General features: G+C 45.5%; 16 protein-coding genes and 1 non-coding gene across 30 annotated transcripts; 10 read left to right on the forward strand and 7 right to left on the reverse strand.

The window, feature by feature from the left end:
- Positions 1-54,355: 54,355 nt before the first annotated feature.
- On the forward strand, positions 54,356-55,973 carry C1GALT1C1 (C1GALT1 specific chaperone 1). The gene is made up of 2 exons (XM_027898293.1): positions 54,356-54,398; positions 54,795-55,973. The coding sequence occupies exon 2, from the start codon at positions 54,800-54,802 to the stop codon at positions 55,754-55,756; it is 957 nt and encodes a 318-aa protein (XP_027754094.1). The 5' UTR covers positions 54,356-54,398; positions 54,795-54,799; the 3' UTR covers positions 55,757-55,973.
- Positions 55,974-58,897: 2,924 nt separating this feature from the next.
- MCTS1 (MCTS1 re-initiation and release factor) lies at positions 58,898-64,905 on the reverse strand. The gene is made up of 6 exons (XM_027898305.1): positions 64,772-64,905; positions 64,020-64,172; positions 63,241-63,338; positions 62,320-62,453; positions 61,228-61,295; positions 58,898-59,134 (listed from the first exon to the last, which is right to left on the reverse strand). The coding sequence occupies exons 1-6, from the start codon at positions 64,780-64,782 to the stop codon at positions 59,053-59,055; spliced, it is 546 nt and encodes a 181-aa protein (XP_027754106.1). The 5' UTR covers positions 64,783-64,905; the 3' UTR covers positions 58,898-59,052.
- Positions 64,906-68,516: 3,611 nt separating this feature from the next.
- On the forward strand, positions 68,517-92,826 carry CUL4B (cullin 4B). Its single transcript, XM_027898318.1, has 20 exons — positions 68,517-69,670; positions 72,317-72,432; positions 76,911-77,014; positions 77,660-77,729; positions 78,144-78,217; positions 79,200-79,362; positions 79,457-79,546; positions 79,836-79,918; positions 80,971-81,038; positions 82,151-82,269; positions 83,033-83,225; positions 84,287-84,391; positions 84,695-84,805; positions 85,540-85,625; positions 86,197-86,304; positions 86,555-86,668; positions 87,629-87,734; positions 87,811-87,983; positions 88,524-88,676; positions 89,831-92,826. The coding sequence occupies exons 1-20, from the start codon at positions 69,139-69,141 to the stop codon at positions 89,924-89,926; spliced, it is 2,664 nt and encodes an 887-aa protein (XP_027754119.1). The 5' UTR covers positions 68,517-69,138; the 3' UTR covers positions 89,927-92,826.
- An 8,775-nt stretch (positions 92,827-101,601) lies between these two features.
- LAMP2 (lysosomal associated membrane protein 2) lies at positions 101,602-115,057 on the forward strand. 3 transcript variants are annotated; one of them, XM_027898330.1, is made up of 9 exons: positions 101,602-101,674; positions 102,708-102,826; positions 103,318-103,531; positions 104,158-104,319; positions 105,070-105,287; positions 105,683-105,802; positions 106,067-106,145; positions 106,926-107,093; positions 112,635-115,057. In XM_027898330.1, the coding sequence occupies exons 1-9, from the start codon at positions 101,602-101,604 to the stop codon at positions 112,775-112,777; spliced, it is 1,296 nt and encodes a 431-aa protein (XP_027754131.1). In that variant the 3' UTR covers positions 112,778-115,057. The 3 variants fall into 3 exon arrangements, with proteins under 3 accessions (XP_027754131.1, XP_027754141.1, XP_027754149.1); XM_027898340.1 differs by lacking the exon at positions 112,635-115,057 and adding an exon at positions 108,326-110,662; XM_027898348.1 differs by lacking the exon at positions 101,602-101,674 and adding an exon at positions 102,102-102,502.
- A 1,798-nt stretch (positions 115,058-116,855) lies between these two features.
- ATP1B4 (ATPase Na+/K+ transporting family member beta 4) lies at positions 116,856-125,981 on the reverse strand. 2 transcript variants are annotated; one of them, XM_027898414.1, is made up of 9 exons: positions 125,874-125,981; positions 125,644-125,708; positions 123,554-123,716; positions 120,720-120,848; positions 119,751-119,855; positions 119,298-119,494; positions 118,910-118,966; positions 118,217-118,312; positions 116,856-117,302 (listed from the first exon to the last, which is right to left on the reverse strand). In XM_027898414.1, exons 2-9 carry the CDS (start codon positions 125,704-125,706, stop codon positions 117,141-117,143), a joined length of 972 nt encoding a protein of 323 aa, XP_027754215.1. In that variant the 5' UTR covers positions 125,707-125,708; positions 125,874-125,981; the 3' UTR covers positions 116,856-117,140. The 2 variants fall into 2 exon arrangements, with proteins under 2 accessions (XP_027754215.1, XP_027754224.1); XM_027898423.1 differs by lacking the exon at positions 125,874-125,981 and adding an exon at positions 125,805-125,870 and having other exon boundaries at positions 117,141-117,302.
- A 2,018-nt stretch (positions 125,982-127,999) lies between these two features.
- Positions 128,000-152,246, forward strand: TMEM255A (transmembrane protein 255A). Of its 3 annotated transcripts, none has more exons than XM_027898437.1 (9): positions 128,367-128,468; positions 132,728-132,870; positions 136,873-136,935; positions 141,097-141,186; positions 141,557-141,619; positions 142,564-142,652; positions 145,496-145,658; positions 146,944-147,087; positions 149,515-152,246. In XM_027898437.1, exons 1-9 carry the CDS (start codon positions 128,411-128,413, stop codon positions 149,671-149,673), a joined length of 972 nt encoding a protein of 323 aa, XP_027754238.1. In that variant the 5' UTR covers positions 128,367-128,410; the 3' UTR covers positions 149,674-152,246. The 3 variants fall into 3 exon arrangements, with proteins under 3 accessions (XP_027754256.1, XP_027754238.1, XP_027754248.1); XM_027898447.1 differs by having other exon boundaries at positions 145,499-145,658; XM_027898455.1 differs by lacking the exons at positions 128,367-128,468; positions 132,728-132,870 and adding an exon at positions 128,000-128,039.
- Positions 152,247-153,238: 992 nt separating this feature from the next.
- On the reverse strand, positions 153,239-162,755 carry ZBTB33 (zinc finger and BTB domain containing 33). Of its 4 annotated transcripts, none has more exons than XM_027898360.1 (2): positions 162,649-162,755; positions 153,239-158,318 (listed from the first exon to the last, which is right to left on the reverse strand). In XM_027898360.1, exon 2 carries the CDS (start codon positions 158,312-158,314, stop codon positions 156,281-156,283), a length of 2,034 nt encoding a protein of 677 aa, XP_027754161.1. In that variant the 5' UTR covers positions 158,315-158,318; positions 162,649-162,755; the 3' UTR covers positions 153,239-156,280. The 4 variants fall into 4 exon arrangements, with proteins under 4 accessions (XP_027754161.1, XP_027754181.1, XP_027754189.1 ...); XM_027898380.1 differs by having other exon boundaries at positions 153,239-158,316; positions 162,644-162,651; XM_027898388.1 differs by lacking the exon at positions 162,649-162,755 and adding an exon at positions 159,691-159,854 and having other exon boundaries at positions 153,239-158,316.
- An 80-nt stretch (positions 162,756-162,835) lies between these two features.
- NKAP (NFKB activating protein) lies at positions 162,836-167,586 on the forward strand. Its single transcript, XM_027898400.1, has 9 exons — positions 162,836-163,093; positions 163,449-163,529; positions 163,910-163,983; positions 164,194-164,313; positions 164,741-164,786; positions 165,157-165,272; positions 165,420-165,495; positions 165,968-166,117; positions 166,573-167,586. Exons 1-9 carry the CDS (start codon positions 162,837-162,839, stop codon positions 166,745-166,747), a joined length of 1,095 nt encoding a protein of 364 aa, XP_027754201.1. The 5' UTR covers position 162,836; the 3' UTR covers positions 166,748-167,586.
- Positions 167,587-168,091: 505 nt separating this feature from the next.
- Positions 168,092-170,871, reverse strand: AKAP14 (A-kinase anchoring protein 14). Of its 2 annotated transcripts, none has more exons than XM_027898476.1 (6): positions 170,708-170,871; positions 170,495-170,588; positions 170,328-170,416; positions 170,069-170,248; positions 168,618-168,670; positions 168,092-168,246 (listed from the first exon to the last, which is right to left on the reverse strand). In XM_027898476.1, exons 2-6 carry the CDS (start codon positions 170,577-170,579, stop codon positions 168,159-168,161), a joined length of 495 nt encoding a protein of 164 aa, XP_027754277.1. In that variant the 5' UTR covers positions 170,580-170,588; positions 170,708-170,871; the 3' UTR covers positions 168,092-168,158. The 2 variants fall into 2 exon arrangements, with proteins under 2 accessions (XP_027754277.1, XP_027754267.1); XM_027898466.1 differs by having other exon boundaries at positions 170,328-170,419; positions 170,708-170,869.
- Positions 170,872-172,092: 1,221 nt separating this feature from the next.
- On the reverse strand, positions 172,093-172,967 carry NDUFA1 (NADH:ubiquinone oxidoreductase subunit A1). Its single transcript, XM_027898485.1, has 3 exons — positions 172,762-172,967; positions 172,489-172,578; positions 172,093-172,195 (listed from the first exon to the last, which is right to left on the reverse strand). The coding sequence occupies exons 1-3, from the start codon at positions 172,861-172,863 to the stop codon at positions 172,133-172,135; spliced, it is 255 nt and encodes an 84-aa protein (XP_027754286.1). The 5' UTR covers positions 172,864-172,967; the 3' UTR covers positions 172,093-172,132.
- Positions 172,968-173,199: 232 nt separating this feature from the next.
- Positions 173,200-180,058, forward strand: UPF3B (UPF3B, regulator of nonsense mediated mRNA decay). The gene is made up of 10 exons (XM_027898514.1): positions 173,200-173,466; positions 173,749-173,855; positions 173,968-174,074; positions 175,125-175,223; positions 175,588-175,698; positions 176,408-176,451; positions 177,080-177,268; positions 177,762-177,913; positions 178,603-178,915; positions 179,751-180,058. The coding sequence occupies exons 1-10, from the start codon at positions 173,224-173,226 to the stop codon at positions 179,895-179,897; spliced, it is 1,512 nt and encodes a 503-aa protein (XP_027754315.1). The 5' UTR covers positions 173,200-173,223; the 3' UTR covers positions 179,898-180,058.
- A 454-nt stretch (positions 180,059-180,512) lies between these two features.
- RPL39 (ribosomal protein L39) lies at positions 180,513-182,579 on the forward strand. The gene is made up of 3 exons (XM_027898500.1): positions 180,513-180,995; positions 181,215-181,318; positions 182,258-182,579. Exons 1-3 carry the CDS (start codon positions 180,993-180,995, stop codon positions 182,304-182,306), a joined length of 156 nt encoding a protein of 51 aa, XP_027754301.1. The 5' UTR covers positions 180,513-180,992; the 3' UTR covers positions 182,307-182,579.
- Positions 182,008-182,142, forward strand: LOC114065846. Its single transcript, XR_003573059.1, has one exon. It is a non-coding gene; the product is annotated as a small nucleolar RNA SNORA69 (small nucleolar RNA).
- A 4,248-nt stretch (positions 182,580-186,827) lies between the features above and the next one.
- Positions 186,828-188,147, reverse strand: SOWAHD (sosondowah ankyrin repeat domain family member D). Its single transcript, XM_027898573.1, has one exon. It carries the CDS (start codon positions 188,049-188,051, stop codon positions 186,954-186,956), a length of 1,098 nt encoding a protein of 365 aa, XP_027754374.1. The 5' UTR covers positions 188,052-188,147; the 3' UTR covers positions 186,828-186,953.
- Positions 188,148-190,138: 1,991 nt separating this feature from the next.
- SEPT6 (septin 6) lies at positions 190,139-219,122 on the forward strand. 5 transcript variants are annotated; one of them, XM_027898559.1, is made up of 11 exons: positions 190,139-190,215; positions 195,922-196,036; positions 203,080-203,275; positions 204,419-204,605; positions 204,837-204,998; positions 209,212-209,308; positions 209,566-209,734; positions 210,216-210,348; positions 211,018-211,208; positions 213,134-213,177; positions 215,693-215,801. In XM_027898559.1, exons 1-10 carry the CDS (start codon positions 190,189-190,191, stop codon positions 213,135-213,137), a joined length of 1,281 nt encoding a protein of 426 aa, XP_027754360.1. In that variant the 5' UTR covers positions 190,139-190,188; the 3' UTR covers positions 213,138-213,177; positions 215,693-215,801. The 5 variants fall into 5 exon arrangements, with proteins under 5 accessions (XP_027754360.1, XP_027754352.1, XP_027754334.1 ...); XM_027898551.1 differs by lacking the exons at positions 213,134-213,177; positions 215,693-215,801 and adding an exon at positions 218,184-219,122; XM_027898533.1 differs by lacking the exons at positions 213,134-213,177; positions 215,693-215,801 and adding an exon at positions 216,728-218,177.
- Positions 219,123-219,609: 487 nt separating this feature from the next.
- NKRF (NFKB repressing factor) lies at positions 219,610-228,076 on the forward strand. The gene is made up of 3 exons (XM_027898585.1): positions 219,610-219,922; positions 223,043-223,164; positions 225,242-228,076. The coding sequence occupies exons 1-3, from the start codon at positions 219,717-219,719 to the stop codon at positions 227,233-227,235; spliced, it is 2,322 nt and encodes a 773-aa protein (XP_027754386.1). The 5' UTR covers positions 219,610-219,716; the 3' UTR covers positions 227,236-228,076.
- Positions 228,077-230,219: 2,143 nt separating this feature from the next.
- On the reverse strand, positions 230,220-239,224 carry UBE2A (ubiquitin conjugating enzyme E2 A). Its single transcript, XM_027898598.1, has 6 exons — positions 238,977-239,224; positions 238,597-238,677; positions 238,475-238,500; positions 233,185-233,274; positions 232,054-232,142; positions 230,220-231,669 (listed from the first exon to the last, which is right to left on the reverse strand). Exons 1-6 carry the CDS (start codon positions 239,018-239,020, stop codon positions 231,541-231,543), a joined length of 459 nt encoding a protein of 152 aa, XP_027754399.1. The 5' UTR covers positions 239,021-239,224; the 3' UTR covers positions 230,220-231,540.
- Between the last annotated feature and the right edge of the window lie 848 nt (positions 239,225-240,072).

The following is a 240,072-nucleotide window of genomic DNA, read 5'->3' on the forward strand; positions in this document are numbered from 1 at the left end:
TTATGTGCTTTAAGTAGTTTAGTACATGCCAAGTAACTCAATAAATACAATAAGAAAATATATCTGATCAAAGACTCAGTACCAATAATCAGGAAGTAGAAGTGAAAATTAACTGCCATAAAGTCTCCAGCAGATTACAGCCTCGCTGCTGTAGCATGACAGATATATACTTTTCAATCTTACCCACTCCTCCTGTGCACTGCAAAGTTTGCCCCAGCTGGCAGTACGATGGTAACATTTTCCTCTCAACTGTATGATTCATTTACAAAACTGTTGCTTGACAAACAGGGTTAAACAAGAAGTTAAAATGTATTTATAGTATATATTTTGATGTGTGGTGTGCAACGACTTAAGTCATCTGTGATGCTTAGTGAGGGCATCTTAGCAGTGTCCTTATCTTACTAATGGCATTCAAAATAAATTAAAAAAACAAACAAACAAAAAAAACAGTCCAACAAGAAAACGTAAAGAGAATGTAAATACCAAAAAACCCTGTTCTGCTTTATAACAGCTTCACCTGGGTAAAACCAAATCTCAGTTCTGACACTGAGCCCAAGGCAGCAGAGATCACACACGTGCATTTGTGCTATGCCAGACACATCCCTGATGGATGCTCCCATCCAATGGCTCATTCCCATAGCAGCAGTGCTCCTGTGGGAAGGGCAGCAAGTCAGACACTCTCTGGGGAGACAAACAAAACATCTGCACATGAGACTTTGCAAAAATCAAATACTTGTGCTCTTTTTCTGCTCCAACAGATGCTGTGCTAGCAAGGGAAACCCCCTGTGCCAGCCAGCAAGATTGTCCCCTCTAAATCACCCACCTGCAAAACACTTTTTGTCCCTCTCAAGTCACACAAGGCAACTTTGAAGTGTCTGATGGAGAACAGACCTTTGGCTGAAAACCCATGGAGGAGGCAGATCCTGGGCAGCAGGAAACAGCAAGCAGGGGCATGGTGGACAAAACAGTGTCACCGATTAACTCCATAACAGCAAAAGAAGTTGCTCCTGACAGCTTTACTCTGTGACATGGAGCAGGAAAACTGCTCTGCATCTGTGCCCATCCTTCACCTTGCAGATGCAGCTCCATGGGTAGCAGGAGTCCAGTTTTCTTCCAAGCATACTGCAGCTCCATTACTCCACATTTAAACTGCAGATTCAAGACTATTTAAATTGCTCCTGGATCCAGCAGTGACATGATGCTAGGAAGTTCTTTCAGGAAACAGTTTGGAAGTGTGGTCTGCTCAGTAATTACGAAATCTCAAATTGTTTTTGCTATTCAATCCAAACAGTAGCAGTTTAATCTTGAAATTCCAAACAGCAGCTTTACCTCTCAAGGAAAAAGCTAGAGAAGACCTCACTGAGGATGCCATTCCTTGTGGAATCATTCAAAACACATACTAATATTTTCCCCTCCTTCTTTACCGTCAAACAGTTATGCTACCCAATTTTAGTAGGAGTTACTGTTAACATTGATTTTTCCATTCCTAAGTATTTGTCTACTTAAGCTGCAGCATTAATAACAGTAAAAAATAAGCACATGATCTGCCTATTCTATTTGTATTTCACTAAAATAAATCAGATTTTATGAATTTGTGAACTGTAATTGGCTGCAAAAACATGGGAAGAAAACACTGACATGGATTAGTTTTTCTTGTCCTAGAATACAGCAACTACACTGCAAGTAAGCAAACAATTCTAGGGAAATCTCTCCTGCATTAACAAGAAAGATTCACTACCTTATTACTAACAATCCAAAAGCATAGTTCTTGTTCATATTCACATATCTGCCAGGAATACTCAGTTTTTCTTTAATAATAAGTCATTCAGTTGCTTCTGCTTCTCTCCCTAATTATAAATAATGTGGTCCTTCTAATTTTGAATTATAATAAAAGGACTGCCTGGGGCTGTTCAAATTCCTCTCTTTCTACACATGAATTGTCCTTGAACAAATGCAAGGCAGCTAATGCATCAACTTGTGCAAAACCTTCACAGGTAAGTGCCTGGGGAACACATCTGCATGTGTCCTTGAGGCGTATCATAGCACCGCATTTCAACAAGAAATCTGTTTGCAGCCACTGCTGATGAGGCAGTAGAAGGCATTTTAGTCCATATTCCACCCCAGTCACTCCCCCTTAATATCAGCAGGGAACACTCATGACAGATATTCTACTAACATTTCACACATTCTAAAGCACTTAACTTTTCCACAGATGCTGCAGTGCATTAGGGAAACATCCAAAGGCTGCAGTCTTATCACAGTCTGTGGCTGGGAAAGCTCTCTTTATATTTAGTGACTTATAAAGAACAGAAAGCTTCACATCGCTGCTGCTCTGCACTGGGCAGAGCTTCTCATTTGGAATTTATCTATACCACCACAAACCACAGCACTGAAACACTGATGAGTTTTACATCCATGACTGAACATCATGGTCTTTTCTCCATCAAAAGCTCACAGTAATTTTTACACACATTTACTTCAAGGGTGTTTAAGTTTACTCTAAATTCAAGCTATTTGCACCTCACAGCGTTTTCATTCAGTGAATCTGAAGGCTCCTTAAAAAACTTGGGCCTGATAATGAAGTCATCTGCATGAAGAACACCCACTGCCACAAAGGAGAGTTTAAAGCAGGGAGCACACCCTTTAAAAGATAATCCAGCCATCAGTGAAATGCATCTGTACTGGGGATAAGGGGGATGACGGCTGGACAGAGACACAAATGGCTTGCAACTGCCAACAAAAAACACAAAGAGAATAAAGAACTCTGTATTGGTATTTAATTGCACACAAACTAATTTCATTACACACAAAGGATAAAGTATCTGTGCCAGTTTATTAAGCCATAAGTGGGCAAAGCCTCTTTCCACACAGCTGTTCCATCATCCTGGGCTGCCCTGCATGACAGTAGGAAAACTACTCCAGGGGAACACTCATCCCAAACTGATACACCAAAGCCCAGTGTAGTATCCAGGGAATGTCCACTTGATATAGCCCAGGTCCAAGAGGGCCAAAATGTCTGCAATCCTATTCATGCATTGCTGAACTCATGTTCTCTAGATTCTTGCCAGAAAACATTTGTTAACTCTCTTGCTAGAATTTGTTAATGCAGCTCCAGCACAGTACCTGCCACAGCCATATGACTTTTGGTTGGCACAGAGCCCGGAGGAGTTCCCATCCACCACAGGTTTCTCCCTCATAGTACATTTATCAGCACAGTTTGCATGCCATAAAAACAATTTCTAAGTTTGTGTTGCTTTGACTTCCCCTCGTATTTCAGTGACCCAGCAGATACGCTCTGCTAGGTTGGAGAGGTGAGTCATCTTCCTCACTCTCATTCCTTCTACAAGGAGTTTTCCCTCTCAGCTTGGCTGTGATATTCTCCCCTGGCTGTCACATGAAGCTGCTCACTTCACCTACAGGAGAGTCTCGAGGCAGAGTGACAGAAGAACATGTCAGTGCCGATGCTCTCATCCAAGGAAAGAGAGGCACCTAAAGAGCCATCCCCTTCTGCAACAGGTACATATTTCTACAGTGGCTCAAGTACAAGTGCTCTGGTGGGGATGTCCCTGCCAAATCACAGCCTAGGACAGTATAGCTTCAGGCACTTGGACAAATCTGGATTTTTACTTGTGTTTGATTTTTGGCTCGTTTCTGACACAGGTTCACGCTCCCAAAAGCGGGTAATTTCATATGCCCTTCTACCAGATAGTCAGTAAATACATTATGGTTCTGCATGAAGGAGCTGCAATATATACTGAAAAATCAATGCCTGCATAATTCTGCAGGCAAGAACTTCAAGATGTAATTTTACTTCAATATCTTATGTATTTACATGCTCTCACTGGGTACCAATAAAGGCTTAACAGCACTCAGTTTGAATACAGCTCTGCTCTGGGTATGTACATTTGACAAGTGTACTATTAAAGCAGCTTTGATCTATTCACCCTGTGGCCTATTCCTATTTTCTATTTAGACAACAAAGTCATAATCATAGAAAATTATGGACAACAGATTCAAAAATACAAGCAACTGTGGGATAGCAGGCAAACAGCCTGCACAGGAAATGAAAAGCCACTGGATTGTTCCCTGTGTTATCTTGACAGAATAGTCAGTCCCCACGATGGCTTTGACCTATTATTCCACAGCAAGGGCCCTTTAAGGTGGTCCCCAGTTAAACAGCACTGGGGTTTCTGTGCAGCAGAGAGGAAAAAGAACAAGTCAAGCAAGGGCAGGGTCCCCAGCAACACTCAGGGTCTGATGCTGGAGCACAGAGACCTGGCTGCCCAGCAGCTCTGCAAGATCAAATCCCAGAGACAGAACTCCAGACAGCCCAGCTGCAGCCAGCTTGAACAGCCCTCCATACCCTTGCAAACATCCCCCTGTGTGGTGGGTGTGTTACAACCCACCTTGCTATTACACAGTTTTCCTGCCTATGTTTTGAAACACAGAAAGCAAAGCTCAGTGTCCCTCTCTAGGGTTATATGTAAGCAGCAGAGAGCAGTCATTTTGCCCAGGAATAATTTGCTTGATATGTCTTTTATTTCAAATGAGATTCAAAAGCTTTGTCTTCAGCTCTGAAGACACCAGCAAGCAGCATAAGATACGTACACAGCTTACAAGAGACTGGGGACCTGTCAGCCATCATTCACAGTGCATGTTGGCTTAGATGCAGAAGAGAGAACATCTCAGTGAAGGCTGAAGGAATGAAAAGTAATTTCTGCACTCACATGTTGTTTGCAAATCAATGCACCAGTCAGACTTAAGGAGAGACACCTCCATAATGAAAGGAGGTCCAGTTTCTACATTCACAGACTTCACAGTTAAGTGCACACAACGAATATAACCAGTAGGGTTGTTAACCAGGAAAACTAACTATTGTGTTGGTTTCTTTTGCCTTGGCGAAATCTGCAGGTTTGTTTTGTTTTAAGTCTGAAGTTAAATAAGGCCTGGAAATTTCAGATGGGTTTTACTGTGATGAATGGAAGACAGACAAAGCCTTCTGTGTTTTTACTGCAACTGATATAAGAACCATAGCACACTACTGGGTTACAGCCCAGTTTTGCACAGAAACATTTAATATGTGGAATGTGCTGTGACTTATCCCAGAGTATATTGCAGAGGTTTATCCATAAAATGCTGAAATAAATGAATCTTTACAAAAAAACCTAAAATTTTAACACATCAACATTTTACAAGCTTCAGTTAAAAATATATCACTTTCTTTAAAATTACAAGTTGTGAACATATTTCACATTCTTCTAGAAGAAAAGAACTGCTGCTTTCTCATAAGCTTTGCACATAAGCCTTTGAAATCTCCCTGTTTGGTATCCTCTGAACACCAGGCAATTTTAAATATCTCATCCACTAGGAAATACAGGTGGCAAAAGAGGATTGATTGAGAACAGAGATTGAACTGTAACTCTGAATGATTTCTCCTGTGAAGGAGACAAAAGAACAAATTGCAATACAGTTCACACGAGTGAAGCTGTATAATTGCAAAATGCAATCTCTCTCCATGGATAAGAACAAACTTTCCCTATCAATATTTATAAGCTTGGTATTTCAGAATCTCATTAGAACATGTCTGATATCTCACAGGTTGTGCAGAAAATAAAAATAATGGCATATTTGCCATGGCTTTTGACAAATGCCAGCTTCTTTTTAAACAAACACCATCCAGCATCCACTCTCCTGTGCTCACCCAATGTTCAGGCTGATGTTCTGCTTTAGGGAGTGTTTGTTGCTGTGTGTAGCAGGGCATGTCACTGTAAAGTTCATGCTTCGAAAAAGTCAAGCCTGCCTAACATATGTTGTTCTCCAACCTAGTAGAAATAAATATTTTAGTTACTTCCCCTCTTCCGCAGTCAGGCTGATGTTTATCTTATCCTTCTAGACACAGTCTTTTCCTTTGGGCCTCTTCCATTTACACAATTTGATGAAAGAAACAAACACTCTTCCAAATAACTCTGCGTTAAATGAAAAGGTTGGTTAGCATTCCCTTGCCTTTAGTGCAAGATCTCCAAAGCCACCAAGGAGATCTCAAATAAAAAATTAAAAGAGGCAGTTGAAACAGGCATCCAGACCTTGGTGTAACTCAAGAGAAGAACAAACAAACAACAAACAAATGTTTTCCAAACCTATAGAAGTTTCAGAGGCAGGTCACAGACTCCTGCATGGGAAGTGTACCCTTGCCTTTGCACGTACAAATGAACAGTGCAGGAACAAATCAGCCTGCCTTATATGCTTGCATTAATTCAAGTACGTGTATTATGATGCAATTACATGCACAAGCAACATTTTTGCACAAACAAATGATCTCTCTGCTCTGTAACTCTCTTTGTTAAAAAAAGCATTTTTAAAGCTCATTTTGAGCCAAAATTGTGACAGATTATATTGAAGGCACTAAAATCATGCAAACCCTGCATTAAGGCAGATATATCAGAGGCAGAACCCAGTGATACACTCTTAAGCAGATCAGGACAAGAGTGAGTCTCACACATCATTCAGCACAAGGATTTGGTTCAGCACGTTCAAATCTGGGCAGGAACTTTAATGACAATAAAGGAATTCATAAAAGTCTTTACAACAACTTCCCTGTTGAACTATTCCACTGGTAAAACATAAATCTTGACACAGTTTTACATTTTCAAGTTCATTCTAAAACCTGATCCTAGCTCTACTCAACACCTAGAACTCCAAATTGGATCTGCAGGACTGCTTGGTATAAAACACACCCCTCCAATTTTAATATTCTTCTGGGGTATCAGTGTCCTCAGCAAGGGTGAACAGAAGGAGCAGCACCTACAGAAAGGCTGAGCGTTACATATCCCCACCTCCTTACAGCAGAAATTGGGCACATTCTCCAGCTGGGATCAGGCAGCAAATACTGAGCTTCCCAGTGCCAAGAGCTCCATTCTTGTTCAGTGCCACCTAAACAAAATCTCTAACACACAAGTGTCTCTCCTTTAAAGAAAAAAAATGGATTCTAAAAATTCCATTTTCATTTCAGTCTTCAGAGGTGCCTTTTTAAACCTCTCAAGAATTTACAACTTTTTCCATATTAGTTTTTAATACTTTCTGCATAAACTTAAGAACAATACAATACCTTTGTGTTTCTTGCCCATTGGCAGTAAGACTAAAAATTAAACAAGTTCAGTATTAAACTGTAGGAGTTTACAACACATCTTTAAGATAACTTGCCCCATAGCAACAAGACAGCTTTGAGGAGCAGTCCACATAGACATCCTGAATCACAGGATTTCTGTTCTGTTCCAAGACAACTGGCTACTTATAGCAAGAGCTGCCAGGAATTTAGGGATGCAAAAATGTTTGTGCAAGTTGATACATCTCTGGGAGGATGATCATTGTTTCTCTGGGTGGCTCAAAGTTTGGTTAAGTACTCTGCTGTCAACTTATAATAGCACTCATATTTAGTAAATCTTAAACCTATATGGTATATAGAAATAATGTTAAGTTTATACAGAAACTTCCCCAGAACAACATCTAAACCTGGCCATCCCTGCCGTTCATGACTCCATACAATACAGATATTTTAGGTTTCTGTTTAACGCTGCTTTGGCAGGGCAAGGGGAGGTGAGAAGGACCAGACTGTATTAACCCAGACACCATTAGCAGGAAAGGAACATTGACTAATTCACTGTCTTAAAACCACTCATGTTCAAGATGCCACTTGATTAAAAAGACATACAAAGCTAGGAACTAGCTGGAGATACTTAGTACGTTTCTGATGACACCCTGGTACAAATTAAAGTGCCAAATGCTGAGGAACTCTGCATTAAGACTACAACAATAACCAGTCAGTGGTAGCCCACCTGTGAGAGCCACCGGTGCTGCCATAGGAATAATACTTATCTTCCCTGCAGGGGTGTTGTGAAGATTAATTATAGCTAATGTTTGGACAACACTGAACATGCAAAGTGCAGCGCAAGTGCAAAGTATTCTCATCTGTGTCACAGTGAGGATGTTTGCCTCTCCACAGAGGGGCCTGTTTTGAGAGCACAGGCTCTGCCACACCAGCGTTGCTCAGCCTGTGCTTTCTGCCATAAGGCCTGTTGCTTTATGCAACAATAAATCATTGCAGATTTAATTGTGGTTTATAAGAGTTGTGAAGCACTGAAGGTGTACATAAATCGCTATTTTTATGTGGTGTTTCATCTCCTTGGACACCTCAACCCCAGAAGGTTTGTCAAGCATTAGGACAGACTGCCCAGGGAAGTAACACATGGTGAGCAGACCCAGGGACAACCAACCCATGAGTCATCAAAAATCAAAGGCTCCCTGCAGCCAGGATGCAGCTGCAATCACAGTGATATCATACCTCTTGTAGTCTGCCAAAAGCACTAAGAAGGGACCCTGGAGCAGGTCACAGGTTTGCTCAGTGCATGGCCAGGAGAAAGACTTGAGCAGCTCAAGAGCAGCACAAATATCTACTGCCCTTCCTTAGCCTGGAACCTGCCACGTGTGTCAAATGGATGGAGACTGTGGCATTATTCCTCACAAACTATTTCCAATATATGGCTTCTATTTTTTCCTATAAATAGTTCTTCCAAAATAAAAATTGAACCTCCATCCTGTCAGCGCCTCAGTAAACATGATGACTTCTCATGATTTGGTACAACTTCTAGGCATTAATCAAGGACTCTGCTATTTTTAACAGCCCAAATAATGACATGGCTATTTGGGGATCTCAGGTCCATTGGACCTTCAGAATATTTAAGTACAGTTAATATTCAACTAGTGCTGAAGAAAACAGAAATTAAGGATGAATTTCCTCTAAGAACAAGTATCACAAATCACCACTACTGAACACAGAGAACCACTCCGGTGTATTTGTAATGCATTGCCAGAAATATTTCACATCTCCCTGATATGAAAACAACAGCATACAATAATAACACATTTTTCTCCTTTGACACAAGTGCTTACATATAAAAATCCCTAAAAGGCACAACAGAAATCTGAAACAATTCAAGAACACAAAAATGAAAGGTAAATATGAAAATAAACTGTCATTTTAGCATGATCCTCCCTAATTAGGAGTAAACAATGAAATGTTATGTAAAGAGCACTATATTCTCCTTCTGTTAGCTCCACAGAAACGGAGCTACAACAGGAATGTTTCAGTGACATGCCAGCTGCCCTCTCGAGTTGCCCCAGGCAGTGATTAATGCTCCTGCAAGGACTCAGTCACTCCCTTTCACCAGTGAAGTCTCATCCTTATTTGGAGGGTTCCTCAGAAGGAATCTCAATGCACCAAACCAGAGGTCAAAGTCCCCCCACATTAAGTGAAATGTGGTTATATTGTAAGGAACAGGTTGCTTGTCTACATCACCTCCAGAAAAAGTGCAGAAATACTTCCAATCCCATGTTTCCTTGACCACAATAGCACTGTCTCGTATGAAAAACTTCACATTCTCAACATTACCCATGCCAACACTCAACAGCAGGATGATTGCATCCTCCTGTACATCACAAGGGCCTGTAAGCTAAAATGGTCCCAATAGCACACTCACGACTTGCTGTCTCCCCCCAGAGGCTAAGGAAGAGGTAGAGAGGTCCCAGAGGCTTGGAGAAATGACTAATCAAACAAAGAACTTTTTTTAAAAGGGCTTAAAGATACTTTTTTATTTTGGAATTTTCCAGACAATTATTGAGGTCAGCAATGACCGAGAAATAATTAAATGCCTGTGGTGCAGCAAAAGCTGGATTTGGAGGCACAGCAAGGCAGAAGAGAAGATGCACAGTTCAGGCACTAACCTACTGGCAGCCACCAGTTTAAATCCTTTTTTCACTAAGGACTGCTGCTGTCACTCAGAGCAGACAGAGTTCCTCTGGGCAGCACTGGCCCAGTCCTGGGGACAGCAGCAACTCTGCCCCTTGCAGAGCACTAAGCAGATAAATACATTGGATGCTGTGAAGAAATTCAATGCCGTGTCACCAGGGCACAGGAACCACACACAAGGATGGATGTTGGAACAAGTCAGGAGGTGGCATTTCAGGAGGCAGCCTTTCATCCTGAAGGCAGAACTCAAAAGAGGGCTGAAGCCACAGTTCACAATATTTACCCCTTTTAACCTTTTTATTAAGCCCACACTGAGTCATTCCCAGACAGGTTTCTCAGCATGTCAGGTTTGCAGCAGAGAGGAGTTTGTCCCAAAGGTTTAGGGAGGTACAGGATAACAAAGAGCTCATTGCAAGCTCTCTTTCTGTTCCAAAATATCTATACACAGTCCCCAGGTCGGGAAGGGGACATGTGCTCTGGACTTGCAGGTACTTAGCAAGAGGCACAGAATGAAGCCCTTCCAGCACAGCTCATGGATACCAGACTCCCCGGTGGCTTCTGGGTGCCAGTGTTTCTCAGAGCCCAGTAACAGCTGTCATTTCCATACCAAAATATTGCTAGGCGCTGTCCACCTGTCTTGAACAGTGCCTGTGACATCAAACTGTTGAAGTGGTTGCATTTGAAGAAGTGACAACGTTTTGTCTCTGATTTTCCTTCACAAAGTTCAGGCAGCAAAGTCAGGGCACCAGGCACACGTGACCTTCCAAGGTCTGGGGATTTTTTCCAAGAACCAGGAATGGATCTGAAAGCTATGTGAATTAATGATTTCTCCTTCTTGCAGCTTCCTAGATTCAAACACCACTTAACAGCAAGAACAAATAAGTCAAAACATTTAAACACTGAGAAAAATTCTCAAAACACTGGAAACCGAAAGGACAATCCATTAGAGGGATAATTGTTTGGGATTTTCACTTGGGCATGGAACAAAACTTTCTCAACTAAGGGCAGTTGGAAACAATTCTACGCTTCTGTTCAGCCTCCAGAACAGCAGTTACTCACAGTGCTGTTGATGGAGACTGGCCCTGTAAGCTGCATCTCTTGAGGCCAAGTCTCCTGTCCCAGTTTAATTGAGACAAAGGTCTTTTGCTGAGGATGGATTAGGAGAAAAAAGACCCAAACCTTCTTTTCTAGCAATTATAGATCCAAAATTAAGAGGCTCTGATTGAAGGAAAACAAATTATGGAAAAGGGAAAAAAAATAACAGCCCTTTATTAAAAGGTATGTGTGTATTAACAGGAACACGAAAAAGAACCAAGTAAAACAACCAAGCACTACCCCTATACCCACCAATAATCCCCTTCAAGAACAAAACCGGTAAAACTGGCAAAAAAAGAAAATCAAATAGTTCAATTTTTAGCACCCTTTGGTGCAGTTCCAGCCCCAGTCAGCAGGGGGCACCGTCGGGTCACTGGAGATGCAAAAACTTGTAATGTCTTATACCATTCACCAGGTGGCGCTGTTGAGTTATCAAAAAGTGCAGAACTTGTAGTGTCCTATAGTAGTCACCAGGTGGCGCTGTTGGATCACTGGAGGAGTGGAACTTGCAATGTCCAGTACTCATCACCAGGCGGCGCTGTGGGATCCTTGGTTGCCGCCGGGTGGCGAGGGAGGAGGGGGGAAGGGGGAGGGAAACAGAAAGTTCTCCCAATGGAAGAAAAACTCACAACTCAGTTGGTGAAGATCTCGCGGTGGAACCAAGCCTGCAACCAGCAAACAGCTGCGCAGAGAGACAGCAGCACAAACTCCTCTCCCACAGGAAAAGACAAAGAAGAAACCAGCCCATCTTTCCTCCATGCTGCCGCCTCCTCCTCCCGCTCCAGAGCCGAGCTCCAACCCCCAAACCCCACCCCTTTCCATACACACACTCTGCCCTTTTTCCCAATTCCTCCCCCTTCAGTTGCTAGATTAATGTCTGGTCATTCAGGACTCAGGCCAACTCCTTTGTTTATCTGATGGCCCATTAACACATACACATAGGAGGGGGAAGGGGAAAGGAAAGACAAAATTTCTTGCTAAAATCAGAACTATGACACCTCCAAGAAATCATACTCCTCATGCTCTACTGCCAGCCCCCGTTCTTTGGGGTTGACAAGTAAAGTAAGGAATTTGTAGAAAAAATTACTGTGATGGTAAGCTGATGAGTTGCTAACTCCTGCCCCGGCATGCCACGTTTTTCCAATGTCATCATTGCCACTGGCCAGCAGCAAACTCAGCAGCAAGTGAATGCATTGGAATGATTAGCAGTGCAGTCAAGCCTAGACTGGACTTGTCTGCACACACATCTTGCACTCCCATTATATCAGCCTTTGTTCTCAATCATGACAGCAATCATTGAAATACTAATAATTTCTGACACAAACCACAGCTATTCCCAGCTAAAAGTGTAGACAAACACAGGTATCCTGTATAACTCCAGAAATGAGGGGATGGTGAGATAACATTTGCACTATCTGAGCAAAAAAAATCTTTCCTATACAGAACTTCTCATTTTGTATCACTCCAAATACAGCTATATAACAGAAGGTGCAAATCTCAGTCTGGCTTTATTAACAGTTACAGGGTTTTATAATGGGAATACCACATTTGGGATGACTATCCTTCAAAAAAAGCACTTTAGTAGGAAAGTGTTATTGATCTAATGGAAAGAATGACAACCCCTAAGGATTACTACAAGTAAGTCTAATAATATTATAGAAAATATATCCAATGCAGGGGGAAAAAAAGACTTTGAAGTAGCTAGGAGCAAGCCACAAGACATTGCCAAGTTTGTCTATAGGGTCAAATCAACACATTATTTCTGTAATTAGCAGTTCTTTTTATGAAAATCAGCATCATATCTCTGAAGTTATCCTCTAGATTCACTTCTAAAGTTATTTTAGTTATTTTAGAAAGCTGGTGAGATTATATGTGAATATCTCAAGTGTACTGTCCAGGCTTAGCCAAGACAAAAATGTTATGTGAAGTCAAGTCAACATTGCTTTGCATCATACTGTCCTGCTTACCAGAGAGTTGACCCAGGTTACAGCTGTATTTCAAGTCTGTCCCTATCACTTGAAAAGGACAAATTGTCCTTGAGATTTAGAATAATTCCAGAAGCAAGTCCTTCTCTCTCTAGCAAGATCTGCAGGGTGAGAATAACCCAAACAAGGGCACAACTTCTTTACTGCAGATAAACCACGTAAAAAAATATCTACTGAGCCACCCAGAGGGCAGAGGCACCTGGAAGAGGATGGTCTAAGCAGACAGCCTGCCTGCCACTCCAGCTGTCACCCACTCGGGGTGAAGCCTTTCACGGCAGAAGCAGCTCAGCACTGACACAATCTGTGCAGAGACGTTCGAGCGCATTGCTGTGACAGGCAGTACCTGAGCACTAAAGGCACAGAGGATGATGAGTTCAGAGGCTCTTCTGCTGCCTTTGGGACTGGTTATACTCCAGCACATGATTGGGAAAGTCAGGATGCGTGTAACCAGAAAGAGCTGCTGGCAGATGCTGCAGCCCTGTCAGTCATGGACGTTCATTCAGCGCTGCCGTCCCGGCTGCAGGAGGGTGATGCTGTGCTGAAGGCTCACACTGCCTTTTGCCCAAACAGCTTTTGTGGAGAACCTGACAAGCATTAAAGTATCCCAATGCCCCCACAGGGCAAACCCATCACTACCAGGGAATACAGTCAGGAAAGCTCTGAAGCCCTGAAAAGCTCTCACACTAAGAGCTGCCTCCTAGGAATTGACATCGGGGACTCTCAGACCCATCACCTCTTGCCATGGAACACAGGGCCAAATTTAGCCTTGATTTTAAGCGGGTGCTTAGCTGCAGGAGAGTGTGGGGAGCTTAAAAAGGGACTCCATCTGCTCTTCACAACAAATGAGCTGAAGAGACCTCTACAGTTTTGCTTGATTTAATTCTTAACAAAATGTCTTATCCCCTTCTATGGCTTGTACGTTGGTCATCCCTCTAATCCTTTTGCCCTCTCCTAGCTTGCAACATGCCCACTGCTTTCCCAGACAGGTGCTCAGAGGCCTGACTTCAATGTGTTGCAAAAGAACTACCTGCACATGAGAAAGATAATTATCTGTTCTGTGAAAGCTTTTATTTTCGCTTATATTGCAGAAGCATCCAGAGATATGAACCATGAGCAAACTTTCCTGCTACTAAAGCCCACAAAACAGATAATTTTCCCCAGGTAAGCTTGAAAAAGTCCCATGCAACCAAACTTTCCACAGGGGAGGCCTCCAATTTGAAACTATGGAACCACATATCCTGCTGTTCTGCACCAGCTCCCACTGTTGATCCAATATGTACACAAATTTACAGGAATAAGCTGTATGAGATGTCTTGGTGTAAACATGAGTTCATTCTGCTAAAAGCATCGTGTTTTGCAACCCAACCTCTGTGGTTCAGATCTCAGTACTACAGACAGAGGTTCATGCAAACTATTCCAGCTAATGAAAATAGAGCTGTTCTTGGGAGTCTGATGGATGCAAGTCAGGATGACTAAGGCTGTAGCATGCTGTGAATTTAGAATCTGACTGTTAAACTGTGTGGTGTGCAGTGTGAAAGCCTGTGATGTCTCAGTAATTGCCAGAACAAGTAATTGAGTTTTCATATTCTGAACTAACCCTGCCTGAGGATTTTAATACTCTTCAATTACAGAATCCCACCTCTTCTCCCCAGACCCTGGGGATTTGATATTATTTAAATCAAATTAAAGGAAATACTCTGCCCAGAACAACCCTGAGCCCCACGTAAACTAATAGGAATGATAATTCAGACCTTGCTTCATACACATTCAGTGAGACACAACTTTCCCCAACCTCCCACATTCACTGCAGAGCAGAAGACACTCTCCCATTAAACTGTGCAGCACAAAGCCTCAAATCAGCGTGTCACCAATTCCTGCTGTATCCAGGAACATCCCACTTTGCAATGAGAAAATAAACTGAACAAAACATCTAAAGCTGGGAAGGTGGACAGAACATTATGGGGAAAAGCATTAAAGTTTGTACACAAAAATACGCAGACCTGGGCAAAGGTTTCATTTTCCCTGCAACACAGCCTTGTGTCAGACAGAGGCTGACAGATACATGAGCCTTGTTCAGGGGATTCCTGAGGAATTTTGACACTTGCTTCCAGAGTGCAATCCTACCTGTGTGTCAGCAGAAGGGAAGGGCCCTTCTATGGAGTGCTTGAGTCTGGTTGCATTTCCATTTCATTAGAAATGTCTGTGTCTACCTTTCACTGAGCATCTCACCACTTAGAATGTCTAGCTTCCAAAAGCTATTTTCTTGTACTGTTTGTACAGTACATCTGATCCAAAATCAGATTTGTTTGCTCATTCTTTGAAATTAGGCAAATTAAAGAAATATTAAAGTGCTGCCTTGAGTTGTAGGCAGTGAAACAGCATAACACACATCAGTAATACCAAGTTATATCCAAGTCTTAACTGTAGTCACTGAGTTACAAAGAATGGTTGTCTATTGACAATCTTAATATATTCCATAGGATTATTTTCATCTTGACACTGAAAGAATTTCTGGCTCAGAGGGGTTCTTTGACATCAGCTCTGAAGGGTTCAGGTTATATGCCTCCTATGACAGGTAGCACAGCATAGTGGGAACAGATCTCCAGAGTAAAATAGACGGTGCTAAAGACCAAATTACTGCATTATACACATTTCTGAGAGATTCCCCTTCAGCCCAAATCTCATTGGTGCCAGCAAAGGACAGGACTATTGGTCATCTGAACATATTAAATGCCATCCTAGATTGGATGAAAGTGAACTGCAGAACACAAAAGTAATCCAGGTTATGTGCTCCAAGACAGTCCCGTGATGCAAACAAAAGTACTCTAACCAAGGACAGTTCAGAGACAAAATTCAAAAATACACTTAATTGAAGCTAAAAGCCTAATGCAAAAAGAGCATTTGCTCTCCTGTGGCAAACGCTTAAAAAAATATCCAGTGTATCTGAACCTCAGATACCAATTCTTGCAGGAGGCAAGAAAAGTACAGAGCTAATGATGTTCCTGAGCCTCCAAGTTCTCCTGGGAGGCACAGGTTTTTCCTCTAAGAAATTTCTTCTGCATTACAGCAGCCCTAAAGATCCCAGCAAAGGAGATCCTGTTTCAGTTGAGTTACAACCATGGAGATCGTGCAAATGGAGACCTGACCAGGTGTGATTGCAGAAGTTGCTGAATCACAACCATCTCTCAGATGATTCAGAAATGCAGAGCAAATTCTTCAATACAACCAGGATGCAATCTGTGTTTTGGGGTCAAAATATATCTTCAGCATAACAGTTAACTCAGCAATGTCATTGCAAAGCTTAAAGATCATTCCACAGAGTGCTGAAGTACACAGGACCCTCAGGTTAAAATTACATCTCAATCGAACACGGAATTTGGACACAAGCTTCCTACAGGGAACACAATCTACAGCAGTCCAAAGCTTGTCTATAACCCTTAAGTCTTTTCTCCTTGTTGTTCTCTTTGCTGCTCCCATTTCCCCTGGGAGCTGCTCTGCTCAGAGCTCTGAGGCAGCTTTCAATTGGAAAGGACTCCCAGTGACAGAAGCTTGGAGCAGGCAGAGCTCAGTGTCTGGTCAGACAGCCCTCACAGGGCACAGCCACTCCACTCACATTATTGGCAATCAGTGGCACAGAAAGAACAGTCTCTGCACAGGGGGTTTCTCATGATCCATTGTCAAAGACATGCATCTGCTGCAGAAATCCTTGAGCTGCCCACATTTAGACAGCAAGACTGGACCCTACCAGTTTATTCTTTCATGATAAATATTTTTGTAAAGATATATAAATGATGACAAATCTCTTCTGTTAGCAGATTTAATTATGGGGTTTACATTAATAAAGCCTCAGGCTTTTACTGATATGAGTAGCATTTCCTAGCATGCACTTGAATTAGAAAGTGCAGAAAGATTAGAAATTAATCTTTGAAGTTGACTAAATGGTCAGCAGAAATGCCTGTTTTCACAGCCTGCAGTAAAGTTTTTGATTAATTATAAAATCCAGCTTTTTATGTCGAACCATTACAGTGATATTTGAACTGACTTTAAAGGATCTCAGACATCAGTTAATCCAGCAAAGCCACCAACAACTGCCTTCTCCTCTAAGTAAACATACGTAACTTTGCATGCAATGGGAACAGCCTGTGCCTCTCTGCACCTCACATGGACAGAGATAGACGGGGAACTCTGAGAGCCTTCAACAGCCCCCTGGCCTCTGGGAAAATCCAGCTGCACAGCTCCCAGAGTACATGCCACTCTCAGATCTTGTCTCTAACATGCTTCATTAAAAGACCCTTGTTAAGACATCCCCATTTCCAATACAGATTTACACACATTTCCTGAAAAAAAAATGTCTTGCAACTGACATAGGACAAAATGTGACTCCTCTAGGACTAAACACACACCTAAGAGATAAAGATAAGAGATGCCAAGTTAAAGTTCTCAAGCCCAGTTCAGGCTGACAGAGTTGAACCTGTTATAAGCTAAATCAGTGCCTTAACAATCTATTGCTATTACTTCAGATAAGCCATCAAGTTTAAATTTAGAAGTGGTAGACTGCCATGAATCAAACAATGAAATCTTCCTGTTCTGGGCAAGCTTTGGTCTGAAATCTATGTGGGCAAACACTCCTGCTCATGGCAAACTGTGCTGATCCCACAAATAGCAACAGAAACACAAATACAGGATGGAGTCAAAAGATTTCCATTTGTCAGAGACTGGAAGGTCCTTGTGCATCATAACCAGTCTGGTCAAAGTGCTGGTCTGCTCCTGTCCCCCAAAACCTGCTCTGAAGGATTGTGGGAGCCTTCCTTTGTCAGTCCTGGGTTGACTGATCACCACCTTCAACATTGTGGTTCATCTCCCACCACTACCATTGGACAGTGGCACCAGGGCCTTTGCCTTCATGGCCAGCAAAACTAGAGGTGTTTTACACCCCTGTAAAGGCAGCAGCCTTTCCTAGGAGCTAAGCTTTAGCTGCCCTCCAGCTCGAGCCTTCTCCCTGCCTGATATTTACCTCCCAGATATTTATAGACAAACATATCCCCCCTCTTGGCCTTGGCAGTACTATGCTAAGCAAACAAACCAACCTCTTCTAGTCTCCTCTCATAAAGTAAGCTCTCCATTCTCCTTATCACGCTAGCAAGCTTCCTTTGCATCAGTTTATTTTCCTTGTACATGGGTCATCAGAACTGAACACAATATTCCACAAGAAATCAATTCAGGTCCTTGTTAAGCAGCACTTATGCTCTCCAGTGGAAGCAGCTTTGATTGATACATCACAATTCTCTCCAATTCCTGCCCCTCAGTCTCCTGCAGGCTCTCCATTCTCATTTTCTCCACTCCTGTCCCCTCAAATGCAGAGACCACAGCCACCATTTCCACGGCCAAGGCACAGATCTCCTGAGAGCAAAGTGAGCATTTCAGGAAAGGCGAAACTCAGATGACATTCCTGATCCTGCAATAGCCAGAGATAATGGATAGGACACCAGAGGTAGAGTCCTGTCCCAGCTGGAATTTTGCAGTGTTTGAGAACACAGTCTGGCCATATTTGGACAAATCATCCCCAGGAACCTTGACAAAAGAATTACAACCAGGTGATTATTTTTCTACATACCCTTCAGGCACAGAAATAACAAGACAAGTTAAAGGACTGCCCTACTTGAAACATTTCTAGAGTTACTTATCCAGAAAACTATCATCTCATTCCTTTCACAAGAGGTCTTTAATGTTTTTTTTTGGAATTCCTCTTCTCTTTCAATCACAACTGGCAATATTATTGACCCATTTAAATTTTAACTAAAATGCTGAAGAAACACTCTAAAATGAGTATGTAGCAAGCACTCTGCAAGGCTCTACTTCTGGCACTGGGCAGTCAGAGCATGTTGAATTCAAGCCCTATTTACACCTTCTTCTATTAACTGAAAGACTTCACTGACCAGTGATGGATGCAGTTGCCTGGAAGTTCATTATACTGTGCAATGCCTGTTATCTTGAAAAGTCAGACATAGGAGTATAAGTTAACTGTGTTTCACATTGTAATACATGCAGCATACCTAATTTGGAAGCAATATGTACTTGTGACATTTGTTTTAACCAGTAGCATTCACATAACAAAAAAATTCATCTCCACAGTTCAGCAGATGCTCCAACATTCGATAATTTTACTTCACCTTCATTTTCAAAACGTAGTTTGGGTTCGGCAAAGAAAGAGTCTAATTAAAATGCTCAGTGCCCTTCAAATCAGACTTAAAAAAAAAACTATCAGAGCTTAGTGAGATTATATAACTAAAGATGGGGAAAAAACACTTTCATTTGTTGTTCAAAATTCACCATGTTCTCTAGTCACAGCCTTCTGCTGTCAATGGAAGCTACCACTGAGTTTCAGTTGTCCCACTGAGAAACATTAATTGAACTACACAAGTCCTTGGTAAAAATACTTATTTACAAACTCAGGAAATACTGAAAGAACTATTAAGGAAACTACTAAGGAAATACTAAGCAGAACTATTCTATGCTTCTCATGAATACAATATGGTAATACAATAGAGCAACCTGTCAGGGGAAAAAAAAAAGCTTCAAACCTACAGCACATATTTACAAGTCTGTAATTCAGTTTGGGGTTTTTTGTGGAAAGATACAAGGTCACAGAGGGAATTTCATTATGAATGAGGAAAAACGAGCTTTTAAATCAGCACTATTTCATTGAAGGAGTTGGTTCTTTTCAGATGGCGAGTCCCAGTTTGGAAAACACATTTTTCCCATTGCAGTGAAAAGGCTGAATGAAACGCTGACTGAAAGGCTCGCAGCAGGGCAGTCGGTAGCACTGTGCTAGTTAAACACTGACATCTACAGTCGCGTCTTGGGAAAAAGGCTGTCTCTGGAGTGGGATCCCACAAAACCGTCGGTCCCTACTCACACTCAGCAGGCACCTCCCGTTCGTCACTACCCGGTGTGAAACTCGCTGCACAGACCCGGGGTCATGCTGTGCCATCAGACCTGCCAGAGCTACTGCTTGGTATTAAGAGGGGAAGGACAGAGACCCACGGAACAACCACCACAGGCAGGAAACAAACTGAGCTCACAGTCAGCCCCATGGGTTTTTCAGCACTTGAACTTCCATCACTTCAACTGAAGTTCACTCTGTGCTGGCACTGGCAAGAGAAGGAAACAGCTTGCAGTGCCTACTGCTCCAAATGGGTAGGAGGTGGGTAATTATGCTATTAATTAGACCAGTAATTGCAATTAAAAAGTTAATTTGATAACTTAGACAGTAGCTGAGCCACATGCTGCCAAGAAGCAAAACTGAATGAAAGGTATGAGTTTAACAATATTTCATGCTGAAAAAGAAGAAGTATTCACAGCCAGAGTACACCTCTAAATTAGATGACTAATACTAGAGCTTGGCCTTGAATTTTGCTCAGGTGAGACCAGATGCCTGGATCTGCACAAATCCTTCTCAGATGCATGTCTTTTGTTCTAACTGCTACAGAAAAAGCTCTGTTTTATAGAATATCCCAAAAAACTGAAGCTCTAAGAAGTCTAGGGCAGCAGCTATTCCCAGGCTCTGTGCATTCACCCTGTTCTATACCTCCAGCTCCACTGTCAGGTCACCAGTCCTCACTTTGTCACTCCAGCACACCAGGGAAGCATCACAGAGGCATCTGAGACGTTCAGTCCTGCTAAACTCCAATAACTGACACTGCACTGCTGCTCAACCACAGTCCACACACCCCTCAAGCCATCTCTTCATCTGTGCCTTCTAAGGTTGATTTTATTAGTCAGTCCTCGCTCACATTGAAGGGATCGGTGTCTCAAGGGTAGCTTTAAACCTTGGGAGATTCAGTTCCTTCAGAGTGGCCTGAGCTCACTTTATTGCACTCTCTTCAATGTTGCCCAAAGGAAACATCTCAGCATTCACATGAGGGAGGAACAGTTAAGCTATCTCTGCTATGTACAGAGGGATACACCTAAAACTCATGTGAGTAGCAGGGAAAGGGAACAAACCAAATAACACCATGCATTAGAACCTGTATTCCCCACCTGAAGAGGACAAAGCTGCAATTCTTATGTGAAAACACAGTATAAAAGAGATCAGAAGACAGTCATGAAGGCCGGGAGAGAAGTGCATAGATGGATGAAGAGAATCGAGTAAGCTGTCATTACAAGCAATCTCTTACCATGAAAAGCTTAAGCCCTTAAATTCTCTCAAATTGGAGGACACTCATCTATTCTCAAGTAATATCCACCTCATTAGGGAAGGTTCCATTAGAAATTAAGCTCTCAGACCCTCAGTTTCATTGTTTTTCTCTTGTCTGTTAGTGAGAGAAGGTTTTATTACCCTAATTTCCTCTGTTGATGGACTAGATTTCCCTGACTAAACCAGTCCATTTTCCAAGCCTCTTTTCATGCATGTAATCCCAGGATACTCTAACGATTTATTGCACATTGCCCTTATGTTCACTGATTAGATGCAGGACAACTACTGCTCTCCTGGCAATCTGCACTATCCTTAGTAGAGCAAGTCACAGTTGAGTCAACCAGCATCCAGAATAGCTGTGTTCCAGTTTAGAACCAGCTCTTCCCTTTCTCAGAAGAACTTAAACTTGCAAGCTCTGTCAGAGTTTACCAGCATTTTTCTTACTTTTATCAGTTATCCTACTTTTATTACAATATGATAGATCTTGGTTCATGAACACCTTGCCCAAAAATTTCATCTTGCATGTTGAGATTTTCCATTCAATGCATTTTGCTCTTACACCTGAGGGGCTTGCCAGTTGTTACCCAAGATGATCATAGCCTGGCCATCCACTTATCCCAGCACTGGCATTCAGTTATCATCCCCACAGGGTTTATACCAGTCCTTACGCCAGTCACTGTCATCTGGGCTAGGTGATGTGGCAGTCCTCAAGAAGCTGTAGTTCTTCAGTTTCTCATTCCTTTCACCCTCAAACAGGGGGAGCCAAACATACCTTTGGATTAGGTGCGCAAATGAAGGATGACACAAATAGCTGCCTGTAAAATCCAGCTGTGGTAGCTTTGAAAAGGTTTCATGTGAGAACTCTCACTGGCAAGAAAAGCAGATGACTGCTTTTAAAATACCACTGATGGACTACTCTGGAGAAGAAACACTCACCTGTACTGTTTATTTTAAGTACTGAAATATTGGTTCTTTAAAGGTTTGTGCTGGGTCAAATTATTGTGCAACTCACTAGAACATTAGCTGGAAGAAGAGTTTCTTTCCAAACCATATCTTGTTACAGAGAAAGATATTTTTCAGAGTTTCTCCTTGAAAACAACAAACTGTCAGCTAAGGCCGGTAAATAGGGAGTGCAATCAAAGGATGAGAGGAGGAGAACTCTTAACTGCAAATCACTGCACTACTTCTATCATCACTCAAAGGAACAAAACGTGTCTGGGTGTTTATACATCACTATAATTTATGCAGGGAGGTGGCAGGTTTTACACTTGTATAGGCAATTATAGAATGCTGTATTGCTCGTCAGCAAAAGTGCACACAACAGAAGTTTCAAGAGACCATTACAGAGCTCAAATATGCTCACACCTAGTGATCTCAAGCCTGCTATTACATCCTTTCCCATTTTTCCAGCATATCAAGCCACACAAAAAAGAAACAAGAAAAAGAGATAAGATGCAGTGTTTTGTAGAAAAATTTTAACACTATTTCCCCTACCTTCCCCAAAAAAGTTTTCCAGATTATTAGTAAGACATTTCAGCTTCTACTGCAAAGCAGTTTCATCTAGCTTACAGAAGACTAAAGCCTCAAACTATTTGCCTTTTACTACATCTCAGGTTTACTTGAGTCATAGTTCTGATTGTAGCAAGGAATTTTGTCTTTCCCTCCCCCCCCCCTCCCCACCCGTCCCGCGTGTGTGCTGTTAACGAACAATCAGATAAACAAAGGAGTTAGCCTGGGTCCTAAATGAACAGACCTAGGCTAACTCCTTTTATTAGTCGCCTAGCAACAAAGGGGGAGGAATTGGAAAAGGCCAGAGTGTGTGTATGGAAAGAGGTGGGGTTTGGGGGTTGGAGCTCAGCCCTGGGGGGTTGGAGCTCAGGCTCGGGAGCAGGAGGAGAAGGCTGCAGCACGCAGGAAAGACAGGCTGGTTTCTTCTTTGTCTTTTCCTGTGGGAGAGGAGTTTTTGCTGCTGTCTCTCTGCGCAGTTGTTTACTGGTTGCAGGCTTGTTTTTCACCGCGAGATCTTCACCAACTGAGTCGTGAGTTTTTCTTCCACTGGGAGAATTTTCTGTTTCCCTTCCCCCCTCCTCCCTCGCCACCCGGCGGCGACCAGGGATCCCACAGCGCCGCCCGGTGACGGGTGCTGGACATTGCAAGTTCTACTCCTCCAGTGATCCAACAGCGCCCCCTGGTGACTACTATAGAACATGACAAGTTCTGCACTTTTTGATAACTCAACAGCACCACCTGGTGAACGGTATAAGACATTACAAGTTTTTTGCATCTCCAGTGACCCGACGGCGCCCCCTGCTGACTGTGGCTGGAACTGCACCAAAGGGTGCTAAAAATTGAACTATTTGATTTTCTTTTTTTGCCGGTTTTATCGGTTTTGTTCTTGAAGGGGATTATTGGTGGGTATAGGGGTATTGCTTGGTTGTTTTACTTGGTTTTTTTCGTGTTCCTGTTAATACACACATACCTTTTAATAAAGGGCTGTTATTTTTTTCCCTTTTCCATAATTTGTTTTCCTTCAATCAGAGCCTCTTAATTTCGGATCTATAATTGCTAGAAAAGAAGGTTTGGGTCTTTTTCTCCTAATCCATCCTCAGCAAAAGACCCTTGTCTCAATTAAACTGGGACAACTTGGCTATTCAATCACATACTGTTGCCAAAAAGTTGAATGTTTTCAAAAAATAACAGTTTTCAATCAAGAACCAATACATAATCTTGGGAGATTTTGGAAATTGAAATTTCCAGATGTTTCCATACATTTAGTGGTTTTAATTATCTCTAAATGCCAGAAAATAATGCTAGGTGAAGGCCTCTTATTTATATTATTACATTACGTTGAAGGCCTTGCTACTTAGAAGAATTCTCAAGCTGCCCCAGGATGCCCTGCAGGCATCACCACTCACCTGACTATTGGGACAGGATATGAGACTGAGGGGAGTTGATTTTTGAGGGAGGGGCCATTTGTAGCTTGACCAAGGTTGTCTATACCTTTGTCCTTCAAGACTTACATCACAGCTAAGTTCTCCCTCTCAATTGTTTTCCAGCTCTGTTTATTGTTTTCTTAATTTCCTGACACAAAAAAGGGCAGGACACTCCTCTCCCCAGGTTTTTCACCTGCCCAGCACTGAGTCCCTCCACAGACACCTCCCTCATCACTTCAAAATGTAGTCCTTTTACAGATCAAAAATGCTAACAATTAATTCCATTTAATTTGCAAGACTGGTATTAGCAGGCATCTCAGTATGTGCCAAACAAGCAGAAAAATGCAAAAAAAAAAAAAAAAAGCAAAACACCCTCAAAATAGATTTGAAAGGATAAGAAAAACTGTTATCATAAATAATGTAGGATCCAGGGGAGTCAGCTTAGAAACCACTACTCTCTGAGCAAGTCTCCAGATATATGAGGAGGTCAGGAAATTATGTTCAGTTCTTGACTAATGTAACTGGTGTGCACAGCAAAGCCACAAGACAAACTACAGGCAAAGTTCTAATTGCCCTGATTACACAGCTTTACAAGAAGCTTCCAACAAAATAACATGCAGCAGTTTTCCTTTATTTATATCTGACACTGAAGAACATCACAGGCAATCCATTTTTAAAATCCCCACTAAAGAAGCTATTAGCAAAGGCAAAGAATAATAAAAACAGGAGATGGGAAAACAGTGATCTAGGCAGTACCTTGAAGTATATCCTGTCTGTTTTAATGCCTCCATTTTACTTTGTTTATGAAGGTGTAGGTTTTTTTAAAATGCCCAACAGTTTTAATGGCAAAAATAGCAACTTGATATAGTTTCTTGTTGACATAATGTAGCAGTGAAGATCTTTGAGATATAAAAAATGTTTTCTCTCACTAAATAGGCTCACAAAGCAGGGTTTGCAGCACAAGTATTACCCTCTAACTTGAGCTGCACAAGCATTACCCTCCAACTTGAGCTGAATTTCTTCCACTGCTACTGACATAAATGTCAACTTAATCAATAGGTTATATTCAACTGCCAAAGTCTTTCCTACACTTACATTTTATCCTGCTCTTCAATTGTTAGAGAGGAAGGAAAAGTGAGCTACCTAAATCAACATAAAGCCAAACACTGGAGAGGGGCGGGGAGGGGGGGAAAGAACTTTCTATAGTCTGCAAGAATGACACTCTCCTCCAGCTCTGTTTGTGCTGTTGTACAAATGAGAGGTGTGCAGGGAAACAACATTTTCACTCTAACCCCACGTGCTTCCAGCAAAGGCGGGACACAATATTATGCCTTGCAATTCTTCTGCACTAAGGAAACCCTTTGTCCACCACTAATTCTGCCTGTTTCATCTCTGAGCTCAAGAGCTCTGTGTGCATAAAGTAATTCATAAGTGCACATGGACCAGAATAGGTACACAGAAAACACTGAAATCTTTAAGTTTTCAAAAACTATTTATGATCCATCTTTACCAATGTCTTTCCCACTTACCAGGTATCCTGCACCACAAACGGGGATGGATTGTGCTCAGAGTCAGTCGTCTTCTGTCACTTTGGGAACTTACCAGTGCAAGTGCTGAGTACTCCTCTTACCAACAACATTGGGAGGATTCCTACTTCTTTCACAGATTTGTGATCCTCATGTTGAATTATGTATCTTAATTGCCAACAGCATTACCCGGCCTAGGCAATCGGTCTTCATTAAAAACCATCTTTTACCACTTGAACGGACTGACCAGTGAAATACAGACTGGTACATGCTGATAATTTGGAAACAATCGAAAGGCTAAATGAGAACTGGATCAATGCACAGATTGCAACCCCAGATCAGCAAAGCAGAGTTGGCACAGCCTGGTCTCCAAGCAGAAGTCACCAGCTGGATCAGAGAAATCTAGGTGGAAATTCCTGCTCCATCCCAGCTTCTCCATGATTTGGAAAAATACATTTGGCCCATAGCTGATTTTCCCAAGTAGTACCTGGGTTCTTACTGGAACTTTCAGGTGGCTTACTCACACAGCCAGTGGCAAGGAAACACAACCTCCTGAGACATTTTTAATTCACCTGGGTATTGATCTGAATAACTAAGTATCCTGATACAGCTAGTCCTTAGTTTCTCTCTGCCTTGACTGTCTCCCACTGAAATGGAAGAAAAGCTGAAAACATATATTGAGAGAAACAGGCTGAACCAGAAGCTCTGCTGGCATAAGTCTGGCACACATTTATTTGGCATAAATTTGGTCCAGCAGATTTGTTGCTTTAAAGCTTAAAATAAACTGAAAACAAAGCTGCAGATTTGAAGCTTCATACTTCATCCTTGGAAGCCTGGGGTAGTTCTGGAGAATAGCTGTGAAAGCTACAAATGGCAATAATACATTTTTAATAAAATTGCTGTTTTAAATCATTTGCTTTTAACATCTATTTTGCAAGTCTCAGAGGAAACCAAAAGCCATTTTGTGGCAGCTTCCTCATTTTTATATATTATGAAGAATGTCCAGCTATAAATACGTGTTATGAATGGAGTTTGGTACTGAGGACAATAGCTGTAAAATAATGCCTGGGGGGATGAAAAATGTACTGAGGCTCTGATATAATGCTGACAGGCAGAGGCCCAATGCATTATTTCAGCACCAAGGTAACTTTTCTGTCCCAAGGACAATATTTTACACAGTGATTGCTTGAAAAAACCACCAATATTTCTTTTATTACACTAGTTGGTGTTTTCTCCCTGTACCCACATATTGAAATTACTATAAATCCTATTTGCTTTGGGGAACATTACCCATTTCATTTATTTAGGTGATACGCTTTTTTTTTTTTCTACTCTGCTTCCCAAGTTTTCCAGAAAACTCTGCTTATTAGGTTGTTTCAGTCAGTTAAGGGGCAGAGGGGAGAAATCAGGTGCTCTCAGCACAGCTGTAATGATCCTGACCTCCAAAGAGATGAAGAGCAGTACAGTCCATGAAATCAACAAAGCCCCCAACTGCAGTCACAAATTCTGCATGTGATGGAGGTCTTGGGCAGCAAATTGCCAGCTGCACAGACAGGTTGTTGTGCAGCACAGACACAAGACATAAGCAGGAATCCTTGTCTTTCAAGAGACACTGGTTAAAAAAACACACACACACTCTTAACACCCCACCTCAGTAGTGCTGTGATCCCCACAAAGGCAGGACACGATGCCACTACAAGCAACTTGCTGTGTGCCCCAGCAGGAAACCTTTGAGACACATGCACAGAGCTGCAGGCTGGTCATCGCTGCAAAGCCACACACTCAACAGCTGCAGCAGCAAGCGCTTTCAGACAAGTTTCAAAGTGCAAGAGGCATTAAGGGGAGCTTGGTCAGCACAGGGTTACTGCCCAGGAAACAGAGAGCAGGCTGGCACACCGTGCCAACTGCACGCTGTGGGCACCCTGTGAGGTTCCTGGGCTAAACCACATTCTGCTCTCACCCTCTCTCAGTCCAGGAGCTGCAGATAACCTTTGAAAGCTTTGCTGTTGTGGCAGTTCCATACATGAAGGCTTTTCCTAGCTCTGAGCACTCTTCCAATTGTAAACCCATTTTCTCCAATTCCCTTTTGCCAACGCTAAAACACACAGACATGAAGGATATGTAGCAGGTCTAAGGACATTCTCAAAGCTACAGGTTTCTCTGAGAAATGGCTGCCAGGTTGACCAGGAAGATACAGAGCAACAGGGGCAGTAAAGAGTCCGTTGCCATACAGAGCTGACTGCAGCAGGTTACTGTGCTGGCAGGAGCACTAGAGAATTTATATTTGCCAAGGTTTGTTAGAATTCTCACTGTATTCTAACCACACAGAACAAACTCCCTTGACTATGTTTGGTAAAGTTGCTGCATCTTGAGTTTCAGTCACTAGCTCATTATGCTGTTAGTTTTCAGCCAGAGCTATTCCTGTTAGTCCTGGAGAAGTTCAGCTCATTCAGACAGTTCTGAAGAGCCCCTGTGGCCCAATTTATCAAGAAAAAGTTCCTAAAATACAGCATTACTGCAGCACCTAGAGCTTGAGTCAGCAGAGACCAGAGACTGGCATACAAAATGCCCAGAGAAGAGAAATGGTCATAAAGAGCCTGTACAGGCTAGGAGGGGTTGAGGACACTTGCTAAGCCACAGAACCAACACAGCACTGCTCCTCCTGGCACAGTGAAGTGTAGAATTTGCCATCTATGTGTCTTTCCCATTTTAATCACCTGCACAGTAATGCCTATCTGTCTAGGCAGAAATGACAGCAGCCCTGGTAACTGTCATCACAACATTCCTGCTTCAATCCACGATGAAGATCCCACGCTCTGGGCTATTGCTTGCACTGTGGCCAATAAAACAAATTGGGACAAGAAGACTGAGTGCTTTGTTGGATCAAATCACCAAAAAAAAAAAAAAAAAAATAGCTGAAGGGAACACAGGAGATGCAATATCCGACTTCCATCAAACATCCACTACAGTGTCTCACAAAATCACTAAAATACTTGAACCAAATTGGTTTGGACAGAAGCACTATCAGATGGTTTGACAGTTAACTGCAAATCACAAGCAGTGAACAACACCGGGAAACGGTGTTTTGAACAAGCATTATTTGTAAGTGTGATTCCACAAGGATTAACATTGGACTCCATTTTACACAACACTTCCACAGAAGCATCTGGAAAAACAACTAAGCAGCACATTAAATTTCTGAATAGTAACTGCACGGAACAAAGAGGAGCCAGCTGGAATTGAAAGTATGACCACACAGACACAACACAACAAACCTATACTATTTTAACAAGTATGAAAACATTATGGCAAGAAAAATAATGGGAAAGCAGTAAAAGCAAGAGATGCCTTGTCTTTTGGACAGCAGATTAGCAGAACCATGACTAAGGCCATGTGTTTTCCTAACACGTTGCCATTCTCCTGAGCAGAGTAGATCAGATCACAGGGGACATGACAGCTACCTATGACATGTGCCATCATTTGTTAAGAGCTGGCCATCTGAAGAGTAGACATCTCTCAATAAAGCTGGAAAGGTTTAAAGAAAGGTCTCTATACTTATTACATGCTGGGAGATTTTTCTTGTTAATTAGCAAGTAATTTTCCCTGAGCAGCAAGGAAGATGGGATGCAACAAAAGCTGACACTTGCAAACATTAGCAAGAAACAGATGGTCCTGCTCTCAGTCAGGGAGATAAGGCTACAGATTTGGTCTCTTGATCTGTAAACACTATCCCCTTTCTTTTGCGTTATTAATCTGGAAATAAAGTTCTCATACTATAATATAGTCAGATATTGTGCTCAAGCTGACATTACTGCTCTCAAAATTCACCTTCTGTCAAGTCTGTAGTTGAAAAACACAAATTTTTCCTTTGATTTCTGTCTGCTGTCAACATACCTCAGGTCTTACACATATCAGAGGAATCTTCATTAACAGCCTATGATCTGCTTTGCACAGTCAGTCTCACAGCTGATTAAGTTGCTAGATAAAACACACTAAGTTTCAGGTCCTAATTCTTTTTATCAACTGTAAGAAAACACTCCCCATGATAAAATAACAAGTCTTACTGTTAATCTTCAGTAGCACCTACAAAGGTTCAGATGCACAAATTAGAGAGATTCACATCTCCTGCTGAAAGGTAATGGTCCATGTGCATCAAAACATTCTGCAACCTCTCCCTGGCAGGGTTTGGCTGCTCAGGGCCTGCTCTGACCTGGCAAAGTGATACCCTGGAATCCAACTGCTGGGAAGAGCCACATGGGGGGAAAGATACAGGAGAGGTCTTGGCTGGGGCCTCTCACCCTTGGTTTGGGAGGTCGCTGCTCTGCCAGGCTCAGCATCACTCTTGGTTCCCCAACTCACCTGCCCTTGCAGAGCCCTCCAACCTCTCTGCTCCCTGATATCTGACTTGTTTACCCACCCCTGGGGTAGAGGACCTGGTATTCAAAGTGATTAACAGGATCTAAGTATCCTCCACTCATTTGTAACTAAATCATTGCTAAAGCAAACTAGTCCCAAACCCTGCTCTACAACCAACTGACCCTCGGGCCATCATCAGTAGCTGAACAGGCAGGAGATAGTTGAGGCAACGACTCAGAACAGTGAGAGCTGTGGTGGATGTTACTGCTGACATTCTGGGCATGCTGCCTGCCTTACATCCCCCCACAGCCCTCATCCTGACTGGTCTCTACACATCACAAAGCAGCAGCCTGGTGATATTTTCTCCCAAACCCGCAAAAGCTGGAATTGCCAAGAATCTGCTGCTCCCAAAACACAAGCCATGCAATGCAAGAATGGCCTGTTCTTATGGGTGCTCTGCAAAAGAAGGAAAAAGAGGAAAAGAGCCCTTCAGGCCAAGCACTGCTGAGCTCCACTGAGATACAGCTCAACATCAGTTATGACTGTGTTGACAAGACAACTTGCTTTGCCCTTTTCAGTGGGGAGGGCAGGGGGGACATCAACCAACGAGAGAGGAACTACATCCAGCATGCTACATGGAACAGGGTGAAACATTAAAGTCACCATGCAGGTGATCAAACACCAGAACAGGGGGCAAGTGGATGGGGAAGTTTTATCCTTGGAGATCTCTAAAACTCCACTGGATGAGGCCTGTGCTTTTCTATACACTTTATGCAACCTTACCAGAATGGGTTATGGAAGCCTGGACATCCAGACTAACACCCTATCTTCAGACTTCTCTTTTGCTGAAGTATCTGGCTTCTCACACAAACTAAAATGGATTTTATTCAACACCAAGCTGCAGTGAACAGACTGTCTAATGGGTACAGACACTCTCAAGCCATGTTGCCTCTCCTTGACGGCAATTGTTACAGTGGCATTTTGGGTTCAGTAGCCACTTCCAGGGCAAATTATGCAAACTATACAGGTTCTCCTCAGAATGAGGTACAAACCTTAGGTCAGCTACTTCATAGATTAAAAAGAAAAATAATGCACAACAAAACTCCTGATGGGCAGGGTGAGTAATTACCTATCTAACCAAAAGCACATTTGCTCCCCTCCCCTGTGTGTCCTGAGCTCTGCAGAGATTGCCTGCCTGTGGGTTTTGTAAGCAGAGCAATTCTCAGCCTGCCATTCTTTGCACACACTCGCTCACGCTGCTGTGATGAATCGTTGCCTGTAGATGCACTGAATCTGCAGGAATAAAAAAAGGAACCTCTACTTATGGTAATACTGCTAGAAAAGAAGGAACAGAGCACAAAAACATTAATTTTACCCATAGTGCAGTGAGTAATGAAGGAATAAATTATAATTGATTAAATTATTGATGCCTATCATTTAGGAATCTTCTTGCTCAGCAGTAGATGTTTTCCTCCCGTAGCTATTTGGGAGGTGTGGGTGGAGCAGAGGTAGAGGGTGATACATTTGCAGCTGTATTTGGATAGCATAGGTTTGCAACCATTCAGTATTCTGAGATCTAAAAGCTGTTAACCTTGCCAGCAAATAGCAATTACAGGTTCAGTAGGATCTGACTGCCCTAAAGCCTTGCTTTAAGAAAGCCTTCAGCTTATCAACACGATGCCAGCTTTCAAAATAAATATGGAAGGATCTCCTTGCTTATCGAGTACACAGCAGCATTATACTTACTGCAGCCTGAGACCTGCAGAGCATTTTTTAAGTTAGTTGGCACTTTTCTTTTTAAGTAATTGTGCTACTAATGATTATATTAAGCAAATAATGTTGAAAAGAATGCAGAAAATCTATTCTATATAATGGACTGTTTGTCCTTAAGAATGAGGTTCTATGGAACTACAGAACATAAACCTTCTTTTTTGATAGAAAAATACCATGCTTTTCAGGATATTAAGGCTTAAGTAGTTATCAGAAAAACAGGGCTCAACTAATTACATAGCACTGAAGTGCATCAATTCAAAAGAAATTAAAGCTGCAGCCACAAAATGTCTGTCTCTGCAGAGTTTTGTAGCTCCCCATGTTCTAGTGTTATTTTGCCTTGTGAAGGAGCACAGGGCACCAGAACAACACTCTTGTGGTCCCTGCACACCACAGGGACTACAACAACCCATTCACTGAACACTGAGCACTCTGTGAGGCTTCAGCTGAAGCACAACGCAATTGTAACACACCCCAGGACCAGGGCTACCCCTCAGTACTGAGTCCAGAAGCAAAGTAACACCACCACTCTCTCCCGTGTTCCTCCTGCCATGGCTTATTTATCTGTGATGCTCAGGGCTCTCTGTTGTGATGACCCTGACTCCCATTGTAATTAACAGGAACTCCCACAAACACAACAGAGGTCTCCTAAGGTGGGGAGTGCTGAGAGCCCAGAAAGCCCATTTCTCCAAAGTTCTTTCTCTTCCAGCTGCAGAGATGGACCTCCCTACACACCTGAGAAAGTCTCACTAATTTTTTCAATAGAAAGATGCCTTTTTGAAGCACCACTCTTGCTCTTTTTAACCATTTGTCCTAGGTTAAATGAGACAAAGGTCTTTTGCTGAGGATGGGTTAGGAGAAAAAAGACCCAAACTTCCTTTTCTAGCAATTATAGATCCAAAATTAAGAGGCTCTGATTGAAGGAAAACAAATTATGGAAAAGGGAAAAAAAATAACAGCCCTTTATTAAAAGGTATGTGTGTATTAACAGGAACACGAAAAAAAACCAAGTAAAACAACCAAGCACTACCCCTATACCCACCAATAATCCCCTTCAAGAACAAAACCGATAAAACCGGCAAAAAAGAAAATCAAATAGTTCAATTTTTAGCACCCTTTGGTGCAGTTCCAGCCAGTCAGCAGGGGGCGCCGTCGGGTCACTGGAGATGCAAAATTTGTAATGTCTTATACCGTTCACCAGGTGGCGCTGTTGAGTTATCAAAAAGTGCAGAACTTGTCATGTTCTATAGTAGTCACCAGGGGGCGCTGTTGGATCACTGGAGGAGTAGAACTTGCAATGTCCAGCACCCGTCACCGGGCGGCGCTGTGGGATCCCTGGTCGCTGCCGGGTGGCGATGGAGGAGGGGGGAAGGGGGAGGGAAACAGAAAGCTCTCCCAATGGAAGAAAACTCACAATTTTCGTTTGGTGAGGACCTCATGGTGAGCCAGGCCCGTAACCAGCAAACAGCTGCGCAGAGAACAGCAACCAAACTCTCCTCCGACAGGCAAAAGACAAAGAAGCAACCAGGCAGTCTCTCCTGCTTGCTGCAGCCTCCCCTTCGGCTCCAGAGCTGAGCTCCAACCCCCAAACCCCACCTCTTTCCATACACACACCCTGGCCTTTTTTCCCAATTCCTCCCCCTTTGTTGCTAGGAGATTAATGTCTGGTCATTTAGGGCTCAGGCCAACTCCTTTGTTTATCTGATGGCTCATTAACACATACACGCAGGAGGGGGAAGGGGAAAGGAAAGACAAAATTTCTTGCTAAAATCAGAACTATGACACCATTCTTTGTGCTAACCAACACCTGTCCCCCAGCAGTCTGCAATGTTTTCTACTGACTCATAACAAGCTGTTGACCTGGCCAGCAAACAGCAATTACAGATTCACTGGGAGTGAGATGTCTTTAAACCTTGCTATAAAGCAGCCCACCTAAACCTGGGATTGAGTCAGAGTTTCAAGTCCCTCCCTGCCCAAGGGAACTCAAGCACACCCTGCTTCAAGGAGGATGCTCCAGCAACAGGCTACTTGGGGCAAAGAGCATTGCTTGCACTCACACAGACCAGGCAGATCTACTCCAGTTGAGTAGTTACCAGAGAGGAGCGCAGTACCCAAGGTACACCAGCAGAGGAAAACAACTTGGACTGCAGTCCTTCCTTCCTAGCTCTCCCAGTTTATTACTATTTCATATGTAACTCGGGATTCCGAGTTTCTCCCTCTCCCAGTGCCTCCAAACCCCAAAGTGAAAACATCGTACTCACTCTCTCTTCTCTCAGCAGCCATCTGTTCCTTTCTCCAAAAGAAATGCGGTCTAGCAGCCAGAACACTTACTCAGGTAAGTCAATTCTTCCAAAATAAAGGAAAAAACACATTAGTTCTCCCATAATACCATTTTCCCCTTCTATAGGAGAGCAGAGAGCTGACACAGGCCCTGCCAAATACCTCTTAGCTCAGCAGCCCCAGCAAAAACAAGGACAGAGAGACCACAGCCCTATATAGAGGCTGACCCACCCAGCACAGGTGGGATTGACTGCTCTGTGATCCAAGCAGGAGAACTGAAGGCACCTGTGGCACCTCAGTAACAAAACCCAAGCACACCTGAAGACATGGGTTATTAAAGTTATGAGCATTTTAGCTTTGGACTTCCAAAAGTAGTACTTTGTCCCGTAACTGCCTTCTTGAGGATCTCAGCCTAAATAAATTCAAAAAGAAGGGAATAAGCCTTTGCTGGACATCACTGCCTCCCTTCAGTTTTAAGTATTATTCGTTTAGGGCTTGATATAAATGTGGGTGAAAGCCCAGATCCTCAAGGAATAACCACCATTAGCCCTGCCCTGTATGAAGCAACCTTGACAAGTGCACACCACCAATCACAGGTGATGGATTAATGAAGACTGATTTGAACCAGCTGCACTCTAACAGTTTTTGATTTGATCTTCATGCTGCCATAACTTTCCATTTTAACTGATTCTGCCAGGTGTGAGGCTGTGAAGACAGCAAAGCACTCTACCTTCCTTCTGCAACTCCGAAACAAAACAAAACCAAAAAACCCACCAATTTTACCCACTAAAATATTTTTTTACAATAGTGAGCAAACTGGCATAAACATGACCCAGCTTCTGTCAAATGCTTGTGTGTGTACATGTAGTTGAGACTTCAAAACTGACCCAAAATTTTGTGGTCAGCAGACCACGCAAAGAAAGGAGAGGCGTGTGTCACAAACAAACTCACAACCACAGAAGATTATTGATATGTTTCCCAGCTCTTTCTGAAGGCCATACAGGCAAATATTATTATAATATTACAAATATTATTATAATAATGGCCAGTCTCTTTGCGAACGAAGAACCGGGGAAGGTCTTTACACCTTCCAGCCTGCACATTGGATTTTTTAGGTGAGACACAGTGTGCACGGAACTGAGCCCACCCTTTAATCCTGAGGTTCATCTGCCAGGGCCAAGCACGCTTGGACGGTGGCAGCGAGGTCCTCAGGACGTAGATGGATTGCCTTACAGGGCTAGCGAGCTCCATCTGCCTGGGGAGTGTCCTAACCGGGAATCGAACCCAGATCTCAGCATTGACAACGCTGTGGTTTAGCCACTGCACCACCAGGGACACTCATTATTATAATATTACAGAAACAAAACTACAATAGCTACTAAAACAACCTTAGTAAGACATAACCAGCATTATACAACGAGAGAGCATATAGTAAAGCTGCTCCTTTCAAATGCCACAGTAGAAGAGGCCAGTGTGAAACGTGCAGTTCTGACAATGCCAGAGCTATGAAGGGACATGGGAAAGCTCATCAGAAAAGAACAGCATTAAATGATGGCCTCCTCTGGGTGACTGAATGACAGAGCACCACTGATCAGCTCCAAGGGTCAGCTCTTCCCTTTGTGACCCAGGTAGGGATCAGAGTGGAAAGAAAAGGGAATTCACATACAACCCAATATCCATTCCCTCTGATGCAGAGGATGGGGTGTGTACAGTCTCTTCTAGCACAGTACTGCACCCACCCTGCTTCTTTCTTGCCTCATTTGACTGGAGGAAAAACAGTTCATTGGCTGTCATCATCATCCAAGCCTTCATGAGACCATTTTGAACCAACCCGTCATGGGAGAAACATCTGCAGCTCAATCCTCTCTAATATTTATGTGAGACTGACTGCAAGAATAAAGCATTGATTACATGCAGGTCATGTTTTGGACAGTAACTTGCCAGCCTTAGAACAGCAGAGACATTTTAATTTGAACAAGAGCTTAGCTTTTAGGACACAAAATAGTAGCTTAAAAAAAAAAAAAAAAAAAAAAAAAAAAAAAAAAAAAAAAAAAAAAAGACTTTGCCAAGCCTGTACTGTGTTCCAGCTTGATCTTTGGGTCTACTGCTGAAAGCCAACACCTGAGCAAATGCTGGAATCTCAGCAGCCATATGAATCCAGACAAGTCACTTAATCATGCTGTGCCTCCATCTTCTCATAGGAATAACACACAGCTGCTTCACTGGGCTAATGCAAAGCTGATTTCATTAGTATTCACAAATGGCTTTCTGCCCAGCAGAAGAAAGTATTAGGGAAATGCTAAGAATCTCCACTGCTGAGCTTCTTTTCTACACCAGCTCTTTTCATAAGTTATGTCCTACCAAGCATAGAAAAATTTCTTAGAACCTTCTTAATCAAGAAAGCAAACAGACCCTCATTTGCCAAATGCAGGCTTGTAATTATGTGGAAATGAGGCAGAAACAGCACATACATGCATTAACATTGACATGATCAAGAGATAACAGCACCATTAATATAACCTCTTAGAAATGACAGTTTTCAGCCCAACAGTTGGAAAATCACAAGTGGGGCTCATTAAACACTTTCTTTTTCAAAATGAATGAAACAAAGAGGAAAATGCTGCAGTAACTCAAGGGAGAATAGGAGCAGTGGTGCTTCAATGCACTAAATACTTTCTAAGATGTCCATCCAAATAGATCTGTGGACCCAGGTACCCAGAGCAGACATTCAGTGGACCACTGGATAGCTGTAAATAACCAGTTGACCTTGTATGAGCTTCTTCACCTGCTTCAGACAGAAAAATCTCAGTCAGTAAAGATTAAAAAGCACATACTACTCATTAATGGATGCCATCCCCAAGGAATGGGATGGGATCAGGAAGGCAAGCAGCAGAACTGGGAATAGGAACAGAGAATTCCATAAAACACTTGCCACTCCAATACAGGTTATCTGAAGGAAAGCACTGGAGAATCCTCTGAATCTGTGTTGGATTTCATTGAAATGTCAGAGTAAAATATATTCCACTGTCAATCTGTAACACTGAAGATGCTCCTACTCTTACCAAAGCATGGACACATAAACAAGTTCATAACATGCAGCCATACCCTAATTTAGTTTCTTTTATTTCTTTTTGTGGTTTTTGGGCTTGGTTGCTGTTGTAAACACAGGTGACCATTCTCTTCCAAAAGCAATAACACATTTGGTAGAACTTTCTCCATGTGACATGCAAGACAAAGGACTTTCATCTTACCAATGGTTAAGATTGGATTAGGTTAAACAAATGCAAAGCACTTGGATCATTTTCTAAAACAAATTAAGGATCCAATAAACTTTATTAGATCTGGGAAATACAGGGTATTTCTTTAAACTAAAAGCTATATTGCTTCTTTTGGGTGATATTGGTACAGATCAGGTGCTCAGAATTTGTATCAATATATTGAAAGTTCCAATATGTCGTAAAGTAAAGCTTTAATTATCTTCTTGTCATTTTACTGTTGTTGATCTGCCACATCTATTGCTATATTAAGTCACCAAACAGAGATATGACATGGCAAATAATACTGATGAGGAGTTCTGGCAAAAAAGAAAAATCACCTTAGTTACATTAATAAGCTTTCCCTATAAGGCAAACTCAGCTCAAGCTGCTGCAGTCTTAATTTCTAATTTGTTTGGAATCTGTTTTGATTTTCTGTCTCCTGTTAAATATAATTCTCTTCTGGGCTCTGTTTTATACATTGATTTTTGCAATTGCATGCATATTACATTGGGACCCAAATCCACAGTTCTCTAATTCAGGTTACACAGAAAGATTTAGACAAACAATCTCAATTTTTTTTTAATTAGAGAAACACTTTACCTCTTTGAAAAAGGATGGGACTCAGAGTAGTTACAGCACCATTTGTTCCCTCAGTCAAGGATATACATCAGGAAGCGATGGACTGTTGATTCCTTAAGAGTATACTAAAAAAAGACTTCTCTCTGTACTATACTTTGTATTGGAGAAACTCATAGTTTAATGAAGTGAAACTATTATTTTAAATAGCTGTTCTCCAGAGTAGCCATCAGTGCTGCACTGAGAATACAGAGCATCTCCTAAAAATCTCTGCTGCACAGGCCTCATCACTAATGCAGCACGTGATGACTTTTTCCTCTTAAATAACCACAGGTGGGTCTGTTATTTTTATTCCAAGCAGGGTAATTTTTTCTGATTTTTATAGTTACTAGGTAAATTTTAACATGTATTCATCTCAAAAATACACGCAGAGAGCAGAAAGATCATTACCACAGCACAGACCTGGTTTCTATTCCTGGCAAGTCATTTAGAGCTTTCTGGAAAGGGCAGGGGCAGGGAGAGGCAAAGTCTCCTACCCCTGCTCTCAGCTCGGTTACCTGTGCCAGCACAGCACATACCAACACAGCCCAGCTCCATCCTCTCTGGGGAGAAGCTCCTCCAGCTACCCAGGTCTTCAACTGGAATGTAAGAAGGCAACAGCTCTGAAGATAATTCAAAATAACCTGGGTTTACACAAATTACAAGGTGTGATAAAATAGTTTTGATCCTCTCTTTCATTCAGTTCAAATAAATCAAACTTATTGTATATAGACAACAAGAATGTTGTCAAGGACAAGAGTCTCTCCCCTTCTTCTCGTCTCCCTCTCCGGTTTCTTCCTACAATTAATATGCCACAAGGTAGATACCCATGGTACAACTGCACTAACATTAAGAGATTTGGTTTCCTTTCTCTCAGAAAAGCCCAGCTGATTCCAGCTAGATGCACACCAGACTGCTCGCTTCCAAGATAGTCAAGAAATAGCCTGACAGTTTTTTTGGGGCTTGGTGTTGGTGTGGATTTTTGAGGGCATGAGGAAGAGCTCCCTCCTCACCCCTCTTCAGGCAGAGCACAACCGTTTTGGTTTTCTGATACACTGTTCGTTGTCTAAGTTTACTCATCACATTGTCCAAGGAATCTGGAGTAGTGTAAGAACTCTCACTGTGTTCTCATTTTCATTACAGACATTGCCTTCCCCATCATCTCAGATGAAGGAAGCAGAGCAGTCACTGTGATGTGCTGCTCTGCCACTGCACTGACCGCTTTGTACATTTGTTAAGAAGATGGAGTTTCCTACTGCTCCAGCAGTGATCATTTTTGTGCCTCATTATTTCAAACCCTTTCCACTTCATTATAAAAACACCATTTGCTGGAACTAAGGTAAGTAGCACAATAGCATTCCAAGGCAGCATGAATTAATCAATACAGCCTCTACAGCTGGGAAGTACAATGTCGCTCTCTCTGGAAAGGTGCAGGTTTCATTTCAAGCTGCTCTTCATCCTTCTAATTAACCACTTTATAACTCATCTTCTACAAAAAGCCTCAGCTCCCAGGTATAAAAACAAACACCTCTGTTGAGAAGCAGATGTGAATATAACTGAAGTCAAAACAAAATAACCCATCTGTTGGAGATTAAAAAAAAAAGAGAAAGAAAAAAATGTAGTGAAACATGTTAGCCCCTACTCCATCTAGAATAGTTAGGCTTGACCTGTACACACCTGCTGTTTTCTGTGCAGTGTTCTCAAGCCTCAGGTTCACTGTTGATCCTGCAAGAAGAAAGGAAGTCAGGGCCAAGAGAGGTTTCCTACCCACCCTCTTCACTGCTTAACACCCCATCCCATTGCAAAAGAGCCCACTCAGCCTGGCACTCACTAGAACTCAAAAAGACAGATTTTATTTCTAAGGCCACTATTGAACCAGGAAGCTGTCAGGGTTTAAGTCTCCTGATGCTATTTCAGCCTCACTGAGTGACCTGTGTGGGCTCTACATCAAACATTCAGTCCATTAGCTGTACTTAGACAAATTTGACTTTGGCTCTTAAAACAGGCTGTTGTGTTCCACTGTGACTTGTGAGTGGAGATAATTTCTACCACCCACCCAGAGCAAACCAGACCAGTGGGAGCCAGCAGAGCCTTGGGTTAATTGCAGTAGGAGCTGCTTGCAAACTCCTATACAGCCCCGCCAACCATTCTTTGTCACTCTCAACAGAGCGGCACACCCACAGGCAGGTTCAAGGAAAAGATTAGTTTATTAAACAACTACTACTACTTGTTACATGTATGTCCAGCCATAGCTGTGCAAAGCTTAGGAGGTACATACTGACCCCAGAAGAGTTTGGAAGGCCACGAGTCCAGCTCCAAGTCCCGTCATGCTGAGGCTCAGCAGGCACAACACTTAGCGGGCATCCCCACGGAGGCAACGTGGTCCTCGGTGTTCTGAGTGCCTCACCCCAGCAGGCTCGGGCATTTTGTCTGGGGAATTTGCAGTCTCATTCTGACACGTGTGGCCATCACACACCAGAAGGAGGGGGTTCCAATTGTCATGTCTGCACTTTTGCAGCGTGCTGATGGACTGGAGTGCGCCTGTGCCAGGAGCACTCCGGGGGTCACTGCTCTCTTGGGGGTCGTTACTTCCTCCTATCAGTGTTCATAACCTCCATCTCTCCTTGACTGGGCAGTTGGCAGCACACCTGGACCCTCTCGCTCTATTGTAATTAGTCTTGTTCCCCTTTATCTTGGAAAGTTCCTGTTCCCACATCCTTTTCTTGTTGCCAAAAGCCTGGCCACGGGCCAATGATTCACAGACATGTTCTCACACAGCTGTGCCCTGCACTGATCTGGCTTGGGGTCTTTTAAGAAAGCACTCCAGAGCTGACAGAGGTAGAATAAATGCTTTTGATGAGGAAATTTTGTGCAATTTGTTAATTTACTTTGTGGGACTCCTCCTCGTAGACCAAGACTAATACTGTGCCAAGAGCTTTATGCACACAACACTGCAGTTCATTCTGCATCATGCTGCTCGTTTTCCATTGTAATTTAATGCATGGGACTTTATCAGCAGTCTTTCAACAGCAGATATCAAGCAGTCAGAATGAAATGGCTTACAACATCTCCTACTGGCAAGAGTTTAGATGTCTGCTTGAAAGGCAGTTGGAGTTAAAATATGACAGGCAGTAGACTAACCATGCCTTAACAAAGGATGAAGCTTTCAGATAGTTCTTTCTCTCCCAAAACACAGTCAGCTCCTCTGGGGTCTGCTTTGCCTACCTGTTATAAAGGCTTGTAATGGGGTACTAATCCAGCCCTTGGGTTTGGCTCAGAACAGTGATGATGCTGAGTGCAGGCTTGGGAAAGGGCAACGCTCTTTTGACTGAGGTGAAGCTGCCTGGCTGTTATTTGCTTTCACCCTTCAGAAAGATATTTGTTAAAAAACAAATGTAATCAAGACAACAGTCCACTGACCACCTGGTAGATGGAAAGCAACTCAGCTTTAGAGTGTTCATCAACCCAGTGTGACCACAACATGCTGGAGCACTGTAAATGGAGGGAACAGAGCTCAGGATGCAAGAGGCTGCTCCATCACACAGCACAGACACACGTGCCCTATCTTTGGTTTGCAGGGTCACTTCCCCTGTTTCATCCTGAGAAGGGTCAGAGAGCACAGGGGACAGCTCCTCCCTCTGTGATGGGCTGGCCGTGCTCACACAGCCCTGACACCTCAGAGCAAACACTCTTTGCTCTGCAAGTGCAGAACGGCAGCTTTGTCAGCTGAGGAAAACGTGCTGGGTTTGCTGCAGAGCTGAAGGAGCACAGACAGGCACAAATCCTGTGGCTGCCTGCCAGCACAGAGAATGGGGACTGTAAATGCACAGCACTGTCCTCCCACAGCTGAGGTGGCAGAGTGACACCGGGAAGGCACAGAGCATGGGCAGGCTGGGACCAGCACGGCCCCTTGGTCTGAGAACAGCTCACAGAGGGATCGTGTCAGCCACAACAGGCCTTCAAGTGGCACTCGAAATCTATGTAGCACATTAATACTCAAGGACACGCAGGCACACACCAAGCAAGATATCTATCCTGCTAGCAATGCACTTCCTGATGCCAGACAACATCAGAGCTACTAAGCTGAAATCCAATTTTAATCCTTTTGTAGAGTGAGTTCACGTAAGTTCAAAAGGGAGCTCTCTATCATTGTTACAGACCTCATCTCCTGAGACAAGGTGAGGTGAGTAAATCAAGAGAAGTATCGTTACTAAAGCATGGGAGAAATTGGTGTATTGGGGCTGAGTTGGTTTTCTAACTACATCTTTGATTCACCTGTTTTTCTCAAGCCTGTCTCATCTGTCAAGCTTTCCAAACCAGTACCATTTCAATGTCTAGCTGAGCAATAAACCTTCCACTGTTCCTCATTCAGCTTCATGAAGCACTCAAGCCCCTACACTAAAAACTGTGGTGCCACATGGAGAGAACAGATATTTTACGTTTAGTGCTTACTCTTGCTAACAGTCATTTATGGTAATAGACATTTTTGTTCCTTGGAATTAATCTTCCTCTGGGTTTTGTGGGGTTTTTTCTTTTTGGTGGCATAAATCAGGACAAATTATTTCCCTTACAATTTAGAAAACTCTTCTTTTTCAGATAATAAGAGCAGAGAAAGACAATCAAAAGCAATTGAATTACCATATCCTAATGAACTACCATTTGTCAGCTGAACCAGGGTGACTATTTCCTCGTATGTAGCAGAAAAACATCAGAAAGGCTTGAGGAGGGTGATTAAAGGCAGTATGTTTAATTCTGCATTGCAGGAGGCTGGGAGAGAACTGTCAACCACTTGTCTTCAAGCCTCTCAATTGCAATCTCTTGTCCTTACTCTACATTTTCATTTGAGCCTTTTCTGATTCTCCCAACACTGGCTACTCCAGCCAGTTCCTGCTGAATTCCCCACTGACCTTGGAGTGCTGGACAGAGATGTGTTCCTGAGCAATAGAGGTGCCTGGACCACCAGCACAGGGAAGTGAAGAGGCTTGCCTGGTTTCCTAGGAAGCCAGAAGGCAGCTGTGTTCTCAGCTCTGTAAGAGACATTTTGACATTTTTTATGCCTCCTTTTCCTCACACCTGGATTGAGAATAACTTTGCAAAATATTGTGAGGTCCCTCTCCAGAGAAGTTGATGCCTAAATGTGACATCTTAGATGACTGCAGCATATAAACATTTGAAACACTGACTACTCAAGGAAAAGAAATCATCCTTTCCTATCCAGTAAAGGGCTAAGGGCTCGAAAGGCAGTTCTAGCAATTCTGGGTGCAATATTAGCTCAGATGCATGAGTTGAATCCATATGGCATATTAACAATTCCCAGAGAGGAAACCATTTCAGGAACTGTTCATTTAAGCAATAGTTTCATTCTATTAAAGTACTGGAAGCAATAAAGGTTCCTAAACCCCCAGTAAAAGACACAAGGAAATGGCATAGTGTGAAAATCAGAGAATAGGAGACAGATGTCAGAGTTCCAAGGAATAGAAAGTAACATATTTATTTTTCCTATTCCAGCTCTGTGGCCATGAAGGGGCACACCCAGAACCTACTTTGGTTTCCAACACAATATCCAAAGACAGGGGCTTGTGCTCCACCCAGGAAAACACAGGGTGAAAGGGGGGGTATTTCCAACGCAGGTGGTGATGCAGAGGGCCAAAAGGTTACTTGCCTAAAACAGGGAAGGGGTGAATGATCTCCTTCATCTGGAAAACAGTTGGACTTGCCTCAACACTATCCCTTTAGATATTCTGCTACTGTTTTGAAAACTAGTATACTAGAAAAGTTTGTGGCTGGTTTTGTGTCATATTAATTGGAGCTGGATCAAATCCAGTATGAAGGACATCATTCTCTACTGAGACAAAGAGTAATAGTGACCTTGAGCTTTTTCATCTCATTACCATCAGACCATCCCACCAGTTACATCAGCACTGCACAGAGACTGAGGTTTTGTCCTGGCTCCTGTTATCCAGCATTGGAGTAGATTTAAATACTGCAGTATTATCTCCAAAAAAAGGCTAGGCTGCCAAAGGCAGCAATAATCACTTCTCTCTCCAGGAGGATGTGTGCAGATTGCTGGGGAGTAATAAAGGAAATGCATCCCAGAACTACAGCAAAATCAGTGAAATGAACTGTTGAACCATCCTATTTGGCCTCATATGGAGGCAGGTACTGTGCTACTGCTCTCTAAGGAATTTATATCTGCCATCTTTCTTAATTGTAACAAAACTTAAATATCCCAAAACCCTGAGGCATTCAGGAAGCCTTCAGTGCATCTGGCACTGCTCTCTGAGTGCAGCACTGCTGGTGCTCCACCACATCCTCTACCCTGTCCCATGTGTTGAGTGTACTTATCTGAGCTGTGCTTTGAACACCAACTACTTCTGGGACCACCTTAGACATTTTTCTTGTTCAAGCAGCTCTGCAGCAATGCCTTCCTCAGCAGCATTTCAGCCCTGCTGCCATCTCATCAGACTAAACAGATCAGTGGTTTCCCCAGAGTTTGTAGATGTGGGTTTTATTCTAAAAGGGTTTCTGATAAGCACTGAAGCCTCCTCTGTCATCGACCTCAGGAAGGATTAAAACCATTGAATATCTTGCAGAGAATTCTGTCTGTGTTCAGCCAAGTTCTGGGGTAAGGTGTGCATGTGTCGAGCACAAGAGCCTAATAATTCAGTTGCAAACTCTTTATTGCTATCATTGCAAAGAGAAAGAACATTTTACCAGAGCAACAGAAATCTGAGGTTTCAACATTACCTGAAAAGCAACAGAAAGCCCTACCCACAGGCGTTCCTTCAGAAGCTGCAAAGACCTTTCACTTCTCTTTAAAATTAAAAGAGCTTTCTGCTCTGCCACTTTCATGTCCTGTTTTTCACCATCTCTGCTCTGCCTACTCCTTCTGAGGGCTCTCCCTACTTTCTTTTTGCAGGTCTGGGTCCCTTGTGAGCAGCCTTTCTCTGCTGTAGCAGTTGGGAGAGGAAAAACACACTCCTCTCTTTTAGCTCTTCCCGTTCCCCGTCAGCGGTGCCAGTGTGGAGCTGCCCTGTGGGTCGGGGCAAGAGCTGCTCTGAGTGGTACATCCTGTACCTTGGGTAGGTGAGAGAGACAACAGGAGAGCCAGGCAGCCTCGGGCTGCTCCACACGCCTGCCCCCAGCACAAGGCAGGCCTCCAAGAGCATGCCCTGACACCTTGGTAAAAGCAGAGCAGTAGGAGCAGAGTGCAGTGAGGAGGGAATGTCCTGACATCCTGTCTGAAAGGATGAAAAATACCATCACTGCTGGTGAGATGGCACTGCCTTTGTGTGACATCTGACATACAGACCTGGCAAACAGACTCTGCAAAGCAAAGGCCACCCACCCTGCAAAGCTGACTTCTGTAAGCTGCCATTTCCTATCCTTAGTTGGCAGTTATAGGAATGCTGTCAGTATATTCATGCCAAGAAGTCCAAGCATGAAAGCAAAAACTAAAGAAAAAGGACATTGCCAAAGAAAATCTGATCTTTCTGATACTCTGATATATCATGAGCACTGTAGATGTTGGATGGTTCTGCTCCCAAATACTCCTGAAGTCAACCATAAATATTGTGCAATAAATACAGAATAGACTCACTGCCCCATACTGAAAGTTTTGCCCAAGCTTTAGAGATCCTACAAAGAGTTACAGCAGAAGAAAGTGAGGCCACCCATCCTACACAGAAGCATTTCCATTCATGAGAATTACAGGATCACCATTGATAAATAAAACAAATCTGTTAGCAGAGAGTTGGGTGACTTTAAGGAGAACATCACCTTCTAGGAAACTCATGCCCATAAAACTCAAAATTAGTGGGGTTAAAAGGCCTCACAGGTTTCCTCTGAGCCAAGTCATGCAGATGGAGATGAAGCACTGAGTATTACAATTTCCATCAAATTCACTGTCCTGGCTATATTTCTTACTGATTTAAGTCGTTTCTTGGAACTGTTATTTTTCAGTGATTATAATCTTGCAGGAACCCAGCCATAGGGCAGAAGGGACCTTATGGATCACTGGATCCAGCCTCCTTTTTTTGAAATTGTGCCATATAATCCCACTCACAAGACTAGCAAAGTCAGGCTTTAAACTAGCAAGGCAGCCTGTTCCCAGTGCTCTGTGGATATGGCCTTCCAGCACAGTGCCCTGATGCTTCACTGGCTCTGCTGTGGCTTTAGCAAGCTTTATAGGATACTTACTGTCTTTACAGCTCTACCTGCAAAGCACTTCAAAAGATTCTCTGTTAAGACTTACCACAGTAAACCTGCTGACTCCATAATACAAATTCAAAGTAATTCCAGGTCAAACCTTTAATCAAAGAGACCTCTGTAAGCTTCCTCTCACCCTTATTAAAGAGATTTACAAAACCATGAAGGAGGTTGGAGAGTTACTGATGTGCCATTTAAAAAGGCTCCATTAAGATTTGGGTATTTTTATCTTTTAGAAAAAGGCATTTGCAGATTATAACTCTAAGGAGACAATTATAAGAGCATTCTGAGAGTCTTTTCACTTGATCTATAAGAGGGAGAAATGGTACAGCAGAGTATAGGAAAGAAAATACACTGCCTAAGCCTTTTTTCTTGAATAGGATCCTAACTAGCCATGTCACAGCTGCAGTGAAGTGTCTTATGTTCCTGTGATTTATTACTATAAGGGCCACATCATCTGCCAAAGTGTGCTTGTAAGAAATTAAATGGTTTCCAAAGGAAACATTAGAATAAGGCAGATTTTAGATTTGCATTTTTACCCTGATTAGTGTCTGTGAAGCTCCTTTGAAAACTTTTGTATTAAGCACAAATACAAAATTATTGTCAAATGCAGTCTGAATTTGGGAAGGTTTCAGGAAGGAAGCCCAGTTACCCACAGAAAGAGATGAAGAGACTGTTTACAGGAGTGAGAATGCAGAACATTTACTGAAAGAGAAAGGAAGTGGCGAACTTCCAACATGCTGAGCCTTGGACCCAATTACTTTGTGTCTGACATGATGAGTTGTTCATAGGCCTGAGTTATTCTGTCACCCTTTTAGCTTAACCTTGGACACTAAGCCTCAAATCAAGTGTAAGTAACAAATTAAGGGCTTGATCCTGCACTCCCAGTTCGCTTTGACTTCAAGTTGAGGAGGCAGAACAGAATTAAGACCTATAATAACGATTATGGTGTCATTCCTGATGGACATCCAACCAGAAAAATCATCAGAGAAGAAAACTCCCACAATTAGCTAGTGCAGACAGACAATTTGGGACCACAGCAGAAAAGGAAGCAGCAATATTTCCATTGATCCCAATAGCATCTGAGAACCTCAGAGTCAGCCTTTCCAAACTCTTGTTTGCATACGAGCGTTTCTGCCAACTTGTATTGATTTCTCAGTTTCAAAGGGAAAGAACTCACAGTGTTTGTTCATAGCTGTAAGATTGCTCTGTTTGCCTGGTCTAAGTCATCGAAACTGAGTGCAACTGCAAAGAAGTCCCAACACTTCCATCAGAAAGCCTTGGGAACACACAGTGCGAGTCTATTACACCTTTTTTTTGTCATTAAAGTATGGAAAGGGCCAAAACAAAATTCAAACACATGAAAAAGGAAAGGTATGTAATAATCTAAACAGACTGGCAGGCTGTAACACTGGGTATTCTCTGAAGAATGACCAGAGTTTTACAACTACCAACAGTCCAAATAAACCTCTTGGTCAGTATTGATTTAACTCATGTTGTACAAAACACCGTAACAGTAGCAATGAAGAAAGACTGACATCTTGCTGGTCTAAAGAGGTGACTGGATTTTCAGATGTGGCAGAAAGTTGCTGATGAATGGTATATTTCTCTTCCTATGCATTATTCCTGCAGCCTCATTCCAATACCATGTACCAAAGCCTTTTCCTCATGCAGAGAAGCCAAGTAACACATGACAACCCATGGAAAACATTTCTGACAGCTTCTTTGACAGATGTTCAAGACACACTGTTGACACTCTATTTTTCACCTGCTTGGGATTAATAATTAACCCTGACTCAGCACTGAGAATCTTCTTTGTTCTGATCAGGAAAAATCATGTTCAACTATGAGATGACTAGTATCATTAAAATTCTATTTCAGAGAACTGCTGTTAAGTGATAGTTTTGCTCCTCAAATTAGGAGAGAGGATTAATAATTGAATCCAAAGACCTAGTTATATATATTTGGTGGGTTTGTTTCATAATAGGAAGACTGACTTGAGCAGAAATCCATTAAAATTTTTAGTATTCCCATGCTAGTCTGATTCTAAGCTTTTCCATTAAGTAGCACAGTCATAATGGCATTAAACAACTTAAGCAGCAAAAACAGCACATAATTATCACTTTTAATTTAATCTTTTAGAGTGCAAATAGATACTGTACATCACTGACAATTCACATCACTAAAGAGATTTTTCTATCCCTTCATAGCAGCTTCACAGCCTCTCGTACTGATATAAGTGACCCAAGCATGGATAATTTTTTCCTCAAGAAAAAATCCTCAGAATAATGAGATAGCAAAATTAAACCCAGAGGTATAGCAATCAGCTACTGCTTTATTTACCTTGAGGCAGATTTTGAGATATGAGCAGGAACTGGGGTACAGTTACCCATGGACCAGCATATCAGCATCCCAAACTGTGAGTGTACTCTCGGAATTATGAGCAGGTTAGATATGGCACATATTAGGAAAAAAAAAAAAAAAAGTCCCACATAGAGAGCATAAAGTACATGGAGGCTCTATAGAAATGAGGGGAGAAGAGAGAAGCCCATGCAGCACGTAGCATCCCCTCCCTTGCCTCTCAAGAGGGAGGTGCTGCTGGTGTGAACAGAACCAATATTCGCTTCACAGCACTGCCATCCTCAGTGCCAGCCCTGCAGGGAGCCAGGAGCCCCCCAGGTGCCTTTGTCCTGGTGCCCCTTCCCACAAGATTAAGCCTCTGGCACCCCAGTGCTAAGGAGCAGTGGCACCTCGGCACTATGCATTCCTATACACTCTCTAAAGAGCTCCATAAAGGCCCACAAAAGGCAGAGCAGGGAGCGCTGTGCTTTAGTTGTTGACAGCAGAGCCTCTGCAAGAGGCTGCGGCGCAGCAGCTGCAGCAGCAGCAGGCTGTGCAAGTTGCAGGTCTAAATACAGCCCACTATTTCCAAACCCAACTGAAAGAAACCAGGGAGCAGCCTTGGACAGGTCGGGCTGAGCCCTGTGAGGCAACACAGCACTGTCAACATCTGTTTGAAAGAGGCTGCAATCTGACACATCACTGATCTCAAACTCGGCAATCTCAGATCTTGTGCGCTCTCCTCTCGACTGCAGCCTCTGCTGCTCCCGAGCTACTGGCAATGCTCACATCCCTGCTTCCCCAGAGAGCATAAAGCTTCCACACCTGATCACAGTGCTGGAGTGACAGCATCCCCTCCTGCACACAACAAGCTTTCTTTCAGGGGTCCTCAGCTGACAGGTAGAGATCAAACAGTTCTTCCCCCGCTCCAGGACCAGGCATTTCATGTCCATGGTACGTCTCCTCTCTGATAAATCACAGATCTACAGTTGCAGCACAGGGCTCTGAGTTCTGCTCTAACATCATTAGTAATTCCAGTCTGTTGCAAACACATACCTAGCAGACATTTTTGTCTCTGCAGATGCAACTCAGGAGTCTACTCTTTCAACACTGATATAGGAAAGCAAATGTCTGCTTAGAGAATCTGATACTTCAAAACCTCCATTTCCTTGGCAAAATGAAGGGATGTCAGCATTTGGTACAAGAAAGCATCTCATGGAAGCACAGACATTCAAGCCTGTCAAATGCTCTGCTATTACCATCCTTCCCCCTCCTCTTCCCTAAGTGGGCTGATATCAACACTAACCACTTATTCACCATAAGCCCTTTTACAACAAACACCCTGCCAGAAGCTTTTGTGTCTCTCCAGGTTGCACACTGCCAAACCAAGGCAATGGCCACAGATTTTCTCAGTCACTGGACCAGAATTCCTGTAAGCCAAAACACAAGCCTAGTCCTGTGCTCAGGCTCCACGAACTGTCCACAAATGACATCAAGGCAGTGCCAGCAGAGCAAGGTTCCCCTTCTGGTTTCTCTGGGTGCCACAGGGCTGTCTCTGCCACTGCTGCTCACAATAGTGCTTCTTAACTATGCAATCTAACCCTGAAAAGCCATAATTTGAGACCATAATTTTCTGCAGAGGGCCTTTTTCAAATAAGCCCAGACTGACAAAACCAAGCGCCTTAAAGATGCAGCAAAATCACTTCATTACTGTTTCATGCATTTTATTTTAAAGGCCTATTAAGAACCCATTCTTTCTGGTGGAATGCTATTTTCATCTCCACTTTTTTTTCCTTTGAGAGCTTGAATATAAGATTTTCCTATCTCTGGCTTTTTTTTCTCATCTATTTGATCAATGATGATTCTTTTTTTTCTACGCTTCTAAGAGAGTTGACATTAAAATGTCTAATTCCTATTCTCTTTCTGTTGTGTTGGTGCATTGGAGTTATTCACAATGATGTCAGCTCAGCTCTGGGCATTGTCTCTGCTAGTTCAATTCCAGCTGAATCGCTGGAGCTAGCAGGACATTAGCATTCACTTGACTGATTGAGCATATCCAGAGAATAAGATGGGTTTTGCATTCAGCTACACACACGAAAAACTGAAGGAATTACAAAGCAATCCAAAGTTGGTAAGTTCTTTTGGAGTCACATATGTTTTGCTTCTCATGTATCTTCCTGTGCTTGAGGGCACCGTGTAAATAACAACCATTTCAATGCCAAGCCCTTTCTTGACATGGAAGAAAGAGGAAAGTGATTTAAAAGTATTGTTTGACATAGTTAATCAATTTAACAGATTTCGAGGCTAAAAGGTCATATTATGCATTATCTCCTATAAATACAGGAGAATTTCCTCCTATAATTCCAGAATTTTGTCCATTAACCAGAGAGAGCACTTCTTCAGAGGTAAATACTTCAGACTGAGTTTTGATATTAGTATTAATTATAAAGCCACTTTTTGGCTTTAAAACTTGCTTCCTTAGTCCGGTGCCTACCCCTGTGACAAGATCTTGGTGTTGTGTGTGGCTCAGGATGCACGTGACCTACGAAGGGTTCATGTCTTTCCAGATTCCAGATTTTGAGTGTGAAACTAAAGTGAAGAAGAGGATGCAGGGCAAAAATTTTGGAGGGGTGGCTAAGTTTGGCTCAGAAATCCATTTTCCTCCAAAAGAAGTGCTGAGCTGAGCAGGTCCCCATGAAGGAAATGAAGAAATCTTCCTGCTAACTCAAATCTACACCTGACTATGTTATGACTTCAGAACACGGATTCCCAAACCTTCCAACAACAGGGCTAAAAACCTCAGCAGACACATTGGTTCAGTTATGCCCTTTATGGGCTGAATGAAACAATGGAAGGACCGGGTATGTGACAGAACAGTAACACTTGGCCTCCTTAAAAGCCCTTTTCCTGCACTGTGTCTGTTTGTTCCAACGGGCTTTCAGCTATTCAAGGTGAGAGGTTGCAACCTTCAGACCATAACTACACTTGACCCCCTCTTCTGGTAGAATCAGATGGACAGCCAGAACCTGTGTGTTTTCCAGTAGCTTCAGCATTAAAAATACGTGGGCGATGTGACAACAAAGTCAGCTGCCCCAGTTCAAACTTACCTTTGCATTTCTCCTAACTGCAACTATGTATCTTCTGATTAGGGGTTCTTTCTGTATGACATATGGCTCAGCTGGTGTTTAACTGCTCAGGAACACCTGCAATAGCTCTGCCCTGGCTTCAGTTACCTGTTCTGAGTGCGACTGTGCAGCTCTGGCCTAGCCTCCCTGCTGCACATGCACACAACAGAGAGACAGATGAGTCTGCTTCTGAGACAGTGGACACTCATTTGTGATCATTAACGAGCAGTCCCCATGAAAGATGACAACTCATGTGTCAGCTGAAACATTTCGCATTAATTGGAACAAAGTTCCTCTCACATATATTTTGATAATAGCCAATCTCTCAGGGACATTCTGCACCACACAGTGAGAACATGTTAAATATCTTTCTTTGGAGGCAAGAAAGAGCACCAGAAGGCAAATGCAGCTGCAGCCAGCGAGGAAAGACAAACAGAAAACAGCAGGGGAACCGCTGTCTGTGGAGACAAGCAACGAGCCGTGGAGCTCCTCAGCTCTGTCAGCAGTGCAGATCCTGGCACAGGTCTGCAGGTTCCAAAGGCTGCTGTTTTTCCAGAGTGTGGTAGAGACCCTATAAAGGATTGGTAGGAAGTAAGGGATGAAACTGCCTCTAACAAACTTCTCCATGGACAGCAAATCAGTACTTAAAGCTGAAATCTGGTAATACTCTGTATGCCTACATACAGAGTGTTCTAATGGTTTCTAATATTCTAATACAAAACTAATGCAAGGCCATTTGCCATAATCTCAGAATTTTCCTGGTTCACTCCTACCGTGTGACTGAGCTTTCCTCACTTAACTTCCATCTTAGGTCTGGCCCTTCCTCAGTTGTGACATTTGGCTGGTTCCCGGACAATGGCAGAATGACTTCAAATACTTATCTCCTGAAGTTCTTAAAAACAGTTTCTTGTAGTAATTTGAGATGGAGAGTGTACAGGAATACACATGTCTAAAGGAGCTCCAGAATACTTACCAATGGCTGTTGTGAGACCTTATGCATTCCTATGCCATTTCAGTCCTTTTAACACCAACCAACAATTTCAAGCAACACAGAAGCCAGAGTGTCTCTCTGGGTTTCTAACGTGCTTTACATGCTGCTTAGACTTTCTCTTCACTTTGCTGCTGGATAAGAACAATGTTGAAAAGACATTAAAGTGACAGTCAAGATCTGTAGCTACATTAGTCATTCTGTCAGAACCCTGGAAAGAACCTCACTGAAGTCATGCAGGAAAACAATTTGTCGAAGCATCAGCTGAAGCAGTGAGTTGCGACTCATTCAAATCTCTCTGAAGCACACGATCAAGGAAACTGCTGAAGCCCTGAAAGCCACAATTGATTCTGCAAACAGGAGATACGTAAAACGAACTGAACTTGCCTCCAGCCTCTGGTATGTGATAACAATCTGAGTGTCCACCTATTTTATACCTTAAAAGCAGTCAAGTGGGAAAATATAGGATGAGTGATGTTCCCTTAGTGCAGTGACAGAACTACCCATACAAGCTGCCAGTACTTTCCTATCACCGTGTGTAATTGGTGTTTAGTTCCACTGAATGGAGCCATTCTGGACATGCACTGATCCATCTAAAGTAACTATTTCGTAGCATTTTTACCTGAACCCTGAGCAATGCTTCCCTAGGCCCAGAAGAGTTAAGCAATTGATGGTCTTACAGATCTTTTTGCCAAAGATAACATCCTTAAGCCTTGAAGTCTACGGTACAGCCATGAGCCTAAAAAAAAACACCTTTACCTAAATAACTGAGGGATCTGAGGAACTCAGACAGATGCCAGAAAATCCAGAGCAGCTCAGTTGTAAATTGACTTAAATAAAATCCACCAAGTTCATCCAATCAGGGAATACCATACAATATAGGGAAAACCCATATAGGACTTTATCCTAACCCTTGTGTTGGCCTAAGGGTACACCACTATCAGCTAATAAAGAGATAAAACATGTAAAAACTTTTTTTTTTTTCCCCAAGGGGATGGTGAAAAAGGGATCAAACTGTTGGTCAGTGATGTTTTTTCAAATTTGGTGTCACCTGTAAGTTCTAGAGAGACAATGTGTAGAAAGAGATTCAGACAATCTGGAGCTCAGGAACAATTATCACCAAAGGGAAAAAAAAAAATAAAGAAAAAAAAATAAAAAAAGGGAAAAAAAAAGGAGTAGAAAATGAAGTTTTGGCTTTACTCTGAATATTAACCATATTACCATGCTTCAAGCACAGTTTATTGTATTAGATGGGAAATTTAGGGCAGTATACCCAGGATTTGAACCTGGATATACTTGAGCTATCGATATACCTGATATCATATGATCCTGGATATACTGGATTTATTTGGATGTATTTGGGTTGATCCTGCGTGTGCTTTAGCCCTTTTGTTGGGGGTCCCTCCCCGGAGGCACCAGCTCGGGCTGTTTCTGTGTTACCGTGCCGTGAATAAACTGCATTATGGAACGAGACATCTGAGACTCTGCTGTGGGAAACCTAGGGCCGAGCCGGCGAGGAAACCCGGCCTGACTGTGCGAGTGGGGTGTGCGGGGGGGGCCAGGCGGGGGAGCCCCGGGTCACCGGGGCCGCCTCTGTGAGGGGGCTTCGGTCCCGGCAGTGCCAGAATTCGGCGTTGGGAGCGCGGCTCCGGGAGCGCCGCGGGGACACTCGAACTGGCAAGTTCCTTTCACAACCTCGCCGGCCCGGCAGGGTCGGGGCTCCTTCCCCGGGGGACACCGGGGACGCCCTGAGGGGGAGGCGCCTGAGGGGGGGGCGGGCGGGGCTGCGCGAGGGCTCCGCGAGGGCCCCGCGGTGCCCCCCGCTCGCCGCCAGGCGGCGCCCCCGTGCGGCGCGCGCTGGTCCCGTAGCGGCCGCGCGGCGCTTCCGGCGGCGCAGGAAGGGGCGGTGCGCGCGGCCCCGGTGAGGGCGGCGGGGGCGGCCCCGGGAGCGGCGGGACCGCGGGGGGCTCGGGGGGCTCCGGGAGCGGGGCGGGCGGGCTCAGGACTCCGGGAGAGCTCCCCGGGAGAGCGTGGGCCGCGATGTGGCCGCGGCGGGGTCGGGACCGCGCCATCGCGGCGGCTGAGGGGGGGCCGCGGCACAAAGCTCCCCCCCGCGGGGTCTGTGGCACTGTTAGGGGTACCCAGAGCCGCGACAAGGAGCCTCTTTATTGCCACCCGTTCCACCGGCCCCGTGCTGGTGCGGGAGGTCAGGGAACTGCTGCTTGGCTTGGAAACTGGAGAATGAATTAGAACCGTACGGGCTAGTGCCCTGGTGCACTTGATTCCTGTAAGGTCTCACGGTGCGTCTCTTTCCTAGGAAAAATGACTTCTGAAAGCAGCTCCTTCGTGAAGGGCATGGTGCTTGGAGGAGCCTTCTGCATGTTGGTTACACTGCTGGGACACATCAAGGTGGGGCACGGGACCAAAGCGCGAGACCACGAGCACCATCACATCCAGGCTCCCGACAAAGAGGATGTCTTAAACCTTTCTGAGGGTGAACGTATGGAGCTTAGTAAAAGTATCCGTGTTTACTGTATCATCCTTGTCAAACCGAAAGATCTGGGGCACTGGGCTGCAGCAAAGGAGACCTGGAGCAAGCACTGCGACAAGGCAGAGTTCTACAGCTCTGAAAATGTCAAAGTGTTCGACTCTGTGGCCCTCAACACAAAAGACATGTGGGTGATGATGAGAAAAGCTTACAAGATGACGTATGAACGTTACAAGGACGAATTCAGCTGGTTCTTCCTTGCGTATCCAACAACATTTGCTATTATTGAAAATCTCAAGTACTTCTTACTGAGAAAAGACCCCTCCCAGCCTTTTTACATCGGCCACGCTGTGAAATCTGGTGACCTCGAATACGTGGATGGCGAGGGAGGAATCGTGCTAAGCATCGAGTCACTGAGACGACTCTCCAGTGTTCTTGAAGACCCCAACAAGTGTCCGGAGCAGGGAGGTATGATTTGGAAGCTCGCCGAGGACAAGCAGCTGGCGATCTGCCTGAAGTACACAGGGGTGTTCGCCGAGAACGCGGAGGATTCGGAAGGCAAGGACGTCTTCAACACTAAATCCGTGGGCACCCTCATCAAGGAGGCCATGGGAACCCACCCGCAGCAGGTGGTGGACGGCTGCTGCTCCGACATGGCCATCACCTTCAGCGGGCTGAGCCCCAACCACATGCACGTGATGATGTACGGGGTGTACAGGCTGAGGCCCTACGGACACACTTACAGTGATGCCCTCGTGTTCTTGCCCCCGGAGGGCTCGGACAATGACTGAGGTGCCGCCAGGGCAGGGGTGCAGTCGGCTCATCTCGTTGGTACTGACGCGTGCTGGTGCTGCTGTACAGGTTGTTTTTGCACACTGAGGTTTGGTAAAAGCTCTTGATTTCAAAAGTGGAAGGAGAAATTTTTTTCTAACTCTTTTATACGGAAAAAAAACTTCTGGCTTTTGACAGAGCCGGAGTGAAATGATAAAAAGATATTGTTAATGTTTATAATGAAAGGGAATTGAATTTATAGGGGGGGGTTTGTACATGTAAATATTTACTAATGAAAATTCAAATGAAGTTTAGTCTACTCTTACAAATATATTTTTGCAAGACTTCGATTCTCTCAGTTCTTCCAGGCATTTCTAGAATGTCTTTATATCTTTCTAAGATGTACCAATAAAACTGACTACAGATTCAGTCTCAAAGACTAACTTTAAGACATTTCTTTTACTCTCAACTACACAATACCTTGAGCTACATTGTTTTATGCAGCTGTTGCTGCTTTATGCTCAGCCTCCTAACCCAGTGAGGAATTATCAGGAAGCAAAGTGGCAAGAAATCCTTTAGGAAGTTGCAGCATAATCATATCAAGTGCCCTTTGGACTGCTGTTTCTAAGCAGACAAAAGAAAGAGATAACTGTATTTGAGTAAGTATTAATATGGTCAGGGAGCCTGTTTGCACAAGAGTAATTGCTCATTTAAAATTTCACTCCACCTTTAAGTGTATTAGAATACAGATTTGGTGGTGTTCCCACTCCTGTGAGTGGTACTAATAGTGTTTAGAAGGAAGAAGATGGTTAATTGTCAGTAAAAATGTAGTTTGGATACATTTATAGAGGCTTTTAACACCAGGAGGCAGAAAGATCAGCACGAGCTTGCACTCCCACCCTTGGAACTTTATGCAACGCAGGTAACACAACAAAGCAACCTGCAGATCTCCCCCATAATGGGGTTGAGGGGGACTGTGGTGGGGTTTGAGTTTGTTGTTACAGATTTGGGGGGTCGTTTTCAGGTTGGGTCTTTTGGGTTTGTTTGGGTTTTTTTGTTTTTGTTTGTTTGTTTGGGGTTTTTTGTTTGTTTTTACAAATGAGGCTCAAGTCACTGGGTCACACTCCCTTCCCCTCACAGCGCCTCCAAATAAACAGCACTTCAGTATTTACTCCATTTAGAGTTCACTGACCTGACATGGGTGTTCCAAGACTTAAGGAAGGTACTACATCCATCTGCTGCATCTAGGACTGTCACAGGCTTTGCTGGCACTACAATATTCATAAAACACATATGAAGATAGTGTTATCTCACCTTTAACAGATTGTTTTACCACCCTACCCTGAGCTGCAAGGGGGCAGGTGGGAAAGTGAAACAGCTGCTTCAAATTGTTGAGAATATCCACATTTTGTTTTTTTGTTTTAAGCATCAAGTCCTTCCTTTTTGACAAGAAGGGTAAGACAACTGCTGAAACTCCCTGACAAGCTCCCACAGCTCAGCTGTTTCAGAATGTGCAAAAGGTGAGGCAAGATGCACCTTCTCGTCCTGTCAGTCAGAATAACATATAAAGGTTAGACTCCCACTGTTGGGAATACTCTGACAAAACCAGATAAAGAAAGTAAAATTTTGATTTCAGTGTTTCTGATATTTAGGACAGTTCTGACCCCCCCACAACAGCAGTCATAGAAGAAAGGATGGCAGTGAACAATTCAAATGAGAATAAATCTCATTTGTCACAGATTTGAGAGGTACTGTAAAACAACAGGAGGAAACCATGCAAAGGGAAAAAGCCACAGAACACAAGGCTAGCTTGTTTGACAAAGAAAAATAAAACCACTGATGCACAAGCTGATTTCACATAGCACTAACCAGGAATTAGTACATTCATAGTGGGATCTTTAAGATGCATAAAAATGTTCATCAGTATTCTGAAGGTGTGAGGTTTGATGAAACTTTTTCTGCTACACTGCTTAAATTTTGTCTTCCTGATAGTTTCAGATTTACCCCGTCATTTTCAGAAACACAATCTCATAAATAAACTTACAGAAGAAATTTTAAAGTAGCACATATTAGGTAATACATTCCATCTCCCATGTTTTAATTTTGCTTTAGAATCAGATAGAGAACTCCTTGGCCACTCTCTTCCATGAAGGTCCCAGGGTGGGGAAAGGAAACATGCAGAACAGCACCGAGACAAGGCACGGGCCCACAAAATCACATTCTGCCATTGCACAATGCATGTGTTGGAATAGAGACGTGAAATATTAATAAATGCTCCCAGAGACAGTTATGAGTGGTAGACCTTAAGGTTTCCTTAGTTTATTACATGATTCCATTTTTCCATAGGCATAGCTTTGGGTATGCAGTTGCTAAACAAAGGACTGGGTATCCAGACAAACACACAGTGCTGCTGACCCCAATCTGTAGCTGTAGGTACGTGTGGCAGTGTGCACAAGCTGAGATCTCTTGAACTTCCACCTGAAGAAGCTGCTCCTGGCTACACTGATAACCATGTTTTTCTATCATGCCCTTATTTAACAGTGGTTTTGCTTCTGCTCCTAAAATAAGGCTGCAAACGGGGAGTAGAGAGCGTGAGGCACCGGGGTGGACACGCTCCGTTGGGAGCCTGCCCAGCGTTACTGTCAACTCCACTACAGGGAGAGCAAGAGCAAAGTGCTGGCAGGGACAAATATCAACACAGCTGTAACTCTTCAGATATGAACCAGCATAAGAGGATTTCTAGTCCACGTTACCAGTCTAAGTTCATAAATCCTATACAGATAAATGCATATTAAAAAGAGGAAAATCCTTAAGTAAAATGAAGTTAATGCTGTTAATAAATTAAAAAAAAAAAAAAAAGTCAAAAAAAATTACTCCTCCACATTCAAGGAACACGTAGACTAACAAGATGTTAATCAGAAGAAAAAAATCTGAAATGTTTCAGAGGTTTTATAAACTGTATTTATATTTCACACACACTTTAAATTACTCTTTTAAAAGAGCAAAAAAATGTAAACATTTCTTGGCTTTTTCCTCCTTTCTGTTTGAAATAGTCTACTCACAGTCCATGCAGAATCTTTCCACCAGGTATCTTCAGTCACTGAAGACTTGGGTTTAAGACAAAACAAAATAACTGTAATAAAAAGAAATCTAGAAAACTATTGTAGCCTAACAGTACTTTTGCATTCACTTGATTTATTTAGCATAGCCACAGAACAAAATAATTTGTACATTCAGTCACATTAAAAACAAGGAATTACAAAGCAGTCCACATTTAATCTAAGTGCATTCCTTTGGAGTAACAGTTCCTTTTGTTTCATTTATATGTCTTCATATGCCAAAGGCCATCATTTAAATAGTGGATATTTTCAATACCAATCCCTTTGTTGACCTTCTCACTGTGGAAGGAGGAAAAAGGTACAAAAGTATTAGATAGGTTAAATATTAGAGCAGTATAAAATATAATATTTTAAGTGGAAAGTGCAACATTTGTCAGCTGGAAGGGGAAAAGCTAATAATCACAAAGTCATTATCTTCAACAGCATGTGGACAAGAAACAATATTTGTTATTACGTTTGCCCACACTGCTGACTGATAAGAGGACAATATTTGCCTTCCACGTTTTGTCAACAGCCTTTGGTACTTCTTTATGGGAGACAGTTCTTCAGACTTCTGCCACTTTTTTAATTTTAGCATTTCTCTACCAAAGTAGCACAGTAGTTGTGAGTCTCCCCCTCCCAGCACAAGAGGTGGTACAGCATGACTGGAATGTGAAATTTGACAAGTTCTGGTTCCAAGTGTGCCACCAACACAATCAAACACAGGTGAGCTGCCTTGCTGCTGGTTGCAGGTCACCTACCCACTTAAGAAAGAATTAAAAGTGCTAAATTTCTGTGCCAAGGACTTGCAGCATGTTACAAACATACTCTGTAGTACTGACTCTGTATCTTTTGAGTCGTGTTATCTGCTAAAAATTATTACTCTATGTGTCTGCATTGAATTTATGTTTATCATTTTTCCAGTACATTATTCCACCAAAAAAGGTAAAAATCTAGTTTTGTCACCATAAACAAGACGTTCTAGGAGTGAGAAAAAGTTTCATTCCCCTGACGGATATAATTTACTGTATTTACACCAAGTGTTTTATTACTTAAACAGCTTATCCAAAAGTAATCAGGAAGGAAAATGCCGATAAACCAGAATTGACATATTAAGTGTTGTAATCACACCAAGAGACTGAAATCACACCGTTCCACAATTTTCTGGTTTAACCAATGTCACACAAAGAAGCAGCCAACAGGCTGCAGAGATCAGTATCACTTTGTTTTCCTCTCCAGTTCATGTTGCTTCTCACAGGAACAGGATATTCAGCTGTGAGGCTGCTGAATCCCAAGTTAGGATAAGGAATATAGAGAAGCTCGGCTTGCAGTGATCACAGCACATCACTGCAGACTCTGGGCTGGGACACTTCAGTAGCTTTTCTTTCCACTTACTCTTGGTGTCTTTTGAATCACTACAAAGAATCCTGAGAGATGTAATTTCTCAACAGCTACAGCAGGTCCAAATCCAGGTTGCTCCGGTCCCACTCTATCCCTGACCTCTGTAACACATTCCATCTCTCCTTGTGCTGCTACCGTTATGACTTGGGACCACAGAGTCACCCAGCACAGGAGATGATCCTGCTGAGCATTATCCCCACAAAAAAGAGTGACTTGTTTGCATCAAAATCAGCTTCCTCACTGCCACAAAGGGCAGACAGGGCTGTAACCCCAGCCCAAACCCACTGGGTGCTCCTCACATCCTGCTGCAAGACCTTACAGAACTTAAAACGACAAGGTGATTTAGCTACTTACAATATTGCACTGTGTGAAAGCCAAGAACAACTAGCACCCATTTCTGTTTTCTATCCCTTTGCCTTCTCAAATAATTTTCAGTTTATCCCCTGAACAGACCTCTGCATTTCACAAGAAGCTCAGATAGGCCAGTCAGCACATCAAGCAGGAATGCTGCACGTGGGTACAGGGCAGGCCACAGAGGAAAACCCAGACAGGCAGCCAAACACCAGCATGATTTCAGTCTCCCCGTCCCTGCACACAAAAATCACTTCACCATTTTCAATCCTCTCAAATCCAAACTGCATCTCTTGCCCAGCCCAGGTACTTGATACAAATACGTCTTTGTTCATGAGATCTTTGACAAAGTATGATTGAGCTCTAGAAATACCAACATTCAGCAGTGAATGTTGAGCACCTTAAAATCCACATTCACATGAAAAGAACTATTTGGATTCAAATAAGTACAGAAGATACTCTCTGCCTTCTCTTCTTTCCCTGACTACCAATCAACAAAACATAATCTTAAAAAACTCTTGTACTTAAACAGCACATGCTGCAACAGTGATGCAGTAACCTTGACAGTGGCACTTATATTCCAAACTAACCTAAGAATAATGACATGGTACAGGTTATATTTCATTTTTTAAAACACTTACATGTCCTCAGCTGACATCTTCATTACTCCCACACATAATGCATGTTGTTTTCCCTCTGCCATTATTGCCTACAAATTACTGCTAAGGAAAACAGATTTCTTTTTAAACTATTTGAGAAAAGGAAAAGCAATATGAAGAAACGACTTCCAAAACACTTTCAAAAGCCCACGTTGAACTTTTACCCTTTCAGTAATTCTAAAGCTGCAGCTCTTAAAGATAAGTAAAACAATGCACTGCATTTAACAACTGAATCACAGTGTGTAGAACAAAGCACGTATTTATGAACTTGGAACAGCAATTACAGAAAAAAAAATCTCCCAGCACTACACTCCATGTCTTCCTTTGTGCCTAACACAGAGATGACAATCTCTCCTTTCTGGAACAAAATGGCACATGTTTCTGGGGCCATTTCAGATTCCAAGGCACAGAAGAATTGGGACACAAATTTAAAAGACCAGAAGCACTGAAATCAGATGTGTCTTTCTCAAAGTTTAGCAACACATGGTGCCAACAGCTGATCTTTTCCTACAGCATCTATCTAACAACACAATCAGCACATCTTGGTTTTATTAATGTTGTATTTGCTTAGGGTTTCCTTTCTCAGTAACATAATGAGGAGTGAATTAGCACTTTCCTCATTTTACACTTGCTAACTTCATCAGACACATAGAGCAAGTCCTGACACAGTAAAGCTGATCCCTGACATCTTTCCAAATTCCCCAGGATCAGGAGAGAATTCTTCTTTAACTGAAGGGAACAGAAGATTGACTATGGAGGCGGGGACAAATTACACTGCACCTCATCTACTTTTACAGTTCTGCATAAAATCACCAAGGAGCTCCACTTACCAAGGAGATTAATGGATCAGCAGCCCACCCAACAGTACAGCAGGAGCATCACAGTAAGTAAAAATATAAGAACAATGTAACCTTGCCAAATAACACCTAAACCTCTGCAGCTCTTTTCTGATTACCAGATATTTCATGAAATCCGATTAAAATCCAAAGTAATCCAGATTATGGTCAGATGAGAATACAAGAACAGAAATTTAACTCGTCTCACAGTAGGCAATTCACAGTTAAAGAAGGATACGACGACAGTATCGACAGCAGCAGGGTAAAGCTTTGCTCCAGGAGACGTCAGACCAGGGCACATTATATTGGCTCCACTTAGGACAAATTTAATGGCGCCTTTATCAACCTGCTGATGTGGCAGAATAAATGGGTCTAGGAGGGGAAAGATACAGCATTGCAATTAATACAGGGAGATGACAACATGAATAACTCATTATCAAATCAGTTTAGAGGGGTCAATTAGATATACAGTGTGCTGTGAGGGCAGAAAGTTTGACAGTCAATCACCAGGGCTGCTGCTGGGCTGTACTGTCCCAAAAGGACACAAGTGCTGTCCCAAAAGGACACAAGTGCTGTCCCAAAAGGACACAAGTGCTGTCCCAAAAGGACACAAGTGCTGTCCCAAAAGGACACAAGTGCTGTCCCAAAAGGACACAAGTGCTGTCCCAAATCCAGCACTAGAGGCCTGTGCCTCCTGCACATTCATAGACCCACATACTGAGTAACAATTTGAACGAGTTCCCACAGGGAAAACAATCTCCCAAGTCCCCAGATACTCAGACGTCTTTAAAAAAAGGGGTCTAAAACCCCTCAAATGTGACAGAGAAACAGGTTAATGTTAAGAGGAAAAAAAAAAAGGAAAAAATAGACAAAATTCCTGAAAGCTGTCAGCTCTCCAAGCCATCCTTCAAGGCACCCCCTTGAAGTATTTCTAACACTGAGATTTGACTAAATAACTTTTTTAAGATTTAAATCAGAGTAAAACAATCAAGCAGAACAGCAAGAAAAGCAATGCAAATGTAAATTGTAAAAAGTAAAAAGCATGCAGCCTAAGTTCCTACAGGAGGCAAGTGCACTTTACATCATTAAACCCATTACAGATCACAGAATATTTTTTTCATCCTTCTCTTCCCAGCACTTCCACCCTCAGAAAACTTACATTTGTGAAGCAACCTTAGCGTGGGGTAAAAAATTCCTTCTCTTTGCCTGAAGAACAGCAACTCCCCATTCACAGTGAGGATTTCTATATGTTCATGACTGCAAGATTAAAAAGTAATTATTCCAATAGCTACTTAAATCCTTCTATAGTTTAAATAAATATATCACTTCACATTCTGATCTATCTTGGCACCTGAGAACTAAGACAGTCAATTAGCAAGAAAATATAAAACTAAAAATATTATCTTTTTGCATGGCTTATTCTTCAACAATGGTCTCCTGTTCACTTCCTTCCCCTTCAAAAAAAAAATCTACAAAATGCACAAATTGCATTTCTTTGGGATTTTTGAATGTAGTGCAAAGGGTGGATAAGGAGAAAGAGCAAAAAACCTTCTACCTAGAAAAAAATAACTTAGATAATATATGGAAGCCCAAAAATTGTAAAATATATTACTGGAAGGTATCCAAACAAGTCTGAGCTTCCATATCCATAAAGCTGAATGTTTCCCTTCAACAACAGGCTAATCCTTGGGCAGTGCCTGAACACACTGCACATTCACTGCAGGCAGCAGTTTAACGTTCTTCAAGCATCCTACGACAGCACATGCCTTCAAGAGCATGAGACGAGCACATGTAAACTTTCTGGTTTGGTCATAACACAGACTATTAGCTATTCAGATATGATAGAAGCCTTTCAAAAACAGTACGTTAATCTACTCTACAAAGTCGACACATAAGGGAAGCACCTTAAAAGCAAAGCTCAAGAGAGAAGAAACTTACCATCTTACTATTTTGACTGGGTCTTTCTTTGGCATGATTTGGTTTAGCCATGGTTCAATAACAGGAAACTGGTCTATCAGTTGATTCTTGATACCTTTAATAACTGAAGTCTTCAGCTGGATACAGTTTGATACATTCTCCTTTTCATCAAATCTGTAAAGTGAGTGAAAGTTTTTCAGAAATGCACAATTTAATGCCAAACGATGCCATATCTCTGCAGCATTCTTCAGGAATTTTTATAAACTCACTATAGAACAGCACATCAACTGTCCAACTTTCAAATCCAGGATTTCATGAGACTTAAATCTGTCTCCTGGGAATACCGGGCAGAGGGGTGGTAGGGCAGCCCCACCAGTAGGCTGTCTTCATCCCTAAACTTTGTGAATGCCCACAAAACGTGTTTAGCCTCACAGACACGACCTGGTACACAGTCTTATTTCGCTCAACTCCAAGAGCACTTTGCTGGCAACACAAACACCCAGAGACCCATTGGGATGCGAGCCCCTCATCTGCACCATGTAAGTACGAAGGGCGCTTCGAGCCACCCCGAAGTTAAGACAAGTTAATGACTCAGCTCCCTCCGGAGGGTTTCCCATTTAACAACCGAGTGCCCGAGGCAGAGCCGGGGACGCGCTGCCCGAGGAGGCCGCGGGGCCGCTCCCGAGCAGGGCCGAGCCCGGGGCTGAGGGGGCGCCGGGCCCGCCGGACCCTTCCCCTTCCCTCCCCCTTCCCCCGGCCCCGGCCGCACTCACTTCTTGAACATCCTGCGGGCGGAGGGCGCCGGGCGGGGGCCGGGGCCGGGCTCCCACCGCCTCGGCGCTGCTCACACGCGGCTCCGGCCGGGCCGTGCCTCGCTCCGCGCCCGCCGGAAGCGCCGCTCCATCCCCGCGGAACGGGCGGGGCTCCGGCAGCGCCTCCCCGAGCGCCGCCGGCACCGGCCCTGCCCCTGCCCCTGCCCGCGGGGACCCGCACGGCGCTGCCTCCGCACAACAAACCCGTTCGACAGAATATCGGAGTGCTCGTAGGTACTGACGCCATTGAAACACAAAACGTGGTGAACGGGAAGAAAACGCTGACACCTGCAAACTAGCAGAGAGGCAGGAGCTCTCGACCCGCCAGCTTCAGAACAGAACACGCGATCCTGCCACCAGCATTCTGGAAAGAAAAAGGAAAAAAAAACAAACAAACAAACAAACAAACAAACAACAACAACAAAAAAAAAACCCTCCCTGAGGCCGGCCAGGGAGTCAGTCACAGGTGACAGTACCCCAGCCTTCAGTAGGGAGTGGGAGCAGAAGCCTGGTTTGCAGAGAAGATTTCAGGTGCCAGGCAGAGAGATGGGCTGTGGTAGAGACAATTATGCTCTACAGTGTTTATTAGAATCACATTAGGTTTTGCTTGGTGATGGCTCCAGCAATCGTGAACAGAAAACCGCAGACAGAGGTAATTTACCACACTGCTTTTTCACTGAGGAGCAGACATGCATGTGTTTGTTCTCTAGGCAAGTGGCTATCCTTGCTTTTTGGAGTCATGGAAATGTTACCACTGGCATAAAGGGAAGGGAGGAGAGGACATAAAACACCAGGTTACCATTATACCAACAACCAAGTTCTTTTTTCCATAGAAAATTATTAAATCACCTTTGATACTAAAGCAAGTAATTAAAACCTAAGAGTTATAGCAGTCATACAAAGTAAAATCAAGTTTTATATGTGGTATCATCTATTCAACTAATGAAGTACAGCGTCAGGAACACATTAATAACTTTTTAAGAGTATGGGAATGAACTGTGGCATTACATAAATAGTCAGGCATTTCACTCATGAACACCACCTCCACCTACTTTGTAACATCACTAAAAATACTGAGTTATAATCAAGAATTCAGTTATAACTGAAACACAGTGACACTGCTCATGCCCAGATTAGAAAGTGAGAACATTTATCACACTGACAAACTATTTCATGGATTTTTGGTGCTCCTCAGAAAAATCTTCATTAAATAATACTTTGCCATGTAAACAATCACATTTTTAAAAACTGTAGTGAAAAATTCATCATGCTTCCACCTCAGATGTTGGACAAAAAAGACAAAATTCTACCCTTCCTGAGGAATATGGCACATCTCACTGTAACTGCCTGAGCAACTGTTTTCATGCCTGCCTAAACAAGATTAGTCCCTAATTTTCAAAAATGACATTTGTCAACAGGAAGGCCTTACCTCCATTCTTTTACTACCTTAAAGCACTTGGATCACTGGTTCCCTTCAGAGCTGAGCTAACGTCGAGTCTGGTCTCAACTTTTCCATGTACTCTTCCAAGTATTTTTTGCTGATGTAGCTGCAGACTTCAGGGCCAGGTAACGGCTCACCCAATCTAAAAGTGCTTGTACAGAGAATTTTTAAAGAAGGCTCCAAGGACCTGGACAGCTCTCAGTGTTACTGTTCAGCCTCACCACCAAGAAGCTGCAGACATTTGCTCTGGTTGCAGTGTCACTTTTAAGTACAAAAATTTTAAAAGCACTTTTCCTGGACAGGATTGACAAAGCAAGGGGCACATCCAGTAAATGGCTTTATGACCCTTCCAGCCTTGAGAGAAACCACCCCTCAGGACACATGCTAAATAGAAAGGATTTAGAATCTCTCCCCCCATAAGTTTCAGTAGAAAAAGAGGAAAATCCATACACCTGGTTTCTTCTTGAATTCCCAGCACTTTATGTTACAGTTACCTGCTCTTCCATATCCCAGAGCTGCATATTCTGACTGATGGGACACAGTCATTGACTCTTAGACAGGATAATCCTTTTGCACCTCCAGGAAAAGGTAGGCACTTAATCACGTCTCCTCTTTTTTAAATCCAGTCCTTTCAACAAACCAAGAAACTGTAGAAATTTTGTCTCTCTTACAGCTCTACGCTTCTTACCTAATTTGGCTTAAGTGAACATGACACTGTGAACAGAGGAAAACTTTACAGCATAGTCATATTTTATTTACTTAGCAAACCTGTTTATTTCTGTTATATCCGACTTGGAATGTAAGGTATTAGCCTTGGGAACCCACGGACTGTTCTAAAGCCAGTCAAAACCAGACTTAAGCTTTGTTTTGCTGATTTTTTTTTTTTTTTAATCTGGAAAAAATACTTTTCTACACATCACTAGCATTACATTCCAGGCCTCAGTTGTCTGACAGTGACTCAGTGATAAAACATGCTCCAGAAAAACCTCAGTAACATCACATTCCTATCTCTATGCGCCACAGTTTCTGTCAAGACAAGTTACTGTATCTTTTCCTATCAAACACAGAAGTGCCACCAGCCTTCCCCTGAGGAGCTCTGCTTGTCAGGCGGGCAGGTGTGTGCTCTCTGCTGAAATCCTTGGAGAACCTCCTGGAACAAAAACCTCATCGCCTGGTTTGTTACGCTTTCAACAGCCATTTCTCAACGGCGTTTGAATCATAACAACGTTCCCGGGGAGTTCACGGCCCTCTTTGGTAACAGATCCACCAGCATCAAAAAAAAAAAAAAAAAAAAAAAAAAAAAAAAAAAAAAAAAAAAAAAAAAAAAAAAAAAAAAAAAAAAAAAAAAAAAAAAAAAAAAAAAAAAAAAAAAAAAAAAAAAAAAAAAAAAAAAAAAAAAAAAAAAAAAAAAAAAAAAAAAAAAAAAAAAAAAAAAAAGAGACTCTGAAGGGCCACGACTTCTGTATTTGCTTCCAAATCTTTAAAAAACAACAACCACAAAATACTAGGCCCGATGCAAGTCTGTATATATTAAAGTCATACGAAAAAGCTGATGCTAAATGATTCTTTATAAATACGTGTAAGAAAACCCATTTCCATTAACAGGCCGAGGGCTCCGGGGCCAGGCTCCAGCGAACCCCACCGTGCACCGCCGCGACCGCGGCTCCCGCGGGAGGACGGGCCAGGTGAGGGGCAGGGAACCGCCCCGGCTGAGGGCAGGGCAGGGCGGGACCCCAGTACGACACCCCACAACCCCTCCACCCTGAACGAGCCCGCCAGCACGGCGATAACGAGCCAGGATCAGTTCCGGCAAGTCCCGGGGCGGGTCCCAGGGCGGTCCCTGAGGCGGTTCCCCGGTCCCTGGGCGGGTCCCGGGGCGGTCCCTGAGGCGGTTCCCCGGTCCCTGGGCGGGTCCCGGGGCGGTCCCTGAGGCGGTTCCCCGGCCCCGGGGCTGTCCCCGAGGCGGTCCCCCGGTGCCGGGGCGGGTCCCGGGGCGGTCCCTGAGGCGGTTCCCCGGCCCCGGGGCGGTCCCCGAGGCGGTCCCCCGGTGCCGGGGCGGGTCCCGGGGCGGTCCCTGAGGCGGTTCCCCGGCCCCGGGGCGGTCCCCGAGGCGGTTCCCCGGTGCCGGGGCGGGTCCCGGGGCGGTCCCCGAGGCGGTTCCCCGGTGCCGGGGCGGGTCCCGGGGCGGTCCCTGAGGCGGTCCCCCGGTGCCGGGGCGGGTCCCGCCGCCTCCCCGGCCGCGCTTCCGTGCGCCGCGCCCCGTCATGCACGGCGGGCGGATGCGCCGCCATCTTTGCGCTGCCTCCGCCGTGCGGTGACAATAACAACCGGCCGGGCCGGCCCCCTCAGCAGCCAGCACAGCCCGAGAGGGGCGAGCGGGGCCCGAGCGCTGCGGCCGCGGGGCAGAGCGGGAGCCGTGCGGGGCCCGGGGGCTGGAGCCGAGGCGAGAGGGAGCCGCGCTCAGCCCGCCCCGCTGCTGCTCGGCGGAGACGAGGCGGCCGGAGCAGGAGGGGATCGCGAGGAGGAGCCGGGGGAGCGGGCGGCCGAGGGCGTTCCGCTGCCGGACAGCACAGCCCGGAGGAGCTGGTGGGGGGCGAGAGGCAGGAACGGAGGCGCTCCGCTGAGGAAGGAGGGGAAGCAGGAAGGCACAGGCAAACTACGAGAAGAAACAAAGTATTAAAGAGAAGGGGAAGAGGAGATTAAGTGATTACTCCGACAAAGAAGAACGAGAAGGAGGGGGAATACGGAAGGACTCCACTGATGAGAGACAGGAGTTGAAAGACCCCCCCCCCGAGAGACAACAGACAGAGACTGACTCTAAAACTCTCTCCTCTTTGTCACACCACAAGGATTTGATGCCCCTCAGCCTGTTCACTTCTGTGTGTTCATGTTTCCCACAGGTTTCTCTTCCCCCAACCCCCCAGCTGCAGCCCAGGAGGTCAGACCTGCCACTGATGGTAACACCAGCAGCAGCTCCTCCTGCAAGAAGAGAAAGTTAAATAACAGCAGCAACAGCAATTCCGAAAAAGAAGAATTTGATTCCATTTCCTCCTGCACCTCTTCTCCTTCCAAAAACACCTCCTCGTCATCCTCCTCCGTCATCACCACCTCCTCGTGCTCCTCCTCAGGGCTTGCTTCCTCCAACCATCACCTCCAGAAGAAGCTGCGCTTTGAGGACTCCGTGGATTTTATTGGACTCGATGTGAAGATGGCTGAAGAGTCTTCTTCCTCCTCCTCTCCTGCTGCCTCTTCCCAGCAGCAGCACCAACAGCAGCTCAAAAATAAAAGCCTTTTAATTTCGTCAGTGGCTGTGGGGCACCATGCAAATGGCCTGACCAAAGCTGCCTCCTCTACTGTTTCCAGTTTCGCCAACAGTAAACCTGGCTCTGCTAAGAAATTAGTGATCAAGAACTTTAAAGGTAACAGGCCATCATTTGTCACAACTTAGGGGGAGCTGACACTCGACTTCATGTTTTGTTTTCAGCCTGAAAACCGGTTCCTTTCAGATAGCTCCAGGTTTTACAGGACAGGCTTTTCTGTGGCAAACATTTCTGTACTTATGTTAAGGAGAAGAATGTTTTCTGGTGTGTGCTTGCCCAGTCATGTATACATCCTGAGCTACACTTTGCTGCTTGGAATTATCTTTCAGGCTCCTTTCGCTCTTGTCTGTTGGGAAGGCCTTAACTTGTATGTTAGGTGAAAGGTTTTACTACCTAAGTGTGTAAATTGCCTTTGTTCAAACTTGATACCTCTTTTCTAGTAATCCTGATTCAGAGCTTAGGGTACATTTTAGCCCAGTTTATGATAAGTCTTTGCACAGGTTGTGTTTTTTTTTAATTGGCCTTGAATCTACATGTCTTGCCTCTCTCCGTGTTGTCTGTTTATAGGTTAATCTGCCTGTGCTTAGTTTTAAATGTTGAAACTAAGGTGATTATCAGGCTCTTATGGCGGATTTCCTTTCTGGTTTTCCCACTTGCCTTTAAAGTAGGTAGTTCCGATTTTACTGAGTGTTTTCCGTGTAATATCCTCACTATAATTTATAATTGTAGTTTCTTTTCTCTGTCTCAACTTACTTTTGTTTTACAAGTTTACATTATTTTATAAATTCTCTCACAAGATGTGTTTGAGGTTCTCTAGTATTGTTACTAGAGACCAACTGAAGCAGAGAAGTGAAACTTTTCTGCTGTGATGCTGCTTCATTTTCTAGTAAACAAAAATACAAATAGGTGTAGGCAGAAAGCTTAGCTAAAATGCTGTCAATTTTTCCCTATAAAAATGCGGAAATCATGGACTTTTCTTACTTCCTGCCTCTTGCTGCCTTCCAGAATCGTCCAATATCTTGCTTCCTTGTGTTATTTCTTTTTCCTCATGTGTTGGGGGTTGGGGAGGGGTAAAAGATATTACTGACATTAAAACTGATTTCTAAATACCCAATTGACACAAATGTTCAGTAGAGGTACTGCATTAGGTAAGGATCAGGATTATTTTACCCATTGTCATGTTTTACAGCAATTCACAATCCCAGTGAAACTTGAAGGTTCTAATTCTCAGAAATGTTCTCCGCCCATCACAGCAACATCATTTAATTTGATTTTTTTTAAATATAAATTTATGATGCAGCATAGTGGGAAAGAAAGGCATTCTCTGGTTGTTTGTACGACCATATCTTTATGAGAAGTTAACTTTTCACATGTAAATTACCTATTAAATGTCATGGATTGCATGGTGCTGTGATCATCAGTGCTTATGAACTGGTATTTGAATCACTTGCTTAGAAAGGATGTCTCATGAATCTGACAGCTTTGCTTTTTATTTACTCTCAGATACTAAACTGAATAATAATGTTAAGATTATTGTGTTTATCTTAGTGGGATAGCAATAGCATCCTTTACAACTTAAATAACTTCCTAAAATCCGTAATCTTGGTGTTTACTGCTGAGCAGCACACTCAGGAGTTGCTAGTGAAAATAGGCAAGTCTGTAGTCTCTTGTCTCTCCAGATCCTTTCAGTGCAGCTAATGTTGGGATAATGCCAATATTGTAGGGAAGTGCTTGGGAGAACAAAAAAAAATTACTTCTCTCTGTTAACTTATTTCTCAGGAAATCATAAAGCTTTAAAATTTGTTTCTTACCTTTAGGTATGTAAAAGTCAATTATAGTAGAGTATAAACTCTGGGCCAGTTTCACCTGTTGGTGGCATGGATGTAGATGTGTCATCTTTCTCCCTAATTTCTCTTCTCCTTCCTTCTCCATTTGGGAATGTGCATATTAGAACAAAAATGGTCATTTTAGTTAGTTATGAGAACACACAGAATTTTGAAGTAGTTCTGGTACTCTAAGGATGTGACCTGGGGAATATCTGAGCCTGTTGTAAATGCTCTGGGCTTGCTGAGGGTGCTGCAGGGCAGGGACATCTCTAGAGAAGAGGCAGAAAAAGTAACAGAGGGGGTGAGATCTGTGAAACTCGAGCTGTTTGAACATTAAAAGAGGCTTAACTCTAACAAATACCCACTCGCCAGACCCAAGAGAGACAAAAATGGATTACTTTAAAATTGGAAGGTTTTCCTTGGGACCATAAAACCTGTATAATAATTATAGTGTTCCCATACATGTTTCTTGAGGATTTCTTTCCAACCGCTTATACAGAGTAGAATTAATGAGCAATAAATTAAAAAATAAGATACACACAACTCTGTATCTTTTAATCCATTATTTTCACTTTTTTTTGGCTCTGCTGTCCTGGTAGTGAGACTAATGAAGATGTAGATCATTCTTGCTGATTTTATCCCTTCTTGAGCTGATCAGGCACAGTACTGTGATTTTTTTTGTAACCACACCTACTGTTTTGGGCTACAAGTGCTACGATGTGTATTTGAAGAGCAGTGCTCAATTTCTACAATGTGTTACTCTTTCCAATGTAAATAAGATACTGCTTTTACATGAATGCTTTCTCAAATCTAGAGCCTCAACCCGCGCCTTTTCCCCTCAAAGCAGCGTTTTCATTTCTGTAAAAAGGTTCTGTTTTGTTGAAATACTTTCTCAAACTTTCTGTCATTTCTTTTAAAGATAAACCCAAATTGCCTGAAAACTACACAGATGAAACCTGGCAGAAACTGAAGGAAGCTGTAGAAGCCATCCAGAACAGCACTTCGATTAAGTACAATCTAGAAGAGCTCTACCAGGTAAGGGTGCTACGGGACAGGGATGGGGTAGGGCCTTTTGTTTCGTTGCAGGATTTTTTGGCTTAAAACACTTTTGATGCGGTGGTAAGAATATGACATTTTGCTTGATAGCTGCTTTTGTCACTGAAAAACTTGTCACCAAGTAGTTTCTCCATTTTAAAATTATGAGTAAAAATTTCACAAAACTTAACGTAGAGAACTCACAATTTTTTAATTTTTTTTTTCTTGCCACAACATAAGCCAAGGTTTGGTTTCCCTTGCAACAGTTGACAAAAATTAAATAAGGCAAGGATCTGTATTCCCTTTTCTGTTTTGGGGACATGGTGTTTATCTGCTAAAGGAAAAATGGGAAACCCTAAAACATTGGTGTTTGGGTAAGAAAAAGACGATTTATGTTAAAATATAATTTCTGAAGACAGTATCTGTCCATGATCAAGTATCAGAGATCATTTAAAAACTGAAACTTTTTATTGACTTCTTGTCTGTGAATAGAATACCATTTTTTCTTCAGGAATGGTGTTATTTTTATTTGATTGTCATTTTTTGACATTAGAGCAATCTGTCTGTTCTACCGGCTGAGAACCAAGAATTTTTTCCCATCAGCAGCTCTGATTGTTTTGTCTTAAATATTTTAGGAAACAATCAGACTTGAAGAGCATTTCCTGATCCTTTTTTCTAAGCCCCACTTCTGCTTTTCCCCCTGACTGTGTTGGGGAGGTTTCCCTCCTCACCTTTTCCCTACAAACATTCTGGTATTCCTGTTTTAGCAGCCTGGCAATGGTCCTGCTCTGCCTGGGTGTTCCTGGGTGCACTGGAACTTTTTACTCTACTTTTAAAGCCTTTCTTACCTGGTTAGTTGTTTGGTTTGTTCCTTTGTGTGTATCCAGCCTTCTCACCATCTCTTTTTAGTGTCTCTTCTTCCACTGCCCACCCCTTTTCAGTACAAGTTGCATTTCTGTGTGGGGAAAAAAGTCTGGTTGGCACAAAGTTCCTCAGTCCAGTTCATTCTTAAGCTCACTTAAGTAATCTAGAGTGTTCAATTAATTAACTAAAAACAGTGGGGATTTAATTGAATAATATATAGTATTGTTATTTTTGTAAAACTTTATGAATTTAATAACAAATTACAGCCAAATCTAGTGGCTGGTAGTGTAAATTACTCTAGACTAAATAACTGTGCAAATAACTGTTAAATGCTTGAAAGATACTTTTTTTTTTTTTTAAATACAAAGTTCTGTTGAAATTCTTGCTTCTACTTCACAGTTATTACCTCAATTTCTGCTTGCTCTTATCACAGGCTTAATTTGTTGGTGCTTGTGGTCAGAAAACAAAAGATAAGCTTTTTTGTTTTAAATCTCAATGATTCAACATTGTAATAACTTAGGTACTTCTCAGTGAAATAGAGTGCAATCAAGTATGATTTTTTTCCCTTTTTACGGAAATCTAAAAATAAATGTCTTGATTTAAAAATAGTAATAGGAATCACTAGTGTTTTTAGATGCTATCTAAACTAATGCCATTCCTGAACAGCTGCTTGGTAAATGGATCTGATGCCAAATATGCCTTGGCAGAGACCATTATCCCAGCATAGAGGGGAATTGCAAAAGAGTGCAAAAGTTCTGCTGCACACCTCAAAAGAAGATACTTCCTATTTTAATGGAGTTAAACTTCTTGAGTTTGGTTTAACTCTTGTCTGTGTTGGAAAATCCCACTGGGCAAAACCATTTGAAGCTTTATTTCTTTGTGAGACCTGAGCTTTGTACTTTGTTCCTCCTCAGCAAGATAAATTATACACATCTTTGAGATGCTGAAGTGCTACAGAAATGAATAATTTTCTTTAGATTAGTACCTGAAAGTAGAAACCTAGATATTTGTTACTAGATCCATACTTAATTTTTTTTTAATCAGTCAGAGTTAAATACTTAAGGAAAGTTCTGATTTTCTCTCATCAGACCTCTGATGAGAAGTGTTCACTTCTTTTTCCTACTTTTCCTCAGCAGTCAAACCCAGGTGTTGATGCTGCAGTTAACAAACCAAAACAAAATGCTCAAAACCAAACCCAGAGCCCAACTACCTCCATTCTACCCAAAGGAAATATGGCAATTCTTCAGGTTTTCTGAGCATCCTCAGGGCACAGGTTCCCCGATCAGAAACACTTAATCAACTAATTCAGAACATGATAATTTTTTGAACTAGAGCCCCTGAAGTTGTTGGGAATTTTTCATACATTACAGTTATTGTTGTGCAACACCAGTAATTTGCGAAGCATAATATTGCAGTAGTGATGTTATGCTTCACAAAGCAAATCTTAATAAAAGATTTGGTGTTTGTCTGCTCAGAAAGTTTAATCTCTTGAAAATAAAAAACCAGTTGAGCAAAATTCACAAAACATTTCAATGGATGTTATCAACAAAGATGCAGAAGTTTTACACTTGATGTTCAAACACTCAATCCTAGCAGATGTGTTTAACACTTTGGAATTTCTGATACAGAAATGCAGAAGCACAGATTTATATGAACACTTCCGAAAAGTAGTTGTATATTAATACATGTTAATTTATTTCACCATATACATTTGTCCACCTACAGTGCAGAGGCTAATTCTTTTAGGAATTTAGAGCAGTGTGGTTAAATAGTACTTGTTTGATAGTCAGCAGTTAGGACAGTGTTGGTAGCTGAGATGAGCTGGCCAGAGGTCCAGGGAAGGGGCCAGTGGTGTCCTGGGCTGGAGGATCAAAGCCAGACTAACGGTGGTTCCGCAGGTGACAGGCAAGTTCCAGCCAAAACATTTACCTTCCCAGCTCTCTGTTGGCTCCTCCAAAGCAAGTGGAAGAAATGAAGAAACCCAGCAAGTTTGCACTTGCTGAAGGTCTAATCAGGCTCCTCATGCTCAGTGTTTTCTACCCCTTTGTTCTTTTGAATCGAAGTATCGGGTTGTTTCCTGGTTTGCTGCCTGACCCTGGGGGTGCAGTAGTGGAATAGAGCTGAGCAGAACCCATGACCTGCTCTCAACAGTGACCTGTAGATGATGTTTTCTTGTCACATCATTGTATTTGTTTGGGCTGAAGCATTAAGGCTGAGAGTTCAACTTGTTGCTATTGCCAAATATTGATATTGTATACTTGGTTGATAATTGGAGCTTTCCTTATCATTGTCATTCAGACCAGTTTTAGCCTTAATTGGCACACTCACTCTCTTGCTGTGCCTGGGTAATTCTGACAGTAAGCTCATGCAGGTTTGGGGTTTTTTTTGCTGTTATCATTTTGTGGGATGGTTTTGTTGTGGGGTTTTGGTTTTTATGGAAGTTTGTTTTGTTTGTAGTTTTGGTTTGTTTCAGCTTTCTTTAATCCCAGAGTCAGTATTGGATGTAGTGCACTTGCACTGGTCCATAATTGCCATTGATATCCAGGATAAATCAAGGAGCTTCTTGTTTGGCTTTTTGGTTGTTGCTGTGCTTTCATTTGTGACTCTCTGGACTGTTGGAAGTATTGTGAGGCACTTGAGTGTAATGGAGTAGCTCTGCTCTGTGTCCTTCTGAGCTGCCTGCAGGTGCTGAGGAGCAAACTTGATCTTCCAGTCCTTTGTTTGTTTTTTTTCCCTAGGAGTTGGTGGTATTGGCAACTGAAGTCTTTTCCAATAAATTAATAATAGCAAGAAGTGTTAGCTGAAAATCATATATACCTCTCCTCTGGCTTCTGCAGGTGTTTTACAGAATAATCACCCATTGTCTTTCACCAGTTTGCAAAGAGTTAAAGTTGTTCAGTTGCTTTCCAATCTTGTCAATGGGTATGAATTTTGGAAAAGTCTTGAGATACACTTATGCACTTAAAGATTGTTTCTTGATCAGTCTCCAAGACATGCCCCCATTGAACATCTTTTCACTTGCTGTGAAGTGATAATTCTTCTAATACTTGATGATGACCTAGAAATTTGGAATTTGTCACTGTAAACATCTGGAATGTAGTCATGGTACTGATGTTCAAGGTTATAACTAAACCTACTCAGCCATGGGGTTGGTGGATGGAGATAAATAAAATATGTATATGTATGTACTTTTGAGGATGAGAGAAGCTTAATCAAGGAAAGGACTGCAAAAGGAAATTAAACTGGCAGTGCTTTTCCACTGCGGAGCGCAGCAGTGAATAAAATTAAGACCTTCAGTGTGAGCTCTGAGGTATGAAACCCAGCAAGCTGCTGGAACTTAAACTCACATCCTTGTTCTTAGAGATGCTGGTCCTGCAGTTCCAAATGAGATATCAGTACTCCAGCTGAAGTTGATAATCTGTGAGCTCTTCATGGCCTGCCTTTGTCTCCTGTTACCTTTACAAGGCCGTGTCTCTCTCTGGGGTTCTGCAGGTTAAAAGCTGTGAGAACCAGAAGAATTCCATGGTTGTTTGGGGGCGGGGTCCCCCTTTCCTTGTAAAATCACGTACCAAAATATAAACACATTTCTTAGTGTCTGCTTTTCTTTACTCCAGGCTGTTGAAAATCTCTGCTCCTACAAGATTTCTGCAAATTTGTACAAACAGCTGAGACAGATCTGTGAAGACCACATTAAAGCACAAATTCACCAATTCAGAGAATATCCTTTTTTAGCTGTTGACAAGCCAAAATGATTTTACCTGCAAGTGATGGATTTCTTTGACTAGTTCATGATGCTAGGCCATGGTAATCTGAATTCCTGGTTTTTGCATAGGTGGTTTTGTTTTCTTTTTTTTTTTTTTTTTTTTTTTTGTATTTTTTTTTTTTTTTTTTTTTTTTTTTTTTTTTTGTGGGACATCAGAGAACACAACTCATTCTTTTATGTCTGTAACCCTTGGAAAAGTGTGTGAGAAAGTTTCATTGGTATTTATGAAACACTTTGTCACAAAAACTCACATTAGACTTGCAGCAAGGCTTAAAAAGGCTGGATTGGCTGTATCACATCAGGCTTTTTTATACTGAACTTGCCATGCTTAGATAAACAGAAGAGTGTTCCAACAAGTAGTTGTTGCTTTCTTTTTGAGATCCTTTTTTTTTTAATTTGTTCAGATAATTTTGATTTCTGACTATTAACACAAGGACCCTCATTAAAAATAAACACGTTGCAAGAAGTTAACTGGCTCTTTCTGGGAGTAGGTGAGCTTGTTGGGCTCTCTGTTAAGTGCCTTTAAAAAATACAATAAGCTTGGTTCATTTCATTGCTAGCACTACTTATTAAGTATGATTTTCTTAATGATTTCTTCATGGATTCATTGGATAGTGTCCTTTTTCTAAAGAAAATAGACAAATGTTGGCAAGATCACTGCAGACAAATGGTAAGTTTTTTATCTTTTTAAGGAAAAACCGGTTGCCTTGCAGCCTGTGTTTTGCTTAACTTTTTTCCTTTTCAAACTTCTGAAATATCTTTTGCCTCAAGTGTGTTTCCTGACAGATTGGTCTGACCTTGGACACACACACACACCCCCCAGCTCCTCACTGTCACTTTTATGCAAACCTTTCTCTTTTATACCCATTTTTCAAGGAGCTGTTCTGTTATACAGAAACATGCTAAGAGTCCCATTGATCATCTTGCTGGGATTGGCACAAGGTGTTAAATAAATAGCAATGTCTAAGAAAGCACTTAGACACTTCCCATGGATGGGAATTTTGTGGTTGTTGAGCATAATTTGTGTTGCTCTTTAGTTTCAAGAGTAAAATGACTGTGGCTGTTTCATTCCTTCTCGTGACAGATTATGATTAGAAGTATCTTTTTGTTCTTGGATCGAACTTACGTCCTTCAGAATTCCATGCTACCATCTATCTGGTAAGGGCACAAAGAACAGAATTATTTGGGGGTACATTTAAACTTGCTTAGATCTTGCTGATTTTCAGGTTGTTTTGTGGGTTTTCTGTTTAAACCTTGGAGTGACCTGTAAATTACATGATAAAGGCGTATGTCCTTGTTGCAAAGGGAGATGTTTAATTTATTTACCGTGAATTACAGCACTGTTTTAGAATAGCTGTGATCCCAAATCTCATTAAAGTAGGTATCACCCTCCAGTTTGCACAGTTAAAGGAAGGGGTCTGGTCAACCACCAAAGTGCAAGGGCTTGGCGTGCCCAGATACTGACTTTAGTATGCACAGTATTCCAAGTTCTGTAAGTACCTTTGAAGGAAAAAGTTACTTAAATTACCCTCTTTTGGGCTTCAATTTCTGCCCCTCCTATTATTAATAATGATTATATGCCCTACCATACTTTTGGCACCACCTGAATTCCTCTGCCAGAGACTGGAGGGTCTCACTTTTCCTGAAAGTGTCCAGACCCATAATTTCAAATTCATGGAAGATTTGAGCTGAGATGCCCAAAGCAGAGATCCTTGTCTTTCACATCACTGAGTTCTTCTAAGCCCTGCCTCAGAATTAGAGATGGGGAAGTGCTGGACAAAAAGCAATGTTGTCCAAAAACTAAACCAAGGAATTGGAGCCCAGGGTGACATTTTTTCTCGTGAAGGCTGCTGTTCCAACGTCTTGTCAACCAACTGAAAAATAAAGATGCTGCAAAAGCAATGTGGTTATTTAGGAAAAAATATCTGCACTGGTCTTTAAAATCTGTAGCTTACTGTTCATGCTTTGTGGTGGTTTGTTGCAGTGTTCATGTATTTGTTCATCTGGAGTGATTTGGGAGCAGAGAAATGAGCAGTGCTGGTATTGGCCTCTTCCTTTGATCTAGATCAAGTTTTAATAATAGAGATTTCTGAGGTTTATTCTTATGCAATTTATTGAGCAGGCTTTGTTGTCCTTTCAGGGATATGGGGTTAGAATTGTTCAGAACTCATATAATCAGTGATCAGAAGGTTCAGAACAAAACTATTGATGGCATTCTTCTGCTGATTGAGAGGGAGCGAAATGGGGAGGCCATCGATAGGAGTTTACTGCGCAGCCTGCTCAGCATGCTTTCTGACTTGCAGGTGAGTAACCCTGCTTCACCTTTAAACCAGTGAATAACTCAAATCCTTGTTTAATGCTCAGTAACCCTGGATTGCTGTCATGTTGTTTCCCCAGATTTATCAGGACTCTTTCGAACACAGATTCTTGGAAGAGACAAACCGCCTGTACGCAGCAGAGGGACAGAGGCTGATGCAGGAACGAGAGGTATTTTCAGTGTTTAACAGTATTTGTTGTGCCTAATGACAAAGCACATGTCAGGGAGTGGAACTTTGCTGCTGCCTTAGCCAGTGTGCAAGGAAATATAATGTGACCTTTGTTTTGTAGTAATGTGAAAAAAGAAATGCACAGGCAGTTGTCTTCAGTCACAATGCTAATGATTTCTGCTTAAAGCTGGAGCTGCTGCTGCTGTTAGACCAGTACTGCTTCTCTTTTTCCCTTCTTGGTTGTTCTAGAGGTTTTTTTTAAACATACAAAACTGCTCTGGCATTTTCAGGTTCCAGAGTATCTTCACCATGTCAACAAGCGGTTGGAAGAAGAAGCAGACAGAATAATCACTTACTTAGATCAGAGCACACAGTAAGTACCGTCTCTGCCTGGTGGTATTACCTGTTTGGCTCCTCTTCTGATGAGGCCATTTAAATAGCTACAGTTCATTTCAGTTATTGACTGTCTATCAAATGCTTTTCACTTCCCACAATTCCGTGTTTACAGTGAAGCACTGTCTTGGCTCACATAGCTGATAGCTTTTTCTTCTAAGTCACTGATTATTTTTATATAAATGTTGGGTGTTTAGTTGGAGAAAAATAGGCTGCAACTCCCAGTCCAAATGTCTCTTTCTTGCTGAAATGCAATTAATCAACTGTTGTCCTACCTGAAAAGGACAGGACCCAGGATAGAGAATTCTCAAACTAAGGGCTCTGAATATTTTCATTAAAATATTTGCATATTCCTTATGGAGACTGGGAAATTATCAAATAGTGTCACTCTTCAGTGTTTTCTACTCAGAGGCAGGATTTCCCCAAACACAGGCAAGTGAGGTCATGACTGGTAGGGCAGGAGAAATATTCTCCTAAAACGAAGCCATAGAACATGTAGATCATTAATAAAGTCTCTAAAAGGAAGATGTTTTATTGCTACCATCACACATTTTTATTTTCTTCCTCCTTTGGCTGTTAAAAACATTTAGCTTGTTTAGTGGCTTCCTTCTTCCTCACCATTGTTAGTGGCCAATTCCCTATTTTGTTTTAATAGCTCTTGACTTGAGGTGTGGTTTTTCTATCTCCATGGTTTATCTCCCAAGGCATGAATCTCCTCCCATGAAACAGGAGTGGGTATATTATTTAACAAACTTCTGCCCAACTTCTTCCCTGATGGAATCATTGTCCAGCTGCCTACAGGTCATGTACAGCAGGCTTACTGTGTGAATTAAAATCATCAGTCAGCAAACAGAAAAAAGATTGCTTATTGGGGAGGGAAAATGATAAATATGTGTATAACCATTTTGGGTCCTTGGCCACATATAATTAGAGCACTCCTAATGAAAAGGTAGTTAACATGATCTCAAAACAAGGTTTAAAAGTGTTAATAATGGGAAAAGGAAAAGTAATTCCAATCATTTTTTTCTGTAGGAAGCCACTAATTGCTACTGTAGAAAAGCAACTTCTAGGTGAACATTTAACAGCCATTCTTCAGAAAGGTAATCTTTCTTTGTTATAGAAATGTTTCTAATTGCTGCTTCGGGGCTTTCAATCCTGGGCTGAAAGTGGCAGATTCAGGTGCTGGGGGAGGACGCAGGTTCCATCACCCTTTAACACCCTTTGCTCCTCAGTTCACAAAATAGCACTGACCATTTTGCAAGAGGGCAAGTCCCACTCTCCTTGTTGGAGGGAAGGAGATGCTGTGCTGTCCTCTGCTACACAGCAAAGAGAAAGGACAACTCGAGGGGACTCAAGTTCAGTCTGTTAAATAGCATTTTGAAGACTTGGAGGTAAAGGAAAGCGTAGCCTTCAAATTACGGCTGTAACAGGAGGGAGAAATACTGAGTACTCCTAACAAAAAGCAGCTTGTTTTAGAAATGTAGTATAATTTGAGCAGTGGAATACGTTGCCTCAGTTCTGCAATAGCCTCTGTGGAGTCAAGTGACCCTCTCTTGATGTGAGAATCAGGAAACAGAAGCAGGGGCAGCAAGAGCTGAATAATGAAATGACCAAATCCTTAGTAGCTGGATTCTGGATGAAACAACTATGTGAGCATCTTCTTGCACATCTGTAACAAACTCCTCACTGAGAGGAGTATCAAGTTTGCAATATTTACCCATCTGCTTCCTTAGAACCTTACTGTGATGCATCAAGGCCTTCTCCTCCAGAAAGTTAAAATGTGAATGGTGAAGATAACCCTCAAAGCTGCTTGCCTTCAAACATTAACATTTATTTTACAGCTGGAGTTAAGGCTCAGAGCTGCCTTGCCAAGGAACTTTTCCTACAGATCAGTACAGTGTAAACTTTTCAAACCTTTAGAGAAGAGTAAAGCAGAAGTCAGCAAAGGTTTTGTCATAAGGGTGTTATGAAAAGTACATGTAGCCCAAGATACCCACTGTAACAACAAGGTTTTTAAGGTTTGAGCTGGTTCAGGCAGCCATTCTGTGTTTTGCTGTTAAACTAGGTAGCTTAAAATAACCCCCCTGCCCCCTCCCAACAATTGTTTGATAAAAAATATTAGTTTTGAAGAGGTCTCATACTGTAACAATAAGCCATGCTTTCTTTGGGTTAAGCTGGTTTTAATTTCCTGCTGAAATTCTTGCATTTGCAGGTTTAAACCACCTTCTTGATGAGAACAGAATTCAAGACCTGTCACTTCTGTATCAGTTGTTCAGTCGTGTCAGAGGTGGAGTACAGGTTCTCTTGCAGCACTGGATTGAGTACATAAAGGTACTGTTCCTAGAACTCTGGAACAAATCCCACTACTGTGTCAGTGAGGTTTATACACAGATACTTGAGTCATCTCTATAAACTATTGCCTTTTAAAAAAATTAAATACTTCTTGTTTATAAACATGTGTTTAATAGACAGCTTTTGAAATGTCCTGGGAAAGGTGCAGTAACTGTTCTGGCCCTGTCAAAGAAAACACTGAAAATTCAGTTGAGTTACTGAACTCCAGATAAGTTTGGAGTTTATAACCTTGCTCTGGGGGACAGCTGTATTTCTCCAGGAGTTATTTTGGTAATGGCAGAATGTTTGTCTTCTTCCTGATAAAATTTCCCATCAGAACGAGCAGTAGCTTAAGCTAAGAAGTTTAAAATTATTTCTCAGTGAAAGTGCAATAGGAAGTATGGTTGTTGTAAAGGAAGGCTTTGGAATGGCCTGTTAAATAAAATGGAGTTTAGTGGGAGCTTTACCTGTGTAAAACCTGAGGCTATAGATGATAAAAAAGGGTGTGTTAATTTTGTCATGCTAAACTTCATTTCTTTAGACAAAAGTCCTGAATGCATTCACTTATCAATTGGTTTTGAATCAACATAAAAAATTTAGGAATCATTGTATAGTAAATACTTCATAATAGTATTTTGTTGTGTTAGTGGAATTAATATGAGTACTAGAAACAACACATTAAGAAGGTAACTTCAGGCTTTTAGAAATCTTGTCATTTAAATTAATTGTTCAGGCTAACTGAAAGTTATGTTTTATTTTTCAGGCATTTGGTAGCACCATAGTAATTAATCCAGAAAAAGACAAAACCATGGTCCAAGAACTACTTGATTTTAAAGACAAAGTTGACCATATTATTGATGTTTGCTTTCTCAAGAATGAGAAGTTTGTAAATGCCATGAAAGAAGCCTTTGAAACATTCATTAACAAAAGACCAAATAAGCCAGCTGAACTCATAGGTATTTTTCTTCAGTTTCTTCCATGTGAGAATGGGGGTGTGGAGTTGCTGATGCAGCTTAGAGATGGGATATGCTGGAATTGTGTGTCAGTCCATGCACAGTGCGTGTCAAACTGGGGCTTTCCTGTGCTGCCTGATGCAAGGGGATTGTTTCAGGGGGTAGCATTAAATATCAAGAACAAACTCTGTTTATCAGTTCACTGGCTAGGCTGTAGAAAAGTCCAGGGCATCAGAACTTGGTCATTGCAGCCATTGGCTGGTGTCCAGCCATGACAATACCGCTAATGTGATTTTTTTCAGCAGCTTACATAACTGCAGCCCCAGCACACGTGCACAGAGCTGTGAGGGGCTCTACACATCTCTGTGGCTTAATTGTGAAAGGGAAGAGAGCTGTGGGTGCCCTGGAGCTCTCCCAGTTTGGGGACAGAGTCTCTAGTTTGCAAAGAACATTGGTGACAGATCTGTACTCCATGCCTGGCACTCTGCACTTGTGAATTCCTTCATCCTCCCCACACAGGGAATAATACCTGCTTTGCAATTGGCTGTGCTGTTAGGTTTGTGGAGTGATGCTTTCTGCCCTCCTTTTTTTGCATTAATTCCCTAACTGTAATGTGCTTACCAGACCATTTGAAATTAAACAGTAATCTGCTAGAGGAATTCAGCAGTGTAGTCAACACATTTAAATAACTGGTTTACATATTTTTCTTCTGATCCTTTTGTTTTTATTATATCCGTGTCAATCTGTAGCAACAGTGACTTTCTGCTTTGAGATCACAGTATAGACCAGGATTTTTTTTACACAGGCACAAATGTTTTTAACGTTGTGTATGCAAGTAAAGTTAAAATGTAGTAATTCCTTATCTGAAAAAATATATTGGGCTGTAATGTTTTTATAACTTTATTGCCTCTATGAAAAGATATCAAGTTTGCCGTGATGAAACTGATAGAAAGTGATTTCAGGATCATTTACATTTTCAAGATTTCACAATATTAGATTTATAAGGTTTTGTTTCAATGTGATATTGAGCATTTGCTAAACTCCTTATTCTTCAACACTTTTAGCTAAATATGTAGATTCAAAGCTTCGTGCAGGCAACAAAGAAGCTACTGATGAAGAACTTGAAAAAATGCTGGATAAAATTATGATCATATTTAGATTCATATATGGTAAGTACTAGGGTTTTTTTCGGGGGATGCAGTTGTTTAATCAGTAAGGTACTTGGAAATGATTTTTGCAGTCTGTCTGCATTTTCAGGTGTTCATTCTCTGTGGATGTGGTTTATTGGTGTAGTGCTGTTTAAATACTGTGCCTGTTAAAATGTCAGTAACAAGACTTGACCTAAAATCTGTTGCAATCTTCATGTCAAGGCCCTTTTTCCTTTACTGAGCTTCGAATTGGGCCTCGTGTTGGTAACGTTTGTTAAAAACCAACAATGATTTGTGATCACTTCCAAATCTCGTCTCTTACAGGAAAAGATGTCTTTGAGGCCTTTTATAAAAAAGATCTAGCAAAGAGACTATTAGTTGGGAAGAGTGCATCAGTGGATGCTGAAAAATCTATGCTTTCCAAACTCAAACATGGTAAATATCTATCAGCTTGCTTTCTTTTAAAAATAGTTGCTTTAAGAGGCCTTCCAAGAAGTGCTGTTAGTGCTTCCCCTTTTGCATGAGGGCAAAAGCCTCCCATGAAAGTCTGGAATGACTGGTGGGTTTTGAGGAGACTCATTTGCTTTAGGTTTTGTAATTATAACAGCAATAGCCAAAAATCAGGGGCTTGGAGTGTATCCTGTAGGAAAGAGTCAAGGTTCCCTGCTGAGTAAATCAGTGAGGTGCTCAGAGAGCTTAAGGATGACTCCCACTTGTCATTCACTCTGTGTAAGGTCTGGAACATGAAGCTGCCAGCTAGTGGTCCTTTAGTCTGATCTTATTGTTTCAATGGATGGAATCTTTGGGTGGTAAGAGTGAGACTCTTAGAGCTTGATCTTGTTCCACCATCAGGAGACAGTTTGGCAGGCAGCTGATAGGGGTTGGAATTGTCACCTGAATGACAGTGGCCACCGTGGGCCCAGGATGAACAGTCAGGTCCACGTGGGAAAAGAACTGGATTGCAAAATAGCTGCCACATTAGAATATTTTCCCCTTTCTTGTTTATAACCTTAATGTGTACCTTAATTAGAATCCTGGCTTTTATGTAAGAGCATCTGCTGAAATAGGTCATCTTGCTTAAAAGTGCATTCTGATATTTAGAATAACTACTCTGTGGCATTGAAAATAAACAAGATTAATTTCTAAGATTTACATTTTCTCTTTTATAGAATGTGGAGCTGCTTTCACCAGCAAACTTGAAGGAATGTTTAAAGATATGGAGCTTTCAAAAGACATAATGATACAATTCAAACAGGTACTGTTTGGGGGAAAGCCTGTGCTGTCTGCGCTTTTGAAAATTTTACTGAATGTATTAAGGGTTTTCTTGAGCAACAGAGTTAAAAAAACCTGGAAACTGCCTTCTTCAGACAAATAAACCAAGTAGCACCTGCAGCAATAAAAGAATTGTAAACTTAAAAAAAAAAAAACAAAACAAAAAACAAACAAACAAACAAAAAATTTTAACACTAGTTCTAAAACATTTTTAGCACCACTATATTTTGGTGCCTGACTTGGAAGTGTTTGCTTGTTAATTCTGGCAATGTCTTGATTTCGAACAAATTTCAACATTCTTTACTCCATTCACATATAACTAGGTAGATCTTCACATCAGTCTGCTAAAACACTACTTTTGCTGTTTTCTTCCTGGGTGGAAGTGCCTTTAGAACTTGAGAAAAGTGCTTTTCTTAATGTTCTTGTCTGTAACTTGCAGTTTATAGGTCTCCTTCTTCTCTGCTCTTGCAGTGCCTGTTCCAGCTCTTCAGTTCTACCTGAAACACGTTTGATAAGCGTGGTTTTATTTCAGTGTATGTTGTTTCTCTCTGCAGTATATGCAAAACCAGAATGTCCCTGGCAACATTGAACTAACAGTGAATATTCTGACTATGGGTTACTGGCCAACCTACGTGCCTATGGAGGTCCATCTGCCCCCAGAGGTAATGAGCACAGACAGGTTTTACAAGTATCAGCCTCTCAGAAATACATCTTGGGATCAACTGCAACTTGCTTTTAAATATGCATAGAGAAAGAAATGCAGGACTGTCTCTTTGTAAATGAAATTTGTTTTCTTGCAATTCCTGTCATCGTTGTAAGCCTTGATTTAAGGCTTAATTGATTGTGGAGGAGGGAAGGATGCTTTGAAAGTAGAAACTGTGTTTTAGTGTTTTGGGGTTTTTCTTTCTTTAGATGGTAAAACTGCAGGAGATTTTCAAGACCTTTTATTTAGGAAAACACAGTGGTAGGAAACTTCAGTGGCAGTCAACACTAGGACACTGTGTGCTAAAAGCAGAATTTAAAGAGGTGAGTCTGTTGTTTCTCTTACTCCTTTGCTTTATCAGTTCCAAGTCTGGGTTGTACCTCAGGGATATATCAGGGAGCTTTTTTGTGTTGTGGTGGAAAACTTAGCACTGTTTTTGCAATTCTGTTTAACTTCTTGCTATCGTTTCCAGAGTTGGTAGTTTATGAAATAAAGTAGTAAGGTCTAAGAAGATGCACCCAATTTCTGTATCGGTGGGGGAAAAAAACCCTGTTGGTTACTATTGGGGAAAATATTCAGTGGGTTTAGCTCCAGATTAAAAATGGCACTAATTTTTGTAGTGGGGAGAAAAAAAAGGGGCAGTTCCTTAGGTGGCCTTACATCATCTGACGGCATCAAGCATTTTTTCTTTATTTCAGTAGTGAAAAACTTACTGTAAAGTTCTGGATTGTACAAGAACACAACTGTTTTTAAAAGGGTTTCCAGTTATTCCCCTTCAGCATTTCTTCATGGACATGAAATTTTCTTATGAAATAGGCATGTTTAGCCGTTCTATTTTTCAAAAAAATGTTAATGTTAAAACAAGTATTATCAAACTTGGCTGTTTCAAAGATTCTGTAGTTCCTTATACTGTGTTTCTTAGACTACTATTTGTGTTAGACTTTGACTTGAAGGTCTTTCAAATTGTAATGTTAAGCATTCAGTGCTTTGAGATTTGTCCTGAGCAGGCTGATGCATCTTGGGTGAATTTTGTCACAGGATAGAATAGCCCAGCCTTGTGACCTGTAGCTTGTGCTACATTTCATAGTAAACACAAGGTGACCAGTAACTTCTACTTGTTCATATTCCCAAATAAATAATGTCCTTTAAGTGAAATCACTGACATGCAATAGTGACTTGTTCCTCATGCTCCCCTCATCCCCTCCCCTCCACCCTCCCTTTCCCCCAATTCCCCACAAAAAAATAAAGCAGCCTAGTGATATTATTTATTTCCCTTGTGACAGGGCAAAAAAGAACTTCAGGTCTCCTTGTTCCAGACATTGGTGCTGCTCATGTTTAATGAAGGAGAGGAGTTCAGTTTAGAGGAGATAAAGCAAGCCACTGGAATAGGTTGGTATTGAAAACAGCCAACTGCTTCCAAGTGTTCTTACTGAAAAAAAACCTAAACAACTTGTTTCTGCTTTAGAGGATGGAGAGCTGAGAAGGACACTTCAATCTCTGGCTTGTGGCAAAGCCAGAGTACTGACTAAAAGCCCCAAAGGCAAAGATGTGGAAGATGGTGATAAATTCACATGTAATGATGATTTCAGACATAAGCTCTTCAGGATAAAAATCAACCAAATTCAGATGAAAGAAACGGTATATTTTTTTTAATCCTCTGGGGTCTACATCCTTGGGTTAAGAACCTTGTTGCCTGCCCATTTCCAAGCTTTTTTCCTCTCAGTTGTGATGTACATTCTGATATCTCTGTCAGAGTTACCCATGTAATTTGGATGACAGCACATACCTACCTACCAGTGCTGATTTAAATGTGTGCTTCTATACTAAGACACCAGCGATGTCTCTAAATAAGGTTGTTCAAGAGAAGTTCCAATTAGGGAATGTTCTTTTCATCCTTTATCATTCCCTGGAGCTTTACTGAATATTTTGTTGAACATAGAAACAAGCTCACAGTGAACCTTCCCTGACAGCTATCCAATGTAAAATCTGTGCAAAGATTTTAATTCCTTGCATAAGTGGATTTTCTAATGGACGTTTATATTTGTAAAGGATTTGTGTCAGATATATGACAACAGATATTTTACTGTCTTACACTGAGGACTGTCTTAAAGATACGAAGAAGAATTGTTTTGACAGTACCAGTGTTCTCACTGAAACTCTCCCAAATGGATCCTGCAGGTAGAGGAACAGGCAAGCACTACAGAGAGGGTGTTCCAGGACCGGCAGTACCAAATCGATGCCGCGATTGTTCGGATCATGAAGATGCGCAAGACACTGAGTCACAACCTGCTCGTGTCAGAGGTCTACAACCAGCTCAAATTCCCAGTCAAGGTGTGCTAATGGTTTTTTTTCTAAAACTTTACCAGTTCTCTTTATATTCCCTGGCCTGCCCTCAGTTCAGCAGTGCTTCTGCCTGAAAAATGCATTTCTTTAGCATTACAAGGGGAAAAATACTCCCTTTCAGGAATTTTTGAAGTGCCAGTTGCTAATAAAATCTATTTCCAAAGGCTTTCAGTGCTGTAGTTTGTCAGCAGTGAGGGTGCAGCTGGCTCTCCTCATTACCTGCATTTGCAGTGTTCTGGCAAGGCATTCTTGGGCACAAGGGGAAAATGCTTCAGATCTCAAAACCAGTTCTGCATTACATTCTTAATGTGGTTGATACTTTTTAATAAATTAGTAACCAGTAAATGCACGGTGGTTTTTCTAGACAGATTGTTTAATATCTAGGAATTAAAAAAAAATATCGGTGAATGTCTCAAAGCTGAAAAAGCCCACAGCTGCAATATAAAATGACTAGCTTATTGTGTACAAATGAAAATGGGTTTTCAAATAAACAGTGATGCATTGTTGGAGTTCAAATATATGACGCTTTCTATCAGTAGAAATGTAAAATAAAAGGTCCTGCCATCTCATTCCATTTTATTCCCTTGGTGAGTTCCTGCAGGCCTGTAAGTATTGCATAAGCTGCAGTTGGGCTTTGTAGGAGTTTAACAACTGATCTAAATGATTTTCCTCACTCTTTATCATGAGGCATTTTTATAAAGTCCTTCACCCAACAAAATCAGAGGGCACCCAAACTGTTGCAAAACTCATTTGCATAAAGAGGAATTGAAACTTGTACCATCTTTTACCAGTTAAAAGTCAGAAATAGAAACGCTTTGGTATGTGATGCATGAACTGCACTTCTTTAGAGTTCAGTTCAAACAGCAGTAAATATCTTTCCCCGCTGTAAAAAAAAAAAAAAAAACAAAAAAAACCTATGTTTAACTGCAGGTGACAAGTTAATTTTGTAACTTTCTCTTCCATCAATTATACACTGCAGACTTTAGAAGCTCTGATACTTTTAGAGGATTTTTTTTGTAACTGGGATTTCTGTTTCTTCAGTCATCTTAAACAATATAGACATTTGGTTTAAGTGGGGAAAAAAAGAACCAAAAAAGCATTGCCTGCAAAGTAATAATTCTGCCATGTGCTTTCTTTTGCAGCCTGCTGACCTTAAGAAGAGAATAGAATCCTTAATTGACAGGGACTACATGGAAAGAGATAAAGAAAACCCGAATCAGTACAACTATATTGCATAAACATATGTTGGCCTTTGTTTTACTGCACACTTGGTGTCCTACACAGTTGCCAGTGGATAAACTAGCCTGTTGATCCCGTTAATTGACTTTTTATACTACCGATGATTGAATGAAAGCAGTGTAATGGAAAAGTATAGTAGAGTGGACTTCTTTCAGTGGTTAACATGCCCATTTAAAGAGTACTATTTACATTTTAAGAAGAATGCTGTTGAACTCTTTGCATGTTATTTAGTAAGATGTGCAGAAAGCTGAAAGAAAGTACCTGGTCTTTTGTGATTCCATTTGTCTCTGGGTCTGAAGAGGAGTCCCTTGATGTATGACAGATGTCTTTCACATCTTTAAACGGAAACAGAAGGTTAATTAATATAAGAAAATAGCCTTTAAAAATGCTTAAACTGCATGCAAACTTTTAGTTTACTGTACAGAATGCATTTCAGTTATACATACCATTGGTTTGGTTGATGCCCACACTTGGATTTTTTCCCTTGAGGGAGGGAAAATGGGGAATAAGCCAAGCTACGCTTATGGCTGATCTAATGGAAAATATTCTTGATCACAATTTAAGACAAAATGTTACCAATATAAAACAATGTATAAAGTTTGCAGTGTGGGCATATATGCTGTATATATAAGCACCATTCTTAAATAACTGCTACAACAAAACAAGTTCAAGTTAGATTTATATGGCTTGCCTGTGAGACTTGGTGTTCACCTTTGGGAATTTTAAGCATAAAACAGCCATAATGGAAGAAGTGACAGGTTTTACTAGTCATGGGTAGGAGGCCTTCACCTCTTGGCAGCAATACTCTAGAAGAAAGAATCTATTTACAGATATCTATGAAAAGCCACACAGTTATTGTGGTAAAGCTGTAAGAACAAAAATTGCAAATGGATTTTAATACTTGTTTTGCTTTGCAACATTCTAAACTTGAATTAACCTCAAGGTTTAGACAGGGCAGCTCTTCTAGGACTGCCCTGCTTTGGATTGCTTTAACTTAAAGCTTTAAGAACTCAGCCCTAGAGCCTAGCAGGCCTCCTAGAACCCAGAAGCCTACCTCTCATATAGAAAGTTAAGTATTGCTACAAGGCATCTAAAATATATTTTCTTAGATGACCAGAGAGCATTCTTTGCATCTTTATAAGACATGGGAGAGTAAGTCACTTGAATGTAGAGCTTTGTTTCAACAAAATACTTTTTTTTTATTATTTTATTGCTTATAGCAGCATGTGCCAGGAATATATGGGAAAAAAAAGTGTCAGCAGAAAAGGTAACTCCTCCACATAACAGTTCTTCCTTACCCAGCCAGGCTTTAGATCTACGGTCAGCTGTGTTGCAGAGCACAATGAAAAACCTCATCCTCTTTCAGGCACTGATAGTCCTGGGGAATACCAGATATTTCCTGAAAGCCAGATGCTAGTTTTGTTTAATGGCAGTGTAACTTAGCTCTCTATGACCTACAAACTTCTATCACTGTGATCCCACATTCAGGGTTGTGCATGTGTGTGTGTGTGTTTGTGTGTGTGTTTTCTATCTGACACATCCCATCCTTACTGTATTTTTTTTTATCTGCTGTTTAATTCCACGCTTTCTCCAGCTGTGTTTTCTCCCGAGCTCTTTTTTATGCAGTCCTCAGCTGACAGATGAAGCGAATGTGGGCTTTTTCTCCTACTAAATTATTTGCATTCACCCTCAACTAACTGTCATACAGCTCTTCGTGATCTGCAGAAAATTTACCTTGCCCCCCCTTGACACTATTGTAGCATAACCACTGGTAGACATCCAGGACCACCCCTGCCTCTGTGAGAAAAATACTGACAGTAGAGTTATGTGGTAAGAAACTTGAAGACTGCTCCTGCAAATCTTCAAGTATTAGTTCACATAGAGATCCACTGGGGAGGAATGAATGCCCCCCACCATCAGAAGAAACCCTTCTGTATTTTGCATTCAATGTTCCTTTTTCTTGTATGTGTTTTGTATCTTCAGCCAATAAAAGATTCCTTTTAAAGAGAATTGGAGAAGAAGCATAAGACTTAACTCTTTGGGCCACAGGAGATGATGCATATCAGTACTGAGCTGGTTCCATTCAGTCTGTTGTAGCATATAAATCTAACACCACTGCATGTTTGAACACCCCTTCTGCTAAAACCCTCCCTCATTACACAAGTGTCGCATTCAGTCAAACTGCAAAGGTCTGGAGGTTTATTTCATTTTGATCCTGTCTATTTCAGTAACTTCAATGCAGAAAATACCATATAGAAAATATCCTCAGATCTCATCAGAATCCCCCGGCCCGAGGCAGACCCTAAAGGCAATCGAGTTAAAGCAACCCAAAGGAGGGACTTTGAGAACCCTGGCCAGGCCGGGAGAGGGGGTGAGCGAGGGGAGGGGACGAGGCTTCTCCGTGGAGCTTCATGGGTGTTCCCCCAGCCCTTGTTCATCTCTTCTGCCAAGGTCTCCCTCATTCCTGGTTAATGACAAAGCTGCAGCCAAGGTTTGCCGTTCAGCCGTGCAACTCTGCAACTTCTTGCTGGGATCATGTGCCTGCCTATTGAGCCATATATATCTCTGTAAGAAAAAACTCCCGTGGGCCTGGACCACAGCTCATCTGGCTACAACACAGCTTGTCTGTTTGGCCACACATTTTTAATCCTGACTCTTGCATGCAGTTTATAGCACCTTGTTCATAAGAAATTGCAGTTTATTCTTAGAAATATATATTTTAGGTTTTTTAATCTTTATACCCATAAATGGACTATTTTTTTGTCTTGGCTGGTTTCAAAAGTGACCATTTTGTTTAAATGCTGTAATTGCAAATGTGTTGTAAACGTTATTTTGTTCTATAGTTTACACAAAGGTGCCAAAGTAAATAGTTAATAAAAAAAAGACAAACAAACCCTAGCAAATGTTAAGTTGCTTTAGCTGTTCTTCATATTTTGGTCTCTGCTCTTTTTTTTTTTTCTTTTTTTTTTTTTTTTTTTTTTTTTTTTTTTTTTTTTTTTTTTTTTTTTTTTTTTTTTTTTTTTTTTTTTTTTTTTTTTTTTTTTTTTTTTTTTTTTTTTTTTGGTCAGCCTTTCTTTTTTTCCTAGACATATCATTTGCCCTAATGCTTTCTTTTAAAAGAAAAAAAAAAGTGCATCTGAAAAAATGTTCAAATACCACTTTTTTTAGTGCTCTCATATAGTAGGGAGAATATTTTCTTTGAAACGTTACACTAATGTAAGAGTACAGCAGCATTCAAAAATGTAATATACTTTTTGTATAACAGTCTTCAGAGTGTGTCTGGAGTGGGGGGAAAAAAACTAACCCTGTTACTTTTCAGAAGCCTCTTCCCTCAGCTACCAGAATATGAAATTGTGCTTTTTCACTGCATCAAAAAGTTATAGTTTATGCAGACTTGCAAACAGGGCATGTATCACCGTTGCATCCTTTGATGCAAAAAGCAGCAAAACCTTTTTTATGTTTCATAAGTCTGATATGGGTACAGAGAGTCTTTCTTAAGTTGGTAAATAATGTAAATACATGTCCTTTCAGAGAGTGAGTCTGTTATCTAGGTATTTTGTGTCATTTAATAAATATTAAACAGTTTTGTGTTGATAAACTCTTGTGTGTAAAATGCCTTCTTACTCCCAAGTTCTGTATGTTGGGCTTACTAATGTTTATGGCTTCTTTAAATTCTTTAGCTTGTGCTTTGATAGCAAAATACTTGTTTGCTTCTTAAATAGTTCCTTATTCATTCAGTCATTAAAATCCCTTGAGTTTTCTAAGTGGCTTCCATTCCTGAATTCTTATTATTTTCGGTTTTTTACTAAATCTGTGGTTCTTGGAGAGGAAGGGAATAAGCATCCTCACCAACTCTGAGTCGGGGTTAGAATGTGTAGCAGTGCCAGAAATGGTACAAAAATACCAAAAGTGGTGGTTTGTTGCTCCTAGAAAAGGTTCCCCTCCTGTATGATTATTCCTTGTCTCCCAGTTAGTTTATAATTTTTTAATGGACCTGATGTGATTACTGAAGTGTGAAGGACAGGGCTTCACAGGGAATTTCCTTCTGTTCCTGAGTTTTCTGCAGCCATTTGGAACCACTGGACCAAATGTGAGCAGCAGGACCAGCTCCAGCCTGGCCTTTCCCAGAGCAGGAGCTCTGAGAACTCGGTGGAGATGGGAGGCAGAGTGTTTTGAATATCTGAGTTCTGGAAACCTGGACAGCTGAAGCAAAGCAAGTGCTGGTCCTGCAGACTGATCTGTGGAGGGCTGGCATGTGCTGCAGGGAGGTCACACAGCTCTGCTGTCATCACAAAACTCTCCTAGTGCAGGTGGGTTTAGGTGGGTCTGGGAAATATCTGCCATTAATCCTGCTCAGGCACTTGCTTTATTACAGCCTGGAGGGATCTAAATGCATGGGATGGTTTTTCCACTAACACTTTCTCCTTAAAGAGAGTATTTCCTACTTCCTCCATGCTCCATGAAAAAAAGGAATCCTACAGAGGCAAATGACTATTCGGAGACTATTAAGATTGTCTGTCTACTCTGAGGATAAGACCAGAGTGCAGTAAATTCTTTAATTTCTTTTCCTGTATGAAATGCAATATATGCTACTGCACTTTCTCACGATTGAGAGAAACCGATGCCAAATCAAATTTAAGATGGTAGCTTTGGATTTGCCTTTTTTCCCCCGTTAAAGAGGCCAGGGCCTGTGGACATACATTGTGACAGGGAACACCTCAAAACTTACACAAGTGCTTGAGAGACATTAGACTTTTTGCAGAGGGTATCTTGTAAAATATGGAGTTAACTGGGAAGAGCAGCAATGGATGGTGATTAACCTACAAAGGAGCAGGTTTTTCTTCTAGTTCAGTAATTGCTTCCTGATACGAGGTCACTTTTAAAATGACTCACAGCTTGTCTTGCCACTGCTTATTAAGATATAAACAAAACAAGAAAGGTAACTTAGAAAGGTAATTTTCTAAAAGCAGTAGGACATTGCAGCACTTTGTCTTAAGCTTAGGGAAAGTAGTTCCTTCCAGTCCGGCAAATACTAATTTTTTATTGATTGCTACAGGTTTACACAGGCCAGCTACAGTAACTGGGTCTGACCCTGGGACCCCACTGAGAATGCCAAGTCCAAAAGAGTATTTTCAATTAGTCTTTTGTTAGTTCTTTGGTTACAGCTCAAGCTGGTGCTTCCAGAGAGAGACCCCCTACCCCAATTCACACCTCTCAGTTATACCCACATGGCCCATCACCTGATCCCCAAGTCAGTCACTGAATTCCCATCAATGCTCTCTTGATCTCTTACTGGATTTCACTATCACTGGGCTGGCCACCTTCTGAAGTTACTTTATTCTCCTGGAATTGTCTCCTGGGTCCTTATCATCTCCACTCTGCTCCTATCTGCTGAATTCAGGGAGTTCTGTGTTAGCAGCATTGTTTTATCACAAGTTTATGTTTGGTCAGCTCTCGTGGCCTGAGGCTTCGGCAGCTTCAGCTGCTGAGGGTGAGACACCAGTGCTAAACGAGACTGTTCAGAGAGGAGAATACACTTCACCTGGTTTCCTCTATGACACTGATGATAGTTCTTTAGCTTACTCCTTAAAACAACCAGTAGTTTGTCAGCTTGAAAAACCTTTTAGAGCTGGAGGAAAACAGGGATGTCACCAGGTGCTTCTCTGTTAAAAAAAATGCCTGAGTCATCTTAACTTGCTGTGAAATTTTGTCATTTCAAAAAAGTGTACAGATTCTGTTCCATCTAATGGTATTTGCATTAGCAAGGAAGTTGCAGTAACTGCTTTTCCAGTGGTTCCAACATTTAGATGCAATCAAGGCACACAGAGTGAGGTGTCAGACTGACAATAATGCCCAGGCCATTGCAGGGCTCAAAGGCTCCCAGACTTCTTTGCAAAGCTTAGTCACTCTGACTTTGCAGACAAGGGCAAGCATACAAGTAAACTGCATCTAAATTACATGGAATAGATTTCTTTTTATTATTTGGAGCAATAAGTATATTTAATGCAGTGGGAAATATCAGTGATGAATTATTTGTGAGATATGCACTTAATATGTAGCTTTTTTTCCCCTTCTGAACAAACCTCACACAAAATTATCACAATGCCTGCTCTGTTTCACCCCTTGTGTAGCCTCTGAAGCTTGAGATTTATGCCAGAACAATTTGTTACCATGGTCAAAACCAGATACCTTTGTCACTTTTGACAATCCCTTTACACCCACGAAGTCCTTCAGCTGGTGCTAATTTGAGGCTCAAAGCAAGGCTGCTTTACTAATTTTCACTACAGGCTGGGCAAGACACTGTGCAGGCCAAGTTGTGCCACGTGTGCTGGGGAGGAGGTAGAGCTCCTTTCGGGCACGAGATGGGAACAAAGATTACAAAACCCAGGCAGAGGTGAGTTGAAACCTTGTCACCGCACAGGTAAAGCTGTGGGATGTGGCCAGGGACTAGGTTAGGCTCACTCCTCCAGAGAACTGGTTCTGCAGCCACAGAGCTGCGATTCTGTCGCTCGCAGAGCTGGCACCGCCTGCATATCCCTTCAGTTTCTTTTTATTCCTACAGCAGCAGCTGCTGCTTCAAACTGTAGCTCCAAAAGCACAGTAGACACACAGCCTCAGACTGGGGAGAGATCATTCTCCAAAAGGGCTCAGGACAGTGCAGCCCAAACAGGCGTTAGCGTTTGCCAGACCTGGTTTCCAACCTCTGTCAGAGCTGGGAAATTACAGATATCATTGTGCTCTCTGTAAAAGGGATGTAATGTTATTCTAGGTCACAAGGGATCCTTTAGGCCTGAAATCCTGCAATTAAAATATCCAGATATGAAAATGACTGTATGCTGCATAATCTCCCTCCCAACCCAGGGTTTTTGATATAACTTCCTTTCCTGCTGAAATCTCTCCGAAAATGTTACAGCCAACACATGTTTCATAAGAGCTGGAAGTGGGAGGTGCCTCCTGTGCAGAGCCATTTTCACACAATAATTTCTGCTCTGAAGCTGACAGATGTACCTCCAGCAAGTTCGCAATGTGTGTCGATAAAACCACAAAAGCGCAGAGCACTGACACTTTTTTACTGCGCTGTAACAAGCCCGGAGAACATGCTGAGTTGTCAGTCAAACAAGCTCCTTTCTCGAGTTAAACAGATCTCCGTGTAGAAGCAGTTTGTCGTGACTCACAGAACGCATAAATCTCATCTGCTGCCACATGTTAACCCAGCTGCCGAGCGTTCCAGCACGTGTGGCCTCCAGCAGCAGCTGGAAATGCCTCTGAGCACAGCAGGGCACCCCACCACCCATGGCACTCCTCGCCCTGCGTCCCAGAGCAGCAGAACAGCACAGGAGCAGCTGCTGCCCCAGCACAGTGTCCAAGCCCAGCTCCTGCCCCGCTTTGCCCCGCAAAGCCCCAGCCCAGGACTAAACCAAGCTGCGTGTGCGTGACTGTGTTTGTTTAGCAGGCTGTGACGAAACGCCGCCTGTGCCTCTGCTCCGGCCTGCTGTGCTGGGAATGTGTTTTTCCAGCTGTGTCACAACACCAGATTTCACAGGGCTTTAGCAGGAAGTTTTGCAGCCCTCTGCTGCAACCTGCTCTCTGATCTCTTCACCGCCCCACCAAGCCGTTCTTTTTTTGGCATTTCACGTGATTTCCCCGGTCTTGACTCAGCAGTTTCCTGCAGCAGCATTTATTGGTTTGGTTTCCTACCACCACCTCCTCCAGAAACCCGGCGGCTCAGAAACCCTGCCATCTGCTCAGAGCTTTCTCACAGCTTAGGTAATGAGTGTTTTTTCAGAGCAAGCAGCACAGAGCTCTCGGAGCCCTCCCTGTCCTCCCCCTGGGCAGGCTCACACATGTAGCCAAAGCACTGCAGATGTCACACTGGCCTGGACAGAGGTATGGTCTTCATTATGGTGTCCAGATCCCAAATCCGTAGTCCCCAGGCTACAAACTGGGGCTGCATGAGAAGGAAAAAACAGCTGTAACTCTCAGCTGCTGGCACAGTCCCAAGAAGGCCCCTGCGGTTCATCCCCCTCTGCCAAGTGAATATGTGACCTCTCTGGCCGGTATTAATATATTCCTCTTTCCATCCCTTCCACATGAAATGGTACCAAATCCTTCCCCTGCCTCCTGAAAAGGAATAATTGGTTCTGACACAATCATGTCCCTGGAAAAAATATAGGGATTGCCCTTCTGTTAAGAGATATCTAAAAGAATAAATAAAAATACATTAAAGTCATGATTACTGCATGTCCTAGGCATTATCTCTTCCTTCTTTTTTCACAATCTCTTCTGCACCAGGAATCAGAAACATTAAGTTACTCAGTGATTCATTAAACAGTGGACACTTCACCTCTGGCCACACACACTCCTCAATTTTTGCAAGTCCCTGGGTTAAGAAAAGTTTGATTACAGATAAAGTATCTAACCAGCTGAAACTGATAAAGGATTCACAGAGGATTAAGCATACGATGTGAATGAAAGTCACAGAACAGCCTGCACATTTGAAATTAGGCATAAATTCACATTCCTTGATGAACCAAAGCTTTAAAAAGAAATCATAAGGTTTTGCATATTTGTTCTCAGTACATGCCAATACCTTCTTAAAATGACTGACATCAGACTTGGTGTAACGTGGTAAAACTGTAATGCCCTAGAGAAACATCACAGTCCTTATTCTCACATCCAGCAATAAACATAAGGAATGTCTTGGAAAACCAGGATCAGCTTGCCATCCATCCCAAAACCATGCCAAGTGCAAAATCATTTCTCTCTAGGAAGCAAAAGGGGAAGGCATTTTCTCTGCATTCTGGTAACAATCATTCAATCTTCTATCATTAAAGGAAAGCAGCTGAGTTTGCACATGAGTTTGAGCTTATGTTACTGAAGTCCAGCTATCACATGCATTTTACTGTTCTTTAAGACTGTCACGATCAATAAAGAAATTACTCTTGGTTAATAAGATGAGGTTGAATCCTACAAGTACTGAATATAATAGCTTATGGAATTTAAGAGGAATCAGAATTTTTTTCTAAGGAAAGCTGAAGGATTTGTTAAATGAGAGGAACAGAGTTTCGTTTTGCTCCTTTCAGAGCTTCAAAGAGATAGGCTTTGGGAACTGCCCAAAAATTCTCTGTTTAGGGAGAACAGTGCCAAAATCAAGCTTCTGTCAGTTGGCTGGGCAAGAGGAGAATATCACTGTGCAAATGGAAGAGTACCTTGCTTTTAACAACCTTTTAACACATTCAGATGGCTGGAGCTTGTGGGCTTTGTTAGACAAACCTCCTCCTATACATGAACAGGAGGTGCTTGTACTGACTCCCTGCAGGTGGAATTCGATTTATTTGCTTCCCCAAGGATTCCACTCAAGGGCAGAGGCCCTTTGGGCAGCTTTTGTGGTTGCCTCATCCCTTGCTGTGCCGTCACTGGGGTCAGCCTTGATGCACATGCCCTGCATCAGTGCCCCTTGTGACAGTCTGTGACAAGGACAATAAACCACCAGCTCAGCACCAGCCTGCTGAGATCATGGTAGAATGGTGTCACATCACCACCTGTGGAAGGCAGGGATGGAGGCACAGGGAGAGCAAAGTAACTACGTGCAAAGAAAGAAAGAATAATAAGTGTTCTCGCATTAATGATGATATTTCTGGTGCAAAGCAATGTATTTTTCATTATGCTAAATTGTATAAATTATACTGTTCCTTTAATCCCACACCAGTTGCTATTTTTCTTGTGTTATTAACAGAAAGGGATTTGTTATGATAGCTACCATTAGATTTCATTTCAAGCTTCACTAAATTTGCATATAGGAAACAAGTTAATCAGTCTTCCTGTTATGTCTGGAGAACATTTAGCTGTTTTACAGTCCATTTCCTATGTGCAAGGAAGAGATCAAAATATTCAGGGTTTTTCACTCAGAACAAGGGGGGGGGTTTGAACAGATCAATGTTTATATATATAAAGCTACATGTCCTGAAGTAAATATTCCAGCAGATACAAAAGGTGACATGAACTGCATGGATCAGACCAATAATTTTCTCCTCTTCCAATTAATTAAAGCCTAATTCAACGTCTGTCTGCTAACAGTCAAATCTCCCTAATGTAATTGCTCCTAACTCCCTGAGAGATCACTTTTTAAAAACAGGACTTTGCACTAAACTAGTGAAGCCTGAGGAAATATAAAATCCCCCAGACCGGGACTCTCCATAGCCTCTGAAATGACCCATTCTTTGTGGTGAAGCTGAGAAAGAGGAAAGACTTGCTGCTTTCAGAACTTGTGGTTTCATCTGTGCTGCTGCTACTGGACATCCCCCCACAGCCTACAGCAAGTGCTGGGTCAGTTATTAAATATAAAGTTTATTTCTTCAAATAAATTTTCAGTAATTAAGCCCAACGGCTAAAAGTAAATTTACTCCCAGTGTTTTGAAATTGCATGAATTTTGATATTCACATGCAACCTTGCTTAGACAAATGCATGTGCAGGTATGTAATGCTCATGGGAAGTTGGTTCTAGGTGCAGTTATTAAGCCCACAGAGAAAAGCAAAGAAGCAGTGAACGTGTCTGACCACACAAGCACTTGTGTGTGGGACCCTCATTTGTTCAATGCCCTTGGTTTTGTGGTGCTCCATGGAAAAGTTTGGTACTGCAGGTACAAAACTGAGAGAAATTAACTGCCATTTGATAACAAATCCATTATTTCCGCTTCCTCAAGAGTTCGTAACTGCTTTCTCGTCAACACCATCCACACTCCAGATGTCTCAGGATATCAGGTCAATGTTTTATTGTTTTCTTCAGCCTTCTTTTCTTCTCCCATAGCTGCGGATGCCTCTTAGAGCCTGATTATTCAAAATCCCCAGTTCTACCACAGCATCAGAAACACGAGTATGTCATTCCAGGAGGCCTTTCCTGGCTGAGCCCAGAGCTCCTCAGGCACATGCTTGCCCTTTTCCTTGCCATCTTCCAGCCTCAATCTCTTCTTCCCCATCTCCCCTTTCTTTGCCAAGCCACCCTTTGTGTTTGGGTTAGTTGGGGTTTTTTTCCCCCCCTAATCAATACTCTCCAGGCTGCAATCCAACACCCACACCAACATTTTATACCTCCTTGCAGACCCAAGTCCACCACGTTTCTTGCCCATCCCTGTCTTCTCCAGTCCTCCACTCCAGTGGCTCTTTTCTCCCTCAGGGACACCACAAACCCACCCCAAGGGCACCGCCAGCCTCAGGACACGTGCAGTGAGAGCAGCGTAGCTCACTTCTCCCCCTCTGTGCTTATTGCAAACACGGACAAGATCTTTATACTGTATTTTTATTAGTGCAAGTTAAACTTCTCTGCATGCGCACGTCCTCTCACAGCGCACGGCGGCCTCAGAGCGAACCGCAAACGCTGCCGAGGCCCAGGGCAAGGGCCGGGACGAGCCCAGGGGGGGCGGCACAGCCCCGGTCCAGCCCCTCGGTGCCGCCGGTGCACGGCGACGGGATTTCCCCGGACCCGCCCGCCCGCGGCGCTTCGCGGCGAGCTCCGCGCCCGCGACCCACGGAATCGAGCGGCGGCGCCGCGCGGCGATTGGCGGCGCGCGGGCGGCCCCGCCCCGCCCCTCACATGACCGCTGGCGAGGGTTTTGTCGCGCCCGCTCGCCCCGGCCCCTCGCCGCCCCCCGGAGCCCCCGCCGGCAGCGCCCCCGCCATGGAGCCGGTCCGCCCCGCCGCCCCCCGCCGCCTCCTGCCGCCACTGCTGTTGCTGCTGCTCGGCGTGTCCGGTGAGCGGGGCAGCGCCGGGGCCCGTGGGAGGGAGGGAGGGGGGGGCGGGCGTGGGGTGTCCCCGCGGGCGCGTGCCCATGCCCATGCCCGTGCCCGTCCCGCTCCCCCCGCTCCGCGACGCGGCGCCGCGGGGGGCCCCGGGGCAGCCTCGGCCCCGCGGCGGCTTCGCGGGGCGGCCCCGGGAGGGGAAGGGAAAGGGAAAGGAAGGGAGGGCGGCGGGGGCCGAGGCCCCGCGGCCCTGCCGGGCACACCCGCCCCGCGCCGCCGGTGCCGCCCCCGGGGGGCCAGAACCGCGGGGGCAGCCCCGGGGCTGTGTCCCGGCAGCCGCGGGCCCGCCCGGGCCGGTCCTGCCCTGTCAGCGTCGCTCGGCGTGAGGGCAGCGGGCACGGCCGCGGCTCTGCCGGCGTTCACCCCATAAACATCCCCGGGCTGGGAAGAGTTCCCTAAAAACGCAGCGATCCATGTGCTCTGAGCCAGGAATTGTGGGGGCACAAGGCACGGCGGTCCCATCTGTTAGGGTTCAGCCGGAGTTGTAACAGCTGGCACATCATATGAAATAATGGGGGGACGCCGGTCTGCGAGCGGGATGCTGTTTAAGTACTGTGCTCATCAGGCACTTGGTTCGCTCGGTGTGTCACCAGAAAGCCAGGGCTTATTTCATAGAGTCATAGAATCCCAGGTTGGAAGAGACCTCAAGGATCAGCTGGTCCAGCCTTTCTTGGCAAAAACACAGTCTAGACAAGATGGCCCAGCACCCTGTCCAACCTGATCTTACAAGTGCCCAATATTGGGGAATCCAACACTTCCAGATTATTAATCCATTGCAGGTAAACAGAGTATAAAGTTTTCTTGCAATTTTTACCTAGTTTTGATAGCTTCACAATATGCCTCCTATTTTTAATACTTTTTAGAAATCTAGCTTTTCTTATAGTCCTGACATAATTTACTGCTTTGTGATGAGCTGCCCTCTTAAGTGGTTCTAGGAAATGAAGTAAAAGCCATGTCTTAGTAGCTAATAATCATATCTTACAGGTTTTTTCCAGTCCCATGCAGTGGAAGTAGATATAAAGGATGCCTCTAATGCTACATGCCTGTATGCAAATTGGATGATGAGGTTCTTGATAACGTATGAATCAAACACTAGTGATTATGTAAGTATCTGGAGGTAACTCTTGCTGAGAACTGTATTTTGGCCTGGGTAGAAGTTTAATTATACTATTTTACCTAGAGTTTTTTGTTTCTTACTTATTTCTTTTTAACTAAGTCAGATGTTCATAGTATTCCTACATATTCCTTTTAAAATGAAGCATAAGTTCTCAGTCATACAAATGACTGAAAGTCCCCTGTTGCTCTCACTTAAATGACATACCCAGAACTCCCCAAGTTTAATCAGTATCAGCATAGTTATGTTTTTAGCCCAAACAGTAAATTTGAACTGCAGCTCAGCACAGTCAAGATTTACAGCCAGGTTAGATTTGTCCTTCTGTACTTGAATCTGATATGGCTCCTCTCTCATACAGATGTCAGGGAGCCTTTTTCATGATTTTATAGAATAATCTCACTTATCTTGTGCAAAGTTCCATCTGACTCCAGCAGGTTTATGATGTTGTCCTGAGGAAGAACTGCTATCTTTTTCTTCTAGAAAACCACAGCCTTGAATTTGTCATCCAGTGTGACACACAATGGAAGCGTCTGTGGCAATGACACACAACCTGCACTTGTGGCAGTGCAGTTTGGGGAAGGTCATTCTTGGAGCATTAACTTTACAAAAAACAACGAAACTTTCCAGGGGGACTTGATCACATTTACCTACAACACCAATGACACAGCTGTGTTTCCTGATGCCAAGAGAAAAGGTAACGTTCGGTGCAGAATCTGACTTGCAGAGCGATCTCAGCCACACATGTCAGACCTCGGCACCTGATTTGGGTTGGTGTTTTCAAAGTTAGAAGAGCTAGTAATGTGTGTGGAGAGCTCTGTGGCAACTCCATATGCTGCCAGCTATTGCTCATCCTACCTGCCTGCTGGATAGCAATGCTGACTAGTTGTCTGGCTGAATGTGGAATTCCTTTAAGTGGAACAGAATGGGAGGGATAACTGAGCAGCTTTGATGAGTGAGGTGCTGGTAGACAGCAGGCACATGGAAAATTCATTTTAGTGTGCACTACTTGACCTTCCACCTTTCCAAGCAATGCAGTGTTAGGCTTTCTGTATACTAATGCCTGCTAATAATAGGATTTTTTTCTCTTTAGTAACTAAAGTAAAGGGGTTTACCTTTCTAATGGCTTGTCTAGTTTGGAAGCTTTGTTACTTCTCTGCATTACTCAGCACTTCAGGTCAGGATGCATAGGGAAAACAAGAAAGAGAGCTTAGGATTGTTAAACTTAATTACCTCCTTGTCTTAAGGAATTATATAAAACATAAGGCTACCTCCAAGTTCTTGTAGTTCACAAGGCATTAAAATATTTGTGCTTATTTGTAGGACCGGTTTCTGTTGTTGTGAAGGACCCTACGCGTCCAGTGCAACTGAATAATGTCTACGTGTGTCATAACACTGACTTGGTTGAAGCAGAAAATGTAACTCAGATTTTCTGGAATGTTACTTTGCAGCCTTTTGTTCAGAATGGCACAGTCAGTAAAAAAGGTGAGCATTTCAATTTGTGAATAAACTTTTTTGTATTGCACCTTAGTACAGAGAGGAAAGTCCCATAATAAAAAGTCCACCAGTTCTCAAATGTGCTGTGTTCAATAATACTCATGTAAATATCCTTTAGTACTTCTTTCCTTGTTCCTGCAATAATAGATTAGGAGAACAGATTTAGCAGTGTGTCGAAATGTCGATTGTGTCCATGCCAAGGGGGTAGGCTCCTAAAGTGTGTGTTCCAGTAACTGGGGTTTTAAGAATAAGCACTTCAGAACTACTGTTGCTGACTAGTTCATTTGAGCTTCAAGGTTTTTAGCTGACTGCCTTCCAGTGGGGCCTCTGCTTACAGCATTTGAACAGCCCGGAGCCTGTTGTCTCATCTCCCAGCCCAGCTGCTGAAAGAGATGAGCTGCCTACAGCTTAACAGGGTCACTCACTTTGTGACAGGAAGTACATATCACACTTTTATAACCACTGGGCTGGCTTTGTGTGTTTTGCTTCCCTGTTTCGGAGGTAAGTTGTGCTGCATGGATTTGAAACTGTGACCTTTACAGAATTGCTGAGAATAGAGGGTAGCTGTACATTGTTTGGAATACTCTGCCACAGTCTGGGACTTCTGACTTGGTGATGAGCAGACTCCCAGTGAGCCTAGATTTCAACAAGAAATTCAGAACTGTATTGAACTGACCACTGAGTCATAAGATTTTCATACAATTCAGCACTGAAATGGTGGTTAAAATGTCTTTTCAGAGTCTAGATGTCCTGCTGATACACCTACTTCTGCTCCTACGATTCTGCCTACCACTGCCAATGTGACTACCGCATCCACCACCACTTTGTCGCCTGCTCCAACCACTCCTCCCAAACCTGTGGAGAATCCAGACACAGGAAACTATTCTCTTAAAAGTGGAAATAAAACCTGTCTGCTGGCTAGTGTGGGGCTTCAGCTGAATGTTTCCCAAGACAAGGTGCTTTTCTTTCATTTTGAGGAGGGAAAGGTTGCTGCAGTTACTGGGTGTGAAATCTGAATGCCGGGTGTTTGCTTTGTAACTGCTGGCTGTCCAGAACTGCTTCTAAGCGTTGTATGTAGCACCTCTCTGACATCAGAATAGTGTTGTAACATAATGCCTGGCTTCAAAACCTTATGTGGAATCAACATAATGTATTATGGGAGTACTTCTAACATGATTAAAAGTCTGGAACTTTCTTAGCTGTTAAGGCTGTTAACTCAAATGGCCTTGGTTTGATAGTAGCCAGGCTCAATCTTCCTGCTGTCATGTTTGTGACAGGCTCTTCTAGCCCAAGACAGAACAATGTACTCCAAGCGACAGCTGAATGTCTTTGTGGTGTGTCTGTATTTCAGCCTCTCCTGATCAACATCAATCCAAAGACAACCACCGCAGATGGTGCCTGTGGAAACACAACAGCAACTCTGAGGCTGAATGATGGAAATAGCACACTGATTAGTTTCACATTTGTTGTTGTAAGTAACTTCTTTTATTTTAAACTAAGCTTTCATTTAACAGCACGGCATGGTGATCACTCCTGGTAAAATCCTTCTGTCACTTACTGTGGTGGGCTGTTCCCATATGGGAAGTGCAACTTGACTGCCTCAAGACAAACAGGGAATTGGGTTAAAGTAGAAAATGTAAGACTTGTAGTATGTGTTAGCCTTTGTAAACCATTTGTTCTTACAGTTACGAGTGCAGAATTGCACACTGACACTTGGTTCTTGCTTCTTAAACAGAAAAATACAACTGCAAGTGCACAGAAGTTTTATCTGAAAGAGGTGAATGTTACGCTGCTCAACCGGCTGAATGGTTCTGGTAAGAAACAGTATCTGCCTTAAAGCAAGTGTAATATTTTACTCAAGGTCTGCATCAAGTACTTCTGACTTTTTTTCAGTGTTGTTCATGCTTACTGTCAGCTCCTACTTTATAAGTTGGTGTGAACAAAAATAGTAAGCAGAAATGGCTGTAACAGTTACTTTAAACAGCAGTGTGGGATCATTCTGTGATTCCTGAGACTTCTGCTAGTGGGGTCTCTATATAAATTAATTCAGCTTCTTTGCAACTATTGTCAGTTATGTAGTTTTCTGAGGTGTGAAATACAGTTATACCAACTTAGTAGCTTTTTTTCCTAAACCAGCTGTTGTTTTCTTTTATTGAAGATGCTGCTGTATCTTCCAACCACTTGTACTTAACTCTCACTGGCAAAACTAAAAAAACTAAGGCATGCTTTCTTCCAAAACAATAATACGCTGGGTTTTTTTAAGTTGTTTGTCACGGCTTCAGCAGTTGAAAGAGCACTAAAGCTGAAACACTTGCAACTCTGCAGTGTTGGGATGAGTGGAGGTACGAGGAAGGCCTGATGTCATGTATATGTATTGAGGAGAGGTCACTGCTAAGTACTGTAATACCTTCAGTGCCTGACTTCTGTTTGAGCAGATCAGTCCCACTTTGCACTACTTTGCTTTTCAAAGTAGTCAGTGTTGAAACGTTGGCCCCTTTGGATTCAGCTCCTCGGTTTTATGATTGCTTTAGCAACTGTCTTGAATTTCGAGTGGGCATGCAAATTTCCTTTCTTTTTTTCCCCTCTTTGTTTAGTCATTTCAAGTGCAGATAACCACAATTTCAGCAAGTGGGATGCTTTCCTTGGGAGCTCTTACATGTGCCGGAAAGAGCAAACTCTCGAGATTAGCGAAGATATTCAAGTACATACTTTTAATCTAAGGATTCAGCCATTCCTTGTGGAGGCAAATCAGTTTGCTACAGGTAAGAGTTCATGTTTTTGTTAACTTTATCAATGCTTGCAAGATTCTTACTTGCTGAAAAGCACCAGCATTGGGTACAAACATTCATCTTGGAAGTTCTTTTTCCAATTTTTTTAATCTGTTTTTATATACATGGAGTGAAGAGAAGTTCTGAGACTGACATCCAAGTCCAAGCAAAGCTTTGCTCTCACTTAAAAAATGTCTGCTAGATATGTTTCTCCTGCACAAAACTCAAATGAGCTAGAGACACTGAAGAGGGACTTAAGCTTTGCCTTGCAGGAAGGTTAGAAGTTACCTGACATCATCTGACATACAGCTTTTTGTAGCTCAAATACATAAGAAAATAGGACAGAACTTAAGCATAAGTGGACTTTTACCTGTCAGTCCAAGGAGTACTCGGGGGGGACTTCCTTCAGAAGTTCAGAGCTTCCTTTGGAAACAGTCTTGGATATCCAGAAATAAAGAAAGGTTTTTAAAATGTTTTTTTGGTGCATTATCTGGGTCTTGTCTGGAGATAACTGGAATGTCTTAAATGACCTCATTCTTCATATTTAGTGTAACCTGGTCGTAGTTCTCAAAAATAATACTGACAGCACAGACTTTTTGGAATAGACTGATGTGTAGGCATATAGATTGAGTGCAGATTTTTTAAGTTCTCTTTTTAGACAGAAGTAAGTAACTCTCCAGATGTGTGCAGGGTAAACAGTATTTTTAAAGAGTTAGGGTCCCATTTCACTTTGTAGTTCAAGTTGCAGCTAGCTTTCTTCTTCTCCTAATTAGTTATTTTGTCTGTGTAACATGTCTCTGTTCTGGATAGATTCTTGATACCAAATCTAGGTCACTCTTTATCCTTAGTGATTAAAAGCACAAACCAGACTTGCCTTAAATGTGTGAAATAGATAAGACTGGTTCTTAAATTTAGAAGAATGGCTACTCCCTTGTCTAGTGCAGATCTTGTGCACATGAAAACTCACACATCTTTAGTTTGCTATAGGGGGGTGTGTGTGTGTATATATATTGCTATATGTATGTTATCAAACATTCCACGTGATTAACACTTCATATGTGCTAGATGTAGCCCTGAGACCTCTGCAGTTCTTTCTCTTAGTTTAAAGATGCAAAAATAAGTGATTTTTGAACATGTTCATATTAAGGAAAACAGGTTTTTCTACCACACTTAGCAAGTGTTCTGTCTTTATTTATTCTTTGTTGCAACCTTTCTCTCACCTACAGCCCAGGAGTGTTCGCTGGATGATGACAGCATTCTAATCCCAATTGTAGTTGGTGCTGCACTTGCTGTCTTGATTGCCATTATAGTGGTTGCTTACATAATTGGCAGAAGAAAAAGCTATGCTGGATATCAAACTCTGTGAATCTAAATGCGATTCCTGTTCTGATTTCACTCTAAACAAAGCAAGTGCAAGTTCTGAAGTCCAAAAAAAGACCCAAACTTAGGAGTAATTACTAGCCACAGCTAATTGGAGTTGAGAAACAAAGAGAGAATGTTTATCTCAGATGAAGCAGAACTACGGTTTCAGTTTCCCTGCTCTAAGAAGACGCCGTGGGTTTCATAGCTGTTTTGAAGATGTCAAATACTGGATCTAGGCTAAGGATCTTATCTTGTGAAAAATCCTAAAGCGTTCAGGATTTATTTCTGCTTTTTACAAATAGTAGCCTGAAACGAGAACACATTCTGAACTGATGTGCATTGGGCAACTCCCAGAATAGCATAGAATTTGTACTTGCTTCTCTCCTTTGCATTCCTTAGTTGTTGTCGTAATTGTGGGTTAAGCTGGCAGCATTAGTCACTATGTTGACTTGTGTAGTATTTAACAAGGATTGTATGATGCCCAATAACAGCTTCGTTTTCTGTAGGATTGAACTTCAGGCTGGTTATTAAGTGATCTCTTGAAGTGGCAGCAGTAACTTACTTACCTTTGTCAGAATTTGAGTAATTTACTCCTGCCTTGCTGTAATTTCAGGAGTCATTCCTATACCCTGGCTGTAAAAACAAAATGGGTAACCTGTATTTGCCAAATGGTGGATATGTAGGAAGACTTCAGTGCCACTTCCAAATGTTTCAAAAAAAAAATAACAACTGTTAGGCACTGAATTCTTCATTCCTTATTATACCTTGGCAATCATCTGAAATGCTCAACTAAGGCAGACTTCTGCTAAATTAATGCAAGCTTTTTTGCTGGCATCAGTTTAAAGGGAATAACCTTTCTAAATATTCCAGAACTTTAAAGTGCACTTAACTTCATACCATACTCTGCACAGAACTGGTCTGTCTTGTTGCTTTGAATGACCATTGTTTGAAGATGCTTTCATTTAATGAGCCAGTATCTGTTGTTGCAGCTTGAGCTGTTTTTAAATCTTCATCTTGAATGGTTTTCTGCCAAAAAAATCCCCATTCTGTCTGCCCGCCATTGGCATTCTGAATGTTCAGCGTGTTTGTGTTTGACTGTTTGCGGTGTAGCATTTGTTAATGTTAAGAATGCAAAAGCCAAAACTAGTCTGAGATGGACCCACAACACCTGTTTTTCCTTGCTGTATGGAAAGAATAACTAGGCTAAAAAACGCAGTGCAACTGGACTGTTCTTCAGCTGCAGCTCTGTAGGGACAAACCCCTGATGCACAACTTTTCTCTGGCCTCCTTGTGCTGTAACGCATATTCTTACTGCATGGAAAAAAAAAGAAGTCTTCTAGACTTTTAGATAAGTGTGGCTTTTTTGCATATGTCATAACATGAGCTGCCTAAACTATTTAATGAACATAACATTGTCTCCCCCTTTAGGATGAGTTTAGCCTGCATCAAAGCTGCTCTAGTGTTTTATTAGTGTTCTCTAGGGTTGTAGAGATGTCTGTGGCATGTTTGTATGCAAATCATAAAATACACTTCTTTCAGTAATGGTTTGGGTTGGTTTGGGTTTTTTTCTGTAAAAACAGTTTACTCTTGACACTATCTAAGGAAGCAGGTATGGGTGGATAATACTATAGCTTGTAGTCTACAGCTTGAATTTTGCATCAGTTACTGAAATTCATTTTAATGAAAGTGGGGAACTTCTATAAATTTAATCATGAAACAGGCTTCAAGACTTACCATTTTAATTTTAAAAAATGGATCTAATGACTTTCATATTAATATATCCTCAAATGCAGAAGTTCATATAGATTTTTTAGCTTTTTTTTTTTTTGTGAGTGATGTTCAGTAGCACCAGTTAAACGTGCATTTCTGTTAAGGAGTAATCATCACACTGTATTCTTCTGGCCATGCAAATTTTTGAACTGTACACGGTTTCCAAGTGATAATATAGAAGATTTGTGCAAACTGCTCCCAAAAATCAACACTAATACCTTTGCAAAAGCCTGCAAGGACATTGGCTCAGAGTTTTAAGTACTCCTAGACTGATGTGCAGACAGCTGGTTCAAAAAACATCAAAGTTTCACCTGACTTCCTGTTGTTATAAAACCACTAGTTTTCCTGTATGTATTGCTCCATAGGGAACTGTCAATCTGTTTAACTTGTGCTCTAAAAAAAAATAAAGATTGTTCTATTTCTTAAGGAAACTTGTTCACATTTTTTAACTGATTTGAAAACAGACGTCTTGTATTGTCTTTTTTTAAAGAAAATAAACTAAATGAGTAAGGTCAACTCCAGTCAGTCTATACCTGAAATTCTGTTGCCTAGCTGGCTTTGTTCTGGTCTGTGGAAACAGCACTTAAATAGGATGTGCTTGTGGATGTTGAATATTAATATGTATCATCTATCACACTATAGTGTGGTTGGGTTTGTGCCTTATACACAGTTTACTAAATAGACTGTACTCTAAAATGCCAAGATTTCTGATCTTTTAGGTTAAAGATGTCATACTAATAGGTCTCAAAAGAAGCAGTTCTGGCTAATGAATGATGGTCTCGGGGTTTTTTTGGGGGGTTATTTTTTAATTTGTTTTTTGTTTGGCTGGTTTTTAATTTTTAAATCTACCACAGTGTTCTCTATTGCGTAGCATATACCAATAAAACACAGAATGGGGGGCTATTGGTTCAATCTCATGGTTGGAATTAAAAGGGAAGGTAGCTTCTATACTGGGGCTAAGAAAGTTTTGGGCCAAAATTTCTGGATTACTTTGAATGGAGGCACATTCAACCACGTCAGCTGAAAGAGCTGTTCCTGCTGGCCCCAGTGCAGGGCCTGTGGGCCAGGCAGTTCTGCATGTGCAGACACCTCTGGAGCTTCTAACCAGTACAGTGACCACCCCTGGTCTGAAACCATAAACCCTCTCTGGGAATTCTTTGTAGTTGTGATAGTGTGATGTGTCCTGCAGTGATCCCCTTCCTCTAAAGAACACAGGGAATTGTCTGTCTCTGCCTGCTGGGCACTCTTAACAAATCCATTTGTGTTTAGTGTTAATGACCCATCTTCAATGAACAAAGATGTCTAGACATCGAATGGGAGTTTCTCTTTAAGATGCTTAAATACTCCCCCAGTAGTTCCTTTCCACCTTTTTTTTTCTTTCTTTCTTTCCAAGTTTTGCTCTGCTTGGCAGTAGGTGCAGTCAGATATTCTGGGTGTAGGATTTTCAGGTGTTGAGCCTCCAGGTGTTCTCCTTCCTCTGAGCCAAAGGCTCTGTACAGGGTTTCACAGGAGTGCTGCTTTATGAGAATCATGTAAGTCAGGCACCCTTCCAGGCATGATCTCAGTATGTCACCAAACCTTTCCTGGCACCAGGCAGGTGGAGCTCTGCTCTTGTTACCAACAGCAGAGAACGCCAAGCCCTGTCCCGGGGTCTGAGGTGTATCCCTGAGTTTGAAACCAGTTCCCAGCCTTGTTTGCTAATCCTTGATGAGTGTTTATATCAGCAAGGCACTCCTCACATGTTTTATAACCTGTATATTAAAAACCAGTGTAGCATTACAGCTGCCTCTCCTGGTTTTTGCCTCCTCTATGGATTTCAGTAAGGTCTGTGTACTTGTCATCTGAAACTGGTAACCCTTTTGTGCTGAAAATAAAGGTACCCACCCCAAGAGAGTCTGTCAGCGTTTTCTATTCAGTGCTTTTCAGTAAGTTTCCGCTTTGTTACTTGGATTGTCCCTTATTCCTCATGTCTAGAACCCAGAGAGGTGCTGGTGACTTGAGGGTTGGAGTAGCCTTGGGTGAGGTGATAATGCACCAGAATGGGGGTTTTGTTGCTTTAGTGCTGCTAACTCTGAGGTGTGATCAGCTAATGCATGCTCAGACTGCTGGTTTGTCCTCTCATTTCTGATTTATCCTCACTAGAGGAAGCTGAAATTAAATGTAGAAATTGGAAGACGTACAGTACCAATATAAATTATGTGTGTAGAATATATGTTTAAAGAAACCACTCTTCATCAATTCTTTACTCACTACTGATTTCACTTTAGATGTATTACTGTGTCTAGTACACCGTAATTTCTCAAAAATGCCTCTTTGCTCCTTGCTCTCTTTGGTTTCTAATGCCTGATTTCCCTTACTAACTTATTCTCCCTTGCTTCTTTTTTGTTTTTCTCCTTTCTGCAGCCCAAGAATGCTCTGCTGATTCTGACCTGAACTTTCTTATTCCCATCGCAGTGGGCATGGCACTTGGATTCCTTATCATTCTTGTCTTTATATCTTACCTCATTGGAAGAAGGAAAAGTCGTACTGGCTATCAGTCTGTGTAATCTCTTCGTTCCATCTCTGTTGCCACCTTCCCTGCTCTTCTCCCTTTCCCAGACTCCCTGATCTGCCCCTTTAAAAAGAAGAAAAACAAATTAATTTATGGTTTCTTTCTTTAAAAAAGATTTAAATCACTTCATGGTAGGGTGACGTGCCCCGAGTATGAAGATGAGTTACGATTACTTGAAGCTACTGTATGATTTTGGAAAAAGTAAGTGTTGTGAGGACCATAGAATTGAGCAGAGGTGAAGTGTGTCCTTGTGAGAAATTGTTTTGAGGAAAGAAGACATCTACCAAGCTTTATGTTGTTTAATCTTTTTATACAAGAAAATTTCTAGCTGCCTACAGCTTGTCTTGGATAATGCTAAAGCTGAAACTATAATTAAAAGTGTGAATGCTGTGTCGAAAGGGACTGTACGTGCAGTGGGAAAAAATACCACGCTCTTAACAGACTTCCATGGGGAACTTGGCATATGGCTGTTCTTGGGAACCAATCTGAATTTCCTGTTCCTTCTGAATGTAAAGGTAGTACCTGATCTCACTAATAATATGAGAAGAGCATCTGAATCTTCTAGTAAATTAATTTGTTTAGCATCAGTATGGAGAAGTTGACTGCTAGCATATGTTGAATAGCTCTGCACTTGGCATGATGGCTAATTTGCTAAGATCAGGCTCAGTTCTGGAGAACTTTGGCTGCTCAGAAAAGCCAACAGTCTGCTAAAGGAAATGTCTCCTGTGCTATTTGGTTGGACTGCATTTTTCCTTTTGTTCTGAGCTCAATTGTGAAATGAGGGTGGGAGGCTGGAATTTCACTGGCTGCAATTTCTCTCAGCTTTGATTCTGAACATAAAAGAAACTACACAGCACTGCGCCATGTGAGGCTCAAGAGTATTTTGAGAGCACTCAAAGACTGACTAAACACAGATTGCTCAGAGATTCCTGCAGGTTGTTTGGACAGCTTTCATAGGTTAACAAGGGATCACTGAAAAGCTGTGATTTAGAATGCAAGTGAAGATATAAAACCAGTCGGTTTTGATAGAATTAATCTGCTTTTAACCTCCTCATTATTACTGTCTCAGTGTCAGAGCACAAAATTTCTAGCATGAGGAATGCTGATCGTAAAGCAGAATATATATATATAGTGAAGAAAGTGACTTCCAAAGGAATAAGAGCATCTGACCTGTTTGAAGATGCTTTCTTTGTTATTAATGCCATACCTTTTGCAATTCTATGTTCCATATATAAACTGTACCAAAACATAAGTTAGTCGTTAGTGGTTGTGTTCTGCTTCATTCCCATCAGGCCCATGTTGGTGGGATGGAAGGATGAAAGAAGCCTCTTGCTCTTTCAGCCTTTTTGGTCCACATTGGCCAAAGCCTCGTGCAGCAAACGAGCCCTGATCTCCAGCTGTGGGACAGCTCAAGAGCTGCCAGGCCTGCAGAGAGCTGCTGAGGTCACACAGAGTTCTGTCCTCTGCAGCAAATGTTTGCTAAAGCTGCTTTAGTATTTAATCTCTTTGTGCACTGAGCCCACATCCGTGTGGTAGGGAAAGCACCTTCTGTAATTCACGTGCTCAGAGGGGACAGCCAGCACTGCTGTTTAAGTAACTCCCAACAGCTCTATATTCAGGGAAGGGAGATTTTTGAAGAGTTAGTTTTGATGTCCGAGAAATACCCGTACATTCAATTATTCTTGTCCTCACTGTGACCAAAGATACACTCTACCTGAATCTGACAAAAGTGACTTTGTACTGCAAATGGGCTCTTGAACCAAGTTGTCTTTTTTTTTTTAGGAATGTAATTTAATGCTGCTGAGTTGGACTGTGTGCTTCAGATTTGGTTGTCTTGGTCCTCTGTATTGTAACTTTGCTCTCACAATACTTGATTTCCCTGCCAGAGTGGTAAATGGAATTATTTTGAGGCTGGCAATTTCTGAATAACACCCCCTTGTCAGTGTGGTGCTTCTCTGCTGCCAGCAGATGGACCCAGCTATGGCTTCATGCTCAGATTGCAGATTGAAGTATTTGACATCACTTTTGCTAGGCTATTTTAGTAAAATGTGGTCATTTACCAGATGCAGACACACACACACACATATATATTTTATATATACATATAAAGTATTATTTTGAGCTTCAGTAGAAGTCAAAAATGGATCCAGCACTTTCAGGTGGTTGCAGCATGAAGAGTGGCGTATACAGTTTTCCAGATCTTGAAATGACTGTACAAATATGCTGAAAGCAGAATATGTGTATGGAAAATAAAGTTAACTCTTGTGTTTATAAAGCTTTGTTTCAGTGTAAGTAGACAATACATGCCAGTCTCTGAAAAATTTTCCAGTGGGATTGTCAACATGCCTGGATCTGGATGTTGGTGGTGAAACAGAAGCTTTTGCTTCTAAATTGTTCACACATTTACATCCAAATAAGTCAATTTTTCTTGTTGATTTGATCAAAGCAAGGGTCCAGTGTCTGCTAAAGGGTCTACTCCTTCATGAATTCTTCCACCAGGCAGATAGGGAATAGACATTACATGAAGTTTTACCCTGTTGCTGGCGTAAGAACTGTTAATTTAATGACAAAAAGCATGAAGGGTTTGGTTTCCTTTCAAGACCCTACAGAAATACAAATGTATTAAAAGAGCTAAAGCAACTGGCAGGGGGAGAAGTGCCAGTTGCTTTAGAAGCCACTGGCCCAGCATCCTCCTCCTTGGCAGAAGGCAGTTTCTGTTGATCAAAAGGTGCCCTTTCAGATAACTCGTGCAGGCAGGATGATTGTGCTGCCCTGGCTCTATCAGTGTCATCTCAGTAATGACATCTGAGCAGAATTAGTTCCTAAACTACCTCTGGTTCAGGTTTTTAACACTTCTTAATAAATAGGTTTTTCCAGATGGTTGCTTGTGATAGTATAGAGTGAGTGTTCTTGTACTGGGCTCCTGAACTCTTTGGCCTGAGGAAGTTAATCAAGCGCTCAGAATTCCAGTTAGTCAAGTGCTCAGAATTCCAGGCTCAAGTTACACGCTGCCTTGAAATTCAGCCCCTAACTGGCCAGCACAGGGAGCTAAAGTCACAAACTGCATCTCTGACACCAGTGTTCGAAGAATGCTACCACAGAGTTAATTTTACTGTAGTCACTTTATTTTTAATACAAAAAAATTACTTCTTAGAGACTTATATAGATCAGGAAATGACGGCAGATTAAGTACCTGGCCTAGGATGTAGGACAAACATACCATAATGCTCCTGTTCAGTCAGTAATTTTAGTAAGTGTGCTTTCCAACTAGTGCATTATCCCAAGGTGTCCTGTCCTGCTGCGTTCTGGTATCTCCCAACACGCAGAGTGCAGTTCCTGTCTCAGACAGGAGGGCTGGGAGGGTTGGGTGGTGCAGCAGAGGTTGCTCAGGGTGGCAGTGCTCTGCTCCACCTGGGACAGATGTGCTTCATCACCCTTGGGGATGATGAACTGGTGGCTGCGTCAATATCCACAGTGACCCTTTAACAATTAAAGCACTGAGCGTTTCCCTGCGGTGGCTGCAGCGTTAGAGCTGTGACCTCTCTGGAACAGGGAAGAACCGGTCTGGAAGCTCTGGGCACTCCTGTGCCTGATCAGGACAAGGAATGAGGCACTGCCAAGCTGTGAACCATGACAAGAGAGCTCCTTTCGCTTGGCCCTGCCTGAGAGACTTGATGAGGATTCCTGGGGCAGAGAGGAGTACTGGAGTGAGGAGGAGGGAGGGACAAATGCATTAATCTTCCCACATCAGAAAGGAACAGCTGGAAAGGTTCAAGGGCAAATGATTTTCTATGTGGCCCTTGCTCAACACCTTGGGTGTGCTGAACAAGCTGTGTAAAATGCTGCAGTCAAGATCCTTCTGGTGCCGAAGATCCTGGAAGGCATTTTGAGAACTGCCATTTTTGGTTTTTAACTCAGTTATTGCAGGCATAATCCAGATTTTTTGCTGTTTATTATTTTAACAATAATAGTGCTAATAAACTACCCATGTGTTAGCTTTTGCCTGAGAAATGCACATAAAACTATGGAAAAATGCATTCCACAGGGGTCACTCGTAAAAGACCTTATGAAAGTAGCTTTCGGATACTGGAGTTTTTTTGAATCAGAACTGAAATGCTTTTGCAGGTTCTCTGCCCAGGAGATAACTCAATTTTTACTAATAATGATTTACATCAGGTGATGAAAAACGTGGATCCATGCTCCGTTGCTTTTCATTTGTTTCCTAACTATGAACAAGAAATAAATTAACAATAATCTCCATGTGCCTGTTTTTCCTAGCTGAAAAAATGCTGGCTTGATGCTTTAAAAAGGAAAAAGGCTCTAATTGACTTAACCTAAGTGCCTGGTGTTGGCAGTGGCTACTTCCCGATGCTGAGTGTGAAGATGATTCGGCCCAGGAAACGGTCGCTGTTAAGGTCGTTGATAATCCCTTTGCCATTCAGACTGCACTGAATGGGGACCAAGTGATTCTTCTCCACGTCTGTAAAGTGCATGGCCACCAGTGGGGATGTGTAGTTGACCTGAAAAGCAGGGAGGTTTAAGTGTGATTTTTGAGGGAGCAGAAAGGCAGGCTGGGCTTTCATGATCAGTAAAACCATTAGTAATTGGTTCACAGTTCCCAGGGATCTGAGAGCATTTCCTTGATGTCTGTCATGGTCCCTTGGGGTGATGAAGTTGAGCCTTTCTGTGCCTGTGCCTCAGAGGGATGGGATCGTGTTGGAGTTTCATAGTTGCCTCTTGGGCTGATTACCCAGGACAACACCAGACAATGGGACTCTCAAATAATTTTTGCTGTTCTAAAAACCAGCCTGTGGCTTGTAATAAGAGATCCGTGGTGTTCCATGGATCTGTGTGCTCCAAGGACATGCAGACACGGTGTCTGGGGCTGTTACTCACCCTCAGCTGGCAGCAGTATGACAATAGGAGTCTAGTGCCTGCCTCATCTTCCATTTCAGGTTTTGTTGTGGTGGTGTGTTCCCTCCCAGCACTGCACAGCCCAGAGCAGTGCTGGCCAGCATGTTCAGAAATAGCTGCTGATGCTGGACTGCTCTGTTTGGAGCCATCCAGCCTGAAAGCTGTTTTGCCATAGCTTTGTCAGATGCCCCATCCTTTTCCTCTTATGTCACCTAACCCCTGACTTTCCTAATATCCTGGGAAAATGCTGGTGTTGAGACCTTCTCTGGGAGTTAGCAATGCCAGTCTTAGTCTCCAGCTGATAAATGTAATCATTCCCATTGCTAGCAAAGGGGAACAGGAGTCCCCAAGGATTTCCTGTGGTTTGTCAGAAATAGAGCACTGTAATCCCAGTGCCCGTGGCCTCCCTCCTGCCTGCATCTGCCCAAAATAGCCAGGGAGCACATCTGTACTCTGTGCAGCAGCTGCTGCCCTCTCCTCCTCGAAGAGGCAAAGCAGAGATGCCAGAGCCGTTACTTACATGAGTGAACTTGCCGTAGTAGGGATAATACATGAGGTCAAACGTCCCGTTCCCAGGGTAGAAGTCCACGGACCTGAGATGGCTCTCATTGCCTTTCTGTGATCAGAAAAAGAACAAGGACACGCACACACAGGACATGGGACACAAAATACAGCTCCCTGCAGAGCAAGGGGAAGGAGCTTTACTATGGATGTGTCCCACCAGCCCACAGGGTCTGTGTTTGCTGCCTGTTGATTTCTAGGGTATGATCCAGCAGCTGTCTGGGCAGTGGGAACCCTTCCCTTCCCCTTATTGCAGTTGGCTTGCAGGGAGCCCCCCAGGACTGAGGGTGCTGAGGAGAGGCTGAAGATGGATGTGAGCAGTTCCTGCACGTTCCCCCCAACTCCAGTCTCTAGCTGGCACCCCAGCACCCAGCCCAGCAGGTCTGCCCACAGGAGCTGAGCAGAGTGCTGCCAATCAGGCTGACAGGAGCCTCAGCAGCGCTCAGAGGGTGATGGCCAAGGTGGGAAGCAGGAAACCAGTGGCCTCTGCTGCTCTCAGCAGACTGACCCCCACTTGCACCCAGACACATGGGCAGCACTGGGTCCTGTGAGTGTTTGGGGCTAAAAGAAAGACAGATGGTGGTGGGGTCCATCAGAGGGAGGCATTTGGCCTTGTACCCACCACAGTGCCCAGCACGAAGGAAAGCATTACCTGCACTTTGCAGTCCACGCTCACAGGGACCCCAGCACCAGGGCGGTAGCCTATGATCTGCAAAAACAAAAACCATCCATGCTTGTAGGAAACGCAGTACCAACTCAGTTCTATGAAATTCCCACTGTAAATTGCCTGGGGTCTGGAATGTACCCCCAAAACCTCCCAAAGAAGGGCATGGCACAAGACCCTCCAAGCAAATCAAATCAAGCAAGTTTTGTAGTGTTTCTTTTTTATGTTTTCTAGTGGGTATGAGCCAGCAGGTTTGGGGATTTTAGTTCCCTTTTTCCCTTGGCTTGGGAAGTGAAAGAGTTCCAGTCCCTGCATGGTCTTTATCACACTGGGATGCACCGAAGGAAAGAATTGAGATGAATGGCTTCCTCTGTACCCGGTTCATCTTCAGCAGGATGCAGGGCTGGCCTTTGGAGTACCCAAACGTTGGGTCCTCGATGCCGGAGCAGTTCTGCAGCAGCGAGCGCTTGAACTGACAGGCCTTCTTCTCCTCACTGTCATCACCCCCTTGGATGAAGTACTGTCCCGAGACACACTCGATGTTCTTCTCTTCTTGAACTTTGTCATCATAAGCTGGTGGGGACCAAGAGACTTGTTAACATTTCCTGAGACCTGCACAGACCCACACTCTCAGAGTACATCCACACGTCAAGGGCGTTAGAAAGTCCCACCCAGAAAGGCAAAGCTCCCTCCCACAGGAGCCCCCATGACCTTTTGAGCCTCCCCTTTCCAAATGGGGGTCATGAGATGCCGAGGAGGAGACCCCTGCACCCATGTATGCATGGATGGAAACAACTCACCGTGATTCCTGGGGTGATGAAGAGCTTACCTGCTAGGAAGTGGTGCATGTTGTCCACATAGGGCTGCCACGTGTTGGGCTGAGAGACGTTGAAGGCAATGGTGAACCCATTCAAGTATGGCCTGATCATCACTCCTGAAGCAGAAGGAGAAGAACCCTGATAGAGCAAATGTGGGTGGACTGGCCACAGGCTTGGGGGGTGTGTTGCAGGGGCTGGTTGCTCTGTGACTGGGCTTGGGGCCGGGCACAGCCATGAGAGTCGCAGCACCAGTGCACAAATCAACTCTCTCCTCAACCTACTGATCCCTCACCTCCATTTCACCCCCAGAGAACACCATAAACATGACAAAATATAACAGGAAACGTGGGAGATATGGAGGGCCTCAGCAGTGCTGTGGGTAAGTGGTGGGCTTGAGGTTGCACAGAGTGGCTGAGGCGTTCTCCATGTTGCCAGCTGTGTGGCTGGCTCCATACAGGGGTCAAGGTGAGAGGGCCTTGTGTTCCCCACCAACACAAAAACACAGGGAAAATGCTGTGTGTGACACAGGAAAGGATTTTCTGAACATTATCTTGCCAGAACTCCCCCAAATACTAATGCTTAAAAGCTACTCTTGATTTGCATCTTATTTTGAAGACATGAGGTGTAAACAGGCAGCAGCTGAAATGAATCAGCATCACCTATGAAATGACTAAACTTGGCCTTTTACCTTGAGAATAATGATAACAATAAATAGCATAATTAGAATAACAATTAGTATAATCCGGACGAATGCTTCCCGTGGGGCTATTTAAGATGTCTGATCCTCTGCAGAGAACCTGCAGCTCTGTCAGTGCCCCGAGGTAGGTGAGAACACCCTGTGTGATGGAGGGCAGGGTGGCTGTGGGAGCGCACAGCTCCAGCAGGGCTTTGTCTGAGGACCCAGCCGTGCCATTTCAGTAGGACATTGCTGGGCAAGTGCCCTCAGAGGTGCCCAGGGCCAGGCTGGCTGGGGTACGTACCCGGTGGAGACACACGGTCCCGGAACCTGGGCGTGTAGGGGCTCAGCGTGAGCAGCATCACGTACATGCAAAAGGCAAACATTCCCGCCAGACACGTGTAGAAAACAAAGTAAAACAGTAAGATCAGGCCTGCAAAAGACAGAGGCATGTTGCTGTTAATGCAACCAGAGCACATCCCGTGGGAGGTGTCCCACAGGGATGCAGAGTCGTGCTCAGCTCGGCGTCCTCCACAGCTCTGAGTCCACGGTGGAGGTGGGAGCTTGCACACACACCCCCTGCACACAGACCCTGGTGGTTTTGGGTGCAGGACTCTCAGCCAGACAAGCTCCCTGCCCAACCCTGGGGCTGGGGCAGCTGCTACTTGGCTCTGTACCCCTTTTGCTGCAGGGCCCTTCCCAGAGCTGTGTCAGGACCAGGTCTATGTGTCCACCTGCCTCAGCTCTCTCTGACAGACAGATCCAACCTTGCCTCGTGCCCTTCCCATCCCCTCTTGGCATGGTAACATGCAAGGATACCCAGTGGCTTCAGCACCTCCAAATTCCTGGTGGGGCTGTGGGGCGTTGCTCCTGACTCCTGTCCCCGGCACGGCAGGGACCCTGGTGCTGAGACTGAGTGAGCAGCACCTGAACACTCCAGGGCTGCAGCACCACACTGGCTGTGTCATGGCCAGGACATTCAGGGAATGGGTTTGTTTTTCCTCTGGACCAGGCTCATGGCTGAGGATGTCTCAAGAGGCCACGGCCTATGAATAAAACCCAGCGGCTCAGAAAGCAAAGCGAAGCTCTAACCCAAACATTTCCCAGGAGAAACGTTCCGGCAGCTCGGGAGGAGCCCTGGGAACACAGATGTGCACTCCTGCCGTGCTTCTGCCGCAGCCACGGTGCTGGGAACAACTGTGGGGCCATGTCCTGCTGCGGGCTGAGCCAAGGTACAGGGGACCATCACTGCTGCTGGTGGCACAGCAGGGACAATGTCCAGCCCTGCCACGATGATGCTGGATGGGGCCTTTATCCCAGCCTGGCAGAGCGAGAGCTGCTGCTGGGGTGCCAAGATGATGCTTGTTGAAACATCTTGCCATTAGCATCCCCTTTCTGATGTTTCCTGCAGTGCAGTGGGAAGCATTGCCACTGGCAGAGAGGGGGGGTGCAGCCTTTCCCAGGGCCTGGACCCTCTGGTAATAACCCTGTGGCCCTGCACTTTGTCACTGCAAGTCCCCTGAGCCCCCAGTCCCTGAGGAACACCTTCAGAGCAGCACAGGGGAGCAGCCCCAGGCTGGGCAAATTTCCTCCTCCTCACCCATGAGATGAAAGTGGGAAAGTTCAGCTTCATTCACCTCCAAATGCTCTCCCTTTAACAGAAATTTTGATTTTCACCGTCGTTTCAATGTCTCTCTCCTGTCTCCCTGTACAGGCACGTGAGCACTGTGTGTGCACTGAGGGCATGTGTGTCCATGGGGAGTGGGATCATCTGGCAGAACATGATGATCCCATGGTGCAGGAGGATGCTGCACCCACCCTGAGGCTGCAAATAAATAACTGCCAGCAGTAGTCAGGCAGGGTCACATCCACACCAAACTGAGCAAGTTCTCTCACAGGCATCTTCTCAGCACCTGTCAGAGCCTCCAGAAACACAAACCCACATCACTAAGGACTGTCACCCCCATACTGCTCCCACACTTCATTCTGCACCTTCCCATTCAGCAAAGGGCAGAAGAACTGGGCTGCCTCCATGGCCAGCAAAGGGCACAGGGGAGCAAATGTGGATGTCAAGATCTGACCCTGACTCAGGCTTGCAGGTTTTCAGACTCCTCTGGTGCTGATGGGCAGCTTCCTTAGTTCCTCCTGGCTGTCCCCACAAGCTCTGCAGGAGACCCAGAGCTCTTGGCAGGGGCACGGGCAGGCTGCAGGGCTTGCAGCGTGGTGCCAGTGCCAGCCAAGGCTGCAAACACTGAGCCTCAGCCCCCGAGAGTTCACAGCCTTACACTGGTGTGGATGTGCGAGTGATTCTGGGCTCAGGTTGGGATTTTCACTCTGCCACAGGAGCTGTGTGCTGTCATAACAGAGCTGGAAAGGTGGATGGCACCACATGTGCTGTGGCACCTTGGTTTTGGACCAAGCCTGCAGCAGAACTCGCCCGACAGCCACAGGCTGCTCTTAACCACCTGAGGCACCTCCAGCCTCAGAGGTAATTTTTGAAGGCCACATGGATGTGGATAAAATAGACAGGCACTCAGAACCCTTACTGGCACATGCCAGCCCACTGGCTCTGACATCACTTATGGGTTCTGCTGTGGGCACCATGTCACACACCAGGAAGCCGTGGGGTGACAGTGGGGACCAGCCCTTCCCTCCCCGGAGCCAGGGCTCACATAGGCAGGGAGGGCTGCTCAGCCCTGTGGTGGGTACCCTTCACAAAACACCTGCCCTACAGCTCGGGCACCCTTCCCCTACCAACCTGATGTCCCCAAAGCCACCGTCCCACAGGCTCCTGACTTACACAGGCAGCAGCAGGGGTGCATGGCTGCAGCACACTGACCTGCAGCCCCCACGCTTGCTCAGGCTATACATTTCTTTCTAGGACTCAGTCTGGGCAGCCTGAAATCTTTGCTTTCACACTCTCAGTCAGCATTAACATCCAGACCAAGAGTAACTTTTCCACGGTTTTCTGCTTGTCCTCCTCACTAGTTCTTTATTGCACTGGTTAGAAACATTTACACTAAAAAAATGAACAGGAGTGGCCAGTCCAAGCTATCAAGGATGTGCACAGGTAAGTGAATCTGTTGTGAAGCAGAAAAGGCAACAACCCCCAGAAGCGGGTCTTGAGCAAGGACCTACCCCAGCTCTTGGCTGTTCTCCCCAGGCATGTTCTCTCCTCCGGGTTCCACAGGAATATCTTCATCTCCCCAGCCAGGTCTGCCCAGGTTTTGCTCCCCATCTCTGCTTTGGTCTCGTTCTTCCCTCTGTCAGGATCCTGGACCTTCTCCTCATGCTTATTTTCCTGGAAGAGTTACAAAACACAACCCCCACAGGCAAGCTGAACATCTCATTGGACAAAAATAAATGCAAAAGCACTTAATAGCTGGAAATGTTTCAAATTTCCATTTTCCCATCATCACTCTTGAGTTAAAGAGAGGCAGTTTTGGCTGCTCCAACTTAAGATCTCTTAGAACCCAGTACCCGTTTTTTCCATGACATGTACGTCACTGCCATCACACTGGGTACTGTCTCTTTGTCCTGGCATTTACAGAAACTCATCTTTTTCCACCTGCATGAACATGACCAAAGAAAACCTGTGATCTGGGAGGGTCAGGACTGTTCCCACGCTTCTGCAACATCTCTGAGCTCAAGTGCACATTTTCTGTGCTGCCACAGATGACAGCAGGCAGCAGCACATACGAGGTCATCCAGTTTGTTTTTCTTGGCACAGGAGGAAGTGTTTAGTGTTTGGAGAAATCCCTCTGTTGTTATATTTCAATTACACTGAGTTCCAGGGAAAAGCATCTCCCCAGGTTGCAACAGTTTGTGTTTTGCCTCAGTGGTGAAAACTTGTTTGTCCAGAACTGAGGAACACAAACCTCTCTGTACCTGGGCCTGGCCAAGAGTCACTTGAGACATAGCAGCCGTCCTTGAACCTGGGCAGGTTCTGTGTCTCCAAAAGCTGGCAGCGAGGTGGGAGAGGGTGCTGATCTGGCTTTCAGCTCGGGGCAGGGCTGGGCTCCCTAGGCTGCTGTGCCCGCTCCGAGTGCGGATCCACAACGGCTGCACCAGCAGCATTGCTGGCTGCAGGCATCTGTTGGAGCCAGGACTAACAAATAAGACATTTGCACCCCGTGGGTTGCCCCGGGGGAGCCGGGAAGTGGCCTACAGCTTGGCAGAAAGCTTGGCTTGGAAACACCTTTGAATCGGGGGCAGGGGGATTAAATTTTCCGCAGATACGCAAATACTGCAAAACAGTGAGAAAGGGGGCAGAGTACTGACTCCAAAGCCTGCATGTGTCCCTTGGGGAGCCTGGTCAGACCCAGGGTGGCTGTAAACCATCAGCATCCCACTGACTGCCCTGATCAGCTCTGGCTAAAGCACCAGTGGGGCTCCTTTGTTAGCCCGCCTGCGTCAGAGCGCCGCTCCCGGCATGGTGCCCGCAGCTGCCCGAACAGCCAAGGCAGTGCTTGGCCCAGGTCCTGCGCCCCAGGCTGGAGCCCTTCCCGAGCCATTCCCGAGCTCCTGCATGGCCAGAGGTACAGGGTACACATGGTACGGGCTGATGGAAACACAGGAGTGTGGGGCAGCCGGACAGGATGGGATGAGCATGCTGCCTTGCAGATGTCTGTTAGCTGGGTCAGGTCTGGAATGGAACACCTCTCAGGTGGTTTAGCTTTGCAGTCCAGGGCAGAGATGGTCTTGGAGCAGTCCCTTTCACTTGGACAAGGTGCAGAAGTAGTGGCAGCAGCTGGGGCAGGCGTGTGCTGGGTCAGGGAGGAGACACAGCCAGGCAGGATGTGTTGGAACACTGGACAGCCCTGGGCTGTTGTGGGCCATGACAGCTGGGGAAGCAAAGCTAGCGTTCATCCTTGGTGAGATCACTCTGTGCTGCCAGTCGTGGGTGTCCTGGGGGTAGCCAGGGGCTTTCACTTATCCTCACCCCAGACCAGGTCAGCTCTCAGTGGGGGATTCCTCCTGCTGAAATCCAGGTGTGCAGAGAGTCACCGTGCCCAGGTGTCCCCATCCCTCCTAGTCCCCCTTATCATCCAGCACCACTAGCCAGACCTGCCACTGTCCTTTCCCCTCCCAGTACAAAGTGCTTTGCTAAAGGAACAAAGCAGCATTTCCTAAAGCATAGCAGTTATATTTATCAGCCATGAAGCAGGTCCTTGCAGCAGCTCCCACTCGCCTCTCGGAGGGTGGCCAGCAGCCCCCAAAACACTCACTGCCTCCTGGCTGGGGCTCCTGTACTGGCCCTCCTTGCCTCTGGTGCTGGTGTTCCTGTCCATCCCTGGGTGGGAAATACAGAGAAACATGAGTGTTAGCACAGCAGCACATGCCCCAGCTCTCAGGAACCCACAGGCACAAACCCACAGCCCCACAGCACCCCCCAAAATCACAGCTGTGCCAAGACCTCTGCCTGTCTGTGGGGAACCACGCTGCTTTCCCTTCCTACCCTGCAAAGCTCAGCGTTCAGGAGTGGATCAAAAAATAACTTGCTTTCCCAAGAGGGGTGAGCTCAACGCAACAGGATCCCATCTGGTGCCCTTTGCAGCCCCCTCACTGCATCCTGTCTCATGTTTGAGTCCCCATCACTGCCAGTCAGTGCCCTACATGGGGAAGCCAGCTCTTCACCCCCAGGAGACCACGGAGCTGTTAATAAACATTAGCAAATCACTAGGGTTTCCTATGGCCACATGTCGGTCAATGTGTGCTTGTCAGTCACGGTGGGCCATGGTTAATGCTTACAAAATCTCTTTTGCAGTGCAAGGGGCAGGTCTATATTTACCCCTTCGAATAATGACAGCAGACAGGAGTTCACAGCATCTGCTTCCTCGACCTGGCTTAAAGAGCTCAGCACAGCCAACCAGAAAAAATCCAGAGGGATACCTTGCTGTGGCATCTGGCAGACCAGGACTGGCGGGTGTCAGATTTTTCACCCATCAGTGAATTACAGGCACAAGCTGATGCACTAGGGCCCAGGGGCTGCGTGCTGGAGCCCTGCCCCTGGAACAGCTCCAGCGGTGTGATGGCACAGGGGCTCCCTGTCCCTGGTTGTGCCCACACAGCTCTCAAGGAACAGTGGGGCTCATTTTACATGTCTGTCCCAGCAGGAGCTTAGCACCATCCACCAGCTCATTCACTGGCACGATTCCAATGGGACCGGTGACCTTTCCCTTCACAAGAGAGCCAGGCCCTGCTCAACAGTGGGGAAAGACTGTCTTGCCTAGGCTGGGGCTCTGCCTGGAGGGACAGAGACATCTGTCCCAGGCTCCCACAGGGCTGCACAGTGCCGTCCAAGCAGGCAAAGCACCAGTTCTCCCTCTCCTCTCCTGAGCATGGCCGAAAGCCACTCACCGGCTGCGCTAATAAACGGGCACAGCAGGAAACAAAGAGGTCTGGCAGCTGCCCTGGTCTGTGCCGAGTTGGCCGGGGCTGGCACATGCCTGCTGGGCCTGCAGGCAGGGCTGGCTCGATGCTGGTCTTGCCCACAGCCAGCCCACGGCAGGAGGGCACTCGGGCAGCTGTGCTCACAGCTGGACCTCCTGGCCAGGCCGGAGCCCTGGGGCAAGAGTTGCCTTCCTGAAGCTCAGGAGTTGGTATGGAATGCAGGGATTTAACATGGCCTGGGCAATTGTAGGGCACCAGCAGCTCCCCGGGGGGCACACACACACACCTGTCACAGCAGTTGTGCTGCTGCTCAGCCCAGCGCTGGCACAGAGTGGAGGATGAAACTGAGATTTGCCTCCTCCATCACTGGCACAGAGTGGGGGAAACTGATCAGGAGGGGACCAGTGCCAGCCCCTCTGTCCAGTGGGACACAGGCAGTGAGCTCAGGGCTCCTCTAGTTAATTCAAGGTGAATAACTGCTGTGTTCTCTGGAGGTGATGTGTTCTTTGCCATTAATTGATCTGGGCATTTGTAACTTGTCTCTTGCACTGTTGTCAGTGTACACTTTCCCTTTTCTCCTGGGAGAAGCTGGTCATTAGGCTCTTATCCAATTAAAGTGTGGTGTGCTGGTTTTTTTTTTTGTTTGTTTGTTTGTTTTTGTTTTTGTTTTTTTTTTAAGCAGAGATAGGATTAGTTTCTTCTAACTTGATGAAATATGCTCGAAATAATTATATGATTTGTACTTAGCACCTTTCAGCCCAGGGCATTAAAGTGATTTACAAGCAATTATGAAGCCTGCTGGGAAGATGCTTTTATCCCCATTTTACAGATAGGATGTGGAAAACAGAGGTTAAGGGCCTGTCCTGGCTCCTTGGCCAGAGACGCAGGGAGATTGCAGGGGATTGCTGCCTCCATGGGACAGGGCAAGGGCAGCAACAGGCATCACCACCGGAGCGGAGGTCTCAGAGCACCGGGAAATAAAACACTGGGCCGGTGCCCGTGGCCGGTGGGCTGTCTGGGACTGCCCGGGACTGTCACCCACACCGCAGGGAGGAGGGAGATGGGGAGGAGGGGGTAACAGAGAGGTGCCAGGGAGGTGTTTGGTGAAGGACGGAGTGTCCCAGAGCAACAGGGCTGGAGAGGGGTGGGAGCTGCTGAAGGTAAAGGGGCTGGAGAAAGATGAGGAGAGCCAACACCAGCGAGGCGGGGAGCCCCTCTGGCCGGGCTGCCGGTGAGTGCGGCGGGACCACCCGGAGCCGGGGCAGGACCTCCGTCCCCTCCGCAGACGGGGCAGCAGCTCCGTCCCTCCCTCCCTCCCCAGCTCCCCCCGGGGCACTGTCACTCCGCTGTTTCCAGCGGGACGGCCCCGGGCAGTCACTTGGGAAGGACGTGCCCGTTCCCGAGCGCTCCCCGCGGGCCCGGGGGTGCAGCGGGCGGTTCAGTTCAGTTCGGGGCGGTTCTGCCCTGCTCGGTTCGGTTCCGCCCGGTTCCGTGCCGGCGCCGCCGCTCGGTTCCCGCCCCGCTGCGCAGGCGCGGCCGGTGCCGGGGCTGTGGCGGCCGCCGTGGCCCCGCGGCTGCGGCGGGAGCGGCGGTACCGGCACCATGCGGCAGTCCCTGACTCAGCAGCGCCCTGGCGGCGTGGCCCTGCCCGACTCCGTGGGTGAGTGTGCCGGGCCGGGGGGACCCCGTGCGGGGCCGGGGGGCGCGGGGCCGTGCGGGGCGGTGGGTGCGCGGGAACCCCGCGGGGCCGCAGCGACGGGGCCGCTCCCCCGCCGGGCGCGGGTCCGGCCGCGGCGCTCGGTCCGGTCCGTGTGTCCCCGCAACCCTCGCGGCCGCTGCGGCGGGACCCCCGCGGGCAGGGTCGCTGCCCGGCCCCGCGGCGGCGGCAGTGGCATCATCATCATCCTTTGGAGCGGCCGCTGACGGGGCCGGGGCCGCTCGTCCCTGAGTGCGGACTGAATCCCCCCCACCCGCGCTCCGCCCGAGCGGGGCAGGAGCCCCGCAGCCCCCGCAGCCCCCGCCCCTGCACTGCTGGGCCCGCAGTCGGGGGGCGGTGGGGTCACTGACCCCCACGCTGACGCGGTTTTAGCAGAAAAAAAATGGAACAAAAGGAGGGAGGCTGGGGAGAGGGAGGCTCGGTGCCATCTGCCCCCCCATTCTCCCGGGGGTAAAAGTTGAAGCTGGCTTTCTTCCTTGGGCTACTTTGCGTTTATTCCTCGCTTTCTGGCTTTCCACTCCCCCACCCAAAGAACAAGATGGAGAAGTCGGTGCTGTTTCTGTGCCATCTTGTCTGTTTTCTTCTAATAATCAGGAAAAAACAGAAGTAAATCAAGGGCAGTACAAAGATATGCATTATTGCAAACTTTTAAAGTAATCTGCAAAAACCTGCTACGACCTTGTGTTTAGAGTGGGCTTATATATGGCAAGGATAATAAGAGGATGTTTCTGATGCTTAAAATAAAAATGGTCTTTCTAAGACCAGTCCACATTTGGAGTGCCATTTTAGCAAAAGCAATACCCAGACTATGCATGGCAGTAGTTTCTTTACATCTCCCTCCCACAGTTAAGCAGTGTTTCAGACTGCCTTGTATACTCACACTGTGGTAAGCACTGCAAGTTTTGAGGTATCTAATTGGAATAAATCACAGAGAAAAGGCTAATGCTATCTCTTAAAAGCTGAGATAGCAAAGCTCTTGTAGCTCCACTCTACAGAGCTGTACCAAGCTCAGGAGCAAAGAGAAGAATGATCTGATGGGGAATATTTTCAGCAAAAATTAACATTGAGGGAGATGATTTTGCCAGGGCAGCCCTTCAGCAGCTGTCAGCAGAGATACTGAGTCCATGTATACTGAAGCAGCTGTGGGCATCCTTACAGAAGTACAAAACCATTTTCTCTCCGCACACGTAGCAAAACATGTTTTCTGAGAAAGAAAAAATGTAATTAGTGTCCCAGTGCAGAGCTAAAGTGGAGGTAATCACATTATCTCTTCAGTTTCACATCTCTCTTCGATATCAAGTTAAAGGATTATAGTTGGTTTTGTCAGAACTTGGAATAAAAGCTTTTTTTTTTTTTTTATTTAATCTTATGAGGACTATTGAAAAGCTTTCAGAAATTTTCCAGCTGGAAACCTTTTGTTTCTCTTCTCTATTGCATTTTGATGTGTGCCACTCCTGACCTGGGAAACAATGTGGAAATGAAGAGTGGAAAAAGTGGTGCCAAAACAAGTTTGGAATCCATAAACGGTGTTTCAGGCTGCTTCTTTTTGGGCGTTTTTCTGCAGAAATGCTGTTGAAAAATACCCTGGTTTTGAGACAAATGGGCACATTTTGCAGGTGTTTTCGTGGTAACTTCTTGCAGCACCTGTGATGGCAGTGCAGGAGCGCTGGTTTGTGCCCGCGGCCCCCACTCGGCCGTGCTCTGCAGGGTGGTTTTGCAGGGCACACAAACATCTGCACACCCACACGGCCCAACCGTGCAGGGTTTGAGCTGTGCAAGGAACATATGGCTGGGTTTGTTTACCCTCTGCTCATTTGCCAGCCAGACTGTAGCAGTAAACAGAAGTTTGGTAATCATGTGGAAGCAAGACGGGTTCGTTCTTTCTCTCCTTCCAGAGAAGGAGGTATTACCTACTTCTATGTAAGAAGCAGCAGTTTCTCTCCAGGTTCTAAAGTTTCATTCAGCTAAGTTTTGGTCCCAGTGCTATGGAATTTAAAGAAGTTTATGGGACACTTGCTTTTAAATGGCTTCATTGGAACTGCAGTGTGGCACAAGTGATAGAATTTGGGAGGCAATACCTACAGAAAGGCTTGATATCTTGATGAATTTTGAATGATTTAGAAGACTAGATTTTATATTATTAACTTACTTGGCAGATTGAGTAGATTAAAAAGAATAACCCCAAATACAACCAGCAGCAAACAGTTGGGCACCTTTATCTGCAGGCTGTAAAAGCATGGCATGAAAAGCTAAGGGTCACTGAACCAGCCTGCATCTTAAGGTTCTTTAGAAGTTATTTAATTTTTTTTTTTTATTGTTTGAAATTAGTAACTGTGTAGCTGTTCATTCCAGCTAAGGACTAACTAATTGTCAGGCTGCTTGCTCTTAGAACCAGTGATGTCCCACTGATGTAGTCAGAGCTGTGCTCTGGGACATGAGCAGAAGGTTTGCAGGTGAAGAGCTTTCCTTCCAGAGACACTGGTCAGTCAGAAAGGATGGTGTTTTTTTTACAAACCTCTCTTGCTCTTTCATCGAGAGGAGCCTGCTTGAGCAGGGAGGTTGGACTAGATGACCTCCATTGGTCCTTTTGAACCTTACCCATTCAGTGATCTCCCTGCGTTGGGCTTTTAAGCCCCAAGTTTAGGACTTGTCTGTGATTTCAAGCTCATCTGATGGATGTGGGTGAAATGATCCAGCCCCATGCCAGTGGCAGCCGTGCCAGTCCAGAGCATGGAGAGGGAGCGCTCCTGCCAGCAGCACGGCTGGTGAATCAGGATGGAGCGGGTGTGGAGGAGCAGTGGGGAGCTGCTGCCCTTTTCCGCGTGGAGAGCTGTCCCTGTGGAGGAAGGGAGATAATTTGTACCAGTGTGTCCATATGGCTGCACTGGTGTAGCTGTTGGGGTGAAAAGATCTCTCTATCTGCTCTGCAGATATGTACAACCCTATGGAAGGGCACCTGGGGTGTACATCTCTGAGACAGAAGCTGTCCAGCAAGGCCTGGTGTGCTCCTCTTTCTGGAGAATTTGGACAAGGAGGTTGTGTTTGGCTTGTTTGCACCTTTCTGCAGGTGTTTTATATAGCCATGTCCAGGCTGTCAGGGAGCCCCTGAACACCTCAGATGGGGATTCCCAAGATGGTTTGCTTTAGGGAATACACTCAGCAATGATGAAAGCAGCTCCTTGCCCTTGGGACACGTTCCCTGCCCTTCTCTGAAACACCCTGAGAAGTGCTGGGAGCATGCATGTGGCTTGGGAGCCTCTGGAGTGGGAAATACCTTTACCTGCTCCCTGGGCATGTTGGAGAGCCCCAGGCTGTGGGAATGGGATTCAGGATGGCCCCAACAGCCCTCAGGGAGTGCGGCAGGGGGCTGTTACAGTCCATTGTCCTACCAGCCACTCTTGCAGGACATGTCTACATAATATATGAAATATGGTCAAAAGGATTGTCCCACAGAGTGACATGAAGATGGCAGAGCACATACTGAGCAAACACACCTAAAGATGTTGCTGAGTGTAATGTCGCAGCCAGCTTTCCTCTTGGCTGGTGGAATCACTCTTTTATATTTTTGTTCATTTGGGAGACCTATAAATATATAAAAGGAAAAAAAACTCATCATCAGGCAGCTGTAGATGAGTTTTACTAATCCACAAGTTCATTATTCAAGCATGTAAAAATAGCTGGTCCTTACTGAAAGTAGGGGATGATACTACAGGAGAGGGAGAAGTGGCTGTTACTGGTGATGTCTCATTTGCATGGAAAATTGTGGATGCCTTATGATTACAGCCAAGATTGCCCCCCTCAAAACAAGCAGCATACAGTGTGGTTATTTAGCTTGATAGAAGCAGACAGATTAGAAAATATATAAGTGCCTAATGGGAATATTCCTCATTAGCTCAATTGCCCCAGGCCAGAGGGGCTGGGAGACTCTGATGTATCTAAATGAGCTTTGCAGAGTTACAGTTCTTAAGGCTCTCTTCATCTACGTCAGAGCAGTGATAAGTAAATGTGGATTCAGATGCCCTAGTAACGCTTGATAAAGCATGTTAGTGAAGGTGAAAAGTGACAGCCAAGCCCAAAAATATTCTCAAGTTAGAAGAAAGGAAATTCACCATGATGTGGATGGCGGTGGGAGGAGAAATTTGTGGTGTTGTGACTGTCCCCAGATGGAATCAGCAAATTCTGTTGTGTGTGTGTGTTTTTAGGGTCGTTCAATAGAAGAAAAAGAAATTCCCTCTACGTAACTGTGACTCTCCTCATTGTGTCAGTATTAATTCTAACGGTGGGCCTAGCTGCTACAACAAGAACCCAAAATGTGACTGTTGGAGGTTATTACCCAGGGGTTATTGTAAGTATAGAACTCCTAGGTAGGTCTAGAAAACTTATTGCCTGCAAAGTCCCTTGTAATGCTGCAAATGTTAAAAAGGGTGATCTTGTCCTGAATATTTTGCTCAGTTACTTCATTGCCATTTGATTTATTTGTTTTATTATTATTTTGCACCTGCTGCTCATTCTCATGCAAAAATCCCATCCAAGTGGCAGCTTCTGCTGGGCTTAAGGTAATAACATGCTTTTGAGCTAATGGTATGACAGGTAAAAAGGTTTTATGTCAGTGGAAGGAACTGTAGAACTTCTTTGTTTGCACAGATCACATCGAGCCCAGGCAGAAGGAAGGCAAAGAAGGACCATAGGTGCCAAGAACAGTTGCGAGACCAGGTCTTGGAATACTGTTCATGTGACTTGTGGTGATAAAGTTCACTTGCCAAAGTGTTTAATGACTTGGAGTCCCTGGATGAGGAGCTTGGCAGTTTGTCAGGGGAGCATGTACATCAAAGGCTCGAGCACATCCATTTCTTCTTTTTTTTTTTGTTATCAACAGCTGAAAATGGGAAAGGACAATCCTGTAGCTTCAAATGGCTTAATTTAGAGAAGACCACTGGTGTCCAGCCTTCCTGCTATGAGATGTATATCCTCCTGCAGAAGCATAAGGGGCAAGTACATTATGCCTCTCCTGGCACGAGCAAAGGTCTAATCCAAACTGGAAAGCAAGTCCTGGTCTGTTCCTGTGCATGTCTGAGATATGCTCAGAAAGAAGCACTGAACTGCAGTCAAAAGGGATGTCTTAGCATACTGAGTGTAGCTAGTAGCCCCAGCTAGAGATTTCTGGTGTAACAGCTGTGGAGAGCTGCACTTCTGATTTGGAGGCTTGAAACCAAACTAGGTTCCAAGATAACTAGGTGGAGGCTTGTTCTTGCCTTGTTGCTGTTTGATTTATTTGCCACACGTTGCAGATCTCAGGGAGCTTTATACTTCTCTTGACCGAGTTCTTCTGTGACTGAAGAAAGTCCCTTTACAGCCCTTAGTGTGGAACATTGTTACAGATTATGTTGGGCCTCTTCAGTTTAGGTTTTCTGGTTTCTCACAGTAACTCCTGCATTTAGGTCTGATCTTTTTTAATGAGAAGTATAGAAGGAAGCTGTTGAGAAGCATTTCAAACGCTCCACACTTAGCCTACACCCTGTCAGCCTGAGCTGAACCTCGTGCTTCAAAGCAGGTCCTGCAGACTGATGCAGATGGGTTGAGTCTGTTGCTCACGTCCCCTTGACATCTCCCGTGCTATTTATAGACTGGGAACGTCAGCATCACTAACGCTTTTTTAGGAGTTAGTCTACTCAAGGAATTAATGAATTCCTGGACTTGGGAAGGGCATTGAGTTACTTTATTCAGAGGCACCCTGGCAATTTGTGTTTGTCACCAAATTCCCCCTCTCGGTTCATTAATCCGCTGTATGGTAATGTGTGATGACCTCACCTGTCTTCCCGCACAGGAAAACATTCCAGTGTGCTGCTGGATGCTTCAGCAGGTGCTTAAAATAGCCAATGTTTCATAACAAGCTGGGATTTCTCCCTTTACTGGGAAAAAGGGCTTGCTGCGGTGCACAAGTACTCGGTGAGTTGTCCCCAGGCAGGTGACTTCCACAGCCCTGAAGAAGTTGCTCCTTGCAGCTCTTGTCATCCAGAACCTCACACTGGTGTTAGGCCTGCGTGCATTTCCCTCAGGGGTTCTGTGCTCTGTTAGTCATACCCTGAGTACCCTGCCTTGGTAGGTAAGTTAAGGAAAACACAGCCAGAAGTCTCATCGCTGCCACGCCTCATGCACCGTTTTTTGCTCCTTCAACTTGTGTTCCTTGGGCAAACACCTCTTGTGGAGGAGGGAACATGGAAAGAGGTGACTGTCTGATGCAGGGGATTGTCTTCCCAGGCCTCTTCTTCCAAGGAAGAGTGGAACCGGCCACTGGAGACCATCCACACAAGTGGGAATTTGTTTGCTTGGGTTTTTTGAGGGTTTGAGGTTAGTTTTTTCCCCAAACAACTCAGTTCCTCATTGGTACAACTGGAGAAGCTGAAGCAGAGGGTGCAGTGACATGTCCTATAGACAGGCTGCCTTCACCCTCCTCTGTGACCACCCAACCTTCACGACTACATCAGTGAACACCCTGGCTGTGTCTCTGTGGGAAATGTCCTCACCTGTGCCTGGATGACTGAGCTGGGATAGGGAAGCCTGGAATATAACAGTGATGCTCAGCAGACAAGAACAATGATCAGGTGCAGAGGGCAAGCACCCTTGTGAAGTGAGACTGTGAGATATGTGTGTTATCTCCAAGTTACAACAGCTTCCAGAATCTGTGTAAATGACTGACCTTTCTTACATTTTCACTGGCAAACCTCTTCTATAGTGGTTCCTTGCCAGGGATGTTGGCTAAAGTGCATTCATTTTGTGTCCTGTCCTCCTTTCAGACAGACATCCCAAGGCATCATATCCATCAGCAAATAAATGATGCAGTTGATGCAGATTCCTAAGATCTCTTTGTCCCATCCACAGAAGAATGAGTAGTTTTTCTATTAATGCGAGTTCCTGTTAATGAGAATCCACTGATTTATTTGGTCTTCACCTGTTGGATGTACAGACTTGCTGTAATTTCTTCTTTTTGAATTATATTATCTGAAGTATTTCGGCTTTTGATTTGAAGCTGCTCTGAAAGACCACGTGGATATCTCTCTTACAGATAAAGCTCAAAGGGCACAAAACATTTTTTTGAGCATTTGCCTTAGGTGTGTGTTGCCTGATCAGCTGCTCTGCTTTAATCCCTGCTGTTTGAGCCAGCTGCCCTCCCTGCCCATGGCACTGCACCGAAGGATACTGGACTTGAGCAGGGCAGAGGAAGATTTAAGCCCAGCTTTTTATCACATTTGTGTCTGCTAATCTCTGTACGTGCCTCTGCCTGTTAGCATTGGGTTTATTAACCCTTTGTTTTCTATTCCTGCATCTTAAAATATCGATTCCAGGTTCTGCATCCTGGGGAGTAGGACAGTTATTGGGTATTCTCACCCAGATCTTCACCATCCCTTGGTCTGTTGTCTGGATTTGCACCTGCTTAATATGACAGATCCAACCGTAGGACTTTTCCGGCATTTCTCATTTTGCCGACCCATGGAAGTGGAGATGGATATGCTCTAGACCAACCAAAGACCTTTCTGGGCGTGACAGAAGCACTTCTGCATCTCCCCTCACAGTCTGTGGTTCCTCCTTGAAGTCCCTGATCTTGGCCTGGCTGAGGTGTGCTCTGTCCTGGAAACTTCTACTTAATGTAGCTAAGTAGCTTAAGGCTGTGGAGAAAGGAGGTGGAAAATCACGCTCCTGGATGACTGCATTGAGCTGAAATAAGTGTTGTCACTTATGGCAGCAAAAAAAAGATGCTTTTGCTGCAGTAGCTTGTTCTGTTGGCTGGGTTGGCGTGAGCTCTCCTAGTAGAAGACCCTGGTGAATTCATCCTCACCCCTGGAAATGAGGGAGGAGTAGGAGAAGGCAGAAAGCTGCTAAATCTTCCAAAGTGTAAATCTCCCTTGTTTCATAGTTCACATCAAGAAAGTCTCTGAGTTAAAAACTGAGGTGATTGCTCACTGGCTCGGTGAGGCTACAGAAGCCTGGTCCTGCAGATGTTAGTGCCGTGGTCCTGCAAGGTTTGCATCTGGAGACTCCTGAGTGCTGCTAGGGTTGTTCCAAGACAGCAGTGCATATCCTCATCCACTCGCCATTGCTCAGCATCACTGGGGAGGGAATGGAATTCAGAACTCATCCTTTTGATTTCTACACACGCTTTTAGTGCCATAGGTGGGACACACCTGATAGTTCCTGCTAGTGAGACTCCACTGGTTTCTTGCTAAGGAAGAGTGCTCACACATCCACAGTATGTTCTTTTGCTGCTTCTGGATTTAAATGTGTTCTGTCTGTATACAAAATATGTTGGGTATCATCCTGATCTAAATGCTAACAATACGTTGTTTTGCAGCTTGGTTTTGGGTCGTTTCTTGGAATAATCGGATCAAACTTGATAGAAAACAAAAGGCAAATGGTAAGTTCCTTATAGAAACTTCTCTAAAAAAAATGACAGTAACTCAAGTATTGTATGTAAAGAGTATTATTGGTTCTCTTAACTCTTCCAGGGTAGTATTGCATACCTCTTGAGAACTCAAGATGGTTTCTGGCAGCCCAGGAGAACAAGGCTGTTAACTCTGCTATTTTTAAATTAAAAAAAAAAGCTCAAGGAAGTACAAAGTGACTATACACAGTCTCACTGAACTTGGTGGAATTTTTTTAAAGAGCTTGAAATCGAGCATTTGGAGTTTTCAGGATAGTCAGTGCTTCACAGACTCATGCCCAGGGCTTTTTCTTTTGAGCTGTCACAGTATGTGGTACATAATATGGTAAATAAGACAAAAATAATATACTTATTTTAAATCTTTTAAAATAAGTACTTAGAAGCCCAGAACTCTGAAAAAATTGCTTTTGGCCACCTTCTATTCTAAGCAAAGGTTAGAGCAGAAGATCAAGCAGCCAGTCTGGAGGTGAAATCCCATAGAGAGCCCAGCAGAAAGTCCTTCTTGAGGACAGGAGTGCTCAGAGCTGTCTGCTCTACAAGTGTCTACAGCATAAGACACTTGAGATATCATCATGACAAAAAGCATGAAGACTGATGTAACTGAGGAGCAGCCGATCTCTCCAGCTCTGCTGATTAACACACCTGTTGCTGGTTCCTATTTCCAAACACCTCTTCCAATAAGAAGTGAACATGCAGATAGCACAAACCAGGGGAGACAGTCACAACTGAGCTTGTGCTGGAGTGGGAGGGGGTGTCTGTGCAGTGGGGATGGAGCTGGCCCAGATTACCCCTCTTGGCAAGCACAGGACACTTGGCTTGCCATGGGACACTTGTGGACTTGTCTGGGTCTCTGATGGCATCTTGCAGATGCTGCTTCACAAACCCCACGTCTTGATGCCCCTGCCTAGAGGTAGAGGCTGTAGTGCTTGGAGATGTCAGCGACAGGGCTTAGGGTAGGGGGAAGGCTTTTTTGAGACTTTAGCAAAAGGTGTGGGTAAAGAAAGATCAGTAGAAGTTGGTACTTGATACTGTCCTGGCAGGCTGTCGAGCTCAATCTTTCCAAACCTGTTTCCTCTGCTTGCCCACACGTGGCTGGCCAGAGGTGGCATGTGGGGAGGTGCAGTCCAGCTCCTGGAGCACCCTGTACGCAGATCTGTCTCCTGCCTGGGCTGGGCTCTCCCAGGAGAGCAGCTGCACTCCCCCTCCCCAGCGGTTTCCCCATGCTCTGGCAGCAAGATCTTTCCAGCTTTCCTTGTATGAGGCTGCAGAGAGCTGAGGGAGGTGGTGCTGTCCCTGCAGCCAGTCCCTCTGCTGCTTCTGCAGGGATGGAGCTGCCTCTGGGAGTGGGCTCAGATTAGCAGGGTGTGCTGCCGTCCAAGGCTAAGGCATGGTGGCCAAGCTGCAGGGGGAAATGGGAGAAATTCCTGCCTGTCCACATCCAGAAGCTGGGCTGTCCTGCCTTAGCCTTTGCTTTGCAAATAGCGGGCTCCCTGCAGAGCCAGAGGGAGAGGGTGAGGCAGACCCTGCAGGAGAGGACATCTGCCTTTCCCACAGTCAGACAGGGTGCAGGGGAGGTGAGTTTCCCAGTGGATATTTTTTGTTGTTTTCACCCTGGCTCTGCAAGAGCAACACGTCCTGTTCTTTCTGTCCTAGCGGGGTTTCAGCCTCTTGCTCATCGTGTATTAGCAGCGTGTCGGTGTCTGGTTGAGCAATGACCATGTTGTGCCAGTCCTGGACCCTTCACAGGAGTGGCCACGAGTGACAGCATGGCTCTGACTTGACTGTTTGGTTATTCTGAAGAGCCCTGGGTAGCCTGTGTTTGTTCTTTTCATCCGTCTATCATTTTGTGTCCCAAAAAGCACACACGACCCAGCTTTGCAGGGATTGCGTCACTGCTGCCTCGGCTGGCAGCGAGCGAGCGTGTCTCTGCTCTGACCGCAGAGAGGACATGCAGCAGCTGTCACTTATTGTCCCTGTGCTTTAGTCACACCTCCTCCTTGCCCAGGGGCAGCTTTGTCCATTACATGTTTCCATAATGCCACTGGCAGCGCAGGATTTATTTTATCATCTCCTGTGAACTCCCCCAGTGTCCTAGTTTGCTAAACGACAGTCTGGGTCTGGCTTGTTACGCAGCTGATGGCAGGAAAAGCTAAAAGCAGTTTCTGCAGCTGTGTTCTCGTGTGTGTTTCTGTCCGTAAGGGGAGTGAGGAGTGTGAGGAGTCGAGTGAGCCAGTGTGGCTTATGGGGAGAGCTAAGCTGAAGCAGCTCTCACTCCTCCCTTCTCTCCAGCCTGCTGTCAGCAATAGACCTCTGTGTTTTAACTGTCATGCCATGCATCTGCAATTCCCACTTGCCAAAGAAAGGGAGAGCTCTCATCCCCCCAGGGAGGCCCAGCTGCCCACCCTGCAGGCGGCTCTGGCCCAGCCCAGCTGCCCGCTCAGCAGTTTTCAGCTCAGGAGTCAGCGGTTTACGTGCCTTTATGACAGTCATCCATGCCAGGGGAAAGGGAGAACCAGCAGCTCCACAGCCCTGGAGTGGCTGTACCGTCACCCAAAGGGATCCTCAGCCCAGGACACTCCTGCTTTGTGGTTCCTGCCCTGTCCAAACCCAGTTTGTCTTTTCTTGTCTGAATGCTACTTAGTGTGGCTGACTTCATCAAGAGTTAGATGAGCGAAGATCAATCAAGAACATCACTCAGCTCTTGAGAGGGACTTCTGCTTGCTACAGTAACAGTATTAAGCCCAAATCAAAAATCTTAGTGGCAAGTGGAAAACTGAGATTTTAAAAAAATAATTTGTATATTTCTATTTGCTGTTTGATTTTTCTTTATCATAAATTCTCAGTGTTTGGTTTTCAGGCTTTTCTTTCTCCAGCTGGGAGAGAGGAAACTGTGTAAATAAAGTGAGCAAACCCATTTCTAGCATTAGATCCTTATCTCCTGGTAGGGCTGTTATGAAAGTATCATCATTAACCTTGTATTTATTTTGAACAACCATATTAGCAGCTCCTATCTGCAAGCAGGCATGACCGACAAATACCCTAATTGTATATATTTAGTGTTTGGCTCACTTCCCATCTCCAAGGCTCATGCTATTTAGGGAAAATATCCTCTTTCATGTAAGTATGAAAAAAAAAAGGACAGTACAGAGGAAAACCAAACTTGCTACAAAATAACCTAAGCCATAAGCCCCATTCTTCCACTGAGACTGTGAGAAGCTGCACTCTCTCCCCTTGTGTAATTTCACTGGTTTGGTTGTGAAACAAGGTAATGTGATAATGTGGATAATGTGAGTTGAGATCCAGATGTGGAGATGCTGGGGCTAAATGGGGAGGAAATGCAGGTGTTTGCAGCTGAGAGAAACAAGGTCCCAGTGTAGGATCTGATCTTGGAAAACTTGTCACCTGCTGCCACCTGCAAGTAGTTGGTGGCACAGCATCTAATATTCCAGTAGCAGCCTAGTGGCCGTGACATGTTCATGTAGTCACTGGGATCATTTCACAGTCTGCTCCATCTGCTGCTGCAGGTCTTATATCTGTGTCTTGAATACTTGCCTCATCTAGAAAACCATTTTATTTTCTCTCATTTTGAAGCTAAGTGAAGTCAGCAGTTGTACAGGGACCATTTCCACATCCCCAAGCGAGCCCTCCTACATCCCCACTTGTTGCTCAGGCTGCCCTGGTCTGCACAGGGATGCTGCTGGAGGAAGGCCTGTTTTCACTTAGGGAGATCTAGGTAAAACCGGTGTGGTAAACCTAAGAATCCTGAGGTACGTTAAAAATACACGTAGGATCCTTCTGGATTGTGTTAGGGAAGAGTTAAGGACAGCAGCAGCCAGAAGAGGAGGTGTATCCCCAGCCCAAGTTTAGCCTTTTGGAGTCATGGAAGAACCTGCATTTCTATCTCAGGTCCCCAGAGAAGCCGTCTGGCACAGAGCCGCCACTCCTGCCGCTTTGCCAGAGCAGACACACATCCCACTGCCTTCAGTGAGACCGGGCTGTGCAGCCCAGGCAAACATTTGGGTCATTGATTGCCTGAGGGCTTATTGACTGTAGTTTGAGTATCCTTGTGGAGAGGGCACAAATCACTTGGTTGTGGAGAGGCAGATGATACTTTGCTTTGTTTTCCTTTCTCAGCTGGTTGCATCGATCGTCTTCATCAGCTTTGGTGTCATTGCTGCGTTCTGCTGTGCCATAGTAGACGGTGTCTTTGCTGCCAGACACATAGTAAGTGCCTCCAGGAAAACGCAGGTCCTGCAACAATTAATGAGAAATTGTTATGAGTCAGCATGAAGAACCCTCAGAAACATGTCAGGCAGCTCTAGGATGTGTCTGAGGGGACGAGGAATAAATCCTTCAGTTCAGTATGGCCACCATCACCCAAACGAGCCCAGTTAAAGCCCCTGCTCCTCCTGTGCTGGCCGTAACAAATACACCCCTCTGAGAGCCAGGGTCAAACATCACCCAGGGCTCAGGGAGCTGGGGTGGGGGGTGCCATGGCTAGGGTGGTACAAAACATTCTCTGAGTTTCCCCAGCCCCTTCAGGTGGTTTCTTTGTTTTGCTGCAGTACTAATCCTGGTGCCTTTCCTCCGGCAGGACCTGAGGCCGCTGTACGCGGGGCGATGCCAGTACTACTCCAAGAGCACCACCCCGCCTGAGGTGAGAGCACGTTTGGCTGTGCTGTCTCTGAAGGGGCAGCTTCCTTGTGCAGGTGGAGGAACCTGCTGCCAGGAAGCTGCTCCAGTGTCCTGCAGGTCTGAAAAGTGAGGAGGGGGTGGGAGGCTGGGCCTGGGGTGGGAGGACTCAAGGAGGTGAATTCCTCCATGCTTGGTACTGCCTCATTAGTGAAGGAGCAGGTGGAGAGGAGGGGATGTGGGATAGGAAAACACACCTGTTTCTCTAGATCTTCAGCTCTGCGTTCTTTACAGGAGTGGGGTGGTGGCTTAAGAGTTCAGACAGCAGTAATTTCTGTGGGTATGAGCAACATGTACCAGCCTGTGCACCTCTGCTATTGTATTCTCCAAAGAGAAGCCTGTCAGAGCTCCCAAGTTCCCAACTAGTTTTAAATAACCACTGTATTTTGAATTAGAATGCCTGCTTGAGGTGCAAAGTTAAGTACTACCCAGCAGCATTGGTGGGGTCCACTCTCTTTTCAGGCCAAAGCCTGTCCATGTGAGCTTGGGTGTTACCACCCGCGGGCAGACAGTGACCATTTTGGTCAGTTATGCACCAGTATGGAGTTCTTGCTCTCAGTTTGTGTCGTGCTGTTGACAGCTCTTTGCTCTGAGTTGCTGTGTGGTGAGCTGTGTTAGTTCAGCAACACCTTGGCTTCGTGTAAGAGTTGCAAACCCCCCTTCCTGTGCAGGCGTGGGCTTGTCTGTGAGTTACCCACAGTGAAAGGAAACTGCTCTGTTCTAGCCTAGTACGTCTTTATTCCAGTAACTGTGGACTTTGCAGGAGCAAGATAAGGAAAGAAAAATCTGCCTGGGGCTAATCTGGAGATCAGTGCAAAATCTACATGTAGAACAAGCCAAATAGCAGCAGGAACTGTTTGAGGATTGTGTCCTAATGTGCTTTATGTATTTTTCTCTGTATTCACACAGGCGATCTGCCACCCACAACGCCGTGCCCCCTGCACACCAAAAATAAAAACCAATACCTGCTTCTGCTGTGACCTGTACAACTGTGGGAAGTAAGCCAAAAAATGCCATTCCTGGCCGTGGGAAGGGCAAGCAGGTGTCTGATTGCAGGTGTCTGTCTGGCAGGCCAGGACAGTATCGGTTAATGACAGTTGCTGTGGGGAGGGATCTTAAGCTGTGGTTACCAGCCACAGGGAGTCCCAGACAAAAGCTAACCAAATAAAGGGGTGTGTGAACCAAAGCCATCCCAGCTATGGGTGAGAATGCTCTGGGCCAGCCCAGCTGGAAAAATGAAGAGGACAGGAGTTTCCATGACTTTAGTGCTTGGTGTCCTCCCTAGTTATCCCCCCTAATGAGTGTCCCTTGTCCTAATACCTTCCTCCTCTGTTGGCACTGCTTGTTCCCTGGGTCTTATTTTGTTTTAGATGATTATCAGTGTAAAAACTGGGACACTGTTCTTCCTCTCCTTGTGACCGTTTCATTCCGCACCCTGCCAACAGGGAGGAGAGTTCACAGGCTGGGGTTCATAAACCTCTCTGCCCGTATCCAAATATCGTTCGTGGTCACAGGGGGTTGGAAGGTGAATCAGCACTGTGCAGTGATGAGTCAGGAGGTGGTTACCAATCCAGAGCCACTGCAGAGTGATCACACCAGCTAGATCAGGCTACTGTGCCTAAGCCAGCGTCATTTACAGCATGTGCTGTTTATATCATGTGGAGTGCCTAATGTGTGTCAGCAAGCAATTAATAAATTGATTTTTTTAGTGCTGGTTCTTGCCTGGGGCTGTTCCAGGCTTAGCGTTTCTCACAGTACTTAGCTGAGCTGGCCCCCACTTAAATCATTGACTGAGGCGGAGGAAGGTGAAAAGCTGTTGTTGGGAAAGGGTGGGTGGTTCTCTGTGCTGGGAAACCTGATTCCTGGTCTTTGTAGGACTTTGTGTCTGTGAAGGCCATTGCAGATGGGTGAAGCTCACACCTTCCTTTGGCAACTTACAGAACATGATCCCTTTGTACTGGCTGAAGAGAGCGATTCACAGAGAAGTATTTGGAATAGAAAAGCTCGAAACTTTGCTGTATTTGTCTTTCTTTTGGTTTTGGGTTTTTTTGTCCCCAGGCAGGCTGGTTGGGGTCCTGCCTCTGACTCATTTTCCCCTCTCTGATACAAGATACCAGTTGTTACCATCTTAATCTTGCTTAGCACCACAAAAATATCCTTCGCTGAGGAAGTGCTGGTTCTTTTGGGATCTCATTAAGAATGGCATGGACATTCAAGGCTGGTTAGTGCACATGGAAAATGTGGGAAAAGTGATGGCAATGTCGCATCCTTCCTGACGTCCAGCTGTGGCAGCGCAGGACGAGCCCCTTCCCACGCATAAGTACGTGTTGTGCTTCTCTGAGCAATGCAGAATGTTCTGGTCGGTGCTCCAAGGCTGGCTGAGAGCTCTGCACTCTGACACATCTCCATAGGAACGAGCCCTTGCCAGCAGCACACACAGGTTGTATTGTTGGAGGCGGTCACGGTGTGTGCTCAGGTCACACCGAGGTCGTGCCAGCACATGGGCAGGTCTGTGTGTCCTGGGGTTATGCTCTGCCTCAATCCCCATCTCCTCCTTGCAGTGTCTCCTGCAGTGGCCTGCCACAATGGAATATGGAAAAAATAAAGGAGAAGAAGTCAAAGTTGAGTAATGAGGGCAGGAGCGTGGCTCTTGTTAAAGGGGGCAGGCCCTGAAGGCCTTGCAGAGTCCGCTGGGGACCTGAGCCTGGATCTCCTGCTTCTTGACCTTCAGTGTGAGCCTGTTCTTCCCCATTTCCTCAAAGCCCTTGTGCAGTTTGAGCCTAACCCTGTATGTGAGCTGGGAGATAAGTCATTCATAAGCTCTTAATGTTGCCTGTCATTGATAAATATGTTTTCTGAAGGGGAATTTGCTGCAGTCCACTACATCTGGTAAGTTATGCTGAAGGCCAGCCTGTCTCCTGCCCTGCAGGCAGAGAGAAGTCATTCCTGAAGAATCCCTGTAAGGTAAAACATATACAGGTATTCTTCCCGAGAATGCCAAGGCAGTGGAAGGATTAAAAAAGGGGTTTATTTCAGATGCAAGGACCATTTCTTAATGATGCAGCACACGGGCACCCAGGGGAAAAGGGCAATGCCCCGCCTTCTCCAGGGATTTTTGTATCTTCTCTCTCCTTCCCCACCCTCTCTGGCCCGAGGAGGCCTTGTACACTGTAAATGTTATCTCCCTGCATTCCAGGGAGATAGCTCGCTCACAGCTTCTCCCTGCAACTTTCTCTGAAATGCAGAAGGAAGGAAAAAAAATATCTAACCCATTTGAGAAGGCATTTTGCAGCCTTCCTAAGTGAAATCAAGGTCTAGCTTTCCGTCACAAGTTCTTCCAAAATTGTACCTATTCCTACAATCCCACTACAAGACTCCAGCCCACATGTTGTAGGAGCTGCTTTTCCTTTTCCAGAATAATGACCTGACTGGATTTCACCAAGTTTTCTCCATCTCTTTTCTGCATGTGGTAAAGCCTAAAAATGCAGGCAGAAAGACCTCTCCCTGCCAGGGTGCCAGAGACTGGTTCATCCTTGGGAAGCCTGTAGGACTCCTGTGGAGATTTCTGATGATAGAAATAACCGGCAGATTGAGACTCAAGGATATTTGGGTATCTGCAGGCCTTGTTTGTTTCAGAGCAGATCAGTCTTCTGCTGTCATTGTGCAGGGAGGTCTTGGATGGCACAAGCACGGGATCTAACAGGCTTTGTCCCCACTCCCTCAGTAGTAAGGTCCAGGCTGTCACTGAATGCAGAATGCATTTTACTGTCCAGCAGAAGTACTTGGGTTTTATGATGCGTGGTGCAGTTTTTTATCGTTGTTGTTTTCTTCCCTAATTTAGCAGAGTAGAGATTTCTGGAGGCTACTATGAATACATTGATGTCAGCAGCTGCCAGGACATCATCCACCTTTACCACCTGCTCTGGTCAGCAACAATTCTGAACATAGTGGGGCTATTCCTGGGGATCATTACAGCAGCAATCCTTGGAGGCTTTAAAGATATGGTAAGAGGGTATCAATTTCTCTGTATATTAAGGCAAAAAAATTCAGGCAAATTGCCTTTTAAAAATAATAATGAGAACAGCTATTAGTATTTCCATGCAAATTATCTATGCATCACTGCAGTCAGGATGAAAAGGAGGGCAGGAAATAACTGTTAGGGGAGAGTGGAAGTGATTCACTTCTCTGATCTCGAGTCATCACCTGAGCACAGTTAGAAAAGATGAACAGAATTAGGAGGTTGTATTTTCAAAAGGAACCTTCTCAGAGGTGTTGGCAATACCAGGATGAATGAAAATAAGCTCTTTCTTAAAAATTGATCTTCCTTTTCATAGCATTCTCGTTCTACAAGGAAATGTGTGGTGGTTGCTCATGAATTGTTGATTTTATAGCAGTTGTAGGGTTCTGAGCTTTACAGGTTGTTTAAGCAGCTGTGTTAGGCTGAAACTCTCCATCTGGTTTCTTCATGGTGTGGAATCTGGGAGGGTGAACTGGGGATCAAAATCAAGCGTCAGATAATGGAGAAAATGCTGTTCTGACAACATGAGCTTTGAAATACCCTCACTTAACAAGGCTGCCTTCCATATAGTTTTGTTCTGAACAGCACAAATCAGTGGGGAGAACTGATCGTTCAGCAGATACACTTGGGGTTTTTTCAGTCACTTTTGACTCATTTGGAATAATACAAAATGAGACACACAGAAAAGAGCATTTCTTGTCCTGGCTATACATTTTTCTTACAAAGAAATCTTGGGCCCTGCACTAAGGGTGCCTTACTGCAGAACTCGGAACTCTTTTCAGACTCACCAATATCTTCCCAAATAAAACAGGAGACACATTCCCAGCTGTGCACTGTAGCCCTTTGAGATTTGGTCCACATCAGAGAGCCTCTAAACCTCTGCAAAAAAAAAGCTGCATAGAAGTGCCTATGAACAGCAGTACAAGAGGATTTGAAATCTCTCAAAATGCAGTGAATAACAGAGTAATCAGAATTAATGGATCATTTCTCCTGCTTGTGAAGATGCAAATCTGTTTTGTTTGAGTACTGCTGTGCACTGGGCTATTACCAGCTTGTTCTGTGGAATCTGAGAGGAAGCAATGAGTGGCTGAGGAATGAAATGACCTCGGGGCTTAGCTGCTGCCCTGAGAGGGAACTGGATTGCCAGTTGCTAATTCAAGAGAATCGAGATCTAAAGACACACAGTGCTCCTCTAAACCATTTCTGCTTTCATTCAGCTGTCAGCTTTCCATGACTTGCTTAGCAGCCTGAAATTCTCTTCTTTTTAACAGACTCCTTCCCTCCCTACGCTGAACTGTACGGTTGAAAATGCACACCCTTCGGTGACCTACTACTCGAGGCCACAAGTGACGTCTTACAACACCTACTACCACAGCACTCCTCACCTGCCTCCCTACTCTGCCTATGACTTTCAGGTGGGGAATGTTACAGGATGTTTTCTTGTTTAGCAGCAAGGTTAAATCCAGCCAGCCCTGCAGGACTCCGGAGACCTGCCTTCCCATCATTCACACAGTTTAATTTTCTTGTTCCTGCAGAAAATATCAAATCTTTCCTACTAGGTTGGAAAGACTTAAGTCCTTGGTAGTGCTCTCTCTTACTAAGGTTACAGTGTTTTCCTGGAAGCTGCCTTTGAAGTGAGGGCAACAGAACCTGCTGCCTGCCTGCCTTCCCCACCTCTCACTACATCACACATCATGCATTTTCTTTGCAACCATCAGGGCTGAAGACTTTTATTTATTAACAAGAGGTTAAGGTCTTAGACATCAACTAAGAGGTGTGCTCTGTGATAGCCACCGTCTCCCTCATCAGAGCCATGCATAAGAGTTAACACAAATCTAAACCTTCCTGGTTTTACTGCTGGTGCCACTAGACAACACTGCTGTCAGGGCTTCCTAGATGAACATTTATATCACAATTTCTAGGATTTATTTATACAGATTTGTGATGCATTTTTGAGATTAATGAAACCTGGAACAGTCACTGGCATTGTATCACTTACAAAAATGCCAACCTCAGTGCATACCAAACCAAGCTCGTCTGCAAAGTCCTCTTCTCAGCTTCTCAGCAGTTCTAAGTGCTGTCAGACTCAGGGTTTGTCTGTACAGCAGCCCCAGTACCTGCAGAGAGCTCAGCATGGGTGGATTTTCCTACTTTTTATCTGGAAGTACTGCTGGGCTCTGCTAACACTTAGAGCTCAGCTGGATGGATCAAAGTCTCTGGGTCTCAATGCTGTGAGCACAGGTGTTGGCTTAGGAGTCAGCACAAAAGCTGGGCATAAAGTCAGGTAATCTAAATTTAATATAGTCAAGTCTCTCTTTCAGATGCAATTCCAAGTCTGTGCCTTGTGTTTCCTCCATGGAACTTGGGGGGCCTGCGTGAGAGCCTTAGCTGAGCCTCTGGCTGTGGAGACTCTCTTGCCTTGAACCCTGCTCTGCTCCAAGCAGTGACTGTACCACCCTGACACCTTCTCCCCTGCCATCCTGCAGAGAGCAAGCCCAGCCTTGCCTCTCAAATCCTTTTCAGAGGATACACTCCCTCTGGTGCAAGAGTGCTTCCCACTCATGCCACACATCTTTCACGGGAAAAAAACGACACTGCTCCAGAATTTCTGAGGAAGCCTGTGCCCCTGCAGGAGCCTTTCACACACGACTCTGAAATGGCAGACCCAGGTCTCTGTTTTTTGGGAGAGCTGGTGGGTGTTGCAGCAGCCACCGCTTGTGCCATCGCTAATGACACTCCACAGTCCTCCCGTGGTGAGGAAGGCACCGGGCCTTTGCAGGGGGCTGTGATGGGAACTGGGCAGTAGGAAAAGGTCCCGGGTGGAAGCAGTGCCGGCATCTTATTCCTCGCTGTGTTCTTGGTTGAGGGCAGTTGGGTGAGAAAGTCTGAGAGTTTTGACTTCCACGGCCTGAGCCACGTTTGGCTCTGTCAGGGGAGTGCAGTTGAGCGTTGACCTTCTCTGCCTTTCACCCCATGTTGAAGGAGGAATTAATGCCATCTTCCCATGGGCACTCCCACACCCCTGGCAGCACAGTGCAAATCCTCCTTGCTTTTGAGTCTCTGCCAGGGCCTTAAGCCAGGTACATTTGTGATTTCAGTCCGTGCCGCAGCTGAAGGGTGGTGGAGGGGTGTGTGGTGCCTGGGCTCTGCTCCAGTGTTTGCTGGTGTGTCCAGGCACCACCAAATGCTGTTTGCTCTACAGGTGGCCTGTTCAGGTGGGCCAGGTGGCCAACAGCAGCACAGGGGCACCAGGGCTGTCTGGGGCAAACCCACTGTGTATTACTGGCCAGAAGAGTTGTCATGGTTTGACCTCAACCACTTGGGCCCCACACAAATGCGGGGGGGTGGGAGGAATCAGGGAGAGAATCAAAAGTGAGAAAATTTTGGGGACAGTAAAGCAAAGGCCACATGCACAAGCAAAGCAAAAAGCCATATGGTCTGGGAGATCCTTTGGGTCAGCTGGGATCAGCTGTCCTGGCTCTGTCCCCTCCCAGCTCCTTGTGCCCCCCCAGCCTCCTCTCTGGTGGGGTGGGGTGAGGAGCAGAAAAGGCCTTGGCTCTGGGTAAGCTCTGCCCAGTGATAAGGGAAACATCCCTGAATTATCAACACTGTTTCCCGTGGAAATCCAAACCACAGCCCCCTAGCAGCTGCTATGAAGAAAATTAACTCTTTCACAGCCAAAATCAGCACAGGAACAAGTGGAAGTAACTGAATTTGTTATTTGTATGTACACGTTTTGCAGAGGTGAACCTTGCAGTGGTAATTTTGAACTGCTTGGCAATGAAGTATCGCTTGGCATTAGGAAGTGGTCACATTACAGCCTTCTCCTTGTCTTCCTGCAGCATTCCAGCGTGTTTCCAGCCTCCACTCCTTCTGGCCTCTCCGATGACCCCCAGTCCATGTCTCCCTCTCCCAGCTATATGTGGGCCTCTAACGCACCACCTCGTTACTCGCCACCGTATTTTCCACCTTTTGAAAAGCCACCACCTTACACACCATAAAGAACGTGGGAAAGAAGACAAAAATACTTGCCATCGAAATAATTGTGAACATTTTGTATTTATATTTTACTGTGGGAGGCAGCAGGAGGATAGATACAGAAGAGAATTGCAAACACAAATATTAGATTGGACTGTTCTGTCTTGCGAGACTTATTTCAGAAGCTCAGCAATGGCCTGTGACGCAGGGGACAGACTGGTGATGTTTTAAAGTGTTGGTGAGTAGCAGGTGACCTAAATGTCAGCCTCTTTGGTTCACGTAGTCCTTGATTTTTAATAAAGGGATCCAACACAGCTGACAGATTCTGGTCTGCCCTACTCCATCTTGTGCCAAGCTGAAGTAAGGGTAGCCAGGATCGATAGTTGCCAGAGACCATCAATCTGTTTAAGTTGAGGGCACTTGCAAACAGCGTGACTCGACACTGGTTTTGTTTGGCCTTCAGGCTCCAGTTGCTGGGATTTTGGGCAGGGGGGCACAGGACCTGGCTCACATCACTTGTTGGTTACAGCCTACACACTGGAAAAATCTTGGGGGAACTGCAACAGTGTCTCAAACTTCAACCCTATTGAAAAGAGATAACACCATAGGATAGCCTCCTAGATGGTAGCAAAACAATTCAAACATGGCTTTTTTGAGGGGGGGGATCTTTAATAGGCAAGCTGGTTTTATTTCAGAATGCTTCCTAAAGTGAAATGGAAGGTGAAATGGAGTTGTCTCTGAATTCTGTGTAAGTAAAGCTGAAGTCAAGCTTTTGGGTGGTTGCACTGCCTAAATCACCCTTGTATTCCTATAAAGAGCATTAGGAACTGTCCACAAGCCACTGAAACAGTGCAGTGAAAACATTATTTATTTATTTATTTATTTATTTATTTCCCTTCTGTTTGGTTGGGATTTTTTTTTTTAAGCTTGTACTTTTAACCTTTTTAATGGACTGAATTCAGCTCCCTGAATAAGCACTGTTTAAGTAGCTGTATTATGGGCTGCACATAAGGAATATCCACTACTAGTTCTCTAAGACTTAAGTCTCACACAGTAAAATTCAACACCCTGTAATATAGGATGAAAACCGAGGAATTTGCAATTACTGTTGTGACTTTCATTTAATCTTCAGCTGATGACTATGCTGATTGATCTAGATTAAAGCAGATTTTGCATGCATCCTGCATAACAAAGGAAGGTCAGCTTTGATATGTGACACGCTGACCTGTAAAGTGTGGTTCTACTCCAGGAAGTGATTTCAGAAGACAGCATTCAGATCTGAGCTGCTCAACCTGAGCGTTCTCAACTGCTTACTTCAGGGATACAAATAAGGTAGTGACATTTTACTACTTATTTCCTAAAGATTTATTTTCCTTGGCATCAGTTTGTTGACTCTAATACTCAGTTGCTACCTTTACTTGCAACTGATGCAGACCAAAAGGCACCTTGAAGTTAAATCTGGCTTTCAGGATCGCAAAGTGGAATATATACTAGTGGGGTAGGGAAAAATTTAGTTGGATTTTAAATTGTGGCATCTTTTAATCTATTAAAAAAAACCAACCCTAAAATCAATTAAAATGCTGTCAAAAATGGAAAACAAACACTGAAGTCTCTGATCTCACTTTTGAAAGTACACCCACACTTTATAATGCTATTTTTAATCCTATGCATTTGCAAAGCCTTTCGGCTAGATTCTGTGTTAACCTTATCATTTCCACTGTCAAATACTAATCAGTATGTTAGTACATTAAAGGATAATATTGTTTATCCAGAAGCTAGTGTAGCTTTTCTCCAGTAAGAAGGGGAACTGAACAGCTGGAGAAAGGAATACAACTCATGGGATTTAAAGCAGTAGTGTATGCAAAACATATCCTGGTCACATTTTGTTTTACTATAGATTGTTTAAGTGCAGCTCCTATAAATCTGCATACTGAAAATAAATTTATATACTAGGGCATCCTTCATTTTATATTACATTTTACTGAATTAAATCTTGATAAAGAGATCATGGGCAATTTCAAAACAGACAGTATTTCTCTTGATAAAACTCCCCACAAAACTAGAATCAGAAGGGCACATCAATTTAGTATCAGAAAACATTTTATTGCTCTATCTTTGAGATAACAACAGTCCTGTCCCACTTCTGACAAACACTCTACCATTTGTGCCTGTCAACTAAATAGGGCTAGAAGGACTAGGGGACACCACAGGACAGGACTAAAACTCCTGAGGGGAACATAACTTACTGGCAGAGAAACAGTTGGGAAATTATTGGGTTTGAGTTGAAAAACATTAAACTTAGGAAATATCCAAATTCTCCTTTTTTTTCTAAGGAATACTTAAGCAAAAGTTACATTGCTGCTTTAAATTCACTATAAAAGGACAAGGCCGTTTTCACATTTAAAAAAATTACTGGTGGGATTTTCTATTGAATTACCTGTTTCCTTCTGCTTGAGCAAAACTAAGTGTTTAATGTAACCGCAACATTCTGCACTGTATTCATCATTTCTTATGAGAATGTCAAGATTGTGGCTCATATGTACCCTTTTATTACTTTACCAAAGTTAAATAAAATTGTGTGACTTTTGTAAGCATTTATAAATTGCATTTTTCATTTTAACAACTTTCCTGTCTTACAAGCGTCTTGAATGTTAGTTGAGAAATTCCATTATAATTGCACTGTGAATTAAAAAAAAAAAAAGAAAAACCCAACGAACAAAAAGCCCCCACCTCTATTTGTTATATTGGAAATGTGTTTCTATCAGGATTAGCCAAAGACGCTTTTTAAAATTCTGTTTCTGAATGCCCCAGATGCCCCTACACTTTGTAATACTGCAGTTCTACCCACATAACACGGTGCCCTGACCTCCAGCACTGTAAAGTCATTACTGCCGATTTTTTGCTTTAACACAGAGGTGAAAAATGCAGACAGTGGAGTCTCAGTGTCTCCTTTACTTACTTTGGGCCTCATTCTGTCCTGGTGAAGTCAGCTGGTCCTTGATGTTAGCAGAGCTAGGTAGAAGCCCTATGCCAAGGAGATAAAGGCATCTAAAACATCATTTGACATGTTATTTATTAAATTGCAGTCCTGACCAGTAATAATAAGTCTACACAAAGTAAATGATGTAACAATTACCCACGTAATTGTAACCTTCTATCAAACCCTTATGAATCAACAGTCAGCAGCTGGGAGGAAGAGGAGCCCAAACCAAGAGTGAGCTGAAATGCACTGCACTGGTCACTAGGGATGGTTTTCTTCGTTTTGAGCTCATTTGCAATGACAGCAGCAGTTGGTCAGACTGTTCCACGGCAGCTCTGCCTGTTCTGAGGGTCTGTGGCTGTCGCAGCATCCTCACAGCACACTGGAGCTGTTCAGCGAGTCTGCTTTCTTGGAAAGGGTTCAACAGAAACAAACAAACAAACAAACAAACCTCAGACCCAAAAAACTCTGTGTGTCCCCAGCCCCAGGGGTTCCCTGCTATTCCCAAAGACCTGGAAAAGGAAGCCACAAGCTGTTGGTAATCAAACACCTTAAGGCTGTAGAACTTGAGCTGCAATTACAAAGACACATGCAACCACACATCTTTGGAATTTAAGTTTTTTATTTGTGCCATAGAAAGCTCTAAGAACTAATATCAAGTATTGATTCATGAAAAGTAGAACACAACTTTAAAAAGTATGTTAAGGAAAGACTGTACAACTATATACATCACAGATCTGGGGAAATCAAGAAATGTTTTCACATGGAACATTTCCTAGGCAATAGCTGTAGAATTCAGAGTTTAATGTATATAGTTGTCAGCTTCTGCATCTTTTTATAAGCTGCATGCCTTAACAGTACAAAATAAATAAGCAGTCAACGTTATTTGTTAAACAAACAAATATTTGCTTAGTTCACATAGTGGAATGTTAGGTACGAATCCCCAAAGAAACCAGACAGTGAGGATGCAGCCACTGTTACCATACTCTGCAGCAGATCTGTTAATGGTTTATATGCATATAAATGACTGTAAGGTTTGCCACCACAGTCTGTTGAAATTTTTAATTTCTATATAAATGCTTTGTCAGATTCAACCTTTTTTTTCCCATTACCCCAAAGCAAATTTCTTAACATTTACATAATTTTTTTTTCATTAAGTTAAACTGGAAGCTAAATGCTTACAAAAACAAACAAACCCACAAATATAAGTGCAACAGCCAGAAATCTAAATATAAAAGCTCTTGGCCCTATAAAAAGTTTTAGACTAATGGATTTAATGTGTTTTCAAACCAATAAATACTGGAAGTGAAATAAAAAAAAAAAAGCTTTACATGACCTCTGGACTTTGGATATCAAAAATCATTTCCAAGGAAAACTGAAGACCCTGAGACACATGCAAGCACGAGTCTTCTAGCAAAAATAGTTACAAAGCCCTAATTTTCCAGTTTTCCTCCAAAAGGAGACCTTTAGTAGGCACAGTTTAAGGTTTTAAATATACCAGCAGCAAATAGTGGTAGCCATTATATTTAATTTTGTACACTTCGCAGTGTATGCTTAATTCCAGATCCCTGTACGGGTCATAAGAGTTGGACTTGATGGTCCTTGGGGGTCCCTTCCAACTCAGAATGTTGTGTGGTTAAACGTGTGTCATGTCAGTAACAAAAATAACATTGTATTTGTCTCCTCCAAGTTCAAGAATTCCGTCATAGCACCAGCCAGCTACGGCAGAACTGCCCGTGCCAACACAGGCAATCCACGCTCATGTTGCATAAGGATTATGTCTGACTGCTGAAATGCCACCTCAGGTAACACCCCACCTGCAACACTTAAAGCATGACCCATTATATTCCAGGGGGTCTGCAATATGATCTGGAAATCATCAGTGTACCACATTCTTGGCCAACAAAACAGAAGTGCGGAACGTTACACGTGTCAGGTAAACAAATCCTCCCTCCATCGTTGCTCACAGGGATTTCTGGTATCCTTTTCTGTAGCTCGACTTTTATTTGAATCATTTACCATTTAAGTGCCTTTCTGTCTAGAGTCCTGTATGTCCAAAACCCTAACTTTGAAAGTCATAGGATCAAGATGCTTACTTAAAACGTGAAAAAGGAAAGAAAAACCTGTAATTGGAATTTAAGCGATGAAGGGTTACAATAACTAACTAGTACTACACACAACAGTCTCAGGGATCTCTAGAACTTGAGCAGTTTCCATATTATCATTTACAAAAATTCAACAAGTCACTAAATCTGAAATGCTAAACTATGACTTGGTAAACAGCCACTTGTTTTTCTCAGATCTACCATTTCCTGATCAAGTTGGATGTCTCATTAATCTTCTAAGAGCTTAAAAATGTACCAATTGCAAGGAGAATAAGGACAACATAATAAACCCAAACCTGAAAACAGATGACAACTAGACAACCACAGAGAAATTATACTTCAGGTTATGGTCAATAAAGGGTATTTTTTGATTGTCGGTTTAGTCCTCATGCTTCCACAATCTATAAATGAGGGAGAAAAAAAAACCCAAATCCCTGTTTCACTTGACAAACAGGCATACAAGATCCTCAACAGTCTCAGTGCTGAACCGATACAGCACTTACATGACTTCCCAGTTTTGAGAAGCCTTCAGCTAAAAAAAAAAAAAATAATAAAAAAAAAATTAAAAAAAAAAAAATGACAACTTTTACCAAAAGTATTACTGTTTTTAAAATTCCAGACTGAAGACCTTCTTCTTGAAGAGTGAAGAAAAGGAACATCGCTTTATATCAAACTAACTACTGGCATTTTTTCCAACAGAAAGAAAACCTGACATTATTCCTCAAGCTTTAAAGCAGTAAAATTATCTCCTTCCTAAGCGTTTTAAGTTTCTTCACTATAGAGCTTTGTGGGGTTTGGCTTTTTTTTGCAAAAACTTTTTTACTCTTGCCAAAAGAGTAAAATATGATGGTCCAGACACTGAATACTCTGCTCACCATTCTGCCAAGCGTAAATAAAGTTTGTTCAAGTTAGCCCTGACTGAGTATCTCTCGTTGACAAAACTATTTGCATGAAGACAGATAATTCATGTTTATAAAAGCAAAACTAAGATGCTAGCTCAAAAATACACTACTCCAGTCTAGTAACAGATCACTCATTTTAGCCCCTTGCAGTAATGTATTGTTCACAAATGTGAGGGGTGGGATTATTTTTTTAAGTGGTTCCACGACCAAGAGACTACAATGAAAAAAAGTCCGTTTTCTTGGTTAACATCTAAAGAGAATTCAGCGTTAAAGTGCTAACATGAAAGAAAGGGTTTACATAGTAAGTATGGGTACAGGAAACAGTTCAATTATTTTAGAAATATTTCTAGCTCTTTAGAAGAAATTGTACTTTTTCAAGCTACAAATCCTCATGTTTTGATCAAATTTAACATACCAGAAAACACTGCCAGCTCCTTAGAAATGTCTTCCTTTCTATTCAGGTAAATTTGAGATTAATTGCTTCCACAAATCACTGCAGTTAATATGATCCAGCCAAGTGCTACCATTTTGGTGACTTCGTAGAACAAGTTAGGTTGTTTTGACTTTAACCTTTTAATAGTGCTGTTAAAAGAGCTGCAATATTTCTGCACCGAATCCTTTTTTTTCCAGCACTTAATGCATTTCAGTAAGATTCTGGTATTACAAACTCAAACTCAGTACTTCCCTCTGACGGATTCTGTTTGAACATTGTTTCATTTCCCTGCTGAACGAAAATGTCATCCCAGGTAATTTGTTTGGCCGCAGAGTTAGGTGCCGTTCCTTCAGTGCCGTCCTTCCCTGAGCCAACACGATAGACAATTCCCCCCTGGTTCATTCCCGGGATGCTGCTGGGGCGGTCACTAATGTAGGCGTACTGCCTGATCTGCAGGGACCTGCAGGGGTGCAGCCGGTACAGCTTGGTGTCGCCGGAAGGGTCTTGGCTGTGAACTGACCTGATGTGGGAGGCCGTAATTTGGTAGTTGATGAAAGTCTTGCCGCACGTCAAGCACTGGTACCTGCGCTCCCCGGTGTGGTGGAGCTCGTGCTTGGTGCGATACTCTGCCAGGGCAAACACCTTGTCGCAGTACCGGCACGGGTACTTCTTCTCCCAGGAGTGGACGTTGAAGTGTCTCCGCAGGCTCGTCAGGCACGCGTAGGATCTCTTACACACGATGCAGATGTAGTATACCCTGCCGTCCACTATGAGCTCGTAGTGATCATCGTGCTTTACTTTCATGCGTTTCCTGTTCGAAGATTCGTCACCAGACGTTCTAGGCGTGTCCTCAGGCTTGGCTTCCCCCTCCTCGGAATCACCCTTGACGGGGATGACTATGTCGTACGTGTCCTCACCGATGTTTGCATAGACCTTACAGCCTGTGGATAAGCCTCCTATTTCAGTTGCTGTATCTAACGTTATGATCTTCTGCCCATCTGCCACGTTCTTTGATGCTATGCCCGAATTGAATTCCTTGTTGTTTCCACTAAGGACGTCTGAGATTTTTATTTTGAATTCTCCAGGTTTAGCAAATGGCTCTTGTGGAAATGTAACAAGCTGTTTTTTCTGTACACCTGATCCTTCAGTGCTTGCTGCCTTGGGAACAGAAGACTGCTGAACCAAAGAGCTGCTGCTGACCGAACCAGGACTAGAGGAACTAATGATATCGACATCGTCTTCAACCACCTCTTCATCATCAACAGCAGTTGTTTCCACTTCAGTTAAGGAGCCGTTATTAGATGGCTGCTGGTTCTCCTCAAGTAAATTAATTGTAGGGGTCACATGTGTTTGATGCAAGGAGCTGGCACCGAGTGATGAGTTAAGCAGAGGCTTGTTCAGCACGATGATGTTAGGGGTAAAATGCTGCGGAGTTGCCGAGACAAGTGATTCAGCACCTGATTGTGTTTGGTTTGGGTTTATCTGACTGGCAGACAAAGTGAGGTTTTGAGCTGCTGCGGTGTTTGCCAAACAGGGAGAGCCACCACTGCCACAGGTTTTTTGGTCAGAAGCTCCAGCTGGACTTGAGCAAGGCTGGTTCTGGCTTGCAGCATTTTTATCTTTAGTACATTCTTTTGGAGGAACAATCTCAGAGCAAAAAATTACATCATCGTCCTCATCATCCGAATCACTCACTGTAATTTTTGTAGTCTCATATTCTATGCCATGTAAGGAGAATGACTGTGTTATAACTGGCATCCCATCCGTTGCCTCTTGACTCTCTGCCCTGATTAGAGGTACCTGTGTTTCAGCATCCCTTTGACTTGGACTAGAAGTTTCTGAAGCACCATCTTTGACCTCGCTTGGCACGTTTTTCTCTTCGGACGGAGCTATGCCCAGATCAGCTATGAATTTCACACCCAGCTGCTGCCCTGATTTGATCAGTTCATCAAGTAAATCGGATCGAACGCTGATTATTTTTGAACTATAAATATAATTAAGAATTTCTGCAAAAATTTCTGCTCTCACAAAGCTCAGTTCAACCACTTGACCAGCCACTGAGAAAAGCTGGTGAAAATAAGTGCTTGAAGCCGAAAGGATGTTTCTGTGAGCTCGAAATTTCCGGTCCTCCACAATGACTGTAACATCACAGAAAAGTCCATGGCCACGTTGTTCATTCAAAGACTGAAGAAGCACTCTAGAATACTGTGTGTCTGTTGCAGAAATGAGTTTTTTCCCCTCCATTCCTACAAAAGGAAAGTAAAAAGTATCAAATTAGTAAAAACAGAGACATACAGTTTTAACTGCATGACAACGTTCCCATATTTACTGTCCATTCCTTCTTTTGAAGAAAACAAATCTGAGATACTGTTCATTAGGATATATGCTACAACACTCTGCAGATTTGTTTCTTCTTGTTTGTCCTTTCACCTTCTACACAAGGTAAGTGCAATTCTGAATGTATCCTCTACTCATACAAGGTGAGGAACAGAGAAACAACAGCTTATCTTATGCAACAGCCAATAAGGTGAATTTGACAACCAAGCAGATGGAAGATTTGGGTCCTTCAAACAGCTTTAAATATCATTAGACATTTCTTTCTGATTGTGAAAATATTCTATAAATTGTTATGAGAAAGCCCAATTACATGAAGTTATTCATGGGCCAGACAGCAGTATCTGTATATCGCCAGTCAGCTGGATTAATGAAAACGCTATGGATACCGTACTTCCTGCCGCAGAAAAATAAACTTTTTTTAACCCCTCGTCACACATTTGCAAGGCTATTTTGTTTTGCAAACCTGGACACCGAGGCAGCACGGCAACAAAACAGACCTGCAAAGTCAGACTAACCCCTCTCTCGGCACTGCCCCATTCACAGCCCCCCCCGACAGGCTGAAAAAAACCAACATCAAAATACAGAACAGCGAAAGTTTATTTCCGCAGGCCGGGCCGGACCGGATGGGCCGCCGAGGCCGGAGCCCCGCGGTTGCCGCACGCCTGGCCCCGCTCCGCCCGCGGCCGCGGCGGGGCTTTACCGTGAGAACGAGCGCCCTGAGCGCCGCCCCGCGGGTTCCGCGGGCGGCCGAGCCGGACCGGCGGCCCCGGGAGAGGCCTGGCGGCGACGGCCCGAACCCACGGGCGGCCCCTCCGCCGCTCGGCTCTGGCCGAGCCGATCCCCCGGCGGGGCGGGAGCCGAACCCGCGGTGCCCCCGCGGTGCCCCCCGTACCGCGTTACCTGCCCGGTTACCTGCCCGGTTACCTGCCCGCGCTCCGGCCGCGGCCCCGCCGCCTCCCCGCGCACCCGCCGCGCCTCGGCCGCCGGGGGGCGCTGCCCGCGCTGCCCTCGGCCCTGACCCGAGAGGCCTCGGGAACCTTCGCGCCGGGGCGGGGCCGGGCCGCGCTCCCGCCCCCCCGCCGGACCGGGGCCCGGCGACTCCGGGGCTCGGGATTCCGCCCGCTCGCACCGCCGGGGTGGCCGACCCCCGCCGGCAGGACGCCGGTGAGGGACCCCGCGTGTGCGTCCTGACTCTGCCCCACCGCAGCCTTGGGCAGCTCGGGTCTCACGCACGGGCCTGGTCGCGGCCTTGGCGGCTCCCGCCCGGCTGTCCCGGCACCTGCCTTGTGCCCGGCCGTGTGGAGGAGGCCGTGCACACGTTATTTCCCGCTGCGGCTCATTTCCTTCCCGGGGGCAGGGACCGGGCTGGCGCTGCTCCGCCGGGGGTGACGCAGCTGCGGCACCTCCGCCCAGCACCGAGCGGGGCTGTGACCCGACCTGGGCACAGCTGGATAACCCGAACGGGGCACCGCTGAACCCGTCCTGGGCACCCCTGTATAACCCCACTCCTGCCCGCGCCGCAGGAGCGCTGGTTCGGTGCTCTTTGCACCTCGGCGGCCCATGTTGGACCCCGCCGGCAGCTGTGCAGACGTGCACAAAGTATCTCTGACAAAAAGCGCGGCAGGTTCGATGTTGGACATGTGGCCATCAAAGTGACACGTCCACAATGCGGCCTCTTGGAAACTGTCACTGTTCTGGAACGCTCAAAGAGCGCCCAGATCATAAAAGATATTTTTCATCTTCAGTTACTGATCTGTTCCATTTCTTTTTTCCTATGGATTTTGTGGACTTGAACCACGGGGGTTCCTATTTTTCTTTAAGATTTAAAAACTCTGACAAGAACAAATGTCCTCCTGTCAAGTTTAACTAAAAAAGAGGAACAGGCCACAGTCACTGGCAGAAACAGCTGCAATCCCTCACACCACATACATCAGCAATGAAATGGTCCTGCCCAAGAACATGAGTCCTTCTAGCAAGAAAATCACTGCCAGCCTCCCTGTATTTGTATGGTTAGTAGAGTTTGTACAGTTAGTACCTTTCTGAAGCAAGCTCTCAGATCTGAAATGTTACAAACCAGTTTCTGTTTATTTATAGCTTTTTCCAGAGAGTGAAGTGGAAGAGAATAAATAATAGAAAAGAATAACTGGAGAAAAGGTAGGCTTTTCTTCCTCATATAACCCTTCAATTAAATTTTCTCCTTTGATCCAGGTTCTTAGTAATTTTTACACAGGTGGCTATATGAAATGAAAATAATACTATAATTGTTCTAATTCTTAACCCAGTGTTCTTTTTTCTCCTCCAAAAATGTGTGATGGCCCAAATTAAATCATTTCATAGCCTTTCATCCTCCAATTTTAAGGAGTTTTCTTCTCCTCTTTGCCTATCCATTCCTAAATAACGAACAGGAGAATTTACAGCTAAAGATGAGCACTGGTTTGGAAGGAGCCCTGCTCCTGAGGCATCACCAGTTCTCAGAAATCAGGTTTGAACTGCTTACCCTTAGGCACAGAAATGTTGGATGATTTAAAAGCTGCTGGTCTAGGTGGGAGAGCTGCACCACCTCCTTGACTTTTACCTTATTTGCAAAAGCTTCTCTCTATGGCAACTTCTTTCATCAGATACAAATCGGAACCCCACTGTCACCTTGCTGTGGTCAGGACAGAGCTAATGCTCTGAGCAGCTTAAATTTGACTGAAGCTGCCACTCAGTCCTCCTGCACTTGAATGCAGAATTTCAGCCTTTTTTTTTTTTTTTTGTCTAGCATGCAACTCTTAGTTCTGGGGTTGTTTTTTCCTCTTTTATTTTTACATAAGACTAGAAAGTGTCAGTTGATTCAAATCACATAAACACTTATACAGCAACAATTTAAAAGAACCGTTTTATCTAAGGTACTAATAAGAAACATCTAAAACATAGAACTAAACGTGCTGTTCTTAGCACTGAAAAAAATAGCTAAGAGACACACAATGGCAACTTTTATTTTGTTGTATAGAAGTGATGAAAAAAACTCTGGGATTAAGCCTCTGAAAATATGAAACACAAATTTAAAGACATGATCTCAGGCTTTTCTGAGAAGACAAAAAAATATGCAATTCAGTGACAAGTTTTCAGTTAAGCAGTTTGAGGAGCTCTCTTGTTTTTAAAAATTCCAGTTTGAGAGAACAGAAAGTTTTTAATGATCTGACAAATCTGAGAGACAAAGGAGCATTTTCCATCTCATGACGTGTCCCGTGACTCCCCCCCCCCCAGGGGAGGTACCAGGAGTTCCCACCTGAGCCTGAATGTATGTAACTCATGAGATCTTTGAATTTTGGGGAGAGGAGAGGGCTTCCCCCAACTGATCAAGACCATCACTTCAACAGGACTGCGACCACCATCTTCAACAGAACATTGAAGGTGCAACTACCAAGTTTCATCGCTGGATCCAGCAAGTGGATCAAGAGTTGGACTTGATCTCAGAGGTCCTTTCCAACCCATCTGATTCTATGATTCTATGATTCTATGATTCTGTGAGTGGTGACTACAAATATCTTTCCATTTCTATCCTTTCTTTCTCTTCCTTATATACGTCCTTAAGTGTAACTTTTATGCTTTAATGTTGCTGAATTACTATAGATGATAACAACCAAAGCGGCTACACACCAGTTTTCCTTTGAAACAAAATTGCTCTAAAATAAACCTACCTATATATATATATATATTTACAAATACCAATGATTCAGTGTCGTTTCACTTTAATCCACCCCAAGGGATTTATTAACAAGAACCTGGGTTACCCTCCCCTTCTGGGGCGGGTCGTATCAAGTCCAGCCATCAATCCAGTGCCACCATTAAACCATGTCCTCAAGTGCTACACGTTTTATGAACACTTCCAGGGACGGTGCCTCCATCACTTCCGTGGACAGCCTGTTCCAATGCTTTACAACCCTTTCCGTGAAAAAAATGCCCCTAATATCCAATCTAAGCCTCCCCTGGCGCCACTTGAGGCCGTTTCCCCTCGCCCTGTCAATGCTCCCCGGACACGCCGCCTCGTCAGGCCGCGCCGGGAGCCGCCGGATTTCCAGCACTGCCAACCGGACCGTGCCGGTGCCGGGGCCGGGCGGGGAAGGCGAGCCCCGGCGGGGCAGGGTGAGCTGTCCGCGGGGCAGTGCTGCTCTCGGGCCGTCCTGGACAGCTCCCGGGGCCGCGGCCCCGCGCCGGTACCCGCCGCCCCCGCGCCCCCCGCCGCCGCCTCACCTGCCGCCGCCGCCGCCGTCCGCGGGTCCGCCGCTGCCGGGCGGCACAAAGGGAGCCGCCGGAGCCTCCGGAGCCGCCGGAGCCGCCGCGCGGGAGGGGCGGTGACCCCGCGGGCGGGGCCGCCCCGTGCCCGCCCGCCCGGCCGGGAGGCGGTGGAAGCGGCCGGAAGTGGCGCCCCCGCCCCGCCGCCGCCATGGCGCCCGCGTCCCGCTCCCGCTCCCCGCCCGCCGACAGCCCCGAGCGCCGCACCCGCCGCTCCCGATCCCGATCCCGCTCCCGGTCCCGCGAGCGCAACGGCCCCAGGCGCCCGAGCCACCGGCGGAGCCGCAGCCGGTCGCGGTCGCGCAGCCCCGGCGGGCCGCGCTCCGCCGCGCACCACGGGCACCACCACCACGGCAAGGGCTGGCCCGAGTACTACGAGAAGGAGAAGGAGGAGATCCTACGGCAGAGGCGAGCTCTTGGCAGGGGTCGGGGCCGTCGTGCCGGTTGCCGGCGGGGTCCGGGGGTGCTGTGGGAGGGCGGCGGGCCCGGCTCTGCACGGCCTGGCCGCGGGTCTCGGCCCCTCCGGCCTCTCCGGGCGCTCCCCGTGCCCGCGGGCAGCCCGGGCCGGGGCTCGGTTGGGAGGGGGTAACCCCTCTGCAGTGTGGGGGCACCGGCGCCAGCCCCCCGGCCTGGGAGCTGGCTCCTTGCGTCTGGTTGTTCCTTTTCCTTACTGCCATTAGCAGTGGTGGCAGGTACCATATTTAAAGTGTTTGTGTGCTGGGTGTGGCACTCAAGGGTTCAGTGAAGGTGTTTTCCTTTACAGGAGACTCAATGAAAGAGAGAGAATTGGAGAGCTGGGGGCACCTGAAGTCTGGGGGCTGTCGCCAAAGGTTCCTGACCCCGAGTAAGGCTTATTCTTTCTTCTTCTGTTTTTTATGATATTGATTATGTGTTAGTTTAATTTACCAAAATGCCTTTTTCCTGCATTGGTCCCATTGCCACAATTCATCTTGTATCAGTTAAATTCTGAATCAACATGAGATTTTTCCCCCCAAGTTATTCCAACATACCAATTATTCAATATGTGATTGATTGTAGATCAGATGACATTTGTCATTGTGACATGGTTCTGAAGGCAGTTCTCGTGCTGAGAATTAACTCTTTAATGGTTTACTCCATTGCAATTATTGACTCAAAATCTGCAATGTGTTTGGTCATATGTATATCTTCGATCTGGAGTACTACAAAATAGATCTTAAATAGCAAACTGTTGGTTTTTTTCAGTTCTGATGAGCATACACCGGTAGAAGATGAAGAGGCAAAATCTAAGAGTAGTTCTTCAGATTCCAGCTCAGAAGGTATTTTGTTCAGCTTACACAGCTTGTTTTGAGAATGAGAAGCTATTGAAGTCTAGAATCTGCTGCGGTTGCTTGCTGGAGGTTTATTGGTTTTGGTGGCTGGAATTGAGTGGGCTGCAGTTCAAGGGAGAGCATTGCCTTGGGAAGATTGGGAAGTACATACAGAGCTAGTTGATTGATCTCTAATGTTATGTTTTAAAAATATTCTAGAGGAAAAGAAGAAAAAGAAGAAGAAAAGAAAGAAGAAAAACCGTAAGGCATCCAAAAGAAAGCGCAGGAAGCATTCTGAGGACAGCGACAGTGAGTCGGAGTCTGAGCAGAACTCCAGTGGTAAGACAGGAGGGTTTCGGCTAATGTGTGAGGGCTGAACACAAACTGACACTTCTGGCTTTTACTGCACACTTGCAGTGTTCTGAAATCACAGAGCTGCAGCATCAATCCATGATCTTTTCTTTCATCATCTTGCTGGTTTTGCCGTGCCTTTTCCTTGAGTGCTTGCAGTCTGGCCTCAGGAAATGGGATTTCTGAATTAAGCATCCATGGGGTATCTCATGACAGAGATCTGTTTGATATGTTCTCATACTGATCAGTACTGCAGGCAGCTTTCTGCTTATTCTTTCTTAATGTTGTTTGGTACCTAAACAGTCACATCTGAGCAGCTGTGTGTACTAGGGCATTCTGGTGGAGCCAGTTCAGTACAGTAAACTACTTAGAGCTAATCATCTCCTTTTGATAATGACATACTATTTTTTTTCAGATGAAGATAAAAAGAAAAGCAAGAAGAGGAAAAAGAAGAGCAAAAAGTAAGTGCCCAGGTTGCTGTGTGTAATTCTGGCTTCTGTTGGCTGGAGAGCAGCTCCACTTTCTTCGCAGGCTCTGAGGGAGTCTGAGCATTCTGGTAATTCAGGCTGCAAGTGCTGACAAATAATGTTGATTTGATGGATTGTGCAGCTTAGACAACTCCCTGCAAGCATAGAGCCACTTTCTAACGCTCTGTGAGAGGTGTAACAGCATGTATATTGTCTTGGCTTCGCTGTTCTCTATGAAAGAACAACAATCTGTATGCAGCCAGCCAGTCTTCCCATAGGTAGAAGTTACCTTGAGAAACTAATTATTTGAGTATGATCCCTAGCAAATTTTGGTAAATAGCATGTCTGTTTGAATTTATCACAGGAAGAAGTATAAGAAAAAGAAAAATAAGAAGAGCAGGAAGGAATCCAGCGATTCAAGTAGCGAAGATTCTGATGATGAAACAGTTCAAGGGGACGATCTCTGGATTGAGAGATCAAGTAGGTTCACCTGACTTTAAATTTGGATTGAAACTTTTTGGTGTCCTTTTTATGAATTCTCTTAGGTCTTGCTGACCTGTGGAACATTTCTGATAACAGAGAACAATGGGTACCATATCAATCTCCCTTATTATTTGATTGTTGCAGAAAATACTGAAGCTGATAGCCTGATTGGACCAGAGGCTCCCAAAACTCATGCATCTCAGGATGACAGGCCTTTGAAGTGAGTAGCCAGCTCTAACAGTACTTTGATCAAATCAAGTAAATCAAGCATGAAAGTTACTGTTCAAAAGGGGTGTTACAACAATATGGCCTGCAGAAGGAGAAATGCTGTGCCAGAAACTTGCAGGCAGAAGTGCTAGTGGTGCTAGCCTTGCCTCTGGCCTGAATTTGGGTAGAAAAGTCTGGTTTATGCTTTTTAGTCTTGATCCCTAGCAAATCAGTTGTAAGGTACCTTTATTCTGATGCTCTGCAGTGTTGTAACTTCAGAGTGTCTTCTTCATTTTTTAATCAGAATGGCCTCAACTGGTAATTTAAGATGTTTTTGCTGGTGTTAGCCGTGAGGAAGGAATGGGCGAGTATGTGGGAAAGAATATAGAAGTGTTTAAAAACGCAGCTGTATTTAATAGTGAACAGGGAAGCTGGATGCACAGGGTCTCTGTGTTTGAGACTGCAATCCTCACTTTTCTTTTTAGCTATGGACACGCCCTCCTGCCGGGTGAAGGTGCAGCAATGGCAGAGTATGTGAAAGCAGGAAAACGTATTCCCCGGAGAGGCGAGATCGGCTTGACCAGTGAAGAGATCGCATCATTTGAGAGCTCTGGTTATGTCATGAGTGGCAGCAGGTATGGTTTTGATGATGGCCGTGGTTCAGTGACGTTTTCAAGAGCTGCTTTCTCTGTTGGCTGGGTGGAAGACTGCTTCCAAGCTCCAGCTGAAAGCATGGAGGAGGAGGTGCTCTGCATGCTTGCAATAATCTATACCAAACTCCCCATTGCTGTAGACAGGTGGTGAGGATGAGTCCTACAGGAATTTCACTTAAATTTTGGTGAGCCAGCAGCTGACACCGTGGGGGGGTAGGTGGAACTTCTGGCTGACTGTCTGGGAGCAGACACGCCCTGAGAGCAGTCAGTTCCTTGCTCTGCCACACTCCTTCCTGGGACGGTTTGTGTGCAAGTTTGGACTCTCTAGTGGAGGTGTCTTTATTTAAAGCCCCTGAAAACACTCAGGCTAGCTGATGGATGGGAGCTGTAGCAGGGCACTCTGCCCATGATGACATGCCCCGTGTTGTCCTCTGCAGACATCGGCGCATGGAGGCCGTGCGTCTGCGCAAAGAGAACCAGATCTACAGCGCCGACGAGAAGAGAGCCCTGGCCTCCTTCAACCAGGAGGAGAGGAGGAAACGAGAGAACAAGATCCTCGCAAGCTTTCGAGAGATGGTCTACAGAAAGACTAAGGGCAAAGAGGAGAAATAGTGCTTTGTTTGCGCTGTGCACCACAGACTGTACCACGCCACAGCTGACCTGTTCCAGTCGTGATTTGGAAAACGCTGCAGGTGCTGCAGCGCCTTTCACCCAACAGGGCCGGGCCCCAAGAGTGGATTACCTGTGTCAAGGAAACAGAGTTACTTTCATCAGGTTCTCTAAGGTGATTTGTTCGCCATCTACAAGGAACCCCTGTAAAGTGAAGAGCTGCAAGGCAAGGAAAGCGGGAACAGACAGGGAAGATTAGAGGTGTCAATGTTCTGCACTTGCTTTGAGTTAGACAAGCAGGAGGATCCCATGGGAAGGGCTTTGTTACATAATACCAATGTGTCATTTTTTTTATTCCATTTATTTTGATTTTTCATTTAGCTTGGAAAAGACAGTTAACAAGCTACTACTAACAGTAGCAAAAATGAAGGAACTCCTGAGTTCCTGTTTAAGATCTAGAACTGTCCACTTTGCTATTTCTTCAGAAGTCCTTTAGATTTAGGTTTTTCCCAAAACAGTGAAGTTTGGTTTGTGGTTCAAACTAGACTTGTAAATATTCTGTAAATGAGTTTGTAATTTAATACAGATGGGCTTCAGTTACTTTAGAGCAAGCAGATTGAAATTGGGGTGTAAAGTAACAGTACCAACGCTCTTCATCTGTGGTGAAGAACATAGTTGCTTGCTTCTTTTTCTCCTATGTTATACATAGGCATCAGAGCAGTGGGGTGCAGTGACTGGAACCCCTGGATGTATACAGATGGCAACAAGGATGTGTCTTTCAATTTATTTGAAATGTTTATGTCTATGAAAGTGTTCTAGATTAAAATCTTATTTTAACTCTGGTAGTATTTTAATTTGGTCTGTTTCAGCAGCATTACGTGGTTTGCTTTAAGCTCTGTACTTGGAGGCCTTGCTCAAGCAGTGCTTATGTGGTGGTTATCTTTGATTCAACTGCATATTTCCAAACATATCCCCTTTGAACGTGTTTTTAAAAACACTTGAGAAAAAGAAAGCGTTTTTTAAAGGGCTTTTGTTCCCCTAAATCCTTTTTTTAATTTTTTTTGTTCCCCTAAGTTTGGCAGCAGAGATGTCTCATATATTGGTGTGAAGAAGATAAAAGTCCGGTTGTCCTATAATGTTTTCCCTGGAGTTCCACAGACCAGGAAATCCCTCCCAGCTGTCTCTTCCCATTTACACTCTGGAACCTGGTTCCATCCTGCTGTACCCACCCGTACCTGCCAGGGACCGTCACATAAAGCCAACTACCACGTCAGGGCATCACTGATTTTGCACAGGTTCCATGCTTTTTATGTATCCACAAAGTAGAAACTCTGCTAAGGAAGAGCCTTTCTTTCTTCATTGTGTTTATTTGGTTCTCCACAATGGAGCACTGGTGATGGTGAATTGGAGCTGCTCATTGGGAACTAAGTCTTTCTATGAGGATGATTTTATTTTCAATAATGTCCTGAAGCCACTTTTCTCTAAACTGAAACTCTTCTGGCCTGGAGGATGGAATAAAAAGAGGGTAAATTGTAAGAATAATATTGAATCCAAGTTTGGCCAGCTGAGAGCTGGTCTTTATTTACCAGGTAAGCCTATCTGCTGCAATAAAGCCCACTCCTAGACCTGGGTAAGCAGGTCTCCTTCCTGGAGAAGGCAGATGGCCACGGGGTGGCTATGCATGCTTGTGGGAGAGTGAAGCTAATGATAAGCAGGGTCATTTCATTTTGCATAGCAAAATTTTGACAGCTGCTTCCACCTCCTTAATGTGACTGCAAACTTACTTACATGGAGCTCCCTGTTTGGTTTTGGGATGGAACAGTTTGCTAGAACGTCCTGAGCTGTGTCGTGACAGAAGAGTAATGATATTTACCTGCGAATCAGCCTGCTGGACTCCAGTCTGAAGAAAACCTCCACAGGCGAGGTCTGCAAGAGAGCAGAGACAGAGCAGAGGTCACCTACAGCCCCTCAAAGGGCGGACATTGTAATTAGGTAAGAGCTACTATCTAATTCTTCAAAAATAACCTCGATATTTGTACAACGTTTCTGATACAGATTAGAATAGTTTAAAGCTTCCTTGAGTGTTTTCTTGTGAAGGCAGACTCAAAAGTTTCAATTCTAAGCATGTGGTATGATGTAAGATTGCTGACCAGCTACGGGATGTTGTGCTGGTTTTGACTGGGATAAAGTTAATTTTCTCCATAGCAGCAGGTAGAGGGCTGTGATTTGGATTTCTGCTGGAGATGGTGTTTATAATTCAGGGATGTTTCTCTTATTGCTGGGCAGTCAGTGCTTACCCAGAGCCAAGGCCTTTTTGGCTCCTCACCCCACCCCACAAGAGGAGGCTGAGGGGGCACAAGGAGCTGGGAGAGAACAGAGCTGGGACAGCTGATCCCAAGAGATGTCCCAGACCATGTGACCTCATGCTCAGCAGTAGAATGGGGCAAGGTTGTGTTGGAGCGGGGTGGAAGGTGCTGCCCAGGGACTGGCTGGGCATTGGTTGGCAGGTGCTAAGTAATAGTTTTCATTTGCGTCACTTGTCTGTCTTAGGGGGTTTTTTTCTCTCTCTTGGTTATTTTTTCCCCTACAACTTGTTACTATTATTCTATATATTTATTTTTTAATTATTTACTCTTTTTTTTGCACTTCCACATCCCACAGCAGGGGTTAGGGAGAAGTGTGTGAGCAGCCATGTGGTGCTCAGTTGCCAGCCTAGGTCAAACCACAGCCTGTTACTAGGGGATCCTTAGCCAGTAAGCAGAAATACCAAGCTTCAGTATGACTAAGCCTGGAGGTAAGAAGTCTACTCAGTACAATTTATTTCCTTTTTTCTCTTGAGCTGCAAGAGTTTATTGTAGAGCTGACAAACTTCAGGCTGATCAGGAAAGGGATTCTGAGACAGCTTGAAGAGCAACATGATGCTCCCTCTCTACTGACCCCTCGTTCTGTAACTCAACTCCACTCAGCCCTACTTGGAGCTGCCCAGGGCAATTGTTATTTGGAAGGGGAAGATGGTCAAAGCAGGAAAGCAGATGTGGGATCTTGCCAGATTCTGTTTGTCAAGTTTGGTCAGTTGATGATTTGGGAACTAACCCAGCCTCCCGCTCTGTGCTCCACTCCCTTTGCCAACTGACTTTGTGTTTCCATAAGGCCACGTTTAACTCTCACAGTGTTGCTCTGGCAATGCCCAGGCCTCCTCAGTGTCTCTGCGCAAGCTGCCAGCTCCTGGCTGGTCTCTCTGCTGCCCTGGCATTTCCCTGCCTCGGGAACTTCCCTGTATCTTGTCCCTTAAAGAACTGGTGCATGCCATTTCTGAGCACTTACATCAGGTTTGAGTTTGGAGATCACTATAACAAAGTAGACGCTTGCTGTTGCTCGTGGGATTGGTTTTCTGCGTGTTGGGATGCCCCAGCAAGCTCTGTAATGGTACCTCTTGCTGTCCTTCAGGTCTTCTTCCTCAAGAAATTCTGAGTGGTGAAGCCAGCTTTCATGAATGTCCCATGTCTGTCAAATAAAGGCATCACACTAAGACTCCCTCTGTGAGAAGGTGTGGCCTTCCTGAGTGGATGGAATTGTCACTCACAGAAATGAGCTCTTCAATCTGCTGCCGCCCTTTCTCCACTGTGAAGTTGTTGCCTGTGGTCCACTGGATAGTTTTGATAACACGCTTGGCTTCTAAAACAGATAAAATGCTGACAAATCCTCCTGGAAAAGAACCCCCAACATATGCTAATAGAGCAAACATAGTACCTTTTTCCTTTTTCTTCAGCTCTGCCTCTGTAGTGCTTCTCTCATTGTCTGCGGGGGTGTGACCTTTGTCCTCTTCCTTGTCCATTGGCTTCACCTTTAGAGAAAGAAGAGCACAAACACAGTGAGACACAGCCTGTCCCAGAGCTGCAGGACCCATCAGAGGAACACGGGGAGCAGCGGCCGGTCCCTCGCTGGCCCCTCGCCCCCGCTCACCCCCCTCAGCGCTGCCCCGGCCGGGCGGGGGGTCCCGGGGGATCCCGGGGCTGTTGTTTCCAGGGAAGGTGTCCAGCCCCGAGGAGCTGCTCCCGGGCCCCGGCGGTGTCCCCGCCGCTGTCCCGGCCCCCCCGCCACGGAAGCGTTCTGCCCGCGTCACCATGGAGAGGCGGTGCCGCCTCCCGGCATCCCCGTCGGCATTCCCTGCGGATACACCGACCCCGGGGGAACGCCTCCCCAGCAGCCGCAGTCTCCCAGAAAAGGAGGACAGTATGGCCAAGAAAAAAGCTGTGGCATCCTGCCAGATTCTCTGTTTGTCATGTTTCTGACAGTCTCGGCAACTGGGGAACTAACGCAGCCTCCGCTCTGTGCTGTGCCGGGCAGAGTCTGAGCCCAGCCCGGCGCACGGAGGGCTGTAGTCTCCCAGCCCTTCAGGGGGAAAGGACCAACAGAGGGAGGCCAGAAATGTTTCAGCATATCACAGTGTGCTGAACTCCCAGCAGCCTCTCTTCCAGAGTGACAAAAGGCTGCTACATGGATTCAGCTGCTAGATCAATATGAGCAAAGTGTAGGTCCTAGTCCTTGTGATCTCCTAGAGATGCTTCCTGTCCAGCTGAGAGAGCATTAACACAGGCCTGGACATTTCTCAGAACTTTGTCTGATCCATGTGACTCTGCACCTTGTTCCCTGCACGTTGGTTGTGGTCGTTCCACACCCCGTGTCTCACAGGGGGTCAGTGTTGGTGGCAGTGTCACAAGATCTGCGTTTCACTCTGACTGCCACACTGGAACAAGGAGGTAAGAGGCATTGTCAAAGCAGGTTTAGGATGTAGCAGAGGCAGGTTTTGGCTTTATTGTAAGTTGAGATTGCTGACTAGTGCTGTGCTGGGAGGGAAGAATCCAAGCTGCAGGAGGCGACACTGGCTATTCATGCAGGCTGCTGCAGTCAGCAGCAGGAACTGCACGTCAGAAGTGGGTGCAAAAATAGAATCAGTCCTCTTGGACTTGGACACACAACATATGATGATGTTCACCATGGCCCCCATTCCCTGTCACCCTGCACAGCTCAGGGGGCAGGAGGTAGAGAAAATCAGGAGTGAAGTTGAATCCAGGAAGAAGACATGGGTGGGGGGAAGGTGTTTCACCATTTGGTTTTATTTCTCATTATCCTGCTCTTATTTGATTGACAATAGATTAATTTCCCCGAGTCGACTCTCGTTTGCCCTTGATAATAATTGCTGAGTGATCTCTCCTTGTCCTTATTTCAACCCATGAGCATTCCATTATATTTTCTCTCTCCTGTCCAGCTGAGAAGGGGAGTGACAGAGCAGCTTTGGTGGGCACCTGGTGTCCAGCCATGGTAACCCCACCACAGCAACACAGATACAAGGGCTGAACACACATATATCTTTATTTAAGAGTTAAATCATTCTCTGTAGACACGTGGATTCTTCAAAGTGCTGCCACCTTGGTCTATGTTCTCCAGACCCTGAAAAAGAAAAAAATCACAGCTATATCTGCACCATTCTTGCCACTGATGTGCAACAGGGCATAGCTGAAAATGCCCGTTTTCAAGCTACACCTAATTACCCAAGTCCTAATTAAAACACAATTAAAATGCACAGCCCCAGAGGCAGATCAGCTTCGGGCATGGAGCCCGACAGCCCCAGGAGTGACCAGTGCGGCCGCGGGAACCCCATCCCAGAGCCCGGGGATGGGGGAGCAGCGCCTGGCTCTAGCCTCCCGCCTCCGGCGGTACCTGCCCATGCCCCAAAAACCTGCCTTGGACACGTAGTACTTGTTGACACCCGAGATCCGCCGGTCCCTTTCCATCAGCGTCCACTGGAAGGGGTAGCGGGCGATCCTCTTCTCCTGCGGGCACAGCAATGCCTGTTACGGTCCCGGGCAGAGGCCCCGCCGGGGTGGAGTCCCGAGGGATGAGGGAAAGGGGGGCCCCGGGAAGGAAGGGATTCCAGGGGGATGCACGGGCTGCGGGGTAGGGGCGGTGCCAGGGGGAAGCGGAGCACCGGGGCCCCGGGGCCCGCCCGCGCTGACCTTGCCGCCGTTGCACAGGCGGTGCATGAAGATGGTGGAGAGGCCGGGGATGCTGAGGCAGACGCCCATGATGGCCATACCGGGCAGGATCTCGTACCACATCCTGCCGGTGCCGCTCCCGGTGCCGGTACCGGTGCTGCTGCGCCGCTCCCGGGGCGCTCCCGGGGCACTCCCGGCCTGCCCCGCGCCCTTCCCGGCCTGCCCCGCGCCCCTCACAACCTGGAGGGGCGGTGGGAGCGACAGCACTGCCGGGGGACCTGCCCTCGGCAAGGAATGAGGCCGTCCCCGCGCTCCAGCCCACTTGATCCCAATCCCGATCCCAACCCTAATCCCAAACTGCGCCCGGTGCCGGTCGCTGACGCCGGCGGGACCGGCGGTGCCGGGCGCGGTGCACGCTGGGAGTTGTAGTCCAGTGGCGGCCCCGGCCCGTTTCACGCGCAGTCTCGCGAGAGGCGGCGGCCAATGGGCGCGCGGGGGCGCGCGGCGCTGCCCTGGCCCGGGATCGGGATCGGGATCCGGAACGGGGCCGGGATGAAGGAGGACAAGGAGAACGCCAGGCCCAAGGAGCGGCGCGGGGCCGCCGCCGGGCCGGGCGCTGTGCTGGGCGCAGGGCCGGGCCCCACCGCCGGAACGGACGGCAGGGCCGGCGCGGCCGAGCTCGACCGCCTGGAGCGGCCCAAGGACAAGAAGGAGACGCTCAGCAAGGTGGGGCCCGCGCGGCGCTCGGGAACGGGCACCCCCCGGGAACAGGCACCCCCCGGGAACGGGCACCACTGGGAACGGGCACCCCAGGACCGGGCAGCTCCCCGGGAACGGGCCCTACCGCGGTAGCAGGAACCACCCCCTCAGGAACGGGCCTCCCCACCCGGTAATGGGGCCTCCCCTCCCGGTAACGGGGCCGCCTGCGGGGACCGGGGGTGGGGGAGAACGGGGCCGCCCCGTCCTCGACACTGCCCCCCCCTGAGCGCCGGTCCCGCCGTCCCGCAGGTGGTGATCCGGCGGCTCCCGCCCAGCCTGACGAAGGAGCAACTGGAGGAGCACCTGCAGCCGCTGCCCGAGCACGACTACTTCGAGTTCTTCGCCAACGACTCCAGGTACAGCCGCGGGCCCCGCCCGGGCGCTCCCGGGAGCCGCCGCTGCCGCCCCCCGGGCCCCGGTGGTGCTGCCTCCCCATCAGCCGAGCGCCCTCGGTTTGTGTCTCCGCAGCCTGTACCCGCACATGTTCTCCAGAGCCTACATCAACTTCAAGAACCAGGAAGACATAGTCCTCTTCAGGGATCGCTTCGACGGCTATGTTTTCGTCGATCACAAAGGCGAGTGAATGGCCCTCAGTGTGTGTTGCTGCTTCCCCGTCTGTGCCGTGTGCTGGTTGAGTTTTGGAGGGGTGGGTGTGAACAGCCACTTAGGGCTTGTTTGGGTTTAGTGCCTTAAATGCATGTTATGCGGTATTTCACAGAACAGAAAACTCCTTATGCTTTGTGGAAACTAGTCTAAATTAACTTTTTTATAGATAAATTTTTAAGTGGATTTTGTCTATGATGTATAAAATCCAGCTGGGTGTATACAAGGCAGCAGGGATGATGATATAAATCAACTGAAGTGAATATTTGCATTGTCATACCTGAGTATCAGGTCTCTAAAGTGAAAGCAGGTACATGCTGTCAGTGTACAAACAAATGAAGCTGAGGTTACTGATGTCACCCCCTGCTACTCCCCTCACCTGTCCTGTGCACTTCCAACAGTGTCACTTATCTTTTGGTCAGTTTTTACCTGAAATTGTCACTTGTTTCAGTTTACGACTGAGTCATCTTGATTCAGTAAAAGGAACAGCTGCTTCTTTGCAGACTGAGTTGTGAAAGTGACTGCTCTGGAGACAGTAATCCATAGGAAAATAGTTGGTTTAATTAATTATCAAACATTCAAGTATTTGGTCACCACTAACCTGTTTTCTAAACACGTGGTGTCATGGTTTAAAATTTCATCTTTCAGAAGTGCCTACATTGGGCAGCACTAAAAGTTCCTTGGCTTGGGCAGTGGAAGGGGCTCACCTGGAACTTTGATTCAAGTGCATATGTCTTACAATTCATCCAGACAGGTGTTCTATGGACAGAACTCGGTCCATAAGATTCTTCTTTATTTGGAAGGGTTACAAGTTCATGAATTCTGCTGTCTCTAAGGTGTGGGGTTTTTTTTATTAAATTGCTTTCAAAATGCAAGAATTTTTTCATGCTATCTAAATAATCTCTTCTAGTATTGCATGTTTCTTGTGAGGACTATCCTCCTGCTTTAGACATGGACAATATGCTCTATTTTATATCTGTTTCATCTCTATTTTAATGTATTCTTCTCTCTCCTCTTAACAGGTCAGGAGTATGCTGCCATAGTTGAGTTTGCACCTTTCCAAAAAGCTGCAAAAAAGAAGAGTAAGAAAAAGGATGCCAAAACTGGAACTATCGAAGATGGTATAACAGCAAGATAGTTTGTTTTGCATGTGTAGATTGAAAATCTTAGCAGTAATTTGAATATGTTTTTACTGTGACATTGTAATTCCATCAATGGGATGTTTGCTTAATTTATGTGAAGCTTTTTAGCACTGCTTTGTCAGCTGCAAGTCTATTAAATGGTTGTCCCAGACAAAGATAATGCAGCAGCTCATTTGAGAGTTACCAACTTATGAAAAGATGGCATATAAACAACCCAATTTATGTAAATCCAACCCAGACTTCCAGCAGTGCACAATGCAAATGCTTTTCATGCTACAGTATATATCTTTTTTCTTTTTCCTTTTTTTTTTCCTCCTCTCCTTGCTTTTCCCCTTCCCTGTAGACCCAGAATACAAGAAGTTTCTGGAAAGTTACAGTGCAGATGATGAAAAATTAACCTCCACTCCTGAAACTTTGTTGGAGGAAATAGAGGCAAGAAACAAAGAGCTAATAGGTATGGAAATCTGTGTACTGTAGTTATATTTTCCTAGAGCACAAAGAAACGTATGTGGTTTGTAATTTGAAGCTGTGATTTCTCAACCTGGAGGAGACTGAATTCTTTTGTGTGCCTGCTTAGTATTTGTTAAACCTTTAGGCTAATATTAGTCAGTGTAGATTTTGTTTTGTTCCTATGCTCTAAATTCTTCTCTAGGTTTAAGTTTTAAATGAGAAAGTTCCTTCCTGTTGCCAGCTGCTGGTCAGATGTTTGTTAGCCAGACCAGGCTGTGGAGTGGCTGCATTTCGGAGGATGCAGTGATGTTTAGTGCACAGTGCTGTGAGTGGTGATGTTCCATGCAGGCACAAGTCAAGAGAGAATGTGGTTGGGTACAATACCACAAAAAATGACCAGGTTGCTCTTTTTAAGCGTATTCCAAGGATATCTTTAAAACCAAGAGAGTCTGGGAAAATCCTAACGCAGACTGAGTATCCCTGTACATAGAGGTGTACTGGGTATCATGTTAGTGTCCTACAGAAGTTTATAGAATCCTAATAGTTGGCACTGTTCAGAGAGGGATCTGGAATACTTGTTTCACTGCCTATTGCCGTATGTGAGAGGAAACAGGCAGGGGAATCCATAAGGATGCTTCACTTCATACAGGGTTTTGTTGTATTGCGGTATTGGATAAGGCAAATTGTTTACATTTGTTTTGTATATTCTCTAGCTAAAAAGACTACTCCATTATTGAACTTCTTGAAAAACAAACAGGTAAGACTTCCCTCCAGAATCTTCTTGTCTGCAAGTACAATTTGCTCATATAAAGCATGGGTGTGGATATTGCAGTGTGTGTACTGATATGTTCCTGCCCTTCCTGTTGAAGAAGGATCTTTTGACCCAACTCACTTGTCAACACCTTGTTCACGTATTTTAAAGTATTAGAGTGTTGGTCCTTATAGGAATGGTGGTGCTTTGTGTACATTCTGGTCCCAGCAAATTGTCTTTTGTGGCGCTGCCAAAAGAGATTTCCATTTTAATGCTTCCATTTTTAGTGCAGTAACAGCTGAGGTCATGGTGGATGATCTTTCTCCTAGCACATAATGTTATTTTAAGTTTTAGCAGTGGAGAAAGTCAGAGTTGGGGCAGATTAAATGAAAATTAGAATGATAAACGCTGAGGCCAGTGTTGTGTTTGAGCTTTTTAAGACAGTACAAATCAAGCTTTATGAGTAAGAAAAAAATACTGCTGCAACATGTTCAGGTTCAAAACAACAGTAGAGATGACAGTTTTTTTTTTTTCTTTTATAGTAGAGGCAGCTTTGAGGTGAGTTATTTCATGGCTTAAAGAGATCTTTTCTGGTGTGGAGATACACTATTTCTCTTTGCTTTTGCACACACAGAGACTGAGAGAAGAAAAAAGAGAGGAAAGGAGAAGGAGAGAATTGGAAAGAAAAAGACAAAGAGAAGAAGAGAGAAGAAAATGGAAAGAGGAGGAGAGAAGGAAGAGAAAAGAAGCAGAAAAATTGAAGAAAGTAGACAGATGCCCAGAAAAAGAAAGAGACAGATCAAAAGAAGAACCAAAGATTAAGGTCTAGAACAGTTCTTTATTATAAACTGTTATGCTCCCTTTCCCCTATTATTTGTATATCAGTCTCAAAATGTGCTTTGAGTATTGTGTGAAAAATCACATGAGTTTGGTGTTAGTAAATTACCAATCTTTTGTAATATTCAATAGTAGGCAATGTAAAGGTTTACATGCTGTAATGCTTCATAGTAATATTTAAACTTTTTGTCATGTGACTGTTGTACATATCGTGGTAAACAGGATTGTGAATTCACTATGGAATGGAGACTATTTTTAAGCTTTCTAAAATGGCCTGGTTTAGGAGAAAAATCCTAGTCTACTGTGTGAATAATGCTTACTCATACACTCCAGCTCTTAGAAATGCTGCTATTTGCAGTAATATTTCCTTAATGTTCTCTTCTTACTGGACTGTGGTTCCTTTGATGCAATTTCGGTGTTGTGCCAGACAATATGTGTTAGAGTGAGCTTTTTAGTTGAGACTTCTGTTTTCTTTGTAGCTACTTAAGAAGCCTGAAAAAGATGAAAAAGACTTGGAGAGAAAAGAAAAATCCAAGAAACTGGAAAAAGAGACTCTGAGGGAGGAAAAAATTGCGAGTAGTGCATCTGCCAAACGATCTGATGGGGAGACAAAAGAAGAGAAGGCAAAAAAGTATTCTAGTACTTGCTGTAAATATATGTGTATCTAATACTTGTTTCCTGATCATAATGAGGCTTAGGCTGCTCTGCTATGTCAATGTTTTGAAATTCCTTTTAAATGCTTTTTCTGATATAAGGCACAGGCTGTGTTCTCTGTGGCAGTGCACATCCCTGTGATTGCAGAAAGCTCTGTGAATTACCTGTGGACAAATTTTAATATTTTTGCAACTCACTGTGAGAACTGCACTAAAGAAGCCCAGATGTAGGTGACTGCAGTAGGCTATGAGCACTGCCCTTGCAATGAGATGATTATAAACATAGTGAGAGGTGTTCTCCAGTTACTAGTCCCTCTAAGGTCTTGTAAAAAGGTCAAAGTGGAAATTGTAGTTCTCAACAGCTCTGTGATCTGTTCGAGGTTCAGTTTTGTCGTGTGAGAAATAGAGATGAGACACAGAAATTCAGGGTTTTCTAAAGCCAGAGGAGACTCAGCCAGCTATGCAAGTAGGAGGCTGGGAAGTGCTAGTGGTCAGTGTCCTCTCTGGCTGTCGTGCATGACTCGGGGTTGTCACAGCCGCCCAAGAGCTCCCTAGAACCTGCCAGTGTGTCGTCCTCCTATTGCGCATTTCCGCCACTATTACATTGATCTCCCGGCTCTGTTTGATGAATCTTTTGAGCTTAATTTTCAGTTTTGTTTTCATACAGATCAGAAGATGAGTGTGTAAAGGACTACAGGGACCGAGATAGAGATTTTGACAGAGACAGAGAATATGAGAGAGCGCAGAGAGAGAAACTGAGACGCCAAGAAGAGGAGCGTCGGAGGCAGAAAGAGCGCTATGAGAAAGAGAAGGTTTTTAGAAGAAAAGAGGAAGAGGTGAAAAAGGAGAGAGACTTACTCAGAGAAAAGGGAAAGAAAAGTGATCTTACAGACTTTACCAGCAGCACGGACAAATCTGAGAAAGTAACCAAAGACGATAAAAAAGAGGATACAATTAAGAGGGATCGTATCAGAAACAAGGTGCTGGATTTCTTTCAATTCATGTGTGATTCATAAGGGTCAGTTTGTGTTTTTTAGGATAAAAGCACTAAAAGGAAAGAACCTTGTGGTTTCTCTGTTGAAACTTCTCCCCGTTCTGGCAACAAACTCTGCCATTACTAGAAGTTGTTTTTTTCCCCGTTTATCCACTAAACTTTGCTAAATTGTTTGTGGTATTTCTTGTCACTGAGTAGGAATTAAGCCAAGATACCACGGGTCAAATTGTAAGACACTGATACCTTTTCATTTGCTGACTTGTACCATGGGCTGTGTCTTTAAGGTGTTGGTAGAACATCAGTATCTCTGCTGATGCTACACGTGCCTGAAAATGCATCTTGAAGTGGAAGTATGATTCAACAGGCTCCTCCAAAGCAGGGACAAGACTGTTACTTGCAGAATAGGCTCAAGAAATAATGTCTTGAGTTTAGTTTTATATGGTCTGCAAATCAGTTTTTGCAGTATCACTGTGCTTTTTTTCTGTGTCACTTAAGACATTGTCAGGTACGAATGAAACTCAGGGTTTTGAAGATTTGAAATTGGCCTCTTTTCTGAGGGTGAGCTGAACTCAACAGGAAACTCTTTACAAATAGCTTCAACTGTGAGCAGTGTTCTTTGTGGCTTGAACAGGGATGTTGCTTTACAACAGAGACAACCTTCATCTGAGACAGTTGAAGTTACGTTGCCACCATGGTGGAGTAATTTAACTCAGAACACCCAGAAAAGTTTGAATTTGAGCCATTTCTAATACCACTGCTGCCATAATAACCCTGACAGCAGGGAGCTATGAAAGAGTCTAAATGGTTCTGGTTTGTTTCAGGATCGCCCAGCCATGCAGCTGTACCAGCCGGGAGCCCGAAGCCGAAGCAGATTGTGTCAGTATGAAGACAGTGCTGCAAAGCCCGCAGATCAGGGAGTGGATAAGAAACAAGAGAGTGAGACAAGTCACACGAAGGAAGAGGAGTGACTAGCATGCAAGCCTTATGTGTTCTGACTGTCTGTGCAGCCAAAGAGCATGTACTACGCAATCCAGAAGTGCCTTCGAAGCGAAGAAGGAACAAAGGAAGAAAAGGGGGCATTGTGCTGTTGGATGTTTCTGGTTAAAGAACCTCAGTTGTAGATTCGGAATTTGAAATGTGTTCTCATTGTATTTTCAGTTATTTGAATTTGTTTTCCCAGCATCTAACTACAACAGGGAAGAGAATCTTTGCTAAATAGAAAGATTTTATGGCCTTAACTATGGTAATAAATGAGTTGTGGTCAGGAGGGGATGACACCTGGATCTAAAGCCAGAGCTCTACTGTAAGGCAATGGGAGCCAGTGTTGGATGCACTTAGGCAGTGCAAGCTTGGAGTTGCCCAGAGGTAATACAGGTGTTGCTACGTTGTGTGGTGCTCCTGCCTGAGGCAGGGAAAGCTAAATGGTGTTGGTCAAGCACTGAGACAGGTACACAGGCTGGGGTTGTTGAGGTACCAGTGGACAGGAGCCCTTTGGCACTTAAGGAGCAGAACATCTCGCAGTGCAGTAACCGTGCTAGGGAGGGAGAGGCCTTCCTCTTCAGTGGTTCTCTGGATAAAGTAAATAAGTTGGAGTGTATGAATAAGCTGGCTTAAGAATGGAATATGTCTTGACAAATTCTCATGTAAAGTCTCCCTACATTGAAATGCTTATTTTTAATCAAATGTAGCTGGTTTGGACATCCTGTTCTTTTCCAGCATCCTCCCTTCTCTAGAGTCTGAAACGTTTTCCCAACTCCTGCCCTCTCGGAACTGCTTCCTCTTCCCTCATAACTTGAAGTGTTGTTTTACAGCCCAGAACGAGACTTCGCCAGTAGCAGCTCCTCCCAAGCTAGCGAATTTTAGCCATAGCCGTTTTTTTGTACTGAACCCAAATAAAACTGCACAAACTCGCTCCTCCTCCTCCTCCGCCGCCGTTCCCTCACTGCGCGCGGGTCTTCCCGGCCGCAAGGGGGCGCCGTGCCAGCGCCGCGGGCTTCGCTCCGCCCCGCCCCTTCCGCCTCCTCTGCCGCCGCCATCGCCGGGAGGCCGCTCCGCTCCGCGCCATGGTGAGACCCCCCCGCGCAATCCGCCGCCATCCGCCCCGCCCCGGGACCCCCGCCGCCGCCGCAGCGCTCGGGGGGAACGGCGGGCCGGCCGCGGGGACGGCGGGGTGGGGCGGGGCGGCCCGCGAGGGAGCGGGAGGGACCCGAGAGGAGGGACGCGCCCGGGCTTGGCGGGGCGGTGCCGGGGCCCCGTGAGGGACTGACCGCTCCGCTCTCTTGCAGTCGTCCCACAAGACGTTCAAGATCAAGCGCTTCCTCGCCAAGAAGCAGAAGCAGAACCGGCCCATCCCTCAGTGGATCCGCATGAAAACCGGCAATAAGATCAGGTATGGAGCGTCCTGAAGGGCTGCGGGCAGTGCAGGCCGAAGGAAGAGCTGATGGCGTTTATGTCTCCAAAAGTGCGGTTTTGTGTCCGTGAGAGCCAGGCAGGGGTGGCAGTGCAGGTGTGTTTTCATGGGATTTCCGTGCCATTTCCTTCTTCTGTAGCGGTTCTGTCCGGTGCTCTGCAAGGGTCTACAGGTGTCCAGTGACGGCACATGTAAAGTGAAAGCCTGAACTGCACCTGTGTGTAATTCATTCCAAATGTTGTACCCTGGTAGTATCTCTTTTCCTGACTGTTGGTCCACTTGGGGCAGTGGTGCCTGTCTTGAGCCCTCTGGTTAAAAACTGCGGCATACTTTGGTCAGAGAGCTTGTTATCTCATCCACTTCTTTGTCTGGACTTTTTTAAGGCAACAGAATTTTTCCTTTTCTTTCTCTCTCTGTGCTAAGCAGTGAGGAGAGCCACAGCAGCAGTGGCTGGCTCAGTGAAACTGAACAGCATTGCCAAGTTCTGTTCCTGTAACTCCCTCCAGCTTGTTTCTCTCTAGGCAGGATTGGTGGTGTGTGCTTACAACGAGGTTCTGATTTAGCTAAATTGCAGTATTTTGAAATACTTTACCGTGGGGCAAAATGATGGGTTTTTGTCGTGTGGCACTCCAGCACCTCGGTGATGATCTGTGTCCGAGCTGTGTGCCAAAGCAGGCTGCAATTGCAGAGCTTCCTGCAGTGGGAGCTCTGCCATTTTCCTGCTGAGAGCAACTCTGTTACAAACACTGTCTGCGGTTTCACCTGCACCGTGGTGAAAACGTTTGTTCTTAACATGGACAAGTACATGCTCACAAATGGATATTTCTCGGGAGAGGCCGTTTCCATGTGCTGCTCTGCTTTCATGTTTTGAACAAATGCGTGTGTGCACTTTGATAATTTACCCTGCTCTTGTCTTAGGTACAACTCTAAAAGGAGACACTGGAGGAGGACCAAGCTGGGCTTGTAAGGGAGACTGTCCTGGGAGCTCTAATGAACACTGGTCTTTCTGCATCAGATTGATACACCCTCAAGTCATTCCTCCTGTGGTGCTGGACTGCACTCCCCAGTGTGGGGTTTTTATAAGCTGGTCTGGGACGTTGATGTTAACTGGGAAAATCTTTTCTTGTATCTGAAACGTGGAGACTGTGTTCTATTAGCGTTCTTTCTTTCAGGCATCGCCATGAGCATTGACAGTGCACGGGCTTACTAATAAATATGGACCTGAACTACTTGGGTGAAATTATTTCGTATATATACATGATAGGATCATAATAGAATAAAAACTAACATTCCTGTGAGTATGTTCTCACTTAGTGTGAGGAACCCTGGCAGCTCTTTTAGGTAGAGTAGGCTGTGTCTTCCTTGTCATTCACTGACTGTAAACATTTGAGAGCAAAGTGTACCAGTTTTAAAAGAAAAAAAGATGTAAAAATCAGACCTGATTTTAGAGGAGTTAAAATGAAAAAAAAATTTTAGAGGAGCTACTCTCAGGTAGGATTGTGGGGCAGGGCAGCTCTTGGAGCCTGTGTTTAAAATCCTGGCTGGGGAGTGGGTGCAGTGAAATAACTGAATGAAACAAAATTTAGCTAAGGGCGAGTATATCCGTCTCCTGCAAAATGCAGTACTATAAACTGTCGCACATCATCATGGGCTGCCCAGGGAAGTGGGGGATTCTCCATCCCCGGAGGTCTTTAAGATGAGAGTGGATGTGGCACTTGGTGCCATAGTCTAGTAACCACGGCAGTAGTGGATCAAGGGTTGGCCTTGATGATCTCAGAGGTCCTTTCCAACCCATCTGATTCTATGATTCTTTGATCTCTGTGTGCTCCCTAGAATATGAAATAACTTGAGCTTGCTTTGGAGCTCTGTGTTGGTTTGATAAGTCAGTCGACGCCAACCACAGGTGCAGCTTAATATAAAACATTCTCTGCAGACAGGTAGTAGCTCGAGACAAGGCAGCTGTTTCAAAAAGGGGAGAGGGGAAAAAAGGGATAAAATAGCTCAGAGTAGTCACTCCAGCTCCCTGATGCTGGTGTTCTCTGCTGGGGCCTGGGGAACCATTTATTTACCTCAGGGAAGTGGAGGAGGTGGCTGTGGCTCTGCTCCCAGCCTCTCTGCAGAGCTGACCCGGGGTAAGTGCTCCGGTCAGCAGGAAATCCCTGACGGTGCAGAGCCCGTCCTGACACTGAGGGCTGCCAAGGTCCCTGGGTTCAGCTGCCGTGGTGGTTCCGTCCCTGAGAGGCAGCTTCCTGAGGAAGCCCCAGGCTGCCACACCTGTGCTGCTGCTCTTCACGTTAAGGTAAATAGATTTACCTCCATGTTGCAATTGGTAGCAAATAATGCTGGGAACATCACACGTTCACACGTGCAACTGCCAACAAATACACGTCTCACTCGTCCCTCCTGAGGACAGTCTGTCCCTCCTAAGCTGTGCTGGAGGGTTCTGTGAGCTGGGGCTGGGATTTTTCCCAGCTTCAGGACTCTGCAGACGTATTATCTAGCTTCCCTTCCTGTCTGGTCAGAGTCTAGACTCTCCTTCATTATCAGGGGGAAGCAGTAAGTCACTGCAATAGGAAAGCACCAAACAGCATTGCCAGAGATGTTTCAACAGAGGCTCACGTGCTGCAGACACTTTGACCCCAATGACTCTTAAATCTCTTCGCTCTTCTCCTTGAGGCAAGTGTTGGGAAATAACAGCACTGCTGAGGGCTGGAGATCTGCCTTGGAGCCCTGGGAACCTCCCCCAGCCTCTCCACAGCATCACTGCTGGCAGACAAAGCTGCTCTGGAGTTTCTCTTTAATTGTGTCTGTGGGGATCTGGCTGAGGAGAAAAACTAATTTTAGGGACTTGAGAATGGAAAGAGTTTTCTCCATGGCATTTGTAGAAAAGCTTTCCTGAGCAATAGATTGAACAATTGATTACTATTTATAAGAAATCTCCCTATTACTGTCCTTACTGTGATATTTTTATCAGATGGAAGCAGTTTCTACTAAGGAGCTGCTTTGGAAAATAACCCCTTGTATTATTTTCCTCATTTGACAATCTGTTTTTTCAAATTGGACAGTAAGGGACAGCACATAGTAAATTTAGTACAAATTAAACTTAGGATAAACTCAGTCTTCTGCAAAATCTTAACCCCTGGTTATGAATGATTTCTCTTGTTCCTGTGGCAGCTCTCTTTGCCCTCTCCTCCCTGTGAGACTTGCAGGAGGGATCAGGGATCTCTGTAGAACTGGGCTAATGAGATAACTGAGACACCTACAGAAGCTTTAAAGAAAAAAATTAAATAATTTGGATGTGTTACTACATTAATTGTGGTGGATACACTGTTATTTTTGAGCGAGAAGCAAATTTAGAGCTGATTGTGTACTTGAGAAATACTTTTTTAAATGTGTCCATATTTCCAAACCACCTGCCCTTCTTTAGGTATGAAAATAAACCATGCAAGACAAAGGATGGGTTATTGGCAGTGGTGTGGGGTCTGGGGCAAACACAACGTGCAGCAGCAGGAGAAAATCCTTTTTTTTGCTCAGTGGAAAAGAACCCAGGCAGAGCAGGGGGGTGTCATTGCTGAATGTGTTTTAACACCACCCGGAGATGCTGAGCTCTGGTCCTGCTCTTTCTGAAGTCCCTGCCTAATTTGTCTCAGCACAGAATACAGGTTTAAACCCACAACCAAAAGATGGGGGAAAAAGCTGCCTTTAAGGGATTTTTGTTACCTGTCAAGGGGAATCAAGTACTAAAAATCATTTTGTGTTATTTAAATACAGTATTTGCCACCTAAATTTTACCTTTGAATGAAGCATAGAAGTCCAGGTTTCCTGGTGGGATGTGACTAAGCTGCAAGTACAAGTGCCAAGGAAATGGCTCCTTCAAGGTAATTCTCAGTAATTCCACTGTTTACTCTGTGCCTTACTCAGAGGAGGATGTACAAGCAGTCCCGTGTACCTTCCCTGACCGCTGTGAAAGGGTGACAGAGGACTAACAGGTCAAAAAATATTTTGTCAGTCCCCTCTGTCTTATCAACAGTGCTTGTTTACCAGAACTTGACACCAGTGCTGTTCACGGAGTTTGTGCTGCTGTGACCAGACCTGCTGTCCCATGGCATGGATGTGGCCAGAGCAGTTCCAGGAGGAGCTATGTTGGCATAGTCTGCACTCCATTAGAGCTAAAGCATTACAAAACTGCTGTAGATCAGGCACTGAATTCATTCCCAGCATGTTTTGTATGTATCTACTGCTGATGTCAGAGATTAAAAAGACACATCTATGTGTCCACCCAGCCACCTGGACTGGACAGTGTCCAGTCCCTGGATCACTGTCCACCCATGTGCAGGCTACTCTTCCCTGTGTCAGCTACTGCAGACTGGATGTCCAAGCAGCATTTCAGAGCACAATCCATAATTGGGGCTGGCTCAGGGTCTGTTAAACCCACAGGCTCGAGTTCCCCAGAGGAAGTTACGTGTGTATCTTTCTGCATCAAGATGAAGATTTATCTGTGCAGCCAGGCCAGATCATTTCAAGTCCTTCAGCCACCCCTGCAGACCCCCAGAAAGGCAGCTGGAAAGAAACCACAACTCCCCTCCCAAATGAGGTGTGTCTGCAAGGGCTGTTGCTCTGTGAGGGGAACAGAAACTCCCCGGTTCCTGTCTGAGAGGCGCTTGCTCAAATGGGACTGCTATTTAAGGAGGCAGGAATGGTCTCGTGCTGATGAAAAAGAGGAAGGGGACATTGTTTTTCTGAAGGTATTTTTAAGCAGCCCTCGCCTTCAAGAATGTAAAAAGCAGATTGAAATCATATGGGCAGAGCTCCATTGGGTGAACAAAACACAAAGAGGCGAGCAGAGGCTTTGCTCTTTTAATGCAGTGACCAGTACATACACACGGCATTTTGCTGCTGCAGGGATGTTTATCAGAGTTTCATTTTTGAGCATGACCTAAGTAGCAATAAAGATGATTTCACAGCCTTCACATACCTTTTCCATGGTATTGAGCAATGAATCATCTTTCCAGAGTTGCTCCTGAACTCCAGAAGCCACCCCATGCCACCCCACTGGTGTTATTGCTGCCTCCTCTGCTCTGGCCCCCATCCCCAATGGGGCTGAGCATCTCAGGCATTTCATTTTACAGGAAGGAGAACCAAGTTGCTGAGTTTCTGTGTGACCTACCTACAGGCACGCATAGAGTCTGCCAGCAGCCTGGGACAGGCAGCTCAAACATCCACCCACAGCCCCAGCACGGGATCCACACATGGTCAGTCAGCATCATGGGGTGTTGGAGAAGCAGCTCCCCACAGCAGAGCTGACATGTGAGCCCCTGCCATGGGACTGCTGGGTTGCAGCAAGGAGTCCCCATCAGCGTGGGCATGGGCAAAAGCCCCTCTGCCAACAGGCAGTTTTTTGGAAGGGCTGTCCCAAGGCTGTGCTCCCGATGGCCATGGTGCTCCACACACGCTCACACCAGCCCCGAAGACCACACGAGATCCAAGGTGGCTGAGGTACCGTGGTTTAATCCTCACTTGGCCAGGGTTTCAAGAACCCAAGCTCCCAACTCCCTTCAGGCTGTTCTGGCTGCTATTCAGCATGGTTTTACAGGTGAATGGGGACAGAGGAGCTTCAGTGCTCTTGGAAGAAAGCAAATGCCTGTCTAACAACACCTCGGAGAGCTGACAGGCCCCAGGAGCGCTGGGCTTTCCCATCAGCCCTAGAGTCCACAGAGTCCTGCCCTGCCCCAGCCTCCCTGGATGACTTACAGTTGTTGTTGGTGTTGTGAGAGTGCAGCTGGACCAAGTCCTCTTCCAAGGCCCCTGCCAGCTCCTTCAGGTCCCTGGAGGTGTCTGCCCTCAGGTACTGCCAAGCCTTGCGCCCATTGTGGTCCCTACAGCTGGTGTCTGCCCCATAAGCTCCCACCAGCACTTTGATGAGCACCTCATGTCCCTGCAAGGCAGCCAGGTGCAAGGGGGTGAGCCCACCGCTGGCTGTGGGGATGTTCACGTTGACAGGGTAGCCTTTCTTCTGGGCATGGGAGACAACCTGGATGAGGCTCTCATGGTGCCCATGCTTCGCAAGCCAGTGGAGAGCGGTGAAGCCTGTCACAAAGTCTCTCCTGGTCAGCAGGCTGGGATCCAAGTCCAGCAGCTTGATGATGCTTTCGGCATCGCCCTCAGCCACCGTCAGCAGCCATGCGTGCTCCAGGGGATCAAGGACCAGGGGCACCAGGTCAGGACTCTGCTCGGGCTTCTGCTCTTGGTGCAGCCCTGCAAGGAGACTGCTGCTGTTGGATGGCTTTTGAGTCGTGGTAAACCGCAAGGTGCTGCCAGGGCTGTTGGTCTGTAGGAGGATTTCCTTCAGCTCCTTCCTCCGGGTACTGCCAGGACTGATAGAGAACCTGCCTGCAGTCCTACCCCAGCTGCCCAGGCTGTACCTGCTCCAGTTGATGCTTTTGTTGGTGTCCGTCTTCTGCAGTGTATAGAAACTGTCCCTGCTCCCCAGGGTGGCTGACCGGAGCTGGGAACTTCGGGCTCGGCTCCCTGCTTGGGGCTGGGCAGCTTCCAGGAAGGAGAACCTCCGGCCGGTGCCAGCTACCTTCTGCTGTGCCACGCTCTGCTCCTGCCGGGCCATGGCGGTGTCTCCCCGGGGCTGGCCGGCAGCCTGATCCCCAGGAGGGCACAGCTCATGCTCCCCAGCTCTCACCCCACGCTTCCTCCCCGGCATTATGCAGAGGAGGAACCGATTCTGCGTGGCGGGAGGGCATGGCGGCGATCCCAGCGCTGCCGGGTGGTGCAGGCGACCTTTGGCCACGCTGTGTCTGTGGCTGCCGCAGGCGACGGGCACGGCCTCAGCCGTGGGCTGTCTGCACTCCCGGCCCCACTCGGCTGTGGTGTCACAGAGGGAGAGCAGGTGGCTGTGTGGGGAGTGTGTGGGACCACGGGGGCAGGTGGAGGCGGGTGGGTCCTGGACAGCCCAGTGCTGGTGTTATAGAAAAAATTTGATGAACTGTGTTCTCCTCTTTGAGCAGTCTCGTTTAGCACCGGTGTCTCACCATCAGCACCTGAAGTAGTCCGTTCACTTAGACTTTGCGTTCTCAGTGGGGCTCCAGGTCAGACCCTGTTACAGGGTCTGGCCTGTGTAAATCTGTGACACTGATCCCAGGAATGCTTCCTCTGGCCCCAGTGGTGCCCCAAGGTTGCCTTGCTGAGGCACCTGTCTTACAGTCCCTCCCAAAATTGCCCCCCACGATTGCAATGCTTCTCCTTAATGCTGTGCTCAGGAAGACCCAGGTTACTGCCCCAAGGGGCCGTATTCCCAGCAGCTGGTGAGTCTCTGTGCTGTAAGGGACACCCACCCTGGGACAGTGTTTTGGGTCCCTTGCCACATGATGTTTCATCCCAGAGGCATTTTGCCTTCCTCTCTTGCTGTGTTTCACTTTCCAGCATGGTGGTGGTGGCAGCTGCAGCCACCAGTAGTCTGTATCCTAATTTTTTTTAGAAATTAGGACAAATTCCTCACCTCAAAAGCCCAGCCCCCCCCATTCATGTTTCTCCCAAGACCTTTCTCTAATCCATGACTCCTCTGACACCCATGGCTGAACTGTCACTGGATGGTTTTGTGGCTGGTCAGGCAATGAAGAGCCACAACAGCCCTTTTTTTTTTGAACCTTCCTAATTTCCCTTGCTCTGACTTGCTCTGGGCTGGTCGTCTGCCCTCAAGGACCTTTGCCTTTCTCCAGCCACTTAAACCAGTTTTTCTGGGATGTGTGAGGAGCTGGCGTAGTCTCAAAGCCCAAACAACTGGTGGTGAAAACGTAATTGTCCCCTTGCTCCCTTTCTGGTGCTGCCTGGATTTATCACTGGCTGTAAGTAGCTTCTGTGGGCTCAGAGAACTTGAGGCACACAACTGTGGGATCCTGGGGAAGAGTTGAAAACACTTGGGTGGCAGCTGAGGAAAACAAGGTGCTGCTCTTGGGGAATGAGGTGCACAGCAAAGCTCCCATTTAGGGCTACCCAGGCCATACCTGCATTAGGGACTGGATGCACTGGTGAGCTCTGACCAGGACAAAACGCAGGTTCCAACCCTGGGGACTTTACTCGGGGGTCCCAGGGGCTGAGGAAGTGACTTGCTTTGGATGGGGTCCGAGTTCCCTCTCAGCCTTTTTTGATGCTTGTGCTGGCACCAAATGAAGGGAAACCCAGGCGGCAGCAACGACACCCCCCCAGGAAGGAGCAGATGTGCTCAAGCAGCTGAGGGAGCTGAGGCTGCACCTTCAGGCCGAGAGGGGCCGGGAAGGACTGTGGTGCCACCGGGAGGTGCCCGGCGAGCCTGAACCGTCCGGCAGCTCTCAGGGCAAGGGCGCCGGGTGCTCCGACCGGGAACGCGAACAGACCCAAACCGCGAACCCCGGTCCAGCCTCGGGGCTGCACGGCCCGTGCTACCGGAGGGGGCGCAGGGCAGGCGGACATCCCGCGGGGCTGGCAGGGACCGGAGACCCGCTGTCCGGGGCTCGGTACCCGCTGTCCGGGGCTCGGTACCCGCTGTCCGGGGCTCCGCCCGGCCCCGCTCGGAGCCACCGCCCCAGACCCTCCGCCCACCCCTCCCGCAGCCCGGGCTGCACCATCGCGGGCGGTCTCAGGGGGAGGACCGGCGGCCCCGCACCTCCCGGAGCGCGGCGGCGGCGGAAGCGACGGTCCCGACAGGCCCGAGCAGGGCTGGGGCGGCGGGGCCGGGCGGGGCGGGGCGGAGTGCGGGGCGGGGCGGGCGCGGGGCCGCGGCCGGGCCCCCCCGCGCGGTGCCGCGGTGGGCGCGCCCGGAGCCGCCCGCAGGCCGGGGCGGGACGTGCGGCGGGCGCGCAGCGATGGCGGCGGCCGAGGTGGCGCGGCAGGTGCGGGGGGCGCGGGGCCGCCTCATCGCGGGGCCCGGGCGGCGCCGGGGCGGGGGGACCGGAGCCGGGCAGCGCCGGGGCGGCGGGAGGGACAGTCGGGCACGGCCGGGGCGGCGAGCCGGGGCGGAGGGGGGCGCGGGCTGCGGGGACACCGGCCTGGGGCCGTCCGCGGCGGCGGCTCCCGGAGGGTCGGGGTTTGGGGGCTGCCCCGAGGGGTGTGGGGGTTACCCGGGGTAGGGGGCGTTGGGGTCCCCCCGCTGCAGCCCGGCCCGGGCTTCCCCTCCCGCACCGGGATGGGCCGGGGGTCCCTCCCGGCCGGTGCCCCCGGAGCCGGGCCCGGCGCTGGTCGAGCTGCAGCGCTGGGGAGGCCTCGCCCCGCTCCCCCGCCCGGGATGGGGGCCCCTCGCCGGCCGGGGCGCGGCGGTGGCGTCCCGGTCTCTCGAGGGATGCTGCGCTCCCAGAGGAACATCGCCCCGTGCTCGGCAGTGGCGGTGCGGGGAGGTGGCCGGGCCGGCACCGTGTGCCGGAGGAGCTGCGGGAGCCGAACGGCAGCGCCGTGTCCCCGCTGCTCTGACCCCGAGGGTCCCCCCGACGTGTCCACCCGGGCCGGCACAAGGTCTCTATGTGCCTGCGGAGAATTATCTCCGCAGGAGACAGGAGGAGGAGAGGGAGCCGAGCCACCTTCGCGTGTATTAGAGAAATGCTAAGAAGGCATCTGTAACGCGTTTGCATGCGGAAGCGTTTTGTCTGTGATTTGATGGGCTTCCAACTTTGATGTCCGTGTGTTAGTACAGAAATAATACTTGAGATGAATGCTTGCCATTTCGGCTTCAAAGCAGTAGGTTTTAGCATGGACCCAGTCTTGTTGAACGGGTAAATGTAGCCATTCCTTGCCAGTTTGTGATGTTATTTCTTCCTGGACATACCCATTGCCTTGTATGTGACTGCCAAGGTATGTAAAGTGACTCACTTGCTCCTCTGTCTTTTAAAAGCAATTGAGCGTTAGACTTTCCTAAGATAATGTACAGGAGTTCAGACATCTGCTCGTGGCCTGGCAGGATTTATAATATGGCACAGCCTCTCTTTTGGAGGCAAAAGGGAAAGCTGGCTGTGAGACAGGCTTGAAATTAATGTACTGCAAATTGCACGTCTTTATTCAGACAGATGACTTGTCAGCCAAGGTCTTGGGCATCCGGTCGTGGCCGTGGTTTGTGGAGCAGTCAGCTGTACTGTCCAGGTGGTGCAGAGGGCTCTGAGTGTGCCAGCAGGGTTAAACATGTGAGGTCTGGGTTTGTGGGGCAGTTGGGATCACTACCCAACCTCTGCCCCAGCAAACCCTCCATCAAACCCTCATTTATTGTGGAGATGGTCAGTGAAAAGCCCTCCTCCCTGGGCAGACAGTGGGGCCCTGTCACCACCAGGCTGAGTCCCTTCTCCTGTCCTCTGCTGGTGCAGAGGGTGCAGGATTTAAATGCTGAGACCGCAGCGAATGTGTCCACCCTGTTGCCCATGGGGGGAGGATGTGTGCAGAGGACTGGCTTGCCAGGCGGTGTCCAACTCTCAATCTCTTGCAGGGGTCAGAAAAACCATTATGACTGCTGATAGTGATATGTATTTTTTAGTTGCTGGAGGAGACTTCTGGGAACGTGTCCAAACTGCATTGGTGTTTCTGCAGCCTTTTGGCAGGGGCATAAGGAAGTGTAATCTTAAGAGTTGTCAGAATGTGAGATTTTGGAAGCACCTGACTGTGCATATTCAGTGGCTGGGTGATGCAGTGCGTCTGAAGAGGGTGGTCGATGGTCAGGAGCTTTGGTGAGACGTTTCTTGCTTTCTGCGGTGGCTGATTCAAAACTATTTCCCTCTCACTTTTCTGTTTTTTTTTTCTTTTATATTCTGCTTGATTTGTTGTTAGCTGAGCAAGGAAAAGAAATAAAAAGTCTTTATCTAGACTTTACTTTCTTGCTTTACATTCGTCTTGTGGAGGAAATTTACACTGTCTGCTGGGTAATTCCCTTGTTGCGTGAGAGAATTACTTGTACAAGTGAGAAGTAATTTGTCCAAGTGTTGCTCTAATTTGCTGTTTAATTAGAGCCAAATGCAAGTGGATGCCATAATGCCTAGGTCAGGAGAAGGGATCTGATGTTGTTCTGACATGGAAAACTGTGGTGTGGAAACCTCAGTTCAGTTGCTTTGTGATGTGACCTCTTGTGCAAGAGTTGTCTCGGGTTTGGGGGTTAAGCCCCCAGGTCTCAGCATTACAGGGCAGCAGAGGGGCAGGGGGGTGGCTGCTGTGAGCGCTGTCAGCAGTGCTGGAGCTCTGTGAGTGTTGCTTGGTTTGGTTTTGTTGTGGGATGGTGCTGTTGCGTTTGTTGCAGCAGTTTGGAAATCCTTCAAAGGGAGTCTCCATGGCCTCAGTATTTTAATTGATTGTCGTTTGGGAAGAGATGGGAAATTGTGTCAGAAGTACTGAATGTCAGCTGTCAGTGTCCTGAACAGAAACAATGTTCTCAATTAGATGCAGCCTTTGGGAGCAGTTTCATGCTGTGCGGGCCTTGTTTGGATATTGGTCCCTTGGGTTCAGAGCTGTAACGTTCTTTATTTGCTGTCCTCTGCTTGAATATCACCAAGTGGAGGCTTTTCCTTTGCCGTTGTGTCCTTTCTCATCATTCCAGGCCATCAGAAATAGTTCTGGATATGCATCGTTGACATTTGCAATGGCAGCACCACTGAGTGTCTCAGGGACCGTGCTCCGCTTTATCTCTGCAAAGAGGAAACGGCCTCTCAGGGCTTTGAGGACGCTGGGAGGTGACAGTGCTGTACCTACTTGTTGTGTAAAGTAGATCAAGGCACAGACAGGCATTCAGCAAGATTTTCCTTTAATCATTTCTTCATCCCAAGGACCCTGGAGTGATTCAAACACCCGGAGTCCAAATCTCGCCAGTTTTATGTAAACTAATATTTAACGTGCCATGCTTTCAGGCTTGGGGTCATTCATAATAGCATCTTTGTATTTTTCATATATTTCTGATAGTGCTCTGTAAGAATCAGAGTTGGCAGTGGTGGTTTCTGTGGCATGGAGAAACACTGACAAAAGGTTGTGTAAATCCTTGAAAGACAGGCAAAAAGTCAAGTAACCTCTCCAAGTGACCGCTCCTTACTTTCACTCTGTAGTACCCCAGTGATGCAGCAAGAGAGTGTGTTGCTCTTTTTGTTCTTTTAATCTTGTTTGTGACAAACATGCTTTGCTTCCTCCCGAGCAACAACAGCCCATTCTATCCTGGAGCGGGTCACTCTGTGTATATGGGGGAAAAAAAGGCATCTGGTATCTTGGTGTGGTGCCAGTGTTCACACTGGCTTTCCAGAGATTCCATCTTTGCCTTCGTTCCAAGAAGCTGGTAACGTTAACACAGAGAGTATGGAAGGACTCAGCCATCCAGCACTCACTGATGCTTGTGGAAAAAGCCTTCACACATACAACAGTTAAGCCTTACTTACCTTGTTGGTACCTCTGAATATGTTTTAAATTTGATCTGAAACCTTGTTTTCAAAGATAAGTAATGGAACACAGCTCTTGAACACTTCACCAGCAAAAAGCTTATAAGCTTAATGTATTCTCCTTCAGTGTTGAACAAGGTGATCCAACTCCACATTTAACATACATCCAGGATGACTAATCATTGTGTTCATATGTTGTTTATGATGATGGTCTTTATATATAGCAGCATTCTGGGTACAGAGACTTGGTGCCTGAAGTCTGGTGACTTGCACAGTTTCTTGGTGGATCAGATAGAAAATGTTTATTTTCTCTCCGCAGGTTTGGTAATTGCTGACAACTTTCTGATGTTTGTTTGACCTTAAAACATTTTTACTTATTTTTTTCCCGTTGCATCTTATCTCTTGATGCCTTGGCCAAGGAAGTTTTAGATTTTTAGCCAGAGTAGCACATGGTTGTGTACTTAACGTGAAGGCTCAGCTGCTGTGACTGGAAATCAGATTTCATAGTACTTGTTTCCTGGCCTGTAGCAGACGTGAAGTGTGGTTTAACTGCATTATAAAACCACAGGTGACTAGAAAAAGAAGCTGCAGGAAATGACTTGCAGGCTGAATTCTGTGCGATGGTAAATGCCTCCTCTCAGCCCAGCATGGCTTAACTTCTACCGTTTATTTTGTTCCATCTGGATCACACTTATATTTAGGGATGAGGGGAAGATTTGTTCTTAATGAGAGCCTACACTCCTGCCCACGCTTCCTGGGGAGAGTAGTGTTCAAGCAGTCTTCCAATGGTGCAGTTTTAAGGCTGAGTATTAAAAATACACTTGATATTTCTCCTTCCCCAGGAGCAGTGTGCCTGTGGTTCTCTCTCGCGCCTTCATGGACTCTGTCCCCCCATCTGTTCTTCACCAGGACTGTGGTGCTTTTGCTGCAGATCCAACACTGCCATAGGATACCCCGGTGCTGGGTTTTGTTTTGGTGACAGCAGTCTAAGAGAGTTTGAGTGTGTTGTCACAAAAATCTGCGTACCTGACAGCCTCCCTTTCTTCTGCCTTAGCTGTTTGTGCATTGCTGGACTTGGAGCTGCATCCTCAAGGCAAATCCAGAATCTGCTGGGGAACTCGAGCGCCTTCCTCATGAACATGTCGTTAGGAGGGAAGGTGCTCAGGAATTAATAAAGCACCATATTTGGTGAACATCTTGTCAGGAAGAGTCAGGCTAATACACAAAATATGGCTAAGGGGAAACATGTTTACACATCACAGACTGGTAAATATGGTTAATGGTTGAAGTGTATTTGGAGCCTCATATCTGAAAAAAAAACAACCAACAAACCCACAAGAGCAAAACAGTAACAAGGCAAGTAATGATACTGACAGGCTGCTGTAGTAAATGCACTCCTTGGGGATGTTTTCCCATCTTAAAATTCCAGTGCCATTAGCAGAAGAGGGAAAACCAGTATGCCTGCCCCTACAGTCTTTCAAGATACGTGAAAGCATGATTCTGAAAGAACAAGTTAAAAATTACACCCTGTAAACTATTGCCTTTTGGCTGCAGTATTTCTTGCAGACTTATGATGTTACTGGAAAGCCAGAGGGGAATTTTCTGGTTTTGACACTAAAATACGTTATTAAGAAGAGCCCTTTCTTCAGAGAGGCAAATACTTTTTTTGGGGCTGCAGGAGGGCAACTTTCCAGTACACACAAATAATGTGGGTGTAGCTCCATTCTCTCTGTTTTGGATGATGCCATTTCTGAGGCTGAACCTCCTGCATGTGGTTTATTGCTGTTTGCTGGGCAGGGTTGGAACTTCGAGTGCCTTGGCCTACACAGGCCTGTGTGCAATGGCCAGGTGGAGATTTCTGCCCCCCTCCAGAAGCAAGTGGGTCTGCTGGGTGTGAGACTTGAGTTTCTACGTATTTTCTCAAGAAACAAGTGTTTTACTGCCTCTTTATTTCAGCAGCTGTGTTTGGGTATGTGTTTTTGCACAGTTTAGTATTTTTCTGACAGGGCTACCTTCAGATGTGTGGCAAATGAAACGTGCTATTTGTGCCGCCTGGATTTGTTTTGGGGACGAGGGAAGCACGCTGACATGATTGACAGCATCCCTGCAAATCTGCTTGGACTGTGCAGTTGATTCTACTTGGGAGGTCTTAGAGAATAGACAGAGCATTATTCTGCTTGAAAATGACACAACTATTTCATTGTGTTTCAGGGTGAAGGCTGTCGTACTGTCCCGCTCTCTGGACACGTAGGATTTGACAGTTTGCCTGACCAGCTGGTTAATAAGTCAGTTAATCATGGGTTTTGTTTCAACATCCTGTGTGTGGGTGAGTATTTCCATTTTGGGAAGTTCTCTTGCTGAAAAGTTCTCTGCAGCTGGATGTAGCTTGTCGGTGACAGCGTTAACAAGGTAGCTTTGATTTAAATTTCCCCAACTGTTCTATTTTCAGTAACAAGATTTACTGGTGCTCTGGGAAATCCCCGCTGGTGTTCTGCAGTATGGCTCTCTACCAAGCAGTGAAATAAAATGCCTAAAATCACAGGCTGTTATTATGATCTTTATTTTCCTAGTATGTTTGAATTTCACATTTTTAAAAGAAAATAGGTACTCATGCCAGAGTACTTTGTTCTGAGGTCTTGTTTGGCTAGGTATTGAATTATTATTATAATTATTTTAACACAATAGTAGTCGTCTCCTCTTAAATCACTAAAAGCTATTTTTTTCTCTTCCCTTCTGTGCATACTTGAATTAAAATTGTGTCTAGCCAAGCCTTAACTGGTCAGACGATTATCCAAGATGCCATGTGTGGATCACAGCTGGGGCCTGGCACTGTAGCAGGACTTGGTGGCTACCCCTGCATCCCATCTCACAGGTCTTCCCCAGGGTTAGGATCCCAAATAGTCCCTCCTTGGAGGCAGAAGTAAAAACCCTATATGGCTTTGATAGAGTAGTTTGGCAGTGTGGATAAGGAAATTAATAACAGAGAATTAATAATTGTCTGATTGCTTTACTGATGCTGGTCCCCTGGCTCTGTGGAGCAGGGGGTTATTGTATGGCCATGGCTGCTCAGGGTAAGCCCTGATATGAGTCTGCAGATGATCCCAGCTGTGCCTGGTGTGACAGAGGGAAGAGAAGCAGCTGTGGATACCTCCTGGGTACTCAGCTGGTGGTCAGCTCTGCATGCACACAGAGCTTTTCTGTCCCCTCCCATGAGAGGTGCAGCTCATGGTGTTTGCACAGGACAGGGTTAAGTCTGAAACGAGAGTAGTGGAGCGAGGAGAGGGAAGCTGAGCCCTGTTAAATGGAGCTGAGAAGAAAATTTTCTGTACAGTGGCATTCCTGTGAGATGATAAACTTTGCTGACAAATGGAGGTCACTGTCAGGCTGAGTCGCTGGTGATTTCCACGGTGCGTGAATGTGATATGACCTAGTGAAACTCCTGGCCCCAAGACTGAAGCCTTGAAGAGTTTCCTTTTCCACTTGCCAAGCTGCAGGGTTTTTTTCTACGAGTTCTGGGTGTAGCAGGGAGTGCCTCATGTGGTTATATGTTCACTTTGATGTGTGGAGAGGAGTTGAATGCCTCTGCTTTTCTCTTTGGAGGACAGAAATGGAATACATTGATCCCTTGTCGATCTGAATAACAAGGACACAGCAAGATCAATGTGCATTAGTTATTAATGTCAGTCTTTTATGAATAGTAATAACACAGTCAATCCTGAAATAAAGAAGCTTTATGAAAAAATTTAATAAACTTGATTAGGAAAAGATCCACGAATCTAGAGTTGAAGAGGCCAGGCTTTAAAGTGTTTTTTAGGAGTTGTCTGGTGCCTCTGTTAACTTGTGGAAACAGAGTTAAACTCTTAAACATCCTGGAGAAAAAAACCCCAAAGTTCCCAGAGTTCATATATCATTTATTCTGTTGGATCTCACTTGTGCAGCAGGAGTTTGGGGTGAAAAATTGAAAGAAGAGGGAAAAAAATGAGGATTGGAGCAAACAAAAGAAATAGATGAACTGATCCCATAGACAGGCCACTAAAAGCATGACAGAAAGGACCCCCATTTTTCAGATGTGTGTGGCATCTGTTGGAGGAAAAATTCAATGGCAGTTTTACTGTGCGTCATATTGGATCTGAGCCACTGATCCTCCAGCTCCTGGTGGAGAAGCCAAGGAAAGCATCAAAAATGACTCTCAGCAGCACGTCCAGAGTGGAGCAATTTTTAGCTCTTCTCATGCTGAAAGCTGTCTCCCCTTTGAGAATAAAGCCAAAGATAGAATAAATGAGAAAACCTTTCATAAGAAGCTGGGGGTTGTGGATGGTTTCTCTGATCTTTTATTCCTCAGCACAACCATTTTCTTCCCAAAGCTTCTGTGATAAATTGTGAGTTGCCTCTTAGTTCGGTGCAAAGGCTGGAGAGGTATTTAATGGCTGAGACTTTCTGTGCTGACTGTATTTCTCAGTGAGATGAGGGAAATAAAAGAGGAAGATATATAGTTTTTACTGTAAACTTGCTCAGTTTTGGCCAGGGTAGATTACAGTTGCATTAGACCAGTATCCTGTTATAAGCAGGGCTTTTCTCCTTATTCTCTTAGGGAATTTGTTCTAACTGGCCTATCCAGTGCAATGAAAAATGGCTATTTTATAAGTAGAAATACCTTCACTTTTCCCAAGGGCTGTAGCAAGACTGCTTGAGGACTGTCACTCCAATGATTGACCCCCCTGATGAGTGGGACCTCTCACCAGCTGGAGGAGGGAAGGATGTGCACAGGTTTCCCTGCTGTCCTGAGAGCAGGCAGCTCTCTGGGGTACTGAGCTGTACGGCCTGGAAGTTACCCCGTGGCTGTTTTTGTGGTCACTGGTGCAATCAGCTGAGGAGAGAACAGGGTTTCTCCAACCAAAAAGCCATCTGTCTCCTCAGCCCTGTCCTGCCCCCTTGCTGCTGGTCCCCTGGGATGGACGGTGGGAGACGGGTGGTCCTCCCAGGTGCTTCAGCATCTTTTGGGAGCTGACGTTGCTCCTCTTGCCTCCACAGCCCGGCCTTTGCCTTGCAGTGGGTGAATTGTGTGGTGTCTCTGTACACCTGTCAGATGAAACGAGCTATTTTTTCCTGTCTCCTTGAGAGATGCCCTTATCAGGCTGAGCTGCCTCGGGGCTTGTCTCAACAAACCTGCTACATTGGATTAGCTCCCATTTTTACACATGAAAAGGCTGTGCATGTGTATACATTTTCTTTAAACTTGAACTATTTGATATCAGGAGCCACGGTTGTTAATCTTGTGAAGGACAGGTGCTGCTCTCTCATGAAAGGGTGTTCTTCTGAAAGCTGTTCCGTGCCTTTGAGCAGGGAAATACTGCAAGGACTCCTCTGTCCTCCCACAGAGTGGAATGAAGATCATATGATTGGGACCTCTTAAATCCCGAATGATGTGGAGAAGGGGGCCGGTGAGCAGTTGCTTGTTGTTTCACTTATCACATGCTAGGGAAAAGCAAATTAAATCTCCAGCTACAAAAAAAGCAGGTGCAGCTTTTGTGGTGTATAATTCAGCTTACTGCTGCAGGGTGCTTAGGGTGCCAAAATTTCTGTGGAAGGAAGAAGCCATTCACCACAAGTTCATTCACCACAGAGATACCTGTCTCTTTTTGGGAAGCTGGGAGCTTGTCCCAGCTGTAGTTTTGCAGGTGATGCCACTGCTCCATCAGTGTGGGATTTGATGAACCATTTCCACAGAGCATTGAAGACTCTGTGTGCATGTGCAGTTGGGCCAGGGAGCACATCTCAGAATGAGAGGAGGTGTGGGGAGCCCAGCACAGTGACTCTTGCCTGACAGCCTGCTGTGGGCATTAAGAGTGGGTGGTGCTTTCTGGGCACTGCTGTAGGGCTGCTGTGTGCCAAGAACCTGGCGTGGTGTCTGTTGCCATTTTTATTTGTTTTTTAATGTCTCTGAAAATCATCGGTCTTAACAGGAAACTTCCATCCTACAATGAAAGGCACAACACTACAGCTTTTCAGGAGCTGTCAGAGCTTCCTGGTGCAGAACTCTTACCAGTAAAGGTCACCCTCTCTGCCCTGTCCTCCTTTATCAGCCCTGTTTTGGGACAGCAGACCACTGCCTCATTGCATAACCCCTAAGTACAGTTCTGGAGATCAAATCACATGTGTGCCCATAAGCCTGACATCAGGAAATAATCCCCCTGCCAAGGATGCCTCTCACTCAGTCCACTGCTTTTTTCACAGTAATTCTGCCTCTTAATCCCCATTCATCGTTTCTGCTTTTTGGAGAAGATTCCAGTGCTGTCGGCTGGAACAAGCACACACCACTTTGTCCTTTTCATCAGGCCATCTGTTCCATCTGGACTCCTGTCCTTACAAGTAGCAGTTGGCACCATTCACATCTTCCAGCCAGCAGAAAGTTGCCTCTGTGTGAGGCAGAAATTCCCAGGAGATTCAGAAATCCTCTCTTCTGTCATTTTGGCCTTCAGAGTAACACTGCTCATATTTTACACAATGAAAAACTTCATTAGCATCTTCAGTCTTTTACCATCTCATGTCACTCTGTCAGTGTTAATATCATGTTTCTTTCAGCTGAAACAGTCTTTCCTCTCTTCTCCATTGTCCTCTTCCCTGGCAGGCTTTAATGCTGTGCCATGTCAGTGGGGTGACACAGCTCAGGGACAGGGGTATCTCTGGCTCAGTGGAATTCCTGGTGTGCAGATTTGACATGCTATATTAGTGGCTGGGTGTTTTGTGTTTTAAATGGGAAGTTGTAGGTGTTTGGATGGTCAACTCCCACCTATGGAAAAATGACTTACCAGTTCAGATCTTCCCCTTCCAAAAATAAAAACCCAGTGTTTGAATTCAGAGTTGCCTTTGCTGGCCCTGTGTAGGTGGCATGAGATAGAGTAGAAAAAGCATGTCCTACATCTCTTAGGCACTTGTCCTGGCCCCTCTGACATTAAAGTCCTTCCTGCTGGAAACAGCACATTAGGTTGATTTAAAGTAGGTAATGATTAACAGGTTCAGGATGTGCTTAAACAATAGTCTTGGCCTCACATGAACATCTTTTGCCCAAAAGGAGGGAGGCAGAAACCAGAGGTGATTTACAGGGTGTTGTGTCTGCCTGGAAGCCAGTGTGGGTTGCACGTGACCTGTGTATCCGCTGCAGGGAGCAGCTCCCTGCCCTGGTCACCACTGCTGTTCCCCTGTCACCCTGTCCTGCAGCCCTGGAGGCTTGGGACACAAACTGCTGGATCTGAGGCTGCTCCAGGGCCTACCAGGCTGTGGGGAGGAGGCTTTGCAGGCTGGTGTGTGGGTGATGGTCCCACACCCCAGGGCTGATGGACTCCCCAACCCTGAGGTGTCCCATCCAGCGTTCCTGGCATTCACAGGCAAGCCGCCAGCTCGCTGCTCTGTCCCACCCATCCCTTGGCAGGGGCTCTGGAAATGCTGCAGCCTTCTCAGGCTGTTTAGATTTTTGTCTTTTTTTACGCTGCCGTTTTCCTGGAATCCCTGAGAAAGGCCTGGCAGGTCCTACAGCCTGTCTGCTGTTAACTCTCAAAATCCCTGTCCAAACTGTGGCGATGCTCTGGTCTGCTGTGCTCTGTGCACCTGCTCCCTTTTGGGGGCAAATGGTACCTGGGAAGTCCAGACAATGAGATTCCAAGCTGATGAAGGACTTGCTTATTTTTCCAGTGACAGAGGTAACCGTGTGCTTTGCTGGCTCCCCCTGCCTTGCTCTGGTCAGCAGTGTTGTAGGCACAGCTGATGCACAAGGGACTGCAGCCACACCAGCTCCCTCTTCCCCCCTTCAGATTGCAAATGGGATTAATGCAAAGAGCAACTGGACTGGTGGCTGTTCTGGCTGTATCTGGCATCCCTTGGTGATGGAGCACAGGCTCTCAGCTGGCTCCCAGGCAGCTCTGCAGCTCAGGGTGTATACTGACTTTGAAATGTTAATGAAACTTGCTGCCTCTGGAACGATATCTGATATGTGATCCTGGCAATCAGAGAAGCGCAGTTCCCAGAGTAGGGGATTTGAGGGCTGGAACTGGGTGATCTTTAAGGTCCCTTCCAACACAAACCATTCTATGATTTTATGATTCTATGTTTGCTTTGCCCTGCCTATCTTGTAGTTCAGCCCTGAGTGAGAGAAATCCCTTCTGGGGCCAAGAGAGGAATTTGTCTGCTTGAAGAGGTGAAGCTTGGAGATTTGGATGGGTGAGGATGGGGAGGAGTTTCCCCTTGTTGAATTGGGCATTTCATGCAAGTTTGGATCTGTTGCAGAGCTCTAAACTTACAAAAATAAGAAGCTCTTTTATTCTGAGCAAAGTAGGAAAGCGATGACGTTGTTTTGGTTGGGAACTGAGGGCTGAGGGAAGGAGGGGGCTGCTGCTGCAGCCAGACACAGCCTTCCTGTGGTCCCTCAGCGGGTGGAGTTCAGCTGGCTCCTGGAACTTCTGCAAAAGCAGCTGGGCAGCTCAGAAATTGCTGTTTCCCCAGAACACAACAGCCCTCTCAGGGCAACAAACCAGACTGCATAGGAAGTCAGATCCTTTGAGCTCGGAGAGCTGGCTCCGTTCTCAGAGGCTGGCAAGGGAGGCTGCCCTGTGGAATGCGGGCACAAAGGGATTTGTTTTATTCTTCCTGGGATGTATCTAAAACAAATTTAAGACTGGTCTCTGGGATTTCTCTCTTCCTCCCAGACAGGGAAATACTTGCCTGTTGATATATGGAATCCAAATAACACTTCAATGCTGCAGAACTGCAGAATGTTTGAAAGCAGATTTTGGAATATTGTATAGCTTGTGTAGCTCCTAAGATATGGAAAACAGATACTACTGATAATGCCCCCTCCCAGTCTAGAAGGCTGATTCCTCAACTCAAGCTGTTGTGAGTACAGGAAACCCACTGTACAACTTGCTGTAGGACTAGAACCAACTCTCAGGGTTTCTGCACGGTAGGAGACTGTTTCTGTGGCTGCTTATTAAACACATATTGATCTGGAGCAGCTTTTTTTGGAAATGGCAGTAAGCCCCATCATCCCCCCCCCTCCTTTTTAATGAAAACAACATCTTCTGTAGTGTAGCTGTGGATTTATGCAGGATCTGAATGATGCTTTCCCCTTCGCCTTTTCACCTCTTTCTTTTCATCTCTATTTTCTAACGATATTAATGGCCATTAGACTGTGAAATGTAATTTGCCCAGAATACAGACCTCCCATTGTTCATGGCTTTCTGTTTACCAGACGCTCCCTTGGGAGCATGAGATCTGCTTTCATCTGCTACAATTTCACCCCTGTTAATGTTTGGAAGCTGAGAGGCCAAACCATATTAATATTCAACTGAACATTTCAACTCTCTTTTTTTCCAATAGGGGAAACTGGCCTTGGTAAGTCCACCCTCATGGACACCCTTTTCAACACCAAGTTTGAAGGGGACCCAGCTTCTCACTCACAGCCCGGGGTTCAGCTGAAATCCAGTACCTACGACCTGCAGGAGAGCAATGTCAACCTCAAACTGACTATTGTGAGCACAGTGGGCTTTGGGGATCAGATCAACAAAGAGGACAGGTGAGTGTGGGGGAGAGAAGCTATATCATGACCTAGTTTTTCATGCAAGGTCTCTCCCTGTGCCCTAGGTGGGCCAGACTGCACTGTACACTTTCCCTGCTTCCTTCTTATGGGTTGTCCTTGTCATCTCCTTGCGATGGGACAGGTAGAAGAGAGGACAGAGGCTGTGGAGTGTCAGCACTGCTTTGGCTATAAAACAGCTTTTCTCGTGCTGTCAGAGTAATATCTGCTGTGCTGGCAGCCTTCTGCCCAAATTCATCTTGTGGGGAGAGTGGAATGCTCCAGGGCATCTGGGTTTGTTTTGGCTGTGCTGACCACAAGCTGCCAACCAAACCACTGGTGTGGTCGAGTGACCGCTTGGCTTAATACCCACTTCTCCACGTTGCCAAAGGGAGCACGATAAATGTGCAGTGAGATACCCTGGGGAAGTATCTCTGGCAGCTCACATCCCAGCACAGCTGGACTGTGGGGGTTAAGGGATGTGCAATTCCAGCAGGCAGTCTCCAAGGTGCATCTCCACAGAGACGTTGCTGATGGGATTTGCTGTTGTGGGTCTGCTAGATTTTTTTTATTTTTAAGTTGTATTTAAGATGCACTGATGTTCTTTACGTTATGAGTCTGAAAGGCTCTGTATTTCAGGATGCCTTGGAAGGGTGCTGCAGGGATTTCCTGCGCAGAGCACTGGGCAAAGGTAGTACTGAATGGAGCTGTGTCTTCCACCAGCAGGACTTGAGGCTTGGAGAGCAGCAATCCATTCAACCCCTGAATGCAAGCAAAGGTTACACACTGCTGCAAATGAGCCTACATGATCCTTGCTTTAGAAAGTCTCTCACCCTCATGTTTCAAAGTACAAGAGTCCTCTTTCCCTGGAGAGGATGATGTGTCCTCTGTCCTCTGCTGAATCCCAGTCCTGTGTTTTGACAAACAAGCTGCTAGAGTCTGATGTAGGACCACGTCTCCATGTCAGTAGTGTAACTGTAAAATTTCTTACAGGTGGGGAGGAAGGGAGATGGAGAGAATTGGTCTCAGGAAGTGAAATCTAACAAGCATCTTGTTTCTTAAAAGCAAGCAAAGGAGCACTGTCTGTTTTTCCCTCTGGCTGGGAGATGTATAGCTTTTTCATTTTTTTTCCTTTCACCACAGCTATAAGCCCATTGTTGAGTTCATTGATGCTCAGTTTGAAGCCTACTTGCAAGAAGAACTGAAGATAAGAAGGGTCTTGCACAACTACCATGACACCCGGATCCACGCCTGCTTGTACTTCATCGCTCCGACAGGCCACTCGCTGAAATCCCTGGACTTGGTAACGATGAAGAAGCTCGACAGCAAGGTGGGCACGTTTAACCCTTACGGGACAGGTTTGCTGTTTGCATGGTGGAAAGGCCACTGCTCTTCCGGAGCATTTCCCCACCTTGAATAGCCCTTCTGGTGGAAGTGACTGGCTTGGCAGATAAATCCTGTAGATTTATTGATTGCTTATAATTTTTTAAAGGTTGTTTTGCAGACTTGGAAAGGCTCCCTGGAGCAAAGTCGATTACTTTGTACCTCTGTTCTTTTCTAGGTGAACATCATTCCCATCATTGCCAAATCTGATGCCATTTCCAAGAGTGAGCTGACCAAGTTCAAAATTAAAATCACAAGTGAACTGGTCAGTAACGGGGTTCAGATCTACCAGTTCCCAACAGACGATGAATCGGTGGCGGAGATAAATGGGACAATGAATGTAAGTGACTGGGTGCTTCCACCTCTCACAGAGCAGCACTGTCAGTGTAGGGGTTGGTGGCCCATATTGGGGTGTTTCTTAAATCTACTCTCCCTTTTATTTTGTGTCTTAAAAATAGGATTTTACCGGGATCCCCTCCTTGTAGGGTCATCCTAGGCTAGCAGAGCCTTGTGGTAGGCTATTGACTCTGGTGGGCTTTTCTAGTCAGAAAACAGACTTTTAACCCCCTCCTTGTCCTTATGTGTTTCTGTTGAGGGACATGTAAGAAGCCAGACAGACAGTGAGGCCTGGCTGTGCAGGGCAAGGACAGTCCTGGGTTATGAATTAGTGAGTGTTACTTCACTAATGTCTGGTGTGAGGGGCAGACTGTCTGCAGTCAGGCACCTCTGCTCCTCACCCTGTGTTTTTCTCACCGAACAGTTCTGCTCTCTTGGGCTGGTGTTTCCTGCAGAGCCCTGCCTCTGTGGATGTCTCCTCTTGTCTATGGCTGTCCTTGTAGCAGAGCCCCTTCACCTGGCCAGCTCTGGGACTCTTGTCTGCACTGAGGCCCTGTTTTATTATCGATCCAGGTACTTAGCTAGGTCATGCTCTGGTTTGGCCTTTTGACTCTGTTGTTTGAGCCAGAATGGGTGGACAGGGAGTGCAGTGAGGCTGATTAGAGCAGTGCCTTCCCTTGAGCTACATCCAAGTGCTGTTGTGAGAAATAAAACACGAGGGTGAGACCAGAGGCCCAGGCAGCCCAGTGGCCCTTCTCTTCTGCTTTTGGTCACTTTTGGAGTATACAAGAAGAGAGGGAGTGTGTACAATGCTTCACTTCCCCTAGTGTTTAACCCTGTTCAGCTCAAGAGTTTCTCTGTATTTCTGTCCCATGCATTACCTGGTGGCCTCTCAGCAATTTCCAGAATCTAGTGGCAAGGAGTTACACAGCTTAACCAGCAGTGTGTGAAAATCATTACACAACTCGGGCCAGACGTGCCTCAAAGTGTCTGCAGGTGCTTATTCTGGCTCTGGCCTGCACAGCATGGTGGGTGCCTGTCTGTGGTTCCTTGAAGAGGGAGCAAACTGTCCCTTGGCCCCTCTGGCAGTGCATCCCAACCATGGTCCCATTTTCCCAAAGGCTTTTTACAGGAAAGCAAGTAGGGGAAGCTGCTGCACTGCTGTTGGTGTAGTACAAGTTTACCTGATGTGCTTTTGTGTCACCTCTTGATCTAATATTAAAGAGTGTTCTGGAGAGGCCTAAAAGAAACAGGAAGTTTGTCCTGATGTCATTAGTGGTTTCCTGGTCAGAATGGTTTTGTGATGGTATCTCAGTGCTTAGTGCTCGAATAGAGTTACTGTTGGAAGCAAAATGCAACATCACTCCATCCTCAAGGAACCAGAAGTGTGATGATAAAGGGAGAAGTCCTTCCCCCTTAGCCCTTGTCTGCTCATCTTTCCTTTTAGCCATTCATGTGACCCCTGGGAGGGAATTGCTGTCTGGGGCAGTGTAGACATTTTGGGTTGTGTCAATTGCTCACAGAGAGATCAGCTCTTTAATCCCCCACCAAATTCATATCAGTCAGAATTACCATGTTTATGGGGACTAAGCAGGCCAGAATCTGAATCTGATCAAGGCAGTTTTGTAGGCCTGGAAAACTTGTGTTCAAATACTGATTTTATTAGCAACACAAGACAAATCTGCTTATGCTTCAGGGCAGGAGAGACTGAGGCCATTAAAAGAGCCAGGATGGGTTGATTTAGGTTTACAAGTTAAATTGCCAATTTTAATAATGTTTAAAATTGAGGAATGGGAAACTTTGATTTAAATCAGTTGCCTTAACCTTGTGTTTTACTCCTCTACAGAAAGCTTCATTGTCTTTGCCTGTTTACAGATCAACATCTTTGAAAGGTTATAAATGCAGTTTTCATAATTAAGTAGTGCTTCTTGCTGACCATCAACTTCTCTGGATCAGTTACTTTTTTCCCACCAAGTATATATATATACCAGTTCAGAGAAAACACTGTCCGAAATTCTTTAGGTCTCTTCCCATCTAGATTTTATTCTTACATAAAATCAAATAAGAAAAACAAGATCTCCTATTCTTTCAGCTCCCTATTGGCTTTTCCACTTTGAATTAGTTAGTCTAATTACTGAAGAAAATGATCTCCCTGCACCTGCTTTTTAAATGAGATCACATGCAGCCGTATGAGCTGTCCCACGTGGTGGGAGCTGGAACTCCCTTGCTAACGGAAAAAGGAAATCACCAGCACTTTCTCCCTGGCAAATATGGGAACAGGACAGTTGGTGCTTGTGGAGGAAGTGTCTCCCATGTCCATTGATGGTCGAGGTTCTGCCACTGCCTCAGGCTTCTCCTCTTGCTCCTGTTGTTCGCTTTGTCCCTTGGAAAATCCCCTTACTTTGCTCTCCCAGAGACCTGGATATGAAGCGAACAAAAAGCATTAACAGCTGTGGGAGAAGCCAGTCATGGGATGCTCCTCATGGACAGTCCAAAGAAGCCCACAGGGCGGTCTGGAAGCTCTGCCCCAGAAGCGGCAGGATGGGAAGAGAAGTGGACAGCTCTGGTAGACTGTGGAGGAGAGGGGATCCCATTGCCACAGCAAACATTTGCTTAGTCCTGTGTCCTGGAGGGGGATTGACTGGCCTGGAATCTCAGGCAACACAGAACTGAGATGGTTTTTCCCTCTGGAAATAGCACTGAGTAGACCTGCAGAGGAGGCTGTAGCCCTTGTGGGGTTTAGCAGCTGGGGAGTTTCAAAGTTTCCAACAGTTGGACACAGGTACAGACCAGTCCCAAAGGTAACTCAGCAATGAAGAGTGACACAGGAGACCTCAGAGCCTCTGGATGGCCCCATCAGGCTGACCACCAACCCCACTGATTCTGTGTGTCCCATGTGAGAGCTGGGAGGCCGAGCAATACAAGTGGAAGAACCCATCTGTGTGAGTGCTTGCTGGGCAGTTTTGCTGTATTTGCAGTTTGACACTATGAGCCACATTCTGAGAGCAGAAAACGTCATCTATGAAATCTTTTGCTTGTATCAGCTGTCATGAACTTGTCCAGGTTTTCAGACAACCTGTGGAATTCTCTTGCCTGCTCTTGAGGGCAATCCAGGGTCACTGATCTTTCACGTGGTTGGTTTTGTGGGGCCCTTTTTGATTGCCCAGAACTTTAAAAGCTCTCTAGCAAATGTCACTGCACAAAACTCAGCAGAAGGGCTTGGTGCAGGTTGCTGGGAACTCTATTTTTAACGTGCTGAAACTTTGCACTGGACTTTTTTGCAGCTTGGCAGAATGCACAGTAGCATTCCCAGGAGCAAGTGGAGGTGTGGACAAATCTCACTCGCTGCGCAACAATAAAATACAGCAAAGTATGATGGCAGTGTGGGGGGTTTGCCTGGCTACCTGAGTCTGGGGAATGAGGGGACTGTAAGGTGAGGTCTTCAGAGCTTAGATAAGAGTTGGGAGTGTTTCTTTTCCAATTTTGCTGAGCTTGCACTGGGCAAATCTCTTTCTTTTTGCATTCTTCAGAGAGACCATCTTTACTGAGAAATGACTGGTTTAAATTTCTGAATGTCTGAAAAGCAAATCTCTCTTGTGAGCCCCAGGGAATGCAGAGTCCTTCCCAGCTCATCTTGGGGCACACATGGCCATGGAGGCTGACCCTGTGCAGGGACACATTTGGCCTTTCCTCACCAGGGCTGAAGCCAGCGGGGAGGAAGGAGCTGTTCTCTGGGGGTGAAGGATGGACTTCTATCTCATGATCCGATGGAGCAAGGAGTCTTGTGCTCCAGTGTGAGCCAAGGGAGTGGAGGGGGGATGAAACCAAGAAGGCTCCAAGACCTCTTACTGCTTCTGTGCTTGTGCAGATGTTTCTCCTCAGCCACAGCAGCCCCGGGACAGCACTGCAGTCAGCGCCGCGCAGCACATTGGTCGAGCTGGCATTCTGAGGCCAGTCTTGACTGGCTCATCTCACCTGAGACCTGTGGCTGGGAAGATCAGCCAGGTAGAGGATATAGAGTGGTAGCACTAACAAGGTTTCCAAAAAGGACCCACCCTACTCCCCCTTTGTCTTGGGCTAGTGGCCAGTGACTAGACTTCCTGAGATTAGCGTGTGCGTAATGACTGTTCTGCTCAGTGACTGTGCTAATCTCTGTGTGCTGGCGGGTCAGCCAGGTATGAGAGGGACTAACGTGGGTATCATTAAATGTGTTCCAGGCCCATTTGCCATTTGCAGTGATCGGGAGCACGGAGGAGCTGAAAATAGGAAACAAAATGATGAAAGCTCGTCAGTACCCCTGGGGCACAGTGCAGGGTGAGTTGAGCCCTGGGATTTTCATGGCATGAATGGTGACGTGTGCAAGTGGGCTCTCATAAAAGGAGGAAGGCCCTGCTGGACTTTATTATCTCATGGGGAATTACCCTTTGCTAAATCCTTGTGTCAGGCCTATAGCGACAGTTTGCTCTGCTCCAAAGGGCTGTTAAACCTGTTGGAAAAGGAGACAAGTGGGGAATGTGTGAAGAGATCTTTGTTTCTGTCCCCACCTTAGTCCTTACCATGTCTTCTTGCAGTGGAGAATGAAGCTCACTGCGACTTCGTGAAGCTGCGGGAGATGCTGATCCGTGTGAACATGGAGGACCTGCGGGAGCAGACCCACACCCGCCACTACGAGCTGTACCGGCGGTGCAAACTGGAAGAGATGGGCTTCAAGGACACTGATCCAGACAGCAAACCCTTCAGGTGAGATCCTGGAGGAGACAGGAGAGGCTGGGAGAGGCGTTGCTGGATGTGCCGCGTGCGTAAGTGTGTGTGTGTCCTTGGGAGAGCGCGGCAAGAACCAATGCAGCAGGAAAACCTGCCAGCTCTGATCAATACCAGCAAAGGTACTGGCTGAGTGAGAGAGGGTGAAAACACGGGGAGCATGGGCAGGACTGACTGAAAGTATAAGAGTAGAAATATCTGTGCTGCAGAGACACAGCAGCGTTCCTCTGAACTAGTGTTTATTTCCAGCTGGTTTCTTTGAATTGCCCAACATTCAACATACAGAAGAGTGCAATAGATCCAGAAACTACTGGATAAAAAAGACCTCAGGCACCCGTGGGTGAGTGAGTAGCAAATGCGTTGTGTTCAAGCAATATTCACAGCGAGGGCCTGATTTCAGAAGGTCAGAGGAAGCAGAGTTTGTCCCAAATCCTTTCAATGGACTTTCCTTTCTTTTTAGCTTACAAGAAACTTATGAAGCCAAAAGAAATGAGTTTCTGGGGGAACTGCAGAAAAAGGAAGAGGCAATGAGGCAGATGTTTGTCCAGAGAGTCAAGGAGAAAGAAGCAGAGCTGAAGGAGGCGGAAAAAGAGGTGAAGACTGCAGTACTTGTCTCTTCATGGTTGTGAGTGATAGATTCACTCCCAAGTAGGTACTTGCCAAAGCACTTTCTGCAAAGTGGGGGTTAGGACTTTCTTATCCAGAAGTCTAAGGTTTAACTTGGACGGGGACGTTCAGGTGTTCATCCTGTAGGACACAACTGAATCACAGTGTTTCATGTGTACAATTTACTGCACCAGGAAAGGGCCACAGACTTCATTCTGCTGGAGAGATGCAGTGTGGCAAAAGCCAAGGAGAGAAGCAGCCCCTGAATAAACTTGTTATGCAAAAAGGATACCCATACAACTTCCTTAACATTGTGAAAAACCCATTGATTTATTGACCTTTAAAGAGGAGTAAGGGAGAGAGAGAGACCCCTAGAAATGGATTAGGGATTTTTTTACAGTTATGCTCTCTCTCTCCTCTGTTCTTAGTGTGCACAATGATGCCTCACTAGAACACTGCCTGGTTTGTGAGTTGTTGTGGAAGGAGACTGTTCCCTGCTCTTGTCTATCCACTGTCAGCTCAGGAGCTAGAAATTATGTGGAGACCAAGGAGAGTTGCAGGCTCAGACCTCAAGGGATCCTTCTATCTTCCTCTTTTCCCGTGCACAGAGTATCTGGTAGTGCTGGGTCCTGCTCACCTCTCTCCTTTCCCTTCAGCTGCATGAAAAGTTTGATCGTCTGAAGAAATTGCATCAGGATGAAAAAAAGAAGCTAGAGGATAAGAAAAAGTCTCTGGATGATGAAGTAAATGCATTTAAACAAAGGAAGACAGCAGCTGAATTGCTTCAGTCTCAGGCTCAGCAGGCTGGAGGATCGCAAACTCTTAAAAGGGATAAGGAAAGGAAAAAGTAAGTTGCTAACCCAGTGGTACTTGCTTTTTGGTAATGGTTCTCCTTTACTAATTTTCTGGGTGTTCATATCTCCCTCCCAACATAGCCAGTCCTTATCAGGGGAAGGTTTGCAGCCAGATTTAATCCCTAGTAAGGCTGAGCAGTAGCTGGAAGCGTTTAACCATCAGCTGTCATCCTGAAGAGCTGGGAGCAGTGCTAACCTCCCTCAGTGCCTGCTGACAGCATGGGAGAGGATGAACTTATTTTTATTCCCCTAGATTGCCTGCTCCTCCCCTGGTCTGTCAGTGCTTGTAATGAAGTGGAACCACACTAGCTGCCAAGGCAAGCGTGTGGGTAGCAGGGATGTTCCTCTACCCACAGAGAGGAGCATGTCCTGTCTCAGGGTCTTCCTTGTTCAGGTTGGGAAAAAACTTGGACTGTGAAAAGTCTTGAATTACAGAATCTGCAAAATGTAAGGCTGCAAAATGGGGAGACAGGTTACAGCACCTTGTTAGCAATAGTACTCTTCTACAGTCCTAAATCAGCTTTTTGTCCTCCACATAAGCAGTTGGAGATACTCCATGGCTTTAGCAGGGGTTCCCTGTGCCAGGGACTGGGGTTTCAGGATCCACCCCCTCGGAAGGGTCCTGGGATCTGGGCAATGTCCATTTGGAGCCTGGGCTCCTAATGCTCTGCAGTTGCTCAAGAGCAGCCAGCTCTTGATAGTGAAACAGTCCTCCCAGTTCTCCCAGCAGTGAGCAGCTCCTTCCTACTGGGGTTCATTTCCCAAAATGGAGCACTGTGCCGCCTGGGCGTGTCTACAGAGAGTGGTGCAGAGACAAACAAGGGTCTGGTTTTGTACCACTGCCACAATCCCCCCTCTGCACATCCCTGGGGCAAATCCAGAGTAAATCTTGCCTGCACTTTGCAGTCTCAAATACATGAGGAGAAAGTGCTGTCAAATTGGACAATATGGGATATGCCCAGAGAGCTGACAGCATTGTTTGTCATGGAAAAAGCCTGTGACCATTAAGCTTGGAATCAAATGAGATGGGAGAGGAAACACCCAATAACAAAAATGAGATCCTGGTTTAGTCTTTCAGTTTTGAACTGGAGCTGCTTCTGTGTCAGCATTCTCTTCTGATGAGTAATTAGTGCTGCCCTTTTCTCACTAGTCTGTTCCTTTTTCCACTGCTTATTTTGATTTGCTCATTTGAATTACCTTCAGGGGATTTTAGTATCTTTTCATGCTGAGGAGTCTGAGACTGACTGGGGGCAGACTTCTCTCCCCAGCCTGGACCGTGTAAGGAACACACAACTGAGTTCTTTCACGCTTACAGCCCTCAGACATCTGCTCACTCAGGACAGCAGACTTCAGCCCTGAGATTAGTCAGGGTCAGGAATGCAGAAGAGGGAAACAAGGTGCCCTGTATTTATCAGCAAATAGTTGCTGTGGCCCAGGTCACACTCTTGTGCTTCTGATCTCAGAAGAGCTCCTTGACACCAAGCACATTGATATGGAAAAGATTTGGTACTGTCCTGGTCATTTAAGGGCACAGAAAACTCCATGACAGAGATAGGTCAGTGCTTCAGTACAGCTTGGGAAGATATTAGGGGGTTTCCCTCTCCTCCAGGAAAATAGCTGTGTTAGAAATGGTGCTGCTTTCTTTGCTCTTTAACTTCTCCAGTTGTCCTTAATAATCCATTTCGGTATTTAGATCATAAATTTTCCTTAACAATCCATGAATTTCACAAGCTGTAGCTTAATTGTAGCTGGTTCACTACTGTCTGGCAGTACACTAGCCTTTTTCACAGGTGACTTGTTTAAACCTAAGCGCTGTGTAATTTGCACTAATCATAACTTAGTTTATTTTTGTTGGTTTTTTGTTGTGACATCATTATCATCATCATCATTAGCTCTTTACCTGTGTGCTGTTTTACAGTTAGCTGCTGTTTGGCTGCATGGTGCATGAGGCACACTGTCCTGGTAAGCGTCATTAACTAATAGAGCCTCACAGTGGGATCAAGTACTCTTCCTAAAAAAGGAAGGGTAAAAGAAGCCTATAAGTATTATCTCTGTCTTCCTCTGCTTTCACCCTCACAATATGTGCTCTACCAGTCTCTCTCTACATATGCAGTTGTAGAAAAGGGATGTAATTGTCTTTAAAGATTCTGCAAAGTAAAATGCAGAGACTTTGGATTAGGATATTAAACGTAAAAAGTAAGGATTAGGTCCTTTTCCTTTTAAATCTTCCCAGCACTTTGTTGGCTCTGTTCTCTTTATTCCATCTCCCTCAGAAATAAATTATATTCTTTAATCACGCAGGCCATGTTGATACTATGGCAACAATTGCTATGGAGATGTAGTGCTGATGATACAGCCCAGCCAGCCATGTAAATGTCTCTTCCCTTTCTTTTCCTTCCCTCCCACCCCTCTCAAGTTGTAGTGTTAACTTGTGGTTACAGTCCAGGTGAAGGCAGATCCAAGAATAGTTTCTATCTCCCTCTTCATATACTAACAGATAGTAAAGTCTGCCAAGCCTGGAGCTCACCTTTGTCCCAAAGCACCAGAGGATCACCAAACTGCGTATATGTGTTTGTGTGTGCATGTATGTGAGAGAGGGAACATTAAAAAAGCTACTGCTGAGTAACCAAACCAGTATTCACCTGCTGACAGATTATAGTTGATTGTCCAAAACCACAAGGGATAATGGGATGAGCATTAGCAGATAATGAAGGCTCTGAAGAGAGACTGAGAGTCTTTATGACATTTTTAGGAGGCAAATGGGTCACCCATGGATTGACTGTTCAGTTGTAGCAGGCAGACACAGACCCACACCCTGGGAGCCCTGCCAAGTGTGCCCATGGCCAGGGTAAGGATAGAGGTAGAAGATGGCTGTGCTCAACTTGTGTCCAGAAAGCCTGCCAGAGCACTTAGCCCCTGAATAAGGCCAGGATCCAAGTGCCTGAGGAGTTTTGCCAAGTTTAGTGTGGAGAGTTCCCGCTGGAGGAGAGCCCTGTCAGGGGTGTTACGCTGTGAGTCTGCTCTGCTCCAGTTGCAATGACTGTCAGTGGCTCTGCCTGCGCGTGAGGTGGCCACAAAGTCAGGGCCAAGCTTGTGGAACACATAGGGCTGTCTGGAAGGGTTAACAAAGCCAGCAGTAAGCAAGGGTCTGCCCTGCAGTGCCTGCATCTACTGTAAAAGGAAGGGTCGTTTGAACAAAGATGCACAAGAAATGACCCTGCCTGGCAGGAGAGCAGCATCCTCATTAGGGTTATTAGTTAGACTGCTAATGACAGTGGTCTGCTTTCAACTAGCTTGAGTGTGTTTAATTGAGCCTTTTTAATTTGTTGTTGATTCTCTGGTGAGAGGAAAAAGGCAGCTCCCACAGGAATGTCTTGCTTCTTGACAGGGCAGCAATACTCATTATCCAAGGCAAGGGTGAGAGGCCCCAGGCTGAGGTGTGCAGGCCTTGCAGAGAAGTGACCTGTTGGAGCAGCAGCTCTCAACCATAAAACACTCTGAAAAATCAGCCTCGAGTCCACCCTTCCCTGCAGTCAAAGCTAAAACTTACATTCCCTCCTGAATAGTCTGGACTAAATTATGGTCTGCCCTTAAATAGGTAAAAGCTGATTCCAGGATTCCTTCCCTCTTAGCTCCACCAAGGGAAATGGAAAAGCAAGTAAACATTACGCTGTCAGTGAGAGGCATTTGAATGTAATTTAAATGGGACCTTCCACTTAACAGAAGAGCTTCAGAAGGGTCTTGCACTGCCTCGCACTGGAGCTTGCAGTTGCCTTGAGCTGTCTAGTTGAATTAATGTAACGGTAACTGTAAAACAATGAAAAGAACAATTCTCTGCTTATCAGGCTCTGAATTTGAAAAAATAAGCTCAAAGAAGAACTGTTCATTCTGGTGCTGAGTACGAAGGCACGGCTAAAGTGCAGTTAGCGTGAACATTACTGATTTTTGTTGGGTTTGGATTGCTTTTGGTAGCCCTCATAACTGTACACTGTTGTGTGCTGGGCTTTGAATCAAATGAAGTTCTTTGTTCCCGCTACACAAATGCAGACAGTGCCTTTTTCAATGGGCATTTGTCATTGCTAAATTAAATATGTATATATGGTACTTTCCCAGAATTCAAAAAAACACTCTCCATATTGATCCATAAAGTATTGCAGGGCTCCACTGTTTTGCATGAATACAAACAAGTCACAGTTGATGAGTCTTGTAGCTCGCAAAACTGTGAGAGGATTGTTATAGAAAATAAATTTGGTTCATCCCACTGCTTAGTGTGTGCGTGTGTATGCATGTGTGTGTCTGCATAGAGCATGTTCTGTAGTCAAATTAAACATCATTAACATCATCGCTTAGCAACATTTCTTTTTGTGTATGTGTGTGTGTGTGTGTGTGTTAGGAAACATTCGGGGTTGTTTTTTTGTTTTCTTTTTTTGTCATTAATCCATAAAGCCATTAACCTCCCTTTTTCTTTCATTTTCAGTCCGGGTTTCCTGTAGAGCCTTTCCCTTCGCACCAGAGGCAAATGCCCCACCCCCGGTTAACACGCGGCTGTGCCACTGTGCCTGTCTGCTCACCTCTGCCCACCCCCCTGCGCTCACCATGCTGGTTTAAGCAGAGCCCTGGGCTCTTGTGGTTGACCCTGTGAGGAGCTAGAGCTGCCCAGAGGTGCTCGTGGCTGATTCCCAGTGCTCCCGTGTGTGTCCCCTCTTCCCATTGCTCAGCTCTTTGTCCCCGCTCCGTGCTGTGCCAGGGCTGCTCAGGGGGGTGCGTTTACCTCCCCGATGCTGCTGTGGGGTGGGATGTGCTGTCTCAAGAGGCTGCTGCCCTCTCCCCTTATTAATTTGCTGTGCCTAACCCCTTGTCACCCCCCTCTGTGCTGCCATGTGTTATTCATATGATTTTCAAGGACTTTTTGCAAAACTCGACATCCTCACAGGCATGAGCCTGAGTCCAAACCTCTAGTCCTCAGGCTTGGGGAATTCTCAAATTTGGATCCATGGTTTGCAACTAAGTGTTCTCTGAATGCTGCAGGGGTCACGAAGGATCTCTTGCCTTGTCTCCCTCTCATTGTGCTGGCCTGGATGCACATCCTGGATCCAATCTCAGGGAAAGCTGGACACCTTGCTGTACATATCAGTGTTTGTGAAGAAAGATGATGCTGTTTCTTTGACTTTCTTCTCAATGATTCCAGCAATTTCTGGTTTTAATGCAAAAACCTGTATGTTTTGTAGCTGGCATCCATTTTTAAAGTGTACAGATGTTGGCAGGTTGCTTTTTGTATTTTCTATTCAGCAAAAGCCTTGTTTTTACTGCAAGATTTGCACTAAAAAGGAGGGTATTTTGCTGACTGGGCCAAGAGTTCACTCTGGCCGAGTGCAACTGTGGTTTGCCTGCAGGTGTCTTCTCTGTGTATTTCTGGCTGAGTTTTGTTTTTAAATAAAGAGTTCATCAGACAGTGAATTCTGGTTAACATTTACTTCTTTTGTTTTTTGTTTTCTTTGCCCTTCTTTTACAGTAACCCATGGCTCTGTACTGAGTAATTACCCCTGAATACAATGGGCTGGAATGGACCTTCATTTACTTGTTAAATCGGAGGGTCTAATAAAACGTGACAGCATTTCAGCTGTGACCTTTCCAGGGTGTTACCCTTGCTCTCTCCTATATCCTCGTTGTGATTCTGTCTCTGCTATGTACTGATGGTTATTGCTTTTATTAAACAATGTAAAATTACTGCTAACAAGGTTTCGGATGCTGCACCTTTCAATCCTACCATACTTTTTTTTCCCCTACAATTAATGGATTCCCCTTTTTCCTGGTCTCTCTCCACCTTGATAGATAAGGGATAGGGAATCAAGTTCTGTGAGTTATTTTTGCTGGCAAAATAACAACGCAGTTTAAATGTATTTATTGGTGACGTTAAAACGACAACACCACCTTAGTTTAATTATCACATGGTTTAGAGGTAAAGCACTGTTTTCTTTTTTAAACTTGGTGTCATTTTCATGGCATCACCTACCTATCTTTTTTAATTTTCTTTTATTTTTTCTCTTGCTAGTTTGTGCTCCTTGAAGACTAGCATGTAAATCCTGGTTTCCATTTCGGAGTTGCTTGTTGTGGCCCTGATTCTTCAGTCGTGCTGTGGGCGGGCTCAGTGCTCTGTGTGTGGGTGAATCCACACGTCCTGCCCCTGCTGAAAGATCAGGATGCATTGCTGCCAAACAGCCTCAACAAAAACCCTCCCAACCCTGGGTTTTTAGGAGACAAGCACATGTCAGGCCTAGCCCTGATAGGTGGTGCTGTTTTAGTGCGAGCTGCTGCTCAGAGTTTTCCTGGAGAAGTGCTCTGGGTGATGCCAAAGGCCCACAAGCAGTTCCAGCAGTGTCAGCCCATCTGCTCACAGCAGCAGCTGCCCAGATCACACCGCGGTCTGGGTTCCATTTCCAGCAGTCAGGGCAGTCCAAACTCTTGATGGCAATGTATTTTCTCAGGTATTCACCATAAACACAATTTAATTCCCCATAGAACTCTTAGATTGCTTTGTGGTTTGTTTGGGGGTTTTTAGGAAGTTAAAATAATTTGAATATTTACTTCTTCCTCTACTGTTGCATGTTACCCTGTTCCCCAAACCAGTCAGTATCAATCTGTCAAGGATTTCTAGATTACCTGCTAAATAACCATTTAATGTTGCTTTTTTTACCTTACTGCAGGTCACTGACAGTTCTTCCTGACCATTTGCCTTATTAGAAAGTTATTTAAAGTTACGCTAAGTCTTCAAAAAGACTTTAAAGAAAAAAAGGTTTTTATATGTGTGGTTTCTGAAGTACTTGAGGGTACCACAAGGAGATGCCATCTCTCCTCTGTCAGCTGTTTTCATGTTGCATCTCTTTTTCTTGCTTTTTGAGTGTCTATCTCTTTTTTTGCTAATCTTCTGGTTTTTTCTCTTTTTTTTTTCCCCTTTTCTCTCTCTGTAGCTTTTTTTAATCTGTCTTCGCCAGCTGCACTGTGTCTGAGGGAGAAGACTGCCACTTCTAGAAGAGTTTAAGGGTCTTATGTCTGGGGAGGGGGGAACAAATCTTCAGTGTTAGTGTCTTGGAAAGAAGCTCTTTTACTGACTTGCATGATACCTAAAATTGAAGTGTCTTGTAATTTGTGTGACAAGACAGGGTGATATGGGGGGAACTGATTGTTACCTGGGATTTTGAAGAGCGACAGAAATGTGATATTTGGACTAATGATGTAGCGAATACATTTTCAAACGTTGTTATGGGCATATTTTTTTTTCTAATGTTGTCTTTAATAATATAAATGTTGTGGGCTTCCCTGGGGTGTGGAGCCTAAGGAATATTTTCAATATGCTATTGTTTGACTGGTTTTGGAAACCGTGCATTCAAGAATCAAAGGAAATACGAACATGGTGCAACTTGCTCTGTTGGCAGCCACAAAATATTTAATTTTATCAAAGAAATAAAGTAAGAACTGTGTGTTTTCATTGGTGTCCTCCTGTGTCTCACCACCCTGTTAAACAAGCCTGGTGGACGTGGGTCAAGTGATACTTTCTTTTTCCCAACTGCACCTCCTTCTGTTCTTTAAGGTTAGGGAAAGCTGGCAGTACCAGGAGGGAGAGGCGGTGCTGGGGGCCGGTATAACCATCACAGCGGCCCCTCTGCACCCTGTGAGCTGGTCCAGAAGTGCCGGGCCAGCCCCGTCCTTACCTGCCCGCTCCCCGCATGCTTCCAGAGCCACCTCCCCATCCCGGCCCCCTCCCCTTTTAACACATGGAAGTGTGTGAAAACTGCACCGCGTTATATATATATATATTTACACGGCAAAACACCAAGGAACCGGCACTGTTCCGCCTGTGACCTTTCTAACTTTCATGTCAATTTTAAATAAAAAATGACGAAAAGCCAGCGCGCCTGCTGTGGTTTGTGTTCAGGACTCCCGCAGGGGCCGGGGGGGGTCCCAGACCGTCACGGGGGAGTCAAAGCCCCGCGGGGACGGTGGTCCCGAGGGGAGGGGCGGGGAAGGGAAGGGGAGAGGAGGGGAAGGGAAGAGGAGGAGAAATAGGGAAGAAGAAGGGGAGAGGACTCAGGACCGTGGGGACACTGCGCCCGGGGCTGCCCTGGCCCCGCCCCATCTGACCCCGGCCTCAGCCGCCGGCAGGGGGCGCCGTGCCCCGCCATGGCGGGGGAGTCTCGCGGCGTCTCGCGCGTTCGTGACGCGCGGCCACGTGAGGCGGTGCCGGCCGGGCCGCTCCGCTCGGCCCCGCGCGGGTGACGGGACCGGGCCGGGATAGGGACAGGGGCAGGGCCGGGACGGGCGGGGGCGGCGGGGCCGCGGCGGCACCGGCACCGGCCAGCAGGGCCGGGGGGCGGAGCTGAGGCCGGGCCGCGCCGGCGCTCCCCGTGGGCCCGCAGCGCGCCGCGGCCTGGTCCGCACGTGGGGCCTGGTCCCGCCGAACGCGCCCCGGCCCGACGGGTCCGGCCCCGCCGCCTCAGCCCGCCATGGCGCCGCCGCCCGCTGAACCGCAGCCCGAGGCGGTGACCGAGCCGGCCGTGGAGCAGTGGCGGCAGTACAACGAGACCGAGCGGCAATGGGCGCTGCGCCGCCGCTTCATCCTCCGGCACCTGCCCGCCTACCCCGGCGCCGCCATCGACCGGCTGCTCGCGCTCTCCGTGCTCTGGACCAACCACGTCTTCATGGGCTGCAGGTGAGCCCCGGGGGCAGCGCGGCTCGGGGGGGTCCTGCCTCGGGCAGAGCTTTGGAGCCCCTTTGGAGGAGGGGTCAGGCTCCCGTCGCGGCCGGGTCTCGGCTCCAGCTGCCTTCTAAAACACACCGGGGCGGAACGGGCTGGGACGGGAGTATTTCAGCTCCCGCACAGTTTTCTTTGCTCAGATGTACCCATGTTTGTATGGGGAGCGAAGCAAACTGCTGGAAAAGTTCATGTGTGTTTTGAAAGTAGTTCTCGATGTCCCGCCCCCGGGACTCGTTAGGCTGGCGGTGCTGTGCTTTGTCATTGAAGTGAGCAGTTTCCCTCTGCGCACACAGCAGCCTGTACACTGCCCCTAATTCTGGGCTTTTCTGGGAGAAACAGGCCTGCGGGATGGCAGCAGTCCTGTGTCAGGATTGCCAGAACCCAACCGAACGGTAACCGACCGGGTTGGGGGGATCTGCAGAGACGACACCCGCGTTCCGGCCGACACCTCCGATGTTGTGGTTGTTTTTAAGTGGACGGGAGGCTTTAAGGGCAGAACCAACCGCTTAAGGACCAACCTCAGCAAGCCTGCAGTGACAGAAGAGCTTGGGAGCGCTGAGGGCACATAACTGACTTCGATTACTGTTCCGACCCGGAGCCTTGTGTGGGGAATACTTTGTGTCATTTGTGTAGAGCCGAGTCAGCATCCTTAAATACAGATCTGCCTGTTTCCTTGTTCCTTTCTGTTTCAAGTACTAAACTGTTCTGCTCTACAAGCACCGAAATTAAACATAATTTAAAAATAGCTCCCAATTCCCAAGCTTGAGTAGTATGTTAAAATTGAGAATATCTTCTTGAGAGACAGGCTGTGTGGGCCATTGGCCCATGTTAGTGCGTTTGTGTGTTGTCTTGGGGGGCCATTTTTGTGCCAGTGCTTTTGGGAATTGGTGCAGTGATACAGGCTGCTGGTAACAGAAGTGAATGAACAACTGTGTGTGAAGATCTCAGATCCCAAGAACTGATGGAGTTTAAGCCTGTAGGTACACGTGCTTTACCTGATGCTCATCTTCACCTATAGCTCTCAGGGGAGATGGAATTTGGGCAGGATGGATGTGGAGCCATTACCAGTGAGGATGTTTCCTCATGTTGTGTCCAGCCGGGAACACACAGCAGAGAGGAACATGCTGGGCTGTTAAAGACAATTCCAGCTTTGCTTAGTATTGTCTGGGAAAGAGGGGACCCACAGCATTCCCTGGAACTGCCTTTTGCTGCTTGGGAAGAGCTGTTGTTGCTGTATTAAGTGAATGACTTCGAAGTTTGGGGGATTTTTGTTGTTTTCTCTTTAAGTTTACTGGTTGTTTTTTGAGCTGGTGGGGCTTGGGTTTTGTTTTGTTTTGTTTTCCTATTGTTGATTATTTCCTGGCTGAAGACAACCTGTTTGTCAGAGCATATACAGATCAAAGTCTTTGCTGATGAAATCTGAGTGAGTGTTCTGCTGGGAGGGGATCTGGAGAATGTCCAGAAGGCTTAGAAAACATGGTCTGTGAGGAAGGAGTTAAGTAGAAGGCTCCATTTAGTTTAGGGCTGGATGAGAGAAGATGTTTGTGTTTTCAAATAAGTTCAAGGTGGCTGCAGAATGGGGTAGGGGGAAGCATTATGCTCTACAGCTACTGGGATCAGGGTAAGGTGTAATGTATTAAAATCACACCAGGGAGACTTCAGTGAGGCACTGGAGGGGACTTCTCTGCCCCCCTGGCAGAAATCTGAGCCCCAAAGGTCTCCATCCTTTGTGGTGAAGAACGACAGATGTCAAATCTAAGCTGTTCTTGCACCCTGCTGGAAAGGGACATTGTCCATCACAGGTAATGCCTCTTCCCTGCAAGCCAGAGAGAGGAACAGAGATTCCCACCCCTCTCCCTTTCGGCTGCGAGGGGGTGAGGGTGTCACCACTGTCGGTCTCCCTTTGATCCCTCCTGGCATTTTCTTCCCCTGCACAGTTCCACTGCCCCTCTGCTGGGGGCTGAGCTGTGCTGGGGCTGCAGGAGCGTGTGCTCAGAGTTCTCAGCCAGGAATTTAAATGGATCTGATTTCTGCCTGGCCCTCTAAATCAGGAGCAGGAAGGGCATTTCTTGAGTGGAGGGTGAGTGTATTTCCAGAGCCCTTGAAACAGTAGTATTTAAAAGCTTGGTCAAGTTATTGCAGCACTTCATGACACTTGTGGACTCCTGTCCATGGGCAGTGACCTGATGCTTCTGACTTTGGATGGTGGGCACACGTGGAACAGGTGCAGCATTGCTTGTTCTCCATTCTGAACCATGGGGTGAAGCTCTCAGAGGCTGCTTTCAGGCCATGATTGTAGGTTATCCTTGGATAGAAAGGTTTAGAGTTTTTTTCCTGTTCAGCTTTAGTGTGCAAATGGCTTGAAATCATGTGACAGATGCCCAGAGCAATGGAAAACTGAGCTGGTCAGGGCTGTGGGGCAGGAGAGGGACGGGGCTGTGCCGTGCAAGTCCTGCCTGTGCAGAACTCCCAGTGCTGGGGCAGGGTCTGGGTTTGCTCGGGGTGTTACAGCCTCCTCACCTCTCTTGTGGCTCGGGGATCTGAAACGTTTTGGTTACAGCACCAAGCCAGAATTTAGTCTGGCTTTTTAAAGAGTGGTCGATGAGGCTGAGCGGGGCCTCTGTCACCTGATTGCGGTGCTGGTGACGTGCGGGCTGTGGCTGCTGCCCCACAGGGGACTCCAGTGCTATCCTGAGCTCCTGAGCTTAGTTCACTGAAGCTATTCCTCCTTCTGCACAACCTGTGTGTGTTCCTCAGTGCTCCCAGTAGTTCTGCCAGATACTGTATTTTGTCAGATAACGTATTTAAATTTCAATGTGAACACTGTCGGTGTGGTGGCTGCATGGTTTGTAATTCACAAGTGAGCCCCCTCAGCTTTCTGCCCACGCTGGACTGGCCGTGGCAGGGGGACAGTGCTCAGCTCTGCTCCAGCAGAATCAGGGGAGCGTCTCCCTTGCACCAGCTGCTGTGTCCCAGGCAGCCTCAGTTCTCGTTGTACATGACAAAAGCTGGTGTGTGCACGTGAGTGTTGCCCGTGGGACCGGCTCTCAGGTGGTTTGTGTTGGATCCGCACAGGTACGGCGTGCAGGTCATGGAGAAGGTTCTCAAGATGGCCGAAGGCATCGACATTGGCGAGACGAGGACGTACGAGTTGGTTCCCAGCAGGAAGCTCAAGAGACACCGCTCTCCATCGGACAGTGAGTATTTGTGCCTGTGTCAGGGGCCCCCTGCCCTGCCCTGCCCTGCCCTGCCTGGTGGGCATCAGTGGGACTGTGGGGAGGGCAGTGACAGCTGACATGGCAAATGGGAGAAGTGTCCATGATGTGCTCTGCTGGACTGCAGCCCCTCCCCCCCTGCCGTGTGCGTAAGTCATGCAGAGTTCTCCCTCTGCTTAAGAAAATACCATTTTTCATTTAAATTATCAGGTAATTGGTTTCCTCTAGGGATAGTGTTGGGAATCGAATCTGTGTAATGAAATCCCTGTCTGCCTTTCTCTGCTGTGGTGAGGCGTGATGTTCTAACCCAAGGAGGGGTTGTACGTGCATGTGGAGATGTGGAGTTCAGCTCATTGATTTTGAGTTATGACCTGCCTGGAGAATTGTGGGGAGGAGGGGTGAGATGATGTGTAGCTTTGGTTTTGTTTTTTTTTTTTAATTCCCTACTGTAATGGGAGAGTCCTGCCTGTGTCAGCCCAGTCCCATAGGCTCAGGGGTCGGTGTTCCAGCTGTAGGTTTTCTAGTGGAGGAAGTGCAGCAGGCAGAGGAGGCTGGCAGTTCAACAGGTCCTGTCTTCTGGCTTCTCTGCAGCACCTTCAGAGCTGCCTGACTTCCCTCTGGAAAGGGCTGGGAATTGTGCCCCTCTGCGGGGTGTGGGTGCAGGCAGGCCCTTGGTCAGCCAGCACTGTGGCTGTGTGCAGCACAAATGTGTGTGTCCTGTGTGAAGCACAGGGCTCCTCTAGGCTTGGATATAATCCCTAGCTCTGCCAAAGTTGCTTCTCTTTGACAACCAGCAGTCTTTCTGTGCTTCCATGGGCCAGCTGTAAAACTGAGATAAATATTGCTTTTCTCCCATGTTTTGTCTGTCACAGGCAGCAGCTCTGAGGGGAGGGTTTCTCTGTGGCGTGTTGCACAGACAGCATAAAGAGCTGTTCTGCTGGCAAGAGCCTTTAGGTGCTGCTGCAGTGCAACCATCAAAATACAAACAGAGCAAGAAAGGGAAACGTTGCCATAATTCATCAGAACTGATGGCCAAAGGGTGTAGCGTGTGTGTAAGAGCTTTGTCACCTGATTTAAGTAGGAAGGAGGGGCTGTTTGTGCTGCGTGCAGAGCGTTGTTTTCACCTGCAGGGAGCTGGGCCATGATAACCATGCTCTGGTGGTTGATGTCTAGACAGATGTGCTGCCTGACCTATATTAGAGCTGCATATGTTGGCCCTGGATCAGGCAGCATTTCCCAGCACTGAAGTGGCCTTTTGCTCCCCCGATGAAATTACACACATGTACCACATCATCCTGTGGGGGCTAAATCTTTCACAGAAGTCTTGTATAACCATCCCTTAGATGTTACACATTTGCTTGTCAGCTATTTGATTCTCCTTTTCTGCAGTCGCTGTGCGTGTCAGGATAGTCTGCCTCATTTGCATTTCTTCTGGTGAAGGAACAAGAGGTCTCTCAGTAATGTGTAATGGGGCCCTCAGCCACTGCAGCTTGGGCAGATTTCTCCATTTTTGGTGCCCTTTAGCCAAAAAAGGAATACTTTGACAGAAAATGTCAAAACCAGTAACAACCCTGTGTGTTTTGGAAAGGAGTTCAGTCTCACTATGTTCCCCCTCAGACAAGAAAACCTGGAGATAAAGTAGTTTAACTGAGATCATTCCACAGCCATGCAGCAGAGTCAGAGCTGAGGCTCTAGTCCTGCTCTGGTGTTCTGTCTTGTAGTTTTATTTGTTTTAGTAGCTTTTAATGGATTAACTTCAGAAATGAGTGGATGGGTTCAGTGGGCAATGCTGGGGGGCAACACTGTGTAACTAAATATGCAAAGATTTTTGTGTGGTAGTTGTGGAGGTGGAAATACCACTATAGTGACCTGCACAAGAATGACTGGTCGTATTTGATCAGTTGTGAATGTCTTTGGAAAGAAACCTCTTGGGTTTTGGCTAAGGAGTGCAAATCCTGTATTTAGAGCCCACAGGCTCCTCATGGAGATCACTCTCTGAAAACATTGCCTGCCTATCATGCACATATTGGTAATTGTGTAATTTTCTCACATTTCACAGGTCCAGAGCCGGAGGTGGTTCCTGAGCCTCCCAAAAAGGCGGTGCCCAAGTTCCGGGTGCGCCCACGTTTTGAACCCATACACTTTGTCACCAGTGCTGAGAAGGATGGCAAGAAGGACAACTCTCTGGATAACCAACCGCAGGAGGTGAACCAGGAGGCAAACACAAACAGCATGGCACAGCCAGCTGAAAACTGTACAAATTCCTTTGCGAATGCACGGGACGTGGATCCCCAGGTCTCCAGCACAGCTGGGTTAGGCTTTGCAGGCCCAGCAGCAGCAGCAGCAGCCAAGAGGGCTGTGAACAGTGTGGACTCCACCACAAGCAGCGCGTTGCAGGTTTCTGTTTCCCCTTCAACTGCCCCGTCTGCATCAGAGACTTTCCCTCCGTCAGCAATAATGCTGAAGCAGAGCTTTATGGAGAAACTGTCAGCGGCTGTCTGGAAAAACCTTGCCAACCCAGATGCGAACACGGGGACTGATAAAATTAACTTCACGTATCTTTTGACGCGTTCGATTCAGGCATGCAAGACAAATCCTGAATATATTTATGTTCCTCTGAAAGAGATCGCCCCTGCTGACCTCCCCAAGAGCAAGAAGCTCCTGACTGACGGCTTTGCCTGTGAAGTGCGATGTCAGAACGTCTACCTGGCCACCGGCTACGCCGGCAGCAAGAACGGGTCGCGGGACCGAGCGGCGGAGCAGGCAGTGAAGCTGCTGAAGAAGTCCGTGGAGGTTCGAGTTGTCCAGCGGAAGTTCAAGCACACCTACCACGAGGACCTGGTGGTGTGCGAGGCGGGCGTGTGTCGCACGGATTTCCCTCCTGCCCTCAAGCCTCACGAGGAGTTTGTAGTTGCCAACAGGGACTGTGTCCCGATGCAGCCTGGTACTGAGTCCGTGAAAGGTTCCGCCAATACCAACAAACACTGGACTAGTTTTGTCCTCACGGAGAACGCCAGCGATGCAATAGGAATACTGAACAATTCTGCCTCATACAACAAAATGTCTGTTGAATATAAGTACGAATTGATGCCCAACCGCTCGTGGCGGTGTCAGGTGTATCTCCAAGATCACTGCCTGGCCGAGGGGTTTGGCACGAAAAAGACCAGCAAGCACGCAGCGGCTGAGGAGGCCCTGAAAATCCTGCAGAAGATGCAGTCGAATATAGCATCCCTCAAAGTGACCCAGGTGCAGAAAGTGGGCTGCTCGTCGCGGGGCTCCGGGAGGAAGAAGGACCTGAAGGACCTGGTGATCTATGAGAACTCCAGCAATCCCGTGTGTACGCTGAACGACACCGCCCAGTTCAACAAGATGACGGTGGAGTACGTGTTCGAGAGGATGACAGGCATGCGATGGAAATGCAAGGTGATGCTTGAGGATGAATTCATCGCAGAAGCAGTTGGAGTGAAGAAATCTGTCAAGCATGAGGCAGCAGAGGAAGCCGTGAAAATCCTCAAAAAGACTCAGCCAACTGTTGTTAATAACCTGAAGAAAGGCACTGTTGAAGACGTCATCTCCAGAAATGAGATCCGGGGTCGGTCAGCAGAAGAGGCTTTCAAACAGAAGATCAAAGAAGACAACATTGGGAACCAAATTTTAAGAAAGATGGGCTGGACAGGCGGTGGCCTAGGGAAAGATGGTGAAGGAATTAGAGAACCTATCTCAGTGAAAGAGCAGTTTAAAAGGGAAGGACTTGGGCTTGATGTAGAAAGGGTGAACAGAATCGCTAAAAGAGATATTGAAGAGATCATTCGAAACTATGCACGCTCAGAGAGTCACATTGACTTGACTTTCTCTAGAGAACTGACCATGGATGAGCGGAAGCAGATACATCAGATAGCCCAAAAATATGGTCTTAAAAGTAAATCCCATGGGCAGGGACACAACAGATACTTGGTGGTGAGCAGGAAGCGGCGCAAGGAAGATCTGTTAGACCAGCTGAAGCAGGAAGGCCAGGTTGGGCATTACGAGCTTATCATGCCCCAAGCAAACTGAGGTGAGGTGTCCCCTTAGACCAGAGACTGAGCTTCCTGGACACTCGACTAAAGAAAGAGATGCTGCATTTTTCTTGTGGGTAATAACATCATCTTTTACTTTGGCAATATAATTTCTAAAATGTTGTTAGGCGTTTAGAACCGACCGAGTTCTGTTCAAGTACATTAGCACAACCCAAAAGCAGTAGTGCAGTTACTGTATGTGTCTTTGATATTACTCGTTCCTTCACATTTTAATAGTTTTGTAATAGCAAACACACATGTCCAATGAGAAGGAATTTGACATCATTTAAAATCATAGGTCCCTTATTCTTGAACAAGGAAGGAAAAAAAAGCCTTTTTTTTTTTTTTTTTTTTTTAATAATTAAAAAAAGCAAAGGAAATGCAGTCTGGGGGCATAAACCTGTATGTAAAATTGATATTAATGACAATAAAGTTTTATTTCTGGAAAAAAAGGATTTGTCACACTTTGTATAAAAAAAAAGTGTGAAAACTGTGTTTATTCTTGAGAAATACATATATTGAGGTCTTGTCTCTGCCGTGTGTGTATGTACAGTATGTAACCCTTAACCAGCAGTACAGTTTTATTCATAGATTTGTACGCTGAGTCTCCCATTCTGTGAATCACTGGAGGCACCTTCATGGCCAGCGTATCGGACGGAGAGAATTCCAGCGCCTTTCCACCCTGGAGAACTGCTTGACATGTGCAAATGCCATGGTGAAGTGTGAAATGTAAAAACTAGAGGTAAATGCAGAGCCCACGCTCAAAGATGCTCATGTAGCTTGTGGGGACTGTTATATAACTTATTTTTTTACTTTGAATATCAGCTCTTTAATCCTGAGCAAAACCAAATCTGTGCCTGATTATTTCTCTACTCCATCCCTGCACCTGTGCTTGTGCCTGTCGTGGGTGATTCACCATAAACTTGTGGCCTTGCTCTGAGCCATGTGTGAGTGTGGCAGCTCTCCAGGAGGCCGGAGGGCTTTTCTCCTTGCCAGGGAAGGGGCTGACTGCTGGCTGTGCTGCTGTGCCGGCAGCACCACAGGACATGGTGCTCTGTGAGCCTTGGAGAGCACTCAGTTCACGCCTGGGAAGTGTAAAGTTTAGGAATTGATTTTGGAAGAGCCCAGAGTCAGACGTGCTGGTTTTTCTGTCGGCACTGGTTCTGTATTGCTGAGCCAGTCCTCCTGCAGTGTTTTTGTTTGTTCTCCTGTTGTGTCTCAGCTCTCGCCTTTGGTTTTCTGTTACCTGTATTTGCCTCTCCATCTTGTCATGCCATCCTCTACCTTTTTCCCCTCCTCCTGTTCTGTTTTTAAATAGTCCCAGCGCTTTTTTAAATGCTCCTCTACCGCTGAGGCAGGATCTCCTGGTGCTGTGCAGTTAGAGGCATTTTCATCCCTGCAGGATGCCCTGGCAGGTGAGACTCGCTCAGGAAGCAGAGTGAGCATCCCGTCCTCTCCCTGCCTGGCTGCAGCACAGCTTCTGCCAGCTTGGACTGCTGAATTAACAACTTGGTGCTGCTCCTGCTGTAGGAAAATAATGTGGCAGTTAATTCTGAAGGTAGATTGTTTCTTTCATTTTGTTTGGGGGTTTTTGTGCGTTATTCCTTTTCCCTGGCTCTGAATTCTGCTGTCAAGAATGCTGGGCTCTAGCAGATGGTGCTGTAGGAGTGGAAGAAGCCTGGTACTTTCTAGGGAGATATTCCTGCAAGCAGAAGTGAAGCTCCCCCTCCCTACCTCGGGTATGCAGCAGGTCTTCAGAGCTCGCTGATGCCAAGAAAAGCAGTGAGAGCACCACTGGTGTTGAGGATGAAAAATGCCTCTTTTTGGAGAGGTGTGGGCTGGCTGTAGGTCACGGTGCCTCAGCAGGGGTGGTGGGCCCGTGTAGTCTGTGCAGGGCAGGGCGTTGCTGTCCCTGCCCCGGGAAGTGGCCATGACCCGTCTCTGCCAAGCGTGGTGCCCGTGTGGGACCTGGTGTGCCAGTGGAGGTTTGGCTGGCGGGGCAGTACCTGTGGGAGCTGAAGAGCAGCAGCCTCGCCCTCCCAGGTGAGTCTGTGCAGCCATCAGGGCTCTGGAGAGACACCAGGGTGCCTTAAGAGTCCCCTCTGGTCTTTTGAGGGTTTTTTGTGACTGTCAAGACAAACACAAGAACAGAGGGACTGCTAGGAGGGCTCCTGTGACCTTGGAGTGACTTGGCCCTTCCAGAAGGGGTTCTGCAGCTGGCACTGGGGCACTGCTTACAGTGCTTGGGGTTGGCATCAGCCATCCCTGCCTGTGCAGGAGGTGGGGTTGGAGTCCTTTGGGTTTTTATTTTGCACTGGTGGGTACCACCAAGGTGCTCCTTGCTCAGCTGGCTCTGACTTGGGGAAGTCTTGCACACGGAATGTGTAACAAACAGCCACAGTTACGTGAGGCACTCGCTCCGTGCTGCCTTCTCCAGCCATTACAAGGATGCAGTCCCTTAGGAAACACTGCCACAGGAAAATGAACATCGGCAGGACCTCAGGAGTGAGAGGCTGCTCCAGCTAAGGCAGAAGACCTGTTCAGGGGTACAAGCTGTTGGCACAGCAGATACAAAGCTGGATTTAATTTTTTGAAAGAGTTTGGCCCCTTGTATCTTAATTGTGGAGCTCAGTAGCAGAACCAGCCTTTGCTATCTGTCAGTCATCATAAATCCTGTTCTTTTAAGACAGGAGGAAAATAAATGATTTCTGTATCAATTAATTACATGAGGTTACCTTGGTAAAGACCCAGGCTCCTTTTTCCCCATGACTCACACCCAGGCCTGACCTTTCTGCACATGCAGCCAGCCCTGTCTTTTTCCCATTGTCCCTCTTGGCTCTAGAGCCAAGTTTATTATCCTGCACTACCCCAGGCACAGCTTTCCCCCAGTTGCTGCCTTGACTGGGACGGATGTCAGTGCTGGAGCGTGATCCCACACCCAACTGCTGCCACCCCAGGTAAATAAGCACAGTTATACACTTCTTGCCTATTTATACAATAAGCACTAAGGTTACACTTTATTTACAACTTTTGAAAAATGTACAGTTTCTTACATGGGTTACTTGTGCAAAGTTATACTTTTCAACTAACAGACCAATGTGCACACAAAAGACACTGGAACAGTGGACAACACAATTGTAGGTTCCATCCCACACTGCTGCTTAAGGTTCTGTATCCAAAGGTACAAACTTGCCTTACAAAAAAAGTGAGTCTGGACTTACAAATGTTTGGTTTTTTTTTTCAGAGTTGAAAAAATACTTTCATAAAACTGAAGGGAACAAACTCAAGCATGCAGCAGTAGCTCACACAAACCACGCGGTCATCTACAAAGAGCAGAAACTGCAGAGACTCGAGTGCCTACCCTGGACTTAATTCAAACTTTCCACAAGACAAAGTTAGATCCCAAAGAACTTAATCTTTCTCAGTGAAATATAAGGGGCAGGAGAAAGATACCAGAGGAGAGTAATTCCACAGCTGGAACAGGTCAGGTTTTACCTCTTCCTTAACATGGAAGGCCTTTCGCCGAGTACCACACCTCTACCTGGTTTTGCCCAGTAATGCCTCAGTGACAGGACTATAGAAACCTACTGACAGTTTCTGTAGGCATGTCCTTTAAAATAATAATAATAATAATAAAAAAGGGCTTGTTTCTCGCCCTCAGCAAAGATCCAAGTACCACAGCTAAAGTGATTTATGTAGATCTGTACATAAATCTTGCATGTGAAGTGCAGAAGTAACAAGCATTCCAGGGTCTTACTAAATCTTTGAATTGGAATCAATTGAGGAGTTGATTTTTTTTTAACATGAGTAAGGAGTTGATAAACCAATACAAAAAGGAAACAGGTTATTTCTTCACTCAATACTTACAAATGCAGTGGGGTCTAAACCAATAGTAGAAGTGACCAGCCTGGACACATCAGCACTTTAGTTAATATCAGTTAAAAAATGTGTATGTATATAAACATCCCTTTAATCAAGCTACACATAAGCATCACTGTGTATAACACAATTACAATTAAAAGCTTAGTGTACACTACAGAAATGCACAATACTGCCCTAAGACTGGAGAGGGACCACAGAAAATGAATTCATCATCAGTAACTCTTTTGCAAGTAACCCAAGTACAGAACGTTTGACTTCAAAGTGGGTGCGTTCTGATGTCCAAGGAGAAGCTTCAGCAAGGGAGGGTGGCAACAGCACAACAGCTATTCTGCTTGCAAAGTAAATGCTAGGAGGAAAAAGATGACTCGGACACTTTGTTTATTTTCCTCATCAACAGAGTGTTCATTTGCATCATCCTGGGTCAACAGTCACGCCAGCTCTGTTCTACTATTGCAGAAACCCGTTTTTCATATTCCCGCTTATTCTCTTGGTATAGCTGAGCTGCCTGGCTGTTTGCTGGACTGTTCGGATTTGGCTCATCCAATAGAGACTGTGCAAAGAGAAAAAGATCCTTAGGCATTGTAAAGTACACAGCTTTCCAACGTGTCCTGCGAACTACCCACTGATCAGAGCACAGAGGTTAGTCCAGGTGCACACAACGCACTCCTGCAGCTGGAAGGTGTTACAGGCTTTGGCCACGCTGCCACTGCACAGCACAGGGGGCTGTGACAGCCAGGCAGTGCATCCCTGGGCTGGTCCCTGCAGCACCCACCTGTGTCACTGCCCAGCCCATTTACACCTGGAAAGGAGTCACACTGGGCCAGTATCAAGGTACAGCTGCTACACTGACTCTTGGGAGAGAGAAAAATGGTTTTTGCTGTTTTTGTCAAAGCATCCTAATGTCATTCCACCTTTTCATGCAGAGTTCTTTTACCTGTATGGATGTTAAGATGGAGGAGACATCGTAAGTAGGACTCCAACGATTCTGAAGAATATCCAGACATATACTACCGTCTGCATAGACTAGAAAAGGTTCAAAGAGAACAGCTTAAAACAGAAGTTGTACAGCTACTGGCTTTTTCCTGCTACTGCCTGATCCTGAAAACCTACATTCACACAGACACTACAACAGTCCACAGCATCTGACAGACTGCAACCCAGCCAACAGGCCTGCAGGTTGGAAGCAGTGAAGCTCCTCACAAACAGCTACCTGAGGTATTTAAACTCAAGCCTCTAGCATCAAACTTCTCTGTGTCATTGCAACGACTGCTACAGAAAACCATTAATAGATTTTAAGGCAAAAAAACTTCAGCTACCCCAAAGTGAACCAAATAAAGAACACCAGTGAACAGCTGTTTACACTCAAGGCTTCCCCATGAAGTTTCTACGTCAGAGTCCAGTCACCTTCCTCACTGCAGCTACAGGAGAACCTTCCCTCCCTGCACTGTACCCACTCTTGCACATTTGAAAGTTTCAGGTGTCTCTTCACAAAGCCGATATTTGTTTGGAGGCAAGGGGTACCTCTCCAGCCTTCAGTTACCAAGGAAGGGGATTTATTAAATGATCTTACTGTGACGAGCGATAGTGGACAGTGACACTACACTTCATGGTGTATTGCTCTTACAGGGATTTTGGGGAAGAGATAGAAGTCAGCTGCATTCAGCATCATCACTATGCTCTACCTACAGTATAACAGATAGAAGTCCAAGGCACTGCTATTTAAGTACAAAACATTCTTCTGTAAGGCTTAACAACAGGCAGTTGAGAGAGGAGAGTCTCATCAGTACTGTGCTGTAATAACTGAAAGTTAAGAGGTTCCTTTTATTGCCACTCTCATTTCAAGCCTGAGCACTGCTCATGTATCCATCCTCACCAAAACCCACACTGGAATTTTGCTGCCTTATTAGACAGGGGAAACTTTTATAATAAATAGACCTTTTTCTAAAGCAAGTTATAACAATAAAAAAAAAACCCCAACAACAAAATTCCTCCCCCCCCACCTCAAAAATTCCCTACAACCCAACAAAACAACAGAAGTAAAACCACACATTGTGTAAGTACTTACCATTTGGATGAAACATTTTAGAGACAAATCTAACAGTAGGTGGCTTATTTGGGTATTCTTCTGTGAATTCTATTGTAAGTTTGAAAGTTCCTGGAGTTGAAAGAGAGATAAGCAACCTTTATTCAACAAGAATTTACGCAAGGGATGAATAAGTAACATCCCTCCACAATGCACACTGATACTGCTGTGCTCACACACGCATGCTGGACATGGAACAGACTGGGCAGCCCTACAGCCATTCCTCTACTTGATGGAGTTAATCATTAGCACTGAAGTCCCAGACAGTGCTGGTACAAGAGTATCTCCTGTGACTTCTACTGCCAAAACTACCATCCCAGTCAAAAGGTTTGTGTAAGGAATTAAATCTGCCCATGAGGTTTTCTCTGACAGAGCCCAATCCCAGCACATTGTACAAACAACACAAGTGGGTGTATAACCATCTGCGTAACAGCCGGGCTTCGGTAAGCCCTATCTATGGAATGTGCTGTCATGACAAGGACCTTCTTATGTATTTCCTCTGCGTTAAAAAAAAAAAAAAAGTTTCTCACGACCTGTGAGGTAATCAGGTCTTACTGTAGAAAAGCAGTATTGAATGCAGCATCCAAATCCAACAATTCAAAATAAAAATCTCACCATTTATTTCACACTAACTGGTCTTCCTTGGAGAAAGACTGATTAGGCAGAAACAGAAAACTGCAGCTGAGTCCCACTCCAACCGTTTTAACAGCCTGCACCAACGTAAGTTATTTTAGCCCTTCTCCTCAGGCTGTGACAATCTGAGAATAAGAAGTCTGTCAACTAAGCTGCACACATATGGGTCCAGGGGATTAAGGACTGCTCCTGATTCAGATGGATAACTAAAGAACTCACACACTCCACTGCAGATCCTGTGAGCTTCTCCCAACCACAGTATCACCTGAGAGCAACCAGCCCAGGCAGCAGCTTAGGAAGGGCCTGAGTATGCCCAGAGAGAAATCTCTGAAGCACCTTCATATAAATATACAGCTCTTCTGCAGGAGGACTGCACCTTACAGGAGCTGCCAGGGTGGACATACTGCCTTTCTCAAAAGGTATTCTTATATATCAGTGACCAGTCAGGTTCCCTCCACCCCCCACACTCAGTGTCCTTGCTTCCTACTGCGAGGGAGTTTTCCAGCACTAATATAATGAAGTTATTCCTTTCTTTGGCTGGCAAATATGTGCCAGAAACTGGTAGCCAGAGAACAGATTCCCCCCCCCCCCCCAATTTTCTTTTCAGATCAGCAAGGACCTGCAGTATCTCCCAGGGACTCCTTCCTTTATAAGGAGATAAACTGTAACACTGAGTTGCAAGAAATGAAGGTCATTGCTTTGACGTTCCAGTTTGCAAATGAAGACACAGCGCAGATGCCTCAATGCTTTCCCTACAGCAGTAGGAAGTCTCAACACCCTAAAAATAAGGTTTTGCATGTTTGTTTTTTATTAGCAGCCTAACAACATAAGAGCACAAAGCCAACACCATGCTATCTTACTGTGAAACAGAACAGCCAGAACAGTATAGTTAAGACTGTTCAAGTTAATGGAAGTCTGCAGTGGGGCTTTCAAGCTTTACCCCAGCTAGTCCAGAAGCACAGAGCCAGGTCTGAGATCAGTTTGCAAGCCAGTACTGGGAAGTTAGTAACAACAACTAGGAGCTGCAAACATCAGCTCAGGGCTACCTTTCCTTCCCTACATGGTGACAATCCCAAGCAATGCTGGCCCTTTAGAACCAAATGCTTAGAGATGTGATTCTGAATTTCAGAGACTCCCTGCCCCAGTTCTGGTTCTCAGTACCTCCTCCTGAGGAAGGAGGAGTGACTAAGCAAGCAGCAGGCTGAAAACTGAGCACAAACCATCACAGGATAGAGTTCAACAAGCACACTTAAGCCAATGAATGCTGGTCTGGAACTCTGCCTAAAGTGGGAGCACAGGGGACAGACAAGACGGTCCAAGGGCAGTAACAGGCAGTTTGGTCTTAGAATCCATTTATAACTACTGAAAGAAAGGGAAGCTTTGTCTCACCAGAGGCAGGACAGCATTACTTTAAATACAAATCTGAGTGAGAGGCAGACAGTGTCCAGCTGGAGTATCTACCTACTCAGATTTCCAAGTCAGGGCCCAGAGTAGCAATGGCTCTTTGGAACAGCTCCCCAGTACACAACACCTCATTGTTGAGCTCTAGTAAACAACAAATCCAGACGTTTGACAAACTCAAGTCCAAGGGTCACTCACGCCGGAAGCCAACACAAGTCAATCAGGCGTCACAACACACACTGTGGGGATGAGGCCTTCAGTGTTCAGTCTGTCACTAAGCTTAAAGCTTTCAACTGGTGTTCCTCACAACTTACCCTATGCATCCATTTTTAAAACATAAATTATCATATTCACTGTCATTATTGATAGTGGGATCATCACTGAGGAAAACATTCTCTTCTGTCCTGTACTCACCTTGTTGATCAGCTTCTCCTGTCTCAGGATCTGAGTCCCTGACACAGCTAACAAGTCTCTGCACAACCCATGTGCTGGCCAGAGCAGCCCCCCAGAGCAGAGCCCGTGCCCCTGCTGGGCCCCCTCCCTGCAGGCAGCAAGAGCAGCCCCTCCACTGCCCACAGAGCAGGAACCATCTCTTCTGCTCCCACATGAGGATACACGATCCATATTCCACAAGCAAGGAACAAACCACAACACACAAATGCCTTGCTTTCTCTGTTCAAGACTCCTGCATGATGACAGCAAGGCAGGATACTACAACAGCTGTATTACTTAACTCTCTCCAAGCCAGGAACCCTGCACTGACCACATTATCACCATCTGGTTTCAGAGAAACAGGTCTGAAGGACCGGGAGAGCCTGGGCTTCCGTGGCTGTGCCAGCACTACCACTTTAGATGCAACACATAAATTCTTACAAATATGGTGAAGGGCAGGATAAATATCCCCAGGGTTCTACTGCAGACACCTGCAATTGAATCCTCTTAAACGAGAAGATGGAAGTTATGCTGCTGATCTAAATTAATGGTTGCTCTTAAGCTGAGCCAGCCTGAACACCGAGTTGTGAAAACACCCTCCAAGGTCTGGGGGTGGAGAAGGAGGGATGTCAGCTGCACAGCAAGTAAACAAACATGTTTGAACTTCGGGTTTTCAGTCCAGACACCTCAGAAGCTGAGACTGGAGAAGGACCTCACCAGAGGGAGGATAAAGAAGAGTAATTCTCACAATATTAGGAGTTATTACATATTCAGTTTTAACAAAAACCCCAAAACTTCACAGGCTACTTTCACAAGAACTAAGCTCTCTGAAGTCTTACAGCATCACCAGAAAGTGAAAGTGCCTAAAACCAAAAATACAACAGTAACTTCTGAAGCACTGACCTCAAAGGCTTTATGAGAAAAATTACAGAGTTTCAGTGTCCCTTTGACTCCCAAGGGCCTGCACACTTACAAAATAAGCCCAAACTAAGATACTGTTAAATTAAAATTCCCTTAATTTTACCCACATTAAGCTGGACCGCACTACCATTATCTGAGCTGTGCTACTCTACTCACTTAATGGAAAAGCACAGCTGAGGCACCAATAATGCCATATCTCCAGGCACCACTTAGTGTTTTGTTATCTCACATAAGGTAAGATACGTCCAGAGAAGAGGAGATAAGCAGATATCCTGCAACACAAGACACATCTGTCTTCCTGAGCACAGTGTGAAAACACACACTTTGCTATGAAAAGAGCAATCCATCATACCCTGAGATTACAAGATCAACCAAAGCAAGACAGCAGAAGCCTCAAGCATCTGCCTGAACCTCAAACTGCTGCGAGTCCAACACGTCCTCGGCATCCGAGATAAAAAAATGATGCTGCCACAGAAAGCACAGAGGAAATCAATATATCAGGGCTCTCAAAAGCAGTCCTCAACCTTCCGCAACTAAATGGAAATGTATGGAAAAAAAACCCCTTATAGCATCTGTTAACCACACACTGAGCTGGAAGAGCCTGAGCATGGAAACAACCTGCATCTTAGCACACTGCAAGGAGACAGCTTTCTGCTCCAAACAGTGAATCACTCCATTAGCAGCAGTGCTCCAAGAGCCTAAGCAGCTCTAGCAACCCTCACAGAAGTTTAAGGGAGCCTTCTTTAAAGGTTACAAGATGAGATAACAAAACATATTTAGTCTACCCCTTCTATTATACAATGTTATGGAACGCTCAAGTTCTAAACATTAGACTGCTGAAGCAGCTACTACAGCAAACAACCAACCAAATACATTAAAAAAAGAAACTGGAATCTTTGCAGTTTTCTTAGGCTTGAAATATTTAAAATCTTCACAGAGAAAAAACAATCTGCAGTTTAGAGGCATGTCCACAGGTGCTACCTCCGAGGATAAACACAGACATGGCAGTAAGCCAAGAACAACATAAAAGAGTTAAGGAATTTTTTCTGTGCTTTTGTCATGAGTCATGGAGATCTAAGATTAATTATAGCCTGCACTGAAAGTATCTTAAAAAAAATGCATCACTGATTTCAGTTAGACAGTATTTCATGTCTAACAGGTTTTCACAAGATGCTGAAGTATTCATACAGCACCTGTAAACCTATCAACAGCAATAAGGCAGATGGAAACTACAGGTATGTTACCAGGACCTATTTAGTCTGCTTTTAGAGTTAAAAAGTCCTTTTAATCTTAAGTCCTGAACGATACCAATTGTAGCAGACAGAAGTAAATAGCAAAAAAACCCCACAACCCAACTGTTCTGAACTTCCTCAAACATGCAGCCCATTTCCTACTTCAGCTGACTCACACTGGGACTTACTCACAAAACACTTCCAGCATCAGAAAAGAAACACAGAACTCAAACAGAAGACAACGGTTCTATACCAGGTTTTTGATGGTTCTCCAAATATGAGTGTCCCTAAAAACACAGTCCAGGGTTCAACACAAAAGCCTGAAGATCCTTAAAATGATCTGAATTAGGTTTTGGACAGCCAGACTTCGTGACTATAAGCAAGACCCTACAAGCTAATCTGTCTGTCTCAGTAAATCAACACAGCAATCTAAATCTGTATCAGGTTTTGGAAGTGGGAGTAAGGAAAAAAACAGGGTATTTACTTAAGTCAAGCACATGGGCCTGTGGTCAGGTGAACGTGACCCATGCCCCCCCTCCGCCCCCCGGGCCCACACCTGTTGCAGAGTCCACGGCAATGACACCAGGGCCGTGTCAAACCACACCAGTTCTGCCCCCAGAACGCCAGACGCCAGCCCCGCACGCCGCACTTACCGTCCTCGAAAGGGGTCCCCTCGGGCCTGCAGGAGGGAAAGCAAAGCACAGCGTTACCTCACGGGCTGCCCGGCTCCGACCCCCCGAGCGGCGACCGAGCGGCCCCCGCCGCCCCCACTCACCCGAAGATGACGGCGTTCCACACCATGATGTTGTTCTCGGAGGGGGCCCCGCTCACCCCGGCCGGGGGATCCTCCTGCAGCCTGCGGGGCACACGGACCGTGAGAGCGGCCCTGCCAGCGGCGGAGCCCGGCCCGGGGCTGCGCAAACGCCGTACCGGGGCCGGCGGCTGCGCCAGCAGCGTAACCCAGGCCGGCGGCGGCCGCGCTGCGCAAACGGCGTAACCCGCGCCGGGCAGCGCCGCCAGCGCTGCGCCACCAGCGGAGCGCGCCCTGCCCCGCCGCCATGTTGTGCTGCCCCCTCCTCCCCGCCAGCGCTGGGCCCCTCGTCCTCCGACCGACCGCCCTCCCCCCACCGTCCCCTCGGCCCGCGGCCTCGGTACCTCTTGAAGTCCCGCATGAGGCGCCTACGGGCCGGAGTGGACATGGCGGGCTGAGGGTTATAGCTCAGGCATACACTGCCGGAGGGAGCGCGGGGCGCCGGGCGCGGTTCGAGCTCCGACTGAGGCGGCGGCGGCGGCGCTGACGGACAGGAGCGATCGCGGCCTCTACCACTGCGGCGGGCACGGGGGGGGAAGCCTGATCTGCACCGACTCCTGCGCCGGCTGCCGGACGGTCCCGGGATGTACCAACGGCGCGGGGGGGGAGGCGGAGCCGGATGTGGCGGAACCCCCGTCCCAGGCTGAACCACCGCGGCGCGGGCGCGGGGGCGGTGCCGGGCGGGGCTGTACCAACGGCGGCGGGGGGCGGGGGTGGAACGTGGCCGCTGACGTCATGGAGGGGGCGGAGCGTCGGCGGCGCTGTGGGTTGGGATCGAAACAGTGGGAGAGGGAAAGGAACGTCACACCCGGGAAAACAGAGAATTCACTGCCCACTTCCCAAGGGCAGGCAGGCGTTCAGCGTCCCCAGGGCAGCAGGGCCCCAGCAGCTTGGGAAGGCAAACACCATCACTCCAAACGTCCCCCCTTCCTCCTTCTCCCCCAGCGTTACTGCTGAGCATGAGGCCTTAAGGTCTGGAATCCTTTGGGTCCGTTGGGATCAGCTGTCCCAGCTCCTTGTGCACCCCCAACCTCCTCGCTGGTGGAGTGACGAGCAGAAAAGGCCTTGGCTCTGGGAAAGAGCTGCTCAGCAGCAACAAAAACATCCCTGAATTATCAAGGCTGTTTCCAGCACAAATCCAAACACAGCCCTGCACCAGCTACTGCAAAGAAAATTAACTCTATCCCAGCCAAAACTAGCACGACTGTGATGGTTTTAGTCTAGGCCTTCCTGGTGACCAGTTTGTAACCAAGGAAACCAAATAGCCCCCTTGTATTCCGGGAGGAAATAGTTGGTGACTTACTGAATCATCTGGATCCTCACAAGTCTATGGGACCAGATGGGATCCATCCTAGGGTAATGAGGGAGCTGGCAGAAGAGCTTGCCAAGCCGCTCTCCATCATCTTCCAACAGTCCTGGCTCACGGGGGAGGTCCCAGAT

This window comes from Empidonax traillii, unplaced genomic scaffold, assembly GCF_003031625.1.
Source record: "Empidonax traillii isolate 1590-97213 ecotype Southwest subspecies unplaced genomic scaffold, ASM303162v1 scaffold20:size5563877, whole genome shotgun sequence".
NCBI lineage: Eukaryota > Metazoa > Chordata > Aves > Passeriformes > Tyrannidae > Empidonax > Empidonax traillii.

Bases quoted from the DNA above. Each gene is read 5' to 3' on its own strand.
- C1GALT1C1 (XM_027898293.1), top strand. From the start codon at position 54,800: ATGACTTCTGAAAGCAGCTCCTTCGTGAAGGGCATGGTGCTTGGAGGA.
- MCTS1 (XM_027898305.1), bottom strand. The intron at 62,454-63,240 runs GTAAGTTTTCTG...TTCCCCTCCTAG, and splicing joins GCTAAGGTTGCTTCACAAAT to ACCCATTTATTCTGCCACAT. The intron at 61,296-62,319 runs GTATCCTTCTTT...AGTAATTTGTAG, and splicing joins CTGCTGTCGATACTGTCGTC to GCAATAATGGCAGAGGGAAA.
- CUL4B (XM_027898318.1), top strand. From the start codon at position 69,139: ATGTTTCCCACAGGTTTCTCTTCCCCCAACCCCCCAGCTGCAGCCCAG. The intron at 86,305-86,554 runs GTAATGAGCACA...TTCTTTCTTTAG, and splicing joins AGGTCCATCTGCCCCCAGAG to ATGGTAAAACTGCAGGAGAT. The intron at 87,984-88,523 runs GTATATTTTTTT...TGGATCCTGCAG, and splicing joins AAATTCAGATGAAAGAAACG to GTAGAGGAACAGGCAAGCAC.
- LAMP2 (XM_027898330.1), top strand. From the start codon at position 101,602: ATGGAGCCGGTCCGCCCCGCCGCCCCCCGCCGCCTCCTGCCGCCACTG. The intron at 101,675-102,707 runs GTGAGCGGGGCA...CATATCTTACAG, and splicing joins GCTGCTGCTCGGCGTGTCCG to GTTTTTTCCAGTCCCATGCA. The intron at 102,827-103,317 runs GTAAGTATCTGG...TTTTTCTTCTAG, and splicing joins AATCAAACACTAGTGATTAT to AAAACCACAGCCTTGAATTT.
- ATP1B4 (XM_027898414.1), bottom strand. From the start codon at position 125,706: ATGGACAGGAACACCAGCACCAGAGGCAAGGAGGGCCAGTACAGGAGC. The intron at 119,856-120,719 runs GTACGTACCCCA...CTTCTGCTTCAG, and splicing joins GGACCGTGTGTCTCCACCGG to GAGTGATGATCAGGCCATAC. The intron at 117,303-118,216 runs GTAAGTAACGGC...CCTGCTTTTCAG, and splicing joins ACTACGGCAAGTTCACTCAT to GTCAACTACACATCCCCACT.
- TMEM255A (XM_027898437.1), top strand. From the start codon at position 128,411: ATGCGGCAGTCCCTGACTCAGCAGCGCCCTGGCGGCGTGGCCCTGCCC. The intron at 141,620-142,563 runs GTGAGAGCACGT...GTATTCACACAG, and splicing joins AGAGCACCACCCCGCCTGAG to GCGATCTGCCACCCACAACG. The intron at 147,088-149,514 runs GTGGGGAATGTT...GTCTTCCTGCAG, and splicing joins ACTCTGCCTATGACTTTCAG to CATTCCAGCGTGTTTCCAGC.
- ZBTB33 (XM_027898360.1), bottom strand. From the start codon at position 158,314: ATGGAGGGGAAAAAACTCATTTCTGCAACAGACACACAGTATTCTAGA.
- NKAP (XM_027898400.1), top strand. From the start codon at position 162,837: ATGGCGCCCGCGTCCCGCTCCCGCTCCCCGCCCGCCGACAGCCCCGAG. The intron at 164,787-165,156 runs GTAAGTGCCCAG...AATTTATCACAG, and splicing joins AGGAAAAAGAAGAGCAAAAA to GAAGAAGTATAAGAAAAAGA. The intron at 165,496-165,967 runs GTGAGTAGCCAG...TTTTCTTTTTAG, and splicing joins CAGGATGACAGGCCTTTGAA to CTATGGACACGCCCTCCTGC.
- AKAP14 (XM_027898466.1), bottom strand. From the start codon at position 170,579: ATGGACAAGGAAGAGGACAAAGGTCACACCCCCGCAGACAATGAGAGA. The intron at 170,249-170,327 runs GTGAGTGACAAT...TTTATTTGACAG, and splicing joins AGATTGAAGAGCTCATTTCT to ACATGGGACATTCATGAAAG. The intron at 168,671-170,068 runs GTAAGTGCTCAG...GCTCTCTTGCAG, and splicing joins TCTCCAAACTCAAACCTGAT to ACCTCGCCTGTGGAGGTTTT.
- NDUFA1 (XM_027898485.1), bottom strand. From the start codon at position 172,863: ATGTGGTACGAGATCCTGCCCGGTATGGCCATCATGGGCGTCTGCCTC. The intron at 172,579-172,761 runs GTCAGCGCGGGC...CTGTGCCCGCAG, and splicing joins GCCTGTGCAACGGCGGCAAG to GAGAAGAGGATCGCCCGCTA. The intron at 172,196-172,488 runs GCAGGTTTTTGG...TTTCTTTTTCAG, and splicing joins ACAAGTACTACGTGTCCAAG to GGTCTGGAGAACATAGACCA.
- UPF3B (XM_027898514.1), top strand. From the start codon at position 173,224: ATGGGCGCGCGGGGGCGCGCGGCGCTGCCCTGGCCCGGGATCGGGATC. The intron at 174,075-175,124 runs GCGAGTGAATGG...TCCTCTTAACAG, and splicing joins TGTTTTCGTCGATCACAAAG to GTCAGGAGTATGCTGCCATA. The intron at 178,916-179,750 runs GTGCTGGATTTC...GGTTTGTTTCAG, and splicing joins GGGATCGTATCAGAAACAAG to GATCGCCCAGCCATGCAGCT.
- RPL39 (XM_027898500.1), top strand. The intron at 181,319-182,257 runs GTATGGAGCGTC...CTCTTGTCTTAG, and splicing joins AAAACCGGCAATAAGATCAG to GTACAACTCTAAAAGGAGAC.
- SOWAHD (XM_027898573.1), bottom strand. From the start codon at position 188,051: ATGCCGGGGAGGAAGCGTGGGGTGAGAGCTGGGGAGCATGAGCTGTGC.
- SEPT6 (XM_027898527.1), top strand. From the start codon at position 190,189: ATGGCGGCGGCCGAGGTGGCGCGGCAG. The intron at 203,276-204,418 runs GTGAGTGTGGGG...CTTTCACCACAG, and splicing joins CAGATCAACAAAGAGGACAG to CTATAAGCCCATTGTTGAGT. The intron at 204,606-204,836 runs GTGGGCACGTTT...GTTCTTTTCTAG, and splicing joins TGAAGAAGCTCGACAGCAAG to GTGAACATCATTCCCATCAT.
- NKRF (XM_027898585.1), top strand. From the start codon at position 219,717: ATGGCGCCGCCGCCCGCTGAACCGCAGCCCGAGGCGGTGACCGAGCCG. The intron at 219,923-223,042 runs GTGAGCCCCGGG...GGATCCGCACAG, and splicing joins CACGTCTTCATGGGCTGCAG to GTACGGCGTGCAGGTCATGG. The intron at 223,165-225,241 runs GTGAGTATTTGT...CACATTTCACAG, and splicing joins ACACCGCTCTCCATCGGACA to GTCCAGAGCCGGAGGTGGTT.
- UBE2A (XM_027898598.1), bottom strand. From the start codon at position 239,020: ATGTCCACTCCGGCCCGTAGGCGCCTCATGCGGGACTTCAAGAG. The intron at 238,501-238,596 runs GTGAGTGGGGGC...TCCCTCCTGCAG, and splicing joins TGGAACGCCGTCATCTTCGG to GCCCGAGGGGACCCCTTTCG. The intron at 233,275-238,474 runs GTAAGTGCGGCG...TTTCAACTCCAG, and splicing joins GGGGACCCCTTTCGAGGACG to GAACTTTCAAACTTACAATA.